This window comes from Erpetoichthys calabaricus, chromosome 5 (assembly GCF_900747795.2).
Source record: "Erpetoichthys calabaricus chromosome 5, fErpCal1.3, whole genome shotgun sequence".
Lineage (NCBI taxonomy): Eukaryota > Metazoa > Chordata > Cladistia > Polypteriformes > Polypteridae > Erpetoichthys > Erpetoichthys calabaricus.
The window spans coordinates 135182734-135471091 of record NC_041398.2 but is presented as its reverse complement, the minus strand read 5'-3'; the positions used below and the strand labels follow the sequence as shown (position 1 = coordinate 135471091).

The 288358-nt window shown below is 38.5% G+C and overlaps 3 protein-coding genes across 9 annotated transcripts; 2 read left to right on the top strand and 1 right to left on the bottom strand.

Moving 5' to 3' along the window:
- Positions 1 to 7149: 7149 nt before the first annotated feature.
- asah1b (N-acylsphingosine amidohydrolase (acid ceramidase) 1b) lies at positions 7150 to 21314 on the top strand. The gene is made up of 14 exons (XM_028802085.2): positions 7150 to 7407; positions 7533 to 7579; positions 8560 to 8650; positions 8909 to 8995; positions 10442 to 10520; positions 10615 to 10689; positions 12290 to 12335; positions 12780 to 12924; positions 14322 to 14376; positions 15637 to 15718; positions 16670 to 16801; positions 19941 to 20064; positions 20712 to 20768; positions 20852 to 21314. Exons 1-14 carry the CDS (start codon positions 7333 to 7335, stop codon positions 20939 to 20941), a joined length of 1185 nt encoding a protein of 394 aa, XP_028657918.1. The 5' UTR covers positions 7150 to 7332; the 3' UTR covers positions 20942 to 21314.
- Positions 21315 to 37524: 16210 nt separating this feature from the next.
- LOC114651954 (general transcription factor IIE subunit 1-like) lies at positions 37525 to 45269 on the top strand. Its single transcript, XM_028802084.2, has 4 exons — positions 37525 to 38016; positions 41738 to 41939; positions 42769 to 42989; positions 44544 to 45269. Exons 1-4 carry the CDS (start codon positions 37563 to 37565, stop codon positions 44918 to 44920), a joined length of 1254 nt encoding a protein of 417 aa, XP_028657917.1. The 5' UTR covers positions 37525 to 37562; the 3' UTR covers positions 44921 to 45269.
- A 16235-nt stretch (positions 45270 to 61504) lies between these two features.
- pcm1 (pericentriolar material 1) lies at positions 61505 to 267927 on the bottom strand. Of its 7 annotated transcripts, none has more exons than XM_051928278.1 (39): positions 267759 to 267927; positions 254074 to 254194; positions 236997 to 237242; positions 231909 to 232172; positions 214134 to 214304; positions 208967 to 209080; positions 193309 to 193497; positions 186023 to 186200; positions 182602 to 182711; positions 181998 to 182208; positions 180913 to 181078; positions 168060 to 168236; positions 153788 to 153942; positions 144777 to 144982; positions 138065 to 138189; positions 135384 to 135513; positions 133056 to 133187; positions 129255 to 129424; positions 119090 to 119281; positions 118182 to 118407; positions 113912 to 114057; positions 111548 to 111735; positions 107376 to 107550; positions 106888 to 107261; positions 106308 to 106466; positions 105706 to 105762; positions 102856 to 103028; positions 102504 to 102626; positions 93265 to 93400; positions 92795 to 92923; positions 92587 to 92711; positions 89163 to 89297; positions 88795 to 88992; positions 88485 to 88607; positions 82270 to 82408; positions 77947 to 78107; positions 73138 to 73219; positions 64423 to 64681; positions 61505 to 61593 (listed from the first exon to the last, which is right to left on the bottom strand). In XM_051928278.1, exons 2-38 carry the CDS (start codon positions 254164 to 254166, stop codon positions 64647 to 64649), a joined length of 5913 nt encoding a protein of 1970 aa, XP_051784238.1. In that variant the 5' UTR covers positions 254167 to 254194; positions 267759 to 267927; the 3' UTR covers positions 61505 to 61593; positions 64423 to 64646. The 7 variants fall into 7 exon arrangements, with proteins under 7 accessions (XP_051784238.1, XP_051784241.1, XP_051784239.1 ...); XM_051928281.1 differs by having other exon boundaries at positions 88485 to 88544; positions 267759 to 267926; XM_051928279.1 differs by lacking the exon at positions 267759 to 267927 and adding an exon at positions 266410 to 266541.
- Positions 267928 to 288358: the final 20431 nt, after the last annotated feature.

Below are 288358 nucleotides of genomic sequence, written 5' to 3'. Positions count from 1 at the left end.
TCTCTGAATAATGAAAATACTGAGAAGTATTCGTGATATCATTTTCATGATGATATGAGTTAAAGCATGTTATTAAACATGGGAACACGGTGGCGCAGTGATTGTTCATGTCTTACGCAAGAAGCTTGCTGTGCCATGCGTGACCTTCAATGAAATGCTTTATTACAGAAGTACTGTCTTTTTCAAACGTACTAACCCCCAATTCCTGTCCTTACTTTTCTTTCTCCAAATACCCAATCGCCACACAATCAGCTCTGTAATAGACGTTAAGCCATCTGTAAGCTTAGAACGCCGATTCTTCAAAACTTTAAAGGAACATCGACATATCTTTGTAATGTTTAATTATTCTATCCATCTATCCTTCCATTGTTGCGCCAGCCACAGCATGAAAACAGCGCGAGGCAGGAACAAACCGTGAATGAAGCTCAAGCTCGCTAGCGCTGCGGCACCGTGTAGTTAAAGTTTTATCTGTATAATATAATCAACATATTTTGCTGCATATCATCTTAAAAATGATATCGTCATCATATGTAAATACGCACTTTATAAAGTGGCTCAGGTTGTGCAATATTATAACTGTATCATAAGTACAAGTACCTCACGGTAACTTGCAAGTACAAACAGTTCTACAAGGAGCACTTGATGAACTGATTGAGTGCATGTATAGTTCTTGGGATGAAACTGTTTGTGAACTGCGAGGTCCGAACAGGAAAGGCTGTGAAGCATTGGTCGGATGAGAGCAGTTCAAATAGCAAATGGCTGAGGCAGCGAGTGCTTGATGCCTTATACCGATAATTCTCTTTCCGATCGCTGTAGATGTGTGATTCACACTCAGATATGGTGATATACAGGAAATACTCAGAGTGGTGCAGTGAGAGTAATATGGAAATAGATGATCCGCTGTGGCAATCCCTAACTGGAGCAGCTGAAAGAAGAAGAAGAAGGTGCAGTGAGAGAAACAACGCTAAAGCAGTTATGGTATTTGGAATAGTTTGGCTATTCCGTGGACCATTGTATTGTTACAGGTTAATTACAATCAGATGCGTTAAATTTATGAACGATATGCGGTTAATTTCAGTATATTTGATAAAGCCGCCATCGTGGACGTGGATCTAAGAAAGGGTAACCACACAGGAACAGTAGCACTGCTTTGACGCTGGGTGCCGCCAGTCTGCAAAACCGAGCAGAGAACTTGCGTACGACAGGGTATGAGGTACCGTGGAAAAGTGCGTGGCTTTACGCCAATTGTAGGTTTTATACATCACGATTTGAACATGGAAACGTTCTTACGCAACATTTCTGTGCGTACGCACCATTTATACATGAGACCCCTGATGATTATGATTCACATGATTCAACAGCGTGCCATCTCAAATCATATTAAGATTTAAAAAAATGTCATTGTAGAAGAGTGGGCCACAATCCCATCTGAACATTATGAGTTAATACCAAATGTCTGGTCTAAAGTCCATGTGCATAGCTGCACTGAGAATCTGTTTATAGAAAAAAAATGTTTATGTGATAAATATTTATCTCCCCACTACAAGTGATAGAGATTGTTCAATGGTCAAATTATGTCTTAAACCTATTGGATGTTCAAAAAAAGCTGTTGGATTATTGGGGGTTGTGATGAATCAGCTAAGATAGAAGCTGGACAGACTCGGAAGACCCAAAAGTGTGCCATGTGAACAACAAGATGGTGCCTTCATTTGAGATGATTTCACCTTTACCTCCTCATTCAGTTTCTACTCTTTTCTCTGGGAGGTTGGGGACATTATCAGAATCGGAATTCACTTTATTGACCAGGTACACTAATGTGTACTAGGAATTTGTCTTGCTAGTATTGGTGCAGTATACAAGGACAACACAGAATACAAAAGATAAATATATCAAGACAAAATATAAAATGATGAAATATGATTCAGCATACAACAGCAATACAAAAAGGGATAATAGGATTAAAATGTCCAGGCAGTCAAGTGTGCAGATATAGATAGATACTGAGTAGAAGCTCAGACCTGATTAGTAAGAATAACTGCACGTGGGAAACAACTGTTTAGATGATGTGTTGTTTTAGCTTTCACTACATAAAGACATTTGCTGGTGGGAAGTCTTTGGAAGAGGTGACGCCCTGGGTGAGTCGGATCAGCAATGATCTTTCTTACCCTGGACTCCTATAGGAGTCACCTATAGTCACCTCTTCCAAAAACTTCAGTGTGCAGGATGTCACAGCCTAGGATCGCTTCACAGACGTTGATGATGTGTTAAGAATGGCCTTAGTCTGAACAGAGGCAGCACCAAACCAGACAGTTACAGATGAGATCAGATTGGACTCAAGGATGGCCGTGTAGAAATCTGAATTGAAGTAGCTCTACATAGACTGTGTTAGTGACCTAAGCAACAGATGGCTGAAGGCTGCTTTTGTGGTGGAGAGACCTCTTCTTACAAAAAAACAGTATTGAGATTAGATGACAATGCAGATGACATTATTCCAAAGTAACAAACCTTGTCTTTGTCTTCAGAGCAATCCTCTCTGTGCAGTACTTACATCTTCGTTTATGTTATTTCTTGTCATCTTTACATCATCTTAACGTTATGTTTTTGCTAGGCTCCTCCTAATATGCAAACACTTGGCCACCATTATCTCATAGCCAGCATTTGACACAAACTCATTTGTTTCATTTTTTGACCTTGATGGTTATACAAGCAATTCAAAAGAATGAAAAAAGAGGCAAAGGTCTCTTGTGTGTTAGCAAGCCTAACTCCTAAACCAGGGATCTCAAACTCCAGTTCTCGTGGGCCGCAGGTTTTTATTCCAACTAGTTTCCCAATTAGAAGACAGTCCATGCTGATAATGACACTTGGTATTGAACTGTTTAGCTTGTTAATGCTTGCATTCATCCAGGAGAAATTGTAATTGCACTGTAGAGTTTCCTTCTGTGAGAAAATTGTGTTTTGTGGACCAGAATAGATTTAAACTTAATGGTCCTTCCAATTTCCCTCTCATTCATTTATAAACATTTTTTTGTCACAGATACTTCATGGTAAGCACGTGAGCTGGAGAGCTGCTGGTTTATTGGTTATCTGCATCTCATTATTAATTCATGTCTCATTAAGACAACAGGCAACAATTAAAACTTAAATGCAGCTGCTAAAATCTAAAATAGGCAATTAAGGGTTCTGAATGGTAACAAGCAAGAGAACTAAAATTAAGCCCAAAAAACGTATTGCTTTAGTAGTAAATAAAAGGGTTCTAATTAAGAAATTGGTTAAAGTGAAAACCTGCAGCCATAGCAGACCTCCAGGACTGTAATTGAGGACCTCTGATCTACAAAGTAACTAAAATTTGACTTTGATGAATGAAAGCACTAACAAGGCATAGAGTTAAACACCAACTATCATTATCAGCAAGGACTGAGTTCTAATTAGGACACTGACTGGAATGAAACCCGTAACCACTGCGGCCCTCCAGGACCGTGATTGAGGACCCCTGGTCTAACCCTTTTCTTAATTAGTGACCTGTTTTTGCAAATAATTACCTTCTTTTGAATTAATTTTAATTGACTTAATTTTAAAGACTCAGACCCAATTGGGGAATCCATTCCCGGGCTGATTCCCGGACAGTTTTCATTCCCGCATTCCCAGGAATGAAACTGCTGTAATTCCCGGGAAAACGGGAACGGCCAAGCTCACATATATAGCATGTAAAAGTGTAAAAATCGATCAAGAAATAACAGAGTTATAGTTGAAAATAATTAAGTGGCACGTTTTTTTGGCACACGGTGTAGTGTGTTGCCAATTAATTCATTCAACAACAGACAAGCAGTGAGCACAGTGGACTGGGAGGACTTCGCACTTTGCAGCTCACGAATGCTGGGACGGGGCAGAGTTCATTGATGTCTGTGCTGTTGACAGCTTTGAACAGCAACTTGAAATTACAATGCGTCAGTCTATTGCATCCGCATTATCTGTGCCAAGAAACTTGCCATCACAGAATGATGAGAAGAAACTGGATGCATCAATAAAAGCTGAAACGGCGGTGTTTCAGAGCAACGGCAAGTGCAGGCATTGTTTAGAACAAGTGTATTGGTATCTGATGACTCTGCTGTAAGTATTAATAAACTTTTCAGCATATATGAAAATCTGCCTTAAATTAGAGTCCAACCTCTGATTCATAAGGAATAACGTGGATTTGGTCCGGATAGCAAATTGATATCTGAGGAGTTCGTGGTGCCTGCCAATCCTATCAGCATGTGTTTTGTACAATAGAAGACTCCCGGCCATGTGGTTTGTAGAAGGCCACTGATGTAAAGCTTGTCATTTCATGAGGATTCCAAGACGGCACCACTATGCAGGAATTACACATCTTCATAAGACTGCATTGAAATACTTTAATTGGATTTTCACTGGGTCACCCAATTTTTATTCCATTTCTCAAAGATGTGCAGGCTATATTACTTTACAACTTTTGGCTGTTACTAATGAGAAATTGTTAACCCAGGGTCTCTGACTCTTTATGCAGCAGCTTATCCAGCTGAGCTAAAAGAAATGTCCTCCATGCAAGTGAACTAACTGTGAGGATGTAATACGCAATGGTATCTGTTCTAATCCCCATTACTCCAGTGAGTGATCTGGGATGAGAAATTACTCAGGGACCCCTCTTATCTGTTTTATGTGCTCACATGGACACCTTGGCCACACACCCTGAGCATTTGAGTCAGAAAGTAGCAGTTTACCCAGGTGAGTTATAGGAAAGCCACTCTGCTCAGCTGAGTAAGCAGACATCTGACTTCCAAACTGTAACTGTCAGGGTGGCGTATCACACGGTATGTTTTTTGGCTCTTTCAAACTTCCCTGCCCCTCTTTACAGGGCTGATGAGCGTGAAAGTGGATGGGGAGTGTGTCCTGTGATAGACCGATGCCCCAGATGCTGCAGAGATACACTGTGGTCCCCACGACACTGAACTAATATAAGATAGTTAGAAGATGGATGGATTTAATAACTTCCAGAACAAATTAAGTTTTATTTTGCTTTGCAAGAAATGTTCCATTCTTCTACCACACATCATCAGAAGCACTTAACATCTGTTCAGTAAAAAAAAAGGATTTTTTGGGAATGTTTTGGAGACATATTAACTAATTAACAGAAAGCTTACTTAAGATATAACGTGATTTTATTGGAAGTATACAACTTTTGTCTACATAAAAGTGTAACATCTCAAATTGAAAAAGCAAAAGAAAGTAACTGAATTAATGTGTTGACTCATAAAAAACCTCACATTGGTTCCAGTCCATCTAAACTAGTGTGGTGCTGAGGTGTCACCCATTGCATGCCTGCACTCAAGTCCTAATCTGGCATCCTGAGTTGCTTTGTCATGTGGTGGGTGTGGCAATGTGCTGTATCAGCGCGTGCTCTGGACCACCTCCTCCTTCTCCTCCTCTCATACCCCAGGCAGAACATTCCTTTTTTTACTAGTTTGCCTTGTACAGCTTTGATCAGGTACCTGCTCAGGCAGCCCTGGACGTGAGTGAAGAACCAGTCACAGAGAAGGAGACAGTAGCAGAGATAAAGGTGATGAAGAAGCAGCAGGACTGGGTGAAATCACGACAGAGAGGCCTAAATATGGAAGAAACCATTTAGTAACCAGGCTGATTAACCGTTGTTGGAAAGAACAAGAGGTGCCACAGAACTAGCAGGATGGAGCAATAGTGAAGTTACCGGACAAAGGATACTTACTTGTCCAACTGTAACAACTGGAGAGGCATCATGCTGCTGTCCATTCCTGGCAAGGCGTTCTGCACCGTACTTCTGAAGAGACTGCGTGCAGCTACAGGAAGGACATTCCATAATAATCACATCTTCATTCAAAATTTGAAAACCTTTCTGAAAACGTGTTTTCACTTTGTCATTAGGGGGTTATTAAGGGTACTTTGGTGGTCAAAAATGCAAATGTATCCATTTATAATTAAATCTAAAACCCAATAAAGTGTGCAGAAAGTGAATGGCTCTGAATACTTTCTGAATCTGCTATATTTAGTAAGTTAGGGTAACTGGTGATGCTAACTTGGCCCCAGTGAGTGAGTGAGTGAGCCCTGTTAATGGACAGGTTTCCGTGTCCAGGCCTGTTTCTTGTACGCCAGGTTCAGTTCTGACCCCTGGCACTCCTCTTAAGCTGTAGGATTGATATTGTTAGGTTTGTCTGATATGGCATACAAACATCTAATACCAGTGATTTATATTATAATAATGCATATAGAAATAGACAAACTGATCTGCCTTAAAGAAATCACAAATTTAACAAAGTTTAGTCAACAACTTAAATTAACACTCCAAATAGAGATGGCTACAGTTTTCTCTTTTGTCGCTAGATGTCGCTAAACACTTAAAAAGTAAATGTTAACAACAGCCAATCAACCGCACGTGACGAGTTCCTGTTTACATTTTCATTTTTAGCAGGGAACCAACTTTACACTGACACTTGATTACCAAAAACACTGGTTCTGGTTTGCGATCCAATTCGAGTCTGTCTCGTTTCTTCGTGGAGACATAGATGTTTTACTTCATAAAAAATATCTCATAATTTAACAGTCTCCGAGTAAGTAATTCACACGAACCTGTTATCTGCTTATTTTATGTGGATTAAAATAAGTCAGGAGCGATTAAATGACAATGGTACAGAGGCTAGCGCCGCTATCTCACGTCTCGCAGGCTCTCCCCGTATATACGCAAGTCTTCTTCAGAGTAAACTCCCTTTCAAACTCCAAAGAAGGGAACATTAAGATGATCGTTTATAAATTGTACAGATAAAAATACCTACGGGTGTATGCTTTAGTGTCCCTTGCTATACATGTATAGTTATTACCGTGCATCCGACACAACCGAAACCTCGCTCTTTGTAAACCTTTCTCGGAAAAATAGGTGACTGATGAAACTGAACTTATACGAACCACTAGAATAAGTGTGTCCGATAATGCATGTGTATTCGCAATCAACAGAATTGCAACGCCCATCCTTTGTCAATCACAATTACACTGCCCCAAAATTAATTCACTTCCCCTTTGTAAAAATACGAGTGTTACTCTTGGCAATCAGAACACGGTCACTGCCGCTTCCCTGAATGGTACGCACTTAAACTTGAGCTTAATCAACAAACGGTTAAATCAGAAACCGAATTCGGTTTCCCCGGTAACAAGAAGGGGCGGTTAGCGCTCTAGGATCACAAGACTAATATGTTGGCTGCTATTGGTGCATTCGGAAGCCTTCCGCATCAGGCACGCCGATAAACTCTTCCGTGTCACGTGCTTTACTAATCAGTAGCAAAGGAATTGAAAATGTCACGTATGAGTAGCTTGTTCTCCTTGGTTTTGTTTGTATTTTCAGAATCATTTGCCCAGTATGTGCCTCCAGTAAGTAAGCTTTGTTTCTGTTTTTAATGTCTGTTTCATTTGTGATAAATGAAATGGTTATTGTTTGCTACTTTGATACCTTCCTGGTTTCAATTTGATGATAAATTCCATCCTATTTTTTCCAGTATACGGAAGAATGCAGGACCAACATGTACCCACCGGCAGGACCAACGTAAGTATCAGTTTGTCTTTTGTTGAATATGAGTGTAATATTGGTTTGCTGGTAGAAACTTCTCCGAAGTCCTAGTGGTGGGCGTTAAGACACTCCCCGCTTCAAAATGATTAATACAGCTTTATGTCTTGTAAGTTGAAGCCATGTCCAAACATAAACGGCATTTGTTATAATGTTTAGTACGCTAGGTATGTTATATGTTTATAGCACCAGGTTTTGCATTTAATAATCTGTGCTTTGTATTTGCTGTCTCGACTATGAATGTGTGTTCTGTGTTGCTGCTGGGGCGAGTGGATTTCCCTTTGGGGATCTGTATGTCATTTAAAAGAGAAAAGGTGATACTGACAGTGCCCATGATGTGCCAGACAAATGGTGTACCGAGTTAAGTAGCTGCCTCATTCCTCATCTACTGTTGCTGTACAAACTCTTTAACCACAGTAGCTCGTAAATGTCAATTATATTCATTCATCATCATTATTATTGCTTATGGTAAAACTGATGATGTGCAACGAATATTACAGCGATGGGCATATTATCATCAGAGTCACTTGCTCGGGTTGTTTTTGCTCAAATAACTTTTCTATGCGCCATTTTTAAACGTTAGAGGGTTTCTTTCCGGAGATGCTTCAACTGGAGTCTAACTTCCTCGGTTCTATTGACAGTTTTCCTTACTTTGCCATTCAGAACTTCATCCAGTATTATTAGATTTTTAAATAGTTTATTCTACTGATTGAGGCATAATTGTAAAAAGTAAAAAAAAAAAAAAAAGTGTAACCAGGCTCAGTATTTGAACCCAGTTTCCTAGAACTGTGAAGCAGCAAATATAACCAATCTGCCACCCAGCTTCACATAAGCAGTTGTAGTTTTTCGGCATTATTAAGGTGTTCTTCACTAAACAAATTAAAGTTTAAATGAATTCTTTTTTTTTTTTTCTGCTAAAACAACTAACTATATTGAATCTTCTTTTTTTTTTTTTAAAGATACAAGTCTACTGTTGCATGGTATACAATCGACCTTGATACACCTCCGTATAAACGATGGAATCAGCTGCTAAGTGACAAAAAAGCAGAGGTAAAAATCAATTCTCAAGTTTTTGCTTATTAGTAATAATTTGTAAAAACAGGGGTGTTTACTAAAGGTTTCAGGGGGAAACTTCTGGAGCTTCAAATTCAGATGGTTGAAACCATGCATTTGGTCATACCTTATCAATGCATCAGACGACAAATGAAATTTAATGCATGTTCTCTACGCAGGCCAGAATTTTACTTAGTTATGTGCACATTCTTTTATTTTTTTTTATTAAAGATATGTTTTTTTTTATTATTGTAGCTAGCAATGCTGAACCAAGTGATAAAAGATTTGGCAAATGCATTTGTTCCTAGTGGGAAGCTTGTGGATCTTGTTGATAAAAAATTGGTGAGTATGATGTTATAGTTGTAATGTTGACTGATATACAGCATGCAAAATGTTGTCACATAAGATGATCAAGGTTAGAAGCATGCTGCTGCACCCACGACATGACGAACTACCCAGATTGGGAACTCGGCACCACACTGGAACAGTGTGAGGATTTTTTACAGTACTGGAGTGCCAGTCCCCCACATTCTCAATCCCCCCCCCCCCCGCAACTCCCCCAACACTTGCAGGCCTGCATCATTAACGCCATACTCGGGACGAAGTAATTGCAGGTTTAAGGGCCCAACGGAGTAGTAATTTCTGGCTATATATTAAAATATTGACCTTCATGGTATTGTCATACATGATGTACTCCTTATTTATGTTTTGTCTATAAAATATTTAATACTGCTATCTTTTTATGGACACCTCTGTTAACCCTGCTAAAAGTAAATGATCACCTTTGTGTGTAAACATACTTTCTTGTAAAAGTTGCTTAAATGTGCTAAAACACTCCAAGTTATTAGGAGGTTTACAGTGTTATCGTTATGTTTTACATTTTTAACGACTGAGCAAATCTTTTAGCTATCTAGTATGTAACCACTCTCTAGTGTGTTCCAGGCTGCTGTCATTTTATCTTTTCAGTAGACTTGTAAATAGACATTTGACGGGGGTGAGGGGTAATCATGAAAATCAGTCAAATGACTTGATTCATCATGTACTTGTATCACATGTCCTGCACTGTTTTTGAAACCATGTTTCACATCCCCTTTAGTGCTCTGTATGTTCTTATTATTATGTTAACTTGTAGTACTCCACGTGATGTAATACGGTTGCATTATGTCAACTAAGCTTAAATAAATTTGTGCCATCTAGAGTCAACCTTTGCCATGGCTATTCTGCCACCAGTACTAATTCATGTAAACCACATTCACAGTATATCTATCTCTTTTTATACTTTAAGGCCACAGGTGAAAACTGTGGCAAAAGATATAGGGAAGTGAAAGCATTTCTATTGTTGAAGGTGATATGTTAAAGTTTTTATAGTCCCTTTTATACAGTCCTTGGGGACCTAGAGCCTTTTCCAGCAGTATCGGGTGCGAAGCAGGAACTGTCTCCGGTGAGGAGTGTCTCGTTCATAGTCTTGCACAAGCCAATGTCCACACTGCAACAGTTCCAATTTAGAGTTGCCAAATAATCTAACTTGGATATGGTAGGAAAATGCATAAAATCTTCCCACGAACAACCAGATGTGGAATGTGAAGCCCCGATGCTGGATCCGTGACATCAACAGTGCTGACTTTGCAGTGTCTATTAAAGTAGAATATGTTTAAATTGTCATTTTTAAATATTGTAATTTAGACATAATTTAGTGTTGAACTTGCCACATAATTCATGTTACAGTGTGAAGCTTTTGATGGTTTTTATACGCATATTCCTTTCGTAATGAATTTTGGTCCTTTTCAGCCTTCTCTGATTGAAACATTTCCATCACCATTCCATGATGAGCTAAAGGGAATTGCAGACGTTTCTGGGGTTCCATTAGGTAACCTTAATTATTTTTTTGCCTTGAGCTGAAGCTCATAAAATCTGCAGTGTTTTTTTTTTTTTTTTTTGTATAATGTATTTTTTATTTACAGGTGAAGTCCTGCTGTTTAATATTTTCTATGAAGTTTTTACAGTTTGTACATCAGTTGTTGCTGAAGATTCTGCAGGTAGGTGTTTTCCCCTTCTGCTTAAATATAAACTTCTAAAAGCAAATTTCAGATGCGGTGATCAGGCATTCGTGAAACCAATGTATAGACAAGGAATGTAAGATGCTTTTCTAAGAAAGAAAAAACACATTTGTCAATGATAAGGCTGCACATGGGGGACATGCCTTTCTATTCAGAATTGATTTGATTTGCAATACACACTGCAATGTATTTTAAAATCTCATTTCTTTTAAAATCTATTGATGATTGTGGTAGGTGCACTGTAGCCTGCCTTACTCTGCAATGCATTTAGAGCTTATCAAAATGTATTACTTGCAGTACCTGTCACTGATGGAGTTTGGCATCTGAAGAGTTTCATTTCTAATGGTGCATTTACAGTAGCTTGGAGAACACAAATATTGAAGCATTGAAAGTATATTAGTTAGGCTGAAGAATCCTGGTTTCCTCCTATTTTGTGCTGATAGGAGGAGTTAAATTTGCTAAACCTTAATCCCACATATGGTGTCTTGTGTGTCAGAGCAAGGTAGTGGTATATTAGAATGTGGTTAGTTTTGACACACAGGACATCCCTTGATACAAGTAGAGGTTGCACAGGTAGTCCAATTTCTCCAGGATGGTACATCAATACTTGCCATTGCCAAAAGGTTTGCTGTGTCTTCCAGCACAGTCTCAAGGGCATGGAGGAGATTCCAGGAGACAAGCAATTACTCTAGGAGAGCTGGACAGGGCCGTAGAAGGTCCTTAAGCCATCACCAGGACCGGCATCTTCTCCTTTGGGCAAGGAGGAACAGGATGAGCACTGCCAGAGTCCCACAAAATGACCACCAGCAGGCCACTGGTGTGAATGTCTCTGACCAAACAATCAGAAACCGACTTCACAAGGGTGGCCTGAGGGCCCAACATCCTCTAGTGGGCCTTGTGCTCACTGCCCGGCACTGTGGAGCTCGATTGATTACTATGGGACACATTTGTTTTCAGTATCCTATGGTGTGCACTTAAGGTCTAGTTCAGTCTAGACTCCTAAGAGTTTGGGATGTTTTGAAGAGAACTTGGGGATCATCTTATTTTTAACAGTAGAATCCTTGAAGCTCACGATTCCCCTAAAAGCCACAAGTAAGATCCCACCCACTGTCCCTGACCTCCTTAATTAAGCGTAACTAATCGGGTGATCTCGCGCATTGCATAATGCTTCTGATTTATATACAGTACACATTTTTTGAGGGTTAAATTTGGCTGTTTTTGTAGATGTGGTTGGGTGTTTTTTTTTTTTTTATACAAAATGTAGCTGCATTGCTTTTAAATAATGAGTGTGGTCTGTATAGTATTCCTATCAATATAATTGCCTTATATCCAGCATTCACATATAGAATGTTAAAATGTAATTAAATTTGTGTGAATAACACCCTCAGTGCTGATTTTTGAAAATGCTGGCTTGTGTTTGTGTCATTGAGTAAATGATTCTTTGGATATTTCGAATAAATGCTCGTTGTTGCTGTTTTCTTTTTTTTCCCTATTGCTGGTGCACTACTTTTCTGAATTTTAAGGAAATATCTCGTTTCAGTAGATAATTTTAACTTTTTCTTTTTCCTCACCAAAACAGGCAAGTTATTTCATGCAAGGAATATGGATTTTGGACTGTTTTTGGGGCAAGTACTTTCCAGTTTTTTGTCTAAATAACAGGAAATAAGGCATTTCATGGATTAAGGCTTTGGAAAGTGGTTCTTTGTAGTTGCAACACTGGAAACCTCTGAAATCCCTGAACACTGAAGAATAATAGACCCAAGTTTAAATTATCACTTTTTCACTGTGCTTTTTGTTTGGGTAGTTAAATTAGTAAATTTATCATTATGCACAAGCATTATGTTACACAGACTTGAAGCAGTTGTTTTCACATAGATCGAATAAAATCTAAGGTTTTTTAAAAATCTGATGCATGTTTATGGAAACTTTACAGTATATATATATATATATATAATCCCCCTATTAAAATAAGCATTTAAATCTATTCGGTAGTGTTGATGTGCCCGCCCCCAACTCTTTATAATACTGTATTCATGAACTTTATACACAAACTGCTATATTTTTTTTAGGTGGGATGTTAAGAATCATACCTGGGTTGTAACAGAATATCTGAGACCCTTGGTAGTCAATTTAGACTTCCAGAAGGGCAATAAAACTGTCTTCAAATCAACAAGTTTTGCAGGATATGTGGGCATGTTAACTGGTGTTAAACCTGTGAGTATACTGTGCACTGTGTTTATTATTTCTCATTTTATTTAAATACCTTATTTACAGTAAATCTTAAGTCTGACAAACAGTGGAAAAAGAATGTTGCTGCTTTTAAAGTAAATGCTTATTGCAGAGGGGTTTTAGAAGTCATAGCGAGTCAGTGAGTGAGTGTTCACAGCTGTGTGTGTAAAGTAGTAAAGTACTTGGGTGTACAAAAAAAATTTTTTTTTTTTAAATTGTATTTTTCTCTGAACATTTTCAAAATGTAATCGCCCTCAAAATACTTCCCCTGAGACACCATACACTTGTCCCACCATTTTTTCCATTGTTCAAAACTGTTCTGAAACTCTTGCAAAGTGATAGCCTTCATTGCCTCTGTTGTTTGCTTCTTGACCTTCTTTACATCCTGAAAATGCTTTCCTTTAAGGCCCCTCTTCATTCTTGGAAATAAGAACAAAGTCATATGGTGCTAGGCCCATAGATTTTTTGGGAGAAACTGTTGTCATCCCATTTTTCGTGAGAAACTGCCATACACTCGATGCTGTGTGGGCAGGAGCGTAATCGTGATGTAGAAGCCACTCAACCCGAACTGCAGCAATCGGGTGTTTTCTCCACACTGCATTGCATCATGCCATCGCTTGAGCACTTTTTAAGGTAAAAAATCCTTGTCTGGCTCAAAGCTTCTTCTTTTAAAGCCTTTCGAAGCATTGTGACAGCATCTGCTGCTGTTTTTTCCCCAAAAGGAGATTGAACTTGATGCAAACGTGTTACTCTTTCAAGTCTGCCGTCACAGACTGACCTTTCCCCGAAGATGCCGCTTGGCCAAATAATGCAGAGGGCAGCCTAGTACACACACCTAGCCGGCAAATGTCGGAACTAACGCCCCTCCAGAAAATTCTTATTTTTGGGTCCCCCCTTGTATACACATAGATGCATTTGTTTTTCACCCAGCATTAGTTCTTTTCTCGTATGAATGTTGCTGAAACAGTTACTTAAGACAAAATAAGCGGGTTCAGGAAAATCGATGGATGTTACTGTAGCTAATCCAAAGTTTAGTTTTCAAGGTCAATGTTGGATTTAGCTTTTTTTTTTTTATTTTTTTTTTTTTAATGAAGCATTTTTAATATGCTTTGAAAAGTTTTTAATTAATAGTTTAACATCCACACAGCACCAACAAGACTGTTTTTTATAGATATATACTGTATAATATGAAAATATAAATATAGTACATGTGTTGAACATGATGACAAACAGGTTGAGACATTACTGTAAATCATCTTGCACATATGAAGCATGTTTTGTGAATAAATTGTTTCTGCCATTCAAATGTTAACATAATTTTGACTCACCCTATACAGTATATGTTGTATGTTTTAAATGTGGTGTTTTTGACCTGCATTTAGGGAGTATTTTCTGTCACAATGAATGAACGTTTCAGCCTGGATGGTGGATACATTGGTAAGTTAATCATGCAAGTTTATGCGGCATAAAAGTGTGAACTTATAGCATAAACACCTTTTGTGCTGTTCTTGACCTGAATTTTACTGCTTGTGTACATCACTATGTGCAATTACTAATAATTCACTTGTTACCAGTCACCAATGTACTATAAGCAGCAACTTTCACATTGAATTTTTTTTAGTCACTACTAAGGGCAATGCAGAGGTTATTAAATATTTTATAGTTAAAATGGATGGGGATCTTTTTACCTGAAGAGGGATAGTCTATATCCAAATAAGTTGGGGCAGTATTCTGCTGCCATTTAGTGGATGGAATAACATGCTGCGCAAAAAAAAAAAAAGTTTAAGCTTTCTGAAACTTTTTAAGGTAACTCCTCAATATTCATTAGTGGGTCATAGAATCTAACAAAAGCCCAAATGGCAGTCAAAGCTGTAAAGGCAGTTTTAGAGTAAACTGAACCAGTGCTCGGATCAAGAGATGACAGCATGAAGTGGCCATCAAACATTGACAAAGGAAGTGAAACCGATGCATGATAGATATGACACTGTAAGGTTAAATCTCCGTGATAGCCCAGAGAATTTGGTTCTGTGACAAAAAGGCAAAATAATTGCGATAAAGTGCCAGGACAGGCAAGATGTTCGCTCCCCAAGCGCTGGTCACAATGCAGCAACTGTTTGTTTGTGTCAGGGGTAATGTGGAAGTCGCTCAGCCTTGTGCTGTGATAACCTACAATAACACAATGGATGCATCGTTCAGGTCAAGCACTAATATTCTCCCATGTGCAAGCAACAGAATAAAATAACAAAAATGCACAAAGAAACCTGCTTCTACTGTCCCAGTTACAAAATTGTGTTGTGCATTGGTGACTGACAGTACAATAGTGGACACTAGTCATACCTTTTCTACTATATTAGATATAGATATTTACATGTGTTTTTTTTTTTTTCTTTTTGAAAAAAATTCAGTTTTGGCTCATTTTTCCTGGCAAACATGATGTTAAGGAGGTTCATAAATGCACATAATGAGCTGTGCTTGAGCAACAAGTACACACTATGTCAAGTTCAGTGCAACAAAAAATTATTTGCCCCCTACCTGATTTGTAAGTTTTGGCGTGTTGTGCTAAACCTTGCATATTTTAACCTTCTAACCGAGTCACGTTTTCAGCACACTATCTTCATTATACCTGTATTTGGAGTTTACACCTTTGTATTGAATTAAGATATCCTGAAATAAATTTAATTCTTTCATACTCTACAGGTATTATTGAGTGGATTATAGGAAGAAGGGATGGCATGTGGATGAGCTTTCTTATGAGATCTGTCCTTGAAAATGCAACCAGGTAATTCAGATAAAAATATATTTATTGTCAGTACCAAGTTATTTTATTAGGTTTTTCAATTCTTAATACCTGTTTTAAGAGTGTGACTTTTATAGCCTGCAGGATTTGTTTAAAATTTAATACCAAAACCCTAAAATTATTCTTATGATTTTATTGACTCAAAATATGCTATTCTTATTCATTTAATTTTGTTTAGTTGGAATTCATGTGATAATGTTTTACCTTTTTTATATACCAATTAGCTGTAGTAATATGTTCTATGTTGTATTGTCAGAGTGAAATACAGATCTAAATCTATAAGTATCAGACACACAAAAAGTTCCTTTTAGATATTACTAAACAATAAGCCCATTGGTGGTATAGTTGTGCAGCATCTCATCTGCTTACCTGCATTGCACCTTCTTTCTAATTCTCTTTAACTTGCTACACTCCCAGCCTACAACTGCAGATTTATATATTCCCTTGAGGTTAGCCATTTTATATCCCACCTTTCATTGTGTTAAAGGATAAAGACTGGCCATATACAGTGCTGAGACGTTGGAGGACAATATTCATTTGTAGCATCAAGTTTCCTTGTTCACCAGGTACTCTGTAGAGCAGCTGGGCTGCTTTCATTTGCCAACTAATACATTTAATGATTTTCCTTGCAGGCATTCCCAGTTGCCAGTTATTGGCTTATAGAAACTTGTTTTTCCTAAGTTACCCTCAAAACCATCTTCTGCCACTTGACCACATCCTAATGAACAGAAATGACTTGCCCAGAATTCTTATATATATATAATATATAAATATAACTGGGCCTTATCTAAGCTTCTCTCATGCTGTTGGTTATTTGCTCTGTCCTTTTAGACTAATCTCTTTTAATTTGTGTGCTTTTTCAGTATTGTTCAGATATGTAGATATGCAAAATGTTCTTCATTTAACAGTTACTTTATGTATATTTTTATGCAGCTATGATGATGCCAAGAACCAGCTAGCTACAACCAAATTATTGGCTCCAGCCTATTTCATACTGGGAGGCAACAAATCCGGCCAGGGTTGTGTAATCACACGTTCAAGAACAACTAGTCTAGATATTTGGGAGTAAGTAGTGTTGTTGTTGTAGTGTGGTGGTGTTTTTTATTTATTTATTATTAAATACAAACACCTTGATTTGTCTTTTATTCCATTAATATGCTGACCCATACTTGTAGCACAAGTTGTTGGTGTGTGTGTGTGTGTCCCAACATAGGGTAATTGATCTGTAAATTGCAGTTTTCTTTAAAATGACTGACTGAGATGCATCTTCATCTCCCCCAAAGTCTCACAATGAATAAAAGCTTTAAATCTTACTTTGTATGCCCACATTGATGCAGGTTATTTCATGCTGTGTTAATTTGTGTTGAATCACGATAAATAAAGAAATCGGCCAACACATCAGATCTGTCTGATAGCAGAGTAAATTCGTTATTTTTTTGTTAGACCAATATGATGAGACGTTACCCATGCATTAAAGAGAGATGCATAATATTCTTGACCCTTTTTTGGGGGGTGGAAGAGGCAAGTGTTACAGGAAAAGCAAGTAAATGTGCTAGGTCTCGCATCACAGTGACCTGTTTTTATCATTGTATCGACAGATAGATAGATACTTTATTAATCCCAAGGGGAAATTCACATACTCCAGCAGCAGCATACTGATAAAAAACAATATTAAATTAAAGAGTCATAAAAATGCAGGTAAAACAGACAATAAATTTGTATAATGTTAACGTTTACCACCCGGGTGGAATTGAAGAGTCGCATAGTGTGGAGGAGGAACGTTCTCCTCAGTCTGTCAGTGGAGCAAGACAGTGACAGCAGTCTGTCGCTGAAGCTGCTCCTCTGTCTGGAGATGAGTGTTTAGTGAATGCAGTGGATTCTCCATGATTGACTGTGAATAAAACATAGAAAATACCAAAGATGAGAATTTTACAGTACTGTATGTATGAAACTTGCACTTCAACATGAATCTACAAATCTAGTTAGATTTGTAATTGACAGTATTGTCAGTCATTCTGAGTGCTTTAAATCTACATGCATCTTCTTACAGGGTGTACATATATATATAATATAATATGACAGCTAGGAATATAGCGCAAGATGTTTAAACGGGACATAACTGCAAGGTGGAACTGCACATTCTATGTTTTGCGAAGTTTGATGGAACAGAGTCATGAAGCAGATGTATATATGCCAATGAGTCTTGGAAAGTAGCGGGCACTTGCAGAAAGTATATTGCTTGCATTTTTGAACTGCTGAGGTAATACATGTGGCATTGCCTCTGCATTTTGAAACGATTCTTTCATGTGTGAGCCATAAAGCATCTGTTAAGCACATTTAGTAGCCTTGAATAAGCAATTCAGTTATGTATAGTGTTTATTTTGTACTGCACTGCATCATTCAACAAGTCAATATAAAGGGCCATTTTTGACTTGGTTGCAAAACATTTTATGTTTCAAATGTTAAATGCAGCTAGGTCATACAGGAAAAAGTGGCCATGGCAGGAATGTGTTGAAAATAGTGCCACAAACTGCAACAGAATTAAGTATGGTACAGGGATGCACAGAAATCTGATATTTTTAAGATGCCAGGCTACACAATTTCAACCAGTGTTGTCTTACTTTCACTGTAAATTTAAAAAATGTTCCTCCGTAGTGATTAAAAAAAAAAAAAAAAGTATTTTTGTAATTGTAAAATTTAAAATATTCTACCTTTCATGTACTCCACTGTTGTAAAGAAATTATTTGAATATGACCTTTCTGTTCATCAATGTGACTTTAACGATTTTGTACAATGTTTCTGAATTTAGTGCAAGAATGTCTATGGATGTACTGTTAATTTGTGTGTGTGTTTACCATTCACTATAAATTCTAGACTTGATTGCATTAAAATCCCTGAGAGCAGATGTTTTTGAGATGCTGGAACCATCACATCTGGCAGCGACAATCATACCAGCATCAAAGTCTCTCTTAAAGTGCACTGATGATGTCTATAGGGAGTTAGCATAACATCCCTTTATTGTGTGGGGTTTTTTTTTTGTCCCCCCTCCTTGTGGCAGTCATGTTCCCTTCCTCATCTAAAAGACATTGGTATTAGTTTTAATTTATGACTCTAAATTGACCCATTGTATGGGGGGGGTGTGTGGGCTCTGAAATCAACTAGTTACCTGGCAAGCACAGAGTCTCAGCTTGTGTCTGTTGTTGCCAAGAAGACTGACTGACTGTCTAACAGCCTCCCTCATACAAAAAATTCTGTAGGGAGCTGCTGCTGTCAATGACTAGCATGTTGGTGGGAGTAAGACATGGTTAGATCTGCTTGTTTGTATTGCAGGCTTATGTTTGCAGGCATTCAAACACGGCAAATCCAGTTGTTGTGTCACCAAATCCAATATGCCAATTGAAGTTTTAGTTCCAATGTTCCTTTGGTTAACTCAACAGCATTCTAGTATCAGAATGTACTAACATTCTAATGAATGAATCAGAGTCTTCATTTCTGGCCCCGAGTTAAGTTACATCAGTCTTGATTAATGTTCAGTAGGCCCCTTAAGGCAGTAACATGGACACATTCAGTCAGTATTTCAATGACTTGATAAGTGCTTGCTTTTTTACCATTACTCATTCACACATTTCCTGTCTCCCTCCTGCCTTTTACACTTTCTAAATATTTTAATTCCAGATTTGAAATGTCTTGCAGTGCAATATGTGTTTTTTTCCAAATGTAAGGCACCTTTTAAAAAGTATGCAAAACAGTATGAAAACCTCATAAAAGTGTCTGTAATATGCAAAGTTAATTTTCAAAAAAAGGGGAAAATTCTAAAATTCAGGTTGTAAAATTTGATACATACTTGTACAAACTCCATACTAGACCTTGTAATATTGTGAATGGAGTCTTAAGGTAGTTCTAGGTGCAGCCATTTCTTACATTTAAGCTGAAGACATTTTCCACACTAGAGAAGTGAAAGAGGGAAGACAAGTTTTCAGCTGAGTGAGAATGTTTGCAGCCTGTCAAATTATCAATCACAGGCTAACTTATAGCCAAATTTTAAAAACATTTAACAATTTCAGGTTATTGAAGACAAGGCTGTATAATTGTCTTTGTAAAAGGAGTTCTTTTCACTTGTCCATGTGATCATTTAATATTTGGTATAAACTCTTACTATGATAACTTTTCTGAATTAATATACTGTTCTAAATTGATTTCCAAGAATTGATGCAAAACAGAGTCAGTGGTATGTACTGGAGACTAATTATGATCGTTGGAAGGATCCATTTTTCCTTGATGACCGTAGGACTCCTGCAATGAAATGTTTGAATCAGACTACACAAGCGGTAAGTATGAAAACTTGTTTCAAATGTGTATTAAACTGACACATTGCCAGCTTTATTCACACAGAAGTGCACTTGACTAGAGTGTCAGTTGCTTGATCTCCTATTAAGCTTCTTCCTCATATTCACTGATGTGTATTTCCCATTTAGATAAAGCAGATAAAATATCTTGTTCAACAGATTTGTATTAATTTATTTCAAACAGTATACCTGATGTCTGTTAGAATAAAAATAATGCAGTCACTGTACATCTTCAAACACTGGAGATTTATTAGATTTCTAGCAATTAAAGTAGCTTGTCATTAAGTGTGTGCTTCACAGATTTTTTTTTTTTTTTTTTCAAACAAAACTGCAAATTAAGCTGGCATACAGCATAAACCAAAGTTTGTTATGGTGACCTATTTCCTGTTGACAACATTTTAATACTTTGTAATGACCGTTATACATCTGTAGAGTAAATGAAAGGTTGCAGGAGTTTGCTGATTCAAGGTAAATATTTTGAGGAGCATTTTGTTTTTTGTTCAGTCTGAGGAAGGAATTGAAGAATTCTTCCCTTGGTGCTGCTGGTGTTGAATACTAAAGTAAAAATAAGTATCCGGGGATGGCAATGAATACTCAAAACTATATATTTTTTTTTTTTCTTTGGCTAGAAAATATCCCTAGAGAAAATTTATGATGTCCTTTCAACAAAGCCAGTTCTTAATAAGGTAAAGTGTGGAGAGTATGCTTTAAGTATAATTTATGAAATTTTTATCAGATTATTAGTATTTTTAATTTGTTTTCCTTCTAGTTAACAGTTTACACAACACTGATGGAAGCCAGTGAAGGAAAACTGGAATCCTATATTCGTGATTGTCCAAATCCTTGCATGCCTTGGTGAAGGCTGTGGAGAGAGGAAATCCTATTGAAAGACTGAGACGAAATTGTGCTCTATTTAGTAAATGACTCGTATGTGGCTGTAATGACAAATATTTCACTGATTACATTTAAAGCCAAAAGAAACTGATGAGATACAAAGGTGTGACTTACTGAAAATGGACTGCATTTAACTTATATACTTAAATTATATTTTGCTTAAGCTCTAATGTTAATGTAATCATGCCTTGCTTGGCACAGAATTTTAAAATGGTGACTTTGAAATGAATTGCCCATCATGAATTTTACAATACAAACCAGAGAGATCTTGTGCAAAAATGTATTACAAAGTTGTCCGGCTAAGATGCATGGACAGCTATTAAAAAAAATAAATAAAATCTAATGTTTCTGTGAGTAAATCATTGTTTTCTGCCTGTCTTTTTTTCCCCTCCTCTTGCTGAAGTTGAGTAATCATAAGTTGTAGAAACTGCTGATGGCTGTCAGTGTAAGGGGACAAAGTAACTTTCAGTGGTTTATGGCAGTCTTTTACTACTGACCGTGTTAATGTTAACTGTTTACTCTGCATGCATGACCTGTATGGAAGGCTGGTAAGGAGGTATTTATTGCCAAAAAAAAAGTACAGTATGCTGCCAGTGTTTTTTGAATATATGGTTGGCTTTCTGTTGTGGATATTTTTTTTTCTTAACAATGCAAAATGAGGTATGTGATGTAAACCAAATGCATCATGTTGCCTTTCTCAATTACTAAACAATATTTGCTGTTCTGCTTTAAAGGTGTTTTATAGCAATAAGATGAGAGCCATGGTAAAAATAGTGTATTTGTATTTTTGCTTTCCAAAAACTCGAATATGTTAAATACTTCATTTGTATGGAACCAGTAATGGAAAGATACAATCAAGTGAATGAACATCGATATCAAACAGATTTTGATGTACAGTAGACCCCCGCGAAGTCACAGTTCAGGGTTCGTGGCCTCCGGTTCTAAGGAAAAATCCGCAAATGACTAATAATTTGTTAGCGGAAACTGCAAATCTCCTCTGCAATTTTTATGGCTTTTTTCATGGAAATACTGTACTGTAGAGAGAACAGGAAACAACTGTAGAGGAAAACGTGGCTTGGGATGGTGAAAGTAGCCAATAGAATTTGAAACTGCAACTCCCAGCAGTCCCTGCAGTGGCTCTGATTTGTCTTCTGCTGAGGGTGCTGGGGCTGTTGGTGTCAAAGGATGTCAGGGTGGCTTTTAAAAAAGGGGCTGGCGACAAAAAAGCAAAAACAAAAAAAAAAAGTTTTCATAATTTGTTTCAAGTTCCTGTCTGCCAGGCTTCTGTTGGGTTACCTGCACTTATTAGTTTTCTCCTGGATCATTTCGTTTTTGGCGTCTGTATTGTCTGACGCCTGCCTGTGTACATGAGGACTGCAAGTGGATTCAAGGCCATCCTGCAAAGAAAGGAGCGCTCCTGAACCTGTCCACCCATCTTCACCATTTCGGGAACTGGCCGTAGGACTATCTATTTTCATCATTACATTTCATCCGTTGCCATTTTTCATGATTTACTGTGTGTGTGTTTTGTTTGTGCTTTGTTGTATTTAATGTGTAATCGCCGTAAAGGGAACAGGTGGTATCGTTGTTTTCATTACATTCTTTATTTGGTGTTTGATTACCGGTTTGCTTTGTTTTTGTCTCCGTTTTGTGAATGCGTGTGGGTCGGGCCAAGGCTGGGTGCGTCCCTCGAATCTCCACCATAAAAATAAATAAAATCGCCATCTTCTCGACGGTGTAAATCTTAGTGGCACGGGACCGCTACAGCGTTATTCATTTCTCCTTGCTGCTGATTGACTTGATGCATCTCCAGCCGAGTGTTCTTGTGTGTTCGGTTTTGTTCCTGTTAACCCTTAAACCGTTACAACCGGCTATAGTTGTTTCCCAGTGCCATTTGCAAGCATGCAGGAGCTGATCAGTCCGTGCCCTACATTCATTGAGCAGCCAGCTCATGACCACTGCCAACCCCTTGTGATCAAGGGGGCTGAACGGATCCTAGAAGACATGGACGCTCCTCAAAAAAAACCCTCTTAAAAAAACGCTGATGGACTACTTTCACATTGCTTCCTTACTTGCTGGGCTTACTTGCAGGTGCTCTGTCACGTGATAGGCTTCACGTGACGCTACACATACTTAAAAGCCTGAACAGCACCTGTCCTTTTTGGCTGATTGCTTTGTTTCTCTCTTCTCCCCCAGACATCCTCTGCTCCTGTTGGGGGTCCCGCTCCCGTTGTGCTTCCCTATGATGTTTGTCTATTCTCTGATCAGGAACTAACTGCAGGCCGAGCTCGTTTTACTTCTGAAAGAGACATTTTTGTTTGTTTTGAAATGTTTGAATACTGCAGTGGGTTGGCGCCCTGCCCGGGATTGGTTCCTGCCTTGCGCCCTGTGTTGGCTGGGATTGGCTCCAGCAGACCCCCGTGACCCTGTGTTTGGATTCAGCGGGTTGGAAAATGGATGGATGAATGGATGTTTGAATAAAGTTCCTGTCTCTACAATCTCCCGTTTTTCTGTGCAATTCTGTGACCTAAGCGAGACACACTGCAGCCTCACTCTCCCTGGGATTCAGCTGCTGCACTAGACTAGCCTGCCAGCGTCAGCATTTACCTCTGTGTGTTTCCGTGCAGCCAGTTCAAGAGCAGTTGGCTATGTGATTTACTGAATTTCATCTATTGCGTCAGTTGCACCTTGTACATATTGTTCCAGTAGTTTTTAAAATAGTTTTTACAGTTCATTAGCAGTGTGTAAAATGATCAGTGTTGCAGTAATTTTGATGCTCTTTGCATGAAAAAAGTGGTCCATTTAAAATTTCACTTTTTTTCTTTGTGCATTGAGACGTTTACTTAAAGTGCAGCAAAAAAGTATTTGGGGTTTAATGCATCCCTGGACACCAAGTATGTGGAAGTTTAAGAGTTAAAGCCCCAAGATCCCGCCGAAACACCCTGCACCTTCTAAGGCTTCTGGCAATGAAAACGTGCTTGCATGAATTACAGTACATATAGCGGTAACATCATTTATTTTACATTCTAGCACTGCGGGAGACATAGCAGTACACTATACAGGTTTACCTTTTACATTCTTTATTTTTAGGTAATGTACTAAGTGGAGTTTGAAATTAAAGTGTTTTGGGGGCATATTTAGGGTTTAAACTATAAAAATAGGCATTTTTTAACCACATCCAAAATTCGTGGTTTTTCAAAAATTCATGGGTGCTCTAGGAACGTAACCCCTGCAAATTTTGGGGGTGTACTGTATTACTCTTAACTTCTACAGTGCATCTGTAAAGTATTCACAGCGCATTACTTTTTCCACATTTTGTTATGTTACAGCCTTATTCCAAAATGGATTAAATTCATTTTTTTCCTCAGAATTCTACACACAACACCCCATAATGACAACGTAAAAAAAGTTTACTTGAGGTTTTTGCAAATTTATTAAAAATAAAAAAAATTGAGAAAGCACATGTACATAAGTATTCACAGCCTTTGCCATGAAGCTCAAAATTGAGCTCAGGTGCATCCTGTTTCCCCTGATCATCCTTGAGATGTTTCTGCAGCTTAATTGGAGTCCACCACCTGTGGTATATTCAGTTGATTGGACATGATTTAGAAAGGCACACACCTGTCTATATAAGGTCCCACAGTTGACAGTTCATGTCAGAGCACAAACCAAGCATGAAGTCAAAGGAATTGTCTGTAGACCTCTGAGACAGGATTGTCTCGAGGCACAAATCTGGGGAAGGTTACAGAAAAATTTCTGCTGCTTTGAAGCTCCCAATGAGCACAGTGGCCTCCATCATCCGTAAGTGGAAGAAGTTTGAAACCACCAGGACTCTTCCTAGAGCTGGCCGGCCATCTAAACTGAGCGATCGGGGGAGAAGGACCTTAGTCAGGGAGGTGACCAAGAACCTGATGGTCACTCTGTCAGAGCTCCAGAGGCCCTCTGTGGATAGAGGAGAACCTTGCAGGACAACCATCTCTGCAGCAATCCACCAATCAGGCCTGTATGGTAGAGTGGCCAGATGGATGCGACTCCTTAAGTAAAAGGCACATGGCAGCCCGCCTGGAGTTTGCCAAAAGGCACCTGAAGGACTCTCAGACCATGAGAAAGAAAATTCTCTGGTCTGATGAGACAAAGATTGAACTCTTTAGTGTGAATGCCAGGCTTCACGTTTGGAGGAAATCAGGCACCGCTCATCACCAGGCCAATACCATCCCTACAGTGAAGCATGGTGGTGGCAGCATCATGCTGTGGGGATGTTTTTCAGCGGCAGGAACTGGGAGACTAGTCAGGATAAAGGGAAAGACGACTGCAGCAATGTACAGAGACATCCTGGATGAAAACCTACTCCAGAACGCTCTTGACATCAGACTGGGGCGACGGATCATCTTTCAGCAGGACAACGACCCTAAGCACGCAGCCAAGATATCAAAGGAGTGGCTTCAGGACAACTCTGTGAATGTCCTTGAGTGGCCCAGCCAGAGCCCAGACTTGAATCCGATTGAACATCTCTGGAGAGATCTTAAAATGGCTGTGCACAGACGCTTCCCATCCAACCTGAGCTTGAGAGGCGCTGCAAAGAGGAATGGGCGAAACCGGCCAAGGATAGGTGTGCCAAGCTTGTGGCATCATATTCAAAAAGACTTGAGGCTGTAATTGCTGCCAAAGGTGCATCGACAAAGTATTGAGCAAAGGCTGTGAATACTTATGTACATGTGATTTCTCAGTTTTTTTTTTTATTTTTAATAAATTTGAGGTTTTTGCAAACTTTTTTTCACGTTGTCATTATGGGGTGTTGCATGTAGAATTCTGAGGAGAAAAATGAATTTAATCCATTTTAGAATAAGGCTGTAACATAACAAAATGTGGAAAAAGTGATGCGCTGTGAATACTTTCCTGATGCACTGTATATTTCCATTTAAGAAACACATTTGTTTAGCCAGTTGCTAATTTGTCCTGACCCATCCAGACACTTTATAAAACTAACATTTGGTAGTTGTGCTAGATTCCTATGTTCCATTGTATGAAGAATTATTTTTGTGGTCTCTATTAAAAGAGCACAGTGTACAAGTCACTATTGAACTGAAAGATTCCTACTGAAACAACTTTAAAAATGACTGAATTTTTGAACACCCCATTTAACCCTCCCTTTTCAGATTTAAAATGGATTGATATGTCTATAGTGTGTGCTTGGTGTGTGGGTGTGTTTGTGTGTGTCCTGTGGTGGGTTGGCACCCTGTCCGGGATTGGTTCCCTGCCTAGTGCCCTGTGTTGGCTGAGATTGGATCCAGCAGACCCCCGTGACCCTGTGTTCGGATTCAGCGAGTTGGAAAATGGATGGATGGATGGATGTCTTAGAGCAGGATCTACCTCCCACCCAAAAAAAAAAAAAAAAAAATAAAACGAGGACAAAGTAATTGGTTGACCTCTGAAGGATTAGGGCTATTGTGTACAGTGCTTGTCACTTAATGTTTAACATTTTAACACCAGGCTTTGATCTGTTCTTTCTCACACTCTACTGATCTCTATTCTCCTGACTATATCTGCTATAGTGGTGATTCTGAGCCTGTGGTGGTGTTCTAATCTGAAGGTGGGAGTTAAAGCAGGACGATCGCCCATGCAGAAGTTCCTAACAGCTCTTATTCTTAATGAAGTCTTGAGACTCTACCTGCCTTATCTATACAGTAATAAAGTACCTGTATTTTCCTTGAAAACCTGGACTCGTTTTCCATTTTGTTGTACAACTCTGTGACCCAAGCTTGACAATACATATGTATGTGTGTATATATATTTTTTTTTTTTTTGGCGTATTTGGATGTGTCAAGATTTGATCTTCATTTAAACCATGTCCATAGATAAGGGTGATGTAACAAATATCTGGCCACATTTACATTTTCAAGTCCAATGCATAATATAAATAAACGTAAATGCAAATTTCGCATGTGGAAAAATTGAGTACACCCCTAAATCTCAAATACCTAAAATTGGAATCTGGTAAACCAGATCAGGTGCAGATGATTAGACCATCAGTGAGGATCTTGGAGGAACCTGTCATATTTAAACCTCAGATATTTAATTTGGTAACCCCACCAAGTTCAAACTGAGAGCTGAATGCAAATGCTGAAAAAAGTCTCAAAGAATGCCAGAATTTTATCATGGGACTCACATTTGTCTTGTCACTGTTGTCAAAGTGCAGGAATCTACCATTATAAAGAGGCTGCATGGATAAGATTTGCATGGGAGGTGTGCCAGGGTGAAATCTTTGCTATCTGAAAGAGCACTGGGGCAAGAGTACTGTTTATATTTGACATAGGCTGTGCATGCACACAAGACACCCCACAAACATCCCATAGTTAAGAGTCCTGGATGGAAGAGTAGGAAAACTTTTCTCCCTGTCCATGTCAGGCGGTTATAGGAATAGCCTATGTGAGGTTGTTTTTGCTAGAGAGGGAAATATCAGCTATTGGAGCCAATAGTACATTTATGTCATTTCTGTCTGTGGAAAAAATATCTGTTCATTTTTGATTATTATTGCAAAGTCAAATTTTCATTTTTTTCCCCCCACAAAGCCAAGCAGCCCAGGGTGTTGATTAGAAGATTGGCTGATTGCACAGTCACATGCAGACATGGTCAGTTAAGCCCGTTTCCTCATTAAGTCTCTGTGAGTTGTCATCCAAGCACCTGCACCCACAATAGCATGATATAACCTCCATATGTTAGAAAAGGAGTAACAAAGGATGAAGGAAGCAACTTTGTAAAAGAGGAAGAAACAATTGTTTCAGTGATCATTGCCAGTGATGAGAGAAGGTGTCAGACTGATCAGAGGAAACTCCAAATTGGAGCTGAGTGAGCTTGTGGAGTAGACAGCAGGAGTGATCTATGGGCTCCTAAGTATCCCACTGACCCTTAAGTATAGAGAAGACTGTGTCGGACTCAGCATGTCCTTATGGATGCTGAGGGATTGTGTCTGGGTTGAGAATTGAGGAGGGGCTTCTAGGAATCCAGCAGATACTGAGGGATAGGAAAGACTGAGTTAGGCTTGATGTGTCTCCGTGGATGCTGAAGGATGGTGACCAGGCTGGAATTCGGAGGACCACTTTCACCAGGTCTTGGCCACGCTGTCCATGCCTAGATGAGTGAGCACTGGACAAAGAATTTTAAAGGTGATTCTAGTTTTTTTGTCCATGGTTTTATGGAATATCTTTGACTTACTAATTGCATTTTAACTTCCTCACAGAGCAGTTTTTATTGTTGATTATTTAAAGAAGACTTTTGCACTTCACTGTTTGTTGGACACTCTGTTTTGGATAGTAGTACTAAGCTTTTTTGTATGACCTTTGAGGATTGAAGTCCATGTTGTACTAGTCCATTTCTGTTCGAGCCTATTGATGTCCCAAGTTCAAGAAGGTGACGCCAGGTGTGGGCAACCTGGGCATCACAGTGCTATAAAGGTTGATTTGAGTACAACCCCATTATTAATTTGAACTGGTAAAGTTTTGTAGCATTCTCAAACTAATGAGCAGGAGTTTCCTCTTTAAGCATTTTTTGGATAAGTGAGAAGAAATTTCTACTCAACCTGGAGTATGCATTGGGTAGTTTGCTTTTGTTATCTATCTATAAATAAGAGGCAAAACTCCATATTGCACTCCATCTTTAATTGAATTCACCGTCTGCTAGTTTGTTCTCCCCGACTGGATTCCAAACATGCCTGCTCTGCATGTTTTCCTCTTTCATTAATTCTAATTGGGGGAAAAAATAAGTAATTGTGTTGTATTGAATAATTTTACTTTAAAGAACTGCATTCTGTCTTTGATGTACTTGTTTGAGGATCTCAGGGCAAATGATTTTTAAACGAGGGATTTAATTTCTTGGACAGAAGAAAACGAATCCTGCAGAGAAAGCTCAAGTCTGTTCAGTGCCAACTAGACTTGTGATCTGGGTCCAGTTTCCTTAGAATCACTACCCTCCATAACAGGTTTGGTACATTGCTTTAGGCTCAAAGATCCCAAAGCCACTTTAGAACCATCATAAAAGGTGCAAAATTTACAAGGATCTGAATAAACTGTCTGTTGGTCTATCACATCTGTGGTGCTCTTTCTTGGCATGAAACCATACTGCTGCTCACTAATCATCACCTCACTTCTTAACCAAGCTTCCACTATTCTTTCCCATAACTTCATGCTGTGGCTCATCAATTTTATCCCCTGTAGTTACTACAGTCCTGCACATCCCCCTTATTCTTGGCACCAGTACACTTCTTCCCCACTCCTCAGGCATCCTCTCACTTTCCAAGATTCCATTAAACAATCTGGTTAAAAACTCCACTGCCACCTCTCCTAAACACCTCCGTGCTTCCACAGGTATGTCATCTGGACCAACGGCCTTTCCATTCTTCATCCTCTTCATAGCTGTCCTTACTTCCTCCTTGCTAATCTGTTGCTCATCCTGACTCACTACCTTCACATCATCCAACCTTCTCTCTCTCTCGTTCTCTTCAGTCATCAGCCTCTCAAAGTACTCTTTCCATCTGCTCAACATACTCTCCTCGCTTCTGAGTATGTTTCCATCTTTATCCTTTATCACCCTAACCTGCTGCACATCTTTCCCAGCTTGGTACCTCTGTCTAGCCAATTGATACAGGTCCTTTTCTCCTTCCTTAGTGTCCAACCTCTCATACAACTCATCATATGCCTTTTCTAGTAGAGATCCTGCATTAAGTGCTAGTGAACACAGCCCCTCCAGATATTCTGCAAGATAAGTAATAAACTTCTCCTCGGTAATTTAACTTATTATTGAAATGATAATAGCAACCTTTAACTCTGTCTTCTTAAGCATTTTTACCAAAAATTTTCATCTTGTGCTCAGTGCTAAATTTCTAATCTCGAAAAATATTGCTTTCTGTATCATGTGAAATTGTCCATCTGCCCTCTTCTGCCTGAGGGGCTAGACCAATTTATTCCTGCAGTGCTCTCTATACCCTTAAATGCACATGCAACCTAAACATTCCAGTTTAGTGATGGGGCTTGAAGGTTAGAGGATCCTATTCTTAGCATTAAAATGAGGACTTTTTTAAAAATTATGCATTTACACTTCTGTTTTTAGATTTTCCCAGGCAAGGCTATGCAGCACAGCCTGTAAAGAAGTATGGAAAGCCCAGTACCTCTTGTTCCCTTAAAAGCAGCAATAGTCAATACCAGGATGCATCAAGCACCAGACATTACACTGATCAGAATGGGGCACAGCAGAATCTTGGTCTTCACCCACCTCTGAGAAAAGTCAACTAAGAAGCATGACTTGTGCTGTTTCCAATTTGTGGAAAAGATGTCCCTGTTTTAAACAATCACAGAGCCATGTTACACAGAAAATTGTTTTTTTTTCCAAATATTTGCTAACCTCATGCTTTCCAGCATACATCAAGCCATGCAGTAGTTAACGCTGCAACAGGACATCCCCAATGTTTCATGTTCTACTCATGCAGTATGTATATTCTATGTGTTCTTTCCATGTCATTTTGGCTTGACTTTTTTCACCCCAGAGCTGTTCAATTCTAAAACGGAGGTGTTGCTGTTTCAATTCAATGTATTTTTTGTGTGAAAGTTGAATGAAGCTGCATGTTTCTCTTTTCTTTTGATAAATAATTGTACATTCAGTTGTCTTGTGATCAATAATTTATAACTTCAATGAAATGTCATCCAAGTAATTCAAGGTGTTTTTGTAACTTAATATTTAAACAGAGACAATATGAGGATTAAAGCTTGTGGGCAGAACCATTCATCACCAAGACAGCTAGCCAGTCATACAGTATATGTGTAATGTCACAAGTTTCTGGACCCCACATGTGATTTTTAACATAAAAAATGGCTTGGCTGAGGGACTGAAGGAGTAACGACAAAGAAAGCAACGTCAGAGACTGAAATGTGTCAGAAAAAGATCATTTCATCTGCTAATTGCATGATCAAAAAAGCTGCACAGGACAACATCCACCTTTCATATTGCTGAATTTTAGTAAGCTGTCTAAGACTATTATCATGCATGCACACTTAAGGATGACCCGGAAGGTTCGGGTAAACCAAGTAATACCACCTCTGGGCAGGAGAGAGGGGACGTTGTAACAACCATAACAATGTCTCTTGTTCCCTCCACAGTACAGAGGTGTTGCCAAGAGACAACTCCTAGTCCTGCCCCTGCTAGATGTTATAAACTCCATCCCTTATGAGGCACAGGCCGATATAACTGGGAGGATGAGATGACAATAGCATCTTTCGACCTGAGACAGCAGAGGAAAATGCTTGTTTTTTTTTTCTTTTTTCTGGCAATTAAATGGGGTTGTAGCTGGTTTCACACCCCAAATATTTGCACCTGTGTCCAGCGATTTACTTGGCATCCTTGAAACTGTATATCTAGACTTTGCTATTTTGTTTTCTGTTTTACTTTCTTCTATTGGTTTTATTATCTATACTAATTAATAAAAGGCAAAGCCCTCACTGACTCACTGACTGACTGACTCACTCATCACTAATTGTCCAACTTCCCGTGTAGGTGGAAGGCTAAAATTTGGCAGGCTGATTCCTTACAGCTTACTTACAAAAGTTAGGCAGGTTTCATTTCGAAATTCAACGCGTAATGGTCATAACTGGAACCTCATTTTTGACAATATACTGTAATGGACGGCAGCTTGATGGCCGTGGGAGGCGGAGTTGAGTGTCACGTCATCACGCCTCCCACGTAATCACGTGAAAAGACTGTGAACTGAGTAAGGAGAAATGAAGGAAGAGCCGCAAACAGCGAAGAACAAAAAAATAATTAAACAATTGAGAAGGGAGCGAGTGAAGCATACAAGCATCTTCATAAGGGAAACAAAGCACGGTGTAAAACGTAAGTTTAAATTAAGTTTATTGAAACGCTCCCGTTGCGGATTGCAATAACATATTCGCGAGATAAAAGAACTCAGTAGGGAGAAATGAAGGAAGAGCCGCAAACAGCGAAGAACAAAAAATTCATTAAACAATTGAGAAGGGAGCGAAACAATAAGAAGCCAGCAAGTGAAGCATACAAGCATGTTCATAAGGGAAACAAAGCACGGTGTAAAACGTAAGTTTAAATTAAGTTTATAGAAATGCTCCCGCTGCGGATTGCAATAACATATTCGCGAGATAAAAGTTTAATGAGAAGACACGAGGTATAAACGAACCACACGCCGTAGCGCAACGTTAGGGGCAACAGTTTCAACCATTCTATGAGCTGCTTCTCGCAACTGAAAGACGGCACATGGCGGATGTTAGCTGACTTGCTGACCGCAACGTTAGGGGCTTCAACTCTGGCGCTGACGATAGAGATTCGATTCCCGAGAGGGGATGAAGTGAGTGTGTATGCCTGATGAGCCCAGAATTAGGGAGAAACACGTGTCGCATACTCTTTGCATTATTTGAAAGTAAACTATTAAAACCATTCTATGATCAGCTTCTGGGAACAGAAAGAGGGCACATGGTGGATGTAAGGCGACTTCCTGACCAACCACAAGCGTTACCTGGCAGGTAACCACCCATACAGTCAGATTGTGATTCAGAAAACGAATGCCATGAATGTAATTACCACGATCTACATACTGTCAAATAAACGAAACACACGCCGTAGCGCGACAGCTGTGAAAAGCGAGGTTCAGAAAAAAACAGATCCTTAACAAATTGTTATTGGTATACTGTATTTTCGATCCGTTTAAAAAGGTTTTCTTTTCTTAAAAAATTAAAAGCAGTACTTCGCCGCAATGAAGCGCGAGAATTTGGCTATATATATCTGCTTCTCACACTTAAAAGAGGGCACGTGGCGGATTTTAGACGACTTCATGACCAAATATAACTATTACCTGCCACGTAGGGTTACCACTTTTAATACAAAAAAATAAGGGACGCATACTGCAGCGGGTGCCACATCCCAGTGCCAACACTTTGCAGACTGTACTTAAAAGACCCGCCCTCCTCACTGGACAGTTAAAAAGACCAATCAAACTAACGATGACGTCAAGTATTACCCAATCAAAACTACGAAAGGAGGCATCTTCATAAAATGCGTGTGGGATGATTTGCATGAGACGCTGCTTTAAAAAAAATGATAAAAAAAATACGGGATAAATCCCGTCCCGTATTGATTCAAAACGGGACGCGCAATTTCATTCTCAAATACGGGACGTTTCCGTATTTTAAAGGACGGGTGGCAACCCTACAGTGCCAGGTAACCACCCATACAATCAGATTGTGATTCAGACTAGGCATGCAATGAATGTAATTACCCCGATCTACATACAAGGCGAAAGTCTTGCAACATTCAAAGATGATGGTTTGGGATAAGTACACCATAGAACATAACAGAGCTTATGAAGCCTTGAACCAAAAAAAGCAAGATCTCAGAGATCGTAAAAAAAAAAAATAGGAGGTAATGTCGTTTTACTCGCTGTAGATTTTAGTCAAACATTACCAGTTATTCCACAAGGGAGACCAGCAGATGAACTCAACGCGTGTTTAAAATCCATGCTTCTCCCACGCTCGGTTATATGTCGCGTGTTCTCGGGTAGGTACACCAAAAAATGTATACATTTAAGCATGTAATGGGCAAACAAAAAATGAGGTATACCCGAAGGCACTGCAGTAGTACTTAATGTTACTTTACTTCTTAAATGTTAATGTTTTACTGTTTAATAATTTATACGCTTCTTATATGTTGTTCAAATTCTTTTATCAAAATACCAGTGACAGCGCAATGCACGATAACATGGAGTGAATACACAATACGCATCCGCCCACGGCCGCCCTGGTGTGCGCAGATAGGAGTTGATTCTACAATAAAATAAAATAAAGATAAAACCCCAGGATTGTTTCCTGCCTTGTGCCCTGTGTTGGCTGGGATTGGCTCTAGCCGACCCCCGTGACCCTGTGTTCGGATTCAGCGGGTTGGAAAATGGATGGATGGATTTTACTGTTTAATAATTTATATTTATATGAAATGTGCTTCTTATATATTACTTCATATTCTCATATGATAATGATGTTAATGTTGTTTATATTGATTTCTATGTTATTGAAACTGCATGTATGTGTGTATATGTATGTATATATATATATATGTGTGTGTGTATACATATATATATATATATATATATATATATATATATATATATATATATATATATATATATATATACTACCAAAATACCCGCGCTTCACAGCGGAGAAGTAGTGTGTTTAAGAGGTTATGAAAAAAAAAAGGAAACATTTTCAAAATAACGTAACATGATTGTCAATGTAATTGTGTTGTCATTGTTATGAGTGTTGCTGTCATATATATATACATATACACATACACATATATTATATATATATATATATATATATATATATGACAGCAACACTCATAACAATGACAACACAATTACATTGACAATCATGTTACGTTATTTTTAAAATGTTTCCTTTTTTTTTTTCATAACCTCTTTAACATACTACTTCTCCGCTGCGAAGCGCGGGTATTTTGCTATATATATATATATATATATCTGTATGTGTATATATATATGTGTGTGTGTATATATCTGTATGTGTATATATATATATATATCTGTATGTGTATATATATATCTGTATGTGTATATATATATGTGTGTGTGTGTATATATATCTGTGTGTATATATATATATATATATATATATATATATATATATATATATATATATATATATATCTGTATGTGTATATATATATGTGTGTATTTATATATCTGTATGTGTATATATATATGTGTGTGTGTGTGTGTGTATGTATGTGTATATATATATGTTGATATGTGTATATATATGTGGATGTGTATATGTATATATATATATGTAGATATGTATATATATGTATATGTATATATATGTTTATATGTGTGTGTGTGTATATTATATATATAAAAGACAGCAACACTCATAACAATGACAACACAATTACATTGACAATCATGTTACGTTATTTTTAAAATTTTTCCTTTTCTTTTTCATTACCTCTTTAACACACTACTTCTCCGCTGCAAAGCGCGGGTATTTTGCTATTTATCTATATATATAAACGAGAGTTGGGATCCGAGAGACTGTGTTTGTGTGTTTGTGGAGGGATGGAGAGTTAAGGCAGGTGTTGGAGTCACGTGATCATCTCCCCTCCCATTCACCTCATTTCATTCACTTCATTTCGCTCCAAGCTGAGCTCCGCAGCTGGCACGGTCTTGCTGTTCTTGATTTGCTTTTCACATGGCCAAGTATACGTTGCATGCTCAAGAGTAAGCTCAGCGCACAACTTGGTCATATTACAACCGGAGGGGCGAACTGACAACATGGTATACAAAGAGATCCTTAACAAATAATTATTGGTATAATTTCCCTCAGTTTATTATTTAAAATTTTAAAGCAGTACTTCGCCGCTGCGAAGCGCGGGTATTTTGCTCTCTCTCTCTCTCTCTCTCTCTCTATATATATATATATATATATGTAGATATGTAAATTTGTATATGTGTGTATATATATATATATATATATATATATATATATATATGTATATATGTATATGTATATGTGGATGTGTATATGTTGATATGTATATATATGTATATATGTTTATGTATATATATGGTTACATAACCTCTTTAACACACTACTTCTCCGCTGCGAAGCGCGGGTATTTTGCTAGTATATTAATAAGCACCACATTGCTTTTGACAGTTTATCTTTATACAGTATCTAGAGTGATTGTAGTAATAATGCAAACATAAAGGCAACCGGTGTAGGGGAAGATTGCCATTTGCTCTGCTCTGCAGGGTAATTAGAAGTTAGAGATTATTGGTTGGTAAGTGGCATTTAACCAAAAGGTGTATGAGCCTTCATGCATCTCAGGGATACCCATATTTTGTTAAGTGCAGAAGATAGTAAGTCTCTGTGTGGAGTACGAGGGAGTGATCGGCAGTGTAGAGATAACTCATACGATACTCACGTGAAAAAAGGATCTCTGTGTGCATTGTAAAAGATCAACCCAGCTACAGACAGCCACTGAGACACACAATGTCCAAAAGCACACTCTTTTTTTTTTACCGTTCTTTTTGCACACAATACAGTGACCAACACAATCCCAACAACTCAGTCCTTATACTTTTCTCATTTCTTTTGTTTCTTCTGCCGCCTCCACTCCTCTCTCGCAAGCTTTGTCTCCCTCCTCCTGACTCTGGGTCCCCGAATGGAGTGAGGCGGCCCCTTTCATAATGCACCCGGATGTGCTCCCTGATGACCTTCCTGCAGCACATCCTGGTGTGGCGGAAGTGCTGCATGGGCACCTCGAAGCACTCCGGGTGTACCTGGTTTCTGTTCCGGCAGTACTTCCTGGTGTGGCGGAAGTGCTGCAGTCCATGGCTCTGGAACGATTCAGGAGCCCCCTGGCGGTGGCCACAGCCCCCCACAGGGTTGAGCTTCCAAGCTCTGTGGCCCCCATGCAATCCAGGGGGGCTGCCCTCTTGCGTCTCAGGGAAGATACTGCAAAGTCCCCAGTTGTCTCTCACAGCGTGTGTTAATCTTAAAATGAGAATACAGACCAATCTAGTAACGAATGTGGCGTGGCCAGTCTCACTCCTCCCTCAATAACAGCCCCACCAGAATTTTCATGCCAAAAAAAAACACTGTTCAAGATATCTTGAATTAAAACCACATTTTTTTCCAAAGCATTTCAGATATCCTTCATCCATCCATCCTTTTTCCAACCCGCTGAATCTGAACACAGGGTCACGGGGGTCTGCTGGAGCCAATCCCAGCCAACACAGGGCACAAGGCAGGAACCAATCCCGGGCAGGGTGCCAACCCACCGCAGAGATATCCTTTCAATGGCTTACTTTTAGAAATACATTTTAGTTGTCTCCATTCCATTTCCTTATATATTAAAATAGATTTCTCCCCCATTTGAGATATATAAAAATTTCATATTTGATGTAAAGGCTTGTGAAGTATATTTTAACATAGGCCTATCTTTAAAAATGCAGGACGTTACTTCAAGACATCTACCATTTTGAGATTTCTAAAATGCCAATAAATGTAACTCGAATGCATTTACTGATATTTTCAAATAGTCTTGTTCATTTTGAGATCTCTGAAAAATTTTAATTTGAGATATTTTAAAAGAGAGAGAACATCCTGTTGAAAAAAATATGAAATTTGAAATGACGTGCTTTTGAGATATCTCAGAATGAATATAAGATATGTTAAACTGCAAAAGAGGTCAACGTGTGATTGCTTAAAATGCAATTGAGCTCATTTAAAATCGATAGGAAGTTTTTTTTTTTTTACAAAATTTGCACATGTATTTGAGATCTTTTTAAGTTTACGGATATTTTACTGAGATGTCTTGAAATGAGTTGCAGATATTGAGAAAGCGAAATCTCACTTTAAGATAACTTACCTTCATATTGACATGTATCGAAATATTCATGTAGCTTGTTAACAAGCAATGGGAAACGTTTACCGTCGTCACGTGATCTCTTAAATTGCGGGGAGCCCATCCCGTTCGTTGGCGGGAACGAGTCAATGGCGACGGCCGAGCAGGAGGCGCCTAGTGAGGTGCCAGCAGCCCTCAAACGGCTCGCCAAATACATCGTACGGGGCTTTTACGATCTGGAGCACTTCCTCACATTGGACCTGCTTATCCGATTTTCGTGCATTAAAGAGGACGACCTGTTGCTGCTGCTCAAGTTTGAGAAGAAGCAGTTGCGCTCGGTCCTCGCCACGCTGAAGGCGGACAAAATTATCAAAAGCCGCATGCGAGTGGAGACGACGGAGGACGGCAAATCGACCCGCCATAGCTTCTACTACATAAATTACAAAGTGCTGGTAGATGTAGTCAAGTACCGGCTCGACCTGGTGCGCCGGAGGATTGAGAGCGACGAGAGGGAATCCAGCAATCGCGCGTCATTCCGGTGTCCAGTGTGCTCCAGCACCTTCTCAGACCTGGAAGTGAACCACTTGTTCGATCCCGGCACTGGTGAGTGTGCTGTCAAGGCTCCAGCTTTAACGTTTTTGTTGTATTAACCACCGGGTCCGCTGTGATAAAAGCATTTGAGGGGCTTGCTTGGCTTTGAGTCCGTGGATGACATAGGTCGGTCGTGTGGGCTGGTGTTTGGACGTTTATTTATTAATCATTTTGTTTGAAATTTAACACCAGTATGAGGGAGCAGCGTTAAAACGGGAAAGGTGCACAGGAATTTAAAACGTCTAAATTAAACAAATGTATATGTGGGAGTTGAAATCATTTGTGGTGTAGGTGATAAATTCGCTGCTAAATCTTTCCTGCTCTTACTATTTGCGTGCAGTACTTCAATCTCAGTTAATTTGCTTTTTGTAATGAAATCGTTTGGAGACTTGAAACATTACATGCCTTTGTAAAGTATCAAAATTTCTTTGGGTAAATATTTTTTTTAGCTCTTAAAACATTAATAATTTGGAGATTATTGCCATTCCTTGCAGGTGGTCAATGAACATTTTAGATACATTTTGAGACCATAAATTGAGTTAATTAAATTTTTTACATTTTGCTGTTCTGTCTTCTAATATAGTTATTTGCAAGGCTGTGGAGTCGGTAGATAAATCCTTCGACTCCAACTCCTTAGTTTCTGGTACTTCTGACTCGCTCCTCTGTATTTAATATGCTAATGTATTTTCCATGTTGATTAAAGGAAGGCGACATATACGTCATTTAACCACAGAACTACTGGCTAGGAAGCTGACTCTCTACCGTATTGGGTAGTTTAAACAAAAGATAAGAACCCCTGAACACACATCAAGCCATAGCACACACCTACACCTACATCATTACACTTGTTTACACTCAAATGAACTTGTTAAACACATTATATCTGAAATAAAATAAACACTTTTTTTGTAATGTACCATAATCCAGATTACAATATGTGAATGTCAGGTTGTATAATAGCTCAACTGAACTTCACACTAGTAGTAACACAACTATGCACTGGGCTTTATTCTTACATCAGATAAGTACTTAATTATGACTATTGTTTGTGAAATGGGATATTTGAAGTTGCTGTATTTTTTTTTTTTTTTCCATTTAAATTTATTAGGAGGGGCGGCACGGTGGCGCAGTGGGTAGCGCTGCTGCCTCGCAGTTGGGAGATCTGGGGACCTGGGTTCAATTCCCGGGTCCTCCCTGCGTGGAGTTTGCATGTTCTCCCCGTGTCTGCGTGGGTTTCCTCCGGGCGCTCCGGTTTCCTCCCACATTCCAAAGACATGCAGGTTAGGTGGATTGGCGATTCTAAATTGGCCCTAGTGTGTGCTTGGTGTGTGGGTGTGTTTGTGTTTGTCCTGCGGTGGGTTGGCACCCTGCCCAGGATTGTTTCCTGCCTTGTGCCCTGTGTTGGCTGGGATTGGCTCCAGCAGACCCCCGTGACCCTGTGTTCGGATTCAGCGGGTTGGAGAATGGATGGATGGATTTATTAGGAGTCAGTCGGTACATTTTTGCCGACTCCGGACTCCAGGTACCCAAAATTGTCTCCGACTCCACAGCCCTGGTTATTTGTACATACTGTATATTAAATACAATGTGATCTGCCAAAACATTTTTATGTTGCAGTCTTGATTTATGCATGTGTTCTGTTTTATTGCTTTTTTTTAATTCTTGTCATTTTTCTCTGTAACCTGTTAGATTTAGTATTTTGTATAATATATTATACATTAGTGTTCTGCTGTATCTTTAAATGATCCACCATTCTGTGAGTTCTGTAGGAGATCAAATAATAAGTGAAAAAATCCATCTACCCCTACCGAAATCCTAAACTTAACCTCACAAACCGGGCAGCAACAGTAACCTGGGACTCTAATCTTAATAAAATTAACTCTTTGGAACCTAACCCTAATATTAAAATTAGTCTCCAAAATTCTAAGGCTGCAGGCACATGGCACCTTAATTTGCGTCACAATAATGGAAAAGTACCATCCAGTGTTCTGAGTTTCACAGATACATTTTACCCATGCCTCGCATCTACTATTGGTGTCGACTTTAAGGTGAAGATTGTTTTGGTTAATGGAAACAAAGCAAACCTTGCAATATGGGACCGTGCTGGGCAGTAAAGATTCGGATCGTTAACACTTAACTATCGAGACACATGGTGTAATATTAGTACATAATGCATCGAGTCGAGAAAAGACACTTTTGCCAAGCTGCATAACTGGTTAAACAAACTACAGACATATTGTACAAGGAATGACCTTGTCAAAATGTTAGTTTTAACAAAATTAATAAAGAAAACTGAGAAGTGAACCAGATGAGTAAGGTTGACCGACAAGGGATATCGATTTGGTGGAAGCTCTGGTGGATAGTGCGTACTGCTGTAGAGATTTGAAGGCTTTTTTTATTCTTGTGTACAAGATAAACCCCACTTAAGAGACATGAAATTGCAAACATCTGACATTTACTATTATCCAATCCAAGAGTGTTCATTTTGTACAGGGGTAGTTCAGAGCATGTCGGGCACAAGATATGCAGCAAAAATACCAGTTATTAAGTAAAAATGCCTCCATGCTCTTCCTTTGCAAGGACAATGTCATTTAACATCTCTTTGTGTCATGTCAGCAGATTTTTTACTTTTTATTCTGTAGCCCGGGCTCTTTTCTCATTTATACGTTAGCACAAATATATCGAACAGAATCATTTTATGTTCCTTTCATCATTTTTCATAGACCCCGGCATGAACAGGACTGCTGCTGTGCACATCATATTTAAATGCAATGCATGCTTGAGAATGTCCTTTATCTTAAGAAGTTATTAACTTGAGAAGTTAATTGTCTGAAATAACATTTAAATTATGGTTGTAATCCTCCTTGTAATCTTGCTGAAAAGAGTTTAAGCACCACTTTCTGTTGAATGCATGTTGTCTTCCTTTTCTGCGATTTTTTTTTTTTTTTTTTTCCTTTTAATATTCACACTTAAATGTCAAATATGTGAAATTTATAATGTTTAAAATATACATAAATCTGGAGTGTAAAATTAGGCTTACTAGATCCTAATGGTTCAAGTACCCTTTACCCTCTAAATTACTGTATGTCTTATTACAAAGTATATCTAGGTAGACATCTCTTGTAATCAGAAGAACATCAGCGTTTTAATATCCTATGCTTTTTATTTTTTTGTTTTCTCCCCTTAAAGACCTGTCTGAGCTACTGTACCTGTTTTCTATTAGTTGTAGGGTTGTCTGATAATTATATTAAACTCTCACATTAATATAGCATCCCTCAAATAATGATGATTCTATTCTTAATTTTCTGAACACTCTTCCTGTACATATTTGGAATAGAAATCCATCACAGGACAGTTTCGTTTGAGAGCGAGTGATACCCATTTTCCTAATGAAGGGTCCTCCTAAATCTTGGCTTAAGGACATTCTATTTATGTGTCAGTTAAAGAAGACAGTCTGCTGTAATTATCCACAGCTTTTATGTAATGTTCTTTGAATTTAACTAGTCAATCCTCTAATGTGCTATACTAAACATACACATCCTTTTGATGCATCCAATGAACATTTGACATGAATAAACTGCAGTGGAGATGGACAGTCAAGTCTTGACATGCTGTACTACCATGTGTTTTGAAGTGTGGCCAGGTAGACCAAATCCCATCTTGAATACTTGTTTAATTTTGAGTTTTTGAACTGTGTATGCCTCCCTAATTTTTTTTTAATTTGCTGAATCAGGAGAATTTCGCTGTATCTATTGCTGTGCTGAAGTTCAAGAAGATGCTTCAGCTTTGCCAAAACAAGACTCGAGGACACTACTTGCTAAGTTCAATGAACAGATTGAACCTATTTACCTGCTTCTTCGTGAAATTGAGGATGTTGTTCTTCCTTTTGAGCTGCTTGAGCCAGAGCCAACTGAAATATCTGGACTAATGTTAAGGTACTGACCAGTTTTCCTGACCAGTGTTTTTTTTGTCTGCATTTACAAGCTATCAGGTAGATGAAGTATCATCTTATTTTATAACATCTTAGCCTCTTGTGCACAGCCAACTAAACATTTAATATTTGACAGTGTTTCGTTGTGGTGGAAGTTTTAATCGTTACATTTTATTTAAAGTAATCCAGTTCCATTGATGACCTAAGCAATGCATGTTACTGTAGATGTATAAATGTTCATATGGTATAGCATACTAGTGAATGAAATGCTTTGGGGTGGTGGTCACTGTGTAATGTATTAGATGCATTAAATATTGATTTTTAATGTTTCACTTGATTCACTAATGGTATATAAACCATTCTTGGGTTTACTACCAAATTATTTAAGAAAAACATGGATGCCAAACGCACACAACCTTCTGCTAGTCTTAAAACCTACATAAAAACGTATGAGGGAAAGTTCAAAAAGCACTGTTTACTGCATAGAGGAACATTGTGAATTTCCCATTGGGATTAATAAAGTCTATCCATCCCATCTCATCCCATCCCATCCCATCCCATCGGATGTTCTGAAACATTTTAGCCAGACAAGTATTGATGACACAAACCTAATGTTTCAGATGGCTTCCAAAAAATAACATACAGTGGTCCTGCTTCTGCAAGTAACTGTTGCCATTTAAACCTTAAGTTTCCAGCAATGTAGAACTGATTTTTAGAAAAAAAAAAAGAAAAAATCTATAGAAAAAATAAGAATATGAAAAGCTTGAAGCCAGGAATTGTTAGTTATACAATACTTTAATCTTTTTTTTTTTTTTTTTTTGCTGTACTTTAAGCATGGATCACATGCAGCCATCTTCTGTGAAGAACCGTCCTGAAAAGTGGTCCAAGAATCGGTCAGTTTTTAACATGTATGAACAGGAGGTAGTGGTAAGTTTAAATGACTCCACATCTGAAAAAGTGCAGCACGTGCAGAAGGTTGCTAAAGAGTGTCCCATTTGGATGACGCAAAGCACAGTGGAGGAAGCCCCAGTTGAGACTTCAGAAAGACAAACTGGTAAGAGGTCCTTAATTCAATTGTAGTTCTAGGTACCTCAAGGTTGGGCATTTACTCCTTTTTGATTGTGACAAATCATAACAGGTATTGTGTGTAGGTGTATCTGCACACACCCTGTCAAGACAAGCTCATTCTCTAAAAGCCGCCCCTGGGTTTTATATAAAAATATGGTGTGACTGGATTCAAGGCAAGACTTAATTTATTGGTGAGCATAGTAGTAATTTGCTGAACTTTGCTGAATTAGGCCACTCTGTCTCCAGTAACATCATCTAGAGACATCTCGGGAATTACCAGACACTCCTGTCTTTCAAGAGATTTAATCCCGATAGTGTGTCCTGTTTCTTTCCCTTCCCCTCTTGTGGGATTTGCCCTAAGGGCTTTTCAACCACTTGCCAAAACTGGCATCTCTTGATCTGGGGAAGCAATGGTTCTGTTCTTAGAGCTTCACCATATCCTGGAGACATGCCAAAATTCTTGTGCTGGAGTGTAATTTGATGTGTTTAAACTTGTCATTCTTTAGATTGTGGCCTTTGGACAAGGCACTAGGTGGGGATCAAGTATAATGGTAGTCATCTTTTAGGCAAGAGTTAGATAAATCCAGAAATCCTAGGCTTTTTGGAATTAAAGTATGGAACAATACTTTTTCTGCATATATTTGTTTTTCTTACCAGGGTTAATATTATTAGTTCATTGGAGTGCCTTATGCTTGAACATGCTTCATACAATTGGCAGGAGTGAAACCTTCATGCTATAGATCAATTCTTGTTTTTTCCTAGTGACTTAGCTTGGCTTTTTATTGATGATCAGAAAATTCAGTTTTACAGTAGGAATAATGGGAATTTGGGGTATAAAGATAATTTCAATCCTTTTTTTTTTTTTTTTTATATATAAAGTGGCTTCAATCAGAATTAAATATAATCCTCATTTAAATGTAATGTACCGTACAAGATTATTGATCAAAGTTTTGGATGTAAACTGATTCATGGTTTATTTTAAATACAATTTTTACAGGCTGAACATTTATGTGGAACATACAATGAATTGAACGTTTTAACATTGTGCAGAAAAAAAGATGAAAGGAAATATTATGAATTGTGTAATGTTTGTTTGCGGTAACCTCCAGAAAAGCAGATGTAATGATGTAACATTACCCTGACACTTTTTTTATGGGTGAAGAGAAATGTCTAATTTGGAATTTTGTTTTGAAAATGGCAACAAAGTTGGTCAAAAAGCATATTGTGCAAATGGTTGGTGCACTGCAAGAAAACTAGCACGCAACCATCAATTTAGCCGCATAGTTGTTTACAGAGTGTGCATGAAAGATAAGCTAGGAGCACCAATGATTCTAAATGACCGCCTACATCCCAGGTAGCAGCAGTTATTTTGTGTCAGAATAAGCTGTCTCTTATCCATGGGACACATACATTTACTCGTTTTTGAACAGCAAAACAAAATGTACATATTCTTTGAACTTAAGTTATGGAAAGTTGCTCTGAACTATGAATCCATTGCAAGCACTGGCATCATTTTTTGCAAAATGTGTTTTATTTGTAGCTGGAGCATATGATGAAAATGGAAATCCATCAGAGCCTGTAAATGAAGTGATACAAACCCTTTTAATTCATGAGAAGAAATCTGTGAGCAACAAAGTAAAGGCTCCAAACATGAGACTAAGGGACTCCTCTGAAAGTGACACTAGCGAATCAGAAGAGGAGTCCCTGCAGAGCACTTCACAGAGTATGAAATCCATGTGCACTAACCTGGATGAGGCAGAAGTGGATGACGAGACACCAATGGTGCTTGTTGCTGGTCAGCCACACTTATACAGTGAAGTCAGTGAGCATCCTGAACTGGTTTCATTTATGACTCCAGAGGAAAAAGAAACCTATATTCAGATTGGAAAAACCATGTTCCAAGCTATGTATGACTAGTGCAATATTTATTTAAGATGAACTTTGACAAAGCTAATTTGATTTGGACACACTGGCATTATTTGTAATTGTATGTAATTTGAGTAGTATGTGGACTTCATTGCCTTTAACACTTGATTCCTTGTTTTTCTTTTCCAGTGTTAAATATTATTAAAATATTCTGCTGGCTAGAGGGTATGTCAGACTACTCTGTGGCACTTAAATATCAAGAATTTTTCTTACACATTTGCTGCATAATCAAATGACTTTAAGTGCTATTGACTGGTTATGGAAAATATGTCTTATGATAAGTGTACCTGATACAGAAAAATAATTTGCACTTAATATTTCTTTACTGTTTTGTCATGTGATGGCACAAATAAAATAGAATAAATTACTGTAAGCAAACTGTTTCTGAAATTCTGTGTTTCTGAAATTCTTAGTGAATAAAATTGCAAAGGTGCCCATGTCCAAAATCTATATTTCTGACTTGCCCCTAGAGTATTTTGAACCTCTAGATTGCTACCAAATTAATTTAGTGTTGACTGGATCACAGAACAAAGCAGTGATTTTGAACAAGATTTCCGTACCATGGTTAACCAAGCAGGTGTACTTTTGTGGACTTCTGCCATTTTTTTTCTAGTGTTTCACTGTAAAAATTATTTGTATGGTAGATGATGGGCAGTGCTATAGTATGTTGCCTTCAGCTGTAGATCTCTGTAGAGTCATTCTTTTAATCCATCCATCCATTTTCCAACCCGCTGAATCCGAACACAGGGTCACGGGGGGTCTGCTGGAGCCAATCCCAGCCAACACAGGGCACAAGGCAGGAACCAATCCTGGGCTGGGTGCCAACCCACCGCAGCATTCTTTTAATGTGTAACCATTTTGATTTTGATATAATTGAAGTTACAGTTGTGCCCAACTTTAATCTGAAGTATTTAGGGATGCTCTGACGAAGATACAGCAGCTTTTGGGAGGATAAAGAAGATGGTGGAAGGACCATTTATTAGTGTCGTGTTTAATGTTTCTATCTTATTGCTAAATTCTATAAGAGCTCTTTGTTTTAATGTGTTAATTCCCCAAATATTTCAACTGTTCTAGTACAATCAGTGAAAAGTGAACCAGTTTGGTCTGGCATAGAGAATCCGCTTGAACAAGCACAGTGTTCAAATTAATTTTTAAGATCAATGGCATAAAAGGCTATTTTCTATTCAGGCCCTTCCCTTATGATCCCTTTTATATTTGACTGCTTTCAGTGGGGGATAGCTAGGGGTTCAATCGCCATCACAAACAGCATTTGTGATAATGGATACCTTTTGCTTCGGTCTGCATTCTAATTTGAAATCCAAATGTATTTTAATTATATGGACTGAGGCTTCTGAACTAGCGTTAAGTATCTTAATGGCAATGTATTTGGACCAAGCTCAAATTTGTGCATCTGTCAGAAGGCGCTTTCTGTATCCAAAGATTGGAAGATCTGTGAAATTCAGATTCTTTAGAAGAAAATATATTCAAGAAGTCCCAAAGATTGAATGCTCCTTAATAAATCCAGTTTGGTCTTGTGATGGGCGGTACCGTGGCACAGTGGTAGTGCTGCTGCCTCACAGTAAGGGGACCTGGGTTCGCGTCCTGGGTTCTCCCTGTGTCTGCATGGGTTTGCTCCGGTTTCCTCCCACAGTCCAAAGACATGCAGCTTAGGTGCATTGGTGATCCTACATTATCCTTGGGGTGTGTGTGCCTTGTGGTGGGCTGGTGCCCTGCCCGGGGATTTGTTCCTGCCTTGTGCCCTTTTGTTGGCAGGGATTGGCTCCAGCAGACCCCCGTGACCCTGTGTTCGGATTCAGCGGGTTGGAAAATGGATGGATGGATTTATCATTCACAGGATTCCTAATTTGTACAAGTTTTTATTTTCTTCTAACACAACTTTAAATATGTGTGAATTTTTTGGTTATATATGCTGTTCACTAACTGGATCAAAACTACTTTTAGGTGGACCGTTTAAAAAAGTTTTTTGAAGCCAAAATGTTTGTATAAGGGAACCTATAATTTTATCCTTCTGGCACAAAGGTTATAAGAGGTGTCATGGAATAAACACTAAGGGATCATTTAGAATGTATCAGGCACCATTTACTTGCAGCACATGTGGAGAAGCAAAAGACTTTCGCAACAGACAAAATATGTGCTTGTGCAGAGGGGATGTCCGTCCTTCACAGAGCTTGACCAGTACTTCTAGTAGAAGTGAAGGGCACTTGTCTGTCATTAATAAATGTTGAAAGTACTAGTATATAATTTTGTTAGTCAGTCTTTAGATAGATAGATAGATACTTTATTAATCCCAAGGGGAAATTCACATACTCCAGCAGCAGCATACTGATACAAAAAAAAAAACAATATTAAAGAGTAATAAAAATGCAGGTTAAAAACAGACAATAATTTTGAATAATGTTAATGTTTACCCCCCTGGGTAGCATTGAAGAGTTGCATAGTTTGGGGGAGGAACGATCTCCTCAGTCTGTCAGAGGAGCAGGACAGTGACAGCAGTCTGTCGCTGAAGCTGCTCCTCTGTCTGGAGATGATACTGTTTAGTGGATGCAGTGATTCTCCATAATTGATAGGAGCCTGCTGACCGCCCATCGCTCCGTCACCGATGTCAAACTGTCCAGCTCCATGCCTACAATAGAGCCTGCCTTCCTCACCAGTTTTGTCCAGGCATGAGGCGTCCTTCTTCTTAATGCTGCCTCCCCAGCACAACACCGCGTAGAAGAGGGCGCTCGCCACAACCGTCCTGATAGAACATCTGCAGCATCTTATTGCAGATGTTGAAGGACGCCAGCCTTCTAAGGAAGTATAGCCGGCTCTGTCCTCTCTTGCACAGAGTATCAGTATTGCCAGTCCAGTCCAATTTATCATCCAGCTGCACTCCCAGGTATTTATAGGTCTTTACCCTCTGCACACAGTCACCTCTGATGATCACGGGGTCCAGGAGGGGTCTAGGCCTCCTAAAATCCACCACCAGCTCCTTGGTTTTGCTGGTGTTCAGGTGTAGGTGGTTTGAGTGGCACCATTTAACAAAGTCCTTGATTAGGTTCCTACAAGTAAGCCCGCGATTCGCTAGCGAATCGGAAATCCTAGAATGGCAATCAGTTTCTGTTCTGTCTGATATGTGGATGGATGACATATCATGGAGGGCGGGTGCGTCTGGGGAAATGTCATTTAATCCAATAAGCATAGCTGTACTAAAGCGGTTTCGTTTTGTGGAGACGTGAGTCTGTTGCCTTCGCTGACACCGACTGCTTGAACAGGTTGTGTTTGGAGGCCACCTACTGACTCTGGGAAGCCGCTGCATCTGACTGTGGGGCGAGCGCCACAGCGCAATATGCGCCTCGGTGGGAAGCCGCTGCGTGACGACATATCATGAGGGTATATGCGGTGGTGTGGGCGGTCGCATCCGGGCGGCTGTACAACCTGGCGTGCACGCTTTACCTCAGGTATAGTTCACAGGTCGTAGTCTCGTTTCTGTGTTTTCTTTGGTTTGAGCCGTGACTCCTTTCGCAAGCGCGTTGTAGGCGCGCGTGGCAGCCGCGAGAGCGTTTTGGGACACCGCTGCATTTGACTCTGGACTCTGGGGCGGGCGCCAAACTGAATGACCGTTATGTGATCTACATTACTGGCACAGTGGATTAGAGCAAGTGTAGTTTACAGGTGGCGGGGCTCGCTGCAGTGCGCGTGACATCCGGTTTACAACCTTCTCGTTTCTGTGTTTTTTGTGCAGTGCGCGTGTGCCTCGATGTGCCCAGCGCCCTGCATCCATATCCGGTTTACAACCTTCGGTTAGTAAGATGGATACTCCTCCTCCTGCCGACTCCTGATGCAGCCCACAATAGCAGTGTTGTCAGCGAACTTTTGCACGTGGCAGGACTCCGAGTTGTATTGGATGTCTGATGTATATAGGCTGAACAGGACCGGAGAAAGTACAGTCCCCTGCAGCGCTCCTGTGTTGCTGACCACAATGTCAGACCTGCAGTTCCCGAGATGCACATACTGAGGTCTGTTTGTAAGATAGTCCACGATCCATGCCACTAGGTATGAATCTACTCCCATCTCTGTGAGCTTGTCCCTAAGGAGCAGAGGTTGGATGGTGTTGAAGGGTGCTAGAGAAGTCTAGAAACATAATTCTTACAGCACCACTGCCTCTGTCCAAGTGGGAGAGTGACCGGTGTAGCATATGGATGATGGCATCCTCCGTTCCCACCTTCTCCTGAGTATGCGAACTGCAGAGGGTCGAGGGCGTGGCGGACCTGTGGCCTCAGATGGTTGAAGCAGCAGCCGCTCCATGGTCTTCATCACATGTGACATCAGAGCAACAGGCCCAAAGTCGTTTCACCTCACTAGAACGTGATACCTTTGGGACTGGGGTGATACAAGATGTTTTCCAAAGCCTTGGGGACTCTTCCCCTGTTCCAGGCTCAGGTTGAAGATGCGCTGTAGAGGACTCCCCAGCTCCAGCATACAGACCTTCAGCAGTCGTGGCGATACTCCATCTGGACCCGCTGCTTTGCTGGCACAAAGTCTCCTCAGCTCTCTGCTCACCTGCGCTGCTGTAATTGTGGGTGGGGATGTGTCTCCTATTCTGGTATCAGCAGAAGGATGGGTGGAGGGTGTAGTACTCCAAGGTGAGAGTGGGTTAGGGTGGTCAAACCTGTTTAAAGAAGTTGTTCATTTGGTTTGCTCTCTTCACGTGTCTCCCGATGGTGGCACCCCGCTTCGAGCTGCAGCCAGTGATGATCTTCATCCCATCCCACCCTTCCTTCATGCTGTTATTCTGAAACTTCTGCTCCAGCTTGCTCCTGTACTGCTCTTTCGCCGCTCCTGAGCTGGACTCTGAGTTCCTTCTGCACGTGCCTGAGCTCATGCTGATCATCGCCTTTAAAAGTCCTTTTCTTCTGGTTCAAAAGGCCCTTGATGTCACTTGTAATCCATGGCTTGTTGTTAGCATAGCAGCGTACTGTTCTTACTGGAACTACACTGTCCATACAGAAGTTGATGTAGTCAATAGTGCAGTCAACAACCTCCTCAATGTTCTCACTATGTGACCCCTGCAGGATATCCCAGTCCGTAGTTCCAAAGCAGTCCCTAAGAACCTGCTCTGCCTCACGGGACCACTTCCTGAATGAGCGTGTGGTTGTAGGTAGCTCCCTCACTCTGGGGTTGTAGTCAGGCTGAAGCAGAACCAGGTTATGATCTGCTTTCCCAAGTGCAGGCAGCGGGGGTGGCGCTGTATGCGTCTTTAATCATTTATCAATGACGAAGCACGGACTATCCACTAATAAGGTAAATCTCTGTAGATATTCTCTTAACAGTAGTTTAAGAACTAAAAAATAAAACCATAGTATAATTCTCCTCCCTACACCCCAGGTCCATGTTCATTCATGCAGCCATCCATGTCAACCCACACCCTTCTACATATTTGTATTACACTCAGCCAACTGAACATTTGGCACCCCAAGGGAACGGGTTTTCTTCTTCACCTCCTGGATATTTCCAAGATTTAAAATCTACGCTTCAAAAATGGCATCACTCTTATTGTCCTCTTACAGCAGCCTTTCTTTTAAGAAGATTGCTTGGAGCTAGACTTTGGAACTGCATCCACTTGCTAGCATTTCATGAAACCGGAAGATTTTCTTTATATTTTAAAGGGAACAGCAACATTATTTGCAGGACTATTTCAATCATGTTGGCCATGTTTAAAGTAGCTGCTACCTATGGCTATCAGATCAACTTAGAGAATTATGCATGCTCAGTCACTGGTTATATTGAATCAGTCTCATCTTCTCTGAAACGGTGGGTGATATTGGAGGTACAGTCCATGCACTGTTAAAAGCCCACAATGCTGTCTTTGGAGCAGGTTTTCCCTTGCTACCTTATCGTGGGGAATCAAAGCATTTAAATTAGAGCTCTTGTGGGGGAAGGCCATTTTCAGGACACCAAAGGCACTTGTAGCAGGGAATGGATGCCATCACAGACTAAAAGGCCACATCACTGGTCTGCAGTGGTGATACCTCCCTTTCAAATGATGTAAATAATTTCTATGCGTGGTTTGATGCTCTGAATGACATACTTCCTTAGGAAGAACAGGGATGGTGTTTGTCCCCAGTTGAGGTGAGAAGAACGTTGTGTAATGTAAACCCACACAAAGCTGCTGGCCCAGAGAACATACTGGCAGAATGCTCAGGGAATGTGCAAACGCGCTGATGAATATCTTTACAGACATCTGCAACATTTCCCTGAGGCAGGCCATTGTCTTCAAGTGCTTTAAAACCACCAGCATTATACCCTTGCCAAAGAAGTCACGTCTCTTAATTCCCTGTCACCCTGCAGCACTCACCAGTCATGATAAAGTGCATCAAGAGACTTGTCTTGGACCAACTGGAGAGGGTCATATGATGTGGGATGTCTAGCTTTCAGTTGGCCCATCGCCAGAACCATTCCACTGTGGATGCCCTATCATCTACTCTTCATCTGGACAAAACGGACACTTGTGCTGTTTATAAACTTCAAGTCACCATTCAACACCAACATCCCTCAGAAGCTCATAGGGAACTTAAGTTTGCTACAACACTTTTTCCTATACAACTGGATCTTGGACTTCCAGACAGAAAGACCCCAGTCAGTCTGTATTGGAAACATCTCCAGCACAATCATGCTAAGGACTTTTTGCCCCATCCCAATACCAACCCTTATGCTTTCAGGCTTCACAAGAAAGAATTTGATGATGATGGTTATGAGACCACAGTTGTATCTTTTTGTTGATATGGCCAGTTGTCCAATTGCTGCAACACTGAATCCAGCATAGTGAAAGTAGAGGTCCATCTTGTCTCCACAGACTGTTTGAGTGACCTCATAAGCTTGCCTTGTCGTCCAGTATGTTTAAAATATTGGACTAACTTATTACAGTAGCAGGAAGCTGTGCATCTTTGGGTGCTTTCTCTATCACTGCTGGCATAAAAGCACTTGAGAGAATCGTGTCAAGAATGGGGCAACTACAGTTTAATCGGGCGCAGCAATCATGTTTGCTCCTTGGTCCAGTAACAGTCAATTCTGCAAACTCTTAAGTTTTTCAAACAGGAAAGTGCGATTGTTTTCACTGATTTTAAGCGAGCTTGATTCAAACAGGGTCGCAAAAGCATCCTTCACACAAGATTGCGGATCTCATTAATATAATGGATGGTAGCAGGTATGAATGACAATTTTTGTGATGTGACTACACAGCCGTAACTATTAATGCTCTCAAGCATGTCACATACAAGATCGTTTAAGTTTTTTTGGGCTTTTTCTGGTGCTTGCCGTGATACACATACATGAGGCATTCAAACTTCAGAAGTTGCAACTCTTGGCTGCTATCGCCGTCAACAATTGAAAATGACTGCCAACTGTCAGACTTCCCTTTACTGAGTTTTGTAGTCTTGTGCTCTCCTTTTTTAATGCTATTTCTGCTTAGGCTCTGCGATCCTGACAAGGCTGCATGCGAGACAGCATATGCATGTGTTGTAACTGATATATTGAATGCATGTGCGTTATTTAAATTTTAATTTCCCAGACTCTAACTCCCACCCGCACAACTGAAAAATCAGTCCCGCGCCACACACACTTGCAATTGAGTGCCACGGGCCTGCAGACCTAGTGAAGCTGCCTTTTGCAGTTTTATAAAACCGAGAAACAAAGATAGACAAACTCTGTCCCATTCTTTCAAGGTGGCTATCGAAAGTTTTGATAATCAACCTCTGGCAAAATCTGTCATCAAATCACAAACACTGGACTCTATTCAATCGTTGCTCAAGGAAAGCAGGATTAGTGTGAAATCCAGTTAAAGCAAGTTGACATTCACAGAAATCGGTCTAATTCTGTTCCATAAAACCTTAACTTAGCCAATTCTGCATTTCTGGAACAGATTCAACCAGAATTATGTAATCCATGAGGCCAAAGATTCAGAATTTGCTAATCCTGCTCTCTAGAACGAGCTCAGGCTTTGAGCTGAATTTCACCAAATCTTTCATTATGGAACAGTCACGGAGGCAACCAATGCCCTGAAACTAACCTGCAAAACAGCTGTTTTAACAAAAAGGATTAACAGCCATTGAGGCCAAAATGATGAAGGAGCAGAACATCCAGTCATAAGATTAAAGGTCTGAAATGTCCTTTCAAAAGTGCTGATCCCAGCTGCAATACTTAAGCAGAAAGAGCTGACAAATGCTGAAAACGTTGTGCCTCATCCTGAGAGAACTGTCAACACAAAAGTACAACTCCTTCATCAAATTCTGCCAAGAAAAATATAATCAGAACAAAGTCAAACATTCTGAGATGCCCAGATAAGTCTTGGTGTAGTAAATGGAGCTCTACATTTTTCACTATACCCTGTACATATGAATGTAACAGTTTTACATTGGAGGCTTTCAAATATGACATCTTCAGTGTGACACATTGATGCAAACCAAGCACTTTTTTATTTGTTGCTAATGACAGCTTTTTTCACAACACTGGAGATGCTACACATACTCTGAACTCGCATCTGGGTGTGCATGCACACACAGACAGGCTACCTCCCAGAGACGAAACCAAAATTAACCACCTTCAAAGAAAAACTCCAATTAATAGTAATTAAGTAATCAAATTTTAACAACACAATCATTTCTGAGAAATAACAAACAAGAGACATGTTGGTGGAACAAGCTGCCCACATTCCCTTCAACTCTGTGGAGTTCCTTGCCTTTCAAAGGATCTCCTCTTCTGCAAATGGCAAATTTGCTTATTCATGCAGTTACAATTCAGGGATCAGTGATGGCAACATACCTTCCGCATTGTACTGTAGTTTATTTGGCTGATGGTTTTCACAAATGACTTATAAGCATGTATATCAAATAATCAGTACAAACAACAACCGGAGTCAAGTTTGAACAGGGTAGTTTTATCTTTCAAAGAGTGGTCTTCTTTTTAAATTTGTACATGAAAAGTAGTCAACCTTTGGTTTCTTTTGGCTTGTGATTACAGGACAATAACAGGGTTCAGGCATGACAGCTTTCAACATCTCTCACTGTACTGACTTGTATATGCTATACAGTGGGGCAAAAAGGTATTTAGTCAGCCACCAATTGTGCAAGTTCTCCCACTTAAAAGATGAGAGAGGCCTGTAATTTCCAAATTATGGTGGAAAAAAAAGTATTTGGTCAATAACAAAAGTTCATCTCAATACTTTGTTATATACCCTTTGTTGGCAATGACAGAGGTCAAACGTTTTCTGTAAGTCTTCATAAGGTTTTCACACACTGTTGCTGGTATTTTGGCCCATTCCTCCATGCAGCTCTCCTCTACAGCAGTGATGTTTTGGGGCTGTCGCTGGGCAACACGGACTTTCAACTCCCTCCAAAGATTTTCTATGGGGTTGAGATCTGGAGACTGGCTAGGCCACTCCAGGACCTTGAAATGCTTCTTATGAAGCCACTCCTTTGTCACCTGGGCGGTGTGTTTGGGATCATTGTCATGCTGAAAGACCCAGCCACGTTTCATCTTCAATGCCCTTGCTGATGGAAGGAGGTTTTCACTCAAAATCCGACGATACATGGCCCCATTCATTCTTTCCTTTACACGGATCAGTCGTCCTGGTCCCTTTGCAGAAAAACAGCCCCAAAGCATGATGTTTCCACCCCCATGCTTTACAGTAGGTACGGTGTTCTTTGGATGCAACTCAGCATTCTTTCTCCTCCAAACACGACAAGTAAGAGTTTTTACCAAAAAGTTCTATTTTGGTTTCATCTGACCATATGACATTCTCCCGTCTCCCAATCCTCTTCTGGATCATCCAAATGCTCTCTAGCAAACTTCAGATGGGTCTGCACATGTACTGGCTAATTAAGCAGGGGGACACGTGTGGCACTGCAGGATTTGTTTCCCTGGCGGCGTAGTGTGTTACTGATGGTAGCCTTTGTTACTTTGGTCCCAGCTCTCTGCAGGTCATTCACTAGGTCCCCCCCTGTGGTTCTGGGATTTTTGCTCACCGTTCTTGTGATCATTTTGACCCCACGGGGTGAGATCTTGCGTGGAGCCCCAGATCGAGGGAGATTATCAGTGGTCTTGTATGTCTTCCATTTTCTAATAATTGCTCCCACAATTGATTTCTTCACACCAAGCTGCTTACCTATTGCAGATTCAGTCTTCCCAGCCTGGTGCAGGTCTACAATTTTGTTTCTGTTGTCCTTTGACAGCTCTTTGGTCTTGGCCATAGTGGAGTTTGGAGTGTGACTGTTTGAGGGTTGTGGACAGGTGTCTTTTATATTGATAATGAGTTCAAAACAGGTGCCATTAATACAGGTAACGAGTGGAGGACAGAGGAGCCTCTTACAGAAGAAGTTACAAGTCTGTGAGAGCCAGAAATCTTCCTTGTTTGTAGGTGACCAAATACTTATTTTCCACCATAATTTGCAAATAAATTCTTTTAAAAATCAGACAATGTGATTTTCTGGATTTTTTTCTCATTTTGTCTCTCATAGTTGAGGTAAACCTATGATGAAAATTACAGGCCTCTCTCATCTTTTTAAGTAGGAGAACTTGCACAATTGGTGGCTGACTAAATACTTTTTTGCCCCACTGTATATGCCATAGTTCTTACACATTTTGGATAATGTCAATACTGCAAAACACAACGCTTACTTGAGTTTCAAGTAATATCAGGAGTACAATTTGTATAATTTAATAATTATAAAGAGTTTATGCAGATTTCACCGATTAACTGGTTTACTCATTCACACTATCAGTGGTGTTCCTCCACACCTTTTCCCTTTCTTATCAGTGTATGGCTTCTCTTTTGGAGGGTGCACCAATAATCTTCATCCAGTGCTACCAGCACTTTCTGCTCTGCTGACATGAAGGTTGTTCTTACGGTTTATTAGACTTTTAGCCCATGGTTGACTGGGTGTTTCAGTGCTCAATTCATAAGGGCTTGTAAATTTTGCTGTGAACACACATTAATCCAGATCAATAAATTCAAAATTGGGTGTGATGAATGGAATCCACTGTTTTGGCTCAGGCTAAACTGTGCTATAACAAACTGGAATTTGTTCAGAGTGCGAGGATTATCAGATCTCTGTTTCTGGAACAGACTCCAGGAATTTAATGAGATGAACAACATGTTAAAGCAGAGTGGCTGTGCCACAGCTCCACACCCCGTGGCCCACCTGCTGTTAGCTGATACTTTTTTTGCAGTCCATTACCTTCACATGATCGGCAGGTTAGAGAGGGCATAGGTGCTGAAAGTATTCCTGGCTCAAAGGTTTAATGCGCACATTTGTATTATTTTCAGCTGTTTATTTTTTGCCATATTCAGCTGTAGCGGCCATAGCAAAATAAATGGATCAAAAGAATGGCTTACCTGCAGTCAGACATCTAGGAAAAGGTGACAAGAGTTGAAGAGTTTTATTTTAAACTGCATAGTAAACATTTTAAAACATGAAAACAGAATGATCAGACCTTACAATTACAACATGCCTTCAAAAGGTAAATTCAAACATAAAAGGAATAAGACAAACATTTAAAACAGTGCTTGACAATTTGCATATCTAATGCAGCAAGGCTTTTTGTAGTGTTCAGACACTACCGCTATCCTAAAAAGGCAGTATGTCAAATTATTTTACATGTTATTACAGTTTAATCATAGAAAGGAAGAAAAGTGGGCACACAGTGCTGTGTTTACAGAAATAAAACTAAATAAATTCTTATTAGTGATCAAATTCTTCATGCGCTTTGGGCTTCAATTACCTCTGTAAAAAGAAAAAGAAACAATACATTAGATATTATTATGCCTGGACATGATGAACAGTTCAGCACTAAAATACCTGAAGACATTACAACTGGAACCCACCTGCTCTTTACTTGTCATTTTGCATTTAAACTTTGAAAAATGGGCAATGCGAGTATATGTGCCCCGCAGCTAGTACACAACTGGCAGCTACACTCACTGAACAAATTATTAGAAGAAACAAAAGTGTGATCCTAGAGACTGACTGAGCCATGACTGCTGGTGCAACACCGTTACAGAAATACTCAGTTTCTAAAGTTTACTCAAACCATCCAGTGAGAAGCAGTTCGGCTGGCAGAAACACCTTGTGGAATTCAGGAGAGAAAGGCCAAAATGGTTTGAGCCGACAGAAAGGCGACATTAATTCAGATAACCACTCTTCACAACTAAAACAGAAAAGCATCCCAGAATTCACAACACATTGAAATTTGAAGATGGTGGGCTACAACTGCAGAAGACCTGATCAAATTCCACTCCTGTCAGCCAAGAGGAGAACGCCGAGGCTGCAGTTGGCACAGGCTCACCAAAACTGGACAGTTGAAGACTAGAAAAATGTAGTCTGGTCTGATGAATTTCTATTTCAAGTGAGGCAAACAGATGATGTGGTCAGAATTTGGTGCCCTCAGCAAGAATCCATGTGCCCAACCTGCCTTGCCTCAACAGCTTCCAGGCTGCTGATGGTATAATGGTGTGGGAATGTTTTTTTGGCACACGTTAGGCCCATTAATACCATTCAATCAATAAACTCTTAAACGCCATGGTGTATCTGAGTAATGTTGCTGGCCAGATCCATTCCTTCATGGCCACAGCTTACCCATCAACTAATGGCTACTTCCAGCATGATAATGCACCATGTCACAAAGCAAACGTCTTCTCAAACTGGTTTCACAAACATGACAATGAGTTTAGTGTTCTTCAGTAAACTTCCAATCACTGGATCAGACTCCAAAAGAACAACTCTGTGATGTGGTAGAATAGGAGAGACGCAACATGAATGTGCAGCTGATAGATCAATCAAGACAACATGGACCAGAATCTCAAAGGAATGTTTTCAATATCTCGTGGAACCCATGCCACAAAGAACTGAAGCTGTTTTGAGAATAAAAAGAGGCCCTACCCAGTATTAGTATAACAATCCTAATAATTTGCTCAGTGAAGATAAATCCTTTTAATAACAAAATGAACAAACTGCAGTTATCTTGGACACCTTATTTAGTCCACTTTTTGCATCCACTTGCTTATGACACTTCAATTTTAAATCAAAGGGAGGATTATTAAGTCACTGTTCATAAAACACAGAGGCCCTTTATCACAACCTCAATTAACAGATGCATGTTTCATGTTATATGACTTTACCATAAGTAACTTACATGATCAATGGATTACACTTGATAAGATGTACCAACACAGTTATGTTAGGTTAGACTGTGAGGTGAGGAGTAAACCAGAAACACGGAAGTATAGAACTGAGCTGCTGGGCCACACTGGATACTTATATCACATTTTATGTCAATAATAAGATGTCCAGCACCACTACCAACACAGAACTGGTAGAAATTACTGGGACCTGGGTGCACCCAAAAAAAATCCCCCAGAGGCGGAACTAAACCCAAACGACACATCTTCATACAAATATACAAAAACTGGGGCTGCAGAAAAATGGCAGCAGAGCTGGAGAATGGTTCATGGATGAGTATCTGCATGCAACAGTGAAGCATAGAGAAGGTTCCCTGCAATTTTTGAGGCCACAACAGAATTGGTGAAGCTGATGGCCCCCTTTACTGCTGAGAAGTACAGGCAAATTCTTAACCATCACATAAAATCATCAGAGAGGTGTCTGATCAGTGTCAACTTCATTCTGCAGCATGACAACGACCACAAATTCACATGGCCAAAGTCTTAAACTATCTGCAGCGAAAAAGAGGAACAGGGAATCCTGAAACGTATGGTATGGCTCCCACAAAGCCCTGATCTGAACATCAATGAGCCAGTCTGGCATTACTCGCACAGACATAAGCAAGTAAGACTGCTAACATCTGCAATGGAACTGAGGCAAGTTTTCCAAGAGGGCTGGAATAACAGACCATGTGAGTACCATCACAAACTGCTGCTGTTTTTAAGGCAAAGGCTGGTCACCAAGTATTTATTCCATTTAGATTTTTTTCCTGTTTACTGATTAATCAAAACTTATTGCATTATTTTTGAAACCACTCCCAAGTTCCAAAGATTTTTGCTCAGAATTGAATATTATTGGAAAATCCAAAATGTACCCTCAAACTACTATGATAGACTGGTGCCTTGTCCACGGCCTGTTTCCTTCCTTACATTCAGTGCTTCCAGGATAGGCTTCAGACCCCTGAGACCATGACTTCAATTAAGTAGGTTGTAGAAGATATTATCCTTATAGTTACAAGTCTTTCAAAAACACAGCTGCATTATTTCAAATGCATGTCCCCTCAAGACAGGATGTCCAGAGCCCTGCCGATCAATTTTGTTTTCAGAATAAAATTCATTAACACACACTTCAATCCAAGGTTACCTGGCTCTTTTAGTTCTAGTGGGTTTCCAGCAAGATCATGGAGTTCATCTGTAAATCCATTGATCATCTCAGTAGATAAGTCATTACTCTTTTGTTCTTCCACAGTTCTTTTCAGTAGTTCTTCCTGATAAAATAAAAGGTACAACTTTCACCACCTCAAATTCAGAAAAAAAAGTCCTTTGCATGTAATCAGTGATGAATTCCCCCATGCACATAAGCAGATTTGTATTTCTCTTCTTTTATTCAAAACTTTGCAATGGGAAGGCAAATTCTCTTATTTATAGGACTGTCTAATTTTCATTAAGTGTCAAGAGAAAAATAAATTATATTACAATCAAAGAGGCGGGAGAATATGTTTTGACATTCTTGGATCACTGGTGTGGCAGGAAGGTTTTATAAATGAAGAACCAGTGTTACACTTACAAAGATTTTGAGTGATACAGGAGAAAGAATTTAGAAGTACAGACAGATTATAATTGGTGTTAACTCCAACTGCACTTGCAGTTCAGCCATTTCAGTGTTCTCATTTCCATCACTTCCTTTAAATGTAGTGGGAGGCTTGCAGGTGTTATGTCTAATTCTACACCAAGTGATTCTTAGCTTTCAGATGTAGACCTAATGAAAGGTCTTAACAGGAGGGTAGCTATACATTATAAACCTCATTTTGTTCAGTATTGTTCCTCTGGGATATGATAAAATAAATAGGTTACCATAATTCTGCTGAGGAAATTGAATCTTTGTGTTTTGCAAATATAAAGAATCTTATATGAAACTAAATAGTATTGTTATTAAGTTGTAGCAGTGCCACGGAGTAAAAGACTGAATATCCCAGCTGCCCCAAGGGTGTTGCTCCATTGGATGTCAGCGGAGGACATGGAGGCTGCTGGGAAGAAAGTAGGCTCTTTAAATCAAAGGACCGACAAGATGTTGGAGGTCGCTGTTGTTTGTCTGACTATTCCGTTGCTGTTTTCACCTGTTGGATTACCCGTGGTTTATCTTGGATTACTGTTCCTGGCTGGATATATGGTCTGTCTTCTGCCTGCCTGTTTCGTTTGAGTGAACAGATTGGTAGTAACTTCATCTAAGGAAGCACTCCCATTTACCACATCCCACACTGCTTCAGGAAACAGTAGGACAAACTTAATATTCATGCCAGCAAACAATTCACAGGATTTTCCACTCTCAGATCATCATCTGCTGTCGCTACATTTGGACTGTGCTCTGGACTTTGTCATGAGTGGTTATGGTGCTTGTTGTCATTTATAGGTTTTGTTATATGTGAGACCACTGGCTAGGAAGGGGTGGGGTTGGGGATGGGGGGGCAGGAGAGGGGACTGTTTATTATTTTTTGTGTGTTGTTATTGCTGTTGTTTGCACTTTAAAAAACTGCTGAAAACACATTACTTTAACATGGCTTTCTCATAGCTTCATCTTAGTTTAAACCTGATGGTCTGTACATTCAATTAATTATCATTATTATTCATGGTATTCATATTCAAAATCCGTACTAACCCCTACTTTCTCTTCTGTTCTTTTTCCAGTTTTCTGGGGTGGAGACCTGCGCCACCACCACCTAATCAAAGCACCATGATGTCCCTACATTGATGGATTAAAGGCCACAAGTCCACATGACCGTCATCATCAAGTTCTTCCATGAGAACCCTGAATACAATAAGGACTGATCATTTGGTAGGTAGAATGCTTAAGATGGGGCTGGGTGGTCTCGCAGCCTGGAACCCCTGCAGATTTAATTTTTTTCTCCAGCTGTCTGGAGTTTTTTGTTTTTTTCTGTCCTCCCTGGCCATCGGACCTTACTTTTATTTTATGTTAATTAGTGTTCCCTTATTTTAATTCTTATTTATTTTGTCTTTTTTCTCTTTCTTCATCATGTAAAGCACTTTGAGCTGCATTATTTGTATGAAAATGTGCTATATAAATAAATGTTGTTGTTGTTGCTGCTATAGAGGAGGGTTAACTGTATTATTTACATTTCATTTAATATACCACTTTACCATTGCTTTAATCTACTGTGTAGCCGTGTCTCTCTGAGTTAGTTATGTGTATGTTGGGCCAAGGCTGGGTGTGTTCCTGGGGTACCCACCAAAAAAGTAAATAAATCACCATCCCTATGACGGTGTGAATCTTAGCAACACTGCGAAAGCTACAAAGTCACACACTTTGCAAGTAAAACTACAATATAAAGAAACACATACCCTACGGCATCACAGACAGTTGTACTGGTAAATCTTCCAATTTAACAAAGTCATCCTCATCAGATTTTTGGCTTAGGTTACCAGATTCTCCCTCCTAAAAAAAGGAATTTAAATTACAACAGTCCAATTCTCTATACAGTTGACAAATAAAACATTACATCCACTGTTGCCATCAACTTTAACAGCACTTCAACCTCTTTTTGTATTCGTAGACTGTGCTGCGATAAATGCGGTGAATGTGAGGTTAAAGACATAGCAGCAACATTATGTATCTACCATAGCCAGCTTGCTCTTTTTCTGAAGAGAAGGTATTTCCTGTTTTCTAGTACTTTTTTTTTTTTTTTAAATACCAAGAATCTTCCTTAAACTATCATTTAATTTGTCTAGCATTATTAAAAAACATTGATTTACAAGTAATCGGTAACAAGATATAACACAAATGGCACAAAAAGGCAGCTACAGTATATTTGTATACATGTGCTATACTTATGTTAATCTCTCAGGAAGTAATCAGGATTTTTTTTGGTTGCTTTTACATCAACATTAACATTCATAAATTAATGCAACAGTCAGGAACACCTAGCAATTTGAAAGTACTTGTGATGTCACACTACAACATTTACTATTATAATTTATTACATAGATTTAAAATGGATTACCTTATTAAACATAATAAAAAAATTGTAATTGTCTATATATTTCAGTCCCGCCCAGACAACATCATGCAGTGTCAAGTGAAAGGTTAATAGTAAAGGCTCCATTTCAGCAGTGCTCATATATGTACTTATCTTATTAACTTATTTGGCTTACGTTTTTATGCAACACTTGAGATACAATTTGTTACATTTACTATTTAGTAGCCCAAGTATCCGGCATTTTCCCAGGTATATTTTGTAGAATGGATTAAGGAAAGAAAGCAGAAGTTTGTGTGTTTTCTAATGGTGACCCTTTTGTTACTGCTAGCTGTCCCATTCATCATCCACACGGCCTCTTCAGCTATGTCTTTGCTCTTTTGAGTTGAGAATTTGTTTATTTTTGGGGTGTGACTGGATTCCTGAAATGCGTAAACTCCTTGCCTGGTTGTAACCATGAACACTTATGTCTGTTTTGTCTTCTTACTTCAAGGTGGACAGTTCATAGAGCTTAAACTATAAAGAAAAGCACAAGCATTAAACAAAAACCCTTTGATTCTCCTTTGTTTTGCACTACACTTCCACTTTTAATGAAGCCTCACCCCACACTCCCCTGCAGAATTGCATGATAGTCCTTCGTATTACAGTAAATAGAAGCAGCCAGCGGCGTTGCTCAGGTAAGTAATGTTAAGCTCTGGTCAATTTGTCCGTTTGTCTGGCTTTAGTCTGTTAGGATGTTTCACTTGTTCTGAGCCAGCAGGTGGTGTCAAAAAATTTTGGTTCCAAAGGATTTTTATTTGTCCGAATGGTCCAAGAGACCAACTATGCAAAATTTGGTCCAGATCAGTCAATATATAGATATGGCCACTTTTTATCCCTTTTCATGTTCTTGCTGAGTAGATCATACAAGAACTTTTTGATAGCGAATTACTGAAAGACATTGTTTTTCTTATACAATGTGGCCTGTGGCAATGTGATATTTTGTGCCTATCAACATTTTGTTTCTCTTTTTCTCTTAAACATTCATCCCAAAAATACACATTATGGACCTGGATGGTGAATGGTTTACCTGGATGATGAAAAGCCACTTGGCATCAAGAAGCACTCAGTTACAAGTAATGTTGTTTTCTGTGTTAGCCGGCCAATTCAAAATAAAACCAAGTAGAATGTAGCTGCACTGTTTGGGAATTTTCATGAGTTACTGAGCACATTAATGAGCACAGGAAAAAAAAACAGTAAGAAAAACAGATTATAAGAAAATGAAGGCAAAATGTTCAACATTGTTTAAAGAGCTAATAAAATTAAGAATAGTTAAAAGATTGCTGAAATTTTAAAAAGATGCAAAGCTTCAAAAAAGAAAAGTAAAATCAAGGACAGCAAGGTGGAGGCGGACACCCAATTCTCACTGGGAGGAACACTTGAAAGTCTACTTGAAAAGAAAGATTATATGTAGAAAGGGATAAGCAATATTGATGGGATGATACGTCAACGTATTCACACGAGGGGGAACTGACGTTAAGCATTTTTTAGGGTAAACAGTGAAAAGCACGAGCTAAGGCAAGTATACTGAAGGAAAGATCAGTTAAACCGCACAGGAATGCATATTGAACTATTAATGGTGCAATAATCACCTCCTTTTAGAGATAGGTTACACGGGTATTTTGTTTTTACAATTAACATACATATAATCATGTATAGTATGGTAAAAGAAGTTAAATGGCACGATTTGTGAAAAAATTCAACATCGTGACTAGAATGAAAAGTTAAAAGTTCCAGCACTATCAATGTAAATGAAGAAATAGCGGAGACACTGGAAGAACTGTAGCAGGTGAGAATTATTCAATCTGCAATGAGTAACTTTCACTCGTCCTGAATGGCCAGGTGGACAAAATCATCTATTTCCCTAACTATAAATGGTACTGACCTACTGTATGTAAATATTAACCATTTTGGAGTGTTTTGGCATGTGGAAGTCGAGAACAAGAACGGCACCAAAGGAGCACCATAATCAGCTGAAAGAATGAAGGGACATTCAAATAATTAAAAGAACAAGTTTACTTCAAGTGGTGGGAGTAAAGTGTTTTCCATCGCTGTCTTGGTCAGCATTAATTGTGTTTGGCCCAAGGCAAAAGTTATCTAAATATTCAACATTACAAGGCAGTAGAAAACTCTCCAACTGTCATTAAAATGTATTTCACACTTGAATGAAAGTGATTTTACACAATTATACTCTAATATTTCTTCATTAACAAACATACAGAAACCTTTAATTTTAACCTCTTGCTACTTACAAAATCATTAATTAGGACAGGGGAGTCTGTATCTGGACTGCATGGCAACGAACTCTCCGAGGTATTGGGGTGAAGCTCCATTTCCAGATTGCTGATGAATACTATCTGTGACTGTTGTCTCACTAACATGTGAGGAAGGACTAGTTTCCGTTGGTAGCACTCTGCGTGTCACTTGGAATTTCAACAGTAGTGATCTTTCCCAACTGGTTTATTTTCAGCGTCATTCAAAAGTTACAGGAAAAAACTGTAGCATCTTCATCTGGAAACATTAAAAGTCAGAGATGTACAATCTATACGGTCATCTACTAAAACCACCATCCAGTATTTATTCCAATGACTTGCTGTGGTGCTAAATTGAACATTCCCTTTCCCCTCCCCTCTCTTTAGTCCTAAGCACTCAAATCCAAATTGGAAATTAATCTTTAAAATATAACAATCCACTCCTGTTCAGTGGAGTTAAGGGCGCATGTTTCACTTAAGCATTTAGATACTTGAAAGAAAAAATCAAGTAAAAATGAAAATAAGCAGATGAATTTGCAATAAAGCATGGATGGATTATACAGGAAAGCTGTCACAACTGATAAGGCAAACACGTACTAACACAGAATTGTCCAAATCTTTAAACTGCAACATTTTTAGTTTTAAAATACTTTACTTTTGCAGAGGTTTTCAACTTCAGTCCATGGGCACCCCCATGGCTTCAGGTTTTTATTCTAAACAGTTTCACAATCTTACTTTTAATTCATTCTTTTAGTTATATGACTTACAATTTTTTGTAAGAAATTCATAAAACTGTACATTCTCTTTGCCATAAGCTTTAAATGATTGTTTCTTTTGCCATTTTATTTTCAATTAACTGCTATTTGTAGGGCTAATGAGTATCAATAAGCAGCACAGACAATGGTGCAAGTAACACTGAAAGATAAAAAGAGAAGCCACTTTTACTGGTCTGCTCATTAAAAAAAATATATTTCTTATAAATATGCAGACAAGTGAAAGTGGCACTGAAGCAACTCCCCAGAGATGTCAGCTTTTCGATACAATTAAAGGAGTAAACTCTAAAGAAACATTTTTGACAAAAATACAATCATTTAAGAATTCCTTAGAATAAAAAAAGAAAAGCTAATTAAAACAACAAAATGAATTAAAAGTGAAAAGTATTGTATAACTGTCTGGTATGAAAACGTAAAGAACCAGGGTTTCCCCAGGACTGAACTTGTGAGCCACTGCATTAGGGTAGTTATGCTGATATTGCATCACCACTACACTACATATTAAAATCAGATCTAATCATATCATGAGTGTTTACTGCATGTTCTATCTTGATGTACCAGTAACAGTTATATGAAATGTTTTTTCCTTTATGCACATATTTGGACTTTCCAAGAATTTGATCTTTACTTAAACAGTACCTGTAGATAAAGGTGATATAACAAACATAACTCCACATTTAAATTTTGTAGCCCACTGCATGATTTAAATTAACATAAGTGCAAATTTAACATGTGGAAAAAATAAGTATGGCCCTACATTTATGACCACCTCTAATACCTGAAGTTAGAATCAGGAGTACCAGATCAGGTGAAAAATGATTAGAACAACATAGTGAAGATCTTGAAGGAACCTGACCTATTTAAACTTCAGACATTTAGTTTGCTTTGCTCTTTTTTCTTGGAGTGTTGTTTTGTCACCATTCCTAGATGCAAACAGTTCTCTGAGGCCTTCAGAAAGGTGGTTATAGATGCCTGAGAGTCTGAAAGGAATTTAAAAAGATCTCGAAACAACTGCAATTCAACCATTCCACTACCCAGAAGATCATCTGCAAGTGGAAAAGACTTCAAACAGCAGCAAACTTACTTGGCAAGGCTTCCCCAGCAAATTCTGCCCAAGAGCAGAACGCAACATTCTAAAAGAAGTCTTTAACAACCCCAGAACTTCATTACAAGACAGAGTCCAAGGGTCTATCATCAGAAACCCTTCTACAAATTAGATCTATATGGGCAGTGTGTCAGGAGTAAACCTTTGCTGTCCAGAGAGAACACCAGGGGAAGAAAAGTTTGCCCATGAACACCTAGACAAAGACCTGGACTTCTCTAAGTTTGCACAGATAGTTATTTGACCATCATACCAGTAGACATGTTTGGCGAATACCAAAGACAGCTTTTGACCAGAAGAACATGATACCAACTGTAAGCTTGGTGGTGGAAATGTTTGGGGCTGCTTTGCTATATGGAGGCCTGGGAAACTTATTATCCACTATAAATACTTCACTGTCCCAGAGGATGATTGAGGATAATGTGAAAAAAGATTGAAGCTCAACTGAAAGTGGACCTTGTAACATGACAGCGACTCCAAACATACTAGTAAATCCACCAACAAATAGTAAAAGAGAACAAAATGGAGGATTCTAGACTTGACCAAGTCAAATCCCAGATCTAAATCCATCACGATGTTTAATTGGGATGGGGGAAGGGGAGATTTGAAATGGGCAGTGCATGCAAAACACCCCTGAAACTTCATACAACTGAAAGAATTCTGCATAGAAAGGTGGGAAATATTGTCTTCCAGTTAGTGTCAAGAACTGCTAGACAGTTATAGGAAGTGCCTACGTGAGGTTGTTTCTGTCAAAGGGGGCAATAGTCAGGACAGCCAAGAGTATACTTAGTACATTTTAAACAGAAGGAAATGGTATAACTGTCATTACAGCAGATAAACTGTTGCAAAGTCAAATTTTCATGTTATTTTTCCCCAGTTACATCGCCTTTATCTAAAGATATTATTTAAATGAAGATCAAATGTTGATATGTCCACAAACACTTAAAAAAAAAAAAAAAAAATCTTGGTGTGTACTTATATTTTCATGACTGAATGATCCAAATCCTATTCCGTATTGCTGTTATGTCTCATATCTTGTTTTATGTTATTTGAAACAATGTGTCTTTGGTTAGTCTATTAAAACCTCAAAGCTTTGTAGGTTATACTGCTCTGCCTGCATTTATGATGATGTACCTACAGCGCTACGTTTCGTATATCACTTTCTGAGATTGTACTTAAAATTATACAAGGTGCTACTTATAACAGGTGGATTACAATGCAGAGGAAGAATGATACAAATCTTACACATGTGTTTTTCTAGTTTGATTTTTTTTTTAGGTTTTACACCATTTTCTAATTATTAGTTTATCACTTTTTTTGTTTTTATTTTTACTTTTTTGCCATTTTATAATTTTACATTTTTATTTAATTCTAGTTTATCAGCAATTAACTTTGTTTTTGTCCTCACATACAGTTTTGCAAGTGTGAAACACTTTGTAGTTGTCAAATTGTACATCATTCATGTTGTACCTATTACTTAATACATACAACTTTACTATCTGTGACAGGACTCCATTTTCTCCTGGTAGTGTGACAGTTCAAGGCTTCCAGTATAACCAGATAGTGCAAGAATAAAATAAAATAAGTGTACTCCGATAGCATTTGTTATTTTAACCTGCAACAAGCTTAAGCAAATGGTTATTTCATTTTAAACACTTTATTTTTGAGATTCCTTTTGTGACCAGTAAGATCACCGCACACATATAGAATTGTTTTGATAACTATTTATCATTTACTCATTTTGAAACTTTGAGGTTTTTTTCCCCAGGGGATTTGTAGTTTGCTTGTTTTTTTTACTATTTAATCTAATACTTGAACTATGTTAATGACAATAGCAGAAATACAAATGAAAGTTTTCCCATGTATATACTGCATTTCTACAAACATACACTTACTTTAAGTACTTAACATCTGTTGTAGCAACATCTCAGATCATTCATACAATAAACAACATGCAAAATCTGGCGAGTTCCCTGTGTGCCCAAACTGGGTGGATGTAATTTAGCAACACATGTAGGAATAAACAGATTTTGGCATTTGAGAGTGTTTAGTGAAACACTTCAAATATTCTGCCATGAAACAATATCTGAAGATACACACACACAGTCCACATATGCATATGTATAATATAATAATACAGACACTGACCAGATTAGCAATCAAACCTGAAGTCAGGATGCAATGTATTAATAACAATAATAATAATAATAATAATTATTACTACCTTTATTTTAAATAGCATCTTTCAAATGCTCAAAGCGTTTCACAAAAGAATACAACGGAAATAAAAGCAAAGATGACATTAATAACAGGATACAAACTAATATCAAACATTAATAAATATTTGAAAGTCAAAGTTCTGAATTAGATTAAGAAAGAAGCAGGAAACAAAATTAAGAAAACCATGAACAAATAACACTTTTTATATTACTACACACAGGGATATACATGTAGATGTTACAATGACCCACAGTGATAAGGAGCATTGAAAAGGATAAGAGTAGGTTTAGATATCCAGCACTGAATTGGCAGGGACCATGTAATGGCAATTCAGTTGTTGTTTAGTACAGATTGAACAAACCCAGCCTGACCTTTGAGGCACTGCAAAGTAAACACACCAGAAAAAGTCGTTTCAGAGTTGTAAACTACCAAGTTTTTTTTCCATCGTTTTTGCATGACATATCAAGATTGCCGTCTATAATAAATCAAATAGTTCTTGTGCTTTACTGCCAATGAGCCTTATGTTAAGCACAGTAATGTTACGCAAAGAAAGCTCACTGCACACAGATCCAATGCCAGTTTACTTCAATAGAACAGATTTGGTTCATTACTCTTCTTAAAAGTACATTCTGAGCAAGACGGTATACTTTAGAATTAACAGTACTGATGTGCTCCCAAGCAGAGAATGTCACAATCTCCCGTAAAAAACTCTGCAATGCTGCAGCATTCGAAATGTATTAAGATTATTGCAGTCTGCTCATGTTGAAATACCAGTACTAATAACCAGATTAAAATTAAAGATATACAGTATCTCACAAATACACCCCTCACATTTTTGTAAATATTTTATTGTATCTTTTCATGGGACAACACTGAAGATATGACACTTTGATACAATGTAAAGTAGTCAGTGTACAGCTTGTATAACAGTGTAAATTTGCTGTCCCCTCAAAATAACTCAACACACAGCCATTAATGTCTAAACCGCTGGCAACAAAAAGTGAGTACACCCCTAAGTGAAAAATGTCCAAATTGTGCCCAATTAGCCATATTTCCTCCCTGGTGTCATGTGACTCGTTAGTGTTTACAAGGTCTCAGGTGTGAATGGGGAGTCAGGAGGGTGTTAAATTTGGATGTTATAGCTCCTCTACACCTCTCTATACTGGTCACTGGAAGTACAACATGGCCACCTCATGGCAAAGAACTCTCATTGGAGGCTCTGTAAAAAGAAATGTATTGGTTGCCCTATTCATAAAGCTGGCCTAGGGCTATAGAAGATTGCCAACAACCCTATAACTGAGCTGCAGCACAATGGCCAAGACCATACAGCGGTTTACAGGACAGGTTCCCCATTCAGGAAACAGCGCTTCGCCATGGTCGAACCAACAGAAGGTGAGTGCATGTGCTCAGCAGTCATATCCAGAGGTTGATATTTTGAAAAATAGACATATGAGTGCTGCAGCATTGTCTGCAGAGTTGAAGGGGTGGGGGGTCCAGCCTGTCCCAGTGCACAGACCCATATGCCGCACACTGCATCAAATTGGTCTGCATGGCCGTCGTTCCAGAAGGAAGCCTCTTCTAAAGATGATGCACAAGAAAGCTGAAGACAAGCAGACTAAGGACATGGATTACTGGAGCCATGTTCTGTGGTCTGATGTGAGACCAAGACAAACTTATTTAGTTCAGATGGTGTCAAGTGTGTGTGGCGGGCAACCAGTGAGGAGTCAAAGTGTGTCTTGCCTACAGTCAAGCATGGAGGTGAGAGTGTCATGGTTTGGGGCTGCATGAGTGCTGCCGGCACTGGGGAATGAATGCCAACATGTACTGTGACATACTGAAGCAAAGCATGATACCCCTCTCATTCGGAAACTGGGCCGCAGGGCAGTATTCCAACATGATAATGACCCCAAACACACCTCCAAGACAATCACTTCCTTGCTAAAGAAATTAAGGGTAAAGGTGCTGGACTGGGCAAGCATGTCTCCAGACCTAAACCCTACTGAGCATCTGTGGGGCATCCTCAAAGTGGAAGGGTGGGAGGGAGCGCTAGGTCATCTTACATCCACCAGCTCCTTGATGTCGTCATGGAGGAGTGGAAGAGGATTCAGTGGCAACCTGTGAAGTTCTAGTGAACACCATGCCCAAGAGAGTTATGGGCAGTGCTGGAAAATAATGGTGCCCAAACAAAATATTGACACTTTGGCACAATTTGGACATTTTTTCACTTAGAGGGGTGTACTAACTTTGTGGTTGCAGAGTGGTTTTAGACATTAATGGCTGTGTGTTGAGTTATTTTGAGGGGACAGCAAATTTACACTGTTATACGAAGCTGTACAAGCTGACTACTTTACATTGTAGTCAAAGTGTCATATCTTCAGTGTTTGTCCTATGAAAAGATATAAAAATATTTACAAAAATGTGGAGGGGTGGTACTCACTTTTGTGAGATACTGTAGCATGTAATGTCAGCTCAGTTGGCAGCATTGACTGCATGCTCTACGCATCTGCTTAATCTGTCACATGCAAAGGTACCATCGAACAGCCAATATCTGTTTGATGTAAGTTTAAAATCGTGAGATTCCTACCTTCATTGCAGTATAAAGAGGATTTTTTAGTCTAAAAACTGACTGAATTTTAATCATTGGGATGGCTACTCAAACTTGAAAAATACTCCATGGCTCTAATTTTCAAACTGTTTAGCTGTATCTTCCAAGGCATACATGTGGCATGCTTGAATTTAAGCACCTTTTTAGTGTTTACGTTTAGTGAAAGTTGTCTGCCATTCTCTGACAAAAGTCTGTTATTGACTGTCAATTGTGGCCAATGAAATCCAAAGAATAAGTCATTCACAAGAGATGAGGCTTTGGTTTTTGCTCTTTGTTCTAGAAGGAAACAAGCTGATTGATGAGATGACCAATGAAATCCACAGATTTTACTTAACAGAATTTACTAATAAGCAGTTTTAAATAATATTTAAAAAATACATACAGTAAATGCATGCTTGTATGTACACACTGCACACAAAGACTAGTGTGGTGCAAATCAAAATTAAAATTACAAAAATAATCAGTTTTCGTTCTTACTTTTCTTGTTTTCATTTAGTTCTAGATTTTGGAAAATGTTTCATTTTTATTTTAGTTTTAGTTAATGACATGATTATTTTTTCGTTAACAACATTTTTTGTTTTAGTTCATGGGATCAACATGTCACACCACAAACATAATAAAAAAAAGACTGAAATGTTCTTCTAAAGTTACTCCATGTCAACAAATGACGAATAGGAAAACTAATGGTTTTTGTTGAAACTGAAGTAATGGACTTGAGCAAGAATCATAAAATCAGCATCAATACAGTATATTTTAAATTCTTTGGATTACATTATTTAATACACTCAAGTTTGTGACAAAGTAGCTTATTAACTCTTTTTTGATCTTGGGGATGAAGTACTGTCTATTACTAAGTATTTTTTCCTCAGTGACTTTGCTCCTAATCTTCTTGTTCAAACTTGTACTGGTTTACCTACTGCAGCTGATATATGACCTCTGACCAGCAAGTTTGGACTGCTGCTAACTGCCTGGTATATTCATTTCTTTCCTACCTCCACACTTCCTTGTTTTGTTGTCTGCTTATGTTAAGTTCAAAAACACCTAAACTATAACTCCCTGTGCAGCACTTCCAAATACCTCTGGTCTGATCTGTCTGTGCTCCTTCATGAGTTCTCTATGTTCTACCTCTGCTTGATTCCTTACTTTCTCCTTCTCACTCTTTGAATGTCCTCAGATTATGTAATGAGCATTTTCACATTATCTGAAAAAAATCTCAATCTCACAAATTTAAGGGATCTTTTGAAGAATCATCTCCTCATTAAACACCTTACTGTTTAACTTCAACTTCAGATTTAATAGAGCTTCCTGAATCTCCCTATCTTATGCTTACAGGCTGCTCCTCTAACATCTAATTCTAATTCTATTTTATGTCCTACTTTATAGAAAGATATTAGAAGAAACTAATTTATTCTTTTAACTATTTATTACAACCAATAAAATATTTTTATTTGTGAGTGTATAACAAGATAATATGTGCAATGTGTTACACAAAAGTAACATAAGAAAATAAATGAACATTAAACTAATGAAAATGTATGTAAAATTATGTTCTAAACCCCACTGGACCCAATTCGGGGTTGTGTGTCTGGTGCAGTGTGGATGCTAGCATTGGGCACACTGCAGGAAGCAAAAATGGGCAAGGCACACATCTATTGTGGATCTCACTAAGAGGTACAATTCAAAATTTTCAGTTAACCTCCCAAATGTCTTTAGGAACTTTGCGAGAAAAATACAAATCGGGACAACATGCAAATGCCACATAGGCCATGACAGTGTATGAGATTCAAACACAGGATACTGGATGTGTTAGGCATTAACGGTAACTACTACATGAATACCACTGATTTCAAGATCTAATTTACCAGATTGCTACATTAAATTATTTGTATTTACAATTTACTTATTTGTATTTAAAGTATTTACTGTATTAAGTCTGAAACTACAACTTAATTTCTCTTCAATTGTAAAATTAAAAGGTAAATCAAGATAATCATTAATCTGAGTTTATTATGTACCTTCAATTGTTTGATGAAAATCTTTTTCAGTAGAGGAGGGTTCAAGTTCTTCTTTTACATTCATAGATTTAAGATTTTCTCCCTGAAAAGCAAAGGCCAACACAGACATTTTAATCTAAAGACTATTATGCAGCATAAATCTTCTTATATGTTACACAGCATTAAAAGAGGAAACATTATCTAAATTCAATTTATGTTTTTGCAGGCATTATCCCGTTGCTCAGAACTGTATTCACTGCTTTATGCTTTATAATATACACTGTAACAGTGCATCCAATGTAAGATGCAACATAAAACAAAGCTGATTTAGGTTTAAAATAAATAAATAAATACTCATTATTTACACATACATAAACTGTATATACAAACTACATGTTACTGCCACTAGAACAGTCATAGCCTCTCTCTGCCTTTTTCTACTCCAAGTTAACTTCTATATCATTTCTGTATCTTAACATTATGGAAGACTTAGTAAAGCTACTGATTAGACTCCAAGCTAATTTTACAAGTTATCCAACAATGAGCTGTGTTACCCAGTGCTATCAGTTAACTGGATGTATCAGAAGTAGTGTTGATCTGTGAATTCCACCATCAAAGTGTTTTTCACAGCGAATATGTTGTGTTCACTGGTGACATTGTTCTTTGAAGATTTTCCTGGAAATTCACAGTGTGGCCAGCTAAGGCAAACATTTTTTCCAAGCGCCCCATGATGTTTTGCAAGGCTAACATAACATTAGAGTTCTAGTTCCCATGAATAGTTTGATTTGTAATTTTAAACTGTAGAGCAGAGGGGTAAATCACGGCAATTTGTGTCTGTGTCCCAAATATTATCAAGAGCACTGCAAATATAATTTTATCCTGTAGCACAACCTATAAAAACAGTAGCTTTAATAAGATTTGAATATAATGCTTTGATCTATAATCATGTACCGTTACAAAGTTTTGGAACCGTGGTTTACTGCACATTTTCATAGCACGTGAAATGAACTGAATTTTCAAACAGAGATGCATGATTATGACAAAATTAATAATTGCCTTTGATATTATAATTGAGATTATTAATTTCAATTTACAGTTCAATGAAAAATGCACCTTGTCTTGCCAACTGCATATCCTGTGTTCCCTTTACACAAAGCACAGTACAAGCATCACTGTGTACAAAACTACTTAACACTAGAATTACCAAAGCCTACGAAAAAACTCGTAAATCCACCCTACCTTAAATCCCTTCGCACCTCTCCATCAGCATCTTTTGTCCTGTAAATGTGTCGATAAGCAGCCTGCTATCACATCCCCCCACTGCCGCACAGTTTTCTCAGTTCAAGTCTATTTACCTGTCAGTTGCTTAGAGTTGTATAGAGTGAGAAGTCAAGCAAAATGACACCTTTTATAAATACTATATCGTTATCTAGAACACATGCATTTCATGCGTGTTCCATGTTTACAACAATCTATGCAAACACATTAATTAAAACAGAAACGTTTTTCATGTTTTAGTAATAATTGACAAAATGTAGACATGAAGCGTATAGTGTGTGAAGCCTACAGTCCAAATATCAAATAAACCATTGCTGTACTTTGCATTATGTACACGGGAAGCTCTGCATTCTACTTGTGACTATATTCTTGAATAGAAGTGCACTTGTTTTGTTATACTTGTACCTTTTGTGAAAGGGTTTATTTGATATTTGGACTTTAGGCTTCACACACTATACGCTTCATGTCTACATTTTGTCAATTATTACTAAAACATGAAAAACGTTTCTGTTTTAATTAATGTGTTTACATAGATTGTTGTAAACATAGAACACACATGAAATGCATGTGTTCCAGATAACGATATCCATATTACTAACCGAGAATGGTAAACCGGATGGCATGGATGCAGGTACACGGCGATGGGACCATGAGACGTACTGCGCAGGCGCGTACATCTCAACTAACGGAAATAACAAATAAAACAACCGCCATATTGTGAGTGGCACTACTGCGGAGTGAAGTTAGGAATAATGTGCTGCTTGGGATTGTACAAACCGCTGAACGCTTTACACCAAATTCAAACACAATACAGCTCAACGATACACACACAAGCCCACCTGGATAAGATCAATGAACGCAAGCGCCTACAACGCGCGTCTGAAACTGCGGAAGCAAAGCAGACACAGGTTAAGACAATACGGGGTCCGCAAAGGTCCACAAAGATAGTACGGAATATATAAGAGCACACTGATCAAAAAAAAAATCAATCGTGTAAAAGCACATGGTACACACAAATCATGTGCTCTCAGCGCATAGAAAGCATATAAGGACAATACGGAGAATAGAGACCCAAAGGCATTGGAGAGAAAAAAAGGCAGATAAGAGATTATGAAAGCAGTGGAATTCGAAAGGCTCAAACAAACGATGGCGCGATATAGACAAAGGTACAGAATATGAAATACAACTCTAACAACACTGTTCCCGAATCCTACTGAACCGTGCCCAATCACACCTCTTCTAAGCAGGCCAGGGCATAGTATGGTTGGCCTGGCATAGAGCAATCACACTAGTCAAACAAACTAAACTGTGGGGGTTACTTGCGGACAAACGTGCTTCAGGCACTGAACAAATTGTTAGTGTGAGTACACCCTAAGAGGGCTTGTAGTCAACAGCTAAAAAGTACTTTTTAACCACTAGGCTTTGCTTTTCTCTTGAGTTTCACGAAGCATTCTCTTTCCATTTCACAATGTGATCACCACTTTTTTCTGTCCAGGACACTGCCCTATCTTTAGTCATCACTCTACCCTACTAGTTGCTTGTGCTATTCGCGTAGCCCATCAAGCACTTCTGCAACATCCTTCATTTACATAAAGTATGGTCTCAGCATATCCAACTGCATGTAAGTTAGCACAATATTAATAATTATTGACAAATTTATAGACCCCAAAAAAAAAAAAAAAAAAAACACAGGTCAGCAAATTGTTTTTTCTATAACGTCATGAAATTTCAATCAAATTAATCAAGGGTTTTTTTTTTTTTACATCTACAGTAAATACTAATACAGTAAAACCCTGCAGCACAAACTTAATTTGTCCAAGAAAACTGGTTGTGGACTGAGTTGGTTGTGGACTGGGGCAATTTATCCCATAAGAAATAATGGAAATAGAATTAATCCATTCCAAGCCCCCAAGACTCCCATACAAAACCTATTTAATACTCATAATTGAGTTTTCTGCATATTAAAATATTGTTTTATGGAAATACACATGAATAAAGAAAAAATTGTACATTGCAAGAGACTGGCATAAGAATAAGCATAGCATATCCTACACAATTGAAATTAAAAAAAGAAAACTTACTGTAACAGGACATTCCCTATCAGCACTCCCTGAAGGATAATTTGCAATATTAGCATGTATTGCCCTAGGCTTTTCACAAATAATAGCTTCCGACAGGCTATCACCAGCACACTGTCTTTCAGTTATCCAAAGTAATAATAATATTTCAACTTCATCATCTGTTTTTAGACAGTATACGTGTCACACTCTTAGAAATCTAACTTTTTTAATTTCCTCTTTGTCTTTCAAAATTGTAGATATAATAGATTTACTCATGCCATATAAATCTGCAAGATCAGTCACCTGTATACTGTACCTCACTCATATTTTTCTATCATTTCTTTCTTCGTTTCTATTGTCATTGATCGTTGTTCTTTCTTTGTTTTGAGCTTACCTCTCTACCTTTCTTTGGACCCCTTATTATTCAGTAAAAAGCACAAAATAATCACTAAATAACAGTAATATTATGGGCACAGTAAGGAATGTTGTTTACAAAGCACTGGGTAACGCCACACCTAACGTTTTGTTTATGACGCAGAAGGTGTCCATATGACTGGAACCTGTTTACTTCTTTGGTCATGTTCTGATGCATTTTTGGGCAAAAAAAAAAATGTTTGTGGTGCGGGCTGTATGTACATAGGTACGTTCATGCTGCAGGGTTTTACTGTATATCAAAATGTCGTTTCTTAGCAAATACCTAAGACCTAGATGTACCATCCTGCCAAATTTGACAAAATGTCGTTTCTTAGCAAATACCTAAGACCTAGATGTACCATCCTGCCAAATTTCAGCTTTTTAACTGAAAGGAAACTGTTTTGTTGACAAGTGTGTGAATGAAACAGCCAACTTTATTAGCAGGTATTTTGTTGTCTTAGTTGCAAATATTCCATTTATTACTTATCGATAAATGAAATGTCACACACCTCCTGCCAAAAACAACTGAAACCCACCAGCAGTTATTGCTGCCATCGAATCATTACTGAAGATTGCTCAAGTCATGAATTGTTTCTCATTTTGGTTCACATAAAATAAAGTCACGCAATGTTAGACTGACACGCCTTGGAGCATGGTGAAAATTTGGAGAACTCAGATTAATTTTGGATCTTAGTGATGCTTTATACTTTTAAGTAAAACACAACAAACCTGTTAAGTACATGTGCTGCACATTGCACTGAAGGGTTAGACTTGATTTAAGTCTGCATACCTGAGCTTTATGCATAATGCATGCCATGAATTCGACTGAGATCAAGCACACAAGGTGAATCCCACCACAAATATTCATTAATGATCAATGCAGAAAAGACGGCAAGTTTTTGCATTTACCAATACAAATGAGACTGCGGTGTTGAATTTGCAAATGTTAGTATTCAACACTCAAAATTTCACATGAAAATGTGGTATATATTTAAAATAACCAGAAAAAAAAAATTACATTATTAAGATTTTAGAATAATTATTACAGTAGAATTTAAAGAAAACACTGAAATATCACCTCATCAGTTTTTTGATCCTCTTCATCTGCAGCCTCACTACTAGCTTGCAGAGATGTCTGCACATCAACAGGACTGGCTTCAAACTCTTCCAATTCCTCCTCTTCCTCATCTTCGCCACTACCATAGTTAGTTAATGCCTGAGTTTCAGCTTTGGAAAGACCTGTTTTAAAAAAAAAACAACCAGTAAAAATAAATAAGAAATAAAACATATACTGAATTTAAACCAGTATAGATAGAGATATTAAGTGTTGATGTTTACTTCTAATCTGTCCAATTGATTCTGCATAGATGACACTTTCAAACTATTTAAAACTTGAGGGGTCAGGTCCAGTAAGAGCATTTTCAGTTACCCCTTTTCACTGATTCCAGCACTTTTTTGTTTTGGTATCAAGGAAAACTAGGTCAATGTTTCTCTCTCTACTATACAGGAAAACAAAAACCTTCATTTTAAGTTTTGTGGAAAAGCTGCACTAACACACTTCAGTGGAAGATAAGCTCTTGGTTTTGGTGTGAGGCAAAATGCATTGCAAGATTACATGGACAAGATAAATAATTTTGATGTTTAAATTGATGTTCCAGCAATACATTTAAATGTACATGTAAGGTCCTTATTACAGCAAACAGTGTCATGATTGACAAGAACAGCAGTGACATCTGCTGAGAGAGAAGTGCACTGCACACACACAATGCAAGCGTGATAAACACAAAGAGCTGCCTGCACAGACTATAAACTCTAAAATAGTAAGAAGGAAAAAGAAGTGCATGAACCATAGTTCTCTGAGGACTCAACATCCATATGTTTGCTAATATCAAACAATCCTCCCGATTAGAAAACATAAAATAGCCACAACATCTAACTGCACAAGAATAATGTGTCTGGGGCAACAAATGAAGGCGCAACATACTATAAAGCTATGGGGAATATTTTGCATAGTGCAGAGAATGAGACTTGAGATTTTCTAATGGAAACACGTTCAGCTGCATGATGCAGCCTTACTTTAGTTTTAATGTGACAGTGTGGTTTTAAATATTCTTGTTTTGTAATTGCTTTTTAGTATTACTGTCAAAGACGCTACTTTTTCTTGTACACTTACAAATGAATCTGTAGGCACAACATTTCCCCTCTGGGTACTTAAATTTTAATATTTTCTTCTTTCCTTTTCAACATATGAAGCCTGCAGAAGGCAGCAATTGAAAGAATTCTGAGCAGTTGCAGTGACACTGTAATTTACTTTTGAGAAGTTCTTGGAGACTTTTTCTTTCATCTTTAGGTAGTAGCATGCCAAGGTAAATTACAAGTAATTAAGCAAAAAAACAGGTGAAGGATGTTTAAATATATCCTTGTTGCGATTCTTTTATTTTCGTTAATTACAGAGTTAAACTTGAATACTACTGATTAAGAAGCAGCTGCGTTTAATTGCCTGCTGGGTCACATTTAAGCTGTGACACTTCTCACGTCTCTTCTGTGGATGCTTATTCTTGAAATTCCCTTTGAGTACTGGCACTTGACATGACCCTACAAATTCAGTTTTAGAGAAGCTCACATTTAAGGGATTTGTTTAAAAAAGGTAAAAAAGAAGTGTGAAAAGGATAGTTTCAAGAGTAACAATGATTAACTCCCTGGAAGGTGAATAACAAATAATGTATTAGTCCAATTAATTAGTTCTTTTTAAGCTAATGGGACCAGAGACTATTCATACACACTTGGGAGCCCGGTAGAAGCCAATTCTAGACAAATAATCCATCAAATTGCACACTTAACAGTATGTATACACCAATGCTCGCTCTTTCCAGGCAATTTAGGTGTAACAATTACAAGATTAACACATTTCTTCTAAGTTCCATATTATTATACAGTTGGTCTCATATGCTGCAGGTGGATGTGTGGAACATTGAAATTTTATTTCAATTTTGCCTTTACATTCACATTGTGAAATAACTTTTCAAATCTTCAACTGAAGTAACACAGAATACCACATACATTGCATTAATTTTCAGCACCTGTATGAACAGAGTATTGACAAAATTAGAACCATTCATTAACCTGTACTATATATCCAACTGGACTTGTATAAAGAACTCAAAGATTCATGGTGAGATGTGGCAAGAATTGCTATGATTCATCAACTTCAACATCCTCTGTAAGCATAACAATAGAAGAGGATAGAAAATCTACATTCACTACGCATATGACCAATTGCAACCCCAGACTATGAGATCAGTATGTACTTTACACTGTCCTAAACAGGGCCTTATTTAAGTATAATATAAATAATTGACTGTCCACTGACCAGAGTCATATTGATTAATAACCTAAAAAAACAACAGTCTTTTGAGTACTTCAGTGTGTCAAATAATGAATTATGAATTTTGCCATGTGCCAACCGCAGTGCTTCAAGTATAACTTCTATTGACTCCTATTATACACTAAATTCAATTAAGAAAAAATGAACTTAAATGAGATATAGATCATGGAGATCTATACAATAAGCAGAAAGTATTTTTTTCTCCCTTATGTGGTTCTTATATTTTAAAACATGAACACACAATAACTTGGTAAAGTGAATGAATATAACAATCGTTATGAGAAGTGCTTAATATAGCATTATGTAGTGCTGCAGATTAGGGGCAAAAAGTTGAAAACAAAAGGAAAAAGTCTGAATAACACAAGTTGCTCTAATTTAAGGTTATCCATAAGAAATGTACTGATGTGCTTCATGAGGTAGAACTACACAATAAACAAGAAAGGTTGTGTGAAATATTTATTATGTTTAAAGTCTAAGTATTCCTGATTGTAATAGAAATTTGTCATTTTTCACCCACTGATAGAGGTCCCTAAAGGATCAAAAATAACCTCATGTTCAAAATCATCAACCTTGAAACAGATTAAACAATAACACACATGGCTATATTTGAAAGATGTCATTTTTCATCTTTTGGGAGTGGCTCCTAGAGGGCTAGCATATCAAAAAAACGTGTTCAGCAACCTCGAAATTGCACAAAATAACACTTCACATGTCTATACTGCCAATCGACACATTTTAAAAGATTTTATGAGAAAAGGAATAACCTTGACCCCTCATATTCAATTAGGGAGTAAATCTCTGGGGTCTGCTGATGTGGCATGCACAATGAAGACCTTCTAATCATTTATGCTGAAGACTCCTATTAATTTACTCTTTATCATAGGGCAAAAAATGAGGGGCTTTTGAGTAAAGAGTGCAAAAAATTTGGAAGGGATGGGGTTAACAACAAGAAAGTTTGTCGTCTTGTAGAACTACAAAAAAAAAAAATCATAAAATCTCTTAGAAGATAGAATGTTGGTAAAAAGATCACAAAAATGGGGAAAGCTTCATAAATTTATGTGCAGCTCTTGTATCAAGGCCATGCAAACCCTTCCATGTATTGTTCCAATTTTAGTGTATGTGCTTCGAAACCTGCACCTGATACATATTTTAAAAAGTATGCATTCTGTTCATGACGGTTGTTAGTAAAAGCCTTAAATTCATTAAGTTCTTTATTCAAATAAAACATGTGACTGCAACAAGTCAAACTGAACATCTGTCCATGAAAATGGTGAAAGTAAACTAGGATTCACCCAATAAAAACAACAAAACAAAGTAACAGACACTGAAACTCTGACAGCAAAGTTAAACTGGACAATATATACAGATTATAGTGAACACTGAGGGCCATGTGTACATTTTATACAGTATATTGCGTGGTTAAGCCCCAATTTGAGACTGTTGTAAAACTCGCTAGTAGTAGCTATATTGCCCATTATAAACATGTATAATTTAAACTAAGAGAATGCTGGTATTCCTAATTCCTTCCAAACAGCCACTATTAAGATTTAGATTAAAGTTTTATGAATTGCACACCGATTTTCAAATTTTGCACTTAGAGATTTTCAGAGAAAACTACAGTCTTAAAGTTTAAAGAATAAATTCAGTCTGACTCATGTTGTACATGGCATTTTAATATTATCAAATAAAAGCTGTGAGTAAAGATCTAATTTATTCTAGAAATGTTTCATCCTTGGCCAATGTAAAAAGCAAGGAATGACACAAATGAGGAAAAGAGAAATAAAGACTAGGAAATACGATGAGTAAGCATGGAGCATTTTTACAAAACTCCTATTGTATTTAATTAATATGAGGCTGCATTGCATAATAGGTCTCTTTGTATTACTAATTAGCTCTGCTCTGAGAAAATGTGTGGGGTTTTTATAGTAGTTTATGATTACAGATATTAATTGTTTCTGTGATACTTGGAACTGATTGTACTTCTGACTGAAAAGACTGAAAAGTCAGAATACATACTTATTGACAAAGGTAGTTCTTCTGTGTCATAATCATCATCTTCACCAGACCCTTCATTACTTAAAGTACCCTTAACGTGTGGATCTTCAGTCATCTGCATTTCACAAGAAGTGGGTTTCTGTGCAGTTTCATCAATGTCCTATAAGTATAAAGGACACAGACTTAACACTCAAAAAATGTACACTTTAATTAGACAGAACAATTTTATTAAAAGCCCGAAGAACACAGTTATTGGATATTAATGTTTATACAGAAAAATCTAAATTTAGCAATAAGAGAGATTACTTGCATATTGTGAAATCAGATATGATAGAAAATGATGAAACAATACTAAAAACATTTTTAGTTTCCTCAGCCAGACACCACAATTAATATATATTTTTAATAAAACACCATTTTGTAATGGAACTTTGTCTAACGTTTATTGAATAACATTTAGGTACTGTATGTGTTTTACTGATATTCAAACAAAACACTTGATCATGCTTAATTAGCTCACATCTTCTGAGAGAGAAAGATAGCCACAGTAGTCCAGCCTGTCTACTCTTTGAATTTCATCTCTTTACACATCACCAAGACTACTTGTCACCTAATTTTCCTTTATTTGTCTATCTTAGGAGTAACATGTAAAGCTTGGTACTCCTATCAATTGAATGGTTCATACTGATCTACATTAGGAAAGGTTAAGAGAGACAAGAAGAAGGAGGTGGCAGGAAAGATGGAGACACTATTGAACAGTTCATCTTTTTACTTAAGTTCACATTACTAAGAATACTGAAAGTTGAAGGCAGGAGCCCAGAAGACTGAAAGAGCGGGGGGGGTTTGTTAGCTTATGCATGGTCAAAGGCAAGTTAAACGGAGGTGGTAACTAAGACAGAACCACTCTGAAAGCTATCATGGTACCTACAGTAGGTATGGTTTAATTAAGAGAAAGGTAACCTGTTGGTTACAAACATAATAGTTAAAATTATAACCCATCATAATGAAGATGTACAAAAGTACATAATTATGTGCATTTTGAAATTATTAACTAACATGGCTGATGAAGGGACGGAAAAAATAATATACTGCAAACTTAATGCAATAATGTTAGAAAAGTTCAAATATATTTAATTATATACAGCAAACTAACTACAAACTTAAAGCAGCAACACAGTCCTGGAGATGGAAAAAATTAATTTAAAAAAAGGCAACCAGAAATAAAAGGCACGGTCACTTACTCAGCAGAGGATTTAAAAATATGTTTCAAATAAAAGATAAACCACATGCTTCATATGAAATTAAGCTTCAAATAAAGGCTTTCAAAGTTATAGGCATGATGTGTATTACATACTCAAAAGATAGCAAGTGTGTGTGTGTGTATATATATATATATATATATGTGTGTGTGTGTGTGTGTGTGTGTGTGTATGTGGCCATGTTATAGTAAAAGAGGACTAACTCCACTAGTATGATATCCTGTAATCAGCAGAATTCAGAGTAGATGACCTTGACCTACTGCAATGTAGTAATCGTAATTATTTTTTTTTTGTCTGAGCAAATAAACAGAACACAATATTAACTATAGTGGGACAAATCTGGGCAAATGCAACAAAGGTGGGAGAGGTAAGAATGGAATTAATGAAGGAGCAGCGATGTAGTATATAAAAGTACATTTAAAAAAAAAAAAACACGAGAAAAGTTAATACCGAAATTTTAGAAGAACGAGGGGGCTCCGCCCCCTGCTCGCTTCGCTCGCCCACCCCGTTTGGTTTACCGGATATACAATTTAAAGAGATTGTTATTTTAATGGGAATTGTTACATATGCATTATTTTCACTTTTACTTTAAAAACTTTTGTAAATACATACTTGTCCTTTATTTCCGGCCCCGTGCATGGTCAAAATCTCTTTCTTGCAGGACGTATTACGCTGCTCGCGTTGTGATGGGGGGGAGGGGGGTTCTTGGCTGAACGCACGCCAAGGATATGCCGTCGGATTATCTGCGGTCTTTCTGCTTCTGGTGAGCTGCCTGTTCTGCTTGTCACATGTCGTTGTTTTAAGAGCTGGGAGCACATGATGTGTGTCTGCCAAAAGCAATCCAACAACTGCTAGGTTAGATGTCTGTGGACTTGTTGTAAATGAAGGCTCACTGCCTGGTCTCGCGTGACGTTGTAAAAACAATAATTGTCGTTTATTTCCGGTCCCCGACGTGGTTAAATCTCTTTCTTGCAGGACGTATAACGCTGCTCGCATTGTGAAGGGGGGGGGCAGCTGCTGTCGCGCTACCTTTCGATCATTTTAAAGCCTGTACAGCCGCTGTCCTTTTTGCCACTTTGTGTGTCTGCTGCTCGCGTTGTGATCACTTTTCCGTGATCATTAATATACACCTGACCAAATTGTGTTTTCTTTGAAATTAAACTTGTCGTTGCTTTAACTGTTGCAGGACCATAGATTCTCATAGCGTATGGTCCATTATTGTGTAAATCTACGCTTTGTGCATTGAATGATGCGAAGGCGAAAAGACTTAGTTTTCTGCTCTTTGCCTTTTATTTCTTACCTCGCTCTGTCCTGCTATTCTTTCAATTACACCTGGTCCTGATGATTAATTTCCTTTTGTTTGCGCTAATGTGATCTTTTAGTCGTCGACGTTTCATTTATAATGTATTGTCCTTTATACGCTTTATATGCACTGAGACTCCTGGATCTGTGTGTGCTGCGTGCCTTTACACTATTGCTTTTTTTTGCTGGGCATGTCTTGCAAGAATCTCATGTTCTATATCCCCGCGAGACGCTCCATGGCCATTCTCTTTTGTCTCGTGGGTCTTTTATTTGTCTTCCGTGATCTTAACGTGAAGATCACGTATTGTCTCCTAGTCATTCCCTCCCACAGGATATTTTTTTATAACAGATTAAAATTTTCAAAGAACGCCTTGGTGTATGAAAAGAGTTAATTAAGTAACTACACTAAAAAAGGCAGTTGAACAATAACTACAAAAGAAAGAACTCCAGCGCTAAGTGTAGGACTGATATAGATTTGCACATAAGGGCAACAGTTAAAAATTAAATCAAAAATGCCAAAAAGGTAATTATAGAAATTTTAAGAGGAAATCTGTGAAAGTGGAAATTGGAAAATGAAATACACTGAAAATGGCTCTAAATGTTTTACTTTACTGCAGTTGTTTCTTGTGGAAAAGTCATAAGCCTCCAAGTTGCTACAGAAAATACTGAGTAATGCAAAATAATAGACAAGGATACAAACAAATCACTGGAAGTGGAAAACCCAAGAATGCTTGAGGGTTTTTAATATTTTTATTCCTGGGAAACACAAGGAAATATTAATCAACTAGCGACTTGGCGCGCGCTACTCTGCGCGTTGGATGACCACAGTTGAAGGACTCCCTGTTTAAACGCGCCTGGCAGTCGTGAACTGGGTCCTTCATCGCACCGCATTTGATTTTTGCATGGGAAACAAAATTTCAAAACAAAACCCATGATTCACGAAGTGTGGGACGCAGACTAATCAGAATCGTATACATTGTGTAAATGGTTGTAAGGAAGAGGAGTGGAGACGCGTTGTTGTGGTAATGTCTGTGAGTGGTGAGTGTCAGTTTGTTGCAAGCGAGAACGGTGAGAGCGTTCACTCGGAGTTTCTTGGGAGACCGTACGTTTCTGTATATTACGGTTGTTTTGCAATCGTAAGGACCTGTCGTCGGGTATCTAATTGGCACGCGTTTGCCTCTTTCTTTCGCGATCACGGCGTAATGTGTCCTCTCTCGCTGTAGGAGTTTGTCTATTACGGTTGTTTTGCAATCGTAAGGACCTCTCGTCGGGTGTCTCATTGGCACGCTTTTGCCTCTTTCGCGATCACGGCGTAATCTGTCTTCTCTCTCTGTAGGGGTTTCAGTTGCCTTTCGTTGTGCGGCAGAGACGCGTCGTTGAGCTAATCTGTGTGAACGCTGAGTGTCCATTTCTTGCGAGCGACTGGCACGCCTTTGCCTGTTTGCTTCGTGATCACGCTGTAATGTGTCCTCTCTCGCAGGAGCAGGTTCAGTTGCCTTTCGTTTCGGCATTGTTCGATAAGGTCTCCTCCGTACAAGTGCACATGGGTAGCTGAAGACGGAAAGGCATAGTGGGCTGGAAGGGAGAAAATAGAAAATCGCGGCTTGAAACACCCATCCGACTCAGACGCGGGGCTCGAAATACTCAAGTGCACATGTAGCAAAGTGTAAATGTTATTTATAATTTTATTTTATTTTTTGTTATGAACTTCCCCAAAAGAGTTGATCCCTGTTAATAGTACAGTATATCAACAATATAATCTGTTGTAGTACGGGCGTTAATTAGCGTCACACCTCATAACCTGCATACACCACGTTTTTGGCTCTAACGCCAGAAGCGCGGTGGACGCTGTAAGGGTAGGTTGTGGTTTCTGTTTCTTTCGTGATTTTTTTATTTCATTTACTTTGTGTTAATAATTTATAATCGATTTCATTTATTATTTAATAGGCAGAGGGGAGAAGACGTTAATGTGACGCTCTGTCTATTTTCTTTACTTTTGTTTTGAAAAGGTATGCTATATATATATATATATATATAATTTTTTTTTTTTCTTTAATTTTCACTTGTTGAGAATATATAATTAGGATTTTTTTTGTATAAAGTCTATGTGTATTGTAAATAGTTCTCTTTGGAAAATTGGATTAATTTTTTTTTTGTAAATAGTTTTTATATGTAATGTGTTTGTATAAATAAAAACGCGAGAAGTGCGGTGGACACTGTAGGGGCAGAGGGGAGAAGATGTTAATGTGACGCTCTGTCTATTTCTTTACTTTTCTTCTGAAAAGATTTTCGGGAACAGGAAAAATAAAAGCAAAGGGGAAAGAACGGAGGGGGGTAAGCAGGAATTCTGAGAGGGAAAGGACTGGGGCTTTTCTACGGGGCGGCTATACAGCCAAAAGGAACCCGGACCCGGACACCGTGCTGGGCTTTTATTATATAGATTATATACAAAATGACTGATCAGGCTAATACTAGTAACCAATAGACTGCCTATCTTAAAAGTGAATCATCCGCTTAGTGATTGCTGTTTGGGCACAAGCCCATCGTATTTAACTTAATATAAGCAACTGTTAAATACAGGAATAACCACCACATATTGAGTAGGGGGGTAAAAGTGAATAGTCAATATGGGTGTAAAACAGCATAGAAAGCAAAAGGTAATTATGCAAGGAATGTCAAAGTAGAAGTACTAGGTTTTCTGTTCTTTTCAATGTAAATAAGTGATCAAGATAAAACTGTAAACAACAAAGTTGAAACTATATGAGGTAGACCAACAGATATTCTTAGTGGGCAAAATCTTAACAGATAGACCTTGAGAGAACTTTGAAGCTACATGTGTAATACTGTATATAGTTGTGGTATCTGTATTATAAAAAGGAACATAACAGCACAAGAGAAATACCAGTGATAAACTGTCAAAACTACATTAGTATTCAGAAGTATTCCTGTTGAGAGAAATTCAATTCATTTAAGAACAAAGCCAAAACATTACTAATGGTGCAAATGGCTATTACTACTTGAAATAAATGATTTATAATTTATTATTTCAAATATTATTGAAAAGCCTGATTTTTAGCATCCATTTCTTCAGTGTTCCAATTCTCTTACCTTGTCCTTCATCATGTTTAAATGCTAACTGGGCATTAAAGAAGCCTTTACAATTATGCAGGCATAGATAAAACCAATTATTCTGTTCAATAAAGCAAGTAAACTTCTTTCCTTGGCTTGCAAAGCAACACCATTCATACAGTTTGTGTACAAAATGGCCACAACACAAGTGCTTTCTCAAGAAAAACATCAGTCTGTTATTTAGCAAAATGAGTTATTCAATACTACAGATTGCCAAGAAACTGAACTTCATGCAGAGTTGTCCACTACCGTCTTGAGAGAAAGTCACAAACCGTATTTAATCATGACAGAAAAAGAAGCAGAAGTCCCAGATGCACAACTGCAGAAGAGGATAAGTATATCAGAGTCTATACTTCAAGAAACAACTCCCTTATTATTATTATTATTATTATTACAGGATCTATAGTTTAAATTTAAAATAATCACGTATTTATAATTCCAAACATATCTGGTAATTAATAACCAAATTTAAACACCAACATTTAAAATGTTTATCTAAGTTAACTCTGTTTAACAGAAGACCGAATATAAGACATTTCAACTTACTTTATCTTCATCTTCACATGCTCCAGCAAGTGAATGTTCACCTTCAATAACTTTTTTATCCTGTAAGGATGGGGAGTATAACTTGTAGTAAAACTGGTTAAATGCCACCAATCCCTTTTCAGGCTACAGGGAGAGAAGTGTAGCAAAAAATTTCACAAAATATTTTTTAAAGACAATTAAGTTCCTGAATGACTATTTAAAGTTAATAACCAGCACCTAAAGAATTAAACAAAAAATAAAATGCACCAAATCTTAAAATACTAAATATTTTAATAAAAATACTGATTTTTAGGTACCCAAGTGCACCAACCTCTGATGAGACTGTTTGTTGAGAAGCTGCTAGTTCCTTTTTCTTTTTACATTTTTGTTTCAATGAAGCACTGTTCTCATCAAGGTCTTGCATTAGCCGAAAGAAAGCCAGTTCATTGAACAAGATTTCAGAAATTTCCACAAGTAGATCTTCCCCACATTCTTTAAGTGTTCTACCAGAAAATTTTGACAAAGAGTCCTGAAAGGGAAAACAAACCAACCGAATCTCAGCTCCAGGAAACCAAAACAGTGGAAACAAAGAGACTCCTAAAAATGATTCCAATTAACAGATGAAGTTAATATACTTTTTTTCTAATCACCTTATAGAATTGATATAGATTTGCAAAAATAAAATGTTTCTAATTTTACCTGCAGTATACCTCCAAGCTGTTTATGAAAGAAGCGGACAAACTCTTTACTTTCGTCATTTTGCTGGGTGAGTGTCAAAACCATACGTCGAATCGAAGTTAACAGATGTGAAGAGCAAATATCCTCCATGTGTTCCTGTAAAGAAAAGAACTCACTCAAAAGTTGCCCAACAAAATAACTACAAAAGGACACATATGCCTCATGTTATAGTTCAGAATTCTAATGTATAACTCACTTTTAACCAGCAAATAACCACATTAATATGTAATGCTTCCAGAACTTCTAAAGTGCTTGAAAGAGAAGTGGGAGTGCTCATGCAAACAGAAATACATTTCAGATTTTTTCTCTGACCAATATACAGTGCATCCAGAAAGTATTCACAGCGCATCACTTTTTCCACATTTTGTTATGTTACAGCCTTATTCCAAAATAGATTAAATTCATTTTTTCCCTCAGAATTCTACACACAACACCCCATCATGACAACGTGAAAAAAGTTTACTTGAGGTTTTGCAAATTTATTAAAAATAAAAAAACTGAGAAATCACATGTACATAAGTATTCACAACCTTTGCTCAATACTTTGTTGATGCACATTTGGCAGCAATTACAGCCTCAATTCTTTTTGAATATGATGCCACAAGCTTGGCACATCTATCCTTGGCCAGTTTCGCCCATTCCTCTTTGCAGCACCTCTCAAGCTCCATCAGGTTGGATGGGAAGCGTCGGTGCACAGCCATTTTAAGATCTCTCCAGAGATGTTCAATCGGATTCAAGTCTGGGCCACTCAAGGACATTCACAGAATTGTCCTGAAGCCACTCCTTTGATATCTTGGGTGTGTGCTTAGGGTCGTTGTCCTGCTGAAAGATGAACCGTCGCCCCAGTCTGAGGTCAAGAGCGCTCTGGAGCAGATTTTCATCCAGGATGTGTCTGTACATTGCTGCAGTCATCTTTACCTTTGTCCTGGCTAGTCTCCCAGTCCCTGCCGCTGAAAAACATCCCCACAGCATGGTGCTGCCACAACCATGCTTCACTGTAGGGGTGGTATTGGCCTGGTGATGAGCGGTGCCTGGTTTCCTCCAAGCGTGACGCCTGGCATTCACACCAAAGAGTTCAATCTTTGTCTCATCAGACCAGAGAATTTTCTTTCTCATGGTCTGAGAGTCCTTCAGGTGCCTTTTGGCAAACTCCAGGCGGGCTGTCATGTGCCTTTTACTAAGGAGTGGCTTCCATCTGGCCACTCTATAATACAGGCCTGATTGGTGGATTTCTGCAGAGATGGTTGTCCTTCTGGAAGTTTTTCCTCTCTCCACAGAGGACCTCTGGAGCTCTGACAGAGTGACCATTGGGTTCTCGGTCACCTCACTGACTAAGGCCCTTCTCCCCTGACCGCTCAGTTTAGATGGCCGGCCAGCTCTAGGAAGAGTCCTGGTGGTTTCGAACTTCTTCCACTTACGGATGATGGAGGCCACTGTGCTCATTGGGACCTTCAAAGCAGCAGAAATTTTTCTGTAACCTTCCCCAGATTTGTGCCTCGAGACAATCCTGTCTCGGAGGTCTACAGACAATTCCTTTGACTTCATGCTTGGTTTGTGCCCTGACATGAACTGTCAACTGTGGGACCTTATATAGACAGGTGTGTGCCTTTCCAAATCATGTCCAATCAACTGAATTTACCACAGGTGGACTCCAGGAAAGCTGCAGAAACATCTCAAGGATGATCAGGGGAAACAGGATGCACCTGAGCTCAATTTTGAGCTTCACGGCAAAGGCTGTGAATACTTATGTACATGTGCTTTCTCAATTTTTTTATTTTTAATAAATTTGCAAAAATCTCAAGTAAACTTTTTTCACATTGTCATTATGGGGTGTTGTGTGTAGAATTCTGAGGAAAAAAATGAATTTAATCCATTTTGGAATAAGGCTGTAACATAACAAAATGTGGAAAAAGTGCGCTGCGCTGTGAATACTTTCCGGATGCACTGTAGGTCAACTTCTACACAACAGCACAATGAATGTTCAGGTAAAGCTGCTTGTAGAAACTGAAGTAAAATTTAATTAACTTCATGTTATTTTACATTTACAATTATTTATTTCTTTGGTTGACGCCTTTATCCAAAGCGACTTGTAACATTTGAGATACAACTAGTTACACTTCTTTTTCCAAATGGAGCAAAGGTGGGTGACGCCACTGCCTCAGTCAGTGTCAGTGGTGGGATTTCAACCTACAAACTCAGCATTTGAATTCCAAAGCCTTAACCACTGCACCATTTTGTTGTATACAATTAAACTGGTGCAAAGCAGTAGTTTGATACCTATTTATTGCCAGTTCTTTCTCAGTTGACTTAAATCCAATGCAAAAAACAGTTTAAATTTTCTTATGGGTCTCCAAACAACACTTCTAATTAACCTCGACTCTTAATCCTGCATAAAAAATTTCAATAAAACAGCCCTCTAAAAAAATGTTATTACTGAAAACCCTAATTTAAGCAGGCCAGGCCATCCAATTGTATTCCATTGCAGTCCTTATCTCTCCAACAAATTTAATTTGGCAAGTGCATAATATAACAAACTACTCAAAAAGCAGGTTACAGCTGAACTACAAATGAAAGGGAAAGCAAACAGAGGAAGAGGAAAATGTATATATGTACTGTATATATAAAATATAAATAAAATTATATATAGATATATATACACACACACACACACACATCTATATACACACACACTTATAAATATTATATAAATCAAATGAAAAAGCATCATGCCAGACCAAGTTTAACATTTATAGAAATCGCTGCTATTCTCTGCAGATACCAGTCCAATAAATCAAATGTCAGTTCTTCCTCTAAAATACATGTATAGGAGAGGAACCACAATTTTGAATTTATATATTTTTTTGATAACTCAAACATTTTCCTACATTGTCGTATAGCTCATTCTTCGTAGAGTTAATAAAAATATTAAAGAATTTCAGGGCAATAGCAAAATTAGTGCCCATCAAGTAAGCAAGTCAAAAAGGAGTAATATATAAAATGAAACAGCTCAAGGTTTCTGATTGCTTAACTTTAAGAAGTTTACAAACCTTCCAGGAATATTTTAGAGAACAGGATTTTTCAAATAAACAAATCATAGAAAACTGACTTTTTTTCTTTAAACAAAGTTCAGAATGTTGTGTTGACTTCCCTAGATCTCTGAATAAAGCAGTTTAGCCAGATGAACATATCAAAAAGAGGCACATATTGATTGCATTAATTAAGCTCTCAAATGCAAAGCATCCTTTCAGATTACATCAAGATGAAAAGTCAAAGATGTGTTACTTTAAAGAGTAGATTTTTAAATTATAACCTATTGCTAAATTAATTCAAACTGAAATGCATTTTTAGTATAAATAACATTGCAATATTCTCACACAATTCTCACCTTCAAAAAAGGTATCACTTCTGTCATAATGGCTTTTATCTGTCTGTCTAATTGTTGAGTGTCAATACGTGGACAAGGGATTTCAGAAGAAGAATGTACAGAAAGATTCTGGAATCTAGAATCACCTTTAGAGACATCAAAAGAAACATGATTATTGGATGATGGATAAAAAAAGACCACAGAAGGAAGCAATACAGAAGATAAATACCTCTTTCAGCATCAATAAGCTCATCTGAAGCAGGATCTGTAGTGTTTTCAGTGCATTCGGTTCTGAGTTTCATACGTTCATATTCTCTTATTCTAGCTAGTGCTTTGTCTAAGTGAATCACAGTGTTTCCTGAAAAGAAAAAATAAATAATAAACATAAAAACCACAAAAGGAGCATTTCAGAGTATCCTACATTTATATTTAGTAGCCGTGTCACACTAAACTCTTCTTGCTGCTGAGCTTTATGGAAGCTCTAGCCTCTCAGATGTTAAAATTTTAAAAGAGCACCTACCTTTTTTTTTTAATCTTAGATTACTAAAACCCTAAATATGCTGATTCTACAGAAAACAATGAATCATACCATCCTAAAATAAGAACATAATGGTTGCAAACTGGCTTGGGCACCTAATATTTTTTAGAATCACTAAGCAAATGCATAGGTTTTGACAGAATGGTAGAAGCAATGCTGACCTAGATCATCATTTGCAAATGGTTCAAGATTTGAAGATGTGGACAGAATGCTTGCATTATCTCCAAACTCAGCATCTCCATCATTAGCTTTCCGGGTGAATGGCTGTTTGCTCTCTGTAATCTTTTCAGTAGTTTCCTGTGGGGGAAAAAGAAAACCATTTAAGTAATGCAAAAGACTATTTTCCCTTCATTGCATTTTTATTACATGTTTAATTAAATCCATATTAACCTTGAATAAATACACCTTGAATGGTGTATGTTACAATTCAGTTTCGTGAAAATTAAACAAACATAACTTGTTGTAATCTATTATGTTAACTTAACATGTTTTTCATAATTTCAATCAACAGCAAAAATAAAAGTCACAAAACCAAGAAGATTATACTATAATTAGATAAAACAGTACAGTACAAATATAGTACAGTAATTTTCAGATATTCCTGCTGGCATGCTACTGAAAGACAGAGAATCGAAGACTGAAAATATAGTGGTGACACATACTTTGAATAATTCTAACTTCTAACATTCCAGTTCCACACTAAATTTAAGATAATTTGATCTGGAGTTTGAACAATGCTTCTACAATCAAAACTCCGAGCGCGCTGGAAAAAAATGCAGCAACAGAAGGCGCTTACGCAGTGAGCATAAACATCATCTGTTGTGCATCCAAGTCATCTCTTGGTCTTGCACTGAAGGTATCTCTTGTGTTACAATTGTGTATTTTCAGTGCATTTTTCACTTTATTTTGGCTATATATACAACCCCTATCTATTAACCATGGCATCCAAAAAGACTGTGGAAGCAAAGAACACTAAGCGGAATGTTAGAGAATTGACAACTGAGGTGAAAAAGGAATTGTCTCGAAGCATGTTTATAGAAGGTGACTTCCATTACAAACAGTAACCTTTCTCTTCCTCTCCACCAGCCATATGGGACATCGTCACTCCTCACTAAGGTACAGTAAAAGCATTTTTCATTTTATTATAAAGTATTTGTGTATTTTATTTATTGCTTTCATTTCTTAATTTATTATTTAGGGCATTTAATTAATGTATTTTTACTTTACATTATGTGAATTTTCTGTTTACGTTTATCAAAATGGGTATTGTTTAGGGTCTGGGAATGGATTAATTCATTTTCCATTACTTCAATTGGGGAAAATTTGATTCAGAACTTGAACAATTTAGAGTTCAAACAGCCTCCTGAAACAAATTAAATTCGAAGTACAAGGTACAGTACGACTATAAATGCATTTCTAATAAACAAAAAAAAAAGTTATAATGGCTTTTGCTGCTAAAGCTGGACATAGCTGCAAATAATCACAATGGCATTTATGAGATTTTGAAGACATTAGACCTCCTCCTCCCCCAAAAAAGTAAAGGCATATTCTGATTAAGCCATAGAAAATAACTTGCCACAAATTACTTAACATGTGTGAAATTAAAAAGAACTTCCATGAAAAGTATAAATGTAAATTCTGTGAAAAAACAGTAGCAGATGTACCTCCTTAAATTATATTACAAATTTCATAAAGTGATTTATTAAAGATACAGAATGGTGGGACCCAAACACAAAATATTACTTATATCATTTAAGTGGAAATCCTGCCTTTCAATTTCCATGTCTATTTGGCATTGTGAAAACATAAAAAGATGTAATTGAACAAAATGCATGTGTGTATAGAAAATAGGACAGAGTGATGAAACTTGTTTGTGTTTGGCGTGCGTGACAAAAAGCATGTATACTTTCTGGAAGTTTCTTTTGATGATGTGTGTGACAAGAAAATATACCTTTAGGGTAATGACTTTACAAAAACTGGAAAAGTACAATGAGTCAGGATGCTATTTTTTGCTTACATGGTCAACGATCAGGAGATTAGAAAGGTATAAAAGAACAAGGACATCTGCGCTCGAGGCAGATGAAGCGCGGTGTCCTAGGACTGTGTTTCTCTGACATTTTACCCTTGCCTGGTATGTATTAATAAAAGGTTTTGACTAATTTTAATTTTCTTCTCTGTCTTCAGTCACAAAAAGTGTCCACAGTTTTTGGCGCCCGGACGTGGGGCAAGAGACGGCCGGTCGACTCCTCCAGCGAGACCATTTCAGTGATCCGTCTTACCAGCGGACTGCCGTTAACTTGAGATATCCGGCAGCAGAGCATGCAGCTCCGGCAAAAGTTAGGACTGCCCTGTCCTGAAACAGTTCTTGCGTGAGGAGCCCCTGGTCTCCTCTTTGCTACATCCACGGTGACTGAACGGATTTCCAGACAGAGCTTGCACACTTCCAGGCTGGGGTAAGCACCGGGGGATTTCCGAATATTTTTTATTTTCTAAATAACGGGAGGGCGAGTTTCCTGTTGACCGTCTAGTCATACTCATATCTCAACGGGTTGCTTAAGGTGATGGAGACTTGACCCAAGCAGTTTGACGCATACGAAAGGTCTGACGAAAGGATACTGGCCTCACCCATATCCTAGACTCGGCTGGACGTATTGATGTAGTATTCTGCTGAACCGAATCGGACACGAAGTCACCTGAGCTGGAATCCGGGGATGTGAGCGGACAGGCTAACGGGACGAGTAACGGGGTGGTATGGAAATATAAACCGAAAAGAGCACAGATTGCAGGATTGCTGTTAGGAAGGAATAAATAAATCTACATACGGAATAAGCAACAAAACCGTGTTCTCCTGGGAACTGGATCAGTTGATAGATAGGTGTCTCCCCTTGGAACTAAGAAGGGAACAGTTTAGGTTTAGTGAGTGGCACACTTAATGCCTTGCTGATTCATACGTACAAGGGATTAGGCGAATCAGTATATAGTTGGAAAATTAAATACAGAACCCGGGAGGGCAAGGGAACATAATGGGAACTTATAACAGTAAGCCTGTTAATCGCCGCACAGGGGGATCAAAATCATTAGTGCTGGAAGGATTATTTTCGGAGGATCAACAGACGCCCCGTAAAAATGGGTCTCCTAGAAAATTTATAGTAAAGAAGACAGGTTTAGATTTATCCTATTATTTTTTTCCCCTCCTCAGAACCGACCTCAGACACCTCTATTATCCCCTCCTCTATTCCCCATTCCGACTGTCCCCCCCTGCACTACAACTAGCAGAAGTTTCCCCTGATGATTCCCCAGGCACAGATCACTATGACCCCTCAACCCATCGTGATGACCCACCCTGTACTAGACAAACCCCCGTCTCCAAATGCACTCGCCACTCACAAACCAGCTCCAACTTTTTTCTCCTCTAATCCTTCACCTTCACTTACTTGCCCTTTAATAGAAGTTCCCAATCCCCATTATAACCCTGCCCATCCAGCTGGACCCCAAAATCCCACAACAGTTATGATAAATCGGAATTGGGACATCCAAGAATTAAAAGATGTCGTGAATGCACTTCCAGATCCAAAGGAAGTAGGAGGACTAAAATTTGTTGAACAACTTGATCAGTTAGATAGCATGTATAAGCCTAATGCTGCTGAATGGACCCAGGTACTTCGTCGAAAGTTTGGGACCACATGGGCCACTGTTAGCAGGGGTGTCCGCAATGACGTTCCATGGGTATGGAATCCAGCTTTAACTCGAGGACAGGGGATAGGTGGAGAAGGCGAATTTAACCCACAATGGGAGGCGTTGAGACAAAATATTGCAGAAAAATATAAAAAAGGAACGGACTGGTCCCTTATTTCTGCTGCAAAACAAAAGAAAGACGAGACGGTTGATGAATGGGCACATAGGATTCAAGACCTTATGGCTAATCACTCGGGCTTGGGAAATGCTGATGACCGCACCCGAGCTGCAGTTCCACCTTTTGTTTCCGGTTTGCGCTTTGATATACAAAACAAGGTCTGCACTTCCTGTATTGAGTGGGAAAGTGCCACGTTTGATGAAGTCAAACGACATGCTGAACAGGCCGAATCGAACTCTCATGCCAAATTATTGGCAGCACAGATGAACTATTATACCAGGAATGCTCCTGACCAAGGTCGAGGATATGGCTTTAGAGGAAGGAGACGAGGAAAAAGAAGGGGACGAGGACGAGGAAGAGGACGAGGTGGTTTTAGAGCTCCTCCTGTTGACCACACTAAGAATCCTTTTATTCCCTCTCCCTTAAATTCCAATGCTAATTCCTTCTCTTGCTACGCCTGTGGTGAAACTGGACATTTTCGTCGAGAGTGCCCTCACAGACAGCAACAGCCCCCACCTCCCCTTATTCCACCTGTTTCCTCTGACACCCTTGACTAACAATACTGGCCATAGGAAAACGCTGGGACCTCCAGCCACTCTTTTCAACTACCTTTGCTCACTCATAATTCAGAGACTGATCCTTTACTGACATTGTTCGTTGATGGCACTGAGACTGTTTTCTTAATCGATACTGGTGCCACTCGCTTGCTGGCAAAGGTCCCTGCTTCGAACGAAACTGTTACTGTGCTTACTGCTTCTGGACAACCTCACCTTTTTCAAGTTTGAATCAGCTTTGTTTTTTCTGTTCAACCCCCAAGTTGTTGTGTCAAATTACCCCTTACCCCAAACCCTCTTTTGCAGCATGGACTTTAGATTTTTCCCCACACACCATTCTCCTCAAAGCCCTACACTCTTTTTCCCCTTGTCTTTTTCCCAATTTACAGGCCCCTGACATTTTACGCTAGAATCTTTCCTTACTTCTGGTACTTGCCCCGAAACCCTTCACATCTACTGTGTTTTTATTTCATCCACAAAGGCAGCTGCTTCTGTTCATTTTACATGCTCACAGCACATATATTATCTTGGCAAAATAGTGCCTCATATTTTTCCTTAGCTAAATCTCACACTGTTAAATGGGAGAAAATAGGACCATGGGTGGAAAAATGCCTTGAAAGAACAGACTGGTTACAAGTTACTCCAGGTATTTTTGATACTCCTGACCATTTAATAACTAAAGTAGTGTTTCAAAGGATAGCCCATTGTGAGCCTCTGGTGATCCACCCGAAATCCTCCTTCCGCCCGCACCGTGCCCAATATCCTTTGTCTCCCGAAGCAGAGGCTGGCATCTCCGCCGTACATCCCGATCTCGTCAAACGCGGTACCGCCGATGGACATGGACCGTCATGCCTCAGGGATACAGAGAAGCCCTTTTGTGTTTCTGGTTAAGCTCTTGCCCAAAAATTTGGACGGCGTCTGGCCGGAAGTAGTAAATTTAAACGGCGTTTGGCCGGAAAACAGTATGTAGATGGAAATCGCGACGGAAGAAAATTGTACAATAGACACCCAGAAATTGTTGCTGTTTCTGTGGGAAAATGGCCATAAAGTTTCTAAGGTTAAGCTGCAGCTAAACAAAACAACAGGTTATGTCTGTTTTAGGTATTCTGGGCTACTACAGACAGTGGGTTCTAAATTTTACTGAAAGAGCACAGCCGTTGCAACAACTGGCTGAGAAGGCTCTCTGTGTACCTCAAAGCTACTCTTTTATCTGCGCCCGCGCTAGGTTTGCCTGATCATTCTCGTCCATTCACTTTGTTCGTGGACGAAAAGCAGGGATTTATGAATTCAGTACTGACGCAACAACATGGAGATAAACAAAGACCGGTGACTTATTTTTTCTAAAAAACTGGATCCAGTGGCCGCAGCACTTCCTCCGTGTCTTCGTGCTGTGGCTGCAACAACAGAAGCTGTATTAGCAAGCACGGATGTAGTTCTCATGAAATTTCTTCTGTCCTTTTCTTTTTTCTTGTGACGTGTGTATTGAGTTAATAGTCCATTTGTTTCTGTTTCCTTTGCTGCATTGTTTCCAAATATAGTGTAAATATAGAATAATACTGGGGTGAAGTGTGTTGAAAATGGTTTGGGTGATTTTGTGTGTTATAGAGTGTATTAAAGGGATCCCTATGAGTATCAGAATGTACTCTGTACTTTGTCAAATGTTACAATTGAAAAATGGAGCACCCTCAACCAGTTACGCAGTGGTCCAAGGGGACCGCCTGCTGGAAGCAAATCAAATTTCATAAAGCTAAGTGCACAAAACAGCTGAACTCGTAGCACTCACTCAAGCATGTCAGCTGTCCGAAGGGAAGATCGTAACAATTTATACAGATTCCAGGTATGCTTTTGGAGTCTGCCATGATCATGGAACACTATGGAAACTAAGGGAATTTAAGACCAGTACTGGAGAGCTCTAACTAAAAACTGAAAAAGATAATTATCGATTTGTGTAATTGGTTTAGCGCAAATGAATGTCTCCACTTTTGTTTAAGGTTTGTAAATATACAAAAATATTTTTCCTTTTAAACCCTGATCAAGTTTGAAGGAAAAATACTCTTTTAATAATATTACATGAGAAGGGAGACAAGTTTTTTGGCGATAAGCAGAATGTGTCTAATTGTGATATGAATGTGTGTCTAATTGTGATATGAATGGAAGTTGTGTATTTTAGGTACTATAAAAGAAGAGCATGGTGACGCAGTGGTCAGCACACTTGATACGAATAAAGGTTCAAGCACGTATGTTTTCCTTGTTAATAATAAGCATGAAGGAAAAGACGCGTTTAAGTATGTTGCATAGATAACTTTTAAGCACAACTTAAGATCAGTACTGGCAAACCCATCCAACATCAGAAATTGATCGAATCCTTTTTAGAAGTTATAACCAAACCATCGGAGCTAGCGATTGTTAAATGTCAAGCTCACATAGGAAAACAGGATCCTGTTAGCAAAGAAAATGAATTAGCTGACCACTTTGCTAAAGAGGCTGCATATAATAACACACCAATTTCTTTATTCCAACAGAGAAATGACCAGGACCCTGATAATCAAATTATTTCTTTACAGAGTGCAGCCACGGATATCGAAAGGAGAAAATGGTCCAAAGAAGGGTCCCTCTCTGATGGAGTCTGGACTCATAAACACACTAACAAACCTTTTCTCCCAAAAGCCTCTTTCCCAGGAATGGCAAAAATCGCCCATGGCCTCGATCACGCAGGTAGAGATGCCATGGTTCAAGATGTTGAAAAACATTGGGAAGCTGTAGGTTTCTCTACATATGCAGAGCAATTTTGCAGATGCTGTGCAATATGTCAAAAGTTTAATGTGGGAAAGGGTACTCAGGTAAGTCCCGCCGTTACCCCTAATCCAATGGGTCCGTTTGAACACCTCCAAATGGATTTCATTGAACTAACCTCGTCTAAAGGGTTCCGATATTGTCTTGTGATTGTCGATGTGTTCTCCCGATGGGTAGAGGCTTTCCCTTCTAAACACAACGATGCCAAAACAGTAGCTAAAGCACTAATTAAAAAGATTATTCCAAGATGGGGTATCCCTCAAAAGTCACAAACAGATAATGGCACTCATTTTGTGAACTCCATTATAAATGAATTAACCACCTGGCTATTGTGAATACCATCCCCTAAGCGGAGGCATCGTAGAACGATGCAATGGCACTATAAAAGCTATACTCGCAAAAATTTGTGAACAAATTAATTTATCATGGCCGGATGCACTACCCTTAGCTTTAATGGGACTAAGGGGACGGACACACCGACAACTGGGACTATCGCCGTTTGAGATTCTGACCGGACGTCCCATGCCCGTTGGCATGGTTGTAATGTGAAACTGCACACTGTGGACAATGATTTTCTCTCTGGTCTTGCAGGTTTGCGAACCTCGTTGAAGGAAATCCACCAGCAGGTTAATCAAGCCTGGAGGACCAGTCCCCTTTCCAAGGATTTTACCAATTCCTTTGGGCACCTGGATCCTGGTTCGAGATACTCGGAGGAAACACTGGCATCAGCCTAGGTGGAGAGGATCATTCCAAATTCTTCTATCCACACCACACGCCGTGAAAGTTGAAGGACTGCCTGCCTGGATTCACGCCTCACATTGCAAGAGATGGCACCCTTGATTGCTGTGCTACTATGTTTTTCTTTTCCCTTGTCTACTGCCCTGGTCACCTTGACTTTCCCGTTAGGAATCACCACATCAGTGCAGTTTGATTTCTGCTCTATTATCAACTGTGGGACTGGTCGACAAGCCCAGTGGACCGGATCTGACAAATACGTGTGTATGAGGGGAAGTGACTGCGACAACTGGCAATGGGTTTTTGCTAACACTGGAACTGAGGACTGGGGTTATCAACCTTTTGAGGCCCAAAAATACGGTTTGAAAAATCGGTTTTCTATCATAAAAGGACATGCCTCTCATTGTATGTGCTGACAACCATTGTAACTCAGGTATTTATGTATTAGGGGTATATGTATCTGGAACAGACCCTTTAGGGAGATTTCTAATTAAGATTGACAATCCTGTTACTAACACCCCTCATTCTCTGGCACACACACCCATCTCCCCAACTTTTGGTTCAGATTTTTCTCCTGTTAAGATTATGAATATTTCCACCTTTTCAAGCAAGTTAATCGTTCTCATTGTTAATCTTATGGAACGACATGGGTAGGAGAATTACCATTTTCTTTCTGTTCTCAAACTTTTCAGGTTAACTTTTCTCTGAACACCGTTCTGTCTTCCTTTCTTCTCTCCCAAAACCACTCCTAGATCAGATATTTGGTGGATGTGTCGTAGGTCCAAATTATTTGCCACCTTTCCCCCTAATTGGTCTGGTATAGAATTATATAGGCCCACATCATTTTTGTTCAAAAAGGGAGGAGTGTGAAAACATAAAAAGATGTAATTGAACAAAATGCATGTGTGTATAGAAAATAGGACAGAGTGATGAAACTTGTTTGTGTTTGGCGTGCGTGACAAAAAGCATGTATACTTTCTGGAAGTTTCTTTTGATGATGTGTGTGACAAGAAAATATACCTTTAGGGTAATGACTTTACAAAAACTGGAAAAGTACAATGAGTCAGGATGCTATTTTTTGCTTACATGGTCAACGATCAGGAGATTAGAAAGGTATAAAAGAACAAGGACATCTGCGCTCGAGGCAGATGAAGCGCGGTGTCCTAGGACTGTGTTTCTCTGACATTTTACCCTTGCCTGGTATGTATTAATAAAAGGTTTTGACTAATTTTAATTTTCTTCTCTGTCTTCAGTCACAAAAAGTGTCCACAGCATTTACAGGCAAAACTGAAATACTGGTTACATTAATCAGTGCTGCTGTTTGTGTTAGTGTCTTGTCACTTTGATTTTATAGAAACAAACTTTACAGTCCATTCAAAGTAATGTGAAGTTATTGTATGTTGCATGATGTAGAAAAAAATACATCAAACATGCATCCAAAAAATAAAAAATGTAAACTACTTACAACATCACTAGTTGCAAGGCTTTCACTGGGAGTCAGTTCAGAGTTTGAAACAACCGAACTCAAAGATGCTGCATGCTCTTCATTTGTTTCTTTTGTTTCTGTCAAATGCCTGTTCACAATGTCCTAATGATAGAACAAGGTTTGATTTTATGATACATGCAGACATGTTAATTGAAAGCTGATTTGAAACTAAATGTTTTAACATTTTGCACAGACAACAGAAATAAAATACTGTTTCAATGAGAAAAGCAAAAAAATCGAATTCCAAATACATACAAGTCATTAATTATATTTGAATTATACGACAGAAGTACATTTTTATTTGTGTTTAAAAATTAAAATGACTTAATACCTGTAAAGCATAAAGAGCTCTTTGCCGTAAATAATCAGTATTAAGCATCTGAAGCTCATGGAAAAGCTCAATGAGGAAATGTGGCCTTCCTTCATTTTGTGAGATTAAAGTTGCTACTTCAGAGTAAATTGTGTCTCGTAAGGCTTCAAACATTGAAAGGTCACTGCTTGTTTCTGCAAAAGAAAGCAATCAAACATTATGTGGTTATACAAAGAGTAGCTATGCTTCAAATTTTATCAGAAGTTCAAATGCTTATTATTTTACACTGATAAAGAAATGAATAGTAAAAAATATTTACCTTCAAACCTGAGTGAACCGGACATTATTTGAAAGTTACTGGATTAATAAAGAACTGTCTGTGAAATATATATTTTCCTATATTCTCCTAACCCTCACATACAAGCTTCTCTCTTTATGTCATTAGCTTCTGCTGATGTAACTTAGAGTAACGTAGAAAAACTGGATTATGACACATGGGTTAGGTTAGTTGGTAGAAATATCACTAAACTTGCAAAACACACCAAACTATTTCCTCAATGTGGACAAGAATTGCTAGCTTCAATAAGACAGAAGTAATTAGTCATTTAAGCTCCAATTGGGAATTAAGTCATGTATAAAAATAGTGGGCATAACCAGTTACTTTTTTTTATTGCCTAGCATGACTGAAAGGTGCAATCATACTGAATTTGAGAGAATAACTTAACATTAGAATCCCTGAAGCTTACCATTTTTTTCATTTTCCCTGACCTCCTTCAATTTTCCTGAAATATGCAAAGAAGCTCGTAGCTCCTTAACACTGTGCTAATAGCCTGTTTTTGTTTTACAAATGTGTGGTTTAGCAGAACGCAACCGACTACACCCTCACCCCCTCATTCAGTCAGATGAAGGCATCACCCTGCTGCAGTCCTCACAGCTGAAGTCTATGGTGAAGTGTTTATCTGACGATGCGTTAGTAAGAAATTATATAGGCAATGAAATACTGTGATTTGAAATGAGTACATTTCTTATGTGCTCTGCATCTACAACGATCTGTGTAAATATAGAATGACAGTGGAAATGCGAGGCAAGAAATGCTGAACACATGGCTAAAACAGAAAAAGTTTTCATATGCAGTGCAATACAAATAAATACTGTACAAATCATACAATGTGATTTCCTGAATTTTTTTTTTGCATTCTGTCTCTCACAGTGGGAATGCACCTACAATATGAATTTCAGACCCCTCCATGATTTCTAAGTGGGAGAACTTGCAAAATCGCAGGGTGTTCAAATACTTATGTTCCTCACTGTATGTTTATAGTAAAGGTTAAGGCCATAATTAAAAATCCTCATAGTGGCAGGTCTGCCAGGACAGATAAGATACTTCATTCTTCCAAGATGAGAAAAGTGCCTCGAGATGGCAGAGTGACAGACAAGAAGGTATGGTCCAGTCATTTAGGGTACGCAATCCTCAGCATCTCTAAAAAAATCTACACTGGAATACTGGTATGGAGACCATGAATCAGTGGAACTACTATTTTCATTTGGCAAAAATATTTGAGGGACCATGGGAATCAGACAGTCCTATCTACATGTAGTTTATTAATACAGGGAAAAAGCTTAAGACTACGTAACCCATTTTATACTGTGGGAAATGATTAATGACTATGACAGTTCTTGGGGACAGTGCTGCATGCCACTTGGTGTCTGTTTTTACAGAAAAAGAACAGTATTTGAGTATCTTCTATAAAATTGAGTCTGTCCAATGGTGTTATTGGTGACTTCCAAAACCAATTGGCTGCACCTGTGATGATTTAGATGTGTCATATTAAAGGGAATGAATTAAGCAATAAATTGTGTTTTGTTTTTGTAAATAATTTAGACCACTTTATAGAGCATTGTTTTCACTCTGACAATAAAGAGTTTTTTCTGTTTGTCAGTGTTAAAAAGGCCAAATTAAATCCAGTTATTCAATATTGCACAGCAATAAAATGTGAAAACTTCCAAGGGGGTAAATACTTTTTACAGGCACTTTATACCTATAATTTACCCTCCTTTAAGGCATTCTTGCACATTGTGTCCAAATGCAGAAAGCTAGTACCAGAAGATACAGCCCACGTTTGGAAGCATCCTAATTTACCACACCTCAGATGGGAGTATTGCTCCTTTATTAATAGTTGGGAACTCAGTACATAGTTTACTATGAAATAAACTATTTTCTTTTTTGCTTCTTCAAGGTGTAACATTCAATAACATGTTGATTCAATGTAATAGCCCCTGACCCCTTTAGCTAATTGAGGGATAGAATATCTATATAATATACAGCTGACATTTCCAGATTTGTCTTTCTTGTTCTCTGTATCTTAGCAGTGTGACCTTTGAACTTTGCATAGCCTTCACCTCTAACCCTGATTATCCCCTTGAGGGATAGAATATCTATATAATATACAGCTGACATTTCCAGATTTGTCTTTCTTGTTCTCTGTATCTTAGCAGTGTGACCTTTGAACTTTGCATAGACTTCACCTCTAACCCTGATTATCCCCTTCATAATCTGATGTTATGGGATGGAAAGTAAGTTAACATTCTTCTAAACTATGAAAAGGAGATTAAGGAATACACCATGTGAAATATAATGTCTATTGTGTGATTACATGCTGGTCAGTAGGAACACACTGAGGTAAAAATAACAAGGCTTTGTTTTCTGAACAATGTTTTCACAAAATTAAAAAACTTCCATTTTGCAAATTCAAATTCATGCTAAAATTTACAGAAGGTTTTGGAATTAAACAAGTTAGTGTCTAAAGATGAAAATGTATCATGAGGAGAATAATAGTATCTCAGTTTGTTAAACACAGAGAAATACTTTACCTGGAATATCAGTGCATGCATTTCTGAGTGACTGGAAGGGAGCTCTCCAAACAAGCGCTGTGGGGAATTGGACAAATAAATATGATACACAAAAGCAAGGTGTGGGGAAAAAAAGAAAAATGCACAAAGGACAAAGTGAAAGGGAAATGAAAAATGTAAAACAAAAACAAACATTTAATGTAAAATGAGAATTATCTGAATATGTCAGTGACTAGACAGGAAGCAAACTTTCAGTTCAACAATAAATTAAAAGAAATAACAAAAATCTGTGATGATAAATAAAAAGCTAATGGTGGTTTTCCCTAGAGAAAACTTAAAATTGTTTCAGAAATATGTTGCTTCAAACTTTTTCTTTATATAAAGTCTAAAAGGCACACACTTCTTAAAGTAAATGGAAGATTTTTTAATTTGACTCATTAAAGATTACATTTCTGCAATAACACAACAACTTACAAACAACAACACTCATGCTTTCAAACACACAATAATTTTCCATGTTAATAAAACACAAACTAATTAATTCATATTAATTTTAAACTCAAATATTTTAATTAACACTACATAATTTGCAGGGAAATATCTAAAAAAAAAAACACACACACCTGAAGAAAAGTCATTGGATTTTGGGCATTTTAATTTGTTTTCCAGCAGCTCCCTGGTTTGCTTGTTGAAGTCGGTTTCAAGTTCCTGTGTCTGTCTGGAGACGTTAACCTGTTCTTTTGTGAAGTCACTATCACTTGATAAACTTGCACTGTCAATATCTACAGGAGAATGAAACAAGACAAAAATGACATGTATAAATTTGTGGCTTTAAGCATGATCATTTTCTTACACTATGGGGTTTGAACTCTTGTAACTAGCACTGAATTTGTTGTACAACTAATAAAACAGTGAGAAATTTTAAGGGATTTATTTGCCTTGGGAGCATTTCAAAAATTAAAAAAAAAAAAAATGACACCAAGTGTGGCATCTACCTAAAAAATTGGATTGAACTTAAGTTAAAAATTGCTGAAATATTACTTTATTTTTAATTATGGATTCAGTTTCATTGTTTTTTCAAAAAGGCATGCAATGTAATTCTGTACAATCGTTAAACGATTAACACAATAAACCTAAACTTAAATTTACAGAATGGCTAACAGTAAATTATACCAAGTTCAATAATTTTAAAACCAAATGTACCAGCAGCATTTGCTCCAGGATTTTTAATTCGACTTTTACTCTTCCTTCTTCTCTTGCTGCTTCCACTGCTACTTTTAGATTTGGGTGTTTTATCTTTAGAAGCAAGACTTGCTTGAGCTGAAGCCTTTTTTGATCTAAAGGTTTTAGTGACAGTTGTAGGATCAACTGGATCGGGAAAACTGCTGAAACTCTGTAGGGACTCCTCATCCAAATTCCTGTCCCTTTTACATTCATTAGACTGAAGCCTTATTCCGCCCTTCTGAGTTAGTATTGGTTTTTCTGTCTGAATGCAAGAGTCACTTCTATCCATACAGTGTTTTTCAGCCCAACAAGCTTCCTGTATTTCAGTATCACCTTCAGGTCCATTTGGTTTCCTATTGTAGGAGGAATAAAAATGAAGGCAGAAATCCTGACTTATTACTTTTTTTTTTTTTTAACACATTATAATAACCAAAAATATTCTACATACAAATATATCAGGTTCCTACCGTATGTTATCGGTTGCATTCAATGATGTACTTTCAAATGGTTTTGGAAAAGCCATATACTCAGTTTTTGCTGTTGTATTATGATCAGTGTGGTGGCGTTGTTCACTAGTTTGGCCCACTGAAATCCGAGAGGTATCCACAAAACCATTTGGAAAACCAGAGCTTAAGTTTGATCCTGTTAAAAATAAGAAACACAGGATTTAAATTTTTATCTTCTCTGCCCTTTACTGTTTTCATAACAACTGAATTTAAAAGTCTAAAGCGTGGAGGCATTTCTGGTCCTGATGTAATTGTGCCTATAAATTTTAAGCACTCTCTAATTCAAATTTGAATTATCACTTAATGAAGCTTAGGTTCTGGGGTCATCAGATTACACTTTCTTGCTTTTGATGTGACCTCTAAAAATGTGTGACATAAGCACATTTGTAGCATTTAAGATGGACTCAATAGCTCTGCAAAGACCTGGGCCTGCCTCAATGCATTTTTATAAAAGTCTATTCAAACAGTGTTTTGCAAATACCTGTAAAACTGGTTAGCTTGGGCTACAAACAAGATAAGGTCAGACTGGTACTATAGTTTCAGGAGTCAACTGACCAGTCAGCACAAAATGCTAAAGGAATACTCCACCGAAAAATTATTTTTTTTACATATTGCTTATCACATGTGGTTTACAGTGATCGCCAAGATACATTTTTAAAATGGAGGTGGCAACGTGTCTGATAGAACAGGTGTCTATGGAGACTAACAACACCATACAATATCAAAAACGTCCCAAAAAAAATCTCACGTTATTTGTGGCACATTAATCTACATGTTAAGTCATCCAGTCATTTGCTCACTGTGTGCAAAACACATTGTTATTTTTCTAAAATATTCTTTAATAAGTACTTTTGAAAAAATCAGGTAGTGCATAAAAAAGAAAAGTGTTGAAATGGGACTGAGTAAACAAAATACAGGACTCTTGATCCAAAAAAAAGGGAGAGAGAGAGAGAGAGAGAGAGAGAGAGAGACGAGAGAGAGAGAGAGAGAGATCTTCTGTTCAAAAGCTCAATCCCATAAGCTATGTCTACAAGTAAGAAATATTCCATCCATCCATCCATTTTCCAACCCGCTGAATCCGAACACAGGGTCACGGGGGTCTGCTGGAGCCAATCCCCGCCAACACAGGGCACAAGGCAGGGAACCAATCCCGGGCAGGGTGCCAACCCACCGCAGGACACACACAAACACACCCACACACCAAGCACACACTAGGGCCAATTGAGAATCGCCAATCCACCTAACCTGCATGTCTTTGGACTGTGGGAGGAAACCGGAGTGCCCGGAGGAAACCCACGCAGACACGGGGAGAACATGCAAACTCCACGCAGGGAGGACCCGGGAAGTGAACCCGGGTCCCCAGATCTCCCAACTGCGAGGCAGCAGTGCTACCCACTGCGCCAGAAATATTATTATGCTTAATTAAAAATTGTTGAAATACTACTTTTTAACCGATTTATGAGCAACATAAACGTACAATATTGTTTTTACCCAAATATGAACAAGTCACAAGTGGAAGACAAAGGATGTAGTTAACCAGTCAATTAGAGGATAAAGACTCAAGTAGATTGTCAGAAGGGAGAAAAAGATGGTGATTTTAGAAGTACTTGGGATGTAAAAGAACTAGTGTAAAATCAAGACAACTGGGCAGAGTCAAAAGGGTTGATGGACAAACTGGGAGGGTGTGATCAACAGATTACCTATTCTACACCTACATCCCTGTTAACCATTACTAGTTTTATGAATGTATTACTTATGTGACACCCCCGGAACATCATTTTTAACTAACAGTCAACAATGTAAGTTTTTTATGAATAAGTTTAGTCAGATAGCAATGTTATAGCAAAAAGTAAAAACATTAAACATACATACAATGCCTCAAATTAATTACTTAAAGATACTTTTAATTTGTAGCACATTTAAGATGGTTATATCTGATTTTTGACCAAGGAATAAAGTCAATGACCCAAACTGGTGGCTGAATCAACTGAGCCATGTGGGCTCCCTTTTTTACTGCTGGCATTAACATTTTCATCTGAGTGTCATTTAGTTGCATTACAATTACACCAAATATTGCAATAGGTCTCCAGTGTCCACTACATATCTGCACAGATATCACCTTCAAATCAGAATCTGCTCATGTACTTGTAGGCAGATTAAAGATGCATATGCTCTTACACTTGCATTTAATGTGGTCACTATTTAATTCTAACAACATTCAAACGTGGTCTGAGCGATCTGATTAAAAAGTGCATTTACACATGGTTTTAAATGAAAGGCAAAAAAAAAAATGTTACGTTACTGGTAAATGCAAAAGGGGCCATAGTGAGTAAATTATAATTCAAATGGGTCTAGCAGATAGATCTCTACCGTCGATGTCCTAAATTTATTCACAAGCTGACTCCTGGCATAAGATCTGCTGAGCTAAATAATAAAACTATTATTGGAAATTCCCTAGTCACAAAAGTCTGAATTCCTGGCTTTGAAAATACAGCAGCACAAATTGCATATTTCCCAGTTTCCAGAGTATCTGACACTGGACATAAACTGATCAAATTTTCAAATAATTCAGCTTTGAAATAATACTTCATGGATGAATGTAATAATAAACCAGATAAGACTGCAGACTAAAACATTTTCAGATGTAGTGCTTGCTGCTAAATCATACCACTTCAGTAATATAGGAAGATAAAATTTTGCTGTATAAAACCACTTCAGTAATTTACGGAGGGAACATTTTACAAAATAAAATTAAAAAGATATCTGTCCAAAGCCCCAAGACCCAATTCTAAGTAGAATGTTGAAAAGCTCAACTTCACGTCAGGCTCTAATAAATAATTAATATGTTATTGCTTGGCATTATCCTCAAATTATTTTAACATCTGAATATTTTTAAGAATTATATTACCACATGATGCTAAATTTAAGAAGAAAATGTAATTTTGTAACTGAAATTAAGTTTACAAGCCCATCTGTCTATGTTATCACACTCCATCTCAGGAAAAGTGTAATTAAGTACAATGTAACAGAATTAAACATTACTTTTGAAGGGCTTGACAATTTAAGAGTCTGGTTTGGAAGTACTCTTAGCTGGCTTATTTCATACTTATTCGGTCATTCTTGTCAGCAGTAACACATATACAGTAATCCCTCCTCCATCGCGGGGGTTGCGTTCCAGAGCCACCCGCGAAATAAGAAAATCCGCGAAGTAGAAACCATATGTTTATATGGTTATTTTTATATTGTCATGCTTGGGTCACAGATTTGCGCAGAAACACAGGAGGTTATAGAGAAACAGGAACGTTATTCAAACACTGCAAACAAACGTCTCTTTTTCAAAAGTTTAAACTGTGCTCCATGACAAGACAGAGATGACAGTTCCGTCTCACAATTAAAAGAATGCAAACATATCTTCCTCTTCAAAGGAGTGCCCGTCAGGAGCATATAAAGTCACAAAGATAGAGAAAAGCAAACAAATCAATAGGCGAAGCACCGTGGCACACAGCTGTTGAAGGCGGCAGCTCACACCCCCTCCGTCAGGAGCAGACAGAGAGAGAGAGATAGAGAGAGACAGAGTTTGTTTTTCAAGCAAAAATCAATACATGCCCTTCGAGCTTTTAAGTATGCGAAGCACCATGCAGCATGTCGTTTCAGGAAGCAGCTGCACAAAAGATAGCAACGTGAAGATAATCTTTCAGCATTTTTAGACGAGCGTCCGTATCGTCTAGGTGTGCGAACAGCCCCCCTGCTCAATCCTCCTACGTCAGGATCAGAGAAAGTCAGCGCAAGAGAGACAGAGAAAAGTAAGTTGGGTAGCTTCTCAGCCATCTGCCAATAGCGTCCCTTGTATGAAATCAACTGGGCAAACCAACTGAGGAAGCATGTACCAGAAATTAAAAGCGAACCAGCAAAAAATCCGCGATATATATTTAAATATGCTTACATATAAAATCCGCGATGGAGTGAAGCGCGATATAGCGAGGGATTACTGTAGTGGCCTTAAGGGTGGAGTATTGTTACCAAGACTGACGTTTTCCATTTACATGTTACATTTTGGAGAGTAAGATATCACTACTTAAGCTTTAGAATAGTTACTGCCAGCAGCAGCTGTCACCAGGAATTAATATACCTACCGTTAGTTAATGGAGAAAAATGTGCAACACCAGGCATGTTGAGTGTATTCAAAGTGGGGAAAACGCTGGATGGAACAAAGACATTAGGAGACGGGGAAGATGAACATGGATGTTGTTTTGGTTTTCGTTTTTCCACTTTTTGAAACTCTTCCTGCTGCTGCACAAGATCATCCAGAATTTGTTTCAGTCTGATGAAATTAAATTAATGAGCAACATTTAGTGTCACTTAAAACATTAGATATAAAAACATTTTTCAAAAAGTGAGAGCAGTAATGTAGCAATAATTATTTGAAAAGATTTTTAGACAAAAAGCAAATTTTTCATAATATTTTCATTAACGTCCATAAAGGCTTTCTGAAGTAGCACCAAGACAATTACAATCAAGGCATTGTAGTGTGAAACTAACACAATATGAATGCTTCAATCATTTTTCTTATATGCTGGATTGTGTATTAGAGTAGATAAAACTATTAATCCCATGAGGAAATTCAATTGCACACAGCAGCAGAAACATCAAAAAAAAAAAAAAATAGAGTACAGACTCACAAGACAGATAAAACACACAATCGACAAATAAATAAACAAATTTAATGTGTACACTGGGTGGAAGCACTGAATTGCCTGAAAGACCCCCAGAGGAACCTTTAAGCACACCGTGGTGGAATGAGTCTGAGGTTGAAAGTTCTCTAAGAGAGTGCCTCCTGCAGGGAACGGAGCAGATTTTTCATAATTGCATCCAATTTTGCCATCGTCCTCTTACACAACAGATTCCAGAGTGTCGAGGGTTCGCCCTCTAATGGAGCAGGCTTTCTTAATAAGCTTGTTCAGGCATTGTACTTCTTTAGTGCTCAGGTTGTTTCCCCCACGAGACTGCAGTGTAGCACACTACACTGGCTATAATGGACTGGTAAAAAATTTCCAGGAACTTGCTGCATACATCCAAAGACCCAAGTCTCCTTAGCAAGTACAGTCTGCTCTGGCCCTTTTTGTACAACACAACTGTCTTGTTAAACCAGTCCAGTTTATGTGAATCTCCTAGGTACTTGTAGCTCTGCACCACTTCCATATCTTCCCCCTGAATGGTGACTGGTCTCAGAGGCATGTCGGAAATCCACCAACAGTTCTTTTGTCTTGCGCGAGTTGCAGGTTGTTGTGCCAAGACAAAGTTCTCCATGAACTTCCTATACTCTGACTCATCTCCATTATTGATACAGCCTGATGGAGGAGTCACATGAGAATTTTTGTTGATGGCAAGTGCTGATATGGTGCTTGAAGTCTGTTGTGTAGGGGGTAAACAGGCAGGGAGACTGGATAGTTGTCTGAGTTGCTCCAATATTACACACCACCATTTCTGATACACAGTCCCTCAGCCTCAAAAACTGCAGTCTGTTGGTCAGGTAGTCCATGATACAAGAGATTGTGAGAGCATTAAGATTCAAAGCTTTCAGCTTTTTCCCCAGTCATTGAGAGCAGAATGGTGTTAAAAGCACACCATGCTCCACACCAACTTGAGCCAGATAGGCAAACTGCAGAGGATCCATATATTCTGAAACCAGAGGTGTAGCTGTTTTAAGTCTAGCCTCTCAAAGGTTTTTGTGATGTATGAAGTATGAGCAACTGGTCTGATGTCCTTGGCATCAGTAGAGTACCCTTTCTTTGGCAGTGGGATCACACAGGATGTTGTCCACAGTTTGGGGACCTTCTGTAAATTTATGTAAAGGGAGAACATGTGCTGAAGGACCCCACAGACCTGGTTAGCACATATTTTCAGCACCATGGGGCAGATTCCTTCCAGAATCATGTATCCATGTTCTATGTATAAATGTCTCAAGTCTAATGCACATTACAAATAGCAAATGAGAACAGGGAATACTTGATGCATCTTGAAAATCAGGTTATCATGAGCCTTGTTTTAGGATCTAAATCAGCTCTACAAGTGAGAAAAATAGCCAAACTATCATTTTCATTAAAAACACTATGAAAAAGCAAAAATGGTGTGCCTATAGAAGAAAGCTTGGTTTTCCATCATTTTAATTTGGCCCTGTGTATATGGATGTTTGCATGGAAAATCCCTTTAATGGAGTGTTTCTTCCAGGGCTGGTTCTGGCCTTATTCTCCAATGCTACCAAGTTAGGCTTTGACCCCATGGTTCTGAACTGAATTAGGTAGGTTTAAGAATCTTAAGCTATAATACAGATGTACAATTTTGTAAAAAAGTAAATATATTTGTACATATGTTAGTAACAATTAAAAATGTTACAGTCATAAGAACATTTGAGCATTTATTTCTCAAACATATAGGTTATACTTATTTAGATCTGTTAAAAGTCAGCACACATATAAAGTCAATGAAGACAACTATACCTCTGCACATGGTTCTGCTGCCACGACAATTGCATATAGCATTGATTTAACTGATGCATTAAAAACTGCACTTGAGGAGAACTGGTACTATTGGACATAATGTTAAACGGACTCATCAACATTGACTGAAGCATAAAGGAGAGGTTCTGTTGAGAAAGGGAAAATATGAACATTCAAAACAGACACTAGAGATCAAAAACAATTGCAAAATTTCATTCTGCTAATTATGTAAATGTGTTCGTGAAATTTGTCTATTCACAATTCTGTTAAAAATTAATCAATAGCCAGATTAAATTATTTGAATACATATCAAAAATAACATTCATGTGAACAATTCGAACACAATTTTGATGGGCGAAAGCTTTAAACATATGGGAATTAAACAGAGGTGATCTTTCCAAAACATTTAGATTACAACAACTTGGGTCCTACATGTTTACTGACAGAAATACCATTAATCTGGCAGTTATAAAAAAAAAAAAAAAAAAAAAGTTAGTGCAAGTTAGAAATGTAGAAAAGAGGTTTGATCTAGTATTGAAAGGAAGGCCATATAAATCTATGCAGATAAACCTCTAAATTTATGCAACAATCTACCACACAGCAAAACACAGATATGAATACAACATTCCCTATTATCATGTGTACTATTCTGTACTGCATCTTCCACAAAGACACAGGTGATGTTTAATTAAAATAATTACCTTACAAAAATTATTACTTGCAACTCTGTAGAAGCAAAAGCATTTTTAAAAAAAGTTAAATGATGTGTGAATCATAGAAGGTCTTTTGAACCTTCAAAAGGTTGTGGGACTCGATGGCAAGCGCCTGGTGGCCGGGCTTGCACCCATGGGGCTCGGCCGGGCACAGCCCGAAAAGGCAACGTGGGTCCCCCTTCCCATGGGCTTACCACCTATGGGAGGGGCCAAGGAGGTCGGGTGCAGTGTGAGTTGGGTGGTGGCCTAAGGCGGGACCTTGGCGGTCCGATCCACGGCTACAGAAGCTGGCTCTTGGGATGTGGAATGTCACCTCTCTGAAGGGGAAAGAGCCTGAGCTAGTGTGCGAGGTTGAGAGGTTCCAGCTAGATATAGTCGGGCTCACCTCGACGCACAGCTTGGACTCTGGAACCAATCTCCTTGAGAGGGGCTTGACTCTCTACCACTCTGGAGTTGCCCCCGGTGAGAGGCTCCGAGCGGGTGTGGGCATACTTATTGCCCCCCGACTTGGAGCCTGTACATTGGGGTTTACCCCGGTGAACGAGAGGGTAGCCTCCCTCCGCCTTCGGGTGGGGGGATGGGTCCTAACTGTTGTTTGTGCGTATGCACCGAACAGCAGTTTGGAGTACCCACCCTTTTTGGAGTCCCTGGAGGGGGTGCTAGAGGGCATACCTTCTGAGGACTCCCTCGTTCTGCTGGGAGACTTCAATGCTCACATGGGCAATGACAATGAGTCCTGGAAGGGCGTGATTGGGAGGAATGACCCCCCGAATCTGAACCCGAGTGGTGTTTTGTTATTGGACTTCTGTGCTCGTCACGGATTGTCCATAACAAACACCATGTTCAAGCATAGGGGTGTTCATATGTGCACTTGGCACCAGGACACCCTAGGCCTCAGTTCGATGATCGACTTTGTGGTCGTGTCGTCAGACCTGTGGCCACATGTCTTGGACACTCAGGTGAAGAGAGGGGCGGGAGCTGTCAACTGATCACCACCTGGTGGTGAGTGGGCTTTGATGGTGGGGGAGGATGCCGGTCAGGCCTGGTAGGCCCAAACATGTTGTGAGGATCTGCTGGGAACATCTGGCAGAGCCCCCTGTCAGAAGTAGCTTTAACTCCCACCTCCGGCAGAATTTCGACCACGTCCCGAGGGAGGTGGGGGACATTGAGTCCGAATGGGCCATGTTCTGTGCCTCTATTGTTGAGGCGGCTGACCGGAGCTGTGGCCATAAGATGGTCGGTGCCTGTCGTGGCGGCAATCCCCGAACCCGTTGGTGGACAATGGCGGTGAGGGATGCTGTCAAGCTGAAGAAGGAGTCCAGCAGTCCCTTTTGTCCTGTGGGACTAAGGAGGCAGCTAATAGGTACCAGCAGGCCAAGCGGAATGCGGTTTCGGTGGTGGCTCAGGCAAAAACTTGGGCACGGAAGGAGTTTGGGGAGGCCATGGAGAATGACTTTCGGACAGCTTCGAGGAGATTCTGGTCCACCGTCTGGCGTCTCAGGAGGGGGAAGCAGTGCAGTGTCAACACTGTATATGGTGGGGATGATGTGCTGCTGACCTCAACTCGGGACGTTGTGGGTCGATGGGGGGAGTACTTCGAAGACCTCCTTAATCCCACTAACATGGGGGAGGTGGACTCCCCCATCTCTGGGACTGAGGTCACCGAGGTGGTCAAAAAACTGCTTGGTGGCAGGGCCCCGGGGGTGGATGAGATACGCCCGGAGTTCCTCAAGGCTCTGGATGTTGTAGGACTGTCTTGGTTGACACGTCTCTGCAACATCGCATGGACATCAGGGACAGTGCTTCTGGATTGGCAGACCGGGGTGGTGTGTTCCAACTACAGATGGATCACACTTCTCAGCCTCCCTGGAAAAGTCTATTCGGGGGTTCTGGAGAGGAGGGTCTGTCGGATAGTCGAACCCCGGATTCAGGAGGAACAGTGTGGTTTTCGTCCTGGTCACGGAACAGTGGACAAGTTCTACACCCTTAGCAGAGTCCTGGAGGGTGAATGGGAGTTCGCCCAACCAGTCTACATGTGTTTTGTGGACTTGGAAAAGGCGTTCGACCGTGTCCCTCGGGGAATCCTGTGGGGGGTGCTCCGGGAGTATGAAGTACCGGACCCCCTGATAAGGGCTGTTCGGTCCCTGTACAACCGGTGTCAGAGCTTGGTCCGCATTGCCGGTAGTAAGTCGAACCCATTTCCAGTGAGAGTTGGACTCCGCCAGGGTTGCCCTTTGTCACCGATTCTGTTCATAACTTTTATGGACAGAATTTCTAGGCGCAGCCAGGGTGTTGAGGGGGTCCGGTTTGGTGGACTCAGGATTGGGTCACTGCTTTTTGCAGATGATGTTGTCCTGTTTGCTTCATCAGGCCGTGATCTTCAGCTCTCTCTGGATCAGTTCGCAGCTGAGTGTGAAGCGGCTGGGATGGGAATCAGCACCTCCAAATCCGAGACCATGGTCCTCAGCCGGAAAAGGGTGGAGTGCCCTCACAGGGTTGGGAGCGAGATCCTGCCTCAAGTGGAGGAGTTCAAGTATCTCGGGGTCTTGTTCAAGAGTGAGGGAAGAATGGAACGTGAGATCGGCAGGCGGATCGGTGTGGCGTCCGCAGTGATGTGGGCTCTGCATCGGTCTGTCGTGGTGAAAAAGGAGCTAAGCCGTAAGGCAAAGCTCTCAATTTACCAGTCGATCTATGTTCCTACCCTCACCTATGGTCATGAGCTATGGGTAGTAACCGAAAAAACGAGATCGCAAATACAAGCGGCTGAAATGAGTTTCCTCCGCAGGGTGTCTGGGCTCTCCCTTAAAGACAGGGTGAGAAGCTCAGTCATCTGGGAGGGGCTCAGAGTAGAGCCGCTGCTCCTCCGCACCAAGAAGAGTCAGATGAGGTGGGTCGGGTATCTGATCAGGATGCCTCCTGGACGCCTCCCTGGTGAGGTGTTCCGGGCACATCCAACTGGGAGGAGGCCCCAGGGAAGACCCAGGACACGCTGGAGGGACTAGGTCTCCCGGCTGGCCTGGGAACACCTTGGGATTCTCCCAGCAGAGCTAGAAGAAGTGGCCGGGGAGAGGTAAGTCTGGGCATCTCTGCTCAAGCTGCTGGCCCCGCGACCCGACCTCGGATAAGCGGAAGAGGATGGATGGATGTGTGAATAAAAACATCTTAACCATGTATTTTTTCAGGCATCAGGAGACAAAAATTAGCAAGTGCTCAGTAAAAGATGAACAGTGTGTTTTTTGGATACAAAATATCCAGATTAAGATCACCACAAGATGTGCTAAAGTCATAAAAAGTGTAAAATCCAAAAAAAGCTATTCTGGGATGTTCAAATTAAGTGGGACTAAAACGTTGCTCCATTCAATGTTTTGGTAGAGATAAAGGAATGTACACAAACTGTGCTATATTTTAGTTACTAAAGACATACATTAATGCTTGGATTAAACAAATATAACTTAAACTTCATCAATTCAAGAAAAGAAAAAAAAGGTGTCAAACAAAATTTAATCAGAGGAGATCTGCCATCAAGCTCCAGAAGGTGTCATATAAACAGTTTGTACCTGTTGGTCTTGCATCAATGCTTGGTACATTTTGGTGCTAAAATCAACTTGCTTCCTTATCTGGCTGATTTGTTCCATATACTGTTCCCTTTCTTCAAGGAACGAAAGATCTGACACCCAAAGATGATTCTCTTGCCGCTTTAGATTGACATTTTGCTGCTGATGCCTTGGCTTCTGCAGGGGCCGGATGTTTCCATCAACAGAAAATTGATGTGATTCCTTCCAGCTATTAAAAAGAAAAAAATGTATGTGATATATTGTTAATTATCAGTACGCATTGGTAACACTAGCTTACACACTGGGATAAAGGTAGACAACAAGAACAAAATCCTGCTTAAATAAGTCTTTGTTCCCATTAAGGACATTACATAGAAGATGAATCTCAATTTCAGAGAGTTAAGAAAAAAATATCCTTTTTAGCAAAATTGAATTATTATAAAGTGTATGTGTACAAGGTATGATGCAATATTTCAAAAGTGTTTTATAACTTTCTGGTAAATTCAGCAGTAACTTTATATCAATACAAAACAAATTCTCCTACTTGTTGTCTAAACTCCACCATTAAAAAATGTAATTGTGAACATTATCAATATTAATATTTATATTTTAATATAACTGTTCAATGATTTATGCTCTTGTTTCAAAGCTGTCACAAATTAACTGTTTGAAATGGAGCTAAGAAGTGCATTACAAGAAATTACAATACTTTATATTCCATTTTAACTATGATGAAGGAAGACCCACTGCAAAAGAAAGGCCAAGGAGAAAAAAAATGTCAAAAACTTCATTCTCTATCTGCTTTTTCTGCTGAACATTATCATGGCAATGTGCTGTGCAAAAAACAAATTCATAATCCAGAGATTTCACTGTGTGATTAGAATTACAGAATTACAAATAATGTTACTAACCCGTCTTTCTTTGCTTTTCTCGAATTATTAAGTCTTCTGTTGGAGTAAGCAGGAAAATTGTCATTGGAGCTACTCTCTTCATCTGCTGCCTCTTCCTCCTCTTCTTCCTCTAATGCCACCTCTTCTGAAGTATAGCTCTCCTCATCTTTATCCAGGACACACTGTGTGGACCCTCCCCAAGTTGCCATTGTTCTGAATACAACAAGGTATGTGTTACACACAACAACAGTATCTGATATCAAAAAATATAATCTTACAACTTTATCTCTCTCTCTCTCACTCTATATATATATATATATATATATATATATAATTCACTAAGTCCATGGCAAGCAAGACGCACGCAAGACAGCCACACCTGCCAACAATTCACTAAGCAGCCGACCATGGCACACGCACGTCAGAGCCCCGCCCACCAACAATTCACACGAGAGCAAAAGCATTTGCCAACAACGTTTTCATTAATCAAGAACGAAAGTCGGAGATTCAAAGACGATCACGTACCGTCGTAGTTCCGACCATAAACGATGCTGACTGGCAATCTGGCGGCATTATTCCCATGATCCGCCAGGCAGCCAAAGTCTTTGGGTTCCGGGGGAGTATGGTTGCAAAGCTGAAACTTAAAGGAACTGATGGAAGGGCACCACCAGGTGTGGAGCCTTTGGCTTGAATAGACTCAACACGGGAAACCTCACCCGGCCCGGACAAACAGAACAATGAAAAGTTAACGTGGCGGTGTTTGGAAAATGAACAGTCAACGTGTCTCACAAGTGCATGTGGACTGTACACAGACTAAAGCAATTCAGGTGATGAGTTGGGGGCGGGCATATGAGCAGGCAGTACGTACTGAACGATGACTAAGAGATGACTGTTCATCCATCAATACATCGTCCTCACTGGGCGTCCTTCCCCTCACACCCCGTTCCACCCTCTGCGCGCGACTGCCGTCCAGCCCCGTCCCTCGCTCTGGGAGGTGGGGGCGCGGCGGCGGTCCTCCAATTTTCAGTCACGGACAATTGTATGTTGCTCTCTCCAGAGTTCCCTTACAGTCGTATCCTCAAACCCACCCCATAAGAAGAAGCATGTTTGTCGCGGATATGAATCGCTGTATGCAGTGTGTAAAACAGTTTGCGAGGGGTATCCCATGGTTTTACAGTTGGTGGGCAGGTCTCTGTTAGTTGCTCTTGCGAGCGGGCACATGACCAGGCAGTGTGTATGCTTCGAGAGCAAGGTTGGACGCGACAGGACCATCTAAGAAGAATCATATTTGTCGCGGATGTGAATCGCTGTATGCAGCATGTATAACAGTTTGCGAGGGGTATCCCATGGTCTTAGCAGTGTCTATGCTTCGATGTGAATCATTGTATGCAGCATGTAAAATGCTGTATTGTATGGTGCCCTCTCCAGAGTTCCATCTTTTCATTCACCTACAGTCGTATCGTCAAAACCAACCCCATTTGGACAACTGTGTCTTTCAGTAAGTGTTCACCCATCAATACATAATTATGCGGCGTATACTACGGCTAGTAAAATACACTGCCTGGCCAAAAAAAAAAAAAAGTCGCCACCTGGATTTAACTAAGCAAATAGGTACGAGCCTCCTATTGGATAATTACTGCATGGGCGATTATCTTTCAGCTGGCAACAAGTTATTTAACCTAAACTGGTGCAATGAGTTGCTTCTCATTTCTTAAACAACCATGTTGAAAGACACATCTCGTGGTCGTGGAAAAGATGTTAGTCTGTTTGAGAAGGGTCAAATCATTGGCATGCATCAAGCAGAGAAAACATCTAAGGAGATTGTAGAAACTACTAAAATTGGGTTAAGAACTGTCCAACACATTATTAAAAACTGGAAGGATAGTGGGGACCCATCATCTTCGAGGAAGAAATGTGGCCGGAAAAAAACACATAAACGTTTGGTGAAATCAAATCGAATTAAAACAACAATAGAACTCAGGTCTATGTTTAATAGTGAAAATAAGAGCATTTCCACACGCACAATGCGAAGGGAACTCAAGGAATTGGGACTGAACAGCTGTGTAGCCGTAAGAAAACCACTAATCAGTGAGGCAAACCGGGAAAAAAAGGCTTCAATTTGCTAGGGAGCATAAAGATTGGACTCTGGAGCAATGGAAGAAGGTCATGTGGTCTGATGAGTCCAGATTTACCCTGTTCCAGAGTTGAGAATCTTTGGGATGTGCTGGAGAAGGCTTTGCGCAGCGGTCAGACTCTACCATCATCAATACAAGATCTTGGTGAAAAATTAATGCAACACTGGATGGAACAAAATCTTGTGACATAGCAGAAGCTTATCGAAACAACGCCACAGCGAATGCGTGCTGTAATCAAAGCTAAAGGCGGTCCAACGAAATATAAGAGTGTGTGACCTTTTTTTTTTGGTGGCGACTTTTTTTTTGGTCAGGCAGTGTATATTGGTACAACAGCAGAATGATCAATCAAAATTGTTTTCTTTAGCTAAAAAAAAAAAAAAAAAAAAAAAAGTATTTTGATAGAGTTTAACATAACCATTTATTCATACCATGATGAAAATACAGATTAACTTTCAAATACCAAGCATATTTCATGACATTACTTAGGCAGATTAATTTATGTTGCACTGTTGTTCAATGTCAAATTAAACACAACTTTCATTAGTATCAATTATGAAAATCAATTATGAAAATGAACATGTCTAAACAGTTTATTCCCTTTCACTGATGATTACAAGGAACAAGATGAAATGCTAATTAAAGGGATCTAACAAAATAAATGAAAGAAAACTATATATAATGCAATATACAGCTCAATATTGTCCAAATAATGATTACAAGGGTACAGCAACACAGTTTATTCCAACACTGCTTTAATACAGACAGAGGGTTTTTTTAAGTAATCAACAAAAACAGGGACACCTGCAGGAACTGTTTGCATCAGCTATCAAGGTTTAATTCCCTTTATTTCTGCAAAAAATATTTTTTTCTCAACTTTCTGGCTATAATGTTCACCCCAATGGAAAATACATCATCCATTCACAACCATCCATTCCCCTGGTCACCCCTCTATTAGCTTCAGCTCAATTTGTGCTTTTAGCACAGGTGGCAAAATTTTAACTTGTCCCAGTACATGAAAATCCAGAAACTGTCAGACTATTTCTATCTAAAACCTTTAACAAGAAAAAATAAAGCAGTTGTTAAAAAATTATGCTAATCTACTGCATGTCTTTTATTGTTTATGTTCATTGGAAATCAATATTCTCAATCTTTTTGGTGCCATGACCCACTTTTTCCATTAAGTGAAGTAAAGGGGCCGGGGTGGTGGTTTTCCATCTTCATCAGTTGAGCATGATTGTCAGAGTTGGCATATCTCCCATGGTGAATCATGCATTTTCATGGAGGGTTAGTGGTTGGCGATTGCTTGGGTCCCTCTTCGGTGAAACAAGTGTGATCGTGGGAGCAGTGGTCCTCTGGGATCAACTGAAGAACTCTTTGGTAACCCATAAACCCCCCCCAACCGGAAGCCACCCCTTCAAGACCCACTATCAATATAAATAGCAATTCACAACCAACCCAGTGGATAAGAAACACTGGTTTAATTAATATTTTATTCCTGTCATAGCATACTAAGAATAAGGTGTTGTAATGAGGGTCGATAAATGACTGGTAATGTATATATTCACCTAACTGCTGGTTCTTACACAGCGTTCCAAATTATTAGGCAAATTGTATTTAAGTGTCATAAAGATTAAATATTTTGTTTTCAATTAAACTCCTGGATCGTACTGTGTCTCAGGGCTTTTTTGATCACTGAAATCAATCTTGGACACCTGTGATAATTAGTTTGCCAGGTGAGCCCAATTAAAGGAAAAAAAACTACTAAAGAAGGATGTTCCACATTATTAAGCAGACCACCATTTTCAAGCAATATGGGAAAGAAAAAGGATCTCTCTGCTGCCAAAAAGTGTGAAATAGTTGAATGACTTGGACAAGGTATGAAAACCTTAGATATTTCATGACAACTTAAGCGTGATCATCATACTGTTAAAAGATTTGTGGCTGACTCAGAGCACACACGGGTTCATGCAGATAAAGGCAAAATGTGGAAGGTTTCTGCCAGACAAATACATTGGATTAAGAGAGCAGCTGCTAAAATGCCATTACAAAGCAGCAAACAGGTATTTGAAGCTGCTGGTGCCTCTGGAGTCCCGCGAACATCAAGGAGCAGGATCCTCCAGAGGATTGCAGTTATGGATAAACCTTCTATTCGGCCACTACTAACCAATGTTCACAAGCAGAAATGGCTGCAGTGGGCCCAGAACTACATGAAGACTACTTTTCAAACAGTCTTATTTACAGATGAGTGCCGTGCAACCCTGGATGGTCCAGATGGATGGAGTGGTAGATGGTTGGTGGACAGCCACCATGTCCCAACAAGGCTGCAACGTCAGCAAGGAGGTGGCGGAGTCATGTTTTGGGCCAGAATCATGGGGAGAGCTGGTCGGCCCCTTTAGGGTCCCTGAAGGTGTGAAAATGACCTCTGAGAAGTATGTGGAGTTTCTGACTGACCACTTTCTTCCATGGTACAAAAAGAAGAACCGTGCTTTCCGTAACAAAATCATCTTCATGCATGACAATGCACCATCTCATGCTGCAAGGAATACCTCTGCATCATTGGCTTCTATTGGCATAAATGGAGAGAAACTCATGGTGTGGCCCCCATCCTCCCCTGAACTCAATCCTATTGAGAACCTTTGAAGCATCCTCAAGCAAAAGATCTATGAAGGTGGGAGGCAGTTTACATCCAAACAGCAGCTCTGGGAGGCTATTCTGACATCCTGCAAAGAAATTCAAGCAGAAACTCTCCAAAAACTCCCAAGTTTAGTGGATGCAAGAATTGTGAAGCTGCTACCAAATAAGGGGTCCTATGTTAATATGTAACTTGACCTGTTAAGATGTTTTTGATTGAAATAGCTTTTGATTTCAGTAAATATGACCTCCAAATGCTGCAAATTCAACAAATGACCATTTTCAGTTCTTTACAACCTATGAAATGTTTTGAAACTCTGCTGTGCGTAATAATTTGGAACAGTGCATTTTAAGTTTTTTATTTTTGAAAAACATGCCGTTATCATTAGAAGGTTTGTTCAGTAACATTCGAATTATACTCTAATGGTTGATGACTCAAAAATTATGCTGACTGCCACTTGCATCGACTATTTAGGAAAATCAGAGAAAAATATCATTTGCATAATAATTTGGAACGCGGTGTAGAGAAATTTTCAAAAAGGTCTTGAAAATCCAGAGTTTTTACGTACTTATTTTATTTACAATCATTCACTCAACAAATGCTGTTCAATTCTAATAATATGTTATTTCCAAATGCAAATCACTGCATTATAATAGATTTTATTTGGTTTCTCCTGGGTGCAAAACACCATTCAAACTTAACACTGAGCACCTGGAAATTAATATAATAATGACTAATAATTATTTGAAGCAAATGACATGGAAGAAAATATTGTTGTAACATTTCTGGTCATATTGCCCAGCACTAGGTGAATTATTTTATATATAAACATCTATGCGTATGCGTGTGCGTGTCTCTCTGTCCCGGAAGTGAGAGGTGGAGTCGGGGTAAGGGCGCCACCTCTGAGGAAACAGAAACTCACCTAGCTGCTAATACACAAGCGAGGGCAGCACGTCGGCAAAAACAAAACCTCTGAAGATAGAGATACACACTTAGCCGCTATCTAATGATGTCATTAAGTTCATGCTCTACAACTCCATGTTGTGTGATGTCAACCTACCTTATGCAGAAAGCTTCAATTACCTGGTGTATTCTCCTCTTTGATACATTTGATCTCACATTTTTCACTCTCACCATTGGTTTTATGTGGATAGCAAGGGGAAAAACAGGTTCTATTCTTGTCTGTAGCTTCCCACATTCCTCTGCCTTTCACAATTTTTAATCTTATTCCTTTATGGATTACTTTAATTTCTAAAGTAATTACATGTTCAAGTGGGAGACTGTTCAAATAGATTTACATTGCCAAAAACAGTCAATAATCTTTATATTCATTTACAAACCACAAAGCTCCTAGTTCAGTTCTTGGTGTGGAAATACTGTGAGACCACAAGTGTATTGCTTTACCAGTCATTACAATCAGAGCTTAAGTGGAAAGGTGTGTACCTTTCTGAATAACAGTGTTAGTTAAGCTTAGGGTGTGCAAGAGTAGACCAATCCATAAAGAACTTTGTGAGTCCCACTTACCTCCTGATAGTACACAAAGTTTCATAGTAAGGCTACCTTAATAGCCTTTAATCAAGTATTTCAATTTCGACCAAGATCTTCCGATTTAATTTTAATGCGCTATTCCCGATTTTGGATTTACCAAGACACAATGCACAATGGATTTCATAGCATCAATTTCTTTTCAAAGAGTGCTTAAATAAACTAAATAATATGAATACAGTAAAGCCTCAATTATTCATTGATTCACCGTCAGTCTTTGTTAGCCATCAGGGCCAAAGAAAAAAAAAATTATGCACTCCAGCGCCTATTACTGTACTACCACTGCCATGCAGTAAGCTGCAAGCTCTGCGCATTGGAACAACTCTACCATGTGCTAGCGCATAGTGTTCTTCCCCAGGACCACATGTTATGCTTCATTTTGAAATCACAGCGTTAGTTACGTACCTTCAGTTTCAATAGCATTTCATAGCTTTTATCTTTTGTTATCTAATATGCATTGTTATGGCCAATAAAAGTAAACATGAGGTGTTGGAATTGTCGCAAAAAATTAAAATTATTAAACATTTAAGCAATGGCAAAAGTGTTTCAAGTATTGCTTCAATTTAAGGAGTAGGAAGATGATGCCAACAAATCTGGAAAAAAAAAACATGTCTAAAATGGAAACAACTAACAATATTATTATTCTGTATTAATGTACTAATATTAAAAATTTTCTGTACTGTAATTTTCTTTTTAAATTCTGTTTTGTTAATGTATTGTGATGTGCAGGCAGCTTGTGATGTGCTGTAGGAGGAGAAAGAGTATAATCCTGTATAAGTGATGGGACTGGGTGATGGGCTTCTGTTCTGGAAGGGGTGGACACCCCTCTTAGGAGATGAGTAACTGGAGAATTTAGGAAAAAAAGAAAGGAGCGGAGAAGGGAGTCAGGAGACATTAAGCAGGAGTGTTTGTGGTATAGAGAAAGAATGAATGTGAGTGACAGGAGAAAACTGATTAGTAGGGAATGCTTTCTTTTATTGTTTTGGAGGTGTGCTCTGTAACCCAGATAACGGAGTATAAGATGGAGTATTCGTTCCTTAACAAACGATGCCCTAAGTAAAAGGTAGAAAAGTCCAGTATCTCTGAGTTGTGTTTGCTTATTACGCTGGTCATTACAATTATAGGAATTAATTAAATCTATATATATAATTGATTAAGCAGCCGACCATGGCACGCAAGACAGAGCCCCGCCCACCAACAATTCACTAAGCAGCCGACCATGGCATGCAAGACAGAGACCATGGGATATGTACGACAGAGACCATGGGATACATATGACAGAGCCCCGCCCGCCAATTCTAACCCTCCTCCCGCGTCCACCCTCGCTCTCGAGGCATGAACACTGCCTGCTCATGTCCCAGCACTAAACACCTCACCAAACACTGCCTCAGTCGCTTTCGTCTCTGCTACAGTCCACATGCAATTCTGAGACTTTTCATTGTTCTTTTCGGTTCCGGCTGCTTTTCTATATATAATCCACCAAGTCACCTGACCATGGGATACGTATGGACGCAAGACAGAGCCCCACCCGCCAACTCTAACCCTCCTCCCGCGTCATAGGATACATATGACAGAGCCCCGCCCGCCAACTCTAACCCTCCTCCTGCGTCCACACATGCAAGACAGAGCCCCGCCCACCGACTCTAACCCTCCTCCCGCGTTATGGGATACGCACGACAGAGCCCCGGCCGCCAAATCTAATCCTCCTCCCAGAACACTACAACAAACTCAACACAGAACAGAAACACGCTGTTGACACTGTTTTATATGCTGCATACAGCGATTCCCATCCCCGACAAACATTCTTCTTCTTAGATGGTCCTGCAGGACCAGGGAAAACCTTTGTCTACAAAACACTGACAGAACAGAAACACGCTGTTGACACTGTTTTACATGCTGCATACAGCGATTCCCATCCCCGACAAACATGCTTCTTCTTAGATGGTCCTGCAGGACCAGGGAAAACCCTGATTCATACCATCAGAGCTAAGGGAGACATTCCTACAATCGTAGCATCTACAGGAATAGCTGCAACATTGTTACCGGGTGGATGAACTGCACATTCCGTTTTTAAAATACCGTTGAGGCTGAATAATACTTCCACATGCAACATCAAACCTACCTCGCCACATGCTCAACATCTTCTGCAATCCAAATTTATAATATGGGATGGGACGAGGCGCCAATGACACATGCATACGCATTTCAGGCAGTTGACAGGTTATTATGTGACCTCACGGGTGACGCGCAGCCATTTGGAGGCAAAACAATACTATTGGGTGGAGATTTCCGACAAATTCTCCCCGTCATTATGTGTGGCTCCTGAGCACTTACTGTGGCCAGTTGCATTAACAAGCAACCTTTGTGGTGTCACATACATGTTCTTACATTGACGACAAATATGAGAACTCTTCCTGAAGAACAACATTTTGCAAAATGGCTACTCGATGTTGGAGACGGGACAAACGGAACACCTGTGACATTGCCTTCACATTGTTTTCCTTTTATTTCTGATCCCGTTCAACAACTATATGGTGACATCGACTTCTTAACTGTCACTCTGGAACAACTCAGCACGCGAGCTATATTAAGTGTCACCAACGAAGACTCGCTACACCTTAATGAACAAGTGCTGAAACTTATCCCTACCGACGAAGTGACTTTCACCAGCATTGACTCCATCGTCACAGACGATCCTGCAGATCAACTTTCATTCCCCGAAGAATTTCTTAATAGTCTTACTCCCACTGGCATGCCTCCGCATAAACTCAAAATTAAAATTGGTTCAGTCACCATGCTTCTCAGAAACCTCCTGCCAGGAAAAGGTCTTTGTAATGGCACTACACTTTCTGTTACCAGCATTTCACCACAATGTACTGGAGTGTAAGACTATCGCAGTTGCTACCTCACAAACTGTCCTTATTCCCCGGATATCCCTGACCCCATCAGATTCAAATTTGCCTTTTACTTTTACACGCAGACAATTTCCTGTTAGATTGGCCATTGCAATGACAATTAATAAGGCACAGAGACAAACTTTCAAAAAGATAAGACTGTATCTGCCAAAACCAGTTTTCAGTCACGGACAATTGTATGTTACTCTCTCCAGAGTTCCATCTTTTCATTCACTCACAGTCGTATCCTCAAACCCACCCCATTTGGACAACTGTGTCTTTCAGGAAGTGTTCACCCATCAATAAATAATTATGCGGTCGTATGCTACGCCGCGGGTTGGCTAGTACATTATATTTTGTTAATATAGTTTTGTTTTGTAAATAAACTATTCGCTAAACTAATTTAATGAATATCATTTTTAAAGTACCCGTTCTGTTATCTGTCTTTTCTCTTATACTTTACGGCCTCAGTTCCGACCTCTGACGGATAATAGAGGTTTTAATATATTTGTAACAGAGAACCTGGTAATGCAGTACGATACTGAAAAGCTGGGTCTCTGTTTATGGGCTAAAACTTGGAAAAAGTGGCATAAAGGATGCTCTTCTAAAGGACAGGATGTGCAGTGATGACATACTGTTTCTCAGAAGAGACCACAAATACAAATTGATGTTAATTATCAAAAAAAGTTTGTTTAATTAAATTTACACCTAACTGCAGTGGTGGTGTATAAAGGGTGAGAGAAAGAGATCCTCTTCTAATCAATTTTAAATGCATTTATCAAAAGTGGAGATAAGAACGTTTACAACTAAATGTTGTGTTCACATGCACAATAGTGCATGCAATGTACATTTTTTTTTCATGTTCCCATAAAGACTAAAAACCTATAGGAACTGCAAATGTTTTTAGAAGACAAAATACACAGAGTCAAATATATAGGTTGAAATTAAATATTTTTGCTGGCACCAGTCACTTTACTAACCTTTCATTACTGCTCATTTGCGGAGGATTTGGAACATCTGTTGCACCACCTTTTGAATTATCATTGAAAACCTTTCGTCTTTGATGTTCTGCCATTAAGGACTCAAGTTGTTTTCTTCTCTGCCTTAATTCTTCACGAAGGATTTGGTGTCTTCTCATCTCACACCATAGCTACGTTTCAATATAAATAATAACATCTTAGTCTTTTTACAAAAAGAATGGTTTGGTTACAGATTAGATGAAGGCAAAATAGTATGTAAGGGGTGTGGACGATAGAGTTGGAGGACTGTGACTTGGAATACTGGAAGCATGAAGTGTAAAAGTAAAAGTGTGAAAACCTTTAGTGGGAATGGAGTGGGTTTTTCTGACGGGAAGAAGTGTTGGCAATGCTTTAATTGGTGTACATCTGTCTAAAAAAAAAATCAGCATAAAAAGTGGTGGGAGGTTTTATGGTGGCTGACTGTGGTGTAGCTGCTAAGGTGACTGCTGGTAAATAACCCACTCCCAGAATAAAAACAATAAAAAGACTAGTTTTGGAACAAGCTGATAAAAGTGACATCTCAGATGCCTCATGGAAAGGTGACTATAATTGGGTGGCAACTTGAATTGGCATGTTGGTACCGATGCCAATGGTTATCAGTGAGTCCATGGGGGCTTTAGCTTTAATGCCAGGAAGAAAAATGTGAAGATGATACTGGGAGAAGGTTGTATATCACAGCATCACTTGGTTGTAGGTGGCCTGGTTGAAGGTTGTGAAACACTGGTATCAAGAGCAAATGAGGTTTCAGAGTCAAGAAATGTGAATGGCAAATGAGAAGCAGTTAAGAATGTCTGGTTAAAAACAACAGAAGCAGCTTAAAACTGGAATTTAAAAATTACAACACACTATAAAATGTTTATCTGTTTGTTAAAAAAAGGTAAATGTACACAGATCATTAATACAGAGTGTCTGACACAAAACTGCTGATGTACTGGAGGCTGACATTTCATACTACATTGCTAGTCCAACACAATGTGCATCAGAAGACTCTTGTACTTCTGGGCAGTACAAGCAACTATTGGAACAAAGCTGAAAGTAGCAGCAGACTCGGAAAAAGTTACTATACATGAGTTAATAATGGTAACCATCCTGGATTCCAGTTTCATAGACCAACACTCACTCCTTACATGTACTGTAGAAAAAAATGGCATATTCAAAGCTTCTTTGACAATTTCCAAATGGCAGCTATTATTAATATAGCAAACCTAGTAGATACCATCTGATTTACAAAAACAGCAGGTTTGTTGCACTAAATAACATTGCAAACCCCTCCATAAATATTAACAATACCAAAATTTGTCAGGAAATTTCTCAGGTGAATGGCTGGGTAATTCAGGCAAATGTTAATATTTTCCAAATTAAAACAGGATACATTCTGCAGCTGAGTTGATGTTAAGCATATCATTTTGATGTAAAACAAGCTGTTAAATTAGGTGTAAATTTTCAGTACATGTACACAAACTATATTTTTATATATAAAATTCATGCATATATGTAATCTGTTAATATGCCAAAACATTGTATTTTTTAACCCAAATATGCATAATTGCCTTCGCTAAAATACCATTAATATTGAATTTAACAAAAATGAAATTGGCAACTCAAAAAAATAAATAAATAAATAAAATAAAAAAAAATCCAAATTTACCAATATTGTTTTCAATGTACAATTAAGTAATTTTCAATGGGAGGTATTTTCTGCAAAAATTAAAATGAAAATTAAAATTATTAAATGAAAATGCAATCTCTATTTTGTAATTTCATTTTCTGCACGCAAAAATGCTTCAAAAATGAAAATGAAATACCTCCATTTGCAATTTCATTTTCAGCCTGAACAGCAATGATACTGAGAAAATGAAAAGTAAAATGCATTTCCACGTTTCATTTTCATTTTCAAGTTCTCAACATGCTAATACTGCAGGTCAACGGACACGGACTTGAACCTCGATTTCCCACAATTCTTTGTTCTGCGCAGTTATAGAACCACTCTGATCAATATAATACTTCTCAATTAGACTGTGTTTAATTCATGTGATTTTAATCTTTTCACCCCCATGCTGTGAGCTTCACAGCAACATCATCTCAAAAAATTCAAAGGCCACATATAATTGTAGTTTTGAAATAATTAACGTGCTATTTAATTACAATATTTAACATGAAAGAAATTAGACTTTATTATGTTATAACTTAAATTTATTTACACTGAAGTATACTGTAAATGGGACACTTTGTATTTTTGTAGTATTATAGTGTAACATCAGCACAAAGTACCGCAAGGGCTGGATTCCCTGCTCATCACGTGTCTTTCTGAGGTGGCTTGCTATCCTTAAAAGGACTGCTTTCCTTTTGTTGTACTAGCTTAAAAAGCTTGTGCCAAGTTTATAGGCACTCCTGCTATTGGTGATGCAATGCCAGCTGAATTTTTAGGCGACTCATCCCTAGTTGATGCAATTTATCCTGTGCAGTTGCACAGTCCTCTCTTCAATGTCACTGTCCCCAACTGCCACTTCCAGCTCCTAGCAACAGTGCACAAACTCGTTGAAATGGCTGAGTGGTCTTCTCTCCCGATTTGGTCATGCAGCGCGTGTTGAGGGTACATCAGCTGGGTTTGGGAGTGCTGTGTCCTCAGATGGCACAACCAGGATGCTAAGTTCTGTGCTATTGTTCAGTGCAGCAGGTGTGTCCAATGCGGGCAAGCAGGTGAGCCTCCTGGTGTGGAGATGCAGATGTACCGGTTTCTTTGCTGTTTTTGTTTACTCAACGAATGCTGCAAACCGCGTTCCAGGTCTAGAGCTCAGCTTTGAGGCTCTCCCTTAACCCCACGCTTCACAACACCTCTATGATGTGCCTTGTCCTCTGCTGGTGCATTTTTATCACCAGCCCTGCTTCTAATGGCTCACTTGGGGTCAGTGGCAACTCGATATGCCACATATTTCTGCAGCTTCATTAGCCTGAAGCTCACAAATGTTTGCACACCTGGAAAAATGTATTTTAGCAGATGGAGAAGCGGTGGTGTAACTGCCCTGGTGTCAGTTTCTCAGCTGTCTCCATCTCTGTACTCCTGCTGCAAACGGCACTCCAGGTTACTCCAACAAAGAAGAGCCATTATGATGCTTGTTCCACTTCAGTGTAAATAAATACAAACTATGATAATGTAATAAACGCTGATTTATGTCATGTTAAATACTGTAATTAAATAGCACATTAATTTCTTCAGAGCTACAATTATGTGTGGTCTTTGGATTTTGTGAGACACGTTTGATGTGAAGCTCACAGTACAAGGGTGAAAAGATCAAAATCATGTCAATTAAACACGGTCGAAGTAAGAAATATTCTATTGATCGAAGTGGCTCTGCAGCTATTAAGGACCAAAAAAAAGAAAACTGTGGAAAAATCACCAAGCCCCGCCCCACTGAACCTTACTATTTGCATGCTGAGAACTTGAAAATGAAAAAACAATAAGTAGCAGGTGGCCCCAGTGCTTATTTGCATTTTATTTTTGCAGCTTCATTGCAGTTCAGGCTGAAAATGAAACTGCAAATGGTGTTATTTCATTTTAATTTTTACAGCATTCTTGCATGCAGTCTTTGAAAATGAAATTGCAAATTGGGGTATTTCATTTCATTTTAATTTTTGTAGCACTTTTGCGAGAGAGAGAGAGTGCATTTTCATTTTATAATTTTAATTTCCATTTAAATTTTTGAAGAAAATACCTCCCATAAGTTTGAAATAATAATTCAAAAGAAGAAAACCATCTCTTACCTCGCTGTCTTGAGCACTGGCTGAATCTATGCCTGACTTGGCAAGTCCTGTCTTGGTGGAAACAGCAGGAGTTGAAGCAGCACATGGCCGTTTTGAAGCTGTTGGCTGGCTTGCCGTGCTTGATGCAGAAAACTGAATCAATATTAAATACTAAATCAATGGTATTTAGGGATAACCAAAAGAAATTCAAAGACAAAATAAAAATTTTGACTGTTAAATAAAATAGTCTAACGAGACTTCAGCTTGGGAAACCACAGTGCCATAGTACCTTAACCCTTTAACCGCCAACTCCCTAAATATTCCCCACGCCAGGCGAAATCTGAACAATTTTCGTTTTTTTACTTTTTTACATTTTTTTTTTACATTTTTTACATTTATTCAAGCAGTATTGACCACTAAATGTTGTGCAAGTTCTAGAAATGGGCAAACACATAATAAAGCACAAAATGTACCTTTTCTCAGGCTTCTGGATTTATTGTCAACTACAAAAACGGAACAGTCAAAAGTAATTCAAAAGTCAAAAGTAGTTCAGTCAATCATAGTTTCATTCCCTGTATTTGAGTTTGCTGTGCCACAGGCCAAAGCAGGGAACTGCACAAAGTCCTGGATTGCTGGGACACTTTGAGCAGAAGGTCTTGACGTCTCTACGCTGACCCTTCTTTGAACAGACATGACAGCGTTTTTCTGAAAGTCCAAAGTCCTTACATTCATCTGGCAACACTGCTGAAATACTACTCATAGGATCCTCTTTGCCAGTGTATACACGAAATCTATAAATGTAACCTGAATTCTCAGCTAAGCAAAACATCTTGATACCAAACCGTGCCCTTTTCAATGGTAGATACTGTCGAAACTGTAAGCGGCCCTTCCACGACAATAAACTTTCATCAACTGCAACTGACGGTCCTGGCATGTAGGGCAACTGAAATGCTTCAAATAAATGATCAATCAAAGGACGTAGCTTGAACAAGTGGTCGCGGTTTGGATCTTTCTTATCTGGCTCATTTCTGTTGTCATTCAAATGAAAGAATTTCAGCAGCAAAGAGAATCGGTTACGTGTCATGACAGCTGCAAAAATAGGTGTTGCATACATAGGATCTGTAGACCAGTACATCTCAATATCTGGTTTTCTGATTATTCCCATCAACATCAAAATCCCACTGCTCAGCAGTGTAATTGTTTACATCAACAATAAAGCCACACGTTCCCTCAAATGAATGCAGAAAAGGTAGTTCACCACGGGCAGCAGCCCAGCTGAGATGCTGGGGATACACCCACTCAGCGCCGTCATCCGATGCGTCATCATTCACAGTATCATGCAGCGCACGTTGCTGCTCATCACTGTCGCTAAAATCTTCTTCAGAACTGCTACAATCATGATCAGAACTGTCCAAAATCGCCTGCAAAGCCTCACTTGAAGTCAGTTTACGTTTCGCCATATTCACAGCTGTTACATGCGAATCACGTCACATGACCGGCCAAAACAACCACAGACTTGTCGAAATACAACGTAGTAATAATACCCACGCCAAACCGTCAGTTATACTACTTGCCAGGCATTCATATAACCACAGGCAAATGTGCCGGATAATTCCGGCAGTATGGCGTTAGCAATAAAACAACGGTGCCGGATATATCCGGCAGAGGGCGGTTAAGGGGTTAATACTCACAGCTGCGGTATTACTGAATCTTTAGCCAGTCATCATTTGTGTATAGTCTGCACATTCTCTCTTTGGTTTTTTGCCCATATCCCAAACATTCAACACTTTAGGTTGACTGGCAGCTATAAGATTTATTTAGAGACTGTAGATATGTATAAGAGTACAACATGTGATGGACTGGTATCCCATCCAGAAAAGGTTCCTGTGTTGCATCTAATACTGCAGGTATTTGACAATGCACTTAGATAAGCAAATTCAGGAAAACAACAGAGTTTACAAATAGGAAGCAATATCAGCATTAAAATATATTCTAGAACTGTACAGCTTAAATTGAAGAAATCAGCCAGAACTCTTATTTTCAATTTTACAGAATCCACTTAACTAAACAAAAAAAGCAGTGTTGAGTGCTGCATCAAGTTTCGGTAACTGTGTACACTACCCAAAGTATAAGAATATTTTGATTACAGATGATGCCAGTCACCAACATGCTTTTAGGTTATTTCAAAATGTTTAATATTTCATTGTGCATTACTTTTTTTTTTCCTTTTCAAATAAAGGGGGTACTCCTTCGGTACTGTGTCTCTATGGAGAATTCTTGGGTACCACTGATTTGGCTTTGTGTTTTTCGATCTATGGACCTAATTATTTAGATAAAAAATAAATCTACCTGCAAATCAGGACATGTCCACTGAAGATCCTGAATCTTCTCTTGAATTTCCATAAGACGACGCCTCTCTTCATGGAGCTGTCTAAGCTCCTTTTGCTGCTGTTTGCGCTTTGCCTCATAGAACTTCTCTCTGTTTGTTTAAAATAGACTAAATCAGATCAATCCGAGAAAGTGATTCAGCCTCAAAGCCTCTTTATCACTCTCACCATTGGACAGACAGTTGACCACATGAAAAAAAAAGGAATAAATTCACTTGTGATTGGGTCGAATAAACATACAGAGGCAGCAAGAAACAAATTCCCTATAAAACCAGCGATTAAACCCCAAATCTTATACTGTAAGAGTGTGATGTGCAGAGGTAGGCATCTTATCAATGTGATCGGACAAGATTTGGACACTGGAAAACGTGTCAACATTGATACTATTATAAACATATTAGAAGTTGATCAGACATTTCAAAGAGAACATTAATAACAGCTGCTGATATAATTGAAGAGCTTAAATTATATACTGTAGGGTGCTGGTGAAAAAATACACATCATATGGTGAAATGAAATTTGCCAGATAGTTCATGGTCTAAATGAAATTAAAGAACATTATTGTATGCAATTAGCAGAGCCATTGTTTGAAGAGTCATCTAGACGAACCATATCCTTATTACAGCATGTGAATTTAACTCATTTTTATGTACTCTTCTAGTTATCAGATAATGGGCAATCAGTTCATAGAAGTGAGTTTGATAAACAAACCAAACAAAAATCTTTTTCTGTCTAATGAAAGAAGTCTATGACACACCGGCAGAGTATTTACTGTTCACTAAAAAAGTTTGCTTCATGAAATTCAGCTGAATTAACTAGAGATAGAAACAAAGCAACTAATTATCTCCTAATTCTGCAATTAGAAAGCAGAATATGAGTGTAGAAATGCCTAATCAAACTACCGGCTGCTAATGACATCAAGTTTCTTTATCAGCTTTACTGATGCCTATTTTAAAGCTAAGCCCAGAACTTTTAGGATAATAATTAAAGGGGTTATTGTTTTGTCTAATGGTATCTATACATTTTACTGTTATTGTCAGTGACCCTCACCATTCAAGTTCTGTAACTGCAAAGGTACATATTACTTTGGAATGAAATCCTGTAAAATGCACCATTCACAGCATCAGATGTTTAATTAAGGATAAACTAATGAATGGAATCCAGTCTGAGATTCTGAGAGATTCACAAAAATTGTCAAAGACTTACAAATTTAAATGTGCTGTAAAATGTATTAAATGGAAGCCATATCTGCATATAAAAGTTTGGACACTCCAATTATCTTACATATTGCACTGAATCCTTAAATAAAGATAATGCTCGAATGATATAAAGTTGAACACAATTCTGAATATTTTAATGCATCATTTTTATCTGCTGAATTTAAGAGTTTAAATGGAAAAAAATGTATGGGAGTAACAAAATAACTACTTATACGCATTTCAAACAACACATTTGCTGAAGGACTCGATGATGCCATGCTTGATTAGTAAGTACTGCTTATAGTATAATTTTGAAGCATTGTGGCATGCAGTTTTACAGTTTAAATGTTCTGGGTTCAATACTGTAGGTCTGCTGCTCGCTATCCCTATGTTAGTTATCAGAGTAGCAGTCTCCAGTTTCAAATTTTTATCATACTGGTGAAGTACTGTTAAAGTATACCTGCTCTAACTTTCACCTGAGGACAACTCCCAACCCTGATCTAATGTCACTGACAGTGTGAACTTTCACAGGGAGCGTTCTTCCATCGAATGAATATGTATTGTGTCATGTCACATCGCCCTCACAGTTTCATATGGGGACCACCTCATCTCAAACAAAAGTCACTGAATCACATATGCCACTGCTTGCAGTTTTCATGTAGGGAATCCCCCTTTCCCAATTTGATTGAATGCCATTGTTCCAACTCCACTGTTTGAGTATCCCAGTTTTTGAGCTATATGCCAAAAAATGTGTTGTTTAGGTTGATTTGACAGTTTGTGAATGGTTTAGATATAAGTGTGTGTGTGTGTGTGTGTATGTATGTGTGCACACTGTTCCAAGGCTGTTTTCTGCCCCGTACCCAGGTCTGCCAGCAAAGGCATTACCCCTTGCACAGGAAGAAGAATATTTAGTGGTTAATTTACTCCAGATGTGAAATGCAAGAAAAAATTAACAACACCACAATGAAAAATGAAAATAAATAAATTAAAAAAGAGACACTAAACCTCTGCGGGGACAACTGCAATAGAAGTTTTTGCATCACATAGAAGGCATGGACCAAAAGGTACCCAAACCTCATTTAAATATACACTGGTTTGGCTAAATGTACTTGAATTTTTGCATGAAAGTACTGAAAAGAGTATACTTCAAGTAACACTGTTCCAATGTTAAGTTTATGTGTATATGTTAAGTGTATATGTAAATCTATGGGTCAGATCCTCAACTTCAAATAAAAAAAACATCTAATATGACAAAGAAATACAAAAATACACTTAAAAAACATTACTAGAAATAGTACAATGAAAAAATCAGTTAACCTGTTTAATTGATAAACAATGCATATTATCTCAGCTGAAATAAACTACTTTAAGATCAATGCAGTGTTTAATGATATACACAAATGAAAAAAAGAACACATTAAACTACAAGAAAGCATTACTTTACCTTGTTTTCTCTTTCATAACATCCTGCATTTTAATGGCATTAGCTCTGATATTATTAGGCTGTTGAAGTCCCTCTGTTTCCTCCACTAGGGTTGCACTATTAGCAACACCATCAGATTCATCATCCTGAAAGAAAAAAAAAAAGCAGTAATAAGAAATCCAAAAGATACATTTCTGATCTATAAAACAGATATGTGACCTATCAATACAAATGAAATCAGGTTTCTCTTTGTCAATAACATCATTTTGAAGAGTGACTCGCTCTTCCAAATGCAAAATTCAGACTCCTATATCATGAATTCTTAAAACAAGTGAAATTTTAGGGTTGGGGAATCGATTCATTTATAAATCGCAATTCTGAAGTATGGCATTTATTGGATTACCAGGCTGATTAAAAATATTATTTCAAAATGAAAAAAATGCTGACATTCCAATCAATCAAATGTAACCATGTGCAACCACGCATAAACCATACTATGTGATAAATTAATACAGACAGGTAAACATTAGTTGCAAGAAAACAGCCATTTGCAGATTCTATGATAACAGTTTACTGATGTAGTTACTGTAATCAGAATGCATGGTGCATACAGTTACTTATGTTGCTGCAATATTCTCTGTATGTGATTGCTGCACTCATGTTGATCGAAAATGCACCCTGAAAACAGTGGAAAACGAGAACATGACTGATTAAGGTTGTCATCAGATTTACGTGGTGCTCCACAATTTAATCTGAAGCCTTGAAACATTTTGGATTTCCCAAAGTAAATGAACTTGACATGACTATGGCCATATGCAAAATTTACCACAATAAAGTCAACTATTGTGTCAATACTAATATTCGCAAGCATCTTGTGTGACACCACCTGGAGATAAACTCTGATGGTGCCTAGCCTGCATCTATGCCAAGTAAGCAGCAAATCCTGGAAACAATGTTAAGTAAATTCCCCAGCAAGCTGCGATAAAGCAAAACAGACAAAAGTCTGTTGTATATTTTATTTGCAAGAACCTCTGTTCATACACTGTAACTGAGAATGTGGCATTCCAGAACATGATTCATACTTTCAAGCAGAGGTATGTTATTGCATCACAATATACAACAAGGCTAAATTGGAATTAAAATATACAACAAGGCAAAATTGGAATTAAAAGTTACTCTATAAATCAGAAATAGTTGGCCTGACATACGATTAATGTACTTCAAGAACCATTATGTCCTACAAACCTTAGTCGTGCATGAGTCATACTAGGACTACATAGCGGAGTCACTTAGTAATACTGTATCACTGAGGAATGGGAAACTGAAGAAAAGGAGCACACATTAAACTTGTTGGTCCAACGACCCCTTAAACTACCAGCTGTTGCACAGCTCTTAGGAAGAGTAAGATGAAACACTGGTCGATTCTTTAACACTAGAATTACCAAAGCCTACGAAAAAACTCATAAATCCGTCCCACCTTAAATCCCTTCACCTCTCCGTCAGCATCTTTTGTCTTTTAAATGTGTCGATAAGCAGCAAGCAGCCAGCTCTCATATCCCCCCAACATCGCACAAGGTTTTCTCAGCTCAAGTCTGTTTACCTGCATGTCAGTTGCTTAGAGTTGTATAGAGTAGCAAATCAAGCAAAATGGCACCTTTTATAAATACTATATTGTTATTTGGAACACATGAATTTCATGTGTGTTCCGTTTCTACAACAATCCATGTAAACACATCGTTAAAACAGAAACGTTCGTCATGTTTTAGTAATAATTGACAAAATGTACACATGAAGCGTATAATGTGTGATGCCAGAAGTCCAAATATCAAATAAACACCTTCACAAAAGGTACAACAAAAAAAAAAGTGTGCTTTTGTTTAAGAATATAACTGCAGAAAAAGAACCAGTGTTAGGGTGCGACATTGACACGTCCTTGTTACTATTGCTTTGGTGGTGTAATGGTAAGACCTGCCGACTGCTAATCAAAGGGTCACCAGTTCGATCCCGCACTACTCTGTTTTGAGAAGTGAACTGCTCTCATTCTTATTATTTTAGAATAAAAACATACATTTGATTTGAGTCTGTAACAGCCGGTGTAAATGTATGGTACTTGTAAAGGTTAGTGTTTTTTTTTACTCAGTTTTATTCTCCCAGTTACGTTCACACTCCCCCCGATCTGACACTGCTGTTTTCACATAAGGACGCACTATAATAGAGGTGAACTCAGAGGGTTCTACATCAGAGGAAGAATGCACATCACACGTTTGCCGTCACTGTACTTTGTATATAAAAGCCAGATCGAATGTTATTTACCTTGATTTATTTACTTACTTCCTACAGCGGGGTGGCGAACTCCAGGCCTGGAGTGCCGCAGTAGCTACAGGTTTTCATTCTAACCCTTTTCCTAATCGGTGACCAGTTTTCACTGCTAATCAACTTTCTCCCCATCACTTTAATAGCCCCGTTAGAAGAGTGCAGCCGTTGAATTGATTCATTTCTTTATTAAATGACATCCAAGCAGAAATGAGATGTGAAACGAGCTAACAGATGACCAACTAAACTAGGGCTTCAAACTCCAACCAATTTCACTCCAATCACTTTCTTAATGAGAAGCCAATTCTTGCTGTTAATTAAACCCGTTATTTAATTCCTTGGCTTATTGCTGCTCTCATTCTGCCACAGCACACATTTTGAAAACTGTTGTTTTTCTGTTCTTTCTAAGAGCACCGTCAAAATCAAGACCATCATCTCTCTTTAATTTCAGATATTGTGTAATGGACACAGGGGAGCTGGTCATGAGGTGGCTTGTTTTGTATCTCATTATTATTTGGCTGATAATTAAAGAAAAAGAAACAATTACGGGGCCTGAGTCAAGTTAATGAAAACAAGTAATCAGCAGCAAAAACTGGTCAATAATTAAGAAGATGGTAAAAATGAAAACCTGCAGCCACTGCGGCACTCGAGGCCTGGAGATCACCACCCCTGTCCTACAGCATAAAGTCACAAGTAGACTGCAGAGCTTCCTGTGTTTGATCGACACAGGCATGCTCAAAAAGTACATGTGTAATGCCATGAAAAGTGTATGCTGACACTTCAGTACGTGAGCAATGGTACGAGAATGCAGTCAGACTACTTTTTTGGGCACATACACCATCCAGATCTAAACATTAGTGTGGAGAGTCGCTCTCGTACTGGAGAGTCCATTGCTACAGGTGGAAGCTGCCGTCGCTGTACTTTGTATATAAGAGCCAGATTGAATGTTATTTACCTATTTAACTTGATTTGTTTACTTACTTCCTACAGCATAAAGTCACAAGTAGACTGCAGAGCTTCCCGTGTACATACACAAAGTACTGCAATGGCAAAAGTGCGACGTGCATTCTTTCTCTGATGTAGAACCCTCGTCTTCATCGGAGTTCAACTCTGTTATAGAGTGTCTTTATGTGAAAACAGCAGAAATGTGAATGTAACTGGGAGAATAAAACTTAATAAAAAAAAAACACTAACCTTTACAAGTACCATACATTTAAACTGGCTGTTACAAACTCAAATCAAATATATGTTTTTATTCTAAAATAGTAAGAATAAGAGCAGCTCACTTCTCAAAACGGAGTCGTGTGGGATCGAACTCGTGGCCTTTTGATTACCAGTCTGCAGTTGTTATCGTTACGCCACCAAAGAGGTTGTGTTAAAGATGTGTCAATGTCGCATCCTAATGCGGGTTCTTTTTCTGCAGTTATATTCTTGAATAAAAGCGCACTTGTTTTGTTATACTTGTACCTTTTGTGAAAAGCTTCACACATTATATGCTTCATGTCTAGATTTTGTCAATTACTACTACAACATGAAAAACGTTTCTTTTTTAACGATGTGTTTACATAGATTGTTGTAGACATGGAACACATATGAAATGCATGTGTTCCAAATAACGATATAGTATTTATAAAAGGTGTCATTTTGCTTGACTTCTCACTCTATACAACTGACACGCAAGTAAACAGATGTGAGCTGGGGGTATGTGAGAGCAGGCTGCTTGCTGCTTATCGACACATTTAAAAGGCAAAAGAAGCTGATGGAGAGGTGAAGGGATTTAAGGTGGGATGGATTTATGAGTTTTTTCATAGACTTTGGTAATACTAGTGTTAAAAGAAGCTCCAAAGGCCTTCAAGCTTTGCAGCAAAATCAGAAATTATTGGATCTTCCTTAGCACAGGCTGATTGCTGATGCCATTTGGTCCTATAGCCTTCAATCAATAAAACAATGGCAAATGAAAATCCCTAAAGCCAGTTTTAGAATAAACTGAAACATAACCATTGTTTGAACTGAATGACAGTGTTGACGATATTAACTGGTCATAACATGTTGACACAGACAGTGAAACTGACACCTGTTCTGTAGATTCCGACCTGCTAAATTTCAGTGGTGTTCATGTTTAGTGTTAATTTAATACTACTGCTGACAATCCAGCATCTCCTCATTACCTACTTACGATTAACTCTCAGTCTAAAGATGTCTACTGATCACGATTATCAGGACTATTTATGATTTCTCAATGACAGTCTAGTGCAATGTAGAAAAAGTCAGAGTAAACCATTTGCTTGTTGCAGTCACTGGCAGCCTGTTGCTGCAGACAACATACATGTGTTTTTCAGTCTTCTGATACTGCATAGTGGGTAAACCATACAAAGATGGCATTGTTCCACAAATCGGTTGTTGCAGACACCCATTTTCAGGAAGGTCATGAAATACTTGTGTTTCACTAATAATAATGACTATGATGAAGCAAATCACCCAGAACTAGGACTGAACAAACTGTTGAATGTTTAAGGTGATCATTAAAAATATGCAGAAGGTATATGCTCCCAATAGTGATAAAAATATTGACAAAAGTCTCATGGGTTACATAGAACGGCTGTTGTGGATCTAGTTTGTCTCATCCAAACAGGCATAATTCGGTATCAAGTTCTACATTTTGCGAAAAACAAGACTCTGGGTACATATGGAACTTGACACTTTACACCAGTTGAGGGACCAAGTGGGATGGCAAGTACAGTCAATATATCGTCACTAACGACATCTGTGTGCCACTAGTGGTCCATTTGCTTGACCGAGTTTACTGTATAACGATGGACATTTTCTAAACTCAACTGAACTGCTTGGAATTTTCCTTCATATGGTACTGTATGACCAAATCAACATGATATGCCTGGAGACCCTGGTCATGTGAATGCATCAAGCAGTGTGGTGTAGTAGATGTGTGGTAAAAAGGCAAAATGACTGATCAAGTGGAGGACAGGAAAGATGTCTGCCTCCTAAGCGCTGTTTAATGTTCAGGTTATAGGAAATGTGGAAGTCACTATGCCATGCTCTGGGATGCTACAATAAAACAATGGGCAATGTCAATCATGCAGGTCAGGCACTGCCATTCTATCTTCTCCGGCTCAAACAACACAGAAAATATCACAAAAAGAAAAATCTGTTCAAACAGTGCCTATGTGCATTCATGACTGTTTCAAATCACATTGAACAAAGCATGTATACTAAATCTGTGTCGGTACAGTAATGGGCATTAGACATACCTTTCCTACTGTGATTGTGTTGGTGTTCTGGTATTACAAGTTTTTGTTACACCTAAAAATTTCTGATGTTGAAAAAGAATTCAACGCTTTTAGCTCGTTTTTCCAAGGGTAAGCATAATGCTAAACAGGTTAATAGTCTGACACATACCAATTTTAAAAAAGTTCTGGGAGTTTTTTTTGGAGTTGTCATGGACACTGGTTATGATGAAGAAACTGAAAATTATTTCAACAGATGACAGGCACATATTAGATGTAGAGCATACCTTCAGGGTATTACATTAAAGATCCACATGAATATCTACAGAAATTCCACTCCTCCATTACCATATGGGCTTTAAAAAAACAAATTAAAGCAAAACTTTTAAACTTTTACAGGTGAAGATTATCTTCATAAGTACTGTGAAAATATACAGTTAGAATCCTGTTATAAGTACTGTATTGCAATTATCCAAGTTTTTATTTTAAAAGATGTAAATGTTTCTAAATTGATGTGCAATCTAAAACCTGTTATTTCCAAGCGCTTTTTATTTTGGTCTATTTGGATGAAGCTGAAGGAAAATTTCATGCTTTTCTTGTGTAGACATTCTCCTTATACAATACGCTACCGTGGCTGGCTGTTTGTCTGTCCAGGATTTTAAATCACCTGTAGCTTGCAAACTGTTTGACCTATTGACCTGAAATTTGGTACACATATTCTACATGATGCCTACTATTTGCTTTTGGGGTGATGATTGACCTCCAAGGTTATTTCTCTTTTTATTTTATTGTAAAATAAACTGAGCAGTGGCCAGCAGGGCGGCGCATGCGTACGGGTGCCGTTCTCATCCCTACCACCTTCGCCGTCACGTTCCCTACATCTTCATATCTTAAATCATTCTTGAGACAGATTGAAGACTTAAGTGAAAAATTAAGGAAAACGTAACTGCAACACAAACACTCAATCAGTTTTAACGTGAAAAGATGCCAACAAAAGAAGATAAGAAGCGGGCAACTACGGTGGAGAAAAGAAGACCTGCTCAGCAAGCACATCAACCTCTGAACACACATACAGAGATAGAGTATGAAAACTATGAATGCTCAAGTCAAGTGTATTCACTGCACATTATCGTGCAGTGTGCCGTTAGTGGTATTCAATAAAAACCTTTCACTTTTACCTGAACCATTGCGACAAGCTCCTGTAGTTGTTTTAGTTTCTGTTTTGCAGTATGGAGTCGGTGAATTTTTTGTGCAAATTCTGGGTCAGCCTCAAGACCGCTTTTTTGACTGGAACCTGACGCATCACTTCCTTCATCATCATCATTTTGCTCCTCTTCATTTCGGTCTTCTTCATTATACGAGTTTTCTCTATTATACTGACATTCTAAAAACATTATTAAAATTTAAAAAAAAAAATCTTAAATCAACAGTATAGATGGAACACCAAAGACAATTAAACTTTTTGAATTCAAAACTTTAAAGTTTCACTTTTTAAATCAGTCTTTACTAGAACCTATACTAGCTTTTCAGATCAACTAAACTCAACTGTCACTTTACCTTAAGGTACAATGACAACCATTTCTTTCTAAACTCACTTAACAGTACAATTATAACAATAAATACGCTTGAAAATGAAATTAAATACTAAACTAGACATATATATATAACATGTACAGTGGGGCAAAAAAGTATTTAGTCAGCCACCAATTGTGCAAGTTCAACTATGAGAGACAAAATGAGAAAAAAAATCCAGAAAATCACAATGTCTGATTTTTAAAGAATTTATTTGCAAATTATGGTGGAAAATAAGTATTTGGTCACCTACAAACAAGCAAGATTTCTGACTCTCACAGACCTATAACTTCTTCTTCTGTAAGAGGCTCCTCTGTCCTCCACTCGTTACCTGCATTAATGGCACCTGTTTGAACTCATTATCAATATAAAAGACACCTGTCCAGAACCTCAAACAGTCACACTCCAAACTCCACTATGGCCAAGACCAAAGAGCTGTCAAAGGACACCAGAAACAAAATTGTAGACCTGCACCAGGCTGGGAAGACTGAATCTGCAATAGGTAAGCAGCTTGGTGTGAAGAAATCAACTGTGGGAGCAATTATTAGAAAATGGAAAACATACAAGACAACTGATAATCTCCCTCGATCTGGGGCTCCACGCAAGATCACACCCCGTGGGGTCAAAATGATCACAAGAACGGTGAGCAAAAATCCCAGAACCACACGGGGGGACCTAGTGAATGACCTGCAGAGAGCTGGGACCAAAGTAACAAAGGCTACCATCAGTATCACACTACGCCGCCAGGGACTCAAATCTTGCAGTGCCAGACGTGTCCCCCTGCTTAAGCCAGTACATGTGCAGGCCCGTCTGAAGCTTGCTAGAGAGCATTTGGATGATCCAGACGAGGACTGGGAGAATGTCATATGGTCAGATGAAACCAAAATATAACTTTTTGGTAAAAACTCTACTCATCGTGTCTGGAGGAGAAAGAATGCTGAGTTGCATCCAAAGAACACCATACCTACTGTAAAGCATGGGGGTGGAAACATCATGCTTTGGGGCTGTTTTTCTGCAAAGAGACCAGGACGACTGATCCATGTAAAGGAAAGAATGAATGGGGCCATGTATCGTCAGATTTTGAGTGAAAACCTCCTTCCATCAGCAAGGGCACTGAAGATGAAACATGGCTGGGTCTTTCAGCATGACAATGATCCCAAACACACCGCCCGGGTAACGAAGGAGTGGCTTCGTAAGAAGCATTTCAAGGTCCTGGAGTGGCCTAGCCAGTCTCCAGATCTCAACCCCATAGAAAATCTTTGGAGGGAGTTGGAAGTCAACAGCCCCAAAACATCACTGCTCTAGAGGAGACTGCATGGAGGAATGGGCCAAAATACCAGCAACAGTGTGTGAAAACCTTGTGAAGACTTACAGAAAACATTTGACCTCTGTCATTGCCAACAAAGGGTATATAAAAGTATTGAGATGAACTTTTGTTATTGACCAAATACTTTTTTTCCACCATAATTTGCAAATAAATTCTTCAAAAATCAGACAATATGATTTTCTGGATTTTTTTTCTCATTTTGTCTCTCATAGTGGAGGTGTACCTATGATGAAAATTACAGGCCTCTCTCATCTTTTTAAGTGAGAGAACTTGCACAATTGGTGGCTGACTAAATACATTTTTGACCCACTGTATAGAGCAAGTAAAGATAAGTCAGTAAATATGTTTTACTAGTGTAAACTGATTGATAATAGAGTTGATCCACTGGGGATGGTAAATGCACAATCACATTCAAATCTCAAAAAGTTCAATGTAATGTGTACCACAGCAAAAACAGAACTTCTAAGTCTCGCCAGCTTTGGATGCAGTACAAACCTTCAGTTGAGAGATGTTGTTTATTCACTGCATTATATAACTTGGGGTTGGGAAGCTAAAAATGTGAATGAATTAAAATACTCCACGTCAGAAGCTTCAGTTCACAAGATCTGAATATTTTATTTTAAAATAACAAGCTCTCAGGTTGCAAGATTAAATTGAATAAAACTATACATTTCCTGTGAATAGCCTTGCATGTCAGTTTAAAACAATTCATATACTTAGGAATCACATAACAATATAAAAAACAACTGAAATTCATTTTAGAGATTTCATAGAAAAGTAGTAAATCCTTATGAATTGGTCATTCCACCATCATTTATTAGCTGGGACAATGAACATTGTTAAAATTGGGATTAATAAAGTATCTATCTATCTAAAATGAATAACAACCTGCCATTTCAAATTCTTTTTTTAAGCGCATTCCAATAAATCCATCTGTAAAAACTATGAATTCAATGGTAGCTTATTAACTTTATAACTATATTATATAATATATATATATATATATATATATATATATATATATGCACACACCTATGTACACAATCATACACCCACACATATATACATATTGTCATGCAAATGCACACAGAGACAGCTTATGGGCTTTAGTAATGTACAGGTAAAATTCTGTTATAACGAAAATCTTTACAACAAAATTTCCATCACAACGAAGTATTTTTATGGTCCCAACAGTTTCCCCATTTGACACGAGTCTATAGAAATCTTGTTACTACGAAGTACATTCAGCAGATACTTTCATTACAACGAAGTGCCCAAAAGACCTTGAAATGCCTGAATGAATCATCCACAGAGCAGTTGTTCTGTGCTCGCAGCTCAGTTGTGCACAACGATCCCCAAACAGAAACACTAATTTATTTTTTTTTCTTTCTTAGAACTTTACTCGTACTGTTATTTGTTTTGCTGTTTTTGTTTTCGGTGGTTTTCAGTGGTATCTTTTGCTTATTGCTCATCAACATTTGAAAAACATCCATTGGAATTTAATTCACTGTCACCCTCCTATAAAAATGACAGACACAAAAAAACGATAACAGTTCATATTAGAAAAAAAAAAGAACTAAATTTGTGCAGCTCTTGATTGCGGCAAAAAGAAAAAAGATGTTGCCAATGAATTCGGAATTTCGCCATGGACACTGACAACTTTCTTCAAATACCAAGCAAAAAAAGAAGAAAAATCTCGGGTTGAAAACGTATGCGAACTGCTGCATTTGAAGACACAGAAAAGGCAGTTTTTATGTGGTTCAGTGATGCTCGTTTAAGAAACGTTTCTATTAATAAGGCTCTCATTCAAGAAAATGTGAGGTTTCTAAATTCTCTTGGGACCTCCCCCAACTGCACAACATGCTGAAGAGCATGCTGAAGTGCGATCACCAAGTCTGTGGAAGACTGTTTATCCATTGCAGGAGCAACAGCAGGCTCACAACTCTGCTGAGGCTCTTCACCGAAGCAAACAGAAAAGATCTCGATGGGTGATGCAAGGAACATTGTAAATGCAGGTAACAGGATTACTTGGCCACTCACCTGGCCACAACCCTGTCTGACTGCTGTGTCTGTTTATAGGAGAGTGGCAGATCACGCTACAATAAATAACCGTGCTGTTCCTGTTTCAAGCTGAATAAAGCTGGTTTTGCTAAAGAACTGAGACTAAGCCTCATGTTTTAGGGTGCTAGACAGGAACTTGTAGCGCGACCCCGATCTTTTATGATTTGCTTCTGTGGCGCCTCACTGCACCGCTGTGAGCCTGCTGTTGCCCTGCCTAGGCAATGGACAAACAATCTTCCACAGACGTGGCAGTCGCGCTTCGGGACACACTTCAGCATGTCGTTCCCGTTGGGTGGGGAGTGGGGGGGATCCCAAAAGAGTTCAGAAACCTCACAATATGAAGAAGAAGAAAAGGATGATTCGGCTTCTGATTAATAACTGTGCTATAAACAGCATGCTTCCACATTTAGATAATGTTCGCGTTGAATTCCTCCCACCCAATTGCACAGCAGAGCTTCAGCCATTGGATTTGGGCTTGGGCATCATTCGCACCCTGAAATTGCATTATTGCAAAGAAAGGTTGAGAAAAATTCTCGTCGCAAAACTTGTAGACAGGAGGAGTTTACAAGTAACACGAAAGAAGCTACTGAAATGATTGCAAACGGTTGGACGCAAGTTAAAGAAAGCACTATAGCAACAAATACACAATCTAATTACAACGAAATTTTCATTACAACGAAATATTTTTTAGGTCACAGGCAGTTCGTTGTAACGGGATTTTACCTGTAATTACTCGCTGAGCCAGGGTTTGGCACTCTTCACTGACCCTCTCTTTTTCTTCCTCTGCAGACTGAATGATTGATGACCCTACCATCACTGACATCGCTGGTGTCCGCCCTCCTGGACCTACATCTTCCTTCCTTACTTCCTTCCTTTATAAACTGGCAAACCACTTACCTACTTTGGTTCTATTTGGATTTCTGTCTGTAAAGACATCACCTCAACTAACCGAGTTTATTCTTCTCAGGTGTCAAATTATATAGGGTTATCATCAAGATGGTACACCAGATTTGTATATGTTACTGCTAAAAATCTTCTGCCTTTAGATCTAGAAAATAGACAACTCCATGCAAACAGAGCAATCCTACTTTGAGCTATCAAAGAAGAAAACTACATGTATTCAGAACAAATCCAGAGGCAAAGACACACAGCACATGTGGCAAAGCTTTCAGGACATCACGAAGTACAAGTCCACACTACTCGAATGTAACAAGGATTCCTCAACTCACTGACATGCTTAAATGACTTCTAAGCAAGTCTGATGCAAAGATTAACAAGCCGGCCAGTAAAAGTCTTTTCTGTCATCAAACAACAAACTCATGTTTTACAGTTTGTCTAATGGTACAGGAACTTTTAATGGGACCAAGACCTATGGTAAATATTTATTTGTTTTTTTTCCCTGACAACCATCTCAAACAAGTTGTGGTCATGTAGGTGGCACCTGACCCCAAGACCTAACAAACATCTGTAATTCTTCCCCTGTGACCCTTGGAGAATTTTTGGCCACTATTATTATTACCCTGATAGTGGAAATGGGCATTTCAAACCATTTAGCTTTTTTGGTTAGATTTTCTGGTAATGTCAGCAGATTGAAATGGCTAGTTCAATCTTGGGAGTCAGTTTTCACTCACAACTAAGGGAGCCTGTATGAGGTTTTGGCTAAACAAAGAAGCACAATTACAAACAGACAAACACCTGCGTTTACTCTAAGAAGTGCTATTTAAGATCGTTTCCACCCTTAGCCAACAGGCTCTAAAATGAATCGCTCCTTACTCAAGTAGGTATTGTTTCGGTTTGCTGAATAATACGGAGCTGGTTTAGCAAACATCTTTACAGACAATGATCACAATTGCTTGTACTTTGTGGGCATTTCTTTGGAATCTAATATTTTGCTACACCTGGTATAGGCTCCTCATGGTGTACTGGATAAAGTGCTTACCAAAGACAATTTGAGATCTGTTATAAATGCATGCGATTTGTATGGGCACTGTTTACTGCAGGTCTTAATGTAGGCAATGTCCTGTTAAATTTTTGCAAAACATGCTTTCTTTTTAAGAAAAATGTAATTACATGACAAATTTACATTCTGTCAGCATCACTCTTACCTCTAATAATCAAACTGTGATAACAAGCATTTCATCTGGTTACTTAAAAAAATATCTCAGCAATATAAGTCTCTTATTTGAAAATGTAAATACCGTATATACTCGAATATAAACTGATTTTTTCAGCACCCAAAATGTGCTGAAAAAGTCTCCCTCGGCTTATATTTGAGTCAGGTCCTGCTGCCCCCCAGTATATGAATAAGCCAGTTTCCCTTTCAGTTTGTGTGCGCCAATGATTTCCGCACGTGTTCAGTCTCTCCCTGTGCAGCGAGCGAGCGAGAGAGAGACAGCGCACAAGAGAGCGAGCGAGAGAGAGAGAGAGAGAGACAGCGCACGAGAGAGCGAGCGAGCGAGAGACAGCGCACGAGCGAGCGAGAGAGAGAGACAGCGCACGAGCGAGAGAGAGAGAGAGAGAGACACACGCGCGAGATACCATATATTGTTTTTGTTGACCCGCTTCTCCACTTACAGAGCTAGTTTACTGTTTTTCTTTGAAATAAATACTCAAAAACATTTAAGCTATTGATGCCTCAATTAATGTACGGTAATTTTTTTGGTATTTATTTTGATTATTGAAACTTACCAGTAGCTGCTGCATTTCCCACCCTAGGCTTATACTCGAGTCAATAAGTTTTTCTAGGTAAAATTAGGTACCTCGGCTTATACTCGGGTCGGCTTATACTCGAGTATATACGGTATATGAAAAATCATCAACAAAAATTTCTGTAGGCAAATGTTAATGGTCGACGTTATCCATAATGCAGAATAATTGATTTGGTGCTGGGCAGCAGCATCACCATCACAACTTCCTATGATGGGTAAATAGTACAAGTGTTCCTACCTCCATTCTCACAGTTTTCTATTGGACACTACAGAAAACCCTGCACTGGAAAATGAAGATAGCTGAAAAAACACTGGCATGTCTCTCACTTCCTTTAAATATATTTTCCACAAAAGCTTTGTCCAGAAGGCCTCCATTATTATAAAAGACACCACTTCCAGCTATAATGGACTCTTTGCCAACTGCTATCTGGCAATTGGTATCCTAACATTTTTCCCTACTAGAGAAGACTAGCTGCAAAACCCCTTGCTGCCCCTGCAACCTGAGTCCTTAGTGAAGTTTCCCCACTGGAAAAAATTACTTTATTGGATTGTTTACTATGTCACTCAAGACTTAGATATGGACTCAAGCACTATATTACATTACTAAAATCCTGTAACTGCACTACAAGGAAGTTTGCATAAGGCCCAAAAAACCTTACACCTAACTAGCTAATTAGCAATAGTATTGCTGGCTTATAATTATTTCAAAGACCATGGGAAACGGCAGATGACCGGTGACTTAACACGATGAAGCGTTGAGTGTACAATGTCATTACCCATATTCTATGGACAATTGTGTTGCCCCATGGATAAATCGACCCTGTTTTGTTGAATGAATTTTAAGGCATACATTTTTCGAGTGACACGCGAGTATAAACGGTAATTTCCCCCATAGGATTGTATGTAAATCCAATTAATCCGTTCCAGACCGTACAAACTGTATGTAAATATATTTTTTTTAGAATGCAGAGTGTAATAGTAAACTAAATGCAAAAACATTGAATAACACTGAGAAAACCTTGAACAGAGAAAACTATCATTGCAAGAGTTCTCGCTACAGCCTTACGAACTGCTCGCTGTAAACACTTTTTTTCAATGAGTTTTAAGCACAAGGAAAAAAATGAACATTCGAAAAATCCTCAATTTATACAAAAACTAACCATAAACAACCAAGAAAACTAACCTTGCATGAGTAGAGTTCTGACATGTAGGAAGTGAGCAGGAAGCTGGGTGGAGAGGAGATTACAGCTTTGAGGTAAAGTCCCCCTGCGCGATGCATGTCTGACTGAGAACATTGTACTGTACAGGGAGAGACTGAACACGTGCGTAAAAATCATCTGTGCGTACGAACCAGAAGGGAAACGAAACAGAGCACAAACAGTTCACAGCGAATGCTCAGGGAGAGACTGAACACGTGCGGAAATCATCGGTGCTTATGAACCGGAAGGGAAACTGGCTTGTTCGTCACCAGAGTGTGTGGTCGCAACCCGATTTGTACGTGTTCCGAGACGTTCGTGACCTGAGGTTCCACTGTATTATCATTTTAATTATTAAAAAAAATACAGAAATGCAGCTTTGAAAAATATTTATCCACTCTCCATATACTATTAACAAAAAGACAGCCTCCACTTATCATTAGAATTTGAACAGTCTACCGACAGGTATTTACTTGTGTGTACTTAAACTTTTAACGGAATTTAGTGTAAGGTCTGTGTAAGATCATACTGTTGGTCGCTGTATACAAACCAATATTAACACAAGTGTTTCCCTAGGAAACATTTTTCAAACTGCCTGTTGAACTGGTGAGCTTTGTTGTCTGAATGGCCTGTTCTCATCTAAATCTTTGTAATTTTTTTAAGGAAGCAAGAAGCAGAAAAGTCAACTTGGATATATATTAAAAAAAAAAAAAAAAAAAAAAAAAAAAAAGGTGCTGAAAATGTCAGGTGCACCAATACCTTGATTATCAGTAAAAACACACATACAGCTACAATCAAAGAATAGGTATATAGCTCAATCAAACTAGGAGATATGACCAGTCACATAGCCAACATGAATTCTACTCCTGAATGGCTTATAAAGTATATTTTAATAGTATCCCAGAATAGGTCAAAGTCCTGACTTAAATCCCAGACAACTTGATGGCAGCAACTAAACACTGCTGTGCACTGTCATTTCCCAAGAAAAGTGGGCAAATGGTATACCTGCAAAATGTGAAAAACTGAATGCAATTACAAGACATTAAACTAATTACTACAAAAAATGAGCAACTAATACACACACACAAAACCATTCTAGTTTAAGTATGTTGTAGCATGTGCTTGTCATGTCAAACTGTAAAAGAAATCTAACATTTTTCTGCCAAATTCTAAACTACTATGTCTTTCTAAATTAAGAATGATAAGAGTTAACATTTTACTGCTAAGAGTATCAAATAAATACTACTCAATACTGAATATTATCTTAAAGATAACAAAAAAATGTCCATAAGGCTGCTGAAAAGCTTCCAATCCATAAAACTTACCAAGGACTGATGGAATATTTAAACTGTGTAAGTTGGCAGCAGATCTGTTATTAATCTCACACTCAGTGTTTAGTCTCCCATCCCTATTATTACTGCCAATGCGATGACTTGTCAAAGAATTCATTTCCATCAAGTTACTGCTCCTCTTCGGATTTCTACAAAGAGTCAAAAATTGTCATAAAAATTAGAGTGAGTCAAACTGTCAATTTTTTAAATAAATAATTTTATTGGTCCTAAAAACTTATGAAGACTGAGTACAGAACAACAAATGCTACAGGTCCACATACACAAGCAACACATTTCACGGTTTAAAAGCATTTAAAAAAAAAAGCTAAACTTGTTTAATACATAGGGACACTCTTACTACCAGACAGCATGCTTAGAAAGATACTAAAACAAACACTTCAAGTTACTACTGCAATCATGTTCATGTATTACGGAATGCTGAATGTCAAAACATTCATCTTATGTAAAAATGCAGACCAAAACTCCAACATCCACATCACACAGGACTAATTTGACAGACTGGTGATAATTCTTGATGTCATGCAGGCAGCTGCTTATTCAATTAGGCCTTCGACGAGAAAGCATTAACACACAGTAATGGAAGCGGACTGGGACAGAATGCTGCCCTAAGGGAAACTCTGTTGACAAATAAGGATCTTTGTAATTAAAAGTAATGCTAGTGATTAAACATGTAGCCATGGTGGGCCTGAAATTGGTTATAAAAAAAAAAAAAAAAAAAAGTCCATTATTTTTCCTGAAAAATTTACTGTTGTCTGCATGTAGTTAGTCAAGTGGAAGTACTATAAAGGAATAATAATAATGCACAGTAAAATATGTATGTCTATGATTAACTCCAAGCCATAGGGAAAGTGACTTATTGCAGACCAGACAGGATTAACCAATGAAAGGAAATAAACAATTTTAATTGGTTTAAGTAACAACTAAACACTGACAAGAGGTGGCATGAATAAGCATTCAGTCCTTTTTTCACCTTCATTCAAAGGTCTCATAGCCTGTTATTTTATGTTTTTAGATAAGAAAACATTAGTTTTCTGAAGTATTTGTTTTGCAGAACAGTTGACAAATAACAAAAAAAAATTAAAAAATACAATAAAATTAGTCAAAGCATTTATCTCTGCCAGTAATTTTGAGATCTTGTCAAAGATTTTGTTTTTGTAACAAAATTAACGACCATGGCTAGACTACTACAGAACTCCATTTCTTTTAAATCTCTTTGCTCTGGCACTGTGGCTCTGTTCCAGATTCACAGAAATTTGTTTATCAGTATTATTCCCTGTTAATTTTCTTATGAATCCTTACAAATCTACCAGTCATAGTAGGTGTTTGGTTGCTGCAAGCCAGCCAATGTAGAAGGTTTGCAAAACATATACCAGTTAGCAAAGAATTTTGCCATCATACAGAATCTAGGGTATCCTCTGGGTGACTTAAAAATGTTATTAAGTATGTATTTTCAGAATTAGTATAATTTATTCCTCTCAAAATAAATGCTAAAATTCAGAATTAACTTACCAAAGTAAAAGAAAAAAAAAAAAACAGTTTCCAACTGTTTTGGTACAATATAGCTCAAAACAAAAGAAGAAAAAAAAAAAGGCCTAAGCAGGTAAAAACAAACTGCTGCAAACCATTAGTCAAATTTAAAGGTTGTAGGTAAACTTGACACATTTCTTTTAGATACTAGCTAATGTAGTCTAAAATCTCACCCTAACTAATTTAGCCAAACAGCAATCTACAAAAATATGAGGTAGTCACAATTAATGTGTGGCAAAGTCTTAATGCAAACAGTAATATGTAACAAATGTAGTCCATGACTAGTGCTGTTCTAAAATGCCAAAAACTAATATAATTCCAGGCAACATAATCACTCAGCAGTTATAAAAGACAGATTTTACCCTAGGTTCTTGTCTATAAGCCGGACTCGTGTATAAGCCGGAGACCAAAAATCATACGAATTTTTAAAATAAAATCTTATCATAGATAAGCCGGACTCATGGATAAGCCGAACGTACTATAACCTATAACTAATAGAAGGGAGGGAGGTCAGTGGTCTCACTCGCACCCATTTAATTTCTTTAAGGGGGGGAGAGAGTGTGAGATATTGGCGTCTCTCTCACTCCCCGCATGGCGTGGTTGGAGCGGCCGGAGCGCGTTCTTTCTGCTCTGGGCGTCGCCGAGTCAACACGCGCACGTAGCGGTCATTTAAATTGTGATTTTATATGTAAGCATATTTAAATATATATCGCGGATTTTTTGCTGGTTCGCAGATTTCTGCGGACAATGGGTCTTTTAATTTCTGGTACATGCTTCCTCAGTTGGTTTGCTCAGTTGATTTCATACAAGGGACGCTATTGGCAGATGGCTGAGAAGCTAGATTGCTTACTTTTCTCTCTCTCTTGCGCTGACTATCTGTGATCCTGACGTATGGGGATTGAGCAGGGGGGCTGTTCGCACACCTAGACGATACGGACAGTCGTCTAAAAATGCTGAAAGATTATCTTCACGTTGCTATCTTTTGTAAAGCTGATTCCTGAAACGACATGCTGCACAGTGCTTCGTATACTTAAAAGCTCAAAGGGCACGTATTGATTTTTGACTGAAAAACAAACTCTGTCTCTGTCTCTCTCTCTCTCTCCCTGCTCCTGACGGAGGGGGTGTGAGCTGCCGCCTTCAACAGCTTTGTGCCGCGGTGCTTCGCATACCTAAAAGCCAAACAGCACCATTGATTTGTTTGCTAGGATTGTTTTCTCTATCTATGTGACATTCTGTGCTCCTGACACACACTCCTTTGAAGAGGAAGATATGTTTGCATTCTTTTAATTGTGAGACAGAACTGTCATCTCTGTTTTGTCATGGAGCACAGTTTAAACTTTTGAAAAAGAGACAAATGTTTGTTTGCAGTGTTTGAATAACGTTCCTGTCTCTCTACAACCTCCTGTGTTTCTGCGCAAATCTGTGACCCAAGCATGACAATATAAAAATAACCATATAAACATATGGTTTCTACTTCGCGGATTTTCTTATTTCGCGGGTGGCTCTGGAACACAACCCCCGCGATGGAGGAGGGATTACTGTATAAGCCGGACTTATGTATAAGCCGATATTCTATTTTTTCATTTTCACAACTTTTTTCCTTAGATAAGCCGCGGCTTATAGACAAGAACTTAGGGTAATAATCATGAACAATATTAGTGGTGTGCTGAAGAGTCAGTGGCCGTTAACATTTGTTTGCATGTGGCTTATTCTTTGATGCAAGATTAAAATTGTGAGTCACAGGATTCTCTAGGAAACTAAGCATGGATTTCATGGCGCCAAGCTCTCTTTTAAGTTTTTGTTCTTTCAGCATAAAGTATTTTTTTTTATTATAAGTGAGCATCTTCAAACTCAAGTTTTATGGTCTTTCTAGATCAGTTACTTTGCTATGTTAACAAATAACGTATGTGGCATTCATTTACTTTCTCTTATTAACCGGGAGTGTAATCAAGTGGAATGCTTTGTCTGAAGAAAGTGCCGCTTTAGTAGTTTTATGATCAGGGCTTAAATGTGAACAAATATGTAGTCAGTGCTCTGTTAAACAACTGCAATTATGTTTGCTTTTTTTACATTTCATTAAATGTCTGTAGTGTACAAAGGAAATACTGTCCTGTGAAGAAAAATGCAATTAATCATCATATTACTTTGTGTAATTCAACATTGAATGTAGTGACAATGGTACATCTATATCTACAGTTGTGGTTGAAAGTTTGTGAACCCTTTACAATTTTCTATATTTCTGCATAAATATGACCTAAAACATCATAAGATTTTCACTATAGTCCTAAAAGTAGTTAAAGAGAAACCAGTTAAACAAATGAGACAAACATATTATACTTGGTCATTTATTTATTGAGGAAAATGATTGAATATTACATATTTGTGAGTGGCAAAAGTATGTGAACCTCTAGAATTAGCAGTTAGTTTGAAGGTGAAATTAGAGTCAGGTGTTTTCAATCAATGGGATGACAATCAGGTGTGAGTGGGCACCCTGTGTTATTTAAAGAACAGGGATCTATCAAAGTCTGCTCTTCACAACACATTTGTGGAAGTGTATCATGGCACGAACAAAGGAGATTTCTGAGGACCTCAGAAAAAGAGTTGTTGATGCTCATCAGGCTGGAAAAGGTTACAAAACCATCTCTATAAAGAGTTTGGACTCCACCAATCCACAGTCAGACAGATTTGTGTACAAATGGAGGAAATTCAAGACCACTGTTACCCTCCCCAGGAGTGGTCGACCAACAAAGATCACTCCAAGAGCAAGGCGTGTAATAGTCGGCGAGTTCACAAAGGACCCCAGGGTAACTTCTAAGCAACTGAAAGCCTCTCTCACATTGGCTAATGTTCATATTCATGAGTCCATCTTCAGGAGAACACTGAACAACAATGGTGTGCATGGAAGGGTTGCAAGGAGAAAGCCACTGCTCTCCAAAAAAAACATTGCTGCTCGTCTGCAGTTTGCTAAAGATCATATGGACAAACCAGAAGGCTATTGGAAGAATGTTTTGTGGACGTATGACACCAAAATAGAACTTTTTGGTTTAAATGAAAAGCGTTGTGTTTGGAGAAAGGAAAACACTGCATTCCAGCATAAGAACTGTATCCCATCTGTGAAAAATGGTGGTGGTAGTATCATGGTTTGGGCCTGTTTTGCTGCATCTGGGCCAGGACGGCTTGCCTTCATTGATGGAACAATGAATTCTAAAGGAAAATATCAGGACATCTGTCCATGAACTGAATCTCAACAGAAGGTGGGTCATGCAGCAAGACAACGACCCTAAGCACACAAGTCATTCTACCAAAGAATGGTTAAAGAAGAATAAAGTTAATGTTTTGGAATGCTCAAGTTAAAGTCCTGACTTTAATCCAATCGAAATGTTGTGGAAGGACCTGAAGCGAGCAGTTAATGTGAGGAAACCCACCAACATCCCAGAGTTGAAGCTGTTCTGTACGGAGGAATGAGCTAAAATTCCTCCAAGCCGGTGTGCAGGACTGATCAACAGTTACCGGAAGCGTTTAGTTGCAATTATTGCTGCAAAGGGGGGTCACACCAGATACTGAAATCAAAGGTTCACATACTTTTGCCACTCACAAATATGTAATATTCGATCATTTTCCTTAATAAATAAATGACCAAGTATAATATTTTTGTCTCATTTGTTTAACTGGTTTCTCTTTATCTATTTTTAGGACTTGAGTGAAAATCTTAAGATGTTTTAGGTCATATTTATGCAGAAATATAGAAAATTCTAAAGGGTTCACAAACTTTCAAGCACAACTGTATATCTCTTAACAAAAAAGTGTTTGTCATTAACATAAGACAGACACTGAAAGAAAAATGTTAAGATAAACAGGTAGGCTGAAAATTATTATACAGTAATAAGAATGTGAAGAATGTAAACTTAATTCAAAAGGATCATCCATGTTCATTTTCAATGGGCAGAGTAGACAGAACATGTAATGCACCTGAGGCAACCATGTACAAAATCCCACAAATGTCACTAAGCTGCAAGGACCATAATAAACCAGCACCACAGCATAACAAGCCACCACAACCCTCCATTGCCTGGTCATTTTAGAAATTCAGAAAATGCTGAAAACTATGCCCACCTACCTCTACACACTATGTTAACAGTAAACAGATCTTAAACAAAATCTCAATTTTCATCTGATATTTCATAATATCATATTCCCATGGCACAGCAGTCAGTGCTACTGGAGCTGGGTTAAAATCCCACAACAATCTAAAATCTCAATTTTCATCTGATATTTCATAATATCATATTCCCATGGCACAGCAGTCAGTGCTACTGGAGCTGGGTTAAAATCCCACAACAATCTAAGTAGATGGTGACCAGCACATTCTCCAATATTTGTGTTTGAATTTTTCGCCAGGCAGTCTAGTTTTCAGCCCACATCTCTAATAACCAACTTATGTTAACTTTCAATTTTAAATTAGGGTCATTATAGTGTAAGTGTCTAGGAAATCTATGTTGAGACCAGGGGATTATCTTGGCAACCCTGGGTGCCAAGCCTGGACAGAGTTCACTGAAGGGGCAATTTTGACTTTGCCATTTACTCAAACATACATAAATTTGGGGATGTGCGACATGGGGAGAATTAGCCAACTTCCATGGAAAATTATAAAATGACTCTTGCATAATTTTAATAAGGTTAAACACTTCTATTCAAATTAACTTCAGTTATTACCCCAACAGTACTGCTCCACCTTTTCATACTGGCACAAGTAGTCAGAAATAGTCCTAATATTAATACACTGTAACAAGTAGCAGTGTCACTGGGCGAACAACAATATTTAAAAGTTTTGACTCAAGCAAATCATACTTGAGAAGACATCTTGTAAGTTAACACTGTAACAAACTTACAAAGTAATAGACTTTAAATAAAAATTAAAAAATCTTGAATGTCAAATTGTTCAAATTTGAACAAATTCACATTAGATGAAACAAGACAGCAAAATGTTTTAGATCATTTAAAAATCAACTTTTGCAAACACTGGTAATTTACTACATTCCCAATAAGGGGTTTACAGTAAATGTCATCAGATTCTATTAATGCCTTTTTTACTGGTTGTTTCCACTCTGAACATCCATCTGTTCTGCATCTTGTGTCTTACACCCTTAATTTTGTTTTTATTTATTTATTTTTTTATTTCCAGTGTTTAAGGCCTAAATATATTTGTGTTCTTCATGAATCACTGCAGCAATAGCTTTGTTAATGAATCCTTGCTCGTGACCAGAATCATGACAGGTCCTTCACAAACAAAAAGTTTCTATGCCTCAACCTGACCTTGAAAGTAACTAAAAATGAGGAGTTGTTGCAAATATCAGGAGAGAAAGCACAAAATATTTGAAGACTTTTTTTTGGGGACCCAAGTCACTTTACTAAGATTTGCACCAGATGCACAGAAAGAAACTGAAAAGGCCTGGCTTCATACACTATAGAGACTTGTGCCAGTTCTTCTGTAAATCATCCGCAGCAGGTGTCTGCTCCTCCCTGTATCCACTGCACTACCAGGAATACCACATTGTCAGCTGGGTTAAGAACAAGTGCACAATTTCTTCTTGATCGTTACCAGTTATGATTAATTATGATTATTAATACCAAATAATTGTGAAGGCACTTGCATTTATTTGGAAAAAATACAGTAAAATGTTTTAATATATTTTTCTGGTAAAAAAGCTACAACAGGATAAAAAGTAAAGAGGTTTTAAATTAAATGGTTTAACACTTTCCTTGCTCAGAAACCAATATTAAGCTTACATGTAGCATTATTGTGATTATTAATAACAAATAATTGTGAAGGCACTTGCATTTATTTGGAAAAAATACAGTAAAATGTTTTAATATATTTTTCTGGTAAAAAAAGCTACAACATGATAAAAAGTAAAGAGGTTTTAAATTAAATGGTTTAACACTTTCCTTGCTCAGAAACCAATATTAAGCCTACATGTAGCATTATTGAACTATACAAGTAAATATCAACAGCTATACTAAAAGAGGAAACCAATGACATTTCTATTAACACCTTGTCTGGTGATTGCTAAAGTTTGTGCCATCTGTTGAAATGAAAAATGCAATACATTTTATTACTATATGCATTACAAAATAAATTCCAAAAGATGGTGCATTAAAAATGTTGATGCTGAATATGCAAGGGTTTGTATAGATTAGTTAGACTTCAACTCAAAGACAGGTAGCACAAATAATTGCTACATTAATACTATATTGTTAGACATAGTTGGTGCATTACATTGTTGACAATTTCAAATAAATCACAAACACTGCTTTGGATGACACTGATAAAAATATTTAAATTAAAAATCAATGCTTAGATACCTTTTTCTGAAATATATACAGTAATCCCTTGCTACATCGCGCTTCGACTTTCGCGGCTTCACTCTATCGCGGATTTTATATGTAAGCATATCTAAATATATAACGCGGATTTTCCGCTGCTTCGTGGGTTTCTGCGGACAATGGGTCTTTTTACTTCTGGTACATGCTTCCTCAGTTGGTCTGCCCAGTTGATTTCATACAAGGGACGCTATTGGCGGATGACTGAGAAGCTACCTAATCAGAGCACACAGTTAAGTTCCTGTGTGCTGATTGGCTCAGCGACGGAGTGCTGCATTAACCAGGAAGTCTCATCTCACTCATTCAGCATTAGCGTGCTCCTGCTACTGCTTCAGGGGCCGTGTCCAAGCGCCAACAGAAGATGCAAATGATTGCAGAAAAGGTAAAAGTTTTGGATATGTTGAAGTAGTGCTGGGCGGTATACCGGTTCATACCGAAAACCGTTTTTTATTTTTTTTATGATATGGATTTTTCTTACACCGCAACACCGGTTTAAATTGCCTAAACGACGTTCAGAACGTGGCGCAGCGGGAAACTGTTCAAGTGGGGACCTTTTTCACTGCTACACCGCTAAACACAGATTTGTTGCACTAGGGCTCTTTTTCACTGCTACACCACCAAATAGTGGGCGGTAGCATAGGTATGCCGTGCGGTGAAAATGGACAGAGAGCCGAAAAAAAGACAGTCACATCTGTCGCCTGGAGATGCTTTAGTTTTAAAAGGTCAGATGTGTAAATACTGTTTCTATACTACTGGATAATACTGCAAGCCAAGTTGTACTTGTTTTATTTGCTTTCAATACAGTGTAATGTACCTGGGTACTGTGTAATAGTGTGACGACATTTTGACTTTATTCTCGACATTTCCACTTTAATCTTGACGCTTATGACGAGAATATATTCTTTTGACTTTATTCTCGTAATTTGTCATTAAAGTAGAACATCGTAAACTAAACTTCATCATAAAATGAATATTTAATTTACTAGATTTTCTCAAACCCCGTCATAAGTTATATAGCACATTAAACGCTTTGTGTTAACTGATTCGTTCAGAGATGGGTGCAACTGAATGGATGGCATAATTAAACATGTATAACGAAGATATTTTTAAAGTTCTGAACACTCCGTGGGCTAAGTTTATAACTAGTTTTAATTTCACAAAGACGTTTATCGTGTGGTGATTGGTTATGTGGTTATGTGGTGAAAGAAAAAGGAAGGATAGGAAATGGGGTTTTGGTAGCCTATGTCAGATAGAGACAGCATGCATGCAACAAAGATAGCCCGCTCAGAAGAACATGCATTGAATTCTGTGTTCGTGTCTCCGACCAGCAGATCACAAACCCAACATTTACACAATATTTAAGTTAAACCTGTGCAATAGCTATTCATACATCCAGTTTTTTTGGAGCCTCGTCACACCTGCCATAAAGTTCTCTACACTGAGCATACACCTGGGGACCCCTTACTGCGAGGGAGCAGCACTACCACCTCACTACCGTGCATGTGTAATACCTGCTTTAATGCATTTCATCATGAAAATGATATCAAGTATTTATCTTAGCATTCTAAATTTTCAGAAAGCAGGAATATCATGAAGTGAATGGATTCTGTATGGTGATCGCTTAAGAAGCGTAGTGATTAACCACTGGGTCGGGGAACGTAACACAAAGCATTTAATGTGCTGCATTAATTTATGACGGGGTAAATTAAGTAATTGATTAAACATTGATTTTAGGAAGAAGTTTAGTTTACGACATTCTACTTTAATTATGAAGTAAACTATGAGAATAAAGTGGAAATGTCAACTTTAATCTCGCCATAAACGGCGAGAATAAAGTGGAAATATTGACTTTGTTCTCGACATATAGTTTGTTTTTTTTCTTCCCAGTATAGCTTAGCTTGAAGCAAGGTCCATATTAATGCAGTTTGCCTAAATGATGGTTCAGCTGGTAAAGATATCATCACCAAGTTGCACTTGTTGTATTTTATTTTAATTTGGTGAATACTGTGTAATGCACCTGGGCTTGAAGTCTTGAAGTAATAGTGCAACTATCAGTAATAATACTATTATTTATTTTACTGTTATTATTTATTAGTTTAAATATTATGCAGTTTAATGATGATAAAGTTGTTTAAAAAGTCACTTTAACATGTCAGTGGCCAGAGATTATTAACATTAACAGAAAGTGTAGTTGGTTTACAAAAAATATTACTATTTATTCCTTTTCTAAGACATATTCGGTGCAATACAATTTTTGACAAACACTTCTGGATATTTTCCTAAGTCTAAATGCCTCTTTGTATGGTTGAAAATATGTTGTCAAAATTATAGTTTGTTTTTGCAAAATTTGTTCAATAAAAAGGTTCTATATTTTGACTGCATCTGTCATGCAATGTGATACCTTCTCCATTAGTGCCAACCCCTTGAAAACTATCACTTTATGGGGCAATGCAAAACTGTATTAATACTTGTGTGCACATTAAAATGTTTTTTTTTGTACAATGTACAATACTCTTGACAGTGGAATAGGTTATTCTTAGCCAGTAATTGCAGTGGAAAATGTGGTTAACATCCACTCATGCATGGGGAAAAAAATACCATCGAATACCGTGAAACCGGGATAATTTAGAAAAATACCGTGATATAGAATTTTGGTCATACCGCCCACCCCTATGTTGAAGGAAGGGAACAGCTACACCGCTACAGGACACCATTACGGCATGAGTCCACGATTCTTGTTATTTAAAAAGGAGGAAAACCATATAAGATCTACAGCCACAGTGTACTTTAACCAGGGCGCAAAACGAGTTGCAAGTGGACGTGATAAGGCAGTAGTCTGGATGGAATCTGCTTTAGGGATTTGGATTGAAGACTGCCAGAAGAAGAACAACGGCGATGCTACACAATCGCCTGAAGAGGCTCCTTTAGACGAGCTGTAACGCTCTCCTTTGTTGTGCAGTAAAATTAAACTCATCGTTATCGGACAAGTCGTCGTGTCATTGTTGGTGAGTAACCATAATTAATTATCTACGTACAGTACTTATTACATGTACATAGTATAGTGTCACTGTACACACATTTTACTGTATACAATTTTTCTTGCATTGTATGTATTTATTGCTGGTGGCCTGTCTGTCGTAATGGCTGTAATATATGTGATATCGGAGACGCTCGATATCTTTAAAATAATATTTAGGTTTTACTGTATATAAACTGTGTTTAGATACATAATTTCAACGAATCTTACCTAATATCTAAGAGAATACAAAGGGTTTATGCTGTATAATTGTGTGGGAAATGTTTATAATAGTGTGGGAGAGTTTATAAGGGCTTAAAATATATAAAAAGAACCATATGAACATATGGTTTCTACTTCGCGGATTTTCACCTTTCGCGGGGGGTTCTGGAACGCAACACCCGCGATGGAGGAGGGATTACTGTATTCATATACTGCATAAAAAATTAATCAGGTTTGATCATTTTTTTTTTTTTGCAGAGTTTAAATTTAAAAATCAATTAGAATTTATTTCCTCCGTAATGCATAGTGTTTTTCACATCAAATTAAAAAAAAAAAATAATCAAAACTTTCAGAAATGCATACAGAATGAAAAGTGAAGATTTTAAAAAAGCATTAATTTCTTTTGTAACTGAAAGCAATGTTTTCACCTGCAATATACCTCTACAAATTAAAAGTGTACAATGAATTAGTGGATCACGTGTTAAACTCAGAAGACACTGACTTTTATCATTTTAACAGTAAGAGTATCTGATTTTAAGTATACCATACTTTAAATTCACCTCCATTAAATTTATCCATTTCCATGTTTTTGTAACTTAAATGTTCCTTTTACATTTTTAAAGCACTTTGATTTAGTTATATGTTAAATGATGCTATATATTCTTAACAAGTAACCCCGCGATTCGCTAGCAAATTGGAAATCCTAGAATGGCAATCAGTTTCTGTTCCATCCGATATATGGATGGATGACATATCATGGAGGGCGGGTGCGTCTGGGGAAATGTCATTTAATCCAATAAGCATATCTGTACTAAAGCGGTTTCGTTTTGTGGAGATGTGAGTCTGTTGTCTTCACTGACACCGACTGCTTGAACAGGTTGTGTTGTTTGGGGGCCACCTACTGACTCTGGGAAGCCGCCACGTCTGACTGTGGGGGGAACGCCACAGCGCAATATGCGCCTTGGTGGGAAGCTGCTGCGTGAAGACATATCATGGAAGGTATATGCGGTGGTGTGGGCGGTCGCACAACCTGGCGTGCACGCTTTACCCCAGGTGCAGTCCACAGGTCGTAGTCTCGTCTCTGTGTTTTCTTTGGTTTGATCCGTGACTCCTTTCGCAAGCACGCTGTATGCGCGTGCGTTGTCACAGTTGGTTTGAGCAGTGACTCCTTACGCAAGTGCGTTGTAGGCGCGCGCGTTGTCACAGCTTCGGTTAGTAAACCTCTGGGGTTTCTGTACTGTAATACAACCTTCGAATCCTCTCGTTTCTTTTTTTGCTCTGTGGCAGGCGGCAGTGCGCGTGCGCCTCGATGTGTCCAGCGCCCAGCACCCTGCGTCCATATCCGGTTTACAACCTTCGGTTAGTAAGATGGATTATATCAAACACGTACAATTATATTTCAATAATTTGAAAGCAGATCATTGTGCATCAAGATGGTATCAACCACAATACACCATTGGAAATGCAAAAAGAATCTAGTTTTCATTACCACTATTAATAATTAAAGACAGCAACCTTGCTTTTGTAGGCATGCAGCAAAATCTGGGGAAAAAACATTTATTCATGTGGATATTACTACTAAAATGCTTATTTTAGCATCCTGTAGAACATTTACTTTGGAGTTTCCAGGACACCTTAACACAGTTTTACAAAAACAATAATTATGCATTCTTTGAAAAAGTATGATTTAAATGTAATCTTGCAGGAACATACTAGAGAGAAGTTTCAAAGTAAAATATCCAACCTCCCGTCATTTATCAGTAACTAGACTAGTATATTACACCTGGTAACAAAGATTTTAAAAGTATTTCTACTCTCTATAAACTGATTTTTAGTTTCATGACAATATATGATTTTAATAAAGGGAAAGGAACCTCTCAAAAAGCACAGATAAGGAACAGAATTCAATCTTTCACTACATACATTCTTCTTCAGTCTTCTTAAAAATCATCCAATAATTAGGTGCAAAATTCTACATCAGACATACTAAATTAATCTAAATCTATCAGGGACAGGATCATAACTGTAAAGATGTCATCAATCACTAACCTATGTCATATTTATTATGGGACAACATATTCAGTTGTCTTTCAGACTTTGTTAGAGATATAATTAAACACAATCTTAACAGTTTTACCTAGAGTAAAGCCATAAATAAATGTTACGTCAATGTCTTGTACTAACTAAGCCTATGGGGGTACTTTCCTTAGCGGAATGGCTTAAGTCTTCTCTAGAAGTTCTCTACTTTTCTAATAACTGAATTGCTTTTTTATTTCTCTTGAAATTGCAATATACATGATGAGGGACTACTCCATAACAGTGGTTTTCAACATGACTTAATGTATCTTTAAACATACATTTTTATAATGTTGCACTCGAAGCATAACCAGATTTATAAACTCACTCGTGGAGCATAGAATCATCATGCCACAAGTAAACAATTTAAAACAAGTTTAAGTGCTTTAATCAATGTAATCAGTATTTGCTATATATCACGCAGGAGTTTACAGTCCATTTCTGTAAGTTGCTCATTTTATACTAGTTTTACACAATGTATAAATGTCTTATTTATAATGAAAAAAACTCTGTGGAGATTAAACCTTATGATGAAACGGTAATAAAGCATTTGTTTATCTCAGCAAGACAGCCCCATCAACAACAATGTAAAAGAACACATATTTAAAAGTGCACTATTATTCATCACCACCATACCCCAAAGCAGGAAATATTTTATTTTAAGAACTATTTTCTGCGCAATGAAACACTCAAACTTTTTTTAATGTACAAACCACCTGTTTAATGTGTAAGTATGTTCAATGAGCATTCTAGAGTGCAATACTATCTCAACAGAGAGCAAGCTTAATCTTATGTAATTTCACATTCAGTAAGGGAAAACTGTGTAACATTTCTACAGAAATGTGTTCAAGTTACATAGAAAAAATGCATAAAGAACATAAGTTTTTCTCTGACTAGACATTTTAAATATTGAGCTGAAGGAATTCTACAAAGAAAGAAAAATTTAAAAGCCAAGTCATAAATTGTTGCAATACTACTAATATCTGTAAGTAATTCAAGTAAAAGATAATTTTACACATTTACCTTAAGTTTGTAATGGGTTCAATGTTTTCTTGATCAGAATCAAAAATAGACTCTTCCTCTGTTTCATCATCTTTAGTATTTTCATTTATAGTGTCTACCATCATATCAGATGTCTGTTCATAGTAGTGAACTAGTTCACGGAGCTCATTTAATCGTTTATGAACTTCCTTCAGTTTTCTAAAAAACAATTTTAAATACCATTTCATAAAAATGCATAAATTAAACAAATTATAGAGCAAGCACTAAAGCATTGGTCGCAACAACTTGAACTGATTTACAAAATCACTTATCAGGTAGTTAGCAAAACAAGAATGTTTAAAAATTGTGCTTTTTCAGAGATATATACTCCATTGTCATATTAATATTAGACCCATGCCAATTAAAATCATTTAAAGAATTGGCTCCAAGTCATATTTTTCAAATGTCAAATAATCACAGGAAATTTTGTGAATGTTACTTATATAAAGCGGTCGTGTGGAAAACAGCAGGTCACAATTATATAGAATCACGTCTTAGAAAAAGCAAACTACTGCTTACATATGTGAAATGCTACCAGTGCTGCATTATGAGTTCCCAAGATGGTCATAAAACAAGATGACTTCTACAGATCAGTAGCAATGCTGTGTCAGAAAAATTTTAAATGACAAAGTATATTTGTTAAGCATGACTTTATACTTACAGTAAAAAATATAAATTGCAGTGAGATACAAGCTTTCCATGATGTCAACTGTATGACAAAATGAGACAAACAGACACGAAAAAAAATGTCTACTCCAAAAATAAAGCTGACATTCTATATTATATGAAATTGGAAAAAATAAAATTCTTGCTTAAAGAATCAGTCCAAAACTTTTTTTTAAAAACATGGCGTGACTTAATTAAAAAAATGAAAATAAATCTTAATTAAAAAAATGAACATAAGTATTTATGGGGTAAAGTATGCTTTTTCGATTTTTTTCTCTCTGCCAAGGGTTGAATTTTTGTTTTGTTAGTTTTTTTCCTGTTTATTTATTTATTGTTTAATTCTCTGGTGTTTTTTCTAGTTTGACTTAGAGGTCACTGATTGTTGCATAAACTCTTCAATTTTTTTCTTCCGGATTATATACTCTTACTTTTTTTTAATCCAGCATTGAAATTTTTAATACCAGTACCTTGTAACCTACTGAAAATTAATTCACTTACTTATTTAAACAAAGTAAAATTTCTAAGATGTGCTTACACAATTGGGAAGGTTTCTCTAATAAACAATTAGCATGCTGACTAAACAAGGATGAACAATGAGTTTACCATTAAGACACTGTAGTAATGGCTACTGAAAATGAGGCTTTGCAGTGTTCTGTGAATAACACATTAAGATTCACTAATTTCAGGGAGTAATAGTCATTTGCAAAATTAGTAATGTCTTAGATATATTTTCATATTAAATATCTTGAATAAAAAATATTTCAAAAACATTAAAATAAAAGCGCTCTTGTTAGATGAACAGCTGTAACAACCAACAAAATTCCTTAACTATGTTTCATCAGCCCTCTAAATCTAACACTGCACCACACAAATATTGAGAGATGGCTTCATTTTGGTAGCTAGACAATTAAAAGCACACTGGAATAAAACAAACCACCAAGACAGAGTTTCATGTATTCCTCTGAGATGCAATTGATTTTTGCTGTTTGTGGGCACTGTATTCATTTATTGAACTTTTGTAACATGTTTCAAGAAAATCAAACCAGTTTGATTTTGTTGTGGCAAGTCACAGTCATAGCACTAAACAACAGATGGAAATGATTGTATGCTACAACTAACAGTGGTTATTGTTAAGATTATGTAAATGAAGACTACAATTGAAAATGGTAGGAAAGGTTGTGTAGTGTCAGGTTAGCTTTGAAGAAACCAGCAGACCTCTATGACTGAGACATCTATTTACACAAAAGAAAGAACACCTTTAAGTTAAATACAGGGTCTACGAAGTGTGGAAAAAGTGCTCTTAAGAAATAGCAAGCAAGCAAACAATAGGACAGCCAATAACTATTTGTTATATACAGTACACCCCCAAAATTCATGGGGGTTACATTCCTAGATCACCGTGAATTGTGAAAAAGCACGACTTTTGGATGCGGTTAAAAAATGCCTTTTAAATTCCTATTTTTATAGTTTAAATCCTAAATACAGTATGCCCCCGAAGCACTTTACCTTCATTGCAAACTCAGCTTAATACATTATCTAAAAAATTACCTTAATACATTACCTAAAAACAGAATGTAAAGTTAAACCCGTATACTGTACAGTACTGCTATGTCTCCCGCGGTGCTAGAATGTAAAATACCGATGTTACCGCTATACATACTGTAATTAATGCAAGTGCATTTTCTTTGGTATAAGTGGAGTAAATACATAATAATTTCATTTAATTAAAATACAGTAAAATGTACGGGTACTCACCAATGATGAATGATATTGATGATGATGATGCAGCAGCTGTGCAGTACAATGCAGAGGATTTAAAACTCCTCGGGTGGTGCCTCTTCTTCAGGCGCTTCAGGAGGAGTCGTATCTTTGGACGGGTCTTCTTCTGGGGGGGTTTCGTGCTGGCTGTTCTTTATAGGTTTCAGGAACATTGTGATGGGAAGTTGCTACATTGTCTCCTGTAGCGAACTGCTGGTACAATTTCCGTGCTTTCTCACGGATTATGTTACCATCCATGGGGATGTTCTTCTTCCTGCAGTCGGTGATCCACAATGCCAAGGCAGATTCTATCCTGACGATATTTTTATTCCTTATGGTCGTTACCTTTTTGGCACTATCACAGAAACTTACAGATTCGGTACTCCGCTGCTTCGTTCTTCTTTATGTAGTGTGCGGTGCTTTCATTAATGCCATAGTGGCGTGCTACTGCAGCATAACTTTTTAGTTCCCGGAGCAAATCCAGTAGTTAAACCTTCTCCTGGAGTATTTTAAACTTTTTCTGGCGCTTAGGCTCAGTGCCAGAAGCCTTAGAAGGTGCACGGCGTTTTGGTGTCATCTTGTGCGTTTAAGAATAACAAAATGGAAAACACAAGGACATTCAGCTGGAGACACGTCACAGGGCAGCCGTCAATCAGCATCAAGGAGAAATGAATAACGCTCTCAGATTGGCTACTTTCACTATCCCAAACCGCGTTTCCCCTCAGCGGTGGTAAACCCATTCACCTGGAGACGTATCACAGAGCAGCAGTCAATCAGCAGCAAGGAGAAATGAATAACGCTCTCGGATTGGCTACTTCCACCATCCCAAACCGTGTTTCCCTCAGCGGTGGTAAACCCATTCACCTGGAGACGCGTCACAGAGCAGCAGTCAATCAGCAGCAAGGAGAAATGAATAACGCTCTTGGATTGGCTACTTTCACAATCCCAAACCGCGTTTCACTCAGCGGTGGTAAACCCATTCACCTGGAGACGCGTCACAGAGCAGCAGTCAATCAGCAGCAAGGAGAAATGAATAACGCTCTCGGATTGGCTACTTTCACCATCCCAAACCGCGTTTCCCTCAGCGATGGTAAACCCACTCAGCTGGAGACGCGTCACAGGGCAGCAGTCAATCAGCAGCAAGGAGAAATGAATAACGCTCTCGTATTGGCTACTTTCACTATCCCAACTCGCGTTTCCCTCAGCGGTTGCTTCCTGTTCTCTCTACATCACAGTATTGCCACGAAAAAAGCCATAAAAAATTGCGGAGGATATTTGCGCTTTCTGCTAACAATTAATGGTTAGGTTCTAAGGAAAAATCTGCGAACCCTGAACCATGACTTCGCGGGGGTCTACTGTACACCGATAAGCCACAACAATAAAAATACCTGCTCAATATTATGTAGGTCCCCCTCGTTCCACCAGCTCTGACGGCACTGACCTCTGAAGATGTGCTGTGGTATCTGGCACCAAGATGTTAGCAGCAGATCTTTTAACACTAGAATCCCTGAAGCATACAAAAAATTCGTAATCCTGGGGCACTTTCAATTCCTTTGCACATCTCCAGAAGTGTCTTTTGTTTTGCAAATGTGTTAATCAGCACAAGCAGCCTTCTATCCCATTCCCCCTACTGCCACAGCTCAACTCGGACAAAAAGTTCTCCCAGATCAAGTCTGTTTGTCTGGGTGTGAGGCACCAGAAGTTCTACTGGGTAAATAATACATTGTTATTTGGAACACATGAAATGCAATCTGCGTAAATGTAGAATGACAGGAAACAACACGTCTTAAGAAAACAGCAGTGTCAGATCGGGGGGAATGTGAACATGACAGAGAATAAAAATTTAAAAAACGCTAATCTTTACAAGTACAATAAATTTACACTGGCTGTTACAGGCTCAAATCAAATGTATGTTTTTATTGTATAATAGTAACAATAAGAACAGCTCACTACTCACAACAGTAATTTTGGAAAGCAGCCGGAATAAAACCAGAGACCTCTTGATTATGAGTCAACAGTTCTTACCGCTGCACCACCTAAGCGGTCATGTCAGCGTTGTATCCTTACCCGATTTCTCTTTCTTCCGTTAAATTCTTGAATAAAAGCACACTTGTTTTGTTATACGTGTACCTCTTGTGAAACTGTTTGATACTTGGACTTCAGTCTTCACACATTATACAGTTTATGACAAAATTTTGTTGTTAGTACTATAACATGAAAAAAGTTTCCTAGGTATGTGTTCAACATTTCTTGCATATCTCGCATTTCCTGTCATCCTACATTTACATAGATTGTTGTAGACACGGAACACACATGAAATGCATGTATTCCAAATAACAATATATTGTTTACCCTATACAACTCCCGGCACTTCATGCCTAGATAAACAAGATTTGAGGTGGGAGAACTTCCTACCCCGAGTTGAGCTGCAGCATTGGGGGATGGGATAGCAGGCTGCTTGTGCTCATCGACACATTTACAAAACAAAAGACATTAATGGAGAGGTGCGAAGGAATTTAAGGTAGCCCAGGATTACGAGTTTTTTCATAGGCTTCAGGGATTCTAGTGGTAAGTCTTGTAAGTTGCAAGGTGGAGCTTCCTAGGATCTGACCTGTTTTTCCAGCAAATCTCACAGATGCTCAGATATTTGGAGAATTTGAGACCAAGCCAACACCTTAAACTCTCTGTCATATTCCTCAAACCAACCATTCCTGAACAATTTTTGCAGTGTGGCTGGATGTATTATCCTACTGAAATAGGCTACTGCCATCAGAGAGTACTGTTGACATGAAGCAGTGTACATGGTCTGCAAAAACCTTTAGGTACGTGTTACAGATAAAAGTAATATCCATATGAATGCCAGGACCCAAGGATTCCCTGCCTAATATTGCCCACTGCATCAAACTGTCCCTGACAAATTTCCTTCTTACCATAGTGCATCCTGCTGCCATCTCTTCTCCATATAAACGATTCACACCAGCCTAGCCATCTACATGATCTAAAAGCAAACATGATTCATCAGACCAGGCCACTTTCTTCCATTGCTCCATAGTCTAGTTCTGATGCTCATGTAGCCATTGCAGGCGCTTTACAGCAGTGCACAGGAGACAACATGGGAACTCAGACTGGTCTGTGGCAATGCAACCAGCAGCAGTATTGCATTTTCTTTGGTAATTTATGGTATAGTAGCTCTTCTGGGGGGATTATACCAGACAGGGTAGCCTTCTTTCCACATATACATCAGTAAGCCCTGGACACTCATGACTCTGTCACTAGTTCACTAGTTGTCCTGCCTTCGAGCACTTTTAGTTAAGGATTAACCACTGCATACCAGGAACACCCCACAAAACCTGCTGTTTGAGATGCTCTGACCGAGTCATCCAACCACCACAATTTGGCCCTTGTCAAAGTTGCTCAGATCCTTATGCTTGTCCATTTCTCCTGCTTTCAATACATCACCTTCAGGAACTGACTGATTACTTGTTGCCTAAGATATCCTTCTCCATCAAACGTACCACTGTAACAAGATAATCAAGGTTAAGTCATTTTACCTATCAGCGGTTTGAATGTTGTGGCTGATCGATGAATACTGCTCAGATATATACATTCAAACATACACACCCCAACATAAAATTGCTAAGATTTGAATCTGTTACTTTTGAAAAAGTAAAAATTTTGCTTTCATAATTAAAAAGCTAAAACATTCTGAAATACTTGAGATAATGTTCTACATCCTCACTGGCTTTATTTTAAACATGTACATGCAGCACTCAGTGGGGAAAATATCATTATATCATTTAAAAAAGTAAAATACAGCTTCAAAAGCATATAAACTCACTTCCACCGAAGGATAAAGAGAAATAACATGGACTATTGTGTCTGATGCAGGAAAACACTGAAATGTGAATCAAAATGTTATACACTCAAGAATACAACTAATTTGAAAGGTATAAATGGAATAAATGGGTAACCTGTATTAATATTACCAATAAACCAATGACTATAATTACCTTCTCCCAGTTTGACATTTACTCTGAATGTATATACATACTGTATAACAACTGTCAACATCTTGTACTGAATTACGCTTCTGGAAATGGTACTTCCAAATCAAGATGAAATTAAAGAGAGTAAATGAAACAATGTGTATTGCGAAAGAAAATATGAATTCGGACACAATTAAGGCACAGAGGCAGAAAAACAAGTAAATATCCATTGTAAAAATCTAGCCAGTGAAAGAAACCAATCACATACTTAGAAACTGGCAACAAATAGCTTGGGTGAGGAAATGAGCTGCACTTGGACCTGAGCAGTTAAGAAAAATTTTAAAATAAACAATACCCAGAGTACAATGATGAGGGCAATGTCATCAGAAAAAAAAAAATAGTAAAAAATATCAGAATTAGAAGGCTACAGCCAAAAAAAATCATAATAGAAAAGGAAAATATTTAATAAATACTACTAGTGTTAATGAGTAAATTGTTACTGCATAGACAGATGACATAAAAGATAAACCTTTCACTTTAAGTGCAAAGTGAAATTCTGCAGAAGCAACTGTACTTCAATTCAAAGCATACCTTTTTATCTATTAATCTTGGCAATGGTGGAATAATAGCGGCAGACCAGTCCCCATTACCAAACCACCTAATTTTTGTACATAATGTATATAAACATTACTTACTATTTATGCTGATCTTCATTTAAAAAAAAAATATTTCATGAAAATTAAGAACCGGTGTACAAGGTGGCATTGATGTTTACCATAATTACTTCTGATCACTGAAGGGTATCTGTGCCCGTTTTTCCTTTCTATTTCTGGCAGTGCTGAATAAAATCCAGAGCAGTCTTTTTCTTTACTTTTTGTTTGAATTGAAAATCTTATGTAGCCAGCACATTACTTTTTTTGTATTTATAATGGCAGTGCAGTATACAGTGTGAATTTACTATTTTTTGGCCTAAATTTGAACAATTTGTCAATCAATCAATTTGCCTACAATTGTGTGAATTTTCAATGAATTCTTTTACTCATGTTTTGTGTCATTTAAGATGTTAATAACTACATGAGGAACAGTGGAAACCTGGACCTCCCATAATGCAGTTGGGATGACCTTGAAGTTAGCACAGCACCAAGTACTCAGACTGAAGCTACAGAGTACAAAGTCCAAAGTAGGAAAACTGTTTCAAGCCAAAAAATAAAGTGTTAGCCACAAACATATAAGAAGTCTAATATATTAAGGCATAAAATCTAATTAATCTTTTTCTTTATTAATTATACCCTAGATACAGTGACTACAGTATTTGAGAATTTTAACCTTTAAAACCTCAAATTACAAGCTTATTAAAAGCTTTGGGTGGAAATCAATTCACAGCAATCCTTCTGTTCCAAGTGCATATGCAAATTTTTTGAATTTCTGAGCAGCAGGTTGGTTGCTGTTGGCACCAAAGTGGAATCTACTCTTAATACTAATAGGAATCAGTCAATTTGTTCTTAAGTTGGTCTTTTTTTTCCCCACAGTCATACAGACACAGAGACACAGATTACTAAAAACATGCTCAAATTATTCTCAAGTGGTATCAATTTTTTTTCTTTTTGAAACTCAGATGCAACTTTTTAATGAAAACAGTACTTTGCCCTATTTTTATATGTAAGAATAAATATAGACACTCTTAGAGCAGAAAAGTTGAACAGACCTCTGACATGCTCAGAACTACTGGATGCTATAAACTCATTCCAAAGTAGGAAAGCAGCAGGGCATGATGGCTAGCCAGTGTAATTTTATTTTAAAAAAATCAACTAAGTTAGCTGCACTATTATTAGAAACATTTATAGAAGCTATAGGCATCAAAATTCTACCTCAAACTTTTCAGCAGTTATTAATTACAGTCATTCCAAAGAAAAATAAGTACTTATTACAATGTGCATTATACAGACCAATTTCACTTCTGAATAATGATGTTAAGATACTTTCCAAGCTAGCTAGCTAGAAGAATTGAGAAAGTGCTTCCTTCTGTAATATCAGAAAACCAAACCAAATTTATTACAGGCAGACACTTAGCTTAAAAAATTCGGCATCTGTTTAACGTGATACAGGCACTCATAAAATCCAACACACCAGAGATCTTTGGACGCAGAAAAAGCCTTTGATAGAGCTCAATGGGACTACTTATTTATTTACCACACTGCACAAATTTGGGTTTGGCCCAAAAATGTGTGCATGGAAAAAACGACTTTATAGAAGCCTCTGTCTGAATTAACAACATGATCTTAGGACTTGTTTATACTTTACGCTCAGAACGCGCATGCGCACGCATCATGGCTACCACTCGTTCCCAGCATTCATTTGACGCATCCTCTGAGCACATCTTCAGAAATTAACATGACGCATGTGTGAGTTGCAGTACCAGCAAAAAGTTGGAGGGAACAACTATCTACATGTGACAGAAAGTCGCTATGCGGATCCTCTGGGATCGGTGTGCTTACTTTGATGTATGGTTCGGTGTGGTTAAGCAAAATGCTGACTTACGAAAGTATTCGTGGTGCTTTTATATTCAAGCCTCGCATATTCCCCAACATAATGACACGATACATTTTAAAGGTCTCACTTCATCTTCTTTGCCGTCTTTTTTTTTTTTTTTTTGGCACCTTCACAACATCATCAGAATGTATGGTAGTGTATTTGAGCCACAGAGAAAAAAATGAAGGGCATGGTGAAAAGGTCTATTTTGTAATTGAAGTGGATATTTCAGCTTTAATCTACTTTATCATTAAAGTAGACTGTCATAAACGTCATCTTAAAACCAACCCAGTTATTAATCGCTACATACCTCTGGGGCTTCCTCCTGAACTGACAGCAAATATACAAGCTATAAAGTCCTGGAAATTGACACAAATTGATGAATATACACAAGCTTGGTCTGCAATAAAAATAAAACCCTGCTGCACTTCTTTATATGTCCTGCTTTGTGCCTCAGTAAATACTAATTATTGTCAATATACCAATTGTCCATCAATCACTCCAAATATGGAACCAAAGCAGGAAGCACTTCAAGGAAAAGAAACTTTTATCTATTGCTCCTCTACACGATAATCAACTTTTTCAACTCACTAAAACCTACACAGTATTTAATCTTTGGAAAATGTCCAGGATTAAAACACTGAGGACCGTATATAGATAATGTTTTTGCATCTTATGAACCGTAGCTGCAACTTTTTTAGGTTCCCCAAATCAAGTAGCTACTAAGCTGGCAAAGCAGAATCCAGCATATGATATTTTTAGTAAATCCCTTAAATTAAAGCTGAAAGTGTACACTTCAATCACATAATGATTACTTTATTGTGGTGGTGTTACAGAGGCAAATTATGAAAATTGTGTCACTGCCCAAATAGTTGTGGACCTAACTGTTTAGCATGTCTGAAGTAGCACAATACCAAAATGTTCTTTTAAAATTGGATGTCAGTATTTGCCTTCAATTAAGAATTTTTTCATTGGATTAGAATTACATTAATCCCTCGCTATATCGCACTTTGACTTTTGCGGCTTCACTCTATCGCGGATTTTATATGTAAGCATATTGATTTTTCGTTGGATCGTGGGTTTCAGTGGACAATGGGTCTTTTAATTTCTGGTACATGCTTCCTCAGTTGGTTTGCCCAGTTGATTTCATACAGGGGACACTATTGGCAGATGGTTGAGAAGCTACCCAATCAGAGCACGTATTACGTATTAAATAAAACTCCTCAAATATATTGAGCATGGGGGCTGTTCGCACCCCTAGAGGATACGGCCACTCCTCAAAAAACGCTGAAAGACTACTTGCTCCCTTCTTTACTTGGCTTCCTTGCAGCTACTTTGTCAAGCAACATGCTTCCTGCACGGTGCTTCGCATACTTAAAAGCTCGAACAGCACCTATTGGTTTTTGATTGTTTGCTTTTCTCTCTCTCTTTGACATTCTCTGTTCCTGACACGCACTCCTTTGAAGAGGAAGATATGTTTGCATTCTTTTAATTGTGAGACGGAACTGTCATCTCTGTCTTGTCATGGAGCACGTTTAAACTTTTGAAAAAGAGACAAATGTTTGTTTGCAATGTTTGAATAAAGTTCCTGTTGTTCTACAACCTCCTGTGTTTCTGTACAAATCTGTGACCCAAGCATGACAATATAAAAATAACCATATAAACATATGGTTTCTACTTCGTGGATTTTCACCTTTCGCGGGGGGGTTCTGGAACGCAACCCCCGCGATCGAGGAGGGATCACTGTATATTCAAGCAGTCATATTTGATCTGACAGCGCTAAAGTATATCAACACAAACAACATATTAAATGCAAATGTATTAATTTGAATGAATCCATCTATTTTATCACTGAAACCAATCTAATTTTAAAGTACCCCCTTTTCACACCATTATCTGACAGCGCTAAAGTATATCAACACAAACAACATATTAAATGCAAATGTATTAATTTGAATGAATCCATCTATTTTATCACTGAAACCAATCTAATTTTAAAGTACCCCCTTTTCACACCATTAAGACCTGTATCCCCAATGTTAGAAACACTGCAGAATAAAATGGCATTATTATAATAAGATATATCTACTTAATTAATTACATTATACAGCACCTACTCAATGTACTTTGCACAGACAGCAGGGAACCACTTCAACCACCACCACCACTGTGTAGCATTTACCTAATGATGCGACACAGGCCATTATTGCACCAGTACATTCAACACACATTAGATGTTAGGTGGTGAAGAGGTGAGAGAGATAGTTAGCCAATAACAGCCAAGAGATGATTAGGGACCCAGAATGACCAGGTCTTGTGTGGCACTTTAACCAACATTTAGGAAACTCCCTACTCTTTTCAAAAGATGTCAGAGGATCTTGGACCTCACGGTGCAAGAAAACTGCTGACAAGGGCATGTCACCCTCACGGTGCAAGAAAACTGCTGACAAGGGCATGTCACTCTAATAATGTGCAGTGAATTAAATTTTGTAAAACCCCATGGCTTCCACTCACACAATTTTAACAGTATATGCCGATACCTGCATGGGTGCTAGCTGTATTATACAATGGGAAAAGTACCTTAGAAACAGGAATAGAAGTATCACTGATCACTCCCTACCTCTACCAATAGCAACAAAGAATAAAAAAAGGAAGAAAAAAAGTATTATCAGTACATTTAAAGCAGAGAATTGACAGAGGAATGGGACCAGAGTTTGGAAAAAAAAAAAACGGGCATCATGCAGTACAATTCATAAATACTTTACAGTTGTACATTTAGAAACACTAGCATTGACTTTTACAGTGCAAATAGTATTTGTTATGGCTCAGAATAATTTTGACACTTTTACTTTCAAGATTAAAACATAAAATAAGGGAGCTACAAAAACTATGCATTCTTCTTCATTGTCACCAGTTGAATTACCTTTTGCAGGGTTTACCCACGTTAGCAGGTTGTCCCCCAAATCTTTTTCTTTCACTCTCCATAGCCCTAGACATCCTTTGGGGTATTATATCATCTGACACGAACAAGACATTCTTTGGCCACTACCTCTTCATACCAACTTCCATCTCACATGTAGTAACCACTATAGTTTGTTTCTATTCAGCACAATACTTACTGCCTCTTCACCAGGTCTCTCTCTTTATTTTCTTGTTCGTGTTTACCTTTGTTTGCATATTTTATAATAATCTTTTTAAAATGCAGAGTATTTTAGAGGCACAACTCAGAACTTCAATCTCAGATTAAAAGATTCTATTTTGGAACAGTTCTTGGAACATAAAATTAACGTATATTTCTTATAAACTGAAAACAAAGCTGATACTAAATTTCCAAAATATGAAAACTATCTGATGTATCTTTCACATACCCCGTGTTGAAAGTATTAAGAAATTGTAATCTGGAGATTTTCAGTTTTTTATTTACCAATTAACAGTGATTTGGAACATGTGCACCAACTCCCGAAATTGCTTCTTGATTGGTTGTATATATTTTGCAAATGAATATGTCAAACATTAAGTGCAGCTTTTGCAGAAAACATTTTTTTTAATTCAATAATTAAAGATGAAAGTATGATTACACAAATTAATCATTTCACAAATCTATAGTTCTTTAAAGAGAGTAATTACTTGAAAGGATGTATGGTTGCTCATAGCTATTTTTTTTTTTTTTTAGAAGTATCTTTAACTAAACAAGCAGACAAATTTTTAGTTTAAGTAACTTGGGCAATAAGTTAAAAAGCTTCTTCAAGTTTAACAAGACAACTTTTCTAATCCAAATCATGGTAGTATCTTCTCTTGTATTATGCACTCAATGTTAGAGCCATTTTTATCATTCATATCATATCTACTGGAAAACCTAATTCCAAACAAAAAAGAGTAACATAAACAGAATATACCTTAGTTTCTCTGTGGGGTTGACATTCTCCTCCACTTCACTTTCATTGTGTGATATAGTTGAATTTACACGAGAGACTGACAACCGGCTGTTAGGATCATGGTTCACTGTTGCTCCTGCAGGTGCTGATACTATACTTCGTTGATCCATACTTCTCTGACAAGATGCTAATACCAATATAAGAAAATAAAAATTACAAGAAATGTTAAAAGGCACATATCAAAATGCAAAGAAAATTTAAAAGAAAACTGACCCAAAAATGATAAGTATATTTTTTTTTATCTGTTACTAACTCTGTGTTATTTGTAGTGACAGTTGTTATAATAGTGTCTACTGGCGTTCGCCCCCATTTAATGGAATACTGCACCCATTACTGTTTTGTAGTAATGATGCAAGTTTTCATGGAGAACGAAGATTATTAAAAAAAAAAAAAAAAATTATACAAGCCTACAGGTGAACAATACTATACAGTGTCAAATGATGGGGGGAAAAAGGTCTATGAAGAAAAAAAAAATCTAATGTTAGTTGTTTCATATAATCCATGTCAGTTATCCAGTCTTTTGCTTAGAACATGCAAAACACATGCATTGTAAGTATTGTTAAAGAAATGCATTTGGAAAAATCAGCGGACATCATGCAGGAAACGCAAGTCACATGGGACTTTGTTTTTCAATTGAAGAGATGACGCCTGAGCAATGAATGCAGGGGAGAGAGGGATCAACAATTCAAAAAGGCAATCCCATGTGATTTGTGTTTCCTGTTTATGATACATGTGTTTCACATGTTGAGCAAACAATTGGATAAATAACATGTGGATTATGCAATACAAGTAGCATGAGTTTGCCCCCACCAGGATATTTTTCATGCTGTTTACCATTGTACAGCATTGGTCACCACTGGCATATATCAAAATGTTTGTCATCTTTGTTCTTCAAAGACGCAAGACAAATAAATTTTCTTACTCATCCATATAAAATACACTGGGAGGAAATTATTAGTACAGACTAATTTTTAGAGAGGTTTCTAGTCAGGAAGTTTAAGAAAGAGAAGACAAGTACTTTAAATGATGTGTATTTTACAACTCACATGAATTGTTAAGGGTTTGGTCTCTCAAGCAGTGAAGCTCTTCTAATATCTTATCCATAGAATGCTTTTTCTCTTGGAGCTCCTTAAGCTTAATAAGCTTGGCATTTTCTAGGGGAGGCTGCTCTGATGGTGGAGAACTTCGGCTTCTGGAAACTTCTCTTGTAAGGGACAGACTTTCTGCTTGTCTTCGGTTATCAGGAACAGATTTAGCCTGGAAAATAGTAAATGAAGAAAAAATGACTACTAAAAAAACATAATTGCCAAGTTCAAATACTGAATTTATTTGTGCAAAGAACAAGCATCAACCACATATATTTTATAACATTCTGAAAATGACACTTTACTCTAACTGAAAAAGCCCTGTTCACAAAGAACATTAAAAAAAAAAATCCATTAAATGTAGGTTCAGGTCATATGTAGGGGAACTAAAAACTTTACAGTGATAGACAGTTCCTTTGACTTTATTTTCAGAAGAATTAATACAGGATTTTAACAGGTCATGATAACCCTTTAACAGAATAAATAACCATTAAAAAAGACAGCCGTCACATGATTTACATTTCAAGAAAAAAAAATAGAAATAAATTATCTGAATAAAAGCCACCTGTGAATCATGAAGTTGATTGTGGAATCGCTGTATTAAATCATTTAATTCATCATTCAGCTCTGATGTAATGCTGACTCCTGACACACTTCCAGTAGTTTCGGTGATAACTGAAGGGGGAAAAAAAAGAAACAAAAACAAATGTCTGTAAATTTTTCTGCAGTTAATATGAAATGTTTTTCATTATACTGCAAATACATGGAATAATCTTTTCCATACTATAGGCACAGGAGATTCTCAGTATGTCACTTCACAAAGATGAGTATGTTAAATAATAGGCCGTCAATAAATTTATTACGGAGGAGTCAGAATCAGTAAATAACATACACAGGTGGTTAAACAAATGTATAAAAACACAATGGTGCTAATAAAAGTGCTGTTAACTGCTAGTTTTCAAATATTGCATATTCTGAGAGTATGAGAGACTGGTATTAACAATTTTGTTTTGCTTTGGCATATCTTCTTAAACTGCAAACTACAAGATCTACTTTTACTGAAAACTTGAGCTAAAGTGGAAGTTTTCATCACAGGGCATCTCTTTGGAATTTAGTTTCTAGTTCTCATCTGGTTAATGATCAATTAAGGGCAAATGACATGTAAATGTGTGTCACATGTACAGACAGCACATTGTAGGTTTTAAAAATAAACAACCTAATGCAGATTATATATTGGCATTAAATAGCATCAATGGATGAATGGAAAACGTGAACAATAAATTTTCGTAGGTGCTGTGTGTGCTCTCAGTTAAGTGTCACAACAATAGTGTAGAAAATAATTTAAGCATAAAAGAACTGGCAGCTATATCCATGAAAATATGAAGTGCAAAATATACATTTAAAGTAAATTGTGTGTCACAGTCAAAATGACTGCCCTTAAGAAAGTAAATAACAAAGAGCCACCGGAGAGGAGGCTGCACAATATTCACCTTCTGACTGCACGTCTAAATGAATAACTAAAGAAATGTAACATTACTGTTTAATTGGAAATATAAACATGCCATGACAAAATAGCAGGAGTGTTTAAACACGTTGTATAACAATAGACAACAATGCTTATCTAAACTCTATCTGCTGTTATGTCATAGTGCTGCAATAGTTAAAATGACAGAAAGATATCGTAGTACATAGAGGAACTTGTGTGAGTGTCTGTCCATTCCCACTGTCTCGGGGCACATTATAAAATTAAAATAAATTAGGCTTCAGTAACTTTGTGCTACTCAGCTCCTGAATGGAAAATAGCAGGTTTAGCTTTTTATTTTCTCACAGCATCAAGTCTGGGGTGTTGGGCCAGTTGGACAAGGTCTCCAGGACTGTGGCTTTGTTTCTGACTTGCACTTTTACAATTTATCCAATGCATTGTCAACTCACCATAATTTTTCAATTAATGGACAGACATTGTTGTTTTCCATTTACGGTTAATCAGTTCCTACACTGGTCACTTTTTGTTTTAAGAAATCTTTATTAATATGTGTACCAGTTCTGTATTTAGTATAATCTATACTTGTATTTTGACTCAAAATTGTTCACAGAGCTATACAAAAACTAACTTGTATTGAATTACTCCGATATCACTTAGTTTACGTTAGGCCTTTTGTCTTTGCAACTGAAATATTATCTAATTTATGTGATTCAAATGCAATACTATAATGTCTCTCTCTAACAGCCACGAGCTACAAAAGAGGGCTGCAACATCGGCCATAACAACATCAACACAACACTTAGGGAACATCTAGGAATATCACTTACTGCATATTGTATGATAAAGCACTTATGGCACTGTTCACTACAGGATTCCTATGTGTACTTTGGCAGCGGGACAGATCCTCGATTGGACTAATAGTTCACAGAGATGGAAAAACAAGTATGAGTGTGTATCACACTCTTACCTGATCACAACAGTGAGTGACTTGGCAAAGAACATGGATCAGTTAGGGAAGGGCTGTGCAAAACAGTCAGCTGAGTTGACATGCAGTTGAGGAGACAGGCAGAGGGTTCCACTGCTGAAGTGGTACATTACTTAGAGCAATGGTATGTCAATAACAGCATTTGGGGTTAACTCTCTAGTAACCACCCCTGTCTTTGTGAATTCTAAAACAATGAAGTCTGAATATGTTGTTGTTGTGTTGTTAATTCTTGACCATCAGACCTTGCAAATGGCTAGGCCATTCTTTGCACTATAGTCTGTAGTTAATTGAAAAAATGTACAAATGATAAAGCCCAGCACAGATCCCTCCATTGCTGTTGCCATCCAATATGTTGATTAATCCTGATGTCTTATGCAGGTATAAAACGCTCAGAGTGTATTAATGGAATATATATTAAAAGAATTTAAAAAAAAAATACAATTGAAAAATAATCATTGCGGCGCTATAATAAATGACTTATGAAGTATTGAGTTCCAAGTCCGATTAAAGTTGTAAGTCATTAATAAGCAAATCTAAGTCAAGTTGAGCAGTTTTTTTAATATACTGTACAGTCAATCAAATCACGAGTAAGAAAATTTAACACTCAAATCAAATCAACAAAGTATGCAATCACTTAAAACTTGGAAGGATTCTATCCATGAAAAATTTGGACGTGAGCATCAGTAGGCTATGAATCAAGTTACCCTAACTATTCTATAACATTTCAGTACTTATTTACTGTTCTGATGCTGATCTTTCTGATCATGAAATAGGTTATTACGATAGCGACTGACAAGAAGAATTCGTAATTATTTGCAGAATTACGGTATTTGAAGGTTGCTCTAGAGTGCCTCTCTCTCTTGCACGATTTGGCTCAAAAACTAATCAGCACATTGTCATCACATAACAGGCTTAAGTTTCAAATTTAGTATTTCTCCATGCTGCCGTTTTAGCTCTAGACTGTCCTCAAGAAACTTTGACACACAGGCCAATACATAAACACACACACCCCATCATTGAGATATCAATGTTTTCGGTATCAGGGGACCCTAAAAAGCCCAGATCCATCAAAAACCAAAGATCAAAATTTTTGACGAAACTAAAGCTTTCGCTTATCCTCCATAAACAACAGGTTTTGGTGGGGGAGGGCGCAAAGCAAAAAATGTTTGTGAGTAATGACAAGGGTATTGAAGAACTGTGAATGTAGAAATCAGACTGCTACAAGAGAGGAATGCCTACTCTCACTATTGCAAGATTATTGAATTTGACTAAGAATATTTAGAAAAACAGGAGTGTAGAAAATTCTAGTTATCCTGTAAATATGTTAAAACAATTCTAAAATAAATAGTAAAACTCATTCTGTAAAATGTTATGGGCAAAGTTTCTACTTAAATTAGAAAAATATACCTAGAAACATTCCATTTAGAAAATACACAAGAGCACAAACTCTAAGTACATGTACTCCAAAGACTTTTATGCAGAGCCTTATCAGCCTTGAATGTCTTGCACATATTATACCTGTCTCATCCATGAAAGCTATTGCTCGTTCCGCTTTGTGTTGCATTGCTAGTAGTGCTGCTTGTCTTCCCTCGAGTGCCTTCAGTTGCTCCTGCTGCTGCAACATTCTTCTTAAAAGGTCATGTTGTTTTTTAAGATTTTCAAGCTCCTCCTTTGCATCACGATGCAAATCTCGTCCCTGTAAAAAGATAAATCTATGAGCAAACTAAAAATAAAGCTACTAAAATAGAATATTACACATTTCTAAAACACAGATGGTAATTTACATTATTTAACTGTAAATGTCAAAAAAGTAAGAGGCATCTACTTGTGATGATTGTGAAGCTCCATAGTATTTCCATTATAAAATAAAGTAGCTTTACTAACACAAGTCACTGCATCAAATTTCTTACCAGCTCACACTCATGTTAAAGACCAACAGAGCTGGACTCTAATAAAGCGCACAATATTTATCAAAACGCAAAAACATTTATAATAACTAATGAATATCTTGATGCTTTAATAAACACTTCCAACTAGAAGCTACAGAATAGTGGGTTCAAAAATAATCAAATGTGAAAAAATGGGGAGGCTTTGTTAATTTCTTCAGGATATAATGCAAACTTACAAACTACATTTGGAATTCATGTTGAAACACAAAAACGGTTCAGTTTTAGTGGCATTCCTCTTATTAGTTAAGGCTCACAACTTTTTGCCCATTCCTCCTAGATGGAATGATACAAATGTGGTCATCTTAAATTCAATTAAGATGATGTCAAGAATACCATTAATGATGGATGGTAATGTTTTGTCTTATCTTCCTTGGGCCACACTAAAAGTCATCAAATCAACCTGAAAAATAAGCATGTCCTCAAAAAATTGAATAATAATAATTCATTACATTTATATAGCGCTTTTCTCAGTACTCAAAGCGCTATCCACACAGGGAGGAACCGGGAAGCGAACACAAAATCTTCCACAGTCTCCTTACTGTAACAATGTCATCATCATTTAAAAAAAAAAATGAGTACTTGATAGCCAAATCCAAATATACCAACACAACACAGCCTACCATAAACATTCAAGAAATAGACAAGGCCTAAAACGCCTGGCACTTAAGTGATGGAAGAGACCCAACCAGTTTGCTCTAAATCTAACAGCTCTGCTAGGCCAATGCAAAGACAAACAGTAGATTCTTCATGTTCTCCTTGCTCAAAGAAATCATTTACCATCACTCTTAAAATACCAACAGATACAACATGCCACTGGATCAGGTTACAAAATACAACAAAGAAGTGCTTTGGAATTTTAGGTGGGGCTGGAGATAAAGGAAATGAAAAATGCTATGAAGTACACACAGGAAGAAACTAAATGTTTAATTAACACTAGAATTACCAAAGCCTACGAAAAAACTTGTAAACCCGGCCCACCTTAAATTCATTCACACTTCTCCGTCACTGTCTTTACAGAGATAAAAGTGTACTTGTTTTGTTATACTGGAACCTTTTGTGAAAGTGCTTATTTGATATTTGGACTTCAGTCTTCAAACATTATATACTTCATGTCAAAACTTTGTCATTGGTACTAAAACATAAAAAAAGTTTGTCTTTTAGGTATGTGTTCAACATTTCTGTCATGCTACACTTACATAGATCTTTGTAGACACGGAACACACATGAAATGCATGTGTTCCAAATAACGATATACTATTTACACTACACAGCTCCTGGTACCGCACTAACAAACAAACAAACAAGGATTGAGCTGGGAGAGCGATTTTTGTGGCAGTGGGAGGATGGGATAGTAGGACGCTTGCGGCTTTTTCTTATCGACACATTTACAAAACAAAAGACACTGACGGAGACGTGTGAATGGATTTAAGGTGGGCTGGGTTTACACATTTTTCCGTAGGCTTTGGTAATTCTAGTGTTAACTGTTCATGCCAAAAAATTGATGGACAGCTAGAGGAAATTAAATACACGCTCACATTCTGCAGTGCAGCAACTTCAACAGAAACAAAGTTCTTTGAAAAAATAAGGAAAATTTGAAGATGTTTTTGATATCTGAAGGGGTAGAAACTGGAAATCTTATTTGAAATTCTGAGAGATGTCATTAAGGAAAATCTAATCTAGAAACCTAAAGATCATATTATTTACCTGTTAAAAGTTCTCCATAAACGTCCATCATCAAGTTCAACAAATACCAACATTACAAAAAACAATTAATGCTGCTCCATAGAGAAAAAAAGATTCTCTCTGACAGTAATGAAATATAATTTTTTTGGATATTTTTATTGACCACTGAGAAGAGGGTTGATTTTAATAGTATTAATTAGCAACTTCTCTCGTCATCCATTGAACACAGGTTAGCTCAGACAGCTAAACCAACGACTGTGATAAGAAGATGCACTCATATGTATAATTCACCCGCAAACGCAGAGAAAACTTTTGACTATCAACCTTCCAAACCTGAAAAATGTCTGATTAAGGAAGGGTTTAAAAAAGCATAAGAAATAACATATTAAAGCAAGGGATACCACTCTGACATAAAAAATGAAAGAATTAACCTGAAGTCTAGGAAAAAAAGTCAATTACAATCTACACTTTAATATACCCTTATGACCTAGCCACAGGAATGCACAAAGTAGTGTGTTTCTTTGTGCCAGCCCCAAGCCTACATAAATGAGAGTTACATCAGGAAGGGCATCCAGTGTAAGATTATGAGAACAACAATACAGATTCCCATACCGGATCAGTCGAGGACCGGGTTAACAACAGCCACTACCAATACTGTTAACCAAAAGAGTGCTGGCGAAAATTGGGCTGCTTTTGGCCGAAGAAGAAGAGGAGGAAGGCATGTCCACAGGCAGGAGGAGAGGAGGAAGGTAAAGAGTAGAACTGAGGGTAGGAACTTTTAATGTTGGCAGTATGACTGGTAAGGGGAGAGACTTAGCTGATGTTATGGAGAGAAGGAAGATTGATACATTGTGAGTGCAAGAGAATGGAGGCAAGGTGGATTGGAGGTGGGTTGAAATTGTTCTATCATGGTGTGGATGGGGGGAAAAATGGAGTAGGGGTTGTCCTGAAGGAACAGTATGTCAAGTGTGTTTTGGAGGTGAAGAGAGTTTTGGTCAGTGTTGATTATGAAGCTGGAAATTGAAGGAATGTTGTTAGTGCATATGCCCCACAAGCTGGGTGTGCAATGGATAAGAAAGAAGATTTCTGGAGTGAGCTGGATGAAGTGGTGGGTGAGTATACCCAAGGGAGAGTGGAGGAAAATGCACACAGGTAGATTAAATCCTATGCAGGAGGGTCAGTCTAAAGGAGATTGTAGACTGCAAAGTGGTGGCAGGGGAAATCTTAGTTAGACAGCATAGAATGGTGGACTGTAGGATGATGGAGATCAAGAAGAGGAGGAGAGTGAGTGAGTGGAATGGGGAAGTACAGGAGAGTATACAGAGGAAGTGGGCAAAGAAATAGTGGGAGTATCACAGAGATGCAAAGAGTAGCCAGGAGTACAAGGTGATAAGGCGCAAGGTGAAGAGAGGTAACGAAGGCTAAAGAAAAGGCATACGATGAGCTGTATGAGAGGATGAACACTAAGGAGGGGAAAAAAGAACCTGTACTGATTGGTTAGACAGAGGTACCGAGCTGGGAAAGATGTGTTGCAGGTTAGGGTGATAAAACATAAAAATGGAAACATACTCAAAATGGAAACGTACTCACAACCGAGAAGAGTGCGTTGAGCAGATGGAATGAGAACTTGATGAATGAAGAGAACTAGAGAAAGAAGGCTGGATGATGTGGAGATAGTGAATCAGGACGTGCAACAAATTAGCAAGGAAGAAGTAAGGACAGCTATGAAGAGGATGAAGAATGGAAAGGCCATGGGTCCAGATGACATACCTATGGAAGCATGGAGGTGTTTAGGAAAGATGGCAGTGGAGTTTTTAACCAGATTGTTTAATGCAATCTTGGAAAGTGAAAGAATGCTTGAGGAGCAAAGTAGTGGTATACTGGTACTATTTTTAAGAATAAAGGGGATGTGCAAAGCTATAGTAACTACAGAGGGATAAATTGATGAATCACAGCATAAAATTATGGAAAAGAGTAGTGGAAATTAGGTTAAGAAGGGAGGTGATGATTAGCAAGAAGCAGTATGGTTTCATGCCAGGAAAGAGCACTACAGATGCAATGTTTGCTCTGAGGGTGTTGACTGAGAAGTACAAAGAAGGCCAGAAGCAGCTGCATTGCGTCTTTGTGGACCTGGAGAAAGCACATAACAGGGTGCCTAGAGAGGTGTTGTGGTATTGTATGAGGAAGTCAGTAGTGGCAGAGAAGTACGTAAGAGTTGTACAGGATATGTACAAAGGAAGTGTGGCAGTGGTGAGGTCTGTAGTAGGAGTGACGGATGCATTCATGGTGCATGTGGGATTACATCAGGGATCGGCTCTGAGCCCTTTCTTATTTGCAATGGTGATGGACAGGCTGACAGATGAAATTAGACCCCCCTTGGAATATGATGTTTGCTGATGACATTATGATCTTCAGCAAGAGTAGTAGGGATCAGGCTGAGGATTCCCAGGAGAGATGAAGATATGCTAGAGAGGAGAGGCATGAAGGTCAGTAGGAACATTACAGAATATATGTCTAAAAATACGAGGGACAACAGAGGAGTGGCAAAGATGCAGGGAAAACTGTCTGGCGAAGGTGGATGAGTTTAAATACCTGGAATCAACAGTACAGATTAACAGGTAATGTGGAAGGGAGATGAAGAAGAGAGTGCAGGAAGAGTGGAGTGGATAGATAAAAGTGTCAGGAGTGATTTGTGACAGATGGGTATCATCAAGGGAGAAAGGGAAGTTCTACAGGACGGAAGTAAGACCATCTATGTTACATGGGTTGGAGATGATGGCACTGACCAAAAAAACAGGAAACAAGAGCTGGAGATGGTAGAGTTAAAGACGTTAAGATTTGCACTGGGTGTGACAAGGATTGACAGGATTAGAAATGAGTACATTAGAGAGTTAGCTCAGGTTGGACGGATTGGAGACAAAGTCAGTGAGGCGAGATTGTGTTGGTTTGGACATGTGCAGAGGAGAGATGCTGGATATATTGGGAAAAGGATGTTAAGGATGGAGCTGCCAGGTAAGAGGAAAAGAGGAAGGCCTTGGAGGAGGTTTATGGATGTGGTGAGAGAAGACACAAAGGTGGTGGGTGTAAAAGAGCAAGATGCAGAGGACAGGAGGATATGGAAAAAGAGGATCCACTGTGCCAACCTCTAACAGGAGCAGCCGAAAGAAGAAGATGAGATTTAATAGACCCTTATTTCACTTTTTAGCACATGCCATCAAATTTAGATATCAGACTTGTTAGTATTACTTACAAAAATTAGTAACCAAAAATGTGGAACAGTGAAACACTGTAATGTTTTTACTTTACTGGGACTTCTTAGTTGGAAAAAAAACTATTACTGATATTTCTGAAACTCTGGTATATCGTTGTCAGTAGGGAAATTTATATTAGGGCACACCCTAATTGACTTGACACGACACCCTGCATTACAGCAAGTCAAAAGATGGCATTTCTAGTATTTGATCTTAGCCTTGTTTGGAGGTGGGGATGGGAACAAGAAAGAGCAACTATCATTTAACCTTATTGCTATGGTTACACTGTCAGACATCATTGGCAACATAGATCAGCATCATAAAAGTTCAAAGAGGCAATTTTTTTTTTAAACTGAAAAAACTGAAAAAAAAAATTTTCAGTGAAGTAAAATTAATTTAAAAATAAAATGACAGCAATTGCATTTTTTGAGCTGATATATTACAGGTATCAATCATGAACTCAAAAGAAGAAAGTGCTATAATAGTGCAGTAAAATCAGAAAGTTTCCTGGGGGAAGCTATTTATGAATTAATAATTAACCTAGGTTGAAAAGCTATTTTGTTGACCAGACTTTTCAAAATCAGTTTTTGTAGGTACTTTTGGAAAGTGCTTCTGATCTTGTGTTAATTAAATGTAATCAAACGTTACATAAAAAATGGCTGACTAGCTCTTTAATGGGCATTACTGTGGTGCAGTGGTTCCACCGATTGTTCTTTGTTGGACTGCAAGTTTTTATGTGAATGTGGAGTTTACACATTCTCTCAATTTTACATGGGGTTATCTCCTCCAGTACTTCAGTATTTGTCCCATATATCTAAAATGTGCTGCTCCGAGAGTGTAAAAGTGCATATGTAAGAAAGCAGATCTTGCGATGCACTGAAACCTCATTCAGGATTGCCTCTATCTTGCACACAATGCTACCAGGACAGGCTACATTCCCCCATGACCCTTAACTGAATCAAACAGGTTTGAAAATATTACACTGTATGACACATTTATGCCACTGAATACACTATTCTTGGTTTCTATAAAAGTTATATTTCCTGCAATTCATGTAGCTAGGCAGAGGTGTAAATTCAGTGATATGTCACTAATCAAGATACTTTTCTGAAAGTGTCACTTGTTGAGCACACTTAAATCAAAATAAAAATGCACAACCAAAACCATGATAGAATATAAAAGTATTAGTCCTCAAAATCTGAAGAGAAGATCCCATTAGAATCACACCTAAACACCCTGGGGAAAAACCCAACCCATCCCATAAACCCTAAAAACCTGACCAACCAGTACCCCAATACATTGTAAGGGCACATAGAACCAAAAAAATTAAAATTAAAAAGAATAAAAGAAGGCTATGCTCAATTCAAAACCAGAATCTTGAGAAATTTGTCCTCATGATTCATGGATTGTCTCTGCAGCCTTGATTTGTGGATGTAACAAAACTTGCATCTCATTTGCTTCCCCCGTTCAAAGATGAAGTTAATTTGCTAAAACATATATTTGTTTAAAAAACAGCCACTAAGAAGCACAGGAAAATATCCTACTAGCCACCAACATTTCTATGCCAGAAAACTTAATATGTTAGACATTAAAATCACATAATTCTATCTAAAGGCAACAGAAAAATTTATTGTACTTCTCTATTTAAAAAAAATGTTTCAGCATGCTAAAGAAAATTAAAATAGCACATGCTCATCCTGATGAAAGATAATGGCGAAACACGAAAAGCCCAAAACAGAAATCACCTTGAATTGAAAGCACCAAAAGTAAGGCATCTTTCAAATTATAGTCGTAGTGAAGAAAGAATATCTGAGATTCGTTAGGAAATTTGAAAGTGGAAATTGGAAATAAGAGAGGCATGCTGCATATTTATAGGTGTGAAAAAAATAAGACAGAACTTCAAAGGCAATGGTTAATGTACCTTTGAGTGCTCTCCTTGATCCTGGCTATTAATCCTAAAATGCCATATTCCTCTGCCATTCATAGCAGAAGTTTCTGTTTTTTCTTTAGGTGTTGTAGCAACATCTAAGTCAGAATAATGTTCTTGTGGAGCTGAATTCCCTAGATTGTCCTCAATTCTGGGTCGAAATCTCAAAATACGAGATCCCTCCTTTGTAACAATTTTGTAAAATTTTAAAGAAAAAAAAAACAATATCAATAATACTTGACTGCAAACAAATAAATGAACATCACAGCTTATATTGAACTAAATAAAACTTGATTCAAAATATTTTTTCTGACACTGAATACTAAATTGAAAAATGTGATTTTCACACCTTTATTAATAAAATTAATTTAACCACAATTTTAACATCTTAAGGCACAACATGTATCAAGAAACATATGATCTGAAATTATTTAACTCCTACCTTTGAATGTATTCTAAGACAATTACAAATATAAAATTTTTGACATGTCTAATTTGGCTGTCAAAAGTAACTATTTCAACATTTTAAAATTAGTTCAGTACTCATACTTCATGGTATAGATCAGGGCTACTCAAATATAAATTTGAAAGGTCCACTTACTAAATTTCCATTCAGTCTGAGGTCCGGAAAAGTGACGGTCAAATTCCAAATAGTGAACTCCAAAAAAAGGCAATCCCCAAACTTTAGAACTATACACAAAAAAATGACATGGTAGGCCTTTTAATGTGAAAGGTGACACCTTCTTTGTGCCACCAGTTGTTTGAACTTGGGCATAAAAGGTGTGAGGGCAAGGCGGAGGCACTGATGTAAATGTTCATTGGTGAGGGTGTTGCGGTATGTGTTTTTCACCATGTTCATAGTGGAAAAGGCAGATTCACAGCAGTACGTTGAGGGAAACATTGTAAGAATTTGAAGGGCCATCTTCTGCAGGAGAGGAACACCTGCTGCAGTAACCATCTTTGTCCAGAAGGTGACAAGGTCACAGTGAGATTCCTGCAGTGCTAGGTTTTCTTGTAGCTCAATTAACTCTGTTTGCAGAGAAGCAGCACTGGCCCATTGGAAGACTTTTGTGGCTTCATTTGAGAATTCTGCAATATTTTTGACAAGAAATGGATTTTCGATGCACAGCAAGACTTGTTTTCCCAAAGGGAAATCTTCAAAGCGAGTTTGGAAATTTTTAATCAGCTTGTCCAGGAATTCAGCATAATTGTGATGGTGATGTTTTCCTGCAGTCTGATCCAAAAGTCTTGGGAAGTGAACCAGGTCCTGCTGTAAGTCACATTTGAACACCTCCAGCTTCCTCTGGAAAGCACGGACAGCTAACATGAGGTCACACACTGTGCTGTTTTTGCCTTGGAGCTTCATATTAAGGTCATTAAGATGGGAAGTAATGTCCGTTAGAAAAGCAACAATTTCCATTTTCTCGTCATTCTTCATGAAATCCACAAACGGTTTGGCTTTTGCACTCTTCTGATCCAACAGAAATGTCTCCAGCTCTTTCCGCAGTGCCCAAAAACGCTCCAGTACCTTGCCTTTACTAAGCCACCGGACATTGTTGTGAAGGAGCAAATCATCAAATGTTGCATTCACCTCTATTAGAAATGAGCGCAATAAACGATGTTGCAAAGCAGAGGATGCTCTCAGATAATTGACTAGTTTCATGACTGTTGTCATGACTTCTGAGTACCTTTCTCCAAGGCTGGCACACAAAACCATCTGGTGAATTATGCAGTGGTATGCCATGAGGTCAGGGTGGTGAGTTCTCAAGCGTGACACTAATCCCCTCTCTTTCCCAATCATACATGGTGCGCCATCAGTAGCAATGGAAACAACATGCTTCAGGTCTATCGCTCTGTCTCTAAGCATCTGTGTCACTGCTTCATAGATATCATCCCCCCTTGTGTGTCCATGGAGGTTTGTGAGACCCAAAACATCTTCATGAAATTCTCCCTTTTCTTCATCAAAAAATCTGACAAAGACCATGAGTTGTGCATTGTCCGTGATATCTGTGGATTCATCCACAGCCAATGAAATGAATTTGGCTTTTTTTACAGCAGAACTAAGTTGTTCAAGCAAATCATCAGCGAGTTTTTCAGCTCGTCTTGCAGCAGTGGAATCAGAACAGGGTATTTGGTTTATTTTCTGGATTATTTCATCCTTTTGAGTCCCTTCAAACAGAGCAGTCACCACTTCACTCATACACTCTTTGACTACTTCAGCATCAGAGAAGGGTTTCTTGTTTTTTCCCAGGACCCATGCTACTCTAAGTGAGGCTTCTGTTGCCCGCTCCTGTTGTGTGGCTGATCTAACTATTACACTGCTTGTAGCTTCATATGATGATTTCAGCTGGTTTATTTTTATGGTCCTTACCTCTGAGTTCTGAGGGTAATTTTGTTCGAAATGTGCATGCTTGGTTTCATAATGGCGTTTCACATTACCACTTTTGATTATTGCTACCGTCTCGTTGCAGATTAACTCTTTTAGGGCGGATGTCGACTTTTGTCGACAGGAGGGGTTGAGGGCGCATGTCGACAAAAGTCGACATCTAGGGATAGAGGGCGACAATCAGCTGGTAATGGCGACAAAACACACTGTCGCGTCACAGGCATTCCCTCTGTGCTTGGAGGAATGCTAGACTTGTTGACTCAGCAAATGATCCTTAAGTGTGCGTGAGTTGCGAAATGTAAACAAACACTAACAAAGACAAGATGGCATCAACATCTCACGAGGGAGCGAAGCGAGTCGAGAAAAGAAAATACTCGGCAGAAGACATTTTGCGCATAATCGCGGAGCCCGACTCTGATTTCTCAGAGTTGGATTTCATAGACAGCGATCAAGAGATTGAGGAAGAGATTGAGGAGCCGGCATCAGCCGATCGGAGACCAGCCGATGCCGCCCCAGCTGCTCAGCTGGCAGCTGAGCGCATTCGCGCTGCCAGTACACCTACGGCAATTTTCGCATGGGAGGAATACCCAGAAATTGATCCATGGGAGCCGATCTGGCTAACTGACTTTACAAGAAGGCACGGCTTGCTGCTGGACAGAACGGATTACAAGCCGCTGGACTATTTCAAACTGTTTTTTCCTGAGGCAGTTTTTCAGCTGATATCTGAAGAGACAAACAGGTATGCAGAACAATTTTTTGAATCGCGGGATGCGCTCACTCCGCGATCTCGTTTTTCAAAGTGGAAACCCACAACAAAAGACGAGGTGAAGGGCTTTGTGGCATTGCAGATTGAGATGGGACTGGACTGGCGATATAATTTCAGGGAGCATTGGTCCAAACGTGCTTTGTCACCGGGTGGCTTTGGACAGGTTATGCCGCGTGATCGGTACGTGCTGCTGCAAAGCTTCATTCACTTTTGTGATAACAAGGAGCAAATTCCAAGGGGTGAGCCAGGCTATAATCCGATGTACAAAGTTCAGCCCCTGCTTGACATTGTGGAGCCTACATATAAACAATTTTATCAGCCTGGCCGTGATTTGTCTGTGGATGAATCCATGGTAAAATATAAGGGACGGCTTTTTTTCAGACAATATATGCCAGACAAGCCCACCAAGTATGGCATAAAGGACTTTGTACTGGCAGAAGCAAACACTGGCTTCTGCCTGAAAGTAATTACTTACACAGGAAAGCATTCTTTTCAGAGAGAGAACTGTCCTTTGACAACTCAGGTTGTGCTGGAGCTGCTTCAGGGGTATGAACATTTGGGACATGTTGTTTACATGGACAATTTCTATACATCTCCAGAGTTGTTCATGGAGCTACAGAGCAGGGGAATAGGAGCTTGTGGCACAGTCAGGGTGAATAGGAGACACATGCCTTTACAGCTGAAGCCAGACAGGCTGAAGTTGAAAAGAGGGGACAATCCTGTTTTCATGCGGGCGGATAACTTGGTGGCATTGGCATGGCATGATGTCAAACGGGTCACTTGCCTTAGTACAGTTCACACTAACAATTTATGTGAAAAAACAATTCGTTCAAAGGGAAACCCAGCAGGTAGGAAGCTGGACAAGCCTGTTGCGCTTGAAGAGTATAATTGTAAAATGGCTGGAGTAGATCGACTGGATCAGATGCTGGGGACATATGCTTACGGCCATAAGTCCACCAAGTGGTACCACATTGTGTACCATCGCCTGCGTGAGATTGCACTCACAAACGGATTTCTATTATTCAAGCAGGCAAACAGTGACAGCACTATGACTGCGGCAGATTTCCGCAAGAAGGTGGTTGACAGCTTGCTGGAAGAATATGTCGGAGTGCCTTTTGCAAAGCGAGGAAGGCCAGCACAAAGGGCAGTGCCAGACAGGCTGACTGAGCGCCACTTTCCTGCCACATATGAGGATAAAAAGTATAAGCCTGACTGTGTTGTGTGCAGCAATAGACTACTCAAAAAGAGGCACCAGTGCAACACATATTGTAAGCAGTGCAACGTGGCAATGCATGCAATTGGCTGCTTTGAGCGATATCATACTTTGCAGGACTTTGCCTTGTAGCATGTACAGTATGTGCAATAATAATATGTTAAATTATATAGTATGCAGGCTCATACAAAATGCAAAACAGTTATATTTGTCAAAAATAAATATTTTTTGTTGATTTGATATGTTAAACAATTGTTTTGTGTTCTTTTTTTAAAAAAGTTATTTTCTGGAAAAATATTCAGCCCTGGGAGAAAAGAAAAAAAAAAAAATTAGCCCTAAAAGAGTTAAACACATTGGTTTTCTGCTTCCCACGGGGAGCACGAACGCATATTTTTCTGTCCACTCACTCTTAAATTCGCGGTTTTCAAAATCAACTTTTCTTTTCTTATCAATGTACTGTCTTGAGCCAGCCATCTTCACTTTCAGTCAGCAAAAAAAAATTCAGTTATCGAAATTTGCACTGCCTGCGAGTGATGAGACTGCCTGTTCACCGGCCTGACCCAGAGCACGTGACCGGTACATAAATCTGGCTGCCGTGAATGAGCGAGCGAGTATTGGGGGGGAGGCGGGGAGTAGTGGGAACGATACTGTTACAACTCGTGTGATTGGACATAGATGAAGCAACCAAACCGAGTAGAAACCTCAAAGATATATCGCGCGGAATCACAATTGCGCACTTCATTGAGAACTCATTTGGATTATGATTAAATTTGCATGTTTGTTTTGGCGTCGGTCCAGATTTAACCGTATTTGGGTCCGGATGCGGACCGGAGTCCGCCTATTGAGTACCCCGGCTCTATACAGTTTTTACGATTAATGCAGAGGAAATGATTCTACTTCTTATCAAATGCCATGCCAAGAGGCAATGTGAAAAATAGATTTTTATTAAACAAAAAAAAAAAAAAAGTATATGTTTAACTCTAGCTCTAAATATAAAAATAAAATGCAGTTATGTATAACATGTCCATGTCATCCCTTAATTCCAATACACAACATATGTCCACCTTTTATGTTACCAAAAAAAAAAAGTTTGTCACCAAGATATCTGAAAACTATACAGCAAAACGTTTCATTAAAAGAAAACACCTTAAAATATTCACGACCTCCAGCATCCAACAATAGTTAGGAAGTTGCAGTTTTCCTGTATTGCATGACTGTAGGCCCTAGAAGACCTTGCTGCACTGTTGTGCAGCACAAGGTGGAAGAGGACTGGGAGGAAAAGACCTTGGATTATTTGACAGCTAGTAAATATAGACAATACAAACAGGGAATAAATTCATAAACAGGGCAGCATCAAAGCCGATTTGAGCTGGTAAATGTTGAACTGAGAATACCTCGACAATACTCAAAACATTACACAGTGCACTTTATCAAAACCCAGAAGTCATCATGACAACAAAAGAATCATATTGTATAACAGTAAGTAACAACTACAAACAAGGAGAAGAACTGCACCATATCTATGCAGGAACTGTGTTAATATCCAGAAGGGGTTACTATAAAAAAAGTACAATGAACCATCTAAGGCATTAAAAACCCTAATACAACAGACAACCTTAAATTTTTGCCATTAGTCATCAAGTGTTAGCAGAAAGAATGAAAGAATGAATGAATTCACATTGTCCAACCTCTGTATAGAAAACTATATGGACAGAGGCACAGTTTGCTGCACTGAAAATTCATTGTTCCAGACATTTTCTATTTTCTCATACTATGTATGTGTTGTATGTAAATATACACTATATGCAGAACAAACATACACATGCATGTACATAGTATAGTGACCAGCAGAGCAATCTCTTTGCCTGGTTTGACAGGAGAAACCATAGAGCAAAATGCTCTTGACAAGGAAACTTTTACAGAAACGTCTGCAAAAGGAAACACGCTTCAAAAAGCAATACATGTTGGATTAGATTAGTGTTGTCCTAGAGACTGTATGAAGCCTTTAAAATAAAGCAGAGTAGTACCATTACCAGGTAACTCTACAGTTGGCTTTTCTCAGGTTTCTGTTTTTAAGGACAGCGTGGACAGTGCTGGAGACCCATTTCAGAAGATTCCAGAGTCTACCTTGGACAAAGAGGGGACGGTACAGAATCAGAATTGTACTACATGCTGGTGTTAAGCTCATCCTTTTACAGAGATGCCACTGTGCTTGATGTATGACAAAGGTTTTCTCTCTCTTTTCTAAACAGTGGGGAGAGTTTTAAAAGATGGAAGTGTGTGACTGCAAGCAAAGTTTTAAAGCAACACAAAATACTTACATATTCATTTTCAGTTTTTTTTTCAAAAATAAAGAAAAAATGTACATTTTTCATCTATTCCAGACAAATTATGATGCACTGTCTGTTGTTCTGTGCATGAACTATAGAACCATAGAACAATAGATGATGATAATAATACTACTATTACTACATTTTATTTATATAGCACCTTTCCCATGCTCAAGGGAATGATACACTAATGAATGGAAAAAATGGAAATACATAAAAACTAGATGTAATACCTTCAGTGTTAGTATTGATAATAAGTGTTGGGCCTATTTTCAGTCCACTTAACACTAGAATTACCAGAGTGTACGAAAAAACTCGTAGATCCAGCCCACCTTAAAACCATTCTCACCTCTCCACCAGCGTCCTTTGTCCTGTAAATGTGCCGATAAAAACAAGCTGCAAGCAGCCGGCTATTCCATCCCCCCACGAGGAGCATCTCCCAGCTCATGCCTTGATTGATTATCTGAGAGTGATGTTGAGTTTTAGAGTGGAAATAATAGATCGTTATTTGGAATACACGCATTTCATGTGTGTTCCGTTTCTACAGTAATCTCTGTAAACACATTGTTAAAACAGAACCTTTTTCATATTTTAGCAATAAATGTTACAAAATGTAGGCATAAACTATAGAATGTGTGAAGCATGAAGTCCAAACATCAAACACTTTCACAAAAAGTTCAGGAACAATACAACAGCTTCCATGGTGTAGCGGTAAGATTTGCTGTCTCAGAGCGCGGCAGGTTTACTGTCTCTCAGAGATCTGAGTTCAATTCCCCGTTGAGGAGAAAGTATTTATTTATTTTTTTTCTTTTTAACTTCAAACGGACATAAAATTTATAAATTGGTATGCACTGTCAGTTAATGAGATTGTGATATTTTCATGTGGGATGCTCCTTTTAAAATATTTTTTTAACAATTTGAGACTGCAGTTAACATGAACAAGTGTCCTTAACTGTTATTTTTAAGATCCATAACACACAGACACAGCAGAGAGACAAGACAGGCAGAAAAGTCACTAGATACACAAACAAACAGGGAAGGCACATGTACTGAAAGATAAAAAAGATCAACATGTGCACTGAATAAGCTCACACGCTCTAACCCCCCCCCACCCCCCGATCTGACTGTAAGTAACAGCGCAAGTACAGACGCAAACCAAGTGTATGTGTGTACTGTATAATATTAACAAAAAGAGCAGCTTACTACTGAAAACAGCAAATATAGGAGTGAGTGGGGTTCAAACCGGGGACTCTTGATCACACTTGCTTTGTGTCTGTACTTGTGCTGTTACTTAGAGTCAGATGGGGGGATGGGATGTTACAGCGCGTGAGCTTATTCAGTGCTATTGATCTTTTTTTTCTTTCAGTAATAGTGCCAGTATAAATCCACATCCGATCTGATGCTGTTCATTTTCAAATAATATTGCATTAGTGCGATGATGTTTTCACATATATTGTCTCTTTCTTTCAGGTGTGTAATAGAAACCACAGCATAGAGAGAAGCGTGTAAATTGTAACAGGTACACACGTTGTAAATGTAGGAAAGACGATCCTTGCATGTGTGTGAGAACAGTTAACATTTGAATCTGATGATTGCATATAGCGCTGAAGTTACTGCTCTGTACTATTCTATCCTCTGCATGTCCTGGAGTACAAAAGAAATAGCATACAGCAACATGTGGGGACTGGCAAGATTGGGGGAAAAAAACACGCAGTCACTGATTACAAACCGCAAGATGTTATGCGAATGAATATGAATAATATGAATAATGTTGCATCTGTGCCACAAAGTTTTCCGAAATGTACTATACAGGTCATAAAACAAATAATTCCAAATATCATATACAGTAATCCCTCGCTACTTCGCGGTTCACTTTTCGCGGATTCACGACTTCGCGGATTTTATACGTAAGCATATCTAAATTCATAACGCGGATTTTTCGCTGCTTCGCGGGTTTCTGCGGACAATGGGTCTTTTTACTTGCTTCCTCAGTTGGTTTGCCCAGTTGATTTCATACAAGAGATGCTATTGGCGGATGGCTGAGAAGCTACCCAATCAGAGCACGCAGTTAAGTTCCTGTGTGCTGCTGATTGACTCAGCGACGGAGTGTTGCATTAACCAGGAAGTCTCATCTCACTCACTCATCATTAACGTGCTAATGCTTCAGGGGCCGTGTCCAAGCACCAACAGAAGATGCAAATGATTGCAGAAAAGGTAAAAGTTTTGGATATGTTGAAGGAAGGGAACAGCTACACCACTGCAGGACATCGATTCTTTTTATTTGAAAAGGAGGAAAAGCATATAAGATCTACGGCCGCAGTGTCCTTTAACCAGGGTGCAAAACGAGTTGCAAGTGGACATGATAAGGCAGTAGTCTGGATGGAATCTGCTTTAGGAATCTTTGCAACAAGGTCAACGACGTCATCACCGCCTACAAGCTGCTACATGTACTTCGCTATACAGTAAGTGTAAACTTATCTACCGATTTCATATTGCTTAGCAGTTGTCCCTGTTTTTAACAGAGTAAATGGTGGGTTGTAAACAATACAGGGAGGGTTTAAAAACGTCCAAATACACATTAAATAATTAAATAAGTATAGTGTCCCTACTTCGCGGAAATTCAGTTATCGCGGTCGGCCTTGGAACCTATCTCCCGCGATAAGTGAGGGGTTACTGTATAACTACGTCTGTGTTTTTTTTTTTTTTTTTTTGACATCATACACAATAAGGGGCACACTAATACAGCATGAGCAGGAACATTCAATAAAACTGAATAATAAAAAAAAAATTCAAGTGACGGTGAGATACAAAGAAGGCAGATTCGCCAGCGTTTGTGTGTCAGCTTTAATCCCTCCAGATGAGAGAATGTCCAGTTCCATTGTCTCAAAACACCACTCACATCTCCAGTTATTCTGTTTCAAATGAAAAATAACAGCGTCAGATCCCTTAGTATGTATTGTGATTGTGATTTAGAGAGAATAAAAGTTTAAAAAAAAAAAAAAAAACTTTTACAAGTCCTATAAATGCACACCGTGTGTTACAGACACAAACCAAATGAATGTGTGTACTGTATTTGGACTTCAGGCTTCATACATTATATAGTTTATGCCTACATTTTGTCATTTACTACTAAAATATGAAAAACGTTTCTGTTTTAAAAATGGGTTTACACAGATTACTGTAGAAACAGAAGACACATGAAATGCGTGTGTTCCAAATAGCGATCTATTATTTCCACTCTAAAAATCCAGCAGTTCAGTCACTCCCAGATAATCAAACAAGGCATGAGCTGGGAAAACTTAGTGAATGTTCTGCAACGGTGGGGGATGGATTAGCTGGCTGCTTGATGTCCTCTTAATCAGCACATTTAGAAGACAAGAGACGCTGGCGGAGAGGTGAGTACAGTTTTAAGGTGGGCTGGATCTACGAGTTTTTTCGTAGACTCTGGTAATTCTAGTGTTAATTTTATTAGCTACTTCAATGAGATCTTTGTGTTGCATTTACAGTACAGTGGAACCTCGGGTCACGACTATAATTCATTCCAAAACTCTGGTCGTAACCCGATTTGGTCGTGACCCAAGTAATTTCCCACATAGGATTGTATATAAATACAATTAATCTGTTCCAGACCTTACAAACTGTATGTAAATATATATATATTTTTTTAAAGATTTTTAAGCACAAATATAGTTAATTATACCATAGAATGCACAGCACAATAGTAAACAAAATGTAAAAACATGGAACAACACCGAGAAAACCTTGACCAACAGAGAAAACTAACATTGCAAGAGTTTGCGCTATAGCGCTACGAACCGCTCGCTAAAAACACTTTTTTAATGAGTTTTAAGCACAGGGAAAAAATGAACATTTGAAAAATCTGTAATTTAATAAACAACCAAGAAAAGTAACATTGCAACAATGCACGCTACGAACCGATCGCTGTAAACAGAAGTGAAGTGGAGGTTAAAATCCAATAGAAAAAAGTCTTCATTAAATACAACAAAGTTAAAACAATGCTCGAATCAGTCTCTTAAAAACAAGCCCTGTGCATTCTTTAAGTGCCTTCTCGGCCTTATGCGGCCACCAGCGCGCGCGTGCGTGTGTGTGTGTGTGTGTCTGTCTCTCTCGCAAAACTGGCTTGTTTGAATACAGAGTGTGTGGTCGTGAACAGATGCAAAAGTTTGGCAAACTTTTTGGTCGTAACCAGATTTGTATGTGTTCAGAGACGTTTGTGAACCGAGGTTTCACGGATGACTCTCTTTTATCATGCTTAAATGCAACTGTTTATATGAAGTGAAAAAAAAAATTGGACGTGAATGTCAGTTAGGCTTTGCACCTTAGAAACCAAGTTACCTGAACAATTCTATAATATTTCAGAAATTATTTACCATGCTGATACTGATCTTTCTGATTATAAAACAGGTCATTACAATAGCAATTGTCAAGAAGAACATAATTACTTGCAAAATTATTTGAGGGTTCCTCTAGAGTGCCTCTTGCACTATTTAGCTCAAAAACTTATCAGCACATCATCATCTCATAACAGGCTTAAGTTTGGAGTTTGGTATTTTTGTGTCCAGCTACATTAGCTCTAGACCGCCCTCATGAAACTATGGCACACAGACAAATACACACCCATCATTGAGATATCAATGGTTTTGTTATCAGGGGACCCTAAACCATTGAAATCCATCACAAACCTGAGACTGAAATTTTTGACGAATCTAAAGCATTCGCTCCTCCCTCATAGATAATAGGTTATGGTAGGGGAGGGCGCAAAGCAATCCAGTGTGAATTGCAATTACACATGCCACAAAAACAATAACTTACAAAACATAATCAAATTTAGCATTTAATGTTTACTTACCTATTAAGAGGATTGCTACTTTGAGAATTGTTTCTGTGTCCATAATCTTATAAAAACCATATTTAAAATTTTTTAAAAGATCTAAATATTTATTTCCTTCTGCATTTTTGTAACTGAATTCAATATTAAAGCACATAAAATCTCAAAAGTGGAGACCTGCTTTGTTGATAATGATGTCTTTATGCTTTAAAAAGATTTAGACAGATGCCAAATAAAAGGAAGTACCACTGTAAACAGTATTGGCATTCACTCACAGCTGGGATTATTATTGGACATTCCTCAGGTGTACTTTCAGTTGCCTGAACCTCAAAGCAACTACCATGCATCAGAATACTGTGTATTCTGGCTCATATAGGTAAGGTTAGCCAACAGTTTCACAGTAAAGATACATTACTGATATAAATTATAATTTCTTATGTATGTAAGAAATAAAAAAAAATTACCCAATATTTACACAAAGCACAAGAAACAACATCCAAGTCAAGTTTGCAAGTTTAGTTTTTAGGATGGCTACCCACTTCTAATCATGTCCTGAGGTTGAAATGGAATCATGCAGTATAATGAAGGACAATACTCATACTGTACTTCTATTAACAGTAAGATTTTAATGCCAAGTTCAAGTAAAAAGCAAAATAAGGTAACACTCTCCAAGTGGAAATAGAAACCGCTCAAAAAAAATTAAAGGAACACTTTTTAATCAGAGAATAGACTTTTTAATCAGAGAATAGCATCAAGTCAATAAAACTTCTGGGATACTGATCTGGTCAGTTAAGTAGTAGGGGGGGGTTTTAATCAGTTCCAGCTGCTTTGGTGTTAATGAAATTAACAACAGGTGCACTAGAGGGGCAACAATGAGACAACCCCCAAAACAGGAATGGTTTAACAGGATGGAGGCCACTGACATTTTTCCCTCCTCACCTTTTCGTTTTAACTAGTTTTGCATCTGGCTATGGTTAGTATCACTACTGCTATGATGAGGCGATACCTGGACCCTACAGAGGTTGAACAGGTAATCCAACTTCTCCAGGATGGCACATCAATACATGCCACTGCCAGAAGGTTTGCTGGGTTTCCCAGAACAGTCTTAAGGGCATGAAGGAGATTCCAGGAGACAGGTAGTTACTCTAGGAGAGCTGGTAGGTGGTCATTAACCCATCAGCAGGACCGGTATCTGCTCCTTTGGGCAAGGAGGAACAGGATGAGCACTGCCAGAGCCCTACAAAATGAGCAGCAGGCCACTGGTGTGAATGTCTCTGACCAAACAATCATTAACGGACTTTATGAGGGTGGCCTGATGGCCCAATGTCCTCTAGAGGGCCCTGTGCTCACTGCCCGGCACAGTGGAGCTCAATTAGCATTTGCCAGAGAATGCCAGAATTGGCAGGTCCACCACTGGTGTCCTGTGCTTTTCACAGATGACAGCAGGTTCACATTGACAACATGTGACAGACGTGAAATGTCTGGAGAACCCAAGGAGAACGTTATGCTGCCTGTAACATTGTTCAGCATGACCGGTTTGCTGGTGGGTCAGTGATGGTCTGGGGAGGCATACACATGGAGGGACGCACAGACCTTTAAAGGCTAGATGACGGCACCTTGACTGCCATTAGGTATTGGGAAGAAATCCCTGGACCCATTGTCAGACCCTATGCTGGTGCAGTGGGTCCTGGGTTCCTCCTGGTGCATGACAATGCCTGGCCTCATGTGGCCAGAGTATGCAGGCAGTTCCTAGAGTATGAAGGAATTGATACCACTGACTGACCCCAACACTCACCTGACCTAAATCCAACAGAACACTTCTGGGGCATTATGTTTCAGTCTATCCGATGTCGTCAGGTTGCACCTCAGACTGTCCAGGAGCTCAGTGATGCCCTGGTCCAGATCTGGGAGAAGATCCCCCAGGATACCATCCATCTTCTGATTAGGAGCATGCCCCGATGTTGTTAGACATGCATACAAGCACATGGGGGCCATACAAACTACTGAGTATGATTTTGAGTTGCTGCAATGAAATTTTGGTAAAATGGACTAGCCTGCGGCATCATTTTTTCCACTTTGATTTTCAGGGTGTCTTTGAATTCAGCCTTCTGTAGGTTGATAATTTTCATTTCCATCAAATGATGTGGCATCTTTTCATTCCTAACATATTACCCAGTCCTTATCAGTATACAGTGGGGCAAAAAAGTATTTAATCAGTCACCAATTCTGCAAGTTCTCCCACTTAAAAAGATGAGAGAGGCCTGTAATTTCCATCATAGGTATACCTCAACTATGAGAGACAAAATGAGAAAAAAAAATCCAGAAAATCACATTGTCTGATTTTTGAAGAATTTATTTGCAAATTATGGTGGAAAAAAAGTATTCGGTCAATAACAAAAGTTCATCTCAATACTTTGTTATATACCCTTTGTTGGCAAAGACAGAGGTCAAACGTTTTCTGTAAGTCTTCACAAGGTTTTCTTCACACACTGTTGCTGGTATTTTGGCCCATTCCTCCATGCAGATCTCCTCTAGAGCAGTGATGTTTTGGGGCTATCGCTGGGCAACACGGACTTTCAACTCCCTCCAAAGATTTCTATGGGGTTGAGATCTGGAGACTGGCTAGGCCACTCCAGGACCTTGAAATGCTTCTTATGAAGCCACTCCTTCGTTACCCGGGTGGTGTGTTTGGGATCATTGTCATGCTGAAAGACCCAGCCACGTTTCATCTTCAATGCCCTTGCTGATGGAAGGAGGTTTTCACTCAAAATCTGACGATACATGGCCCCATTCATTCTTTCCTTTACACAGATCAGTCGTCCTGGACCCTTTGCAGAAAAACAGCCCCAAAGCATGATGTTTCCACCCCCATGCTTTACAGTAGGTATGGTGTTCTTTGGATGCAACTCAGCATTGTTTCTCCTCCAAACACGACGAGTAGAGTTTTTACCAAAAAGTTCTATTTTGGTTTCATCTGACCATATGACATTCTCCCAATCCTCTTCTGGATCATCCAAATGCTCTCTAGCAAACTTCAGACGGGCCTGCACATGTACTGCCTTAAGCAGGGGGACACGTCTGGCACTGCAGGATTTGTTTCCCTGGCGGCGTAGTGTGTTACTGATGGTAGCCTTTGTTACTTTGGTGCCAGCTCTCTGCAGGTCATTCACTAGGTCCCCCCATGTGGTTCTGGGATTTTTGCTCACCGTTCTTGTGATCATTTTGACCCCACGGGGTGAGATCTTGCGTGGAGCCCCAGATCAAGGGAGATTTATCAGTGGTCTTGTATGTCTTCCATTTTCTAATAATTGCTCACACAGTTGATTTCTTCACACCAAGCTGCTTACCTATTGCAGATTCAGTCTTCCCAGCCTGGTGCAGGTCTACAATTTTGTTTCTGGTGTCCTTTGACAGCTCTTTGGTCTTGGCCATAGTGGAGTTTGGAGTGTGACTGTTTGAGATTGTGGACAGGTGTCTTTTATATTGATAACGAGTTCAAACAGGTGCCATTAATACAGGTAATGAGTGGAGGACAGAGGAGCCTCTTACAGAAGAAGTTACAAGTCTGTGAGAGCCAGAAATCTTGCTTGTTTGTAGGTGACCAAATACTTATTTTCCACCACAATCTGCAAATAAATTCTTGAAAATCAGACAATGTGATTTTCTGGATTTTTTTTCTCATTTTGTCTCTCATAGTTGAGGTAAACCTATGATGAAAATTATAGGCCTCTCTCATCTTTTTAAGTGGGAGAACTTGCACAATTGGTGGCTGACTAAATACTTTTTCGCCCCACTGTATATAGTTTATACATAGTTTAACTTCAAAATATCTAATCATACTTTAATAAATACCTGGAATTAATAAATATAGAAAAATATAAATTGTACAAAGACTTTTAAGAAATATTAAAAAAATATACTCAAAACCACATCAACAAAATTTTTTTTTGCATTTTTAACTTTTTAAGACATAGACAAAGCAAGTCTTTTTAATCTTTATTTACCCATTCATCCGAATACTTTCTAACACTTTTCCTGTTCAGTGTTGTGCATGAAATTTCAGGGCAATTGGTTGTAAACACTATTAAACATACTTTACACAGCTTACCGTGGCAACTGAAGCTTCTGACTGAACCTCTATATTTAGAGAGGTGCTCTCTGCTACAGATCCAGATCCTACAAAAGAATCAATGGTGCGCACCTCATCTTCATTCTCTCTGGCCTGTAAACACACAATTACATAAGAATTAAAAACAGAAAAGATGTACAGTCATCTTTGTTTAATTAGAAAAAAAGAGGAAAATAAACAGGAAAAAGCATTTTACTTTTTTTATTTCTTTCAACTACCGTATATACTCAAATATAAGCCAAGTTTTTCAGCACCCAAAATGTGCTGAAAATTGTCACCCTCGGCTTATATTCGAGTCAGGTCCCGCTGCCCCCCGGTATACGTACAAGCCAGTTTCCCTTTCGGTGCAGCGAGCTAGAGAGACGGCGCGAGAGAGAGAGCGTGTGAGGGAGGGAGAGGGAGAGAGAGATCGATACACCATATATTGTTTTTGTTGACCCTCTTCTCCACTTACAGAGCTAGTTTACTGTTTTTCTTTGAAATAAATACTCAAAAACATTTAACCTACTGATGATCAATTAATGTACGGTAATTTTTTTCGTATTTATTTTGATTATTGAAACTTATCAGTAGCTGCTGCATTTCCCTCCCTAGGCTTATACTCGAGTCAATAAGTTTTTCCAGTTTTTGTAGGTAAAATTAGGTACCTCGGCTTATATTCGGGTCAGCTTATACTCAAGTATATACGGTAAATATTCATTTGAAGACATATAAAAACTGATTAGAATTTGTATAAATGTGAAATCTCTGATTACAGGATACTTCCAGCATTGAAGTTTAATTCTTACGGCTATTAACTTTAAATAACGAGTAAGAAAAAATAATTTTCTGATTTTTTTGTTTAAACAAAACCCTTCAAACTGATTCTTTTGATATGGTAAGGGGTCAGAAAGGTAAAAACTGAGATCCAAGTTGTAACTATTGGTTAATGAAAAGCTTATCAAACAAAATTAAGTATTTCACTCATATTTTGAACAATAAACATCAGAAAACTCTTTAACCAGTGCCTAGTTTTTTGCCCCAAGAATTAGAAGGAAATTAAATTATGTGTTGCATGTTGTTTACATTGTCATTGTGTGTACTTATTTGCATGTGTATACTTGTTATTTATACAGTGAGGAACATACTGTAAGTATTTGAACACCCTGCGATTTTGCAAGTTCTCCCACTTAGAAATCATGGAGGGGTCTGAAATTCACATTGTAGGTACATTCTCACTGTGAGTGACAGAATGTAAAAAAAAAAAAAAAATTCAGGACATCACATTGTATGATTTGTACAGAATTTATTTGTATTGCACTTCTGCACGTAAGTATTTGAACACCGGAGAAAATCAGTGTTAATATTTGGTACAAAAGCCTTTGTTTGCAATTACAGAGGTCAAACGTTTCCCGTAGTTTTTGACCAGGTTTGCACACACACAACAACAGGGATTTTGGCCCACTCCTCCACATAGATCTCCTCTAGATCTGTCAGGTTCCAGGGCTGGCGCTGAGCAACACAGAGTTTCAGATCCCTCCAAAGATTTTCGATTGGATTTAGGTCTGGAGACTGGCTAGGCCACTCCAGAACCTTGATATGCTTCTTATGGAGCCACTCCTTGGTTATCCTGGCTGTGTGCTTCGGGTCATTGTCATGTTGGAAGACCCAGCCACGACCCATCTTCAGTGCTCTGACTGAGGGAAGGAGGTTGTTGCTCAAAATCTCACAATACATGGCCCCATTCATCCTCTCCTTAATACAATGCAGTCTTCCTGTCCCCTTCGCACAAAAGCACCCCCAAAGCATGATGTTTCCACCCCCATTCTTCACAGTAGGGATGGTGTTCTTGGGATGCAACTCTTCCTCCTTTTTCCTCCAAACACGGCGAGTGAAGTTTAGACCAAAAAGTTCTATTTTGGTCTCATCTGACCACATGACTTTCTCCCATGCCTCCTCTGGATCATCCAGATGGTCACTGGCAAACTTCAGACGGGCCTGGACATGTGATGACTTGAGCAGGGGAACCTTCCGGGCAACGCGTGATTTGAAACCATAAGGGCATAGTGTTCTACCAACAGTGACCTTTGAAACTGTGGTCCCAGTTCTCTTCATGTCATTGACCAGCTCCTCCCATGTAGTTCTGGGCTGATTCCTCACCTTTCTTATCATCTGGAATACCCCACGAGGCGAGATCTTCCATGGAGCCCCAGTCCGAGGGAGACTGACAGTCGTCTTTAGCCTCTTCCATTTTCTGACAATTGCTCCAACAGTTGATCTATTTTCACCAAGCTGCTTGGCAATTGCCCCATAGCCCTTTCCAGCCTTGTGGAGGTCCACAATTTTGTCTCTGGTGTCTTTTGACAGCTCTGTGGTCTTGCCCATGGTAGTAGTTGGAGTCTGACTGACTGTGGGGAGGACAGGTGTCTTTAAAGACCTCAGACAGGTGCTACTAATTAAAATTACTAAGTGGAGTAGAGGTGGACTTCTTAAAGGCAGAGTAACAGGTCTTTGGGAGCCAGAATTCTTGCTGATTGCCAAGTGTTCAAATACTTATGTGCAGCAGTGCAATACAAATAAATTCTGTACAAATCATACAATGCGATTTCCTGAAATGTTTTTTTACATTCTGTCTCTCACAGTGGGAATGCACCTACAATGTGAATTTTAGACCCCTCCATGATTTCTAAGTGGGACAACTTGCAAAATTACAGGGTGTTCAAATACTTATGTTCCTCACTGTATATACAGTAGATTCACCTTTTATGTGAGGTATATGCTACAAAGCATCAGATACAGTGGAAGTAAGGATAAAGTGAGACGTCCTTACACAAACCGTCACATTAACTCTAAAATAACAGCTAACATGGTTTAAATTATACTCATTAATATGTATATACAGTAATCTCTCGCTATATCGCGCTTCGCCTTTCGCGGCTTCACTCCATCGCGGATTTTATATGTAAGCATCTTTAAATATATATCGCGGATTTTTCGCTGCTTCGCGGGTTTCTGAGGACAATGGGTCTTTTAATTTCTGGTACATGCTTCCTCAGTTGGTTTGCCCAGTTGATTTCATACAAGGGACGCTATTGGCAGATGGCTGAGAAGCTACCCAACTTACTTTTCTTTCTCTCTCTCTTGCGCTGACTATCTGTGATCCTGACGTAGGGGGTGTGAGCAGGGGGGCTGTTCGCACACCTAGACGATACGGACGCTCGTCTAAAAATGCTGAAAGATTATCTTCACGTTGCTACCTTCTGTGTGCAGCTTTTAAGTATGCTGCACGGTGCTTCGCATACTTAAAAGCTCAAAGGGCACGTATTGATTTTTTTATCTGTCTCTCTCTATCTCTCTCTCTCTCTCTGCTCCTGACGGAGGGGGTGTGAGCTGCCGCCTTCAACAGCTTTGTGCCTCGGTGCTTCGCATACTTACAAGCCAAACAGCCCTATTGATTTGTTTGCTCCTTTGAAGAGGAAGATATGTTTGCATTCTTTTGTGAGACAGAACTGTCATCTCTGTTTTGTCATGGAGCACAGTTTAAACTTTTGAAAAAGAGACAAATGTTTGTTTGCAGTGTTTGAATAACGTTCCTGTCTCTCTACAACCTCCTGTGTTTCTGCGCAAATCTGTGACCCAAGCATGACAATATAAAAATAACCATATAAACATATGGTTTCTACTTCGCGGATTTTCTTATTTCGCGGGTGGCTCTGGAACGCAACCCCCGCGATGGAGGAGGGATTACTGTATACAGCTGTGCCATACTATTTCCATTTCTAAATGAAAAGATAATCCAGTAGCTTGGATATTTTCCTTTATCGTTCACCTCACTTGTGGTTTTCAATCACCTTTGCACAGAGTTGCTTTGATTTTTTGCAGTATCTAAATTAAAACATACTTTATTGCACGGCAGATAAACGTAATGATTTACAAGGTAAATGAGCAGTGTAAAATGAAAGCGATCATATTTTCATTGTCTACATCTCTTCCTTCATTGCAAACATTTATGTATAGACACTGAAACAAAAATGTATGGATATCAATCAGGCATCAACAGCATGAGCATAAATGGCAACAGCAAAACTTGAGGTGTGTGCATTTTACAAAAAAGATCTACACAACTTGAGAAATTTGTAAAATTTTTAAAAACGGAGAACAAAAATATACAGTTGATAAATTATTTTAATCTTTTACAAAGACAAAACATTGACCTTAGAAGAACATTACATTTGATGTTTAAGGCAATTAGTTTACTTACCACAATGTCACCAATAGTTTGCTCCATAGCCATATAAAATTTAGGTTGAATTAATGTAGCTATCTCCTCAGTAATCTTTGTCTACTGCTTACCAAGCCCTGTAAGCTCACAATATACCCAAATTGTCACTATGGCCATTGCTTACATAAATTTGAAAAGGAATGTAAATATATAGTACCATCCTGAGAATTTCACTACTGGAATGTACAACTTCCCAAAATATGCCAACATATTTGCTCACACTGTCTCACTAATACAATCCCAGGAAACAATGCAGTTTGTATGAAACTGGTTTTATCACGGCAATGAGGTCTCCACAGACCGACATTCCCTCAAAATCTAACTATAAACCTCCTACTGTTACACCTTTACCAACCCCAATATAATAATTAATCTCGTGAAATATTCTTGTTAACCATTTACTGAATAACCTGAATAACAATAATGGTAAAATGGTGTATAGAAACCTATTAGTGATGTGGATGCAGCATAATGAAAGAAGATTGCTACTTAAGAAAAATCAGCACATAAATAAAGCACAAGAAAAGCAATATTCTTCTGCTGCAATGCCACCAATTCATTTTTGGGAGATAAGTGTATATATTTTCAGCCAAAGGGAATTATACTCCTTTCTATGATGCATTTTATGAACATTTGGTCTAATCAACCCTAAGTTTTCCAAGAATGCATTCACTTTAGCAAATACCAAATTTATGAAGGTCTACTGCCCCCATTTTAAAACCAATAGATCTGAAGAAGTCTGTATTAACACTATACAAGCCCTTGCACTGTTGCAACACAATTCATAAACACTTATTGCTGCATTACCATAGTGCAAAAAACAAGTCCTCATTTTAGTACAAATCTAGTCAAGCCAGAGGGCATAAAGAATATTTACTTGCTCACCAACATCTTTTGTAGCAGTTTCAGGTAGGCCTTCTCTTGCTCTTTAAGATCATCGATGAGATGGGAAAGTCGCTCCACATTAGCTGAAATTTCATTTTTTTCCACAAGGTCATCACGCATTGAGCTGGCTTTTGCAATATATTCCCGGATCTGGATAAGACGGCTAACAATCTAAATGCAAAAACAATATTTTAATTATTAATTTGTTGAGAGATATGAACTATTTCTGCACTGTTTAACTTTTGAATGAGTTCACTTTGGTTTGATAGTAAATGACCCAACTATTTAATTGCAATTTCAGTAATACAATTAATACAAACATCTTTGAGTAAGCTGTGTTCTACTTAGAAATGTAATGGAACACACCTGATTGGTCAATAGAAAGAAGGACAAAAGGGAGGAATTGGAACTATTATAAAGCACACTGCTCTTAGAAACATTAGGAACTCAACCTGCCCTTCCAGGTACACTAAAAGAAAGATTAAGACCTTGAGGAAAAAAAAGAAAGCTTTCCAAAACTGGTCAAACTCGACTGTAATATTTTGTCATAACTGAAAATAAATATATTCATTAAGGATGGTTTGGTTAAATTGAAAATACTTCCCTGGGCAACAATCCAAGTAATTACATTATAGAGGATTTTAATTAAAAAAGGATATTTCAAAACAAAATTATGAGTTAAACTAAGTAAACGTGTTTGTGATTTTAGATGAGGTTTGCAAGAGTTGTGCAAAAAAAGTTTAGGACAGTGCTTAAGAACATATCTTCACATATCAAACTGACGCCTTTCAGAATTGTGGCATCTTGCTCTTCTTATCTGTCCATCTATATAGCTCTGCGCTCTCACGGACATAAACCTGTATAAACTAAATTGTGAACAACGTTGTAGGTACAACACTGACAAAAAGAAATCAACATTCAAACTCAAATTAAAATTTTCTTTATGAAACTTCTGTAACAAAAATAAGTAACAAATAATGATCATGCATTTCAGAGTTATTTGAACCTATTTACTCTAAGGCTTCCTGTTTGTTCTGCCTCTCACTAGAGGGCAGTACAACTTCTTGCTCCAATTAAGTGGGTTGCCAACCGGAAAGGGGGTGGGGGGTGGGGAAGAGAGAGAGAGAGAGAGAGAGAGAGAGAGAGAGACTTTATTAACTCTTTTAGGGCTAATTTTTTTTGTTTCTTTTCTCCCAGGGCTGAATATTTTTTAAAAAACTAACTTTTTAAAAAAAAAAAGAACACAAAGCAATTGAAATCAACAAAAAATATTTCCTTTTGACAAATGTTACTGTCCTGCATGTTGTATGAGCCTGCATACTCTATGATTTCACATACATATCACATGCATTTTACACAGCAAAGTCCTGCAAAGTCTGATCTCGCTCAAAGCAGCCAATTTCAGTCATTGCCACATTGCACTGCTTACAATACGTGTTGCTTTGGTGCCTACTTTTCAAAAGTCTGTTGCTGCACTTTCTCACATATATTGTTAGTGTGTACTGTAGAGAGACAAGTCACCCGTTTGCCATCGTGCCATGCCACAGCCACCAAGATATCCGCCCGCATAAAAACCGTATTGTCACCTCTTTTCATCTTCAGCCTGTCTGGCTTCAACTGTTCACCCTCACTGTGCCACAAGATCCAATTCCTCTGCTCTGTAGCTCCATGAACAATTCTGGGCATGTATAAAAATTGTCCAAATGTACACAACATGACCCAAATGTTCATAGCCCTGAAGCAGCTCCAGCACAACCTGACTTGTCAAGGGACAGTTCTCTCTTTGAAAGAAATACTTTCCTGTATATGTAATTACTTTCAGGCAGAAACCAGTGTTTGCTTCTGCCAGTACAAAATCCTTTATGCCATACTTTGTGGGCTTGTCTGGCATATATTTGCAGAAAAAAGGTGTCCCTTTTATTTTATCATAGATTCATGCACAGACAAATCACAGCCAGGCTGATAAAATTGTTTCTATGTTGGTTCCACAATGTCAAGCAGGGGCTGAACTTTATGCATGACGTTATAGCCTGGCTCACCCCATGGGATTTGCTTCTGTGTATTACAGAAGTGAATTAAACTTTGCAGGAGCACGTACCTATCATCACACTGCATAACCTGTCCAAAGCCACCAGGGGACAAAGCACGTTTGGACCAATGCTCCCTTAAGTTATATCACCAGTTCTGTCTCATCTCTATTTGTAATGCCACAGCGCGCTTCATCTCGTCTTTTGTTGTGGGTTTCCACTTTGAAAAACGAGAATGTGATGCAAGCGCAGCCCGCGATTCAAAAAATTTCTCTGCCTACCTGTTTGTCTCGTCTGACAGTAGCTGAAAAGCAGCATCAGGAGAGAGCAGCCTGAAGTAGTCCAGCAGCGTGTGATCTGTCGTGTCCAACAGCAAGCCATGCCGTCTTGTGAAGTCCGGTAGCTAGTTCGGCTCCTACGGATCAATGTCTGTGTATTCCTTCCACGCGAACCTTGCCGTAGATGCATCGGCTACGCGAATGCACTCATCTGGCAGCGGATCAGCTGGCGCGGCATCGGCTGGTGTCCGATCAGCTGATGCCAGCTTCTCACTCTCTTGTCCGATCTCCTGATCACTGTCAATAAAATCCGATTCTGAAAAATCAGAGTCCGACTCCGCGATACTGCGCAAAATATTGTCTGCCAAGTGTTTTCTTTTCTGCACTCGCTTCGCTCCCTTGTGACATGTCGATGCCATCTTGCCATTGTTTACATTTCGCAACTCACGCACACGCAAGGATTAGTTGCCGAGTCAACGAGTCTAGCATTCCTCCAAGCGGAGGGAATGCCTGTGACGTGACACCGAGTTTTGTCGCCATTAACAGCTGATTGTCGCCCTCTATCCCTGTCGACATCCGCCTTCAACCCCTCCTGTCGACAAAAGTCGACATCCGCCCTAAAAGAGTTAATCCCCAAGGGGACCATCGCATACTTCAGGAGCAGCATACTGATAAAAAAAACAATATTAAACTAGTGAGATGGAGAAAAAGTACGTAGTCATGCTGCGAGTGAGACAATGCCACAGGTAATAGCGAATGATAAATATCTGAAAAGAAAAAGTAGTCAATCTGACCTGGGTCCTGGAGAAAATTCCCACCCAGATGAAGGTCCTAGCATGAGTAGTGGTCAGAAGAAAGCAAAAAAGGTGAGCTCAAGACAATACAATAAAAGTTATCTTGCCTTTGGATTCACTTATACTGGGGAACCAACCGAGCCAATTCCGCTATGCCTGGTGTGCAGGGAAAAATTGTCATGGTGCCATGGTTCCAAGTAAACTTAAATGCCATCTCCAGACAAAACACCCATCACTTCAAAACAAGAACACAGACTATTTTGTTTAACTGCGTGAACAGACTGAGAAACAGGCAGTGTTAATAAGGAAAACCATCAAGATGAGTGAGAAAGCACTTAAAGCTAGCTACCAAGTTGCTGAACTCATCGCTAAATCAAAACAGCCACACACCGTAGCAGAGACATTAATACTGCCTGCCTGCAAAATTATCTTAAAAGAGATGATCGGCCCTGGCACTGTTAAAGAAATATCCCAAGTCCCTCTCTCAAATAATACAATTTCCAGACGTATTGAAGACATGTCTGCCGACATTGAAAAGATAGTTCTGGAAAGGTTGCGCATTAGTGGCAAATTTGCATTGCAAATCAATGAATCTACGGAGATTAGTGGACATGCACAACTTATGGCAAATGTGCACTTTGTACATGGAGACATCATCAGAAAAACTTTGTTTTGTAAGGAATTGCCATAAAGAACAACAGGAGAAGAAATTTTTCGAGTTGTGTCAGAGTACCTTGAACAAGGAAGATTGAAGTGGCAAAACTGCGTTAAATTTTGCACCGATGGAGCAGCTGCCATGCTCGGGCACACCGAAGGATTTGTAAACAGAGTGAAAGAGCAACATCCAGATGTCATTGCAACATATTGTTTTATGCACCAGGAAACACTCGTTGCCAAGACATTGCCGGCAGGCCTAGCTGCTGTACTGAAAGATGTTGTGCGCATGATAAACTTTGTGAAGACGAGATCTTTAAAAAGTCGCATTTTTGCAACACTGTGTGAGGAAATGGGAGCGCAACATAAAGTGTTATTGCTCCACACGGAGGTCCAGTGGCTGTCCCGTGGCAAAGTTTTAGCCCGTGTGTATGAGCTGCGGGAGGAACTTAAAGTGTTTTTGACAAATCAGAAGTGTGATGACACAAAGTTGCTCTCAACTGACAAGTGGTGTGCAAGACTGGCATATATGGCAGATATTTTTCAACATCTGAACGACCAGCTCATAAGTACAGATAAAATAAAGGGATTTTTTTCAAAGGTGCAGCTCTGGAAACAACATGTCCAAAGTGCCAACCTTACCATGTTCCCACACACCCAGAAATGGCAGGGTGTCCACAGTGCTGCACTGTGTGAGACAACAGGTAAACATCTGCAAAGTCTTAAGCAGAAGTTGTCATGTTATTTCCCTTCACTTTCCACTGATTGCCTTGACTGGGTTAGGAACCCATACAGCTCAAATGCAGTTGGAAAGGACATGACTTTGCAGGAACAGGAAGAAATAACTGAACGGAGACAAAATTGTGGTCTAAAACTGGGCTTTGCTGATCTACTTTTGGACAGTTTTTGGCTGACTGTTGCCAAGGAGTTCCCCATTCTGGCAAACAAAGCTATTTCAGTTCTGCTCCCTTCTCCACAACCTATCTATGCGAGGTGGGCTTTTCAAGCATAACTGCTATAAAGACGTAAAAAAAGAGAGAGACTCAAAGCTGTTGAGGAAGATCTTTGTGTGTGTCTTTCTTCACTTCCTGCAAGAATATCAGCTTTGTGTTCAACTAAACAGGTCCAGGTTTCACACTGAGTAAGTAAATTGAGACTAGATTTTCAATACATTTCAATAAATATACTTTTTGTGACATTTTTGTTTGGTGGTATGCCTTGTGATTTTTCTAATGTGAAATATGTGCTGTGGCTCAAAAAGGTCAGGAAACACTGGTCTAGATTAAACTCCATCAACTACTTACACCAAATGTAAATCTAATATACATAGTTTATGATGGATTTAGATAAAGGTTTGTACCAGTTTAAGATTTGAAAAAGGAATTATGAAATTTCTAGATATAGAAACTTTCATCTTTGAATCATATGCATTTATAGTTTGTATGTTTTTTTTTGTTTTTTTTTAAACTTTCACAAAAAGTATAGCAATTGTACTGAAAAGCTTCAAGTACCATTTACAATCTCTGCAATGTAAGTATTACCAAAGCTCACAGACAGCACACAACCAGTCCTCAAATGACATCAGTCCACATATGAAAACAAAAGCCTTAAAAACATACATACACTAATTGCCGAAAGTTTTAGAACTCCTCTGTTTTTCTTCAAATTTAATAAGGTATGAATGACTAAAAATGGTGAAAAGGTAAACAGTAAACTACCAGAGGTTTACATTTAAAGTTTAGGTTAGCAAAAGCTGAAAGAAAAAAAACAAACTTTAGAATATTACAAATGGGCCATCTTCAGGGATCAACTATTAGGTTACAACCTACAGATGTTCTTCAGTAAAGTAAATTAAGCCTTGCAAGTTGAACCACACAATTTGCACAGGTGTCCCGACTGCTGTTGATTACTTAAAAACTCTCGGTCTGTCTTAAAGCAGAGCTGGAACAGTGTTACTACACTCTCTGAAGTACTTCTTGGACAATACTACACTACAGAAAGATATAAATTCCAGTGATAACGGCAAGAAAATGGCGATTAACAAATGAAATGAGACCGAACTTCACTACTCTTAAAAGTGTAGGCCTTTCATTTAGAGAAATTACAAAAAAATCAAAGTGTCAGTGAGAATGGTGTCCTACACAATCCAAAGGCAATTGATAACTGGAACAAACTCTGATAGGAAGAGATCAGGCAGACTCAAAGTCACAACCCAATAAGAAGACAAATGCCCGAGGGTCACCAGCTTGCATGACAAGCTTCAAAAGCACAGCTTAACAGTGGAAGAAAAAAGCAAGTCTCGGTTTCTACTGTGATGAGGAGACTTTGTGCTGCAGATTTGACAGGGCAAGTGGCAGTAAGAAAGCCATTCCTTAAAGGACAAAACAGTGCCTTAAAATACTGTCTGTGGACTACTGCACACTGAAAGAAAGACTTATGGACAGATGAATCAAAATTTGAAATGTTCAGTTCATCACGGAGGGTATTTATATGCCGTCGAGTTGTGAAACGATGGCTCCTCAGTGTGCGGCACAACTGTCAAACATGAAGGAGGAAGTGTGATACAGTCTGGGGTTCTTTCGCTGGGGGAACAGTTGATGACTTGCACAGAGTAACTGGCAAAATATCAGCAAAAGGTGGCTACTTTGATGAATCAAAAATCTGAATACAATTTTGTATGCTTAATGATTCCTTGACTTGTGTTTTTATTTGCCATTGTTTATTTGTTCTATGCCTTGATTTCATAAAACATTAAGACATTAAACTGCATGCATTTCCATAAAAACTGAAAAAACTGAGGTATTCTAAAACCTTTGACCGGTAGTGTATCACTCATATATGTGACATAGAAGCTTAGTTAAATTTTACTTCTTATATTAATATTACTTTGTTTAAAAAAAAGAAAAAAAAAATGAATATTACAAATTTAATGTTTGGTGAATCGTTCTAGTAATTAGGCATGCCATTTCAGCAGCCACTAGCCATGTAAATTCCGCTTTTCTAAGATTACGTGCTTCCATTAAAACTTCGAAGTTCCTATGATTGGAGAGATATACTTTGTACGTCGAAACATTCACATACAGTGCATCCGGAAAGTATTCACAGCGCATCACTTTTTCCACATTTTGTTATGTTACAGCCTTATTCCAAAATGGATTAAATTCATTTTTTTCCTCAGAATTCTACAACACCCCATAATGACAACATGAAAAAAGTTTACTTGAGGTTTTTGCAAATTTATTAAAAATAAAAAAACTGAGAAATCACATGTACATAAGTATTCACAACCTTTGCTCAATACTTTGTTGATGCACCTTTGGCAGCAATTACAGCCTCAAGTCTTTTTGAATATGATGCCACAAGCTTGGCAAACCTATCCTTGGCCAGTTTCGCCCATTCCTCTTTGTAGCACCTCTCAAGCTCCATCAGGTTGGATGGGAAGCGTCGGTGCACAGCCATTTTAAGATCTCTCCAGAGATGTTCAATCGGATTCAAGTCTGGGCTCTGGCTGGGCCACTCAAGGACATTCACAGAGTTGTCCTGAAGCCACTCCTTTGATACCTTGGCTGTGTGCTTGGGGTCGTTGACCTGCTGAAAGATGAACCATCACCTCAGTCTGAGGTCAAGAGCGCTCTGGAGCAGGTTTTCATCCAGGATGTCTCTGTACATTGCTGCAGTCATCTTTCCCTTTATCCTGACTAGTCTCTCAGTCCCTGCCACTGAAAAACATCCCCACAGCATGATGTTTCAACCACCATGCTTCACTCTAGGGATGGTATTGGACTGAGGATGAGCGGTGCCTGGTTTCCTCCACACGTGACGCCTGGCATTCACACCAAAGAGTTCAATCTTTGTCTCATCAGACCAGAGAATTTTCTTTCTCATGGTCTGAGAGTCCTTCATGTGCCTTTTGGCAAACTCCAGGCGGGCTGCCATGTGCCTTTTACTAAGGAGTGGCTTCCGTCTGGCCACTCTACCATACAGGCCTGATTGGTGGATTGCTGCAGAGATGGTTGTCCTTCTGGAAGGTTCTCCTCTCTCCACAGAGGACCTCTGGCGCTCTGACAGAGTGACCATCGGGTTCTTGGTCACCTCCCTGACTAAGGCCCTTCTCCCCCGATCGCTCAGTTTAGATGGCCGGCCAGGTCTAGGAAGAGTCCTGGTGGTTTCGATCTTCTTCCACTTAAGGATGATGGAGGCCACTGTGCTCATTGGGACCTTCAAAGCAGCAGAAAATTTTTCTGTAACCTTCCCCAGATTTGTGCCTTGATACAATCCTATCTCGGAGGTCTACAGACAATTCCTTTGACTTCATGCTTGGTTTGTGCTCCGACATGAACTGTCAACCGTGGGACCTTATATAGACAGGTGTGTGCCTTTCCAAATCATGCCCAATCAACTGAATTTACCACAGGTGGACTCCAATTAAGCTGCAGAAACATCACAAGGATGATCAGGGGAAACAGGATGCACCTGAGCTCAATTTTGAGCTTCACGGCAAAGGCTGTGAATACTTATGTATATGTGCTTTCTCAATTTTTTTATTTTTAATAAATTTGCAAAAATCTCAAGTAAACTTTTTTCACGTTGTCATTATGGGGTGTTGTGTGTAGAATTCGGAGGAAAAAAATGAATTTAATCCATTTTGGAACAAGGCTGTAACATAACAAAATGTGGAAAAAGTAACGCGCTGTGAATACTTTCCAGATGCACTGTAGGTGTATGTGTGTGCTATGGCTTGATGTGTATTCAGGGGTTCTTATCTTTTGTTTGAACTGCCCAACACGGTAGAGCGTCAGCTTCCTAGCCAGTAGTTCTGTGGTTAAAGGACATATATGTTGCCTTCCTTTAATCAACATGGAAAATACATTAGCATATTAAATACAGAGGAGTCAGAGTCAGAAGTACCAGAAACTAAGGAGTCGGAGTCGATGGATTTATCTACCGACTCCACAGCCTGCCCAAGTGTCACTCGGGCAATTATACAGATGAGAATCACTTGGACTATAAAAGTGCTGTCAGTGCTACCATTCTTTGGAGAAATTATGTCTGAGTGTAGGTTTTCACTATTATAAAATATCTGCACTTTACCAACAATGAAGACTTCGATGAGAATACCAATCCAGCACCCAAAATGAAGAAAACTTGTGAGATATACCAGGCAATTGTTTACATTCCAGACTGCGAGGTCAGCATCAATGACATTCTCATGGCTTAAAAGGGCAGACTGTCATGGATAAATTACATCTCATCAAAAAGAGCAAGACTTGGCATAAAGCTTTAGGAGCTTTGTGAATCCAAAATAGGATACGTTTGGAATTCGGTTCTGTACATAGGAAAAGGGACAATGTCTGATCTGAAATACAATCAGTACAGCATTGCTACGTCATTGGTACCGACTCTTGAGATGCTCTTCTGGATCAAGGTTACTGTGAAACCATGGACAATTTTTACACTTTGCCAGAACTATTTGACATCTTGCTGCAAAGAAAGACTGATGCATATGGAACAGTGTGTCCTAACCGTTGTGGCATGCCTGAAGACTTTGGCAGAGCTAAATTACAGCGAGGTGCGCTAGTAGCTTGGCAAAAGGAAAAAGTGCTTATGCAGAAATGGAAGGCCAAGAAAGATGTTTGAGTTCTTAGCAAAGTACATAATGCAGCTACATTTTATTGATTATATACCTGCCAACAAAAAAAACAAAAAAAACAAACAAAAAAAAAAAAAAACAATACAACTCATACATGTGTACTGTGCGGTTCAAAAACTGATAAATCTGGAAAGAAAATCCCAAGGATTATGTTTTAATATTTACCACACAAAGGAATAATTTAGAGATCATATACTGTTTTGGCATCATCAGTAGTATTATTATTGCTATTATTTTTGTTATTATTGGTCATTTTATATTATTTTTATTCATTACTATTATTTGTATCATTATTGAGATTTAATAAAAATGTAATTAAAAAATGCAACACTTTTTACTTTTTTTTTTTAGAATAAAATGCAACGCCAAGGAAGTTAATATTGTTCCACAGAGTCCCGATAAATGAACAGAGGAATTGCATTCATTCTCTGAATGTGCAGTGGGGCAAAAAAGTATTTAGTCAGCCACCAATTGTGCAAGTTCTCCCACTTAAAAAGATGAGAGAGGCCTGTAAGTTTCATCATAGGTATACCTCAACTATGAGAAACAAAATGAGAAAAAAAAATCCAGAAAATCACATTGTCTGATTTTTGAAGAATTTATTTGCAAATTATGGTGGAAAAAAAGTATTCGGTCAATAACAAAAGTTCATCTCAATACTTTGTTATATACCCTTTGTTGGCAATGACAGAAGTCAAACGTTTTCTGTAAGTCTTCACAAGGTTTTCACACACTGTTGCTGGTATTTTGGCCCATTCCTCCATGCAGATCTCCTCTACAGCAGTGATGTTTTGGGGCTGTCGCTGGGCAACACAGACTTTCAACTCCCTCCAAAGATTTTCTATGAGGTTGAGATCTGGAGACTGGCTAGGCCACTCCAGGACCTTGAAATGCTTCTTACAAAGCCACTCCTTCGTTACCCGGGCGGTGTGTTTGGGATCATTGTCATGCTGAAAGACCCAGCCACGTTTCATCTTCAATGCCCTTGCTGATGGAAGGAGGTTTTCACTCAAAATCTGACGATACATGGCCCCATTCATTCTTTCCTTTACACGGATCAGTCGTCCTGGTCCCTTTGCAGAAAAACAGCCCCAAAGCATGATGTTTCCACCCCATGCTTTACAGTAGGTATGGTGTTCTTTGGATGCAACTCAGCATTCTTTCTCCTCCAAACACGACGAGTAGAGTTTTTTCATCTGACCATATGACATTCTCCCAATTTTCTTCTGGATCATCCAAATGCTCTCTAGCAAACTTCAGACGGGCCAGCACATGTACAGGCTTAAGCATCGGGACACGTCTGGCACTGCAGGATTTGAGTCCCTGGCAGCGTAGTAGTGTGTTACTGATGGTAGCCTTTGTTACTTTGGACCCTGCTCTCTGCAGGTCATACACTAGGTGCCCCCTGTGTGGTTCTGGGATTTTTGCTCACCGTTCTTGTTATCATTCTCACGGGGTGAGATCTTGTGTGGAGCCCCAGATCAAGGGAGATTATCAGTGGTCTTGTATGTCTTCCATTTTCTAATAATTGCTCACACAGTTGATTTCTTCACACCAAGCTGCTTACCTATTGCAGATTCAGTCTTCCCAGCCTGGTGCAGGTCTACAATTTTGTTTCTGGTGTCCTTTGACAGCTCTTTGGTCTTGGCCATAGTGGAGTTTGGAGTGTGACTGTTTGAGGTTGTGGACAGGTGTCTTTTATATTGATAATGAGTTCAAACAGGTGCCATTAATACAGGTAACGAGTGGAGGACAGAGGAGCCTCTTACAGAAGAAGAAGTTACAGGTCTGTGAGAGTCAGAAATCTTGCTTGTTTGTAGGTGACCAAATACTTATTTTCCACCATAATTTGCAAATAAATTCTTTAAAAATCAGACACTGATTTTCTGGATTTTTTTCTCATTTTGTCTCTCATAGTTGAGGTATACCTATGATGAAAATTACAGGCCTCTCTCATCTTTTTAAGTGGGAGAACTTGCACAATTGGTGGCTGACTAAATACTTTTTTGCCCCACTGTATACTGATAAGGACTGGGTAATATGTTAGGAATGAAAAGATGCCATATCATTTGATGGAAATGAAAATTATCAACCTACAGAAGGCTGAATTCAAAGACACCCTGAAAATCAAAGTGGAAAAAATGATGCCGCAGGCTAGTCCATTTTACCAAAATTTCATTGCAGCAACTCAAAATCATACTCAGTAGTTTCATTTCTACAAATGTCCATTAGTCCAAGTATCTCCTCATCTTGCATGCAGTTTACTGTCATGGATGTAGGAGCTGAACCTCACATGCATCCACAGTTTCATATAGGTCTGTTGGAGTACTGGCAGTGATAACAGCAATTGTTGTACTTAATCATCAAGGCAAGACTCAAATAAAGTACCTACTTGGCTACTCTTCTCTGGCAATGGTATGAGCTGCTTCATTTGTTAAACCCAAAATAACACTTTAGTGTTTCAATGATTCAAAGGACAGGGCACATCTCCCTAGTAATATGACAAGTACTGTGTTAACAGAGAATAACCAAAAACACGCATTAAGCAAACCAAATAAAACGGCATACTTCATTGCTAAATGCATATCTACAAACAAGGAATCTGTGTCATTCATTTAAGTTTTGAAAGTAAACTAACGTGCATTAGTATGACCCCCTAAGTTATATATTTGAATGGTAGATTTAAGAATGTAATGCGGCCTTCCAAGTTAAATTTACTGAGTACAGGTAACGACAGCTCAAATCTATATTACTAAACAAAGGTTGTATATATGCACAGATGCCAGACACACCGAAGCGCATGCGCACTGCGCCCCAGAGTCAAACTTAGCAGCGTCCCAGAGTCAATAGGTGGCGCCCAAACAACACAACACAACCTGTAAACTAAACTTCACGTCACAATACAACCGCCGCCCGAATGTGAACAGCACCGCATATACAACCTTCGGTTAGTGATGTTTGTATATATGCAATGAAGAAGCCGAAAGCGCCCCTGAGTCAAACCCAGTGGCTTCCCAGAGTCAGTAGGTGGCGCCCAAACACAAAACGACCTGTAAACTAAACTTGAGGTAAAGTGTGCATGCCAGGTTGTATATATGCACAGATGCCAGAGGCCACAAGCAAGCCGTACACACTACCACTGCCGCCCAAATGCGACCGCCCACACCACCACATATACCAACTTCGTTTAGTAATGTACCCCTCCAAGCCCGGGTCTGCCGCCATCGTCACATCAGCACGTGAATCCGCAGCCATCAGCAAACGACTTCTAGCTAACGATACAGCCATAGAAAAACAAAAATGAGAACGCATGGATAAAAACAATAAACGAAGGCGCCTACAATGCGCTTCTGAAACACCAGAACCAGATGAGTCATGGCTCCAAAAAGAAACCGCTTTAGTACAAATATGTTTATTTAATTAAATGAAAATTTTCCCAGGACGCACCCACCCTCCATGCTTTTTCTTCCCTCCAAATATAGGAGGGAACAGAAAGTGATTGCCATTCTTGGATTTGCGATTCTTTCGAGAATCGCGGGTTTGCTGGTATATTTCTAATTCTGGATTTGTACCCATAAGCAGTAACAAAATGTGATTACTCATGTAAGAAACCTTGAAAACATCAAAACAAAGGCTGTTTAACAGGAGTTCTAAAATAAAGGATTCATGGAAAACAGGTTTGATTTCACACAGGAAGCTTAAAGGTTGAGGCAAATGTAAGAAAGAATGGAAGGACAGATCTGGAAAACTAAAGCACAATGATAATATGATATTGGAAATTTGAATTAATTTGATTCATCCCATATTTATTACTCTTCAGTAATATTTATTAACCGACTAATAATGGCAATATAAAATCTTACAACAGCATATCTAACTAACGTAACAGAGTGGTTCACTTAGCAAGTTAGAGGCATTAGGCAGCATGTGCTTATGAATTCAGATGTGTAACGCATCATATGCCTAACAACTCACTCTAACATGCCCATGAATCACTGATAAAATCTAACAGGTCTGATTTTGCTTTAGTTGTAGGGATTAGATTTGTGTGCATGAGACCCTACAAACTATAAATGCTCATCAGGCAGTGCAATCCATACAATATAGCAACAAGGAATAAGAAACAGATGTTTTGGACCTTACAAACAAAAGATATTTGTCTGCCTGACATTTACTGCTTGATGTACCATTAAAGAATGGGAAAATTGGGGGATGGGTGAATGGGACTGAGATTTTGGGTGTGTTCATTTTTCATACAGCGTTAGCTCAGTCAGGCAGCATATTATTAGCTGTCACAAAAAGGGGCGAGCATGACTGTGCAAGACGGATGGCATGCAGCTGCTAAATGTGACATGCCACACAATTTTCAGTCATTTAAACATATATGGTACGGTGACAAGATTAGCAACTGCATTTGGCAAATCTGACTTAGCCAATGCCCCGTGTCTGCGTGGGTTTCCTCCGGGCGCTCCGGTTTCCTCCCACAGTCCAAAGACGTGCAGGTTAGGTGGATTGGTGGTACTAAATTGGCCCTAGGGTGTGCTTGGTGTGTGGGTGTGTTTGTGTGTGTCCTGCGGTGGGTTGGCACCCTGCCCGGGATTGGTTCCCTGCCTTGTGCCCTGTGTTGGCTGGGATTGGCTCCGGCAGACCCCCGTGACCCTGTGTTCGGATTCAGCGGGTTGGAAAATGGATGGATGGATGGACTTAGCCAATGATTATAAAGTCATGTAATGTTGTTTCCTTAAGAGGCATTAGCTCTCTGGAAATGTGTTCTTTTCAATTGCTGTGTTTTAATTAAGCTGAATTTAAATAATTATAAATAAAAAGTAGAGGTGGGCGGTATGACCAAAATTCTATATCACAGTATTTTTCTAAATTCTGCCGGTTTCACGGTATTAGACGGTATTTTTTTCCCCATGCACGAGTGGATGTTAACCACATTTTCCACTGCAATTACTGCAGTAGACTGGCTAAGAATAACTTATTAGACTGTTATGGGAATTGTACATCGTACAAAAAGACATTTTAATGTGCACACAAGTATTAATCCAGGTTTGCATGGCCCCATAAAGTGATAGTTTTTAAGGGGGTGGCACTAAAGAGAAGGAATCACATTGCATGACAGATGCAGTCAAAATATAGAACCTTTAATTGAACAAATTTTGCAAAAGCTTAAACTATGATTTTGACAACATATTTTCAACCATCCAAAGAGGCATTTAGACTTAGTAAAATATCCAGAGGTGTTTGTCAAAAGTTGGATTGCACTGAACACGTCTTAGAAAAGGAATAAATAGTAAATATTTTTTGTAAACCAACTACACTTTCTGTTAATGTTAACAATCTCTGTCCACTGACACGTTTAAGTGACATTTTAAACAATTTTAACATCATTATGCATAATATTTAAACTAATAAATAACAACAATAAAATACATAATAGTATTACTGATAGCTGCACCATTACTTCAAGGCTTCAAGCCCAGGTGCATTACACAGTATTCACCAAATTAAAATAAAATAAAACAAGTGCAACTTGGTGATGACATCTTACCAACTGGATGGATGGATGGATGGATGGATGGATGGATGGATATACTTTATTAATCCCAAGGGGAAATTCACATACTCCAGCAGCAAAAAATATTAAATTAAAGAGTAATAAAAAATGCAGGTAAAAAACAGACAATAACTTGAATAATGTTCAACGTTTACCCCCCTGGTGGAATTGAAGAGACGCATAGTTTGGGGGAGGAATGATCTTCTCAGCAGTCTGTCACTGAAACTGCTCCTCTGTCTGGAGATGACACTGTTTAATGGATGTAGTGGATTTTTCATAATTGATAGGAGCCTGCTGAGTGCCCGTTGCTCTGCTACGGATGTCAAACCGTCCAGCTCTATGCCAACAATAGAGCCTGCTTTCCTCACTGGTTTGTCCAGGCGTGAGGCATCCTTCTTCTTAATGCTGCCTCCCCAGCACACCACTGCGTTGAAGAGGGCACTCGCCACAACCATCTGATAGAACATCTGCAGCATCTTACTGCAGATGTTGAAGGATGCCAGTCTTCTAAGGAAGTACAGGCGGCTCTGTCCTTTCTTGCACAGAGAATCAGTATTGGCAGTCCAGTCCAATTTATCGTCCAGCTGCACTCCCAGGTATTTATAGGTCTGCACCCTCTGCACACAGACAAACTGCATTAATATGGACCTTGCTTCAAGCTAAGCTACATACATAATTAATAAAAACTGCAACTTGCATTTATAATGCTGTTTGTGGTATAGCCCTATGGAAGCGCATTAGGGCCACTGTGAAGAACAAAAAATATGGACACGGAAGAAAAAAACAAACTATATGTCGAGAATAAATTCGACATGTTGACTATGTCAAGATTAAAGTCGACATTTCCACTTTATTCTCATAGTTTATTTTATAATTAAAGTAGAATGTTGTAAACTAAACTTCATCCTAAAATCAATGTTTAATTTACTAGATTTTCTCAAACCCCGTCACAAGTTAATGCAACACATCAAATACTTTGTGTTAAGTGTTCCCCGACCCAGTCGTTAATCACTACACTTCTTAAACTGACTTCCTCCGCACTAACAGCAGGCGCCTGCAGCAATCACCGCACAGATAAACGTCTTTGTGAAATTAAAACTAGTTATTAACTTAGCCGACGGAGTATTCAGAACTTTAAAAATATCTTCGTTATACATGTTTAATTATGCCATCAATTCAGAGTTGCGCCCATTTCTGAACGAGTCGCCAGCACATCGCAGGATCCATCCATCCATCCATTTTCCAACCCGCTGAATCCGAACACAGGGTCACGGGGGTCTGCTGGAGCCAATCCCAGCCAACACAGGGCACAAGGCAGGAAACAATCCTGGGCAGGGTGCCAACCCACCGCAGGACACACAGAAACACACCCACACACCAAGCACACACTAGGGCCAAGTAAAACATACACTTGCAAGTACAAAAACAAGTACAACTTGGCTTGCAGTGTTATCCAGTAGTATAGAAACAGTATTTACACATCTGACCTTTTAAAACCAAAGTATCTCCAGGAAACGGATGGGATTCCTTTTTTTTCGGCAAAACTTCTTCTGTGTCATTATGTTTAACTTTATCGTCAGCTTCAGTTTCAGAATACTCTCTGTCCATTTTCACCACACGGCATACCTATGCTACCGCCCACTATTTGGTGGTGTAGCAGTGAAAAAGAGCCCTAGTGCAACAAATCTGTGTTTAGCGGTATAGCAGTGAAAAAGGTCCCCACGTGAACAGTTTCCCGCTGCGCCACGTTCCGAACGTCGTTTAGGCAATTTAAACCGGTGTTGCGGTATAAGAAAAATCCATATCATAAAAAAAATAAAAAACGTTTTTCGGTATGAACCGGTATAATGCCCAGCACTAATAAAAAGGTATTATCCCCCTCCAGCATGCAATAAGACGGTTACAAGATTACACAAGAAGTAAAAAGGATAATTTAGCTCTTTATTGATGGGTTCACACGGTATTACAAACGGGAAGCTTATGAGACATATCCAGCATGTGGGTATCTTGTATCTTGTATCTTGACCTACGCAGTCTGCCATCTTTCGTTTGCCACGCTGAAAGGATTTTTAATCGGACGGAAGACATAATCTTCTGCCCGGCCTCGGACGGAACACATAATCTCCCGCCCGGCAGCTTCAAAGTGTTGCCCGTAGGTCCATCCTTATATTCGGGTTGCTCCATATGCAGTCTCCTTCTCTTGGATCCAAACAAGGACAGGAAAGACTCAAATCCCACCTTCAAAAATACAGGAATAGCACAATGCCTACATACAGTTCTCATTCTCCCAACAAGGATAATGTGCTGACAGAGGACAGAAATATACTAGTCTGTCTTTAGGCTGACTATTCAATTCTCCAGTTGTCTTTTGGCTCTCTAGTCCTGTGCTTGGCTCGGTAATTCTAAATGAAGATGCGGTGCCCCTGTGTACCATACTTGGTCTTCCTGTATGAATGAGTCCATAACAGTGGGCACAGAGAACAGTGACATTAAAAATAACAAAACCTACTATAACAAATGTAACATCTGATTTTGATAAGGAATGGAATTCAACCATTTACATCATACGCTAGTACTGTGCAAAGCCTTGTGTTAGTCATCTTAAAACTGTAAATCACACACATCTATCACTACTTAAACTACCTAAGATCACGGTCAGGATACTAACTGTAAACAACACGCTCACAGGTTTTAGGATTGCACCACAAAGGTAAGTTTTCAATTTGCAATCACTCCTATTTATTTTATTAATAATCTTTTAATGTTGACTTAAATATGTTAGTATTTAAGAATAAAGAAAATCAAAACTTACTTGGCTGGTTTCAACTGGAAGATCTTCTTGACTCTCTCCAAGTTGGTGCATATGGTCCAGCAAATCTTTGCTCAGCACAGGAACTACACAATCTTTACTCAATGATTGCTCCTTGGTCTCTTTACTTAGTGTCTTTGAAACTTCTTTACTCTTATTAGTGTTGACATGGAGAGGTAAAAAGTTGAATGGCTTTTTGTTCTCTGCAAATTGTCGCTGATTATTAGCAGCTGTGGCCCGGCCTTGAGAATCACTTCCAATACTTCTCTGTAGGGAAAGGGAGAGAGGAAAAAAAAAAAAAAAAAAAAGGGAAATTCGTGAACTGCATCAATTAAACTGCACTTGACAATTTTGAATATAGAGACTATAGAAGTGCTAAAAAGAAACAGAACACAACCTGGAGTGGGCAGAAGTAACTTCATAAATGAATACTTCTTGAACTACTACTACTACTACAGAAATATTTAGTTATTCTTAATTTTCATATCATATTGCTGTGCAATTTCAGCACAGGTGGACTGAATTGTAGTTTGCAAAAAGAATAACAGAAATGCTCTTAAAGCCATACTGATGACACATGTTGGTGAGGATGCACATATTGTATTACATTTTTTCTTTATACAAGATACAGATTACTGCACATCATAATTAAACAACTTGCAAATTTATCTAATGCAACAGCAGCTTGCATTTATTAACATACATTTAATTTTAAACATCATTCCAGAGCAATTTTCCAGGGCTACAATCACTTTCTTATCTTGTCATACAATAGCCCTTATATACAGGGATTTGCTTGTTTGTTTGCAATGAAATATATTATAGTTCCTCACACACCAAGTAAACCCAGCTGCCAAAGGTCACCACAGGCTTCTTTATTCAGTCTACTGCAGTTAAATCCGATTAAGACATTTCAGACAAAAACATCTCTCGCCAAAAAAATGAGACAGCATGCTCAACCTGGTGGCATGGATCATGGACTATCTTACAGACAGACCTCAGTATGTGCGTCTTGGGAACTGCACGTCTGACATTGCGGTCAGCAACACAGGAGCGCCACAAGGGACTGTACTTTCTCCGATCCTGTTCAGCCTATATACATTGGACTTAAAACACAACTCAGAGTCCTGCCACATGCAAAAGTTCGCTGATGACACTGCTATCGTGGGCTGCATCAGGAGTGGGCAGGAGGAGGAGTATAGGGACCTAATCAATGACTTTGTTAAATGGTGCGACTCAAACCACTTACACCTGAACACCAGCAAAACCAAGGAGCTGGTGGTGGATTTTAGGAGGCCCAGCCCCCTCATGGACCCCGTGATCATCAGAGGTGACTGTGTGCAGATGGTGCAGACCTATAAATATCTGGGAGTACAGCTGGATGATAAATTAGACTGGACTGCCAATACTGATGCTCTGTGTAAGAAAGGACAGAGCCGGTTATACTTCCTTAGAAGGCTGGCGTCCTTCAACATCTGCAATAAGATGCTGCAGATGTTCTATCAGACGGTTGTGGCGAGTGCCCTCTTCTAATACGGTGGTGTGCTGGGGAGGCAGCATTAAGAAGAAAGACGCCTCACGCCTGGACAAACTGGTGAGGAAGGCAGGCTCTATTGTTGGCATGGAGCTAGACAGTTTGACATCTGTGGCAGAGCGATGGGCGCTCAGCAGGCTCCTATCAATTATGGAAAATCCACTGCATCCACTAAACAGTGTCATCTCTAGAGAGAAGAGCAGCTCCAGCGACAGACTGCTGTCACTATCCTGCTCCACTGAAAGACTGAGAAGATTGTTCCTCCCCCAAACTATGCGACTCTTTAATTCCACCCGGGGGGGGGGTAAACGTTAACATTATATAAAGTTTTTGTCTGTTTTTACCTGCATTATTATCAATCTTTAATTTAATATTGTTTTTTGTATCAGTATGGTGCTGCTGGAGTATGTGAATTTCCCCTTGGGATTAATAAATTATCCATCTATCTATCTATCAAGGCTTACTCATAAACAAGGGAAATGACTTGATCAGACCAAGGCTTTTAAGAGTTAAAATCAAAACTTGCTTATATAAATTGAGTTCTCATCATGTTCTGTTAAATAAAAAAATGTGGGTACTTTAGTTGCAACTAACTATCGTGGAAGAATATCTGTCACAAATGGAAATGCAAGATACAATTACGACATGACCAAGCATTAGCAATAGGCAGGAGACAAAATTTGGGTGCATCAAACTTCACAATACAAAATACTGCCAATACAAAATGAGATGTTATGTATTGTGGGACATTGCCACATGACTGAAATGAAACATAAAAGCAAACTCAAATGTTTTTTGTCAATAGTAGGGAAATTGAAAAACCGTGACTAAGGTATAACATGACAAACTTACTGCACTTTGACAGAAGTGTTATTTACTGCCTCTGTAATGTGAATGTGAAAATTGCTGGTACAGAACAGACATCACTGTGCATGAAAGTGGGCTGACATCACAGGTCAGGTGTTTCTCACACACACATAATTTAGTGATTGGCATCCTCAGGTGGGTGCAGAGAATCAACATAATTTAATAAATGCTCTACCGTATTCACAGGCTTAATTTCAACTTGAACTCTGTTTGGAACAACAAAGCATAAACTTACCGTATTGGAACAGGATATCCTCAAATGCTACTGTGAGCATCAAGCTGCATTTGCAGTAGCCCTCATGTTAAAATGACTGGTCAAGACAATGATATAACTTTCATTTATACAGATTCATAAATAGAGATAGATTACAGCATGGGGGATACAGCAATGGATCTTGAATTGACCTCAGTTCTCTAGCAAGGAAAATAGAAAAAATAGCAAGATATGCAACGCTTGCATTTCTGGTCAATCAGAGGTCTCTCTCAGCTTAGCTCTTTCACTGTAGTCAGTGAATGAATAGGATTCTGTCACAGTGGAGAGGTCTCAGCTTCTCATTCCTTTTAAAAGGAAATATAGCGCAAGTTCTTCATAGATACCGTCATGCTCCACCACTTATGGGTCAATAAGGCACTCAAGCAGGAAATAACAGGGCAGTCACAGTTGGGGCAATGTTTGATGTTAACTCAGAAAACAAAAAGATATGTTTAAATTTAGATATTTTCATGGTGCAATAACTTTACATTATAGTTTTACTGGATCATTATTGTCGCATGTAAAGAACATAATGAAATTCTTACTTGCATGTGCTAATCAACATGCAACGTGTTATGTCACTGCAGAGCAAATATTTAATGTTAATACTGCCGAAGATTCAAGTATATAGGCAAAGACTCTCTGAGCATTGCATAAACAAAAGAAGTTACAAAATATAAGTGGTCTTCAGTGGACTGCGGGAAGATACACCATGCAACAATGGCAGACTACTGAGGGGAAGAGTAGCAATGCTTATGGTTGCCAGTTGGTGTCTGCTATTATGACCCGTTTCCCATGGTCATACCAGTGGGAAGGTGCTACTTCTCACAGAACAACCTTTCATTATTAAATGAACAAACACATTCTTATGCTTAGCTGTCATTTGGTGTGTGCTTTTCTATCTTGGGTTTATTACAACATTTAAGATAATTTTATTTTAATACAAAAGCCTTACAAAATATACATTAAAGCTTATGTATTTGAATACTGATTTGAATTTATTTTGCAATGTTTTGATTAATCAGTGTCTACTAATAAGTACCACTAAACAGACAGTACATTTCTTTTATGAAGATTTCACATCATAGGAATGTTGTATCTTGAGGCCTGAATTGCAACGTGAATTATAACATGGAATAGGTGTATTGTCTCATGACTACTGATCAAAAAAATGTAATTTCACAAAACACACATAAAGATGCAAGTCATACCAAACTTTTGACCATACTTCTATTGGGGGAAAAAAAATAAACGTACACAAATGTGTTACACTTCCAAAATTGTACAGCAGCTTGACATTTCATATAATAAATCCCTTCTACAGTACATTTTTACCTCCTTGGCGAAATTCTTGATCAGTATTTCAGGATTGGGAAAGAAAATACGAGTCAAATGCTCATACCTGCATATACATTATTACATCACTAGTCATTTAGCCCGTTACAATAACGGGCGCTAGAACAGTAGTGCATAAACATTAGTAGGAACAGTCTATATTAAATGGCAAGGCACTTTGACCTCATTCTTTTTGTTGGTTGTATTTTTCTTTCTTTCAGCCTTTCTTTTGTTGATGTTTACTTGCTGAGCTGACCGTTCTTTGTGGGCTACCGCCGTGTATTGTGTGTCTAATTTTCTGTGACAGTAATACTGTCTTGTACGGCTCTATTCAATAAGGGCGCGTACAAAAAGGCAATCTCAATTGAGCGCGGCGAATAAAGGCGTTCGTAGATAATTTAGTTCAAATGGCTCTGGAATATGTGAAGAGCAACAAAGGTTCAGATCTTTATTTACGCGTGCCTTTATTCGCTGCGCCCAATTGAGGTCGCCCTTTTGAGGCTCGCCTTTTTGTGCGCGACCTTATTGAAGGATGCCTGTGTGCCCTTATTGAAGGATACCGTCTTGTACGTCCGCTGCCTTGTACATCCGTAATATACCTTTAATTTTCTCTGGCGGTAATACAGGCGTGCGCGTCGGTAATATGCCTTTAATCTCCTCTGACAGTAATACTGGCTTGTATGTGGCTGTAATATGCGTCACTGTATTGTGTACCTTTAATTTCCTCTCGCAGTAATACTGGCTTGTATTTCCGTAAAACGCCTCTAACTTTCTCTGACAGTAATATCGCGCGTCACACCGTGCCTCACGCATGCGCACTTCATCAGAAGACACCCACACACAGACACCTGGACGCACATAGGGATTTTATTTATATATTTATATATATATATATATATATATATATATATATATATATATATATATATATATATATATATATATATAGATTTTGGACATTTACCAGGTATCACACAGTTCATGATTCATTATTTCTGCTTTCACACAAACTGGTAAATTATATATATTTTTTTATTATCCAGTACTGAGATATAAGTTCTCGTACAAGGTTTTTATCAAACTATATTGGGGGAGGACCTACCTCATCAAGGTCACTGAAATTGATTTTCTGTTTTAACCGTTCTAACTCTGCTTGCTCTGGAACAGACATCTGAGTTGCGTATTTCACATGAGAGAATGAGTGAGGTGTCCTTGCTCTTCTGCGGCCAGCTCCAGGTGAAGACTCTGGAGAAATGTCATTGGTCAGTCTGGTTTCAGCTGCAACAGCAAACTTCTTCTTATTTTTTTCTGAAGATCTATTGGCTTTTTTATGCTGTAGTCCCCAGTCCTTTTTTTGGCAAGGAAAAAATGGAGAGACAAAAAATGAAATGTTATATACACACACATGCTAAAACCCATGTTAAACCGGCAAAAGATATTTGACACAATATTAGCATTAAAGTAAATCTTATGAACAATAAGAGGCACTAACAAGCAACTAAATAACAGAAAAATTGGCAAGGGGGAACAAGTTATTAAAATAATAATAATAATAATATAAAATAATTCATAAATCATATCCCAAAAGGAAGAGATGGTTATAAAGATGGACAAAAGTGCAAAGATTATTATAATTATCTTTTATTTAACATATGCTTTTGCTTTGGTGGCTTATAAATAGGTATTCGCCGATCAGGTTTTTTAAGGGCCAATATCTATCACTGATATGTTACTGGATTGGACGATTCTGATTACACTCCAAATTTGTTTTAATCTCTTTAAAAAACTATAACACCCCTGTATAAACAGACACAGATGCCTTATGTTCTATATTAATGTGTTATCTTGGCTATTTTTTTTATAATTAAATTATAGACCACAGGAACCTGTTAATTTTATTAACAAAGTGAAATTCTGTAAGTAGGCATTTGTTGAGTGACCATAAAAATATTAAAATGAATAGAATTCTGTTAACATACTTTTTATAAAATATGTAGAGAAATTGTTTATCCAAAATGCCTCTCATAATTACAAACTGTCATATTGTTTATTCTGTAATTTACTTATTTTAAATAAAGCTTAATTAAAAAGATACTTTTCAACAATTGTCTAACCAAAAAAATAATTGCACGCATCGATTCAATTGACACTGGCAGTTAAAACACATGTTAAATACAAGTATACATGTACTTATAGGTTTTAATCACTTTTAATCATTAATTGTACTACAACTTTTTTGCTATTTTTATATAGTTTTTGTGACTTTTTCCCCAGCGCACCAGCTACAAGTTCCTAACTCTTGAAAAGAAATTTAAAATATAGATTACCATTTAAATTATGCAGTACTTGTTTCTCAACAAAATAAACTATATGACAAACACAATACAAAAGTTTTAAAAAGCTCCTATCAAATTTTCATAAGATGTTTATTAAGAAGCTATAAAACTAGCATGCTTAACAGGTTTACAAGTGAAACAGCCAAATTTCGCAAACACGCTTTTTTTTTTTTTAAACTAAGCAGAAATTTAAATTTTTTCTTTAGCTTTTTTTTCTAATTGAAAATGCAAGCTGCTGTACCTAACATAAGCTTGTATACCACCCAAATTTAGGCAAGCACTTTCCGTTTTAATTAGAGGACAAAATAAAAAGGTCTCAATTAATTAAAGTAGTTTTTTTTGCCACTTGTCTAATTGTACAGGATGACTCCTCAGATTCCTTTAAGATTATTACCCCACTTTCTTTAATGTAATGGCTCTTATTCCAATCTCTCTCTTCGTTAGCCTGCATTACTGCTCTCTTTTTATAGGATGTAAAAAACGAGCCCACACTCAACTGCTGTAAACCCTTACATAAGGGAGCACTATAGCTAAATTACTGTAAAGAGTAGAAAAGAAGATTCTGAAAAAAAATATTTTTTTGTGACCAGCCAAATTATGGATCACTGATAGTCTTTTTAGTGAAAATCCGCTAATCTAGATTGACAACCAATCGTTCGAAGCATCTCTACTTACAAATGTAAAATATACTACATATAATTTAAGAGATTAAAAAGTGCAAAGTTAACGAGTAACAGAATTTGTCTTACATTTGCTGTAAGTCCTGAAAAGAAAAGACAAGAATCTGAACAAAAAAAAAAACTGTACAGTAATCCCTCCTCCATCGCGGGGGTTGCGTTCCAGAGCCACCCGCGAAATAGGAAAATCCGCAAAGTAGAAACCATATGTTTATATGGTTATTTTTAGAATGTCATGCTTGGGTCACAGATTTGCGCAGAAACACAGGAGGTTGTAGAGAGACAGGAACGTTATTCAAACACTGCAAACAAACATTTGTCTCTTTTTCAAAAGTTTAAACTGTGCTCCATGACAAGACAGAGATGACAGTTCTGTCTCACAATTAAAAGAATGCAAACATATCTTCCTTTTCAAAGGAGTGCAAAGCAAGCAGTCAAAAAAAAAATCAATAGGGCTTTTTGGCTTTTAAGTATGCGAAGCACCGCCGGTACAAAGCTGTTGAAGGCGGCAGCTCACACCCCCTCCGTCAGGAGCAGGAAGATAGAGAGAGACAGATAAAAAAAATCAATACATGCCCTTTGAGCTTTTAAGTATGCGAAGCTCCGTGCAGCATGTCCTTCAGGAAGCAGCTTCACACAGCCCCCCTGCTCACACCCCCCTACGTCAGCGCAAGAGAGAGAGAGAGAGAGAGAGAGAAAGTAAGCTGGATAGCTTCTCGGCCATCTGCCAATAGCGTCCCTTGTATGAAATCAACTGGGCAAACCAACTGAGGAAGCATGTACCAGAAATTAAAAGACCTATTGTCCGCAGAAACCCGCGAAGCAGCGAAAAATCCGCGATATATATTTAAATATGCTTACATATAAAATCCGCAATGGAGTGAAGCCGCGAAAGGCGAAGCGCGATATAGCGAGGGATCACTGTACTGCAGAAATTTCAAGGAAAGGTCAAAAACCATAATTATTCTAAATACAGAATCAACTTTGGATAACTAAAGAAATGTATTAATAAAATGGATCATTCAGGGTCACAAGATTCCTGATGATTGTCAAGACATTAACATCAGCAACAACAATGCTTAAAGACATATATCTGAATGAGCTATACACAAGAGGAAGATCCAAATCAGAGAGGTTGAATTTTAGAATTAAATATAAGCAAGGTGCAAGCTGGCTGGGTACCCAGAATGTTTATTCCTGAAATAACATAAGAAATGTTCCATGAATACTCTCAAGCTAATTAATTCCAAACAGGAGAAATTTAACATATACTTAGTATGTTGATTATCTTGTAGCAGGGCTACATAGTAGTAGTAGTGTTGTCAATGTTTGTGCAGAATGCGTTTTGTTTCCATCGTCCCGTTTGCCGTTTATCATGTGTGTATCAGTGAATGTTGTCCCTGTAAATACAGAGGGGACAGGTGATGGAGGGAGACCGCAGCCCCAAGATGGAAATCAATTACATCCGGCTCATTACTATATAAACAATCAGGAGGGAACAGACCAGGAGGAGAGAAAGAAAGATTACATTTTCACGACAACGAATCAACTTTACCTGCTGTTTTCCATATCGCGCTTTTGTAACCAGTTTGTTTTTCATTCCGACAGATTTACTTCAATTCCCTCATCGCCAGAGGCCCCGGGGTTGGACTACATCATCCACCACACGCCGAGGATTCACGGTGAGGTTGCTCCATTTGTTCCGGGAAATTCAAACACATCACTTATCTGTTGACCAGTCATCCGTATTCAGAACAGTTGTATACTCGGACTCAAGTTCACTATCATTGGCATTTTCCGTATTCATTCATTGTTATTTGTGTTTTGTGTTTGTTGTATGTCACTGGGACAAGGGAGGGTTTGTTACTGAGTATATATATATCGTGTTGTCATGTTGTTGCTTTGGTGGAAGGATATACATATTTTTTTTTTCTATGGGGGGAATGTGCAGTAGTGTTTTGTTGTGTTCCATCTATATACGAGGGTAGTCTGGGTTCCGCGCGGAATCACTCGAAATAAGTAGCCAAGGATTTTTTTTTTCTATTTTTCTCATGTACTTCGATCCTTTTTAAACTTTTTCCAAGTATTCACCGCCAACATCAATGCACTTTTGGGCTCTTCTGACCCACACCGCAAAACACAGGCTGTCTTTGGGAGGTTGTCCAGCTGTTCTTTGACAGCTGCAATCAGTTCCTCTCGAGTTTTGAAGTTGTGGCCTCGCAGGGGTTCTGTCATCTTCGGGAAGAGCCAAAAGTCACATGGTGCAAGATCAGGCGAGTAGGGTGGCAGGTTCAAAACGTTGAAACCACTGTCTTCAATGAAATGCTTCATCGCATTAGCCATGTGGGCTGGCGCATTGTCATGATGCAAAAAGTGCCTTCGCAAGTTCTTGGACCAGCCTGTAGCCATCACAGAAAAAACGTCAGGCAGGCACTGAGTGGCGTACCACTCAGAGGTCACAGTTTTCCTCTCCATCAATGGAATTGACGCGACAATGCCATCAATGTTGAAAAAGATGGCAAACATGGTGCATTCCACCGAGTGGATTAAACCATCAGAAAAGTCGTAAAAAATCATCACTCGAAAGTCACGCACGCACTCTCAGTTCGTTTGCTTCTTGTGTTCATTCTGAAGGAAGAGTGGGAGCAAAACATCTGAACAAAAACATGCAACCACTTGAATAATCCCTCTACACAGCAGAACAGGTTTCGACAGGCTGACACTCGACAAACGATAAAATTCCGCACGGAACCCAGACAACCCTCGTATATATACTAGGGGGCTCCGCCCCCTGCTCGCTTCGCTCGCCAACCCCTGGAGTTGGGTATCCTGAAATACATTGATGTATGTATGAGATAGATCGGAGTGTAATGGTGTAGATGACGCACATAGGAAGTAAAGAACCTATAGCATGGCACATTACAAAGATTTACTGGAATATGTCTTCATGAACAACATTTGTAGTAAAGATGGTGTGTTGTCCTTGAATGAGTTTGACTACATTAGTTCTCCGTTGTTTACCGTTAGTAATATGAATAATTGCACTTACTGTTAATACGGAGCATTTTCTGTGGTTGTACTGTTAATAATGCATCACTATAATGCGAGTCACTTATGCTGTATGGTTTGGACGTGTGAGGATGACGTACGTTCAATACGGAGCGTTCATTTATTCTTATTACAGTTTGGACGTGTGAGGATGACGTACGTTTAAAACGGAACGTTCGTTTATTCTTATTACGCGTTGTAGGCGCCTTTGGCTTTCGTACTAACTCGTGCCTTCCGTACTATTATGCTGTGTATGTTGGACCTTTGTGGACTCCGTACTTTTTCCCGTTTCACTCTGGGGCGGGGGGCTGAATCCTCTTTTTTGTGTGGCTGTGTCGTTACCTATGGGCGCGTTGCTTCATTTCTTATTTACGTTAGTTGAGCTCCTTTGTTTTTGAGCCGTGACTCGTTGTAGGCGCTTATTTACGTTAGTTGAGCTAATATTATACCTCCGGTGCCATGTGTGTGTTTCATGTGGTAGTCGTTGTAGGCGCATGCGCCCTCCATACTCTCTCGAGTTTGACTATGCTGTGTTTTGTGGAAGTTTGGGGACACCGTACTCTCTCCGGTTTGATTGTGGGGCGGGACGCCAAAGCCTGCTGTGTTTGTTTTGTCTGTGAGTACTGTGGAGTCCATATCTCTGGGGCGTCTCTAACATCTCGGGGGTCTGCCTGCGGTGTGTTAGACGCGCGTTGTAGGCACACACACCTTCCGTACTATGTCGGGTTTGACTATGCTGTGTAGTGTGGACGGTTAGGGTTCCGTATTGTCTGTGCTCAGTTGAGCTCCTTCATTATTGAGCTGTGACTCCTTCGTTCTCGGTGGATCAGACTTCACTCGCTGTCGGCGCCTACGCACTATGTCTCCTGCATCCATGGGCATGCCATTTACCTGCGTCCGTATCCGGTTTATCATTCTCGGTTAGTAATATGGATAATTCACTAAGCCGACAGGGCAAGCAAGACAACCATGGGATACGCACGACATAGCCACGCCCGCAAAATCACAGAGACCCGCCCACCAACTCTAAGACCATGGGATATGACGACAACTCACAGAGCCAAGCCCGCCAACTCCAAGAGCATGGGACGAGAACGCCTCCCTAACCCACCCACCCGCTCGCCTGACTGACTGTTACCAGCACTTACCGCAATGCATTCACCGCAATGTACTCGAGTGTAAAACCATCACAGCTTTTAACTCACAAACTGCAACAACTCACCAAACACCACCACCCTGTCTCTCGAGGCATCCACACTGCCGGAAGACAACCATGGGATACGCAAGAAATAGCCAAATCTGTCAACTCACAAAGCCCCGCCCACCAACTAACACCGCATCAGACGTTTTCTGTATCTAAGAAGATATATAGACACTCATTATTCCCTGGCATGCGTCCACCCACGCTCTCAAAGCATTCACAGTGCCTGTTTATGTGCCTGGACGGAACAACTCACCAACTCGCTTTCATCTCTGCTACAGTACACATGCACCACTGAGCCACATTGACTTTTCATTATTCTTTTCGGTTTCGGCTGCATTTCTATATATAATCCACCAAGTCGTCCGACCATGGGATATGAACGACAGAGCACCGCCCAACAACTCGAACCAATACAGAGACATGCCCACCAACTCTAAGAGCATGGGACGAGAATGCTGCCCGCCCACCAGACTGTTACCAGCGTTCACCGCAATGTACTTGAGTGTAAAACCATCACAACTGCTAACTCACAAACTGCAACAATTCACCAAACACCGCATCAGACGCTTTCTATATCTAAGAAGATATATAGATACTTATTATTCCCCGGCACGTGTCCACTCATGCTCTCAAGGCATTCACAGTGCCTGCTCATGTGCCCGAACGCAACAACTCATCACACACAAATTTCGCTTTATTTGACTCAACACGGGAAATCTCACCCGGCCCGGACACGGAGAGGATTGACAGATTGATAGCTCTTTCTCGATTCTGTGGGTGGTGGTGCATGGCTGTTCTTAGTTGGTGGAACGATTTGTCTGGTTAATTCCGAAAACGAACGAGACTCCCTACTGCTAAATAGTTACGCGACCCCCGAGCGGTCGGCATCCAACTTCTTAGAGGGACAAGAGGCTTTCAGCCACGTGAGATTGAGTATTAACAGGTCTGTGATGCCCTTGGATGTCCGGTACTGCACACGCGCTACACTGAATGGATCAACGTGTGTCTACCCGGCGCCGACAGGTGTGGGTAAGCTGTTGAACCCCATTCGTGATGGAGACCGGGGCTTGCAATTGTTCCCCATGAACGAGGAATACCCAGTAAGTGCGGGTCATACGCTCGCACTGATTACGTCCCTGCCCTTTGTACACACCCCTCCTCGCTACTACCATGGTCGGGTGACTTGGTGGATTATATATAGAAAAGCAGCCAGAACTGCAAAGAACAATGAATGGCGGGGGGGCGGAATGGGCGTCCTTCCCCTCTCCCCCCGTTCCGCCATCCACGCCCGAGCACCGTCCAGTTTTCGGTCACGGAAAATTGTATGTTGGTTCATAGCGTGCATTGTTGCAATGTTACTCTTCTTGGTGGTTTATTAAATTAGGGATTTTTCAAATGTTCATTTTTTTCCCTGTGCATAAAACTAATTAAAAGAGTGGCGTGATTATGCAGCGATGGCTAGTTTAATATATTCACTTATTTGACATACCTGTTTTTGCGTGCTTGTGTAAGCCGTCGATTGTGGGGAAAATTTCTTTTGTTAGAGGTACGGCTTGATATAAGATTCATCTCAGTAATTTAACCAGGCCACAGGTCTTGGAAGTGTAGCTGCCGGCTGGGTAAGTGGTCGGCCCGTTACAATCTAATATCAAAGAAATTCAAGTTCCAATTTTGTAATGTTGGAGGTAGAGCCCATGCTGATCATATGCCTCATATAACCCATCAATAGTACACTGATTTACATAGGCTTTTGCACCTATCAGGAAAAGGCACAGAGAAAAAAAGCATTCAACAAGCCCCCTTTTTCAAAACAATTTCTCGGCTTATATGGGGACAGAAAGGTTTGAAAATGCTGCAGTGAAACAGAGGATTCAAAGGCATGCCACATCCATCCCACTCTCCAGACCCGATAGGACAGACTACCACTTTTTTCACATTCTGACAATGGAAGACAGAGTGAGATACAGAAGGCTAATTAAACTAGCAAAGCAAAACTTTCTACTGGTAGAGAAATAATTCTGTCATTTACAGAGCTTAACTGTGTTCGTGGGGATTAATTTGAAAAATAAAATTTGGTTTGACTGATATTTTTCTTAATTGGTCAGGCTGAAAACTGTTTGATCACACTTTGTATATTAGTAAAGATCAATTTTAGCTGTAGATTCTTGTACACAAAAAATCTCATTATGTGTGTGTGACAATAAAACACTGACTAACATCACAAATTGGAGCCTAAAAGCACTCCTGGCAGGTGGATGAAATGAGTATTTCTAGTTAGTAGTAATCCAGATTTCTTGATGTTAACCTGACAATGTTTGTTATTTACAATCTTTACAAAATAAACATGTGACTAAAAATCCTAGCTTACATTCTAGAGGCATAGTGTGGTCCATGTAACCTAACAGAATTCGCCAAGAATAAGACGAACATTACATCTGCCTATTTTGTGTTGCTGTAATTCTTTATATAAAATGTTTACCAAATTTCTTGGATTTTAACATCTGATTACTGCGCACACATTTGTATTATCTTTGAGCACAGTGGTTATCAAGGCTGCCTCGCAGTCACCAAGAGTCAAGACTTAAATCCTTCCCAACATATTGTCTATGTGGGTTTCCCAAAGTAGTCAAGTGTCTTCCCACATCCAAAACATTTCTACTTGTTTATTTGCATATGTTTAGGGTTATTGATGACAGACCTCTTCAGACTGGTCTGGCAGATTAGGTAACTGTGTATAAATATGTGTACTCCAATTGCAAAAATGTTCCAATCTTTTACATTGGAATATGGGGAGTACAACAGTTTCACAATAGTCATGACAGGTGTTTTTGCATTAGTTTTACTACAACTGTTTTTTTTTTCATTACAAATATTACAGATAACAGTGCTGTCACTTTCACATACTTTAAAATACTTAAAAAGTGCAAACATCTCCTTCAACACCTTTCTCTTTGGTTGCTCTTTCTGTACTCTTAGCTCAACACATTTTTCATTGCAAAATTGACAGAACAGTTTGAACAATAAGCAAAAAAAATTTCTGATTTCAATCTTAAACTGATTTACAGTGCATCTGTAAAGTATTCACAGCGCATCACTTTTTCCACATTTTGTTATGTTACAGCCTTATTCCAAAATGGATTAAATTCATTTTTTTCCTCAGAATTCTACACACAACACCCCATAATGACAACGTGAAAAAAGTTTACTTGAGGTTTTTGCAAATTTATTAAAAATAAAAAAGGAATGTGAGAAATCACATGTACATAAGTATTCACAGCCTTTGCTCAATACTTTGTTGATGCACCTTTGGCAGCAATTACAGCCTCAAGTCTTTTTGAATATGATGCCACAAGCTTGGCACACCTATCCTTGGCCAGTTTCGCCCATTCCTCTTTGCAGCACCTCTCATGCTCCATCAGGTTGGATGGGAAGCGTTGGTGCACAGCCATTTTAAGATCTCTCCAGAGTTGTTCAATCGGATTCAAGTCTGGGCTCTGGCTGGGCCACTCAAGGACATTCACAGAGTTGTCCTGAAGCCACTCCTTTGATATCTTGGCTGTGTGCTTAGGGTCGTTGTCCTGCTGAAAGATGAACCATCGCCCCAGTCAGAGGTCAAGAGCGCTCTGGAGAAGGTTTTCATCCAGGATGTCTCTGTACATTGCTGCAGACATCTTTCCCTTTATCCTGACTAGTCTCCCAGTCCCTGCCGCTGAAAAACATCCCCACAGCATGATGCTGCCACCACCATGCTTCACTGTAGGGATGGTATTGGCCTGGTGATGAGCGGCGCCTGCTTTCCTCCGAACGCGACACCTGGCATTCACACCAAAGAGTTCAATCGTTGTCTCATCAGACCAGAGAATTTTCTTTCTCATGGTCTGAGAGTCCTTCAGGTGCCTTTTGGCAAACTCCAGGCGGGCTGCCATGTGCCTTTTACTAAGGAGTGGCTTCCGTCTGGCCACTCTACTATACAGGCCTGATTGGTGGATTGCTGCAGAGATGGTTGTCCTTCTGGAAGGTTCTCTCTCCACAGAGGACCTCTGGAGCTCTGACAGAGTGACCATTGGGTTCTTGGTCACCTCCCAGACTAAGGCCCTTCTCCTCCAATCGCTCAGTTTAGATGGCCGGCCAGCTCTAGGAAGAGTCCTGGTGGTTTTGAACTTCTTCCACTTACAGATGATGGAGGCCACTGTGCTCATTGGGACCTTCAAAGCAGCAGAAATTTTTCTGTAACCTTCCCCAGATTTGTGCCTTGAGACAATCCTGTCTTGAAGGTCTACAGACAATTCCATTGACTTCATGCTTGGTTTGTGCTTTGACATGAACTGTCAACTGTGGGACCTTATATAGACAGGTGTGTGCCTTTCCAAATCATGTCCAAGTCCAACCAACTGAATTTACCACAGGTGGACTCCAATTAAGCTGCAGAAACATCTCAAGGATGATCAGGGGAAACAGGATGCACCTGAGCTCAATTTTGAGCTTCATGGCAAAGGCTGTGAATACTTATGTACATGTGCTTTCTCAATTTTTTTTATTTTTAATAAATTTGCAAAAAACCTCAAGTAAACTTTTTTCACGTTGTCATTATGGGGTGTTGTGTGTAGAATTCTGAGGAAAAAAATGAATTTAATCCATTTTGGAATAAGGCTGTAACATAACAAAATGTGGAAAAAGTGATGCTACTAATTTATAGGCCATGTTTAAAGCACTGTTGTTTTGCTGGTCATAATTCAAATATAGCTACTACCCTGCAGGGTTTCACAAATCAAAACTGTAGTATCAACACAATTAAATATGGGGGGGGGGGGGGTGACTTAGTGCTAAGAGTATTTGCTTTGGCTGAGAAAGTTTGCTTTGCTGATATTCAGAGCAGTAATGTGCTGACATCATCCATATCTGGCAGACTGAACTAAGTGCTATATGTTACTTCAGTGCAAAATCTAATAATAAAGCATTTTCTCCAAAAAGGTTGTTTTAAAAGTAGCCAAAAATCAGCTGTAAAGTATTTATTATACTTTCTTTTTAGAAAAGTTCCATCTAATAAGCTTTTTCCCCTCTCAGGAGCAAAGAAATTGAGTGTTTGAGTGTTGGTGAAAGGGGATTTTTGTTTAACTGTGCAGCATAATGTGCAAAGGCTGAGAAGGCATGAATGAAATAATCAGTGTGCCATCCCCCAATTGTAAGAAGTTAAGTGTGTTTCACTAGAGAAGAGGAATTAAAGTGTAAACAAAAATTACTACAGATTAATTTCACTCCAGCTGGGAAGAATTCATAGTGGTAGAATGTAAAGGGTGACAGCAGAAGCAGGGCTAAGTAGTTCCATGTCCACATTTTAAAAATGAGGCAATATAACGCAAACTACATGATGCTGGACTTTTCAGAAACCTTTTCAGAAACCTGCTTCCAGTATCCAGGTAGAGATAGGTTGGTCATGGATGGATGCAAGTGCAAGATAAGATGTGCACACTGCCCAGGAAGATCATCTCTGAAGTGGTAGGTTGGTAGGAAGGAAGGAACGAGGACCTCTCTTAAGAAACTAATCATCACAAAATCACTCACCAGAAACACAGAATTAGTGATAATGGGAACTCAATTAGGGGGACTGAAATTCAGGTTTGCCTCAAAGACAAGACAGTCTAAGACACTACTGGCTTCCTGATGCACAGGTGGAAAATCTCCCTAAATGGATGTGCAGGCTCTCAGCCAGTGAAAGGGTGGACCGAGTTGTCGTTGTTCAGAATGGGAAAAGCTAAAAAAACAAAAGCTGATTAACAAACAGTACTTCAATTCAAACTTAAAAAGTTAGGTGGTCTTGAAATGTTATTTAAATCTTTGTGTAGGACAGAAGGGTATAGATTTGAGACATTAGGACACTTTCTGGATAAATGATGGATTACATTTTATTATTATTACTACATTATTAAAAATCAATATGCAAAAGTCAATAATGACTCTTCTGAATTTGAATAAAATCAGCAAAATCTCCAACACTCTTTCTAGGTGCGTCTATGTCAACTCATCCGCATACCCTGGCGGTGTTAAGCATGAAAAAACAGAAGATTAGAAGAGGAAGCACTTAGAACAGTTAGGATTAGTGCTGCTGGTTGCAAATAGTTTGATTTTATTTTTCTCATCATTTGGTATAGATTAACTGTTCTGCTTCATTATTTACTTTAGTCCAGCGATATAGATACATTTCATCAGAATGAAGAACCAGACTTCTTTATATTTAGAAAATAGGCAATAAAAGGATCAGATATATTGTTGTCCTCTGTGCTTTTAAACTCAATAACTCCCAGCACTAATTATATTTGAATTGTAGGTACACTAAAGTATTGGCAAAGTGTAAGGTTAGGTTAGGCAAGGACCATTTATAGTAATGAATGAAAGGATAGGGAAGTTAGGACAGACTGGGTTAATAACATCCCATAAAGGAATGGTCAGTAATATTAAAATGCTAAATGTATCAAAAATAAACCAAAATAACTTCAGTTTTATGGTGCTGCACTTAATTATGATATTACAAAAATAACAGATGGGTACGAGTACAACATACAGTAGGAAGTTGTGAGGTGCAATTTATGTAAAAGAGAATCTGAATCTAAGGGGTGATTAGTCACATCACAGGAAAAATTTCACTAAAAAGTTCTGGGGAGAAGAGCTTAATATTGGGATTTTGTATAAACAATTAAACACTGACAATTTTAATTAATGCTGTAATAATATATCAATGATAAAACCTCTCTGTCTCCAATCATCCAACCTGAGCTGACCTTTTAATGTACCTGTTCCTAATCCTATCCATCCTTGTCACACCCAATGCAAATCTTTGCAACTTTAACTCTGCCACCTGCAGTTCTGTCTCCTGTTTTTTGTTCAGTGCCACCGTCTCCAACCCATTGATTAATCAAAAAATATATATAATCGACCACCTAATCAATAAGCCAGCCAGCCATTTTCCAACCCGCTATATCCTAACTTGCAGCCAGGTCTCAATATGCATCTTTTTAATAATATTTACAATGAAAGTTTAGAAGGGATTGTTATAATAATGTGGGATTTTGATCACGATATTAACTAATAAGCCTCAGAAATAGAGCACAAGTACTGGATTTCTCTACAAATACAAATATCTGGCCTACAAAATTTCTAAGAAGCTTCTAACCATAGCTTTCAAAGCTACTGTTTCTTTTGCCACCATTTTTAATTTACATTTTATGTACAGTTTACTTCATTAATAGTATCCAAATGCTAATTTTTAAAAATGAGCAGCACAGACACGAGTGCAAGCAAAACTGAACACTAAGGAGAAGCAAATACTTCAATGTCATTTTTACTTGACTGCTCATTTACCTTTCAGACCTACCGTGTCAGCAGTGACACAGGCACAACATTTGTCACACACTTATTTTGAGGAACTGTAAAATGCATTACAAATGTTGTCTTGAAAAATTCTGCACTGATAAATAGAGCTCCAAAATTGGACTTTATGTGGACTTATAAATTAAAACAAATATGCATAAAGAAAAACATTTCACTTAAAACAAACCAGAAAATGTATGCATGGCTTAACATTCACGTGTATGCAGGGACTTCATTAACCGGGTTGAAATTTGGAGCATTTTTAATTTACTTCAGAACAGTCAGTTATCACACCTTTGTATGTTTTGCAACAGTGAGTCATACTTGGGGTGGGGGGGCAATGATAATACATAAAAAAAATGTATTAAAAAGCACTTGCACAATATGTTATGTATACTACTTAAAGTATAAATAGGTTATTTACAGTATGAAATATTTTTCATGAATATAAGATTCCAAAAATTACAGCAATTAAGGGACTGTTATTGTTACAGAGGGTATGTGACTAATTCTAGTTCAAATTTCTTAAACACAACATTTTTTAAAGTACCACTCATGGGAAGTAAATTCCAGATATCAAGCTAAAATTGTTGAGTGCATTGTATAATGAGAGACAGCAGAGGATTTGCAAATAAAACGTAGTATCTAAGTAACACTGAATCATTATACTCTGTAGGTAATGCAACAGTGAGGTAGTTTTTGGTGTAAAATAAATATTGAATATAAGAATATTCACTATATGCATAACAATTCACAAGGGTATATTTTATCCTTGATTCATACTGCTATACGGGTAGCATCAGGGAAAAGTTCAGCAGCTTTGTTGGCATTTCAGTCTTCCTATCAGACGCAGCTGCTGGACAAGTAAAAGAGGAAGTTGAAATTACCTCTCTCAAGGTAAATTTTAAATTGTAAACAAATCTAAGTTGAAGTTGCAGAGAATGTTCCTCTGTTTTAACTTAGTCGAGTTCAAAAATGGAAGTTTCTGAAATCTGAAATATCTGAACCTCATAAGATATCTCAAATAGAGATACACTAACAAAAACTGAACTGTTATGACAATTTTTTGTAAAGAACAAATGTACCAAACCTTAACAAAGCCAGTCCACTGGGTTGTAAGTTGTTTCATGAGACAGACAGAAGGCATTAGGTGCTTTTAGGATCTTAATTGAATGCACATAAAAAAGCTACAATGTGAAGAAAATTATGAATAGAACTAATAAAGTCATACTTAGAGAAACGGATCTCAAAACATATTTTTATAACAGCACCATCGCTCCCTGAATCATAATCACATAGAATCACAAGGTGTCTGGTGATTCCTACCACTACTTATTACAATTATTACTTTTCTTATCATACATCAGGTAGCTGAAACAAGACACTTAGATTGTCTTGAAAACATATGGCATGTGACACTTTTGTATGTGCCATGTCATGGTGGAAAATGTATTTCTGTCATAAATTATAATTCCTATCCGATTGGCAATGGATTGCTTCATGGATGCACGCAATATATACAGGCTTAATTTGTTTTACATCAACTGTAGATAAAGACATTTCAAATTCCAAGTGGAAATGGTCATTATACCATTTTCAAAGACTGACACTTACCTATGTGTCGTATCACAGTTAGGGGTGGGGACATTTACTGCTGTCACTGTCCATACTCAGCAGATTTATAAGATTTATTATAGATTAGGTTGATATACCAAAAGAATTCAAATTTCATGTAAAAGATGACATTCTGTGCATTTCAACAAGTTCTTTACAAGTTCTAATATACCAAAAACAGGCAGTGCTACAGAAAGTGGGTATATACAGCAGCACAGACTCAGTTACTTTTTTCAGATCTAAAACTAATTTTCCCTTTATCCATTATGATGTCAGGTTGCATTTTTTTTTACAATGAAAATGTGAACATCTATTCTCTAGATGTGTAACATCTATATCAATTGTAGTCTTCATATACTATTTTTCCCTATTAACTTCTATAGTGTGTCGATAAAGATAATGTTACTTTATATGGTGTCTAATATTAAGGGAAAGCTTCATTGATACTGAATCAGATAAATGAAACAGAAATTAATGATAGTGTAATCAATTACAGCTTTAGAGTCAAATACAAGGATGTGCCCTGGAGGATAGAGTACAATAGCACTGCAGTATTAGTACTGACAAATACTGAACCGTAAAAAAACAAAAACACAAAGCAGCCAATTTTCTTTTCTCTACAACAATCAAAAAAATTTAATCAAACAAGTCAAGGCATTTTTGATATTTTAGGATATTTAGTATTTCAATTGTAGGAAGGGTTTTTACCCATAAACATTGATATCTTGAAATATTCTCTTAGTAAATACAGTAATCCCTCACCTATCGCGGGGGTTACGTTCCAGAGCTCCCCCGCGATAGGTGAAATCCGCGAAGTAGCGACCTATATTTATTTTATTATTTATACATATTTTAAGGCTTTATAAACCCTTCCCACACTCTTATAAACCTTTCTCACTCTCTTGTTAACCTTTCCCACGCTCTTATAAACACTTCCTATACTCTTAAACACTTTCTACATTCTTAAACACCTCAGACCAACACTGCACACTGCCTGCACGCAGCGATCAGACGTCAATGTGTCTGCACTCGCTTTGTGAAGGGGGGCAGCTGAACTCACGCTGAGCAGAAATGGACTTTGTGCTGCTTCTGCCAAAATGCCTGCTTGTTGCTCTGCTCGAGGAGTGTGTGTGTGTGTGTGTGGGTGTGTGAGAGCTGAACGCACCTTCGCTCAAAACCCCCCCTCCCCGGAAGCGCAGTAGGCTCCTGCCACTTCGCATTGTCAAGGGGGTGGGGAGCTGAATGAATGCTAAGGAGAAGTGGACTTTGTGCTGGGTTTGTGCTGCTTGTCGCTCTGCGTGTCAATAATTTAAAAGCCTGTACAATCAGGCTTTTAGGTGTACATCACCAATTTTCCTGTCTCACTGTCTTGTCTTGCGTGAAGTTAAAATGTTTTATAATAGTGAGATGTTACTCTTATCCTTAGCCCGACATCCACATATCATATGTGTTAACAAAGTGTGTTTTATAAGTTTACATGTGTTTAAAGCATGTGGGATGGGTATTTTAAGGCTTAAACTAAAAAAATGTTTATTTATATGGTCTTTCTATATCGCGGATTTTCTCCTGTTGCTGAATGGTCTGGAACATAACTTCCGCGATAGGCGGGCAATCACTTGTATTTAAAAACCCGCGAAGTCGTGAATCCGCGAAAAGTGAACCGCGAAGTAGCGAGGGATTACTGTACATACTGTACTGACTTAGATGTACCATCCTGAAAAAAAAGAATCTTTTAACTAACTGGAAATACTGTATTTGTTTATGAGTAAGTGAGACAACTTTACATTGTATAACACATTATATACACAGTATGCCCCCCCCCCCCCCCCCCCCAAGTCCCTAAAAATAAACAAAAAGGTTCTACTAACTAGCTCAATTCATTTATGTAATATTCATGCTGCTGAGGCTGTAAGGGGAAATAAAACATAACTTTACCATGTTGTTCAGTCGGTCTTCCAGGCTACTATTGCTGACAACCCAATCTTGATCATCAAGGTGATCTTCTAACGGCAACCCTCCTGTAGCCATTGCAAAGACTTAGTAAGTTGTCTCCTTCCTGTTAAATCAAAACATTTCATTAAGCTCATATATCTAGCATAAACTTTTTAATTCACTGATGTACTGGAAAATTTAATCTCAGCAAAATGAAAATAGTTATCAGCTGTATGAAGAAAATGCAAGCATAACAAATGCTTAATTTAACAAGTTAGCTGCATACTGAATAAAAAAGGAAAAAATAATAAATAATTATTTCATATTTATTTTTTTATTTAACTAATATGGTCATACGTCCTATGGAAAAATGACTAGCTACTCTTGGTCCAGAGAATACAATGGTACTGCTTTATTATCAAGCTCCTCACACTACAATGTAAGCTGAGCCCATCAAACCTGTACAGAAACCTTACTTTGTCAACCTTGTGCTATTTAGGATGACAGCTTTGGGTAGTTTTGATGTCTACTTGTTTTCCAAACCACTCAGCAAATCAAGAGACCAGTACATTAGAAATAACACTAATATACATATCAGCATTCACTCCAGGCCAATTTATAGAGATACCAGCTAACCCAATATGTACATATTAAGAAACTCACAAGACCAAAAAAAGAACAGGTGAACTCGTTGGGGTAGGAACTGGTCTTGGGTCCTTTGATTTGAGAGGGATGAACATTAAGCGATTTTACACAACACTCAGCATTTTAACAGGACACTAAGATGGCAACAGTGCAGAAATAACCCAAATACCAATTAAATTATTTTTGTAACTAGTTTAATGCTAAGAATTGCCATAAGTAATAGAGTATTATAATAAACCATCTGTATAACTGGGTGCAGAGTGTTTTATATTAAGATGTGCTACATGCACATTTTTGAGTGATCTAACACTAAGAAGAGCCTTGAGGTTCAGGTTACAAAATAAAAATACTCATTTCACCTTTCCTTAAATTCTTAGGTTGCATAAAGCTCTTTATCAACAAAATTCCACCCTCTGTATGAAAAAAATTAAGCAAGACTTGCATAGATGGTCAACCCTTCATCTCACTCTAGCTGGAAGAATTAATGTTGTTAAGATGGATATACTTCCTAAGTTTCTTTTTTTTATTTCAAAACATTCCAATATACATCAATAAATCATTTTTTAAGCAGTTAGATTCAACCATAACCTCATTTATTTGGAACTCAAAACATTCACGTATCTGAAGAGCGACCCTACAAAGACCTAAGGTAGAAGGTGGCATGGCTCTACCTAATTTTCAGTTACTGGGCAGCAAACATACAAGCTATAAAAACCTGGACACAAATAGATGAACATACGCAGGCTTGGTCCGCAATAGAACTAAAATCCTGCAGTACTTCTTTATATTCCCTGCTCTGCGCCCCAATAAATGCAAGTTATCGCAAATATACTAATAACCCAATTGTGCTTCATTCACTCAGAACATGGAACCAATTTAGAAAGCATTTTAAGATGGAAAATCTTTTATCTGTGGCACCTCTGCAGGAGAAGCACCTCTTTCAACTCTTGCAAACATATCTAGTTTTTAATATCTGGAAAAGATTTGGGATTAAATTGCTCAGAGATCTTTATATAGACAATATCTTTGCATCCTTTGAACAATTACACTCCAAATTTAACCTTCCAGCTACACATTTCTTTCACTATCTTCAAATTAGAAACTTTGTAAACAGAACCCGCCCGATTTTCCTCATCTCGTACTCTCCACCATGCTGGAAAAAATACTGCTCAATTTCGAGGACTTAAGACATCATTTCTGCAATATATAAAATTTTATTAGAGTCCCTTCCTTTCAAAGATCCAAGAGGACAATGGAAAAAAGATCTCTTAATATATCAGAAAAGGAGTGGAAGGTAGCAATGCAGAGAATTCACTCGAGCTCCATATGCGCAAAGCATATAATTATTCAACTCAAAATTATACATCGAGCTCATCTGTCTCGCTTAAAACTGTCGAAAATATTTCCAGGGCAAGATCCAACCTGCGAACGCTGCTATCAAGCTCCTGCCTCACTGGGTCACATGTTTTGGGCCTGCACCAAATTAACATTTTGTACCAAAATTTTTAAGTGCCTTTCAGACAGCCTTGGTGTCACAATCCCTCCTAAACCCATTAATAGCTGTGTCTGGTGTTCTTCCAGATGGATTTGAAGTGGAGAAGGACAAGCAAACTGTGATTGCATTCACTACACTTTTGGCACGCAGACTTATTTTGTTAAATTGGAAGAATCATAACTCTCCTCTTATACGTCAGTGGGAAACCAATGTTTTATATTCTTTGAAATTGGGAAAAAAAATCAAATTCTCAGTTAGAGGATCCGTACAGAACTTTTTCAAAACCTGACAGGATTTAATCAATAATATTTTAGAATAAGAAGAAATAATTATCTCCGCATTTCTTTTTCTTCTCCATTTATCTTTATTGCCCTATTAAACTCAACAATTTAGGTATATTTACAAGCTTTAAGTATTACTCCTTTGGCCATGCTCTCCTTCTCAGGGATGGGGTTTGATTTGTTTTAAATCCTATTTTTTGTAAAAATTGATCTATTTGTATGGAATGATTACAATAAACTTAATAAAATAAAAATCTTAGGTTGCCATGCTGTTATTCAAGTAAAATGTGTTACGAGAGAGAGAGAGAGAGAGAGAGAGAGAGAGAGAGAGAGAGACTCTCCTTTTGTCAGATGCATTACTTAAAAACTTGCTAGAAAACAGAATTTTAATATATTTTATGATTTAAAAAAATTACTTGGCAAATGAACCCCAAGGACATTGTTCTTGACTGACCTTTTTCGGCATGGAATAATAGATTATTAGCATAATGTATTAAGCAGAATGTCTTTTAGATTTGTGCTGCAAGAGTTTCTAAGTGCTAAACAAAAACTAGACTCAAAAGGTCAGGCAGTAGAAAATGTAAAGAAGGACTGAGTGTAAAATAAAAAAAAAAGTTCAGCTGTTAAGTGACAGGTAGTAAAGAAGTAAATTAGTAACTGGAATCTTAGTAGTGAAAAAAATTTAACAGGACAATTTTTCACCAGAGGAACAAGAGGGCACATTTGCCATTAGACACCTGGTGCTCATACTCCAGTGAGATTTTTTTTTTTGTTCTTTATTTCGCCTTATACAATTTCTTATATTAGGAATTTGTTAGTTTTTGCATACCCCTTGGGGTTAGAGCGCAGGGTCAGCCATTGTACAGCGCCCCTGGAGCAATTTAAGGTTAAGGGCCTTGCTCAAGGGCCCAGCAGAGTAGGATCTCTTTTGGCAGTGATGGGGATTCGAACCAGCAACCTTTCCTTAATTTCCTTAACTGTTTGATCTTTGTATTCATGCATTGTTATTTTTCTGCACAAAGCTCATCTCCAATAGAGCCGTCACATACTCATTTTAGTTGAATGAATGAATCTGAATTTATTTTGCACACCCCTTTAATATCTGAAATAAAAGTCAAACTTTCAAAGCTATCCACTTAACCTTGTGTTGCTTTAATCAATACAGTGAGATGCATAATTGTGTTTGGGCTACAGAAAACTTTACACAAAGACATCACTAATGAAGAAGCAACTACTACATACTAATGCTAATAAAAAAAACTTCAAATAAAAACAATAAGATTCATTTATTTAATTGCAACATAATACTATGCCATTTCCCATGCCCAAAGAGACTCACAATGAGAGTTCACCTAACATTTTTCATTTAATATACATACATAAATTACATTATATTAATGTAAATAAATATATATATGCAAAATATATCTCTCTGTTATGTAAAAAAATCTTGGGACAAGTCATTTTCAGAGAGATAATTTCACATTCTGCGATGCAAGACTTTGTGCCAAGATGAATTGAAAACCTAACCTAACAGGTCCAAGCAGGTGCGGAAATAAAGACAAACAGTAGAAGAAGAAAAGAAAAATTGAAGACGACAAAGTAGAACGTTGTAAAGAGGTTCAAAAACGTTAGCATGATGCACATGCAGAGCAGGTTAAAGATTATGAAAGTACCAAAACTCGAAAGTCTCAAAAAACCAATAGTAAAAATGACATTAGCGCTAACAAATGGAAATTATTACTTGGTGAAATAACAGTAACAGCGAAAAAGACATCAAATATATGGACATAGGTGATATGACAGAGCTGCTACAAGTTTAATTTCAAAGAAACCACAATTTGGTCAGGTTTATATTTGTGATCACAGAGAAGCAATGCAACATAGAATCGAAAGAGTTAAATGATCGGACGTATTAGAAATTCCACAGCCAATAATGGATACAAATTCATACGTCTAAAAGTATCGCACTTTACACAAAATATATCTGAAAAACATGGACAATTAAGTTTTCTTGCATTTCTATATGAATCTGAAAGATCATGCTCGCATATACAATAAACCAACATGTGACGAATTATCAGCGATAATAGCTTTGAAAGACGGAGATATCAAAGACAAAGTTGAAATTTATGTTTATCCAAAAGCACAGCACGATTCGTCACAAGTGGCAGATCCGGGAAATGACTAGTGCATAGGGCCCGCACAGGGGTTGGCGAAGCAAGCAGCGGGCAGAGCCCCCTGGTCAATATATAATAACCACAGAGAGCCCCAAATCACAGATACAGCAATACAGCACACATTACATGAATAAAGTAGAGGACTCTCATTCCTTCCAATGCACCTTTCCACAAGCCTCGTTCCAACAATCAGCCACAAATACAATTACAATCAATACAATAAATAAAACAACAATTCTTCATCCTTCACTCCTCCAGCGAGTGTGCCTGCTACCTCCTGACTCAGTTTACTCCATGTGTAGCAGTGGGCTCCTTTTTAAGCTAGACCCAGGAATACTTCTGGTGCCATTCAATTTCCTTACTGAAGCACTTCCTGGGCATAGACAAAGTTCAGTGGCCCTCCCCCAACAGCACCATCTATCGATTCCAAGGGACCCCTACAGGGCTGCACTTTTGAATACTATCACATTAACACCCATACAAGGACCACCAGAGCTTGGAACCATTCCCAAGTTCCAGCTTCTGGTGGTCCATCCATTATTTTATACCTGCTGGGCACAAAGTTATCTTTTCATCTAGCCGGCCAATCCATCCGTTATTCCTCTCGGGCTTCCAGTCCATGCTATATACAAGCACAGAGAAATATACGCACAAACATATTTACAACTGTCACAATATTTTTTTCAGTTGCAAAAATTTTAAATTAGGCAGGTTTTCTTTTTTTTTTAATTTCCTTTGTTCTTAGTTTTTAAAGAGTTTCCATCTACTTATAAATGTTAAAAACATTTTAAAGAGTCATTGTTAATTTGAATGAATACTATTAAAATATTACATGTTTACTCAATTTTAAACAAAGGCAGTTTTATTTACTACAGCTTATTAAATAAAAGTGAATTATTCTCATAGATGGGTGGCACGGTGGCGCAGTGGTAGCGCTGCTGCCTCACAGTTAGGAGACCCGGGTTCACTTCCCGGGTCCTCCCTGCGTGGAGTTTGCATGTTCTACCCATGTCTGTGTGGGTTTCCTCCCACAGTCCAAAGACATGCAGGTTAAGTGGATTGGAGTTTCTAAATTGGCCTTGGTGTGTGGCTTGGTGTGTATGTGTGTCCTGCGGTGGGTTGGCACCCTGCCCGGGATTGGTTCCTGCCTTGTGCCCTATGTTGGCTGGGATTGGCTCCAGCAGACCCCCCGTGACCCTGTGTTCAGATTCAGCGGGTTGGAAAATGGATGGATTATTCTCATAGATTGGTTTTTAAAAATGAAGCATCACTCTTGTTCTATCAATAGTCTTCAGCATTCAAGTACTCTGTATACAGTAATCCCTCGCTATATCGCACTTCGACTTTCGCGGCTTCACTCTATTGCAGATTTTATATGTAAGCATATTTAAATATATATCGCGGATTTTTTGCTGGTTCGCGGATTTCTGCGGACAATGGGTCTTTTAATTTCTGGTACATGCTTCCTCAGTTGGTTTGCCCAGTTGATTTCATACAAGGGACGCTATTTGCAGATGGCGGAGAAGCTACCCAACTTACTTTTCTCTATCTCTCGCTCTGACATTCTCTGCGCCTGACTGAGGGGGTGTGAGCAGGGGGGCTGTTCGCACACCTAGACGATACGGACGCTTGTCTAAAAATGCTGAAAGATTACCTTCACGTTTCTCCCTTCTGTGGAGCTGCTTCGTGAAGCGACATGCCTCACGGTGCTTCGCATACTTAAAAGCTCGAAGGGCACGTATTGATTTTTGCTTGTTTGTTTTTCTAAGTCTCTCTCTCTGACATTCTCTGCTCCTGACGAAGGGGGTGTTAGTTGCTGCCTTCATTACAACTGCTTTGTGCCGCGGTGCTTCGCATACTTAAAAGCCAAACAGCCCTATTGATTTGTTTGCTTTTCTCTCTCTCTCTCTGACATTCTCTGATCCTGACGCGCACTCAACAACAACAACAACATTTATTTATATAGCACATTTTCATACAAAAAGTAGCTCAAAGTGCTTTACATAATGAAGAAAAGAAGAATAAAAGACAAATAAGAAATTAAAATAAGACAACCTTAGTTAACATAAAAAGGAGTAAGGTCCGATGGCCAGGGTGGACAGAAAAAACAAAAAAAAAAAACTCCAGAAGGCTGGAGAAAAAAATAAAATCTGTAGGGGTTCCAGGCCACGAGACCGCCCAGTCCCCTTTGGGCATTCTACCTAACATAAATGAAATAGTCCTCTTTGTAGTTAGGGTTCTCACGGAGTCACTTGATGCTGATGGTTATACAGACTTCTGGCTTTTAATCCATCCATCATTGTTGGAACACTCCTTTGAAGAGGAAGATATGTTTGCATTCTTTTAATTGTGAGATGGAACTGTCATCTGTCTTGTCATGGAGCACGTTTAAACTTTTGAAAAAGAGACAAATGTTTGTTTGCAGTGTTTGAATAAAGTTCCTGTCTCTCTACAACTTCCTGTGTTTCTGTGCAAATCTGTGACCCAAGCATGACAATATAAAAATAACCATATAAACATATGGTTTCTACTTCACGGATTTTCACCTTTCGCGGGGGGTTCTGGAACGCAACCCCCGCGATCAAGGAGGGATTACTGTATATGATGGCTTTCAAAATAGTCACCTTTGCATTCCTGATATACATCTAATTAAATACACTATTGCATTAACCTGCACCAAATCAACAGATATTGGCCCTCTCCAATTTGCTTCATTCTTGCTGAAATTAATGTCCTGAGCCGAAAAACCTAGTGTGAAAAATTGTAAGCGTGAGCCAAAAACTATTAGTTTCTGAGATATGGAGGATTTAAAAATGAGGTGTGGTCCTAATAATCATAACTTTTGAACCGTCAATGTTAGTGTTAGGTGCCTCACATTTTCTGAGATTGTTATTCAGTATCAGATGTCCAATATCTAAAGTAATCTGTCCATAGTTGCATATTTACCAACTTATTGCTTTCTGAAAATTATTTTAAAAAATGTCTTTGTGCATTTGAGCAATTATGGCTCTCTATTTCCCCACAATAAATGACATCAGATCATGTTTCCTCCATATTTAAGTAACAAATGGAAGATACAAGGATAAAATGTAGCACACTATTTTCTGGGCACAGCAGCATTATTTATTTACTAGTCATTTAGCCCGTTAAAATAACGGGCGCTAGAACAGTAGTGCATAAACATTAGTAGGAACAGTCTATATTAAATGGCATGGGACTTTGACCTCATTCTTTTTGTTGGTCGTATTTTTCTTTCTTTCAGCCTTTCTTTTGTTGATGTTTACTTGCTGAGCTGACCACTCTTCGTGGGCTGCCGCCGTGTATTGTGTGTCTTTAATTTTCTGTGACAGTAATACTGTCTTGTACGGCTCTATTCAATAAGGGCGCGCACAAAAAGGCGAGCTTTAAAAGGGCGACCTCAATTGAGCGCGGCGAATAAAGGCGTTCGTAGATAATTTAGTTCAAATGGCTCTGGAATATGTGAAGAGCAACAAAGGTGCACATCTTTATTTACGCGCGTCTTTATTCGCTGCGCCCAATTGAGGTCGCCCTTTTGTGCGCGCCCTTATTGAAGGATGCCTGTGCGCGCCCTTATTGAAGGATACCGTCTTGTACGTCCGCTACCTTGTACGTCCGTAATATACCTTTAATTTTCTCTGGCGGTAATACAGGTGTGCGCGTCGGTAATATGCCTTTAATCTCCTCTGACAGGAATACTGGCTTGTATGTGGCTGTAATATGCGTCACTGTATTGTGTACCTTTAATTTCCTCTCGCAGTAATCCTGGGTTGTATTTCCGTAAAACGCCTCTAACTTTCTCTGACAGTAATATCGCGCATCACACCGTGCCCCGCGCATGCGCACTTCACCAGAAGACACCCACACACGGACACCTGGACGCACATAGGGATTTTATATATATAGATTATTTATGATTGGTATGTAAAACAGCACATTTGATGCATCACCGAGAGCTTTTGTTTCAGTAGCACAAAAACAGTAAGTTTTGCTCAACTTTCATCTCACAACCTAAGAAGACTTGACAGCAAAGACATGTGTAAGAAAGGTATATAGAAGTGGAACTGATAGACAAGCTTGTGAGGTGAAGACAATGTGGCATTAGTTTGACAAAGAAGAAAAACATTTTTCAACATAACATGCATATGTAGAAGAGTTGCTTTACATGGTGCTTGTTGTGCTGCTTACCTGTATGCATCTAAATCGCATTTTGTATAGTCTGAATGCTGCATACATGCGTAAAAAAGGCAAATTATTCACTGATTGGTACAGTTTAGAGATAAATTCTGTGGCCAGAGCTGTTAACAGTGTAGTGAAAAATTCAGAGCCCTATGAAAATTAGAATGTAAACAACCCATTTGACAGCCTCTAATCAAAATTTTAAACATAAACTTAATTGATTCAGTAAAGAGCAGCACATTCCACTATAAAATTAATAACAAGGCACTTAACGAGGAGAATGGGTGTAGAATGTAGCCGAGCTCACAATATTAGAGAACATAGAGAAAGATAAAGAGGGAAAGGTGCAGTAAAGCAAACAAAGCAAAGATACAGACACACATACACTTTTGTATGTATATGTATGTATGAATGTTTCCCTACTGAGTTAATTTTACAAATGATTGGTATAAGATGCACTCTGATTGCAGTGGAATGCTTACCAATTATCTTGCGAACAAACACTTTGTGTCACTTGAATATTTGCTTTGTTTTTATTTAATTGCAAGATGCCTTTTGCCAGTTCTGAAGATTATTCCAAATGTAATCAGTGCTTTAACATGACATGGGCTCACTGTAGATTCTTAAAAAAATTTCTGTTTTTCCTATGCTATAAACATGCCATCACAGTCTTGCCTGTGCTGATAGTGCATAAAGCAAACAAGAATCCGATTTTCACTCAACAGTCCCTCTGCAGAGTTTGTCATGGATGTGTACATGCCCAGTGTAGGTGAAGGTCTACATCGTTCATTTTTTTAGAACTACGATTCCTTTTCCTTTGTCGCACTATACACTGTGCAGTGGACAAACCACCATACCATTCCCCTTCTTCTCCTCCTCAAGCTGTGTATAGCAAATTTCAACACACTAGAGAATTCAAAAGGAAACTGTAGTAAGAAGGCATGCATTTATGCGGTGCAACAGGCACAACACATGTGTGAAGCAGTTTGGAGTTAGGAAGAGGTTACAGGGAGTTATCCATTATTTTGCTTCAGGATGCAAGATGCCTAATTATTGATCAGAGAGACATCAAAAACAGATTTACTCTTCTGTTACGAGGCTGGAAGTGAAAGATTTTTGTGACAGTCCATCATAAAAAGATGAAACATGGATCCATCACTATAAACTGGAGACAAAAAGTCAGTCAGAATAATGCCAACCAATTTCTCTTTTTTTTTTTTAAGAAGCAGGAGTGATATGGTAGATTATGCTATGTGGTCATAGTGATGCCTCAGATTTGTTCATCAAGACTCTTTAAAAATTGCAGAAAGATTAAAAGGGAATTCAACCTCACAAACATTCTCCTTCAACACACTGCACAACCTAAAAAACACAACAAAGAAAGCAATCGCATTATACAAATGGATTATTTCCCTAACCACTCCACAGCCCAGACCTTGCTCCCTGAAATTTTGATCTCTCATTATCATCATCTGTGGCAGAAGCTTGGGAAGTAAAATGTGGCTGCAAGTGCCCAGATATCACACATCAAAAAAGCAAACCTCTTCTGTATAAGTGTCTCATCACTTCAGGTGTTCGGGCCCAGGCTCAGGCTGATGGTGATCCCAGTAAATGTAATGATGAAGTTGGAGCTGTGTCTGGGCACACAGCTTTAAGTGAGCAAGGAACATAGGAAGGGGCTGAGCACACAACCCTGTAGGTCCTTCAGCTGATGGCAAACATGGCATCAACACATGAAAGCAACATGCATTTAAAATGCAAAAGCCTGAAACTACCCAATCAACACATTCATAGGTTGTTAATGGAAACATAGAGCCAAATAAATGAAATGTCATGCTGAACAAAATTCTCACTATTGTACACAACAACAAATCTGACTACAAAACATTTACAATTACAAAATCATTTTGAATTTGTAACAAGTATTTGGATACAGCCAAGCTCCAGTAATGATAAACATAAAATACATTTACTTAAATGTATTATGAACATACTGTGTTGAAGATTTAAGTGTTTTTCTGAGATTATTAAAATTAATCTGGCCACAATGACCACCTTAACCTAGGCTGGACTAAACTGAACTTGATTTTAATGTTGGAGGAAAAATGAGCACCGGTAAACTGCTTTCAAAAATGTAAAAGAACAGGACAAGACAACAAAACTAAATCCAACAAGCAGGAACTTCAGATCATCCATTTTTAATTCAAATAGCCCCAATTTAATACTGAAAGTCTGCATTAAAGATGTACATACCCTTTATTACATTTCAGTATCAGTATGTTTGCACAGAAAGCCACTCCAACAACAACTATGTCACTGTCTGAATACTTATGGACTGCAATGTAGTTAACTTCCTAAGATGTTTGAATCTTACTTAAAATGTATACCTTGCTTGCACTAGCACATGCGTTTTCAAAAATCACTTTGTTTTGCTGGAAATGTACCGTATTTCAAAATAAAATACTTACAAGTTATGCTATTTCTTTTGTTACACTAATGAACGTATCATATAGCCTACCAAATTACTTAATCATCCAGTACACCTTTCACAATGGAAGTTAAATTCAAAGAAATAGAACAGGTGCAATCAACAATAAATTGCTCACAATGTGAAAAGGTGTGATTTTCACCAGCACCTGCTCTGCAGAATTAAATACTTGTTAGAAATTATGTCAGTTGAGTACACTTAACAGGTACATCAAGCATTTCAGTAAGTTCTGCTAAAGCAAAATCCAGACTTGCTACTGTCCATAATTCTGCATGAATGCAACACACACTGCATTAGGCTATACTGAAGAATCAAATTATACCTGGAGTACAGGAGAGGACAGGAGCTAGTTTTGTAATTAGGAGAATGAATGGAACTGAAAATAATCACCAATGCACAATTCAAGACTTGTAAATCTGTGATATTTAGTAGCTGAAATGCCTCCGTAGATTTTCACAGCACAAAACATTTAAAGTATTTCAGGTTTTCCACATTAGAAAAAAGTGCACACTTGATAGCATGCACGTTACACTCGACAACTGCAGACAAAATATAATACAGCTATAGATAGACTTCACGACACCTATATACTAATGTATTTTTTTCAGTTCGGTCAGGGCTACACAAGGTGATAAAATTCATGTCGTAGAAAACCTAGAAATTTTTTTTCTCAACTATAACAATAAAAGATAAAACACAATAATCAATAGGAATCACCCACTCTGCTGCAGTTGGACAGTCGGAGAAATGCTGCTGTCACGGAATCAATTTGCTAAAGCGGTTGTACAACCAATAGCTACAGGGTCGCAGGGTCTGTCCAGTTGAAAGTCAATAAAAGAATTTTAAGATTCGGAGCTCATGTTGTACCGGACACAAGGGCAATCATTTTTCGACCACTAAACTAAATAAATGGTGAGCCTTTTTCATAAAAGAAATTGTAATCCCCTTTCATTCACAGTTGATCAGACGTGGGCCTCTCAGCCGAAATACGAGCATCGTTTCCTGGCTATATGCTCAAAAAGACCCTGGATTTGTTCGACGAACAAAACTCACACAAAAGAAGCGAGATCGGCAAGGTCCAGTCGGAAAGCTGAGCTGTCGTCGGCAATGAAACAGTATTTGTAGACCGAGGCGTTTGTATGTATGTATTAATCAAACAGCGTGTGAGATCCCGCGCAAGTGCCCGCCGTGACTTAGTCAGCGCGCCCTCTTTGGCGCATTTACGAGGATCCGGCTCCGACAGCATGGGCTAATTTTTTGGCGCCCCAGCCCTCTTGTAATCCTATCTTTACCCACTGTAACGGCTATCCGGAAGTATCAAAACCATCAGAAATAAAGCATTCCATGGAGCAGGTGTGGACTATGGCATTTCAAAATAAAACTCCTACCAACACGATTCCCTTAGTACATCCCGGCGTTAAAGCACGCGAGATTTGCATTCAAACATACATTATTGTGTCGAGACAAATACTGCTTCCTTAACAGATAATATCACTTGACAACTTAAAATATATTCACCGAATGATTTGTCTACTATTGTGGAAAAGTATTTAGGAGTCACTACAACCAGGAAGTAAACATAAGACTAGCACTAAGGAACACACGCGTTTCATCTGTATTAAAAATAAGCATACTGGACATCGGTCTGTTGCGATTTTCATTAAAATGTATCAAGGGAAGGTAAACAAAGCGCTGGAGGCAAAGACGACGGGCTATCATTTTTATGAAACATAAAACTGCGCGACACGCACGCGCCCGTATAACTGCGATCACCATAGAAACGCGACAACTTAGATAAAAGTGCGCAGGAAAAAAGTTCATGCTGTCAAAGTTGCACGCCTTCAGAATAATATTTTTGAGATACATGTCGGACGGAGACTCCTCAAAAAGGTCCGTTTTCCCGAGTTCCTTCAGACTTTCCTGCATATATTAAAATATAATTGACCCTGCATGCAGGTCATTTGTTAAAGTTTTCCCTAAAGGTACGGGCCAAGAAGATAGCTCTTTAGCTGGCACCAGGCCATTGTTTGCTAATATGCGGTCCAGTAAGAATCACTCAATAACCGTATACAGCAAGGAATACAACCTATGTAACCTCCTGTACAGCAACACAACCTGTTTTATTCTGGTGGACCAACTTTAAACTCTCTTATAGAGATAAATATAATGTTTGAGTAGCGTTACTATTGAGTACCTAACATGAAAGAAATAAAAGTGAAACAACTACAAAGGTATGCATAAACAACTTGTTTTAACGCCAAGTTTACTTTGACAAGCTTCATTCACAAAAAAAACTTGACGTTTACCGTTGCATAACAATAGATATACAACAAAAGTGGACTAAAAACAACCATTAGAGTCAGCAACATTTCTTAGGTTTCGGTATAAAGAAAAACACTCACCAAACACAGCCGTAACTATGAACCCAAAATCCCCGAGACTCCAACGAGCTCCCCCCAACACTTGTCTGATACGATTTTAAAGCTGACAATTCAACCGAGTGACACCGAACCGAAATGCAGAACACAACCTGCCGCCATCTTTCCCGTTGAAGCGGACTACGCGGAGGGATACGCCATTTCCCCTCACGAATGCATTGTCAAAACGGCGCATTACCATCTAAGCACTCGTCGTAGCTTATATTTTTGGATATTCTCTTATTCCTAGTTACATGAGAATAGAGATGAGAATAACATCGAAGAGCCGCGAGTATATGAGTTAACGGGAGGGAGGTTGGGACTAGATGTCTGTGCGGATGCGGACTAACTATAACATAAAGAACTTGGAGCGACGGGCAGCCAATCAGGATATGCTAAAGGTGGGACTTAGGGACGCACAGGAAGAACTGAGCGGTTTCCCAAACACAAAGCGGTTGCTGTGAAACGCAGTTTGTCTTACTGTGCTAGTTCCTGTAATTCTTTAACAAATCATGATATACAAGTAAAATATTTTTAATGGGCATCTACAGGAATTTAAACTGACATACATGGGAATGGTCAAACGCATTTAAATGACCTCAATAACTGTAATTGTATGTAGATAGATAGTACATTATTTGTACTGAGAGGGAAATTTATTATGGCAAATGGTCTGGTCACTCATAGATACTGTATAGATGACATGAAGCACACGAACATTATAAAGAGAATAATCTTATGCCGCCGTTCTCATAAAAAATTAGATGGTATATTTCATGAAATACACAAGAATAGCTGGATCAAATTCGAAATATTAAAATGTGTGTATTTTTGTTTCTTGCTTCTTTCTGCTCTGGTTTTTCGTTTTTAATTTTGTTCCTATTCTTTCATTGTAATTAATTTGAAACAAATGCTTGTACCTGGTATGTTGTTATTATCTGTTTTATCTGTTGAATGCTAATGTAATGTTCTGGTTTCAAAACTGGTACTTCAGTTTAAATGTATACAGTCTAAATATTCTCAGTTGTAATGGAAATTTGTCATTTTGTTTCGCCCTCTGATAGAGGACCATAGAGACCTGGATCCCTAGTAAAGGATCAATAATGAAAAATAACATCATATTCATAATCAATGACCTTGGAATAGTCTACAACAATACTCCACGTGCTTAGTTTTGAAATTTGTCATTTTTAACCTGCTGGTGGTGACTCTCAGAATACTTGGACCACCAGTAAAGAATCCATTAACAAAAACAGTATATTTATGATCAGTATCCCCTAAAAAGCATAAAACAAGATTTCACATGCATATATTACAGATCCCCATTTTTTTTTAAGTTTTGTGAAAAGTAGTAACTTTGACCCCTCATATCCCATTATAGGGTGAACCCCTGGGGTTGGTTGACGTAGCATGCACAACTTCAAATCCTGATCATTTTTGTTGAAGACACCTATTTGTTTTACTCTTTAAAATCATAAGGGTGTCGTTTCTTGCAGAAATTATGGTCCACAATGGCCTAAAAGTGAGGGATTCTCAGGTCTTGAACCCCAAAAAGCTTAACGTCTTGCTTTGTTGTAAAATTCTGTGTTTCTGCCTGTCTGTGTCGGGTTAGGGCGGCTCTATGACCCCTGGTTTCCCCAGTGTATAAGCATCACAAACACAATGCATGCAAGAACCACTCATTCACAGCAAAACTGAAAGAATTTTTAAAAAAAGGCCTATACCGAGCTTTTTCAATAAAGCTGAATAATAATTTTTTTCTTGTTGATGGTCTTCATTAAAACATCCTTTATTATTCCATAAACTTGTGTATCAGATCTCTCGCTAAGCTTAATCTGCTTTATGTTTGAACAGCACACTGCAATAGTTTTCTGAGAAAATGTTCTTGAGATTTGAAAAGGATTTCTAACACACAGCAATTTAAACTCCCAAAGTCATAGGTTGGGTCAGAGCTGTCATGACATTGGGCATGGCCTAGAGTGCTGTGTGTAAAGTGCAAAGACCACTGACTATTGTCTATTCCCATACTTTGGTGGTACCGAGCACTCATTCACATTATTGACCAAAAAATGCCAAGCTACTGTATGCTGTGCTTAAAACAAGTCACTGCTGGATAATTCTAAGAGAGACCTTACCTTGGATGGACCCATGAAACCTTTGCTCTCAGCACCAGATTTAACACTTCCAAAGCACCCGTAAGCTGGCACTGTCTAATAGACTTTTCCATGTCCAGCTGAACAGCTTTAATGACATTTGATAATAGTCTCATTACTGTATGTTCTGTCCATTCTTATTTGACACTGCATCATATTGTTTCTTTAAAAAAAGCCACAAAGATTCTTGTTGAGTGTGTGCGTCTTCTCTTGCTTGAACTGCAAATAGTTGTACCACGTGCTGCATACTTTGAAATAGTAACAGACACTTCATGAATCACATTTAAATGTAGCTGGTCTTTAAAACAATGTATCTCATAACAGTTCTTCTTGCAACTCATTTGAGTTTTATTGACATGAAAGATGTGTTATCAAAAACTTGACTCAAGGTTTTGTCAGGGCTGAGTCCAGGTTTTTGTCTCATATGTGATAACAGGTGTCATTGTCTCAGGGCCTTTCTTTGAGGGCCCCATAATCAACAGAAATTCAGATGCCTCATAATTCTCATCCACAAAGCACAAAACTATGAATACTTTCTCCTGCCTTCTAGGGTCATGTATGCCATCAGTCTTTATGGTGCGTCACTAATATCCTATTTGTTTTACTATTTCCTCAGTGATCATGTTCCTCATTCTGTATTTCAGAGCCAGTGGATCATGCCTTATGTGACATTGTTTTGGTGATCTTGGCTAATGCTATATCTGTGAATGTGATGTAATATGAATTGTGTACACTCAAAACAATGAATAGAAAAGTCCAACTGAACTTTCTTCTGTTATACTAGAAAAGCTACAAATGTCTTCTCTTACAAGGAATGGATTAATAACTAAAAACTCAAGCACATTGAAAATGGGATGTCAAATGCTATTTCTTATGTACTAACTGCTTTGATTAACCATCATAGAGATATTTAGCCCATTCTTCCCACCTGGTTTCACAAGTAAGGTGCACCACTGAACAGCTGTATCTTTTTTCCCTGAATATTCAAGCCAGTCCTTGTTTTTGTATGAGGTACTGGAAATGAAATGCTTTTTATTGATGTATATTTTAGTTAGATGTTTGTTCATTATAACTTGTTTGGGATTGTCTGTGCCCCAGTCATCCACAGTGAATGAATCTGGCATGGGGAATTTAAAATGACTCTGCTTTGTGTCTACTTCACAGCTAATGTTATACAAGCACTGTTCTGACCATTAGTTAGCTGCAATCTATTGCAGCAATGTCGGAGTGGGAGGCAGAGTCCTTTATGATCTCAAATGTAATTAAAAGGAGAGATTGTGGTTATTTTTTAATATCCATATGGTATTTTTTTTTAAATTATACTGTCTACTTGGTAATTTAATTTTCAGTGGTCTATATTAACCACTTCGGACAATTTACAGACTAAGGTAAGAATGAATTACCATCAGTGTCGACTAACAAGGCTAGGTATGAAGTGTAATGATATTTGCAAGAAGAGTATCTGTCAATCTGTGTGCTAAGGCCTTTTCTCTTCCTCCCTTCTGCAGACTGGAAGATTGATGGCTGTAACAGCAGCAGTGATCCTCCTCTTTCTGCAGAAGGACTTAAAAACGGAAAATCAGCCATTTTGAATTAGTTCTCTTATGAATTAAAGCTTTGAAGATATCTCTGCAATTGTTGCTTATTTTCACTTAAATGGAGTTACCAGGGTGATACGCCAGATCTTTACCCTGGTCTTGTCTTTCTCTTAGCCTTTAAAATTATTGAATGACCCAGAATTATATATATTTTGATATATTTGATAAAAATGTATACTTTTTTATCAAGGTACTATTAAATTGATTTAAAATATACTGAAGACATCACTAATTTAGCAACTGACTATTATTGCTTGAAATTTATTAATCACGTATTACCTCATCCTTAATTACTAATGTTTAAATGCTAATTGGTAATTAGAGAAACCTTTGTATGTATGCTAGGACAGTTGAAACCTGTTATTCTGTTCAATAAAGCAAGTAAATTGTTGTTTCTTGCATTGCCAGGAACTGCCATTACCAAAGTTCAATTCTGGGTTCAGAAATGTGCAAAATAGAACAGCTTTCTCAAGAATCACATCCACTTATTTTTCTTTTGCAAAATTAACGTTATTGCATATGACACACTGCCAAGAAACTAATGGTTTAATATATAATGGTGTCCACTTGAGAGAGGAGGCCAAATTGGATCTAATCAAGACAGAAACATAAGTTAAAGACCAAGATGCACATCTGCACATGAGGTTAAGTACATCAGGTTCTTTACTTTGAGAAACAGACACATTACAGGTCTTCAGTTGGCTGCTTTCTGAAATACGTGACAAATACGACTGTCATCAGCAACAGTGAAAACTCTGGTATGTTGGCCATAATATTCATTTCAAGTCACCCACTGTACAATGTCTGTACTATTTTGCCCATTTTTACTTTTTTATTTGTTGCTTTTTGATATGGTTTTGTCTTTAAAACATCTCAAAGTTGGTGACTTATCTTAACAGAACTGATAAAGAAAGCATTTGGGCATATAAAGTAGCAGGTGAGCAATGCTCTTAGCTTGCTTTGCACTCTGATGAACTGTGAAAGTCTAATGTTTAGTATGTTTCTATTTGTGTATACCAGCATTTAATGGTTTTGTAAAGCCTGTATCAGACAAGTTTTCAATAGATTTTTGTACATGGTTGCAGTTGAAATAAAGATGAGGACAACATTGTTACAAACCCAGTGCTCAAAGGTCTACTGATGTATTATTTTTTATAAAAACACATCACCCAATGTTCTTATGAATACAGTGTAAATGTTAACGTTAGGAGGTTTTTGTGTAGAATGTATTTCTGATAGGTCTGTGAAGTCTTATCCTTACTATACTACTGTATACATGGCTATAAATGACAATAGAACACACATCAGATGTAAAAGATACATATTATAAAAAGATAATCAAAAACATTGTCAACCTTTCTGGGATGTCTGGCTACACCCCATTTAATAAACTATCAAATTCTGCCCACACAAGCACTTTAAATAAACAAAAAAATAGAACCAAAGGTCCATTCATTTGCTTTCAATATACTGCTTGTCTACTGACTGTAGCATCTTAATTGAGAGATTGGTCCTGTGATACCTGGGCTGCCCACAGCTGGCATTACCTCCTTGAACCTGGGACGTTTATAGTCATAGTCCGAGATGGATTAGGACAAATGAGTACTGTGGAACTTGACCTGGACACAGACAGGCAGACACGTTAGTATTGCCCCACACACGTTTATTTTGGGTCTCCATAATACAATCAAGGGCGGCACGGTGGCGCAGTGGGTAGCGCTGCTGCCTCGCAGTAAGGAGACCTGGGTTTGCTTCCCGGGTCCTCCCTGCGTGGAGTTTGCATGTTCTCCCCGTGTCTGCGTGGGTTTCCTCCGGGTGCTCCAGTTTCCTCCCACAGTCCAAAGACATGCAGGTTAGGTGGATTGGCAATTCTAAATTGACCCTAGTGTGTGCTTGGTGTGTGGGTGTGTTTGTGTGTGTCCTGCGGTGGGCTGGCACCCTGCCCGGGATTGGTTCCTGCCTTGTGCCCTGTGTTGGCTGGGATTGGCTCCAGCAGACCCCCGTGACCCTGTGTTCGGATTCAGCGGGTTGGAAAATGGATGGATGGATGGATAATACAATCAATCACTCACAGACCCCAATACTCCTCAGTCCAGGCCAACACAATGCCTTCTCTCTCTCTGTCTGTCTTCAGACCGCCTCCTTCTCTCCTCCCAAAAACTTGTCCTTCTTCTGAAGGGAGGCGGCCCCTTTAAATAAGCACCCGGATGTGCTCCAGGTGTGTTTCCGGCAATCTCCCACTAACACGCCCCAGTGTGGCGGAAGTGCCGGCTGTCTCCCCGAAAGCACTCCGGGTGTCCTTGTTCCTCTTCCCCCCACCACTTCCTGGTGTGGCGGAAGTGCTGAGGTCCAGGGTCCTTCAGGTATTGGGGTCCCCCGGCGGTGACCACAGGCCCCTACAGGGTCGAGCTTCCCAGCTCTGTACCCGCGGCCCCCAGGGCGGTCACCCCCTCGAGGTCTGGAGGAGGCACAAGCCCTCCTCCGGTCTTCTCGGGCGTCCCGGCTGTGTACCACCCCCATCCAGGTACCACAGTACACATTACAACAATGAGAGGTATATGCAAGGAACCTTATGCAAATTTATTTAACAAAGTGTCCAAAACAAGGTGCAGTGCTTATGTCAATAAATAATCTAACAAAACAGGGAAGTGTATAAGATAAAACCAACAATAAATGTTCTTCTATAAATAGCTAAAACAAGGAATAAAATCACAAACAGGATACTTTTCATTGATTATGGCCTACGTGTTCCATCACTCATCTCACCATGCCCACCCCCACAGGTCTGCTTAGCTGGGATGAAACTCCTGGCCATTAGTTGAAACTTTTAATGGCTACCCTCTCAACCACCATTTTTTTCTATAGCTGATATTTTTAGAATGTAATACAAAGAAAGTGGGATAGAGCTTTTGACTGAGTAAAAGTTATTAGTAACTTGAGAGATGCTGAGTATATTGGGAGAAGGATGTTAAGGATAGAGCTGCCAAGTAAGAGAAAAAGAGGAAGGCCTAAGAGAAGATTTATGGATGTGCTGAGAGAGGACATGTAGGTGATGGGTGTAACAGAACAAGATACAGAGGACAGAAAGATATGGACGAAGGTGATCCGCAGTGGCAACCCCTAACGGGAGCAGCCGAAAGAAGAAGATAAACATTAATTCAAACCCACTGTATGCTGAGGCAGTACTAATTTTACACTTTGATGCTAATGAACAGTTGAGGTTTTTAGCAGTTTTAGCACTGAGTGAATCAACATTAAATCACCTTTATCCAATACTGCTTTTGGAGGGGTCCTGTAATATGAAATTCTGCTGCAATCTCTTCTACACCAACATCACTCTGTCCTCTCACTGTGCCTTCACCTTCCCTCCAACTGTAGATGCTTTCCACAGTTTATGCTATATGTAGTTAACAGTATCATTTCTTTTCATCATACAATGCTTTAAATGTTAAATTCATTGCATAGGCCACACACATGTTAAAGGATAACATGATTTAGTATTAAAACTTTATTGCCTGGTTATGACTTTCACAGTTAAAGGCATATTAATAAAATAAGAAAAAACTAATAATAACGCTATAGTACTGCATTCTCCTTCTCCTGTGAACAAATGAATAGAGGTACTCTCAAAAATAAATTTATGACTAAAAAAAGTCATGAAGCAAAGTTTAGTCCAGTTTGCTTGTTGCTGTTGTAGGATCTGTATGTATTGTGTACTTTAAAGTTAGGTTTTGCATTTTGCTCTACTTTTTATTTCACTTTAAATCATTTTCCATTTGGTAAGTTTATTTGGGGTTAATTTCTGTTCTTACTGGTTCCAATTTTTTACTTCTCCACATTCTTTGTATTAAACTTTTGTTCCCATAGAGTAGGCCTGTTTGAATGTGTTTATTGCTTTGTTCCTTACAATATAGAATAATGATTAATCTTTCCTCTCTAAACCTGAGCTGACTGTATGCTAACATACTACTGTACTACTGGATTATTGTTTTTCTATTTCTATATGTAAATTTTATAAAAACTGTAAAAAAAAACAAACTACAGTATATGTAAATTTCTCCAATTCCTATTTGCTCTATAATGATACTGTATATGGTATATTAAAGTTTTTAGTCTTTTGACTGTTTGTAGCACTGTGGTAACGCACATTAGGGTCCGTGGCGCTGAGCAGTTTAAAAATGAATAAATGTAAGCTCAGATGTGGAATGATGTGGGTGCAAACAGTAGCATGTTAGAGTGGCTCCAGGGTGCTGGTGAGTAATTGGCTTGCAATGCATTCACAAGCAGATGTGTGTGGCAGCCAATTGTCTTATTAGCACCCTGGGGTCCATGATTATAGCACCTGCGCCCAAATGAAGGATTAAAGGAACCTGGGCAGGAAACAGGAAAAAAAAAAGGAAAAGAAAGAGAGTGAGACAGACAAAAAATACTATGAAAGGCAAAGAGAGGATAAAAGATGGCAGAATGCTCAAGCCAGAACAGTATTGGAAAAGTAGGTGGTCAGTGGACCCAAGAAGCAAGAGCACTCCATGAGCTGATTGTTACTGTATGTGCTAGGCAGGTTGAAGGAGCAGGGGATGAAAGAATAAACCTAGGGATCCAGTAGGCGCCAGAAGGGCATAAGGAAGACGGGTGGACCGGCTCTGAGAATCACGGTAGCTGTGATGAGAGCCAAAGCTTAGAACTGCAGCTGCTTGTGCCTCCTTCATTTGAGAAGACCAGTTGGTTGAGCTAGGGGGAAAACAGTTGAAGATTGCTGAGAAGAGTGAGTCAGAGATAGAGAGAGAAACAAGAAGCCAAATAACTGCACCATTTTTAATAGAATATTTATGTATTTTATTGTGGGTTTTAACTTTCATGGATGAACACATTTTAATGGAGTATTTGTTTATTAATTTGAAGAGCACCAAACTTTCTGCACTTTGGAGATCTGAATCCCCGTTTAATGTGACTTTAGTTTAACAAAAGCACAAATGCACTTTGCATTTTAGTCTTGCTGGGTGTGTGTCCTTATTGCTCTGGCTCATCTTTCATACATGATTATCAGTGGTCCTGGGTTCATTTGGGCCTCGGCCAACCCAGACTGCCACAAGCACTTCACTGTGCTTACCAAGATAAGTAATATTCTATTTAACACTCTCTGTGGTTACTGTAAAGTTATCAACTTCACCATTTGTGAAAAACACAACATGAAAAATTGACTTATGTTACAATTCTCAGTTAAGGACCTCCTGGAAATCCTTTTCCTCTATTTGAAGTTTTTTTCTTTTGGTCCTGATAAAGTATTTTATTATTATGATATTGAAGTTATCTCAACAGTGCCACTTTATGATTGTATTGCTTAGCCATACTGTATTGTTTATGTCGATGACACTTGTTGCTACCATGAGGTTACCAGTGTTGTAGCACATGCTGTCATCATGCTTTCACTTTAAAAGTGGCAACACACAGTGAAAGAAAAAACATAATGACTTGTGTTATGAGTGTGGAAGACACAAACACATCAGAGTCTGTTCCGGCTGGAGAGCTGACATGCATTTAATGAAGAGAAAACCACATGCTAAGAGTAAGAGTAAGTGAATCTCATTTTGAGAAAGTCACAGGTGCTCTTCCATGCCAGCCCACAAGAGGTCCTGCATGTACATTCTTCATATAAATCTGACCAACAGAAATGATAACATGCACGCTTGATCACCATGGGTTCAAGGGCATTAAGTCGTAGTGCTCCTTGTCTCTTGAACTCACTTCCACAAAACACTCAGAACACAGATTCCCAACCTATTTTCAAATCTCGTCTTAAGACTTATCTGTTTAGATTAGTTTACATTACATGACCTTAGGCTGGATTCTTATTGCTGTATTTTCAGTTCCATAGATATGGATACATGTAAATGTGTATGTGTACATGCATGTTTTTGTTGGTTTTATGATTTTGTTATCTGTACAGTGTCCTTGGATGTTTAGAAAGGCGCCTTGAAATAAAAAGTATTATTATTAACATCATAGGTCACCCATAGTGAAGAAATCACAACAAAGGTTTAGGGTAGCCACCCAGTATACAGTACTTGAAAATAGCTATCTATCTAGATGTAAAGACTGAAGTCAAATATATTTTTTCAGACCAAGCTCAATACAGAACTGATTTTTGTCTAACAAAATGGTGTCTATATAGGTTCTTGAGAGGAAGTGAAGTTAGGAGTGCTGGGACCGGAAGTGAGGTCAGGAGCATTCGGTGGGACTTCCTTCTGATGGTCTGTAGAGGAGGAAAGAGAGAAAGTGTTATCTGACTGTGCCAATCCCTGGATTTACTGCTTGGTGTTGAGCCAAAACTAATTAAAGAAAAGCATGGTGTGTTTCATCACTCCAAACACAATTTGATCCCAACAGTGCTATTTCTAGTTGACCAAGTTATTATTTATTTATTTTTACATTATTGACTGAGGTGAAAGGTCAGCATTATGTCACAACTTGGCTAATTCAGGTAGCATTGGTTTTTCTGAATTGTCCCACTGGGATTTCCCAATTCAAAGTGCGCTTATGTGAAATTTCCCACTAAGTAACTCGTATTTCCTGTCTGTCCAATAGTACATGAACACAGCATTAGTCTCATCTACTCGTAGGCACTCTCTTTCAAACACTTTATTAGCACAGAAGACATTAAAGGACACTTTCAACAAGATGTTAGTTATAGTTCTTTCTAACCCATTTTGATTTTATTCAGCTTAATCTCACAAGAGAACTTAACAGTTTGGTCATTTGCATTTCAAGTACAGGGCAAAAATATCACACAATAAAAGAAAGAATAAAAAACAGTAAGATATATGTTAAAAAACATTGATGTACAGCAGTGGACATTGCATTTTTTTCCTATCTTAATCCTATTTCTGTTTTTGCTCAGCTCTTCTTTCATTAAAGATCGTAAGTGCAGAGAGTATTACAACAGACTCATATTTTTTACATTTCTTTTATGCATATTAAAAAGCTGAATTTGTAGAAAAGATAAGGATAAACAGAATGGTTATTCTCTATTATACCTCATTCTAGGCAGTTCACCTCATGAGAAAACATAATTTGCAAGTGATTTAAAAATAGAAAGCACCGATTCACTTGCTAGCTAAAACTGTTTCTAAAAATGAAATGCCCAGAAATGCAAAAAGAAGAGTATAGACATAAGAGACTCATGATTAATTATTGATAGGTATCTAATATGCTGAGGTTTCACCAATAGTAACTCAAAGCAGAGAGAAAAACTGAGTAGGAAAAGTGCTGTGATAGCATAGCACAAAGTAATTAGCTTGCTGCAGCTGATTTGGAGCAGACACACTTTACTGGCAATGTGCTCCTCAGAAACAAAATATAATGTAGCTTCACTCTCGTACATTTGGGACAAGATAACTAGTCAAAATGAAAATCATGCAGAAAAATATGCCAAGAAAATAAATCCTGTATAGAAAGCTCTGTGAAAATAAGCCAAGCATTGACTCTGTTTTTACAGTAGTTAACAAATGGCATTACCTGATAAACCCTGAGTTAAATCCCTGAGTTAAGTGATAGTTGGGTGAAAATCCCCTTTCTCACTAGGCAGGAGCATGTTTGGACTGATCTGATTGAACAGCATGTTTGGACTGTTGTTCCCACCAATTGCTTTTCACCAGTCATGAACTGGTGACCTCCCAGATGAACAGAAGGACATTTTCTCCCATCCTGTGGGTGGGACAACTTCTAGCCACAAGCATACTACCTTGTGTGTGACACCTGGCTAAGCTTTCTCCCAGCCCCCTACATCTACAAGCAGCTGGCCCATTATACTTCACCCCTCTGCAGCATGAATTTGAGTCATAGCGTCATTCCTTTCAGTTGGGGAATTTCCTCTGTGGTGTCATGTCTAAATGTCTCCTGTCAATCCTGAACCAGTGACCTTCTGGTTAGATAGAAACTCTCAAATTTGGTTAAGCAAAAGATGGAAATCACCCCCACCTCCACTACTGTTATGGGACAACATCTAAGCTGTAAGTAGCATACTTGCCATGTCAAGCTGAGCTCCCTATTACATGTGCATGGATAAATAAACAGCATGATGTCATGTTGGCTTCATATTTATTACAGGTGGACAACTTATCTGTGCCCCATATGATTATTGGAGTATATCCAGTACTTCCTAGCAGGAGCATAACAGCCCCAGTTTACCATGTAGATTTAAGTCGAGAAGTGAACATTTGGAAAGGACTCCATGGGTGAGACAAAGAGAGGCTTGAGGACAGAGAAGGTCATTATTTTTAACACACAGAGGGAGGAAACCAAGGAATATTTCATGGAATATTTATGGGTAAGTGGATTAGCCAACACCACCTCCATTGGTGTAGGAAGGCCCTGTGGGACATTAGATCTTTGGTTATGTTATTTTGTTAGCCTCTCTTTACAATAAAACCCCTTATGTTTTGTACTTTTGGACTCCTTGGTTATTATTTGGGTATGAAGTGGCTCAGTTGCACCCCCTATAGTCTATATAATGTAAAGAGTAATTAAGATGAATATTAAAGAAAGCTGTACCATAATACAACACACTAGTCTCTGAAGGACAAGTTCTATGTCACGAGTGCTGCTGGCTTGGAACAAGGAGAGTGCGGTTCAAGTCTCAAGTGCTTCCTGTGTGAAGTTTGCATGTTCTCTCCATATCCACATTGGTTGCCTCTAGGTGCTCTTGTTCCTCCCATACTCTAAAGACATGAAGGTTAGGTGGACTGGTGATGGTAAATTGATCCCTAATATGTGTGTGTGTGTGTGTGGTGTTCTTTCTAAGGATTGTTCCTAGCTAGTGGTTGATGCTTGCTGAGATAAGCACCAGCTCTCCTGCGACCTTCCTAAGCATGACTGCTCACTCTCACAATCTTACTGAGTGAGCTCAGAACCATTGACAGTGCAGTGTCTGATGTAACATTTTTAAGCTGTCATATTTCACTATCTCTTCAGTGTCACACCTCACATCTGGTTCCTCCTCAGCCATCATTCTTATTTCTCTACCAAAAGCATTAAGAGTGTCCTCTGTTCAAAGTGCGTTGTTATGCCCTTTGACTATTAATAAATAAACAGCATGATGTCATGTTGGCTTCAGGTTTACTCTAAAATCTTCTTTAAGATATTTCTTCTCACTGTAGTGCCTACACTAGTGACTTTAGGACTCCCAAACATTAAAAGCCACTCCATGCTGTCAGTTGAGTGTCATACACAAAGAGACAACCAGGGCTCAGCTGGTTGCAATCATTAAAGACATCAAACAGTAATGAATCCAGACCCATGAGACAATAAAAACGAAATAAATCACAGGCCTGCAAAATTAAACTCATAAAAATTGTTTTAACTGTGAATAGTTATTTTTGAATAGTTATTTTTGATTGCATTTATGAACACAATAAAAATTATAATTAGAATATTTCCATCACATCACAATTAAGTACAAAATTGAAAACAAATGCAATATTGTTCCAAATCAATCTAACATGAAAATATTTAGTCTAATATACACTGCTCAAAAAATTAAGAGAACACTTAATCATTACAGTCTAACACCAAGTCAGTTAAGTATCAGGGATATCAGTCTGTCCAGTTAGGAAACATAAGCAATTGTGAATCAACCTCGCCTGCTTTGGTACAAATGAAAGTGACAATAGATGTGCTGAAGAGGCAACAGCAAGACAACCCCCAAAAAGGGAATGGTTTTGCGGGTGGTGGCCACAGACAATTGCTCTCTCCTTATCCTTCCTGACTGATTCTTCTCTAGTTTTGTGTTTTCCTAGTGTCCTTGTCACTACTGGTAGCATGAGGCGGTACCTGCAGCCAATTCAGGTTGTACAGGTCTCCAGGATGGCACATCCATTCATTTGTTGCAAGAAGGCTTGCTGTGTCTCTCAGCACTGTGTCAAGAGCGTGAAGGAGAAACCAGAAGAGACAACACAAAGAGGGCTGGAAAGGGCTGTAGAAGGGTATCAACCCAGCTACAGGGCAAGTATCTGGTCCTTTGTGTGAGGAAGAACAGGGGGAGCACTGCCAGAGCCCTACAAAATGACCTCCAGCTGGTTACTGTGTTTCTGACCAAACTGTCAGTAACAGACTCTGAGATGGCATGAGGGTCCAAAGTTCTCTAGTGGCACCTGTACTCACAGCCCATCACCATGTAGCTCAATTGCATTCACCAGACAATACTACATTTTGCAGCTTCTCCATTGGTGTCCCATTCTCTTTGCAGATGAGAGCAGGTTCACACTGAGCACATGTAACAGACGTGAAAGAGTGAACATTATGCAGCCTGCAACATTATCCACCATGACCGGCTTGGTGGTGGGTTAGTGACCTCCACATGTTAGGCCAGAGTACCCTGACTGCTGTTAGGTACCAGGATGAAATCCTCAAAGCCACTGTCAGAACTTGCAATGGTGCAGTGGGCCCAGGGTTGCTCCTGGTGCAGGACAATGCTCGGCCTCATGTGGTCAGAGTATGCAGGCAGTTCCTGGATGATGAAGGCATTGATGCCATTGACTGGTCCACACATTCTCCTGACCTGAATCCAACTGTGAAACTCTGGGAAGTTATGTATATTTGCTTCCAATGCTACCAAGTAGTGCCACAGACTGTCCAGGAGCTCACTGATGCTCTGATCCAGGTCTGGGAAGAGATCCCCTAGGACACCATTCAGCATCTCATCTCATCATGTTCTTACATTATGGGTTGCTGTGATGAAATTCACACAATTTGATTCAGACTGTGATTTCAATTTTTGACTTTGATTTTCAGTGTGATGTTGACCTTAGTTACATCATTTTGTTCTCAGTGAATTACACAGTATTACTCTGTAAAGAATTTCCACCTGAATATTTTGTTCATTGAGATCCAATGTGTGATTAAAGTGTTCCCTTCATTTTTCTGAACAGTATATTTAAACATACATGTAAAGAAACAAACAATACATATCCATTGACTTATATATAACTTCTTTCGTTTTTGTCACTTCTTATTTTTTTTGATCCAAATCTTTGTTTCGTGGTCAGCTATTGGTACAAATTTTCTGGCGAATTACTATGAAGCATCCAGCAAAAGTCCACTGTCATACTGACATGCCAACATCTCTGGTACCTTCCTTCCATTTCCTTGGTCTCCTGATGGAATTTCACTCACCACTACATGATTTTCAGAGAAAAAATCATGACTCCAAAAAAAAAAAAAAATTCCTTAAATTGAATTAATATATTTTCCACAATTTCTTTATAGTTTAAATATTTATTGTTACCTCAAAATTTAAGAAATTACTTTTTGGAAGGATACTTAAGCCTCTTGTTTCAGGTCAAATTCTGCATCAGAAATCAATTTTATAATATCAGCTCTGGCAAAAATTCGCTCTTTGAATTTAACCTCTGGAAACTTTCGGCACAAAATACATAAAACAGGTTCCAAGTGCTTTGATAGACTGTTTTATTAAATCAAGCATAATATGAAACAGTGGTAGCAGCACTTTATCTGGATCCACCAAGTTAGGCCTGATGATGTTTTTGGCACCAAGCTGTAGCTTCTTTTCTAGCAGGCCATTCCTTCTGAGCCCAATTCATATTCTTGGCTCTGTTGTCTCTTTCACAGAGAAACCATGGGAATTTCTATATGTCCTGACTGCTGGCCCAGTAAGATATACAGAACTTTCAGGTCTGCACATGTGAACAAATAGTGATCATTATAGTTAATAACTTAAAAAAGGAGGTGTTTTGCTTTAAACATAGATTTTAATATTACAACATTAAATTTAAAAATATTATTCAGATAAAATACTGAGATTAAAGTATAGTGCGAAAACAATAAAAAACCTGTAATTGACAGCTCAAAAATGTATTTACTGAAAAAATGTTATGTATAGTAAAATGGTTTTCATTTTTGACTTCAGCCTCCAAAAATATATACAAAAATCACATGAAATAATCTAAACATTTTTTCAGCATATACATATGTAATTTGAAAAAAAGCATTGGAAAAAAGTAATCAACGATAATTAAGGTAGTAACCACAGGTTTGCATTCAGATGCATTACATTTGAATAGAGCAGGTGCAGTTTGTTGTGTCCTGAAATGAAACATGCTGATAGAAGTTTCTTCCTTTTTGTTGTCACACACGTGAGCTTGGGAGACAACTTCAGGGTTCATGAACCCAGCCCTTTATCATGGTCTGTCTGTTCTCTCACACCGTCTTAACGTTGGTCTCATTTCTTATTCTGTTCTTTTTTGTAACTCCACACGTCCATCTCAACATTCTCATTTCTGCCACATCTCACTCCTTCTCCTTCATTCTTCTTCTTCTTCTTCTTCCTTCAGCTGCTCCCATTAGGGGTTGCCACAGCAGATGATCTTGTTCCATATTCTTTTCCATATTCCATATTCTAACTCCTTCTCTTGTGCTCTATTTACTGCCCATGTCTCAGCTCCATACATCATTGCCGGTCTTACCTCGGTCTTAAAAACCTTACCTTTAACTTTCTCCCTAATTCTTTGATGATACAATATTTCTGATGCCTTCTTCCAGTTGTTGCATCTGCACTGCACTGTTTGGGTTATCTCAGCATCTAATTTTCCATCTTGGGCGACAACTGATCCTAGATATTTAAATTGATCCACTCCTTTCAATAGCTCTCCCTGCAGGCTAACTTCTGATTCCTGATTATCACTATACCTCATAAATTATTTCTTCTTATTATTTAACTTCAACCCTGTATTTTTCAAAGCCCTTCTCAATTTTTCCAACTTTCTCTCCACAGTATTTTAAAACATGGGATCTAAAAGGGAAATTTTACTAAAAAACAAGAGCTGAAAAACCACATTTTTGGGACTGACAGATTGTAATATACCGTATACAGTATATCACAGTAAAATCACTTTACATTGTACACTGCAAAAAATGCATACGCAAAAACTAGACCAAATAACTTTAAACGGGAGCTGTTTTGCTTTTATTTAGCAAACAAATCTGCCAATGGTTTAAGCAAAATTTATTTGACAAGACTTCTTAAAGTAAGCTAAATAATCATAAATAAACATTTTTTGATAAGTCAATAATTCTCACAATAAGGAAGACAAGATTTAACATCATGAAATAAATACTTTTCCACTTGCTTAGATTTTATTTTTTGTAGTGTAATTCTAGATCATGAAAAAATTATTTTTCCTTGCTGAATGTTTAACACACAAAAAACAATGGTGATCTATGGTACAGATGATCAGTTCTAGTGGAGTCTTGGAAGGCACATTATACAGAAGAAAATGGAATTTGATGTGCTCTAATATGAATTCTTGCTGCTTAGGTCCATTTGGTATTTCATGTATCTAGATTTAAATGATTTCAATTTGCCATTTTGTCTTGTTAAGATGTATTCATAAAGTGAGATGAAGTGTAGGTGCAGAAGAGGGGCTGTAGTGTCTTTACTGATAACAATGGACAACAATTTATTTTCAGAGGATTTGCTTCCTGAAAAATATTTGGTGATTTTGATAGGCGGTTTCAAGATGAACACCAATATAATTTCAGATTGATTGTATAAAATAGGAAATTGGAAAAATATGAAATGCATGCAGTTTCATCTTACCCCACAAGTACATCTCCAAACCACTTGTCATTGATGACACGTCTGATTTGTTGATCAACATAAATGCCTTCCATAATCTTGGCATCAGTTATTTGTGGAAACACCTACCTCAAATATTGAAATCCTTCTCCCTCCTTGTTCTTTGCTTTCAAGAAATTTTTCGCCAGTCCAAATTTTACATGATAAGGAGGCAGAATTATCTTTGTTGTGTCAACAAGTGGTTTTTGTGCCACACTTTTCTGTCCTAAAACTCAATGCTTATGGAGAAGCCAGTTCTTTTTAATGTAATCAGACTGTTTAGCATTGCTGTCCAATTTTCAAATGAAACAATAGTACTTGGTATGTCCAAGCTGCATTCCTAGTAGCATTTACACTATTTTTAGATCATTAAAGATGTTCTGGTCGTAGTTGTTTTACTGTATATGTTGTGGACCCCAACCCCTTAACACAACTACACAGGCAGCAGTCCTGAATTCAAATCAGCCCCTTTAATTTACAATTACACCATTAGAGTTTCACAGTCTCCTTCTAAATTTCATTTCCTACTCCCTTTTCTCAACTACACCTTTGCAAGCTTTGTCTCTCTTCCACACTCGACTCACAGGCTAAGTGGAGTACTCCCTTTTTAAACCAACCTAGGAGTACTTGTGGTGGTTAAACCTTTGTCTCCAGCAAATACTTCCGGGTTAGGCAGAACCACTTTGGAACTGGAGATTCATCCACTTGACAGCTCCCAGCAGCCATATGGAACCAAATTTCCCATGTTTCCAAACATGGGCTTGTCATAAGAAATGATGCCACCCAGTGTACAGAGTGGAGGACCTGAGCATGGGAGGCAATTTCCCACTGGCCAACATTTCTTCTGTCCTTCTAACCAGAAAAGAGAATGCTAACCATCCTGGTTGGGATGTTTCTCCATCCAGGTCATCCATCCGCTATGCTGGCCACTCAATTGGGTAAGGGCATCCAATCCATTGCCGATGGGATGCTAGTCCTGGTGCACCAGTTGCCACAGCACCCCTCCTGGCAAGCACAGGAAATATCACACCTTTTGGTGTAGTGGCCTCCTGGCCAGGTAAAGGAACATGGGTCTGTCCTGAGTAGGGCATCTTGTCTGTCCATGACAATGTATACTTATAATATGAGTGGAAATCACAAAAATTGGTGATTGCAATAAATTGTATGTGATAGGAAAATGCAAAGGTGATTTTGGTGATCATCTAAAGGTGTTCATGAAGTAAAATCTTCATTGTGAGATGTAGTCTAATATAATCAGCAATCAGGGACACAAGGTTGTGAATCATAAAATACTTCTGAAGTTAGGTTACAATTACCATGAAATTAGAAATACAGAAATAAGTCCCATAAGAGTCACATATAGTGCCCCTTCACATCTTTTGAAGCACTGCTCACTATAAAGTCTGTGCACATCATTACTATATAGGAGACTTTTATTAACAAGTCTAGAACACTGCCCACATTTTAAATATTCATCTTTCCTTTATCAAACCTATTTAATCTAGTTCAGGGTAGATGTAAGGCAGAAAAACACTCACACACCCAAACTCATTCTTACAGAATCTAAATATATGTGCTAATTGTAATGAGCTCCACAAACCAAAGGAAAAAAAAAAACTTGATTTTGTTAAACAAAAACCACACAAGGAGGATTTTTTTATAAGGCAATGTTCAGAATCAAAAGGAAGAAAATGCCAGCATCAATTTCAAAGTTACGAGTTGAGAAATCTTTCCCAAAAAATTAGGGCAAATGTCCTGGCAATCTAAAGAACAGTCTCTTAAACTATTGCTAAGTACTAATAGAGTTGCTTAGAATTTCCTCTATAAACTTGGACACCAAGCATACCTTATTGTGATCTTAAATACTGCTGATTTGATGACATCCTGGGCTGTGACGACACCATTCACATGATAGCAATGTACATGGTTGCTAGATACAAAATAACCACAGACAGAATATCACACTAGAATAACAAATCTAATGATGAAATCTCAATCCCAAAATGGCGACAACACATCTATTCTGACACCGTGAAAGTGAAAGAGATGTTTTTATATAAAGTACCAGAAGAAGAGACGTGACAATTGAACACTGTTATCTAGCCAAAATGAAAACCCTAAATCGCTGTTAAAAATATGCAGAGCAGAAGTTGTTTACTTGGAACACTAACTAAATATCTCATAGATATTTATATTTATATTTATATTTATATGATACTAGCAAAATACCCGCGCTTCGCAGCGGAGAAATAGTGTGTTACAGAGGGTATGTAAACATATATATACATATACATATATACATATATATACATATCTTCATAAACACATCTACATATACATATATATATATACATATACACATCCACATATATATACATATATATATATATATATATATATATATATATACACATGTCAACATATATACACACATACATATACACACATACACATATATACATATATACTTACATACATAGTGCGTTGTAACACGGGCTGTGATTGTTACATGGGAGGGAGACGACAAATCACAGCTTCCCGCTTTCTAATCGGGCCTGTGATTGGTGCTTTGACGGATGCCCAGATCCCACAGTATGTCCCCTTAGGAGAGGCGTTAGGCAAGTGTAATTGAATAGCGGTGCTGCAAGTTTAGCTTTACACCTGTTTTTAAGGCTTATTGACTGAAAGGGGCTTTCATGAAAAAACTTAGGGCTTTGCTACAGGATACACCCTCCACAAGTTAAGGGTAAAGGTATATATTTCTGTTTTATTTAAACCTTTTAAGTTTGTATGCGGGCGGCATGGTGGTGCAGTGAAAGGTGCCAGTTAGGAGACCTGGGTTCGCTTCCCTGCGTGGAGTTTGAATGTTCTCCCCGTGTCTGTCTGGTTTTCCTCTGGGTACTCCGGTTTCCTCCCACAGTCCAAAGACATGCAGGTTAGGTGCATTGGCGATTCTAAATTGTCCCTGGTGTGTGGGTGTGTGCGCCCTGTGGTGGGCTGGCACCTTGCCCGGGGTTTGTTTCCTGCCTTGTGCCCTGTGTTGGCAGGGATTGGCTCATGTATTTAGGATATAGCGAGGTGGATAATGGATGGATGGACATTTGTATGCATAGCCCCATTTGCCCGTTTTCGTTTTTTTTTCATTCTTCAGTAATATTTCAGCAAACCCGGAGCTTGTCAGTTCAAATCCTGGTACTGACACCA

What these genes read in the sequence shown, in the direction of transcription:
- pcm1 (XM_051928278.1), bottom strand. Translation starts at nt 254,166, where the DNA reads ATGGCTACAGGAGGGTTGCCGTTAGAAGATCACCTTGATGATCAAGAT. An exon ending in ATCAAGGAGAGCACTCAAAG is followed by an intron (nt 186,201 to 193,308) that starts GTACATTAACCA and finishes ATCTTTTTACAG; the next exon opens with GGACGAGATTTGCATCGTGA. An exon ending in AGCTTGTCGCAATGGTTCAG is followed by an intron (nt 138,190 to 144,776) that starts GTAAAAGTGAAA and finishes TTTTTCTTTCAG; the next exon opens with GATGATGAATCTGATGGTGT.
- asah1b (XM_028802085.2), top strand. Translation starts at nt 7,333, where the DNA reads ATGTCACGTATGAGTAGCTTGTTCTCCTTGGTTTTGTTTGTATTTTCA. An exon ending in TACCCACCGGCAGGACCAAC is followed by an intron (nt 7,580 to 8,559) that starts GTAAGTATCAGT and finishes TTTTTTTTAAAG; the next exon opens with ATACAAGTCTACTGTTGCAT. An exon ending in TGAATCAGACTACACAAGCG is followed by an intron (nt 20,065 to 20,711) that starts GTAAGTATGAAA and finishes TTCTTTGGCTAG; the next exon opens with AAAATATCCCTAGAGAAAAT.
- LOC114651954 (XM_028802084.2), top strand. Translation starts at nt 37,563, where the DNA reads ATGGCGACGGCCGAGCAGGAGGCGCCTAGTGAGGTGCCAGCAGCCCTC. An exon ending in ATATCTGGACTAATGTTAAG is followed by an intron (nt 41,940 to 42,768) that starts GTACTGACCAGT and finishes CTGTACTTTAAG; the next exon opens with CATGGATCACATGCAGCCAT. An exon ending in GACTTCAGAAAGACAAACTG is followed by an intron (nt 42,990 to 44,543) that starts GTAAGAGGTCCT and finishes TTTTATTTGTAG; the next exon opens with CTGGAGCATATGATGAAAAT.